Consider the following 224,799-nt stretch of genomic DNA (forward strand, 5'->3'; position numbering starts at 1 on the left):
TTACCCAGCACTAGAGAGTTTGAACAATAGATTCAGAGACCTTTAACACAAAGGCTACCAAGAACTCATTGTCCTTGTCTCCTTCCTGAAACAGAAGGATGTCCAGGAGGTCTGTAAGCAATTCATCTTGGGTGTTTTCCTGCAACAGCTGCCGTGTTTAAAGAATTGAGCCCGCCATTCTCTCACACATCTTTGGCCAAAGAAAAACTCAGAGGTAGGGAAACAACCATGGTGTCACTTGTAGGGCAGGAACAAAATGAGCTGGAACAGAGATAAGGCATGAACATATGCAGCAATGGAGGCAAGGCTCATTTCTGCATGGTCCATTGATATGGGAAAAAATGTGGTCAAGCAAGGAATAGAAAAGCTTACACTTTTTTTTTCTTGTCCAAGTAGATATTTCTGCATTATAGTTAGGTTTACAGCTAGAACTGGTGCTGCAGAGAGGTGACAGAAGGTTAAAGGAAGCTAGAAGGCACTCTGAGTGGGAATAAAGGTAAATACTGAAATTAGATGGTTGTTGCTGTAGCAGGAATCTCTCTGGCCCTAAACAAGTCTAAATTCAGGACAGGCTTAGATGTAGAGCTCTAAACTGGAAGGATCAAATTGCTAGGACATTTTCTGGGTCCTGCTTTGTTTTTTCTATATTTTCTAATTTCTAGAACATTTGTGAAAAAGAGTTAGGCTACTTCATATGGTTCCAGTTGCTGAGAGCAGGAGCAGCTTTGTCATGTCATGTGCAGAGGAGTGGGATAGAATTCACATTGGAAAGAAAGAAAAAAAATGGATTAAGGTTAGTCAGAAGTTCATCTCTGTAGCTAAAATGATTTTATATCTCTTGAAAAATTATTTACACCTAAAATTAAGACTGCTGAGGACATGAGAGTTATGGAAGAGGGGCTGAAGATCTCAAATTAGTGATGCAAGGGCCACTGCTGAGGATGAGATGTGGAGCCATGTGTGGTTTGTTACTCCAAGTTCAAGAGAGAACTGCAGAGAAGAGACAGCTCTAGGCTGTATAATTAAGACAGGATTCAACTGAAGAGCTAGTTGGATTCACAGATACTGAAATGCCTGTGGACTGGACTGCTACCAGTAGGAAAATATGACCTTTCTTCTTGTTTGGATAAGTTGTTTATTATTATTATTAAGCCTGTGGCTAGAGTTTGTGGTTATGGTTCATTTGCAGAGTCCTCATTTACTGGAGGACTAGAATCTTGTCGGGCCTAGCAAATTAGGATGAGGATTGATACCAAAAGGAAACAAACTCCTTACACTCCTTATACTCCTTTTATTCCTTATCCCTCTGCTACTGGGACAACTACTGTCAGGAGTGTGGTTGCTGCACAGCAGTGGTGGGGAAATGATTCCCCTCTGCTCTTCACTGTAAAAGACTTGCTGACAAGACTTTGGCATTGGCTAGTCCTACATACTAAATGTATATAATTTGACATACCAAAACTTTTGACTTTATTCCCAACTCATAAAGTTAGGCTTTAGTCTTAACACAGAGAGGCCTAGCTGGAAATAAACAAACCCAAAGTAAGACAACTTTCAACTCAGAGTAAGACTCTGCTCCCTTTTAGCCATGGTTCTTGCTATAAGAGATTAAGACTTGAAGACTGAAATCTTCAGGACCTGCTGTTAACAACTGTACTAGTCCTAGCACAAGTAGATTATTATCCCTTTACAAAAGCGTAGAAAATCAATTAATTAACTATACACACACATGCATCACTTATATATGTGTGCATAGCCTTCTGTAGAGGTCAAAGTAATATGAAGACCATTCAAAGCCACCAAGATCTTGCATAGCCTTTGGTCCCAGACAGAGTCTTTGTGTTCCTGGATTAAGCCAAACTTGTAAGGGCCTGGTAGCCAAAAATCCAATGTCCAGTTGGAATAGTTATACACTGGATTATGAGACTACAAAGCCAATATCTGCTTGATTCCTAGACACAGCACCTCCAAGGAGTCAAATAGTCAAACTAGTATTTCAGGATCTGCCACTTCCAACTGTAAAATTGATCATATCTTTGAAAACCTTCTGTAGACTGTAGAGAAGCATGAAATATTCTTGCCTCCTGGCACAAGCCTGTATCTTAGTCCACAGTGCCTTCTGTATCGCACCTTTAAACACTGGTCTTCTGGCCCTGCTGTCTATTTCCCTAACATGACACCTGGCCACAGTTGGAGTTAGGTTCTTATCATAGCTTGAAAAGAGAATGAGCTCTTACCCTCTGGCTACCGGTCCCAACCCTAAACTGCCACAAAAATATCTACTTTCCATCAGGCCCTGCTAGCCATAACCTCTGCCTTAGCTGAAGGCCACACAAAGACACAAAATAGGTTTCTCTTTTGCAACCAGCCCATAACCAAGGCCAGAGCAACATTCTTTCTGCAGATTAAAGCCTGGTTGTCCAACCCAGCTGTCCATCGCCTTAAGGGGAGGCTGAACCTAGATATAACCCCTGAAACTGCTATTGCAGCCCCACCCCAGTCTCCCTTCAAAAGTATGTTTTGACACCCAGAAATACCTAGCATTTGTATCTCTGATGGATCTGAACAGTAAACAAACCCAAAGAAAGCCTCAACTACACCCTGAGTGAACATTACATCCCAGATACTTTACATCATTAATCTGTCTGTTTCAGGCATCTTTCCTTAGTTCCAAACTTGAGCACTTGGCCAGACCTAGTGATTAAACAACATCTTCAGCATCCATCTTCCAATCCCAGACCCAAGTCTCAGTTCCAACGCTGGCATCAAACGAAGCTCAGTGACTGCCAACACCTTCACAAGGGTTTTTGTATCTGCTGCCTCCTAGAACCAGCCTTATATACATCACTGTAAGCCTTGTGAAGTCTATCAGTGGAAACAAACTACTCTGCCTCATGCATCCAGAACCATATTTTTAGGTTATGAAGATGCTGTAAACTATATTATGAAAGCAAGCAGATTCTAACTTGCACCAAAACCTGGTGTAAATCTGTGATTCTCTCAGAGTCACCTTCAGTTCAGTGAGTTTTGCAGGGTAAGAAATAAAGCTGAGAATTTGTACTTTATAGTTAAAAACTTCAAACCCAATACTTACATTAATGTAGTCAGAGACCCCTCACAACAGATATGCTCCAAATGAGGCCTCCTGGAATGAAAGGTTTCTTGTGGGGGATGATGAGCAACCAGATGTCCAAGCAAAGAAAACTCAACACAGTTGCCTACTAGAGGGATTCTTTGCACTTCCACATGGTTTACATTGACCTGGCATATCAGGGAGAAGAGGTGTTGCAGGGTTTCACAAATTGGCTTTGCTTCTCTTGAGTCTGCAGTGCCAATATAGGCACTACCACGGGGCATCTCAGCACTATCACAGTTTATGTTGTTTTGCTTATTTGAACCCAGAGTGATTCCCAAACATTCAACATTATTGTCATTGCAGGAAAAAAATTGAAGGGATGATAGGGCACAATTCACTTTAAGTCAGATCTAGATAATTATACTGCAGATGTCTAAATGCTCTGGAACTCCTTTGTATCTGATAGAGCACAACAAATAGTCAGAAGGAGAAATTCCTCTTGAGCTCCATTTAAAAATCTGCTCCAAGATGGCATGAATCATATTCATCATGAACCTATTACATTTTCAGCTGTATCTCTGGGAAGACATCTGAAGGTGAGTAATTCATATGTAGACATCTACATTTAGTCAGATAAATCTTTTAAACTTTCTTACTAACCTGGAAGATCAGGATCTTGAATAATCAGCAAATTTCAATACATGCTGCCTTTATGGCTTTATGATTTATACCTTCATGAAAAATACTTTAAAGGGTAGAGCATGACATGGGATTTCTTATATCTGTTCTAAGAAAATTTTTTATTATTATTATCTTCACTTCAGAGTTCAATCCACCTGTGTACTGAAGGAGAATTATGTCTATTTAAGTGTTTGCAATAGTTAAAAAATTTTTTAGATTTAGTGGCAAAGACTAGCCTGGCAAGGCTAAAACTCATCAGAACAGTGAAAATTTATAGTGTATGAGCATCTGGCCTGGCTCTGTTTCCTCTCACCTCTCAAGAACCAGAGGTAGGAAACTAGGAAATCACCACTACCAGGAGTGGTTTTGTTTCTTAAAGTCACCTCTGGGGAATGTTCCAGCATCTGAGAATTATAAAATTGTTCCTCTACTCTTCACTAGGGTTTAGTCAACTGCTGCATGTAACACACACTTCTTACACATTACACTTAATTACTTAGCTGAAAAGAGCCATCTGCAATGCCAAGATCAGGGCTTCTCAGCTGATTACAGAAAGTAATTTCTTTATGCTCATCCCTTCCCAGACATGGCTGATTAAATGATGAGATTCAATATAATGAATGGGGGGAGCAGTGACTGCTCCTCCTTGCAGAGTGTCTGATTGCAGGATACACAGCTGTAGGAGTGAGCAGCTTCTGAATATAAACTTGGTGCCTATTCATTTGCCAGGGCCCATTCAAGAGGCTGATGCACAGAAATAAGCATGGGTAACACAGCGAAGTTTCAGTTCCATTATTCTACCGATGGCATGTAATTTCACTGCCAGTGACAATTAAGCTAGCCAACTGTATTTTTATTTAGTCTTTAGTACCCCAGCACAGCTTTTTGCTTACTTTGCTTTTTGCTTACTTTGCCACCAATTTAAAAGCCAAATCCTCTCCAAAAATTATATTGATATGGTCGTACACAACACTCCAAGCCATACTATCTTACATACATCTTAATATTCAGGGGGGGATGGTGTTTGTGTGAGTGATTGCCTGTCACTGAGGCCAAGACTCACACTCCATTTAATATCCAGGAAGCAGAATTAGCTCCCAATGAATATTCAAAAAGCTACCCATAAAACAAATGCTATGACAATGTGAGCTGCTCAAGTGAAGCTTGAGTAGATGTGCCTGAGCTGGCTGGATCAGGCAGGTGCCACATGAAAAACCCTTGAAGTAATATTGAGGACAGCACAGGCTGCAAAACCTTCTAAAGCCAGAGATAAATGACTTTGCCTCAATTCCATGCTCCCTTGCTCATCTTATCAGCTATGCCCAATTAGCTACCCTGAAACTGAATTTGTCTTATTTCTGCCTTCCCATCCCAACCTTCTCTTTTTTTTTTCTTCTAGTTTAAATGGATTAAATGAAGAAAATGTGAACTAAAAGAATTGAACTGTTGCACTGTTAAATCAGGGCTAGTGGTCATTGAGGAACTGATGTCCTCTATTCTAAAAACCCATGTTTTTTCCTTCAGAGGAGAAATTGATTGATTACAGATTGATTTCTGTAAAGGAGAAATTTGAAGTACCTTTGGAGACAAGGTGAGCTCCTCCATGTTTGCTACATATGAGAGAACTTTTCTGGCTGACAGTGACAAGCAGGAAACATTTCCCCTTCCCAAACCCTTTTAACCAATTTCAAACTACTCTCCAAAGTAGCAGAGACAGAGCCACTTTGAGATAACCCATGGAGTACAGTATGGAGCTTGTGGACCTGAAAAACAGCCATTATCTTCTCTTTTCAAATTGCCAGAAGAATTTTAAATGATAATTACTTTAAAATCACTCAAAGGAAAGCAAGGTTAAAATAAAAGCAAACAAAATCAAATAAAATCATCTGTTTACAAAATACAAACAAAGAGTATAAGTGAACAGTTTGTAGGAGAAAGTATAAAGGGGGATAAGAGTGTAAATATTCACCTGGAGTTTGGATGATGCTTAAGGATGCCAGGCCTCCCTAGAGCTGTGTGACAGCAATCAGTGATGGGTGAGGAGAGAAGCCAGGGCACTTCTTCCTTCAGAGAAGGAAGTGTAAACAAAGAGAGGAAAAAGACTAGAACACAAGCAGCTGGCAAAGCCTGGGCTGCAGAGGGAAATCCTGCTTCCCTTCTTCAGATGGATACCTAATTTTGTCCGAGTACTGAAAACTCCTCAGATGGAGCTGCTATGGAGCAACCTCCAGATTGTCTACCACGTTACAGAGACTGGGAGACCTTTGGAGTCAGGTCTAAGTACACTGAGATCTTACACTAGTTATTTAGTCTGGGATTTTTCTCTGTGTTCAAGATCCATTAGCAAACCACTTCTCTGTTTTGTTCTGTGTATAATGGAAATTAAATTACCATAATCACATCATGGTAACAAACATTTTGGTTTACAGCAAGTACTGAGGTAGCAGCTTATTACCTTCTCCAAAAGAGAGTTCCACAAACATTTATTTAAAACATATTGATTATAATTTTTCAAGAAAGTGCTAATCAGCACAGGTTCAGCAGGTTCTGTTTATTTAATGCTGTGCTCTGAAGAGACACGTTCTATTAAAACTCCATGCAACCAGCTTTCAAACAGTCTGCCATCATCTTTAGTGAAGGCATCCCAATATCAGTTTCCCTGCTTTGGGGAAAGGCACTGAATTGCCAGTGCCCTTGTGTGGTTCAGAGATTATAATGATAATGATAAAATAACTTGATGTTAACTAATATCTAATAAACTAATATTATAGAAATAATTCTTAGACCAAGATAGGATAAATACATTCATTTTCTTTTATGGTTATTTGCAGAAGCCAAAAGCAATAAGGCAGTTCAAAGGTTTTTTAAAGTCAGAAATTAAACATATACTTAATGTCTATATATCTATCAGACAAGCTGTACCAGAGTATTTGTAATTTTCTTGCATCCCTCATGATATGAGCTGAAGAGGGACTCTTGGGTTCTTGAGCCTATTATTTCTTTTCCTTTCAATTTCCAGGGCCCCTTCTTGAAGTTCCCCTGTTTGCAAATTTCTCCCTTGCCCTGGAATGATGCTATTCTGCACTTCATTCAAGAGATGGCTTTGCTGATGTGTCTCCCAAACCCTTGCCATGCTGACAATCAGAGAAACAGCTATTTATAGCCTGATTCAAGACATATTTTCACAGTCATATGAGGGGACAGCACTACTGGATGGCTGTGTAACCACTTATCCTGCAATGTGTCTATTGCCAGGTATTTGGAATAGCACAGCAGCCCATCTCCTCACATCAGGCAGGACCATTTCTGCTGGGCCATGCTCTTACTCATATTTTTCTTTGGCCCATGCAGCCATGGTAGGATCTTCTTTCACACAAAAGTATTTCCCTCCCTTTACTATGAGCTTTATCATAGCTTTTCATCTAGGTCTTTTTTACATATCATTTTAATAAAAAACAACTTAGTAGTATCATTTTTAAATTCAAGAAGTTTGTTGATAGAGAAAAAGCAGTGCTTAAAGGCAAAATGGCAAACTGCCATTAAAAGTTAGAATTTGCATTTACTTTCTAGAGAACATTATTTTTTAACTATACACTTTAAGATCCTACTTTAAAATCTCTTCAAAATATGTTGGTTTTTAAATTCTCTCTATGTTTCATTGTCTTATTCCAAATATAACAACTGAAAGTATTTGAATTTATGGAAACACTAACAATATTAATTTTCCTTTTTCCCCCCTATGCACTACTGCATTCACATTTAAATATGAGCTTTAAACAAAAATGCATTGGAAGTGAAACACAGCTGAGCATTCACCCTTGAAAACTGAACAGAACTGCTTATAGATAATTTAAAAGTGCATGCATATTATGTTTGGCTTCCTTGGGAGTTATCAGAGAGATGCCAGTTCGTTTGCCAACTATTTCAAAGTAATTTAACACATAATGCATTCTAAATGTATGACACAGTGTGTTGGAAAATTGGCATTTTGGTAGTAAGTTACTATCTAAAGGAAGAGGAAAAAGAAATGATGACAACTGCTTGTCAAGACATTTATTCCCGTTGCATCTGTCAATGTGGAAATGAAAAAAGAGCAGCATCAATGGGGTGTTCTGAAGATGTGATTTAGAGCGTGGGAAGTGATGACAAGTAGTAGAAGAAATTTGCTGCCAGTAATATTTCTAATAATTTTTTAAACATGCATAATGCACTAATGTTTACTTTAAGCTTGAATACATTTTATTGAATAAAGCCTTCTGCAAGTTTCAGATGAGATTTTCAGTCATGCACACTGACCAGCAAACTGATTTTCAGTCCTTCTGACCAGCTGCCTGAGTTACTCCTCAGAGATTGCTTGATAGGAACTTTCCCACATGGGGCAAAGAAATCACAGATGTTTCTGCACCATTAAGGAAAAAGAATCCCACAGTATCTCCTGCCTTGTCCCTGCTTGGTATCTATGTTGATCCTGATGACAGCAATAACAATGAAGAAAACTCTGCCTGAAGAGGTGTCCCTGAAGTGACTGGAATAACTTGCCAAGTCCTGGAATATTCAACTGTGAAAGTAGAGAGCAGATGGAACATATCAGCCTTTGCATGGCAAATACAAGAACTGACCTCTAGGAAATGATAGATGGGTGAAAGCTTTGGATGAAGTGACTGGTAGGTATGAAGAGTGCAACAGTCCTTGATAAGTCTTGATGCATAGAGCCAAATCTGGCATTAGCTATGCTGTTTATTGTGAGAGAGTGAATGCAAGTCAGCAGATAACATGCCAAGGTAGAGGCAAATGAGAAAAACTGGACCCATTCCTATTTCTTACTCTGTGCAAGTTCATCAACCTTTGTGCCACGATTTCTTTTTACATCAAAATGGGGGGAAAGGAAAAAAAACAAACAAACAAACAAGAAAAACATCTTCCCTTATGCTTCTTTATAAACCAATGAGATCTATATAGGATCTTAGCAGTCATCTCAGGGTAAGAATCATCTCATATAAAACATTGAAAAAAGAAGAAAGAAAGGCAGGAAAGAAGGAAAAAATACATCCCCAATGAATCTGTAACAAGTTGTTTTTCCAGCACAGCCTGTGACTAACATTTACAGATGACAGCTCTGTATCAAGATTCAAAATCCCCATGCTCAGTTGTTTTCTGCAATCTTCCTAAGTTGCTAGAAATTTTGAAAACATTTGTAATGAAAATCCTTTTTGCTTTTGCAAGGAAAACTGCACTCAATACCTAACTTGGACTCCTCTGTTTTGTTACTGCAACAGGAAAATGAGCCAGACCTCCAGTCCTGCTGTACTGTACCAAGAATCCTCCTTTTCACTCTGCAGCAATGGCCTCGTCCATCTGCCACAGCCACTGAAAATTGTGGCCCTGATCATGAACCAGGATTTTAATCCAGGTTGCTATTCCTGCAGCAAAGCTTGGCTGCACGTGAGGACCCTAAAGGGGAAAGCCTGCAGTTTTCCCCAGGATATGGCTTTCATTTACAGTTATGGGGTGCTCTTTTCAGGTTTGTTTTTCAGCCTGTTTTTCAGGCATCCAAGGAACAGATGCCCAAGGAAGTAATATGGATGTAGAGTTCCACTTGGTGTGGCTTGTGTGTACAGGGAGTCACTACTGAACTTCATGCTGCAGCCCTCAGAGAGTCTCTGCTGAAGAGGAAATGCACATTTAGAACTTGGAAACAGCAACCTCAGCTGTAGAGGCTGCTCCACAGGAAAAACTTTCACATGTAGTGTGGTGGCATGTCAATTTTAAGTCCAGCTTGAGTATTGGTTGCTGTGGCTCAAAACTGGTTTAATGTAAAGCACAGGTCTGAGGTTAAGTTTTTAAAGAACTCCTGAATTTTTCATTCTTCCACACCAGAAAGTATAAGAAGGCAGATAACCACAGATTTAGTGGGTAAGGATAAGGTAAGAAAGGGGGGGGCGGAAAAAACCCTTATAACATTTCTTTATTACTCAGCTTCACATCTTACCTTCTTGTACACTTTCCCATAAGCCACTTATCAGTTGAATTTGTATGCTGTGACCTTTTAGCTTTAGCAGAGAGTAAAACAAAAGCTCTGGGCTTTCTCTGGCTCAGACTGTGAAAATTGGTGGATGTTTAAGCTTAATATATCAAAATTTCAGTTCCAGAGACACATTGCACAGTACTACCAAATAGAATGCCAAGACAGTCACAGGGAAATGATCTTTTTGACTGCACTCTGTGTAATATCTGCTGGGGTGACTCCAGTTCCAGCAAGTCATAACTGGAGGTCACACGGTCTGGATGCACTCTTGTGTCCAACGTCTGTTTTCCACCAGCTCTAATCTCCAATGAGAAACAAAGGCAAAACACATCCATTGTTTTGGCATTTTTCATTATCTGAAGACTGGAAGAATGTTAATATAAGAAAAGAAACCAGTCACACTTTGGGAGATCACAGGTTTGTATTTTCAGTTGTTCTGTCTCCATCAGTGGCCCATACTGATGTCCAAGAGCAGCTATGTTTGCACTGAGCTTGGTCCACCATGCAAGGGTCTCTGGGGTCAGACCTGGCACCTCTGAATCTTTTTTTTTCCCACTTGCATTTTGACAAGTTATAAACCTCAGACTTTCACAAATTCCTGTGTCAGAAGCTCCCCAGTTTATTTGCATGATTCCTAGAAGTTATCTCTTCTGTTTGTTGGGAATGTGCTGTGTACAAGTTTTGATTGAGGACTCCTAGCTGTAGTGCTGCAAGGTATAATAAACATTTTTCCCTAGACTTGTCCTTCATACCCACTAGCAATATTATATCTGCCAGACTCAGTCACCTTGCTCCCGGGTTGAAAAGTGGCTATTTAGTCATTCCTTGTTTGCTTTCAGCCCTCCTCTCCCTCTTCTCTGCCTTTCTTGGTTCTATTATACCTTTTCTGGGAGCTGGAGAGGGGTTGGTGGAATACAACAGGAGTATGCAGCAAGATGATGGCCAAAAGCAACACCAGTGGAGCTGACATCTCCACAGAGCCCTCTAAGTGTGCACAGACTACATTGCCCAAACTACATCCACACTTCTCATCCCAAGAATTTCTGTGATTTCCCTCTTCCAAGGTTCAAACCCGCTGGCTACATTTCCTGCACTCCTGATCAATAGGACTGGATTCTGAAAATGCCATTAGAGAAAAACAAATGTCAACAATAGAATTAGGGCCCTTTCATTTCCCCCCAGAAAACAGAAAACAAACATTGTAAATTGCCCATCAATTACTCAAATGCAAATGCTTGAAGTTTTTTTCCCTGTTGCAATTATAGAAGTTGCTCCATGCAATAAAAGGTTATTAAGGCAATACTTAATGGCCTTATTCATAATTCTAAGCAAGCTTCATTTAAAATTTAAACCTACCAGGCTGTTTGAATGTAAATCACAGTGCTCTAGAGTAAAAAAAAAACCAAAGTGAGAAGACCATAAATTTCACTATTTTCAGTCATGTCTCTTCCCATCATTTCTGTTGCATCAGCTTTACCGCTCACTCTTGCTCCCTCAATTAGACCATTCAATATTCTTCTTGCAACGCTCTCGGTGTGTTTTTCCCATCCTTGGTTGAATAGTTCTCCAAACACTGCCATAGCACTGGAGGAGGGGTTGCCTTCCTGGAATCTGCTTACTTATCAGAACGGACATCTAAATGGTCTCAGAGCAAAAGTTAATGCTGTCAGGCCATTACAAGAGAGCCTCCTGAGATCATTAGGCAAAGCCTGACTGCAGCTCTACACACACAGAAACACTTGGGCTGTACAGCCTCTCTCAGTGCAAGCCCCCTTCATCCTTCCCTGCTGAAACTTTGGTCTGAATTACAAAGGAGGCTGAGGTGTTTTTGTTGGTTTTTGTGTTGCTTTATTTTTTTAATGGTTTCACTCAGAACTCAGTTTATGATTAACTTAGCCCGACTGTAGACCTTATCTCAGCCCATAATTAGCATGGCTATTTTTTGGAATGCCGCCTGGTAGCTAACCTGCACACACAAGTAAACAATTTCTCCCACTCTGAAGGCTTTGCCAACTTCACTTGAGAAGCATCTAAATTATCTGAGCTAAGAGATACCAGCATATGAAAAGGACTTGAAAATAATAAACCTCTTAATTTTTTCTTTTGGTCTCAGGAGCAGAAAGGTTTCCAGGAACAGAGCGCAATAGGGTTCACCAGCTTCAGTCTCACAAACAGCACGTCTCTAGTTAGAAAAGGTCTTTTGATAGGTTCCATGACACATCAGTAAGAATTGCTCCACAGGGGGTTCAGCAGATACTGGCATAAATCCAATTAGTTGCTAGGTAAATGCATTTATGTTTGTCTTCTAAATCAATTTTTTCTTTCCTGAATGATCTTTCTGGACAAGGAGCAACATGAATAAATAAATGCAGCCAGGGAAATCTTTTGGGGAGCTCACAGGTTCATATTTTCCATTGCTCTGTCTCCATCAGTGTAATTAGTTTGCCTTTCAAAAAAATTAAATTTGAATATTCCTGAATTCTCCTGAGCCAGGTAAGGTAAGTGTGGACCTCTTCTCACTTTTGCTGCTACATATTGATGAGGTGAACTGTGCTGTAAATATCAGTTCAAAACTACTTTTTGTCTCTTCTGTCCTTTTCAAATGAAACACAGAAACTGAAGACTGGCTGTAGAATATCTCTAGTGTGCACATGAATAAAACAATTCAGCTCTTTTATTGAGGGACCCCAAGTTCAGGGCACAGCCTCTAAAGCAAAGGCCTCAAGGATCCTAAGACGCAGTTCTTTCTTCCCTATTTATTAACCAGCAGAAACATACAGACAAACAGACAGAGGACAAAACCTATACTCCACAAAGAAAAAAAAAAGAAGAAAAAAAAGAAGGGCTCCGTTATTTTTTACTACTTAGAATATTTATTGTGCTGTAACACAGAAAAATACTATTTTTACAAGATAGCTGAGAAGGACTATGTAGGACCCAAATTAATTTAGTTTATCTCCAGACCAATAAAAAAATCTTAAAAAATAGTTTAAGAAAGTGATTCTAGTTCCCAAAGCAAGTGCCATGAGGTTGGGTTTGGGTACAATGATAAATATCTGCTCCTTTCACATCATACTACACTGAATGACAAAAGGGGTATGGATTGCAGGGGGTTTTTTGCCTGCCATAGTACTGCTAATGCAATCACATTATTCCTTTTGAAAAACCAAGAACTTAATTCACTTTATATGAAGAAGGTGCTACTGGAAGGAAGCACTGCATGAACAAGAGCAATACTTTACTTAGGATTTTATTTTTCCCTTTAATGATCCATGAGATAGATCCACACGTGTCCAAATGATTTTGAAAACTAATTGGAATCAGTTGTCCAGCAGGGGCCACAGAGATGATGAGGGTCAGGATCATGTCTTCTCTGGAGATACTACAGGAGCCAGGCCTGTTTAGTCTGGAGGAGAGGAGACTGACAGGGGATCCCATCTGTGGCCATCATATTTTCTGGAAAAATTCCCTTGCCCAGGATTCTTCTTTTCTCTGAGAAGCCTCAGAGAAAAAGGAAAACAATATTATCTCATTTGCTTCTCCTGTGTTTTGCTGCTTTGGGATGCATTTGGAGATTGTTTATCCGATAGGTGGTTGTTTCATTGGTTTCTGGTGTGAGTGTTTTCACTCATTGGCCAAACAGTGCCAAGCTGTGTCAAGACTGGAAGGAGTCACGAGTTTTCATTATTATCTTTTACCCTTCTGTAAGTATCCTTTCTGTATTCTTTAGTATAGATTAGTATAGTATTCTTTAATATAATATAGCATCATAAAATAATAAATTAGCCTTTTAAGAACATGGAGTCAGATTCATCTTTCCTTCCTTCAGCTGGGAGCCCCACAAATACAAGACCCATCAATGGATGTAAATGTCTCCAAGGCAGCTGTCAAGCGGATGGTGCCAGATTCTTTTTGTTGGTGCCCACTGACAGGACAACGAGCACAAGGAACTCCACCTCAACATGAAGAAGAACTTATTTACACTGAGGGTGGCAGGCTGCCCAGGGAGGTTCTGGGTTCTCCCTCTCTGGAGACATTCAAACCCACCTGAATGTGTTCCTGTGCCACCTGCCCTAGGTGACCCTGCCATGGATGATCTCACAACCCTAACTGTTCTCTGATTCTGTTTCCATAAAATGAGTGAATTCCTTCAAAAAAAATGCCCTGTGGAAGAGGAAAAGAACTTGCAGGATGCTACAGCCACTGTGCTACAAACCTTAAGTATGTCTTGCTTTAAGATTTTTAAAAGCCATTTTTCAGATGCAAAATTAATGGATATTCAATTCTATAGAGGGATCAGGAACATTATACATTATACAGAGAGCTTTTCTAGTAAGTAATTTTACATTTCACAAAGGAAGACCTCTAAGCACTATGTTCAATTTGCCAGTTGAAATGCAGCCCCAGAGATGTGTGAGGCATCATCCAGCACATCTCTGATGTAGCCTCACTCCTCTCGATTCTTTCTAAGATCCAGCCAAATTTCAGAGCTCTGTAACTCACTGTCCTCAGAGAGGCATGTTTGTGTCACCTCACTCCCTGACTCCTTCAAAGGACATTTCCACATGGGCATTGGTTTCAAAGTTCTCATTTTCAAACACCTCCACATCCACATCAAACACTACCTCCACACTACCTCCATCTCACCCTGTAAGATGATGGCATTGTGAGAAACAGATCCAGAAGATGGAAAATGGAGAGACCCTGTTCCTTTCTTGATGCTCCCTTTCCTAAGTGGTACGTACAGGGGGTGAACCCGAGAGGCCTGAATGGTGGAAGTGTGGGCATGACATCTTTGGGAGGGTAAAGCAAAGTTCTCTAAAGTACCAGAAATGGTTTTTACTTTATTACATATGCACTGGAAGATGTTACAAGCCAGACACTCTAGACACAAGTTTCAAATCATGGTTTATATTGGACATGACAGGAAAGATGAAGATTAGAGCAACTTCCACACCTGACATATTTGCTGACTTGTGACAGCAAGAGAGGATGAAGAACACAGCAGGAGACCTATCTCATGCCAGGTTGTTTCAGTACAGATTTTCTTCTTGGTTGTAACAAAAATCCTTCTGTTAACTTGTCAGAGACATTTGATACCTATGTGGGGCTGGTCAGAGCAGAGTTTGCCTCCTCTGCTTGCACCAGAAACATCTTCAATACTTAGCAATAATGGTGTCCTTGCTATTGTTTATCCCAATTACAGAACTACCTGACCAGAGGGTAGCAGGTCTGGCAAGCAAGGTAACAGTCTCACTGCCATCAGCTGCATTTTGGAAAGAGTGCTGTACTATTATTCATGACAATTTGAAGGTCTGGTGGGTTCACCAAACACACCAGGAGAGAGGAAAGAAATACAAATGTCTCCTCCCCCTCTGTGTCCCTGGACATGGGTAGGTAAATCCTGGAAGTTTCCTTGTTTGCAGGAGAAATCTTACCAGAACTTGCCTCCAAGTATTACTTACGCCACAGCTTTAATTACTCAGTTTTGCCATTAAGCCATGGGCCATCAAGTTTTAATGCAATCTTACATTGTTGATTAAAACATTGTGTTATTTCCTGAATGTCAAACAACATATGACAATAAAGTAGGCATAAAAGATCAGGAAAACAAATGTTCAGCTACTTCAGTACTGAATGCAAAGCAGAAATGATTGATCTTTGAATGCTTTTGTATTTGCTCTAAGCTTTATAACATTAAATTTGACAATAGTAATTAGTTTGCCTTTTAGAAAAATGAAATTTGAATATTCCTGAATTCTCCTGGGCCCAACAGCCGTACCTAAAGCATATTAACTTGCTTTAATTGGCTCTCCTATTACTGATGAACAGTTGTTTCACCTAACATGGGCATCATCCTAATCTCCACATATATGAAACAGAGAGCTACAGATACCTCAAGAGAATGACTCACAAAGTGATGTAAATTAAGTGGGTTTGATGAATTACCTTCTCAAGGGGCCTATTTCTCTCCACTAAGGTAAATAAAACTTAGGGTGACTAGCTTGGGTTTAGCAAGGTGATGATGTTCAGATAGACAGATTGAATTATATTTATTTTCCAATTTTCTTAAAATATATAGGGTTTATGCATTAGAGCACTTCAAATTAGAAAATATCTCCAAAAGCATAGGAGAGCTATCTGACTTCAAATTTATTATCTCAGACTCTTCAATATTTTAAATATATCGTTATCTTCTCTCCTGGTACTCTTGCAGTCATGTCTGCCCTCAGCTGAACCCCTAGGTCTAGAAGGAATCAGAGGCCCAGAGGAAACACAAATGCTATGGATTTCTTTGACTTTGATGAATTTCTGCTTATCATCTATAATCAGAATTGAGAAAATAACCACCTAAAGAACAGAGCAGCTCAGGTCTTCCAAAATTAAAACAGTTCTGGAAAGGGAGGCCTATGCCATACTTCTCATTTCGTGCCTGCAAGCAGCAGCCAACAAAAAGAAAGACTACCAGGAAGACTCATCTTCTCACAGCAGCAAGTTTTATCAAGTTTTGCTGTATACCATGCTACTGTCAGCTTGTCAGAAACACTGCTGCCATTACAAAGCCTAATTCTCTCCTCCCCATTTCTCACCTCCCTGAGCTTATTTCTCATCTACAGCTGGGTTATCTACTCTGAGCAATCACTGACCTTCTCAGAAGGGAGGAAAATTCAACAATTGTTCAAACTCTATGAGACCCTGTCTGAGACATCACCTGGGCTTTGCCCAGGTGAGCATTTTTCATCATAATATACCATGCCAACAAAGCCTCAAATCACCAACAATTATTTTCAATACTGTGTGGAAGACAGGAGAGGTCTCCAGAAGGCAAATTTGGTACAAAGAAGGACGTGGGGATGCCAGAACAGACTGACCAGTATCCCAGGAAAACGAAGGAACAATTGGTCCACATGTGCCCACAAGGTGACAAAAGGATCAAGCTAACAACCCAAGTAGTTCTGTTCTGTCAAAAACTTACGCCAGATGAATCCAGTGTCCTTTTCTGACAAGGTGACCAGCCTGGTGGCTGAGGGGGAATCTATATACACCACTTACAATCATCTCACATGACACCTTCATAAACAAGCTTCAGCAACATGGTCCAGCTGTAACCAGCCTTAGGTATGGGCAAAAGGGGTTGAGAACCTACTTTCAGCACAGGGGCTCTTGGTAAGTCACTGTCAGATGGGGAGAGAGGCTGGCAGCTCCTCTCACCCAATGTTTTTATCAGCAACTAAATGATGGTACACAGAGTGGATAGCAACAAACTGCAAATGCCTTGCAGGGCAGGTTAGAGCTTAAAGTGATCAATAATAGCTTGGAGGGAGGGTATGAAATCGCTATGAAGAAATTCAACAAGGACAAGTGCTAATGCTACACTGCACAAGGAGAGAAATCACATACGAAACAAGGATTGGCAAAAGACCTGGGCTGTAAAATGGCTCCAAAATTTCTCATGTATGAGAAGCATGAAGCTGAGTAAGCCTAGGGCATACTGAGAGGGTTGCCACTTGTGAGAGACAGGAGGAGACATAATTTCATTCTTTCCAGCACTAATCTATTAAGTCCCTTTTGGAGTGTTGCACTTAAAGGCCAAAGGGAAAGCTGAGCTGGAGAGATTTAAGAGGGTAATAACTGGGTCTGAGAGCATCTGATCCATGAGGAAGGTGGATGGTGAGGCTCCTTTACTCTGGGAGAGCACTGTCTCAGGCTGCTGCAGCTGCTTGTACCCTCAGGGACTGTCTCCTTACACAAGGCCCAGGCTCTTTCTTTGCAATTCACCTTTCCACACTGTTCCTGACTTTTATATTGTTCCTGTTTCTCATTTGCCAAGGAAGGACACACTAAATCTTCCTCCTGACTAAGGGTTTCTAACCTCATTTGGTGTTCCCTCCTCTGGTCTTCACACTGGCCTTTCCTTGCTCTTCTCACCCTTTCCTGGAGCACCCCACTGCCCAGAGTGAGCTCAGGTCACCTTTCATCATGTTCTTGCATCTCTACTTCTAGGTCACCCATCACTTCTCATGTTTCCACGCCCCCCTTCTCCTGTTTTGGCATATAAAAAAAAGGGTCAGCAAGCCTGTGGCAAAATCTGGATAAGGAAAAACATCAGCCTAAGTAACTGATGACTTGAACTGGCTTTAAAAAATATTTCAATATTTGTGTGGACATGGCTCCAACAGCATCCACAAGAGCTATTAGGAAAAGGGATAAATTTCCCACTCAAGAGAGTGCACAGAGGACTTCTGCCTCTCTTTCTTTTAGATATTACATCTTTCTGGTTGACTTCACAAATATTTTCATGCCTATAAACTGTGCAGTATGGACTTTGCTCACACGTGGTGCTGTGGATCCATAGCTCATTGTCACGGCTTCCTGCACCACCTGAGGGGCAAGGGGAGCTCAGGGGCACCACCCTGGGCTGCAACTGGCTCACAGCCAAGTTCCTCCCTCACCTGCCTCCAAAGGAGACCCACACAGAGCCCTGGCAAGCCCTATGCCAAGGACACATTGGGGGCATGGGAATTCATTGGCACTGCCTAGGGATCACAGCTTGCTGCCATGCCACCAAAGGTTTGGCATTCCTTGATAGGGAGAGCCTGGCATTAGAGGTCTGGAAATGTGGCTGCATTGCTGTTTGTAATCCACAGCCAAAACCACCTCAGTTCCTGCACGCCATAGGCTGCATATGGGGCAGATTCCCACATCTTTCCCTCAGGGCTGACACCTCTGTGCCATCCTGAGTAGCTTGGTGGAGTCCTGCCTGTGATGGCTGTGCCAGGGCAGAAATGCTGGGGCTGCAGGAGACATGGCACAAAGCAGAGGCAGCAAGAGGGTGACACACAAGGGTCAGTTTTCCTTAATGGACACTGCTGTTTTCTTTTTGTCAGCTTGTACTCTCAGAAATTCACAGAGCTTCCTCGTTTCCAAGGCCACTTTTTGGGCACAGGACAGAAGTGAAAACAGGCTCACGTGTTTGTCACTAAAGGCACCTTTACACAATGTTCCTCATACTTAGTGCATGCGTCAGGTGCTGCTCCTTGGCTGGGGCGTAAATGTCCTGCTCACGCAGCTGAGCAGGATAATGGCACCAGAGAGGGGAAGGAAAGAATGAATCATTATTCACTACACAACTCCTGACCCCACCATCTCCCTGGCAAATGAATGCAATGCTTTCCAGGGCTCTTACAGCGATACTTTTGTGAGCCATCAATTATTTACGTACCTGGTCAATAATTTAAATGTCCTGGAATGTACATACTACAAAATAACTGCCTTTGTTCTTTCAATTTGCAAGGATACCCTGCTGGCACTAGCACAATTAATGACTTAATAAAGTCTTACCAGCAACACTGAAGTACTGGATTTTACCTCTTTGATGGTAACTAAGCTGAATTCTACACTTTGGAAAAGTTATCCTTGAAAGAACACATTAGGCATGCGCAGAAGTTTTAGTAAATTGGGGGTAAGGTAGCTGAGGGTTTAAGTGAAGATTTTACATCAAAATAATTAAAAAGTCACTTTCCCTTAAGTAAGTTACACTGAGAGTAAGAAAATGCTTTCAGTGGGGCTCCTGCCACCATAGCCATTTGCATATGAGCCTCAGTGACAGAGGAGATGTGACAAGTGCGGTGTGATCCAAGACGGTGCTATTCCAATGAGGCAGCACCTGCAGCAGGTGCAGGATTGCAGTAGGCTTGGGCTCAGCCCTGAGAGGGCACAGCCCTTGTGGAGGGCTCCTGCAGTCCCCTCTTTCCTCCTCTCACATCCCCAGCTGGACACAGGAGGTGTTCAGGTGATATTGGTAATTCACACGAATTCACTGCCTCTGAAAAGGTGACCCTGCTGTCATTTTAACAAGGCACCTGGACAAAGGGTGGCTTCTGTTTGCTCACAAGACTTCTACAACTGCTGCATTATGATCTATTACAAATCACAGTTTCAATGTAATTGAAGAAATAAACCTAGATAAGCATTTGCCCTAGAAAACAAATCAGTTTGTCTTCATGAGGGTGTTTGGGACTGGGATTCCTGTGATCTGAACTCCCTTTGCTTTTCAGGGATGCCAATGAATACTAAATAAGGAACTGTAATACATTTGTAACAAAAACTTTTCTAAAATCTTGCAGATGCTAGATCAGCTTTTGATCAGTAAAAACAACCCTCCCACGCTTTATCCCAAGAAAGGTTATCAGTCAGTCATCACTCATCAGATGAGTGACCAGCCCACCTCCCCAGGAGCATTTCAGGGTAGAGTGCTGTAGCCTGAACATCAACAAGCACCAAAAATGTTTACAGACTAACTTAACTACACCCTTTCATAAGTATTTATCAACAAAATTTCTGCTTTAATGAAGAAGGGTCAGTGCAGTTTTGTGTTCAGGTCCAGGTAATGATGTAAATTGAGGAACAGGCAGGAAATCGTTCCATCATTAGTGTTTTAGATTAAGAATGATAGGATGTGGAATAAACAAACAGAGCAAGAGGCAGCAGTTCTGTGAGGTACGTGGGAACCCAATGTACTGTGCTTCACATCCTGAAAGTAAACAACACTGTGGGCTCTCTGATGGCTAACAAGGACTGTGCCTGTGCTGCAGCTTCCATCAGACCTGGAACGGTTCCTCACAGCAACTCTTTTGACAAAGTCAGCAGGAGCCTAATTCCTCAAATCTTCCTGCCAGGCAAGGTTGGAATTGGTCAATATGTTTAAATTAGCTGGGACAAGAGGAGGAAAAGGCTGGTTTCCAGGAGGAGTCTAATTTCCTGTTTTCTGAATTTCTTTGTAAAACCATTTTTATTACAAAACAAAATTTACCTTGGGCTGCAGAGCTTTATTCAACTAGTGTGCTGTTCCTGGGTAGATAACATAAAACTACTCTGTTCTCTGTTTTGCTGCCTAGGCGAGGAAGATGAGGTGCCATATGAGGAAGACAAAAAGCCATAAAGGATCCTCTCTCTCTCTGTCCTCCTCACCATCTGTTTATCCCTCTAAACTGCACACTTGACCTGCTAGAAGCATGTCTAAGGGCTTGGGAAAGATACCTGCAGAGTGACATTATTCCCCTCAGGTGCTGCAGGATTTCATTTTTGTGTGTTTATCACATGGATAAGTGGCAGTAGCACAGTTCCTACCCTGCTGATCCAAAGAACTGCAGGCTGCAATGCACCTGAGGGCTTCTTGGTACCTGCAATACCATTATTCACCTTCCTTTGCAAACCTGGCTGTTTGTCTCACCTGCCCCTCAGTGGGAAGCCACCCATGAGGTTGGAGTATTCCCTAATCTCCTCTCAAATCTGCCCACCAGGGCTGGGTACGTTCCCCAGGAGTCCTTTCCCTTCCAGGCAGGAAACACTGAAGCTTCCAAACTCAGGTGCAAACTCTTCCACCCTTGCCTCCTGCTGGCACTTTTCTCTCTCTCTCTCTCTCTTTCTCATTCATTTGGAACAGTATCTCAGAGCAAAGAATGTATCAGTATCTCTCTGCCTTAATCCACATTTGTTAGAAGGCAAGTGGGGTATTTTGTTTTTCCACTAACCCCATGAGGATCTTTCTGATGTATAAGGCTATGCTTTAAGTCTTTTTTTAAGGATATACAAGCAGATTTCTACAAGATTTCTTTGAAAGTACAGGACTTTTGGACACTCATTATCACTCTATGGGTTTATACAAATACTCTTCTATGTCTATGTTACCTGAATAGAAGACATGTTTATGTCTTCTATTCAGGTAGCTTTATCTGACTTACATCTCCATTTTTTATCTTGCTTGCAAAATAGTTTTGTGTCTTTTATTTAGGAAATTAGAGTAAAAAAAAAAATCATTGATTAGTTTCAAATTTAAAAAAAACCCAGCCAGATGGTACTGTTAAACCAGCTGGTAAGATTTTTATTTCATCTGTAACTTAGAAGAATAATAAATAGTTAAATCTAAACAAAACTTAAATGCTTTTTAAAAAATTCTAAACCTGAAATAATGTATCCAAATATTAAAAATTGTTGGTCAAACAATTATACAAATCAGACAGTATGCCAGTTATCAGTAGCTCATTGCATATTAGAGAAGTTCAAAAGGTTGGAAAGAGTCCTAATATTGTGCTTACAAAAGAAAGTTAAAATAAATAAATACTGCATCAGTTGTATTGTATACAATTGTCTTGTATAACAATCCAAGACAAAACAATCCAAGACAATATAACTGATACCCTGACAGGAGAGACAGTTATTAGGATGTAAAAGTAGATGAGACAAGGAATGACAGTAATACAGATTTATGGAAAATCAATTTTACCAAATAAATTTGATGACCTTTTTGTAATATTACAAGTTTGGTAAATTAATAGTACTGATATATTAACTTTAGCTATATATAAGGTAATTTAATATAGTAAAAAATTTGGAGGAAAAAAAGAGTCAACACTGAACACCAGATTGGAAATTACAAGCACAGGTTTTATAACAAGATATCATAATTGAAGAGGTGGGATTCTAACAGGTTCATGAGGACATTAAATCTGCACAATTTTCAGTGATGAAATGGAGGTATAAAAACTGATACTGACCCAAGTATTCAAGTGACTTGAAGAACAGAGAAAGGGAACAACTGGGGGGGACAGAGCAGAAGGGTAGAGAGGATGAGATACAAATATTAAGATAATAAAACTTAAAGTGAAACATCTAGAAACAAAGCATGCACGCCAGACTCACAGAAAGCCTCTCTTCCAGGAAAGAGCAGCTCTGATAAGGATTTGGATATCATGGGGATGATTGGCTGAGCTGGATCCCTGATGGCACCAGCTGGAAGAGAGCACAATCCCACAGTGAGCAGCAGGAGTATGGGGCAGTATCAAACGTGGCATTGTGCCTCTGTGTTTTTAATGGGTTGTGAGTGCTATTAGAGGTCTTGGACTAATTCTAATGCCTGCAGTTGTGGAAGAGGCTAACAGAGGTTAAGACAACCTGAAAAAGAACTGAAAATATACCTCAAACACAGATATCCATATCCAGTGCTCTGCATCTTTTTCGAGTAAGTCCCAGCTCACTACATCTCTAAAATGTACATTTTACTGTGAATGCCAACCATACAGAAAAAGAGGTAGAGAGCAATTCTGTGTAACGTGCAGGAACCCAAGGGTAGAAAAAATACAAGGAAAAAAAGTTTTAATTTTACGTGCTTTCAGATACTGGAGTAGGCTCTCAGGTTTTCTGGTAGTTTTTCTGTAACTCGAAGGTTTTTTTAAAAATACTGTGCTATAATATGTTGGCTCAAAATGGGAGTTAAGGAAGGTCCAGGGTTGATGGTAGCTGGAAGACGAGAGTAGGTGAATGCAAAAGCTTTTGGCAGTTGGATAAATATTTCACCTTCTGTACAAGAATCCACTTCTTTTAAGCCATTGGCTTTAGAAATGCCTCCAGCTCTAATCCTGAAACCTCCCTTTCTTCTCTCTCCCTCCCTGTGAGCCTGTCTGCTTTGAGGTGGGTGCCAGCAGAGGCATCCATTACTGCTGCAGTCCAGACTGGCTGATGCCTCAGTCCAACCAAAGGAACCAACAGAAGAGAGCAACACTTTTTGACATTTGAATGTACAGCTTTTCTATCTGTTTTTTTTTTTTTTATTCCCCCTGGAAGAGTTGACCACACAGATTGGAAAAAAAATCTGTAACTTGCTGTGGGCTCTTACTGTGAATTACCCATCAGTGGTCCTGGAGGGACAGCACTCACCACATGTACCCCATCCCACTGAAAAGACCAGAGGGGCAGGCTTTGGATTTGACATCCTGGATGCAGCCCAAGTACAATGCACACAGCAAGCTGCTCTTCACAGAGATTCTGACAGAAAATATTTTCTTTTTCTCCTCGCACACACAAATAAAAACAGTGAACTCTGCAGAACTGTGCTTGCAGTCTCATCAAATTGCTCAATTGGGGTTTTTAAAACTTAACTACTGCCAGTCTACTGGCTCTGTGATTAGTAATGTATCTAAATCCTCTTAGGAACTTTGTGAATCTATTAATCTTCCTAAGAAAGTATATCAAGCTGATTAAATGACAGTTTAAGTGTTCTGTGCAAAACATAGCAATAAGACCAAAAAACCCTCTGAAAAGTTATGATATGTATATACTCACATGTTCAGCCTCCTAGAGAAGAGAGCTGATTCTGGTACACTGAATATCTTAAGAGATTATTTCTTTCTAAAGTTCCTTTTTCATCACCACATTTTTGTTTAACTGGTTAAGATAAAACCTATCAGTCATGGTAGAGCAGAATGGAAACAGCTTCATTAAGGCGAACCCTCTGATAGTTCCCTTATTCCTGAAAGTTAAATTCTCTTGAAAAATTAATCACAGTGAATCTGGCAGAACTAATTTTAAAATGTGAGAACATGAGAGATGCTCTACTTCTAGCCTCGAGTGAGATGAGATCAATGTGTTAAATTAAGTCTACATAAAACCATACAAGAGAATTTGTATAGGCAACATTTATTCCCATTCGGAAGAGGAATTGCAATTTAGAGAACAGTGAAGAGAGATCTTGGCAAAAATATCACTGGCTAAAATTAATGACAGACAAAAACTGCCCTGAACTCATTCATTGCCAGTCAGAAGACAGTATCACTTGTATTCACTTTAAATCTTCTGAAAAAACCCAAACAAATACACCAAAATCCAGAGCTGTGAAATGTGAGCTGGCAAGCACATTAAGAAAAGTTCCCCAGCCTGTGATGCTGATTCAAATTCCTAAAAAATTTCTTCCTACATCCAAAAGGAAAATAATCAAAGCCAGATATTTGGGGAAAAAATTATAAAATTAATCATGAATCCTTAAAAATCAATTTCATTAACATCCACCTTGTATACAAATTTTATAATTTAATGCACACAAACACACAAAAGGTATAAAAATGCACTCTTTGGGCTTTCAAATCATCAAGGAGAAACTAATGGCTTGCATTATTTTTTTTGTTGGGAGTGGAAAGAACAAGCAGACTGATTATTATGTTTTTCCCTACTGTAGTTGTACTCACATTAATTAACTAATAATTGAGCACAAGTGGCACTAACAGCAAAAATAACTCACAATGTTGCAGAAAGCAGCAGTGTCCAGGCTTCCAGGAATTTCTCTTATATCAGCAGTCCAGATATTCTGATGCTTTAACCTCTTCCCAGCTGCAGTGTCTGGACAAAATTTCCAAGCCTCCTGTTTAACTTTTCCTCCCTGAGTCCAAGTTCTCTGAACAAACTGGAGCCTGTGCCATGATGTGGTAGTCAACACATGAATTACCCAGAATAACCCTACCTGGGCTGTGCCAAGGGCAGGTTTGGGCAGGTGAGGGAATTGCTGCATTATGGCTCTGACCAGGTTGGATCCCCACTGACAGGGACAAAAATTCACTTAACCTGGAGCAGCAGAACCCACAGCTTCACACAGGGCTGTCTGTACACTGTCACCAACAGGGTACCCCAAAAGGATGCTACTGTAGATTTGTAGTTACACTTGAGAGGAGTTTTTATGTGCTGCCAACAGGCCTTTTTTTCATCAAACAGTTCATCATTCTGTTAGCTATATTTGCAGTATTCAGATTACTGTAACTAGAATTGGTCGTTATCTGGATACAAAATATTTAAATGGAAGTCAATACAGGAAACCAGTATTTCACCAGAGTCTGCTGCTGTTGGTGATATGGTATTAAAAAATAGTAACGGTAGAATAAGGTGGACACAGTTATTATACCTTCATTAACTCCATGGAAGAAGATAATTATGTTTCATAGACCACTTTTTCTCTAAAGGTCTGATATTTTTAGTAATAACATTCATTAAAAACCACTCCCTCTCTGGTTTCTAGCAAGCAAGCCAAAACTGTGTCTCCATTGTGTCTCCACTGAGGACCATGCCAAGAGGGACTGTTGCTGCCCATGCCCCAAGAGCAGCATTTCCACAGCCTGCAGCCTTCAGCTGCACAAAGATCTAGCTACAAAATCCCTGCCACTGGCTTCATTGCACTCACTTAGAAAAGTTAGTCCATCTATGCCATGTAGGAGTCCATGTGCAAGGTATTTCCAGCTGATTTTGCACCCCAGAAGGCTTTAGGGGACCTAAGCAAACCAAAACACAGGTGGGAAAAGCAAGCTACCAGGCATCAACTGCTTACTGTGCAAGAGATTTTTCTTAGGGAAATGTCCTTTAAAAGGAAAGCCAGCTTTGTTTTGAGAGAAAGTTGGAATATAAACACTCTCTTTAGAAGTAGCATCTGCTCTTTGCATTTTTTTTTTAGCATATGCTCCTTCATTTACAAAAGGATTTGTAATACTTTTCCAGGCTTTTAAAATTTGTATATTCAAAACTTTCAAGACAACCATCAAAATCAGAACCGCTTCATTTTTGTTTCCTTTGTGATTGCTTTCTTTTTTTTTTTTTTTTTTTCACAGAAAAAGAGTTTTCTCTTTTATTCTAGACCATTTAGTAAAAAATAGCAGGTTTGGGAACCCTGGGAATTTCTCATAAGAGGAATAATCAAACTCCTGCCTGGATCTACTCATTACCAAAGAGTACAGCCTTCAGCACAGGCACAGGGGAGAAGACAGACTGAAAAACTGTTTGGTGCTCATGGTTTCATGCTTCCTTTTGGGTTGACAGATGATACCTGTATTTTCACGAGACAAACCCTCACTTGAAACCAACTGGATGTAAAGACAACACAGAGGACACTGTAGCCAATCATATATCTCCTTCTAAAAAAATAAATAAAACAGCAGCCCCCCTAAAATAACCTGAATTTCTGTACTCAGTGAAGTCAGTGAGGCTTTTGTTTTGGTGATGAATACCAGCATGAAGCAGTACTGATATGCCTGGGCTTTCCTTTGAGGAAGAGGGCTGGCAGGGGAAGGAGGCAGGCAGTGCTGGGCTGAGCTCCAGGCAGGCAGGACAGAGGGGGTCAGGGCTGCTGCTCCCAGGTGAACAAAGCTCTCCTACCCCACAGGAAGAAAATCAATACAGGAGGAGGGACAGGGCGAGGTTGGACATGCTGAGTGTGATTTAATCCATCCTGCAGTTACAGAGACCTAAATTACAGAGACCTAAATAAGGCACTGCATTTGCCCAGGCTCTGTCTCTCAGCCTGTCAACCCCTCAAAGCAGTAAGGGCTGCCCTGGCAGCAGAGCAGCAGCAGCCACTCTACCTGGGTTACATTTAGAGCAGGTTTTCCAGAAATCTCTGTGCTATCTGGGAAAAAACTTGGGCCCTTTTCTCACTAGTGATGCCCACAGACATTTATGGCTTCCTAGCACCACATCTGGCTGTATGTTAATGAATAAAACTCACACAATGGTGCCACAGGAAGGGCTTTCTGGGGGAGTAGCTCAGTCCTTTGGTGTTTGCAGGCTGCTTGAAATGGCTGGAAGGGGGAAAAAAAATCTCTTTGCTTTATAAAATACAGCTATTCCAGGGAAGGGAGCAATCTGCTCACATGAGAGCAGATACCAGGGTAAGACCTGGTAGCTTATTTTCAAAAAAATATTGATAAAATACAGGCAGTTAAGTGAAAAGCAACGAAAATTGTGTAATGCCCTAGAGAGGCTGATTTAACAGGAAAAAAAACTGAGAAAAATTCTTAAGAGCATATGACCAAGGACTGGTAAGAGTGCAAATATTTGAGAGAGGAAAGAAATGTAATATGATATAGTCAGGAAACCATGAAGGCAGGGAAACCATGGTTAATAAGTCCATGCCATGACCTAGCACTAAAGCTTGGGTAGCCTGTGAAATAATTCTCTTTCTTCCTCATGATGCCTCCAAGAAGCTTTCTTCAAACCCTAGGAGTTCCTTCTCTTTGCCTCAAGATTTTCAAATGGATATGAAGGGCTCACAAACATCCTAAGGTGCAAGGCTGTCCCTTTACATACTTTTTTTATCTAAATCCCCACAAACATAGTTGACCTAAGATCCCAAAGCCTAAGGGCAGTGCTTATTATGTCCTGCTTAGCAGATATCCCCTCCTCACACCAACTTCAGCCTTGTAAAGAGTATGAAAAGTCTGTCTCAATTCCATCCTGCCTAATACCACTTCGATTGCCATGCTAATATCAAGGCATATTACTGTATCTGGAGATTTTGGGGTTGCCTTTCTGCCAAAGTTATATTGTCTCTCTGCTGTATTTTAATATTTTTGATCAAATTATGACACAAATAGGGAAGAGAAAGGGAGCAAAATAACCTTTGCTGACACTTGGGCCCTAGTTGAGGAAAGATTATTTACATGCACACAAACACACAAGCAGGCAGCTCTGACTTACTGCTGTTGGCATTTTCCTAACATTTGATCATCTGGTTGCTAAGCACACTGCTACATTACCACTTGACATTTACATTTTATTTTCAGTTTATTACTAAAGGTAGGAAATGAAGCACTCTCCTGCTCTCTTAAATTATAGTCATCTTGCTAATAATACTGCTAAAAGCCCCATTCCATTTCATTTAATGAATTTAGAATACCTGATAAACATTCAGATACTGCCAAGAAAACCTATTGTCTTCTGCCTGAAGAGGCAGGGCCTGCTGAGAGCATTTTCTCATCAGAGAGAAGGGTTCCTAAGTAATCCTGCTCTTGTAATCTGCATGGAATCTCACTGGAGCCTTCCAGAAGAGTTAAAACCATAGAGTAAACCAAACCTACAGTAGCCTCAAGTTGCAGCATCAAAGAACTCAGTGACAGTGAGGCCAGCCCTCCCTGCAAAGGTTCTATCAGTCTGATGAAAGACCAAAAGTAAATTTTGCCAAACTTGTCATCTCTGGGAGCCTTTGACTCACTGGTGGCTGCAGTGTAAATCACTTAACAGCTGAACCACCTGGGTCCTTCTGTGCCAGAGGAAAACATGTGAAATGAGAGCTTTATCTTATGTATAAATAAGTGACTAGGGTGAACAGCTCAGGTTCAGATGTCTGCCTTGCCATGCCTCAGGGCCCATCTAGAGCAGTGCAGAGTATCTCCAACTCTTGCTGATTGCAGTGGCAACTATCATTTTCCAGCCACTGCAAGCAGTGAGAAAAACATCATATTCTGATAAAGGCCTCAGAAATACAGTTTGGATCTTATTCCTGACTGCAAGCAGACAGGGGGGATGGCAAGGATAAGTCTTACCCTGGGAAACTCCCACTGTAATGGGTAGCCAAAGCCAGAATATAAGCACATGTTCATCCTCAGGAGAGCAGGAAGAAACCAGCTCTTCCCCATGTTTGAGTGGGGAACAGGCAGCAGGGGCAGCCCAGGGGCTGTGGGGACTTGTGTAGCTCTCCCTGTGGCTGGCAGAGATGACCCCACAGCTGTAGGGATGGGTGCAGGAGACTGGGAGGCAGTCGTGGTGTGGTTCCAGCCTTCCTCCAAGCACAGAGGAGGAGATGTAGGAGCAGGGTCAGCTCAGGGCGGGGCTGGAAATTATTTTGTAGAATCGTGAGTTTGCCTGTCCTCTGCTCCCCTTTAGTCTCTCCACACTGGTTTACCCACATCAACACATAGCTTCTCTACACCCCTCTTCATCTGTCCCACAAATCCTCACAGTCCTGCACATCCCAAGCACACAACCACAGCCCTCATTCATCCTTGCCCACTCCCCTTCTCTCCCATGACAGCCTCCAGCTCCCATGGGTCTGACTCTCACCTGCTTCTGCAGGCAAGCCCCAGCCCAGGAGCAGCTGGGGGAGCAGGGAAAGCTCAGGAGCAGGGGAAACTCAGGACTGTCACCATGATATTTGCTGAAAAATCCCTTTGGCAAGATTTCTTCTCCTGGGAAGACGAGAAACCTCGGCTTCTCCATATTTTGCTGTTGTGGAATGTGGTCTGGAGATTGTTTATCCAAACATGTAAATTGTTTTTAATTAATGACCAATCACCATCAGATGCGTCGGACTCTGAGGAGTCAGTCACGAGTTTTCATTCTCATTCTTGTGAAGCCTGCTGATGTATTTCTCTTTCTTTAGTATCGTTTTAGGATATGATATGATATATGATATGATATATGATATGATAATAAATCAGCCTTCTGAGAAGACAGAGTCAAATTCTCATCTCTCACCTCATCCTGGGGACCCTCACAACACCATACAGGAGCAGCTCTGACTCTCACCTGCCTCTGCAGGCAAGCCCCAGGCCAGGAGCAGCTGGGGGAGCAGGGAAAGCTCAGGAGCAGGGAAGGCTCGGGAGCAGCTCTCCTTCCTGCAGATAAACAAGTTCCCACCTGCCAGCTGCTCTGCTGTGGCACACGCAGCAGCCCACACACAGGTTCTTCTCTTCTGCAGAGGAAAAACAGAGTTTTTCCCTACACAGGAAAATAAACCTGTAGGGAAAAGGCTGCAGATGGGGCACACTCTGTCACAGCTGGGGCTTGGCACTGCCACTGTGCTGTGGGAGCTGGAGCACGAGGAACTGCTGGGTCACGAGTGTTCCCTTGGAGGGCAAGGAATGACCAGAGATCTTTGGAAGAGGAGAAGTGGGAGCATCAGATGAAAACAACAGCACAGAGACAAGGATTTCTCTGAGTGGGTGGACTATTTTGGAAGAAAATATTCACTTGTTTTCCAAAATAATTTGTGTTCTCCTGAAGAACAATGTCTTTTCTGGTAGAAAATACCACTTCTATTTAGTGTCAGTGTGCCTTGCTGAGAATCTGCCTGGTTTAGCTCTTCCAGCTTCACAATGTACAAACAGCTCAAGCTGTGAGGAGGCCTTGGGAAGCAGAACAACAGGTCTGTGCTCAGTGCTGTGGCAGAGTGAGCCACTGCCATCAGCACAGCCAGCCAGGGAGGCTGCTCTGATAGCACTCAGGTGAGCATAACCAGCATCCACAGGTTTCAGCAGGTACATCCCTCTCAGTTTAAGCCCTGCAGTGATCTGAAAATTGTTATGTCACTTCTCCTGCCTATTGCTCAGTGTACAAGCACAGTGTGAGGTACTTGTGTGAGCTGTGCAGAGCTGTGAGCACAGTTCAGTACCTCGTGGTGTCACAGAGGTGCTGCAGCCATTCTGATTTTCCTGGTAGTCATGTGGATTACAACTATGGCCTAACAACCAATTTTAAAATAGTTCATTGAAGGAATAAAACTTACATCAGTTACTGAACTGCCAAACACTTCTTTATGTCTATAAATGAGGCAATGCCAAGATGTCTAACTTTCTCTTTTGGAGTTTTAACCAAAAAAAAAGAAAATTTTTCATCTTTATTATATAAAGTTTTATTGTTTGGGAAGGGACAGCTGTCACTCAGCTGAAGTTTCTGTCTGTATGGAAATGCCTGGTAATACTCAAATGTGCAACTCTATTTATGAGCTAATTGTACAATATGTGTTGCAGTTATTCCCCTAAACACTGGGTTTTAAGAAAAAAAGAAATAGCATAAGGTTCCAATATCAGTATGTATCAATAACATTGCCTTTGCCTATGTGAAAAGCAAAAATTTCCTATCTAAAGCAAAAATATTAAATATTCAAAGTCCAGAATTTTTTTCTTAGATTTTTATCTCATGTGGCCTGAAATACAGCTGGCAAATGTGACAGCAATTTCCATCTTTCATCCTTTCCATCTAGGGCTTTCTAAATATCTCTTCATTATATGGCACACTTTGGATTGTCAGACAGAAAAAAGGTTTTGCTCATGAATTTTCTACATTTCTGCCTAATTACATCTGCATGCCAGAGGAATCCCTGCACTTTGCCACTGCAGTAAAGGCAGCAGCAAAAACCAGATCAAATCACTGAAGAGCTGTGAAGAAGGTGTGCTCCTGTCTCAGATACCCAAGGGCTTCATTCAGCCCACTTGTGTGGCTCCTGGCTCCTGTCAAGGAGTGGCCCTTGGCAGGCCCATCCAGACTGCACTGTGCTGAGTGAAGCAGGTGTATTGATTCCTGCAACAGGAACCCAACTTTTCTCCTGTAAATGTTTAATCTAAGAAGAATGTACAGAGTGGTACAATGGCAGGTACAGAAAGCCTGCCCTGCACTCCCACAAGTTTCACCAGTCCAGTTACCACCATAAAATCAGCAGAGCACTGGGCAGTGCCTTTCAGGCAACTCCCTCACCCATGCTGATGAGATACAATTTAGACACAAGAGAAGGGAGTGTATCTAGCACCTGTTTGAAGAAAGAAAATAACAAATAATTAGGGAAGAAAGTGGAACTTCACTGAAGCCAGGAAGTTTAGCAAGTTTAGTACTGACTCCCGAGGCAAAAGGTTTCTAATTAAAAATTTTGTTGTGGGAATGCATCGCTAGGCAGCAGCTGGAGGGAGGAGAGAGTCCCTGTGTGTTCAGTGAGCTCTCACCAGTCTTCAGCCTTCCCTCACCAGATCCCAAAATAATCAAGGGTGGTGGGTGTGGGGCCTCCTGGGAGCAGAGCTCCAGCACGTACACAGGATCCACAGTCAAATGGAAAGTGGTTTCACTTTCACAGCTGCTTTTGCCCAGTGGTTGCTCACGGGCAACTTAGAAACCAGTATTTTTCTAAATTAAGGTCTCATTTCAATTGCAAGGTGGCATTTTCCAAATGGAAGTGTTGTACATCAGAGGAACACGATGGTGCACCATGGGAAGGGATAGCTTCCTTCATTTCCACCCCGTCTCCATCCCAAGGACAGGAACACGCTGTGTGGAATCACGCCCCAGCTGCTGCGCCTATCGTGAACCATCTACACTTCAACCAGACCATGACCAAATTGGTGTGGTGCAAATATAAATGAGATCCAGCATTCCTGGGAGGCCCTAAACAGTGACTCCAGAACAGAGGCTGGTTTTAACCCTTATTTAACATAATGCAGAGAGGCAGAACTAAGGTCTGAGGAACAGGAACACAGTTGGCAGAAGCCAAGTAAATACACAAAGGTTTTGCATTATCCTTGGTTTTGCCTTACCCAAGTTACCCCACTTCTTCCTCATTCTCTTGCTCCTTGGGATAGCAGAGCAACAGGTGGAGATAAATTAAGAAGAGTCAGCAGAGACTCACATGTAATCTAACACACACAAAATTGACTTCAGTGTTGTTAGGAACAGACTGAATACTTAAAGCTCATGTTTAAGTGGCATAAGGAAGAAATTACCCTACCAAACCTGTTATTTATGAGTGAGAAAATCTTTTGGATGTATTTAGGCACATTTCTGGGCAGCAGCAGCATTTTTGGACAGCACCAACAGAACCCCCTAAGTAGGCAGCAGGAGTGTGTTGATGGAGGGGACAGTTCTCTTACACAAAGGATAAGAGCCTACAGCTTAAAGAGAGGTGATCACATCTGTGGAACAGTGTTCAGAGAATACCCAAAATTAATGTGATCCCTCAACTGCAATAACAGATGGACTTTTCATCTACAGAACTAAAAGCCAGAGTGCTTGCTTATTACAGTGACTTGATGAGGGTTCCTCAGGGCGAGAGAGATGGACGAGAATCTTGGTTCATGATCAGAAGGCTGGATTTATTAATATATGATACATTATGACTATACTAAAAGGAATAGAGAGAAAAGTTGCAGAGGCTTGCTAAGCTAAGAATAGAATAGAATCTACAACAAGGTTCTGTGTCCAGGCAGAAAGCAGGACAATCTCTCCTGTGAGTGGTCAGCAAATCCAAACACTCACAGAAGACCAATCACAGGTGCACCTGCTACATTCCACAGCAGCCGATAACAATTGTTTACATTCTCTTTCTGGACCCTCAGCTTCCCAGAAGATGAACAAATCCCAAAGAAAGGATTTCTATGAAAAAATGTCTGTGACACTTGCTGACTTCCCATGATAGGGTGTTTCAGGCAGGAGGACAACAGGGAGCACTGCTGTGTATTGCACAGGAATGATGCTTAGCTTGTCACAAAATACAGAGCTCTTGAATTCTACCAGCTCTTCATTTTTAAATATCCTGGTCAGCGCAGATCCTCTCACCTGCCGAACACCCACAACTGAAACCTACATATCACATCCCATCATGATGTGATTTATCAAACTGTGTTTCCTCTTCCAGTGTCGCCAGGATTTGATCCCATTATTGAGGCACCAAAATTCTCACCCAAGAAGAGTTTCTGTGCATGCAAACTCTTACACACACAAACAAGCACACACACACACTTTTTTCCTGTTTCAATATGGTCTCCTTTCCTCTTTCAGGTAAGCCATGGACATCTGAGCCATTGAAGCAGCCCAGCTAAAGAAGGCAGCTATGAAAATTCTCTTGTTCCATTGACTGAGATTTTTGCCTACATTTCCACCTCTAAAATTTCAGACATTTCATTTTTGTAGAACGGTTTGAGCTGGAATGTACCATAAAGATCATCCAGTTCCAACCCTGTTGCCATGCACAGAGATACCTTCCACTAGACTATGTTGCTCAAAGCTCTGTCCAACCTCAACTTGAACAGTTCTCTCTCCAGATTTCTTTTAGGCCCCCTTTTAGTGCTGGAAGGCTGTTGCAGGGTCTTCCAGGAGGCTTTTCTTCTCCAGGAGGAAGAACCCCATGTATCTCAGGTTGTCTTCGGATCAGAGCCCCCTGATCATCTTCATGGTCCTCTTCTGAACCCTCTCTCTCTCAGATTTTACTCCTCTTCTGGCTTTTGTATTGGAGGCTGCAGCTCCCTGTAACCCCACAGAAATCTCTTTCTCAGTCAAGCTGTCCTTGTCACTGAGACTGCCAAGCACTCCATCAACTGTCAGGGATGTTTTCTCTTCACAAACTCAGCACAACTTTGAATCTTGGATGGGAATTACATGTCTTCTTCACCAGCATCATATCTTCCCTCCTCCATCACCAACTCATTCTTCTGTTTGTTTCTTCTAGTGATTGTCTGTATTTCAAGATCAATCTACACCATCAAATTATAAGGAACTTATCATTTAATGGAACTTCTGGATGGTCACCCTCCTCGTTAAACCATTCATGTTCTAGGTGGGTTTTTTGGGCAAATTTTGAGCAGCCCATGCAGCTGCTCTTCCCTTTCCTTCAGAAAATCTACACATCTCTATCTGAACTCCAAGCTCGCCTCCAGCATCATGTCCCTAATCCTCTAATCCTTGTTTTCAAGACAGGCAGAAGGCTGAATTGTATCAGTAAATAGATCTTGGCAGAGACTCACTCTAAAGTAGTACATGGCAGAACATCTGCTTACACAAGTACCTCTGACTGCCCCTGGACACTGTCTCCTGTTAGAGTCTGCTATTCCTAGCCCCTGCCCCTAAGAAAGAAGAGCACAGAAATCCCACCAGACCCTCCTAGATTAGAGATGCAGGCACAAAAAAAAAAAAAAAAAAAAAAGAAAAAAAAAAAAAAAAGAGTGGCTTACTTATCTGAGTGTGCATCATATTACAGAAACCTAATAAGAAACACTGTCCCAGGCTTCCCTGATCACTGACATATGAGCCTTGTGCAAGAAAGGTGTCAGCATTACCTTTTCTCCCTGCTGCCTAAAAGATACTGCCACCTTTGGAGTCCTTTTTGTAACCAGCTTCTGTGCAGAGTATTGCTCAGGCTGGGCTTCCAGGTACCTAGAACATTGCCAACAAAAACAGATATATTTTGAAAAGTAGAATGAAAATAACTTGTTGGTCATGCTTTTTTTTTATACTAATACTAGTATAAAACCAACCAAACAAGTCACCTACAACTACAACAACAAATCCCAGACAAATTATTCTTCAAAATTTTAACAAGTTTTTTATTCCCACCTTTCAGAATGTGTTTTTTGGGCCATTTTCACATGCAGCATCTTTATTTAGTTTAGCTTTAAATTGACAGCCAAAGTTGGCTTGTAAATTCCTGGTTGAGAAATTCTGAGCTGTGCCACCAAAACAGCAAACTGACGGGTGTGTCCATCTATCCCAGGCACCTGCATCTCTTCTTCCTCTTCACAGCTGGCTTAGAATTCTTTTCAGTCCCATATGATTACAATGATCTAACAGACAGGTTTTGGTGTATTAATTGCTTAATTATGAAAAAAAATGGATCTCTTTTAAATTTAGAGGCTGGAAAGGAAGAAAATTATCATTTTACTTCTAGGTTGTTCTCATTCTCCACCTGAGACTTCCCTATTGAGCAAATTAGCTTGTATTAAATACAATACAGTACAATACAACACAATATTGCACAATCTGTGCAATACTGTTCAGAAAGGCTTTAAAAATATGGTTTATAGACACTTTCCTTGGTACTTTGCAAACAACTTTCTCCTTTAACTTTCCTCAACAGCTCAGATCTAATCACTCATTATTTCTGATGCAACTAACATATTGTGTCATGCTTCCATAATTTTTGCCTCCTCTCCCATTTTTTGCAAATGAAAATTCAATTCAAGTAGAAAATGGGCACTGAGTATTCACTTCCCTCTTATTTTTTCCATTTACTTTTATGGGTAATGCTTTGGAAGAAAAATGTAGAAACCTACTTATGTGTAGGAATGGAGGCCAGTTCACTCTAGGCACAATTACTTTCACTTCCTTTTGCAGCAATCAATCCGTCATATTCCCTGTCTGCCTTATCAGTTCTCCAGCCTGGATGATGGACAGCACAAATTCTGACAAATCTTGCTCCAAGTAGAAACCACACCCCCGAGTAATCTCCTCATCCTTACCAAATCAAACCCAAACCAAAACCAACAAGTAAACCCCCAGACTTCAGCATATCAAAATAAATCTTCAGTTCCTCTCTCCTTCTCCAATTGAATTTCCATCCTTAATTCAATCAGTGGAGAAAATGGACTGTCCTCCTCTGGACAGATGAGAGGGAGGGCAAATGGAAGGGCTGAATATCTGCTCTTTTCTAGTGGTAGTTAAGGAGATTCCAGTAGGAGTTGATGCACAATTGCAAATGACATTTTTCCTTCAGATCCTGACAGTTTCCCAGATATTTTGATTGAATTAGGGAGGCATAGTAGGTCTGTACCAGAGCATGGGGCATGAAAGTTTACTTCAGTTTTGCAGCAGGCTGTTAACTAAAGTCATAAGTGAAGCAGCAATAATATTTCAGTCAATTGTATAGCTGGAATGATATTTATTACACAGCCATGTCAAAATAGCAGTGGCAGAGACCTGGTTTACAGGCACCATTGGGGATAATACATTCTGAAGGGATGTTGTCAACATCTTGCTCCTTGCAGAGAGGCTGAGTAAAAGGGCTTAGCCGTTTCAATGGGGCTGTAAAGATTTTCTTTGAAGAAATGAAGAAAGCCCCATTAGCTCTTTGCAATACCTGTGGTGTCCCAGTCTTTCTTTAAGCTTCCTGTAATCTTCTGCTGCTCTCCATGGGTACACTGACAACCAGGATAACAAGAAGTTGTTTGGAAACTAATTCAGTGACAAAGAAAATGCTGCGTAAGGGTGGCAAAGAGAAAAACCGTGCAGTGGTTACTGGTAGCTACAACAAGGTTTTCTACACACACCCATGTGCTGGGATTTACCTCAGACCCCCCACCAGGTGCCATTCTTTCTTTTGTCATACTGAAGTGCTGGCAAGAAAAGCAGGAGTTTGCCAGTCAACCCCTTGCAGGCATCTCCATGGAGCCCAAACAGACGCTATTGGAGAGTGAGTTCTGGTACTGAATCAGACCTTTGCTGAGAGTCCTGCAGGCAGCAGAGCTGGAAATAACTCTATTTCACCCCCAAAATCTTCCAGTTCTTTCAGAGATTCCAAGTGGGCTCCAGGGTCTTTGATTCCCCTGGACATGTTCAGCAATTCATGAAGCATGTTCCACTGCCTTCTGAGGAGGACACTGGTGAGGACAAACCTGTCCCAGTGCCCCACCAAAGCAATCCCAGCTCTGTGTCTGAAGTCCTGGCAAGAGCCTGGGGGAGAACCCTCAGGGCAGGCAGCCAAATATCCCATCACGATTGTGTGAGCAATTGCACACAGGCAGGAAAGTTACATCTATACAGCAGTTTGGATGCACAAAGCATTTTTTGCACTATAAATAGGCTTTGATAAATAATAATACTAGAAGAAATCAAACCAAAACAGACAATCAAATCAAAACAAGACAGAGAACCCAACAGGAACACTTAGGGAAAGATTTTTGCAGACAGCCACCAAGCATGCTAAAATAAGGGCTAAGAAAACCCAGACACGGCTGATTCTCAGAAAAAACCTTTAACCAAAATCTTTGGAGTTGAATTCTGCCTCTCTCTGGTCTCAGCTTGGATGGTTTAGTCTCTTCTCCCTTTCTCAAAATGCAGATTTCTTTTTCATTAGACTGGCTTAGAAAATGCCTTTTTCAACCAGCAGCTAACCATGTGTTTTCACAGTCATAGAAAACCCTGTTCTAGTAACTCAAGAGAACTAAACTGCACTGGTTAATTTTTTTTTTTTTACATTCAGATTTCATCTGAATTCTCTTTGTTGTTTTTTAGTTTACATCACCTTTTCCAGTTTTACTTTTCTTCCACTCTTCATCCTCAGCAAGACAGTGATTCAAACCTTTTCTTCCTGAAGAAAGCAGAGTGCTCAGAAACAGTCACTCTGGACTTTCCTTCCTTACTTTAAATGAGTAATTATTTTCCAGGACACTCACTGAACTTTCAAACAGAAAGGGAGCAGTCAGCAATGTGCAGGAGAGCACATTGTTTTCCTTCTTGCATCAGAGCACTCCCAGGCAAGTAGATGCAACATTTGCGTCTCCATCCTGCCCTGAAACACGTTAATCTGCCTGTTCCCAAGGCACCATTTGCATAAAGAGCAATCTACAGCAGAGCCACCCAAACAATCTTGCCTCTGCATCAGCAGTATAGCTTATTTTGTTCTCAAATGAGCAAAGGACCTTTATGTGTTAAACCATTTCAAGTAGGAGGTATCCCAATAAAACATTAAAGGTATTTTAATGGGAGGGCAGCTCACTGGAATTTTAACTACTATTCACAGAGCAAAGGGTGTGCAGAGAAGCAAAATATACAGAAGCAGAGGGCAGAATATTCAGCCAGCTTTTTAAGCTGACTATATCAGAGAGACCTGAAAACCTTACATGACCTGCTCTTATGATAATAGACTAAAAAAATAAGAACAGGAGGAAGCACCCACAAAACATCATTAAGAAACTTAAACAAAACACTATGCATAAAAAGTAATATTGCTGTATGTTTTATTCCTACTCTTTGTTTTGTTGGGGTTTTTTTTAACTGCTGCTCCCCCTTAACTCTTCCTTGGCAGTCTCTGCCCATCTGCCTCTCACTCTTCCTTTTGCTCGTGCAGGAGCAAACCCTGGGTGGTGCAGTAAATCCTTCTCACATTTCCTTCATCACAGCAGAGATCTGAAACTGGGCCCAGAGTGCCAGCCTTAAAAACACTGGCTGTGGTTAAACGGGGAGGGATTTGTAGCACCCTGATACAGCCATGGCACTAACGGCATGTAGAAACACAAACAGAGGGCGGGATAAAACTCACAGGGGAAATACCCCTTTGCATATTTTCTAACAGCCAAAGAACTGTCTCTGTGCCCTTGATACAACCTTGGTAACATTTATATGGGATGAACTGGGGTTTTCTTCTCTCTGTCAATCTACCCTGTGCTTAGGATACAATTTTTGAACTGACTGCAGCAGTTGAGCAAAACATTAGTGGGGCCAAAGTAAGTCCAGCACCAAATACTTCCTCAAACTGTCCACTATTTATTTATTCTGTTTGCAACTAAGAAAATTTTGGAATCCATTCTCATTTGTGGTTTTGGATGGCTACTCTGCATCACCAGTGGCAATTTCATAATCCAGTGTTATTTCCTGCAGTTCAGACCTAGATCTGCAGGAACAATCCATACTTGTGGTGTTGTTTTCCTGTATCAAACTTTGGAAGTGTGTGAACAAGAGGTTATTTCTTCAGTGGGTGCAAATGTCAGGACTGGTATCTACTCCACATGAAATGCTTTAACCAATTTCAGCTGCATAACTGTGCAACAAAAATTGCTTTGCTGTGCATTGCAAGGCAATACTTTGGCCATTTGAATTTTATTGCACCCTGAGCTGCAAAATTAAGGGCATGTAGGAATTACCTGTCGTGGCACACAAGTGACATCTGCCTTTATTAAGGTCAGGACCATACACCTCTCCAAAGTGCCCTTCTGTGACACCTCATAATTTCTCTTGGCACAGTAACCTATATAAACCTGACAGAGCCTGGTCTGCCTCTCCCAGCCAAACCACCCTCAGCATATGAACAAAGAATAAACACTTTCTGCTTTCTCCTGCTGTTGAGATCAAGTGAAACATCGCCTTGCTTTTCCAAACAGTACCAGTGCCTCTTTTTTGCTCATATTCTTGGTGAATTCAGTCCTAAAGCGCTGATTTTTCTCCCTCTGTGCTGCACTCAGCTCTGGCTGCAGCCCAGTGTGGGGCCGGGCCTCCCTGTGGGCCCTGCCCGGCACCTGGCAGCGCTCCCCACGGCATCCTCCGCGCCCGGCTGCTCCTTCCCACCGCGGTGAACAAAGGAGCCATTGTGTCGGCCCCGAGCAGCAGGGCTGGTTTCGGAGCCTTGGGAGCCCCGGGCGATGCAGGCAGACCCTGCCGGCTCCGCACACACCGGCACCGGCGGCACGCACGGCTCCGGCCCTCCCCAGGGCCTATCCCAGCGCATCCCACAGCGCGGTCCCTGGGACTGGGCTCGGAACCGGCGGCTGGGCAGGGCTGGGGGCTGCCCTGGGTCCGGCTGATTTGCCGGCACACCCGAGAACAAGGCTCTGTGCTTGTGAGCGCTTCACGTGTCTTTGTCAAGCTGTAGCACCTGCGCTAAAGCAGGGAAAATACAGGAGAAGGAGTGATGGCAAGGTGTTCTCTTGAATAATGGTATTTCTCCCTTCCAAACATTATCACCCCTATATATGTCTAGGTGTGAAGGGATTTGGCTTTTTTACAAAATGTTTCCCATCTGGGTTTTGTTCCTGATTATAAAATTGCAAGGACTTTGTCAGGCAGAGCATCAGTGTTGCTTCAGCCTCCCATGTGCACCACAGAGAGGACACACAGCAGTGTGCTGGAGCAAGAACTTTTTTTGCTGATGAAATCGAACTGCTGGAGCCCTTCAGCCAAGGGCAGGCTCTTTGATATAACCCTGTGTGCTGCTGGGCCTGGCCAGAACCCTGTGTCTCTGGGTACAGCAGGTGATTCTTTGCTCCTTGCTCTTGGTTTCTACTGACACTGCTCAAATTCTTTCTCTCTTATATATATTTCTTAGACCATATTTCCAGTTTTACTGTTCTGTGTCTCTCTCTCACACCTGCTGTTTGCCCACTGAAGAATGCTGTGTGCACATGGTTAAACAATACCCTGGGAAATCCCACCAAAGCTCCATGCATTCAGCTCCTCTGTGAGCAGCTCAAATCCAGAGCTGACAAACTGAACAAGTCCTTTTTTCATTCTTTTTTTTTTTTTTTTTTTAATCTGCCTAGCTCTCTGTTTGTTGCATTTATTCATAACAGAAGGGCAGCCATTTCACTCACCAGTTCCAGTCAGTTTAACCCAACTCATAATACCATCATTGTAGTCAGCTTGCTGAGAGCTGGAAAAATTAGACATACCTGTTTGTAATGAATGCTGATAATTACACAACAAACAAACAACAAAGCAGTCTGCTAGATCCAATCACTTCCTCAATTTGGAGACATTAACATTGATAATTGCATACTGTGGAAGCTCAGAGGCACTAAACAAGATTGCATCCTCCATGCTCATCATAAAAGACATCACCAGAGCAGAGAAACTTCCACTCCAGGAGGGAAAAGACCCATGGCACTGTTTCTACAGATGAGGAACAGGGTACAGAACCAACCACTCAGCCAAAGATGTAGCACAGGGTAGAGCTGGAACCCAGTCAACTGAGCACCGGAAATACTTGCCACTAGCTCTGGCACCAAGCCATCTTTCTAAGAAAAATTCCTGGGCAAAATTGAAAGATCTTGTGAGAATGTACAGGATCCACAGATTCCATTTCTGTGTGTAATTCTTTAGAAAAGCAGGGTTTTAATTTCCTAGTTTTCTATATATGAACTTTCAAGAGTAATGGAGCTTTTATATCTGACTGTTCATGTGATGAAAATTAAATATTTTTAGTCTCTGTGGGGAAGGGTGCACCACAGACAGTGACATTTACATCCAGATGCTCCACTTGTGTGTGTGTGATGCAAATTCTTCAAAAACTTATTTCTGCATTCCTAATTTTCTATTATCATCAGTGCCTGAAACTGTGATTCACATAGAAATGCTTTTATCATACATGAAACAAAGCCATGAATTTCCAAACCTTACCAGCTTTGATCCTCTTTTTTCCCCCCTTTCCATAATACTGAACAGTTATTGTAATTGTGCTAGATCAGTATATGAAAATTCTCCTGTCCAGTATTTAATTCCTGTGAAGACAGACTGATAGGAGCAGGGCTTGCTGAGCCTAGAGAGGAGTCAGCAGTCTTCTAGTACCTAAAGGGGGCTTGCAAGAGGGCTGGAGAGGGATTTTTTCATAAGTACATGTATGATAGAACAAGGGGGAATGGCCTGAAACTGAAAGAGGACAGGTTTAGAATAGGTGTTAGGAAAAAGTTCTTGACTGTGAGGGTGGTGAGGCCCTGGAGAAAAGGAGACTAAGGGGTGACCTCATCACTCTCTACAACTTCCTGAAGGGTGGCTGTAGTGAGCTGGGGGTCGGCCTCTTTCTCCGGGCGACAACGGATAGAACAAGAGGACACAGTCTCAAGTTGCGTCAAGCTAGATGTAAGTTAGAAGTAAGAAGGAAATACTTCACAGAAAGAGTGGTCAGAAACTGGAATCATTTACCCAGTGAGGTGGTGGAGGCATCATCCCTTGAAGAATTCAAAAAAAGACTGGATGTGGAACTTGCTGCCATGATCTAGTTGAACAGTTAGAACATCGGCTGGACTAGATGATCTTATAGGTCTCTTCCAGTCTTGAAAATTCTGTGATTCTGTGAACAGACTGCCCAGAGAGTTTGTAGACTTCTGTCCCAGGAGGTATTGAAGACCAGGCTGGATAGGGCTGTGAGTAACCTGATCCAGTAGAAGATGATCCTTAAGGTCCCTTCCAACACAAACTCTATGATTCCATGATTGATTTGATTTATGCCTCCATCTCCACAAGATTGTACTGTCTCAAGTCCATTTATTCCTATAATACAAAAATAATGCAATCTACACAAATACAGGTACCTTTTAAAGCAATCCCTGCTTTCCACACCCTGCGCTTGCAGTGCACATCATGTCAGCTACAATTATGAAGACCCAACAGCATGTTTGCAAGGCAGCAGCATACAAAATGCCTGATCTTACCATCACTGATGCTGGAGGCTGCTGGAGAATGTAGAAACAGATTTGTAATAAAGGGCTGTAATAAACACCTGGCTTCAGTGCTCATTTTACACACTGCCATGAAAAAATCCCATGTGCTCTAGATCCCTCAGCAGGACACTGGCAAGTTCTCCAAGTGCCCAGGAAATTTTCAGGCACAGACTAGAGGTACCTTGCAGTACAAGGACCAGACAGTCTAAGCCTTGGGCTTTGGGCTCCCAGCTCTCAGTTTAAGCAGTCTGGATCCTGCACACAGTTAACACCTTATTATATGTTCCTGTTCCTTTTCCAGGTCTTTCATAATTCCTGAAGTATCAGCTCTCCCTACTTAAGTCCCTCTCATCCTAGCACATTGGCACCAAAACCACAGACCTGCTCTGAACATTTTCAAAGTGGTATTTAGCCAAATATCCCACTACATCAAAGATGAAACACCTCAGAAGAACATGAACGTTTCAAGAGAGTTTTGCTTGTGACCAAAGTGAAACCTTCCAACCTGAGGGCTTTGATCTCAAACTAGGCATGTCAATATGGCTCTCTTTCACAGAGGCATTTGAAAGGCTCTGCTTTGTATTTTGTACCCACAAAAGATACAGAAAGACTTCAGAAACTGCAAGAACTTTCCATGGGATGGAATGACTTTCCATGGGATGGAATTTCTGCTCTAACACTGCCAGGGGAGGGGCTCAGGTAAGGATGCTCATGTCAACCATCTTGATCATTCAAAAAAGAGTGACTGGAAAAATGCCGCAAGTTCTCCTCATTTTTCTTAAAAAAAAAAAAAAAAAAAAAAAAAAAAAGAAGAAGAAGAATAAAAAAAACCCACTAAAATTATATAAGAAATCACTGAATGTTTTGCCTAATTCTCCTAAAAAAGCCAAAATGACAAAAGAAATCACTGTGTTAAAGTAAGGTTCATGATTATAAAATAACTGGCAACCTCTTGTATCAGCTTTTTCTTTCTACACTGTGTCCAATTAGTCCTTAGTTTGCTTCAAGCTTTTATATAAGGAAAAGGGTAGCTTGGTTCATGTCTTTTTAAAAGACACTTAGTAGACATTTTGTGCAAGTAATTACTGAAGTTGCAATAGAAGAAAAAAAAATGCTATTTCCTACTCCATTACTGTACATTAATATATCTTCCCTGACATTTACTGTCAGGACTCAGTTTTTCTTACCATCAATCTACTTCACACAATTTAGTCTCTTATTGGATGGAAACTTTTCAGACTAAGAATATCCCACAGTCCTTCTGTTGCATGATGATTCCTACCACTTTAGGTGTCTGTTTTATCAATCACAAGAACCAGAGACTTTTCTTAACAATAAAGCTAGAAGTGTGAATAAGATTCAGAAAATGTTGCCTTTTTCATGAGATGCCCTCTCAGGAACGAAGAATTTCCATTTTCTATCTACCTTTTGGCCTTTCCCATTTCTTGAGTGTAATTTGCATTTGAAATCAGAACAGAGTATGGGTTGATGGCACAGGTTTTTTTTCATTTTAAACAGATTACATATTATTCTTCTGCCAGGTGGACTCTTGTATTACTCTCCCAATTCCTCATTGCACTGCAGATTGTTCATATAGTCACGTGAAATTACTGTCAGCATAAAAAAAAGTGTTTCATTCCAAGTGTCCTCAACTTACTCATTGATATGTTTCTGCTTTGCTTGAATCCAAACAACTCTCTAATGGGAATGAAGGACAAGCTGGATTATTTCAGCCCAGAAGGGTGAAGCCAGAGAAAAGAGAATATTATTGCCAACAGAAGGAGGGAGCCAGCCATGCAGCTCAGGCACCCCTGCACTGGGCCAGAGACACCTCTGAGCCTGCTGGGCAGGCTCAGACCAAGCTGCAGGAGTGGCTCTCACACTTGTAAGTGTCCCAGCCCCACAGCTGGAGCTGTGCCAGTGCAGAAGAACCATTTCTACAGCCCCCCTTCAGCTCAGATAGCATATTTATAAATCTGCACACAACCAAAAGGGATTATGGTGAACGATGCTCAGCAAACGTCTGAGAAGAGCTGTCAGGCTTCATCATTTTTAGCATCCTCAAACAGTTTTCATTAAAAGAAAGAAATGGATGGATGTCACTGGTTGAAGGGCTCGCTTCCAGCAGTGAAATACAAGAAGGCAGCAACTGAGAAGGTGCTGAAAGTTTCTGATATTTTTCATGCTGCCCAAAGATAAGAAGGATACTTGGACATGTCACAGTTTTCAAAGCAAAAAAAAATTCCTATTCACAATATCATGAAAAATCAAGAATACCCATTTGATAATTCTGACAGAATAATCTGTCAGATATGAGGGATTAAAACTGAAGAGTGAAAACGAGCAATGAGGTGTAAAAAGGCAGGGATCTGCCCCAAAGCAGCAACAGCAAATGGTAGCTTCTTCAAGTGTAAGGTCTTTGAAGCAGGGGCCTCTTGCTTGTTGCTTGTGCAAGAGGTAGCAGGGTTAGAATAATCCATGTGTACTGCTGCCAGTGCCACCTTGACTAGAAACAGAATGGGCTGCAGAATTGGTAAGTCTGGAAGGTGAAAGAAATTGCTAGGTTCAGCAAAAGATTGTGCAATTCCTGTGGAAGACCACCTCCAAGCCCCTGAGAAATGCTGCTGTCATCTCACCTGATCAAAGGAGCTGATCAAAGGACCTTGCATTCCATAGGAAACAGCAGGTGAATAACCAAATGCCACCTGAAGAGGAGTGACTCCATCAGCAACCATCAAATTTCTCCTCCTCCAGCAGATGCAAAGTGGGATTCCTGTGAGGAAAGAAGCTTAAAGGTTGTGACAGCTCCTTTGCTTAAGCTCCAGCATCAGAGGCAGGTAACAAAAACCAAAAACACAAGGTTCCAGTTTAGACGGTGCAAAAAACAACTGCACCAAATGAAGAATTTTATATCCTTGATTCAGGTGTCAGTGCCCGACTTCTGGATGTCATCCAGGATATCACTCACCACCACTCTACTCCCACACACTTACCCTCTCCTCCCCGAAAAAAGGCCAGAAAAAGTCTCTGCACTGCAAGGAAATACTATGGGCAGAAGCTTAATCTGTCCATTAGTGAGGTGCAATATCTAATAGGTAACTTGGCCTTCCCTCCTACTCCCATGGATCAATGAAAACTTCAGGTTATTTGTAAGATGAAATATCATGCCATTAGCAGAAGCCACTCATGACAAACACTCAGGCATTTGACTTCTGCAGAAGAGTAGATGTTGATTTTTGCTCTAGCTCCAGCAAAATAGTGATTAATTGGAAGCTATTCAGTGTTCCAGTGCCAACATGGGTAAAAAGCACCAAACAACATCTTGTGAACATCTTTACTCTCTGTTTTAAAAGAAAAGGTTGCACATTCACAATAAATGTCACAGTTAGTTACAGTGACTTCATTTCTGTCCTCTTTTCTAGGCACAGGTTAGAGGTATCTGACATAACACATAAAGAGTGTGTGTTTCTCTGTTCAAGGGTGTCAGAGACTGCTGCCAAAGCAGGGGTAGATCATGGGCTTAAACCCAGAAGGAAACTCAGGTGCATGTTCAAGAGGAGCTGTCTCAGCTCCTGGCAGCTGTTCCTGGAGGAGCAGAGCAAAAGGAGCCCCAGAGCTCTGCCCCATGCAAGCACAAACCTCCGTGACCCCAGGAGCAGCTGCTCAGGGTGTGACCAGAGAAATCCCCACTTTTCTTGTTCTCCAGCTGTCTCATTCTCCCCTGGGCAATGCTTGTGACACAGGGAGATGTAGATAAAGCTCTTTCAAAATTGCACCAAAAAAATAAAATTCATATGGTTGGAATGTACAAGGGGGAAAAGAAGTCAGGCCACATTGGAATTATTCTGTCTTCTGACTTGGCCCACAGCTCCTGTCTTGTGAGCAGCCTTTACTTACAGCTCCTCTTGCACACATTCAGACAAGCCTGAGGACTCATTTGTCTTCCAGGGATGTCTTCAGCTGTAATGAATGTTTTACTATATAGCACCATAAGTCTTTAGGATGAAAGGAGCAACATAAACCCAAATAATTTACTAATGAAAATCATTAATAATAAACGTAATTACAGAACTTTTGTAATTATTCAAGATCTTTAGAATATTTCAACATCTGCATTATCCATTTATGATTTTAAAACAGAGGAAGATAATAGAATTTTACAGAAATCTTTAAAAGGGAGGAATTCTACACAATCATTAAAACAGTAAGAGTTTCTCCTGGAGGAGAAAAAAATTCAGGGAATGGAGAAAAAAGGAAGGGGAACAAGACTTTAAAATACGGTTTCAGTTCCTAGGCTGTAGGAGTATTTGCACAATTTAAGGCTGGGTGGGAGGAGGATTATGGATAACTTGAATGGAGTCAAGACCGGCTATAGGTTATGGCACTGAATATCACCAGGGGAAAAATCATCAACAATGAAAACAAAGTAGCTAAGAAAATGGATGAAAAAGCAAAAGGAGATTGTTTCTAAAGAAAAATAAAGGAAAATAAGAAAGATAATATAAACCAAATAACATATAGTTTGAGAATTTTATATCCCATTTATATTATTCATTATGTCATCACATTTTGACTTACATAAATATATTGAATGTTCAACAATATAAAGATGTGCAGTGGTGTCACTCTTCCTTAGAAATCTTCTGGGACTTTTCCAAATTATTTCTTCCTTCCTTCCTTTGATCAAGATGAAGAAGTTTTCATTTTTTTAACTACTGCACACGTTATGAGTCAAGACTTATTAAATAAGCATCCAGCAGTACCAGATATCAGAAGTGAACAATTTCTTCTTTCCATCACCTTTTCTAGCACTACAGTCTTTACATATTGCCTGATAAATCAGAGCTTTTTAGAAAACAAAAGCCACCCCCCAAAAGAGTTTTCTCACAATAAACCATTATGATACCAGGTTTTTATGGTATCTTCCCTGCCCTTCTTGTCAGGACCCAGCACATAGTCTAGGTAGAATTTTCATCTCTGTTGATGCATTCTAAAAGTGGTAGTAAAATGTAAGCAAGAACAAGATGAATGGGAGGAGTCAAAAAAGCTTTAATCAACCCCTACACATTCCAAATCATAAAACAATTGCTTCAAACAGAATTCAGGATTGCAGTCTTTGATGTCAAGAAAAACCTGAGTCAAAATTACAAAGCCAGGCCTCAGTAATACAAAATCTTCAGCAAGGTTATTTACCATTAGAAATCCAACAGGTGTTTTTTTAGTTTGGAAAAAAACCCCAAAAAGCTAACCCCAAAAATTTAAAACATGATTTTGCCCCATTTAATTTTTGTGAGGTTTTAAAATTACCAGTAATATTTAATGACTGCCACAAGATTTTTCAAAAAGTCATGATCTGTTCATGATCTATTCAACACAAGTGTTTTCTAGAGAAAATCAAGTTCATATGCCTGCTTAATGTTCACGAAGCATTTTGAAGATGAAAAGTAAGAAGTGCTAAACATGAAGCTAGTCTGACCATCTTCTCATTACAATACAGATAGACAATCTCTCAGAACAAGAAAAACGAGACACGAAGCTGGTCTGGTGAGGATCCTGTTTTGCATTTGAAAAATGTTAAAGTAATTGATAGTTTCAATAATACATAGTTTCAAAGTATTAAGCATTCCTTTTCACAGTGCTTCAAAGGGGTCCCCATATGCCTAGAAATGCAACTATTTTCCTTTTCATGTTTGATAGGAAAAAGTATTAAAAAGACTCTTAAAAATACAAATAAAGAGATCTATCCACTTTTTGATCCACCTTTATCTGAAATTAAAAAAGAAATTCGAGTGCTTTACATGTCCCCCTGTAATGAAAAGCCTCACAAAAAGACTCTGATGTGGAACTAATTTGCATTCTGAATGTGCTGAATGGACTACAGAGACTATAGTAACCTTTAGAGAATCTTTGCTGCGTTAAAAAAAGCAATTCATATTCTACCTCCTTCTACAGAAAATGAAAGGTTGAAAGATGTAAATTAGACAAAACAAACAAACTTTTCATAGTATATTATGAGCTTCAGGTTTCCTGTGCACTTACGAAAATTTCAGTACCCCTCTTTCAATTTCAAGCAGAGTAAATCGGAACTATTTGTCAAATGCCTTATCACCATTTGATTTAAGTGTTGCCACATACAGGAGCATATTTCAAGGAATAAAGCATTATGAAACAACTTCTTTGAACTTCCTTACTGTCTCACTCATGCCATCAAAGGGAGGATAACTTTTTTATTATTTAAAGCTCACATAATTCCTAGCCTGTCTAACTGACTTTAGGCTTACATGACCATGTGGTGTATGTGCATCTTCACATATCCTTAATTCAAGTGTTGGAACCCGCTGACCCGTGTCAATACATTTTAACAGGGTGGTCAAAGCCATAAACAGAATTAAATTCCTGCTCATCCCATGAAAATGAGGGGGTTAAGGAAAAGAAAAGCATCCTCTGAAAGCCTTAATTAAGAGATGGGAAACAGCATACACTCGTCCCATGTGAGAGACAGTGAGCCTTTCTAAAGACTCAGCTCACTCAGGAAGCACCAGGAATCCCTTGGCTTCAGTGTTTGTGGGGTTCTCCACTAAGGGGCAATCAAGTTAACTCCAAAAGCAGTGAAATAGTGATTTGATAGCAATTCCTTATCCCCACCATGCAGCATCAGTAAAATTATCTTTCATCCACACAAGCTGTCTGTCTTTCCTTATTTACTCTTGTCCTTATAACAACCCTGCCAGTCCTACATAACGAGGCCACATTGCTTCCCCAGATGCCCCAAATCCTTGCACCAACACTATTATCTTGGAACCAGGTGGGAAAGAAGGGCTGTGAGAGGCCCTCCAGCCTTCCCCTTGCCCAAAGGTATGATCAGCTAGATCTGAATTATTTTGAAATGGTGTTTATCTAACCTGTTTTCAGAAACATCCTCAACCTTCCCCAGCAACCTCGGTCAATGCTTATGAACATGACTTGTTATCTTCAGAGCACCCAGGAGGGACAAGCTCTGTCCCTACATCTCAGAAACTGCTTTTTACCTGCAGGTTTCAATATGCTTTCTACTTTTCTTTTTGTAGCTAAATATGCTCTACTCTTTCTACTTTTTTTCCCATCTACAGCTGTTGTGGTTTTCACTACCCTACTCCAAATTTTACCAGTTGATATCTGCTAATTGCAGTGTCCAAAACTGGACACAGCACTTCTTATTTGTAGCTTGTAAGATTTCTTTTGAAGTGTTTGCCTTAAGCATTTTCCAGAAGTTTCTCCTTTTTTTGGAGAGTCCTTTTCCCCAGGAAATCCAACCCTTGCCTTCTCCCCAGTCTTCCTGACCCCCCACCCTGTCATATGCAGGACAGCAATTAAACACATCTTTTTCCTCCTTTCCCCAGATGGAACAAACCCAGCAAGACTGCAAGCTCTTCAGGGCTGAAACCATCTTAAAAGCCACTTAGCTATAACCTATTAGCTATAATTCTCTATACTAGCTATATAAAATATATTAATATGGATATATCACATACATATTAACTATAATAGCTATATTCAGCTCATAAGTAAGAGTAAATAGGGTATTTCAGTGCCACTGGAAATCAAATTTGAAGGGTCCATCTGGAAAAGGATGCAATTTCCCTTATTGTCAGTTCATTGGCCTTTCACTCAGCTCCTCCTTCTTCCTTGTCAGAGATCGATATAAATCCATCACTGGGTTTATAGACCCATTCTGGTCTTTAGTGCAATGATTGGCTCAAGCCCAAAGCTGGGGCTTGACTGGGGCCCTGAGCTGTCCCTGGTTGGAGCACCAAGGAGTGTGGCTGCTCTGGAAGGGTGCTGATCCCCATGGGCAGGCCTGGGACAGGAGTGTGGGCAGACTGCAGAGCCCAGGCAGATCTGACCTTGTTAAATCCCCCCATCCAGCTGCAGCAGAGGGGAAAGACACCACCTTGGTGGAGATATTTACAGACACTCCTTCTGCCATAGCAATCAGAGGCTCTAGAGTACAGGAAGCAAAAGCAGCAGGCACACAAAACAGAAAAGAAAAATAAGCAGGGATCCCATGAGGTCTATAAGAGCTTTCAGCATTATACAGGGATTTTACACAGAAGGCCGTCAAACCACAGCCCACAAGGACACTGATCTTAACAGGAATTCAAGTCAGGCACCAAATTACCTTTGAAGACCTGGGCTTTAATTACAGTAAATGGTGTAAAACCTGCTGATGAATGGCTAATGCCTAGCAGGAGTTCTGCAAGCTCTCAGCACAGTCTGCCTCTGCTCTGAGGAACACTTCATATCAGACTGCAGGGAAAGAAAAAAGAATGAAGCAGAAGTTGAACAATGTCAGCCTGCACTGCTGAGGAAGAACAGACCCACTAAATGTAAACACATTGAAATACTAATTAAAGTCACAGACCCCCATCAGCAGCCTAGCAAAATCCACCAAACCCCTAGTGGAATGGATCACAGATTTTGGGATCAAAGCTGACAGCTCAGTAAGGCCACAGGAGTATGTGTGGCTGCTTTACCTCTCTCATCCTGTTCCTCCACCATGCTGGCAATGTGCTTTTACTTGCAGTAAAGCTGTGTCAGAGGCCTCAGGTCAGTGCCAGATGAACAGGGCTAAATTACTGTGGAGTTCGTGTTCTGAAAATAGCTGTATGTTCTTTTGATATTTTAATTTCAGTAAAAACACAAATTAGCAGGGAAGAAAATATCCCGTCTGTCATCCCGGTAGTGCTTCAGGTTGGCTCATTTACTGATGGCACTTTGCAAGAGGACACACCTTACAGGAGAATTTTGGAATGGAGGCTAATTCCAATGAGAAAAAATTGCTGTGTTGCATGTAATTTTGTGTTCGTTTCCTGAAACAGGAAAGACAACAAAATCAGAGTAGTGACAACAACCTTAAAAAATTAAGTTGGAGATGCTGTTGGAAACATAAAAAAGCACAAAATGCCAACAAGTTTTAGAAAATATATTTAAAAATGTAGATAGCAGATATATGACAGCAAATGTCATTGTTGTGTCTCAGAATAATGATATCTTTTTTGTATTGCTCACACAGCCCTGCCAAAGGACTTTTCTTCCTCATTGTTCAAAAACTTCATCATACTAAAACACTGAAACTGCCATGTTTTAGCAAAGACTCCACCAAATCTATATTCTATATCATGTTTTGTGATTCAATGAAGTCCATTTTCATTCTACTAATATGCTTCAGACTGTCTTCATTACTGAACAGTCACCAGATAATCTGCTTTCAGAGGAAATTCTTCCTGCTTCCTCAAACAAGGGAGGTTCTCACAACATGATTTCTACCCATTTTAATTTTTTTTTAAATTCTTGCTATTATGGTTTTAATTGCTATCATGAGCTATATGTGCTCAGTTTTGAATCTTACTAGTCCAAGCAATCACACAAAATGCATTTGTTATTGTACTCAGGTGTATGTATCCCTCTGAACTCAAGGTTCAGTCTTACTCCCCAAAAACCATTTGGGTTTTATACAACCCAGTAAAGACAATATACAGTTTTTGTCACGAGAAGTTTACATATTTCAGCATGATGAACACAGACTTTGGGTCCAGCTTATGCACACTAAGCCATCTGAAAAAAGTCCACGTTCTGCTTTCAGTGAGAGTGGATGAAAAGCGGGAAACAGAACAATTGCTTTACAGAGGCGTTGCTTCCTTTAATAATTTGTGCCACATAAAGAATACTTTTCACACTAGGTCATTCAAGAGAGATTTTGGTGGAATGTGATCATTCAGTTTATGCAGCAAAACCAAGCTACCACGATTTAATTCTGCTGTGTGCTCAAATTTTATATTGTACACCCATCAGTTGTTAAAGCATAGCTCCTGCTAAGCTGAAAGCATAAAAGAGTCTCGTTTCACTTCTGAAAAGCCTGAAAATGTTTTATTCATGTATTTGTAGCACATACATTGCAGGGAGTATTGCTGGATTCAAGAGAGAATTGAACAACCCTTCACAGATGAGATTCTGTTAGTTTAGGATTTTGATTGGGCAGTAAAGAATCTATCAGGTTTTTTCTTCAGCTCCAGGTCATTCATTCTGGACATTTTGATGAAGTCTAAACCAGAGCAATTATGCATTCATGAGCAGGATGCTGAGGGTTTCACTTGGAAAACTGAAGGCTGATAACCAAAGTAAGGATCAAGTATCTTTCCTGAGGCTACTGCATAATGATGAAAAGACCACATCTCAAAGCACGTATTGCAGAAAGCCTAGTGCTGCTCTTCAGGCTGCTGTAGATAAACTGATGGATTTAAAATAACCAGCCCCTTCATCTGTCGGGGCTCAGTAGACCTCTACAGTGCATCAAACATAATGTGTGTTCTAGAATGAAGAGCTTTGTGCTGCTACGAGGCAGAGCTGACAGCTCCTGTTTCAAAGTTATCTTTAATGCAAAAACAAGAAACGTTCCCAACTGTATCCATTACAATAAAGATGCTGGGTGATAAAGTCTGCTGCCTAAATCATTTCAGTCATGTATGGGAAATCAAATCTCTATAAGCCTGAATGCACACAAAATGCAAATCACTCTGAACTGCCTCTAATACAAGCACATTCACATCCATCCTCAATTTCAGATACAAGGTGTTATTGTGAGCTCACTGCAGAGCCTGGTGTAACCCGAGTCCAGGGAAATGCTGACTTGGAAAGATGTGTGACAAAGAGTCCAGCCCTGCAAGTGTTTGTTCCCATGAGCCCTTCCAGAGGCAAACAGGCTGCATAAGAACCACTCTGGGGAGAAATTACTGCATATTAAACAATGTACTAATGTACTAATAACATTAGAGAGCAGGCTGCAGTCTCCAGCTAGCTTGAGAGTATTTGCATTGTACAGGCAAACCCTAATTTGATGGATTTGGCTAAGAGTTGGGAATGGCTTGTCAAAATAAGACTGAGTTCATTTATTGAGACATTAACAATGTCCCATCTCCACGTGGACAAAGGGGGACTACCCTTGGTACAACACAGCACTGCCTGTGCACTGGTCTGGTGTGGAGAAAGGCTCAGGGGACAGGGCTGTGTCTTGCTGAAAACAAGGAGGCCACTGGCAGTGGTGTTGGATCTGGCCCAAAATACTTCACCTTGCAGAGATTTTTGCTGAATGGAAGTTGTTCATTCAAAGTCCCTGTGGATTTCTAAACTAGCTGAAAACTGCAATTTGGAAAGATTTAAGGGCTATTCAGAGTATGATGTTGAGAAGGAAGGAGTATTAAGCTGCACACAAACTGTAAGGGCTCATTTTAGGTATTTCCATTCAAATAATAACACTGCAATTTATTCAGGACTTGTGTGGCTAGCAAGCATGTGTTTACAACGAAAGCAGAGCCATGCATCAGACAGAGCAGTATTGTTTCAGAGTCATTGCAATATACACTATCCAGACACACTTCAGCTGGACAGACCTCTGAAAGTGAGGGGCATAGGTAAGAGCTGGCTCTGGTTATTGTTGGTGTTATTTCAAAAAATTAAAGAGTTGTGAAGTGCGTGGGCTCCATTGTGCTCCCTCCCCTCCCGCCCTCCCTGCTCTGTTAAATGCATCCATCACATCCTCTTTCCCTGGGTGGATTTCTTCATCACTGATTCCATTGTCCTGTGATGGAATGGAACAGAACAAAGGTTACCAGATCATTTTTCTAAATCACTCATCTAGTCTGGTGAAAACTCTAAAACTCAAGAGAATTTAAATAGCTTAAATGCTATTGAAGAGCAATCTGGCTCTATTTCCCAAATCAAAAAAAAAAAAATTAAAATTTTGAAAAAAGCATGGCACCCATTATGTCTGATTATTTTGCAAAAGCTTCCAACACACTCCTTTATTTCTTTTATTGTGCTGGCGTATCATAGAATTAAGACCCATTGTTGCAGCCTTTTTCCTTGTCTGCCTGTCTTTGGAGAGAGGTTATTTTTAGTTTAATGTTTTTTAAAAACGGTCCACAGCCGGGTTGGTTGGTTTATCTTCCTGCTTTCTCCTGGAGCATTTGGAGAAAAGCTAAACAAAGGAACAACGTGCTTTGATACTCCCTGCACGTTCCAAGATTTAGTTAAACAGCCAGCTTTGATAAACTTATCCTGCTCCTTGGTTTGCTCAGCCTACTGGAAAAGCAAAGGAACAGAAGCAAAGCCCTGCCACGCCGCATTCCCTCCCTCTGCAGCCTTGGGAGGCCTCTCCAGGGGCCTCTTTCCCACTGACAAATGCAGCCTCGGCATGCCTAAGTGCTTAGGCACTTGGGAATGTGCTTCTCCACATGTAGGGAGTGAAGATAACCACAGAGAACAACCCTGGGCCTTTAAGGGGTATTAGAAAGGAACATACCTGGAAAACAACACAGACACGGTTTCGGAATGTCAGGAACTGCAACTATTTGTTACTGAATGCTCATCTGGTTAATTTTTGCTTTAAAGCAATTTTTTGCACAAATTCCTACCTCTTCCAGTCTCTGTCCTTCATCAAGCATGGTTCAGCTTGTATTATTGGGATATACCTACTGTGTTAGGGTAGTCTGTGGGAGGCAGAAACCTTAAGCAGTTAATTCAAATTGCTTGATACCCAGTAGCTGAGAAACAGTTTTAGCCACCATAAAGAAAACTGCTCATTGCCACCAAAAGAAATAAAGAAAACTGTCTAAGCACTGTTTGTCCAACATGAAAACATAGTCATGCTTTAAAAGGGAAGAGTCTGTATAAGCATGGAAAACTTACTACAGTTACTAGAGATGCTAACTCTCACTCCCTGGTTTCAAAGCAAAATCCAGACTCCCAGTGGCACAAAACCTTCCAGAGAAATAAAACTAATTACACTTCAGCATTTCTAGACCTTGAGGTTTTTAATCACATATACCATCTTGCTTAACAGTTCATTCACTTAACACAGGCAAGGTACAGGTTTTTGTAGAAGTGTCTGGAAGTGCATCTAGAATGCATTGCCTGCCCACTGTTTTATTTACAGTTTTTTTCAATGAAAATCAGTAGCTAATAAATCAAAGCATTATTACACAAACACAAAATACAATCATTAACACTTTACTGGATACAAATGATAAGCATAAGGAAATGTCCATGTACACCCACTGACATGAATTTGTGTTAGCCTGCTACTAATATATGATACTGTGAATTGGTGGTAATGTAACTGAAAGACAGATGTGTATTAAAAAAAAAATTAGAGCCACTCATGTTTGACATGATCTTATACTGAGATAAATATCTACAGACAGTGGTATGATCATGTACATTCACACATGTGATCATATCAACATAGTTAATTTTTTTCTGACAAGGTATCATCATCAAGGTAGTTGAACCTCCTCAACAAAGCTTGCTAAGATCAAGTACCAGATAGTATTTTCTAAAGTGTTGGATGATACAGAAACAATCTGTGCAAGTGTAGCAATTTTGATTCAGAAAAAATTTTTAAAAAGTAGTATTTACAAAGGTAATTTTTAAATTCAGTGATTAAATTAAGACTCCAGTCTTCATATTCCAAACACCTGTTCATTTAATTTCTTTTTTTTTTGGCGGTTTGCTCTTCTCTCCCCATTCCTTCTCCCCACCACAAATATTAGCCCAGGTTTAAAGTAGACTATCACAATTAAAACTCTTCAAAAAACAGCAAGTTATTCACCTTGTGCCAAAAAAAAAAAAAAAAAAAAAAAAGGAAAAAAAAAAGCACTACTATAACATTATTCATAAGATTTCATAAATCCTTCATAATTAAGGAAAGTTCCAGGAGCAAAAAACTTATACAACTTGGGAGGAGAAATAAAGGAAATAGGAGACATACATCCATTGACTTGCTTGTTTGTTTGTTCTTTCTGAATTTCATTTACAAAAAGCTCCTGGTATTTTTTCTAATGTTTCCATACCTCCTTTCTCTGGCACATATGGTTTAACATACAAACAATTTAAATAAAATGTCAAATTCAAATTCCCACCATAAATAATTCCACTCTTATGAAAACTGGTGGGGTTTTAGCTATTTCAAAACTAGCCCTGCCTGGCTAACCATTTGGTTAAATAAGAGGATTCTTGCAAAAAATTTGTTATTCTATTTTAGCCTTGTAACAATTTAATACAAATGAAATCTAGAAGAAACCCTTTTCACTGATGTTGTTTCTTTTTCATACATCCTAATACCCGTAAGTTATAACCATACAGGCTGTGTAAGAAACAGAATTATTTGAGCTTTTCTGTGTTTTCTAGGGATTCTATGAGCCTGTTGATGTTTTTGAACTTAAACAAAAAATAAAAACTCTTGAAGTCCTTATTCTAAATGGTAGATAAACTCTCTAGCCTTTTTTCTTCGTGCAGTGTTATTATCCATCCTTATTATAAGATACTGTATTTCTTCTGAACTTTAAATTTGGTTTGTCAGTACTGTCTCTTTTTGTTTCCATCTTGTTTTTCGGATTCCAACTCATTTGGTGAAAGAGCTCATAATTTTACCTCCTTGCTGAAGCTGATCTTTTCACACTGATCAGCTTTGAAAGTCAGAATACTGAGTGTTTCTCTAGGTCAGACTGGTACTAATTTGAGTATGGAGTGGAACCAAGCTGGTTTGATGTGGAGTTTGGATTGATTTCTTCTCATGCTGGGTTGGAGATCTAGCCATCTCGGGTGGTTCAGGAAACGGGGTGGGGAGCGGTAGCCATTTCCATGCCAGAGTCTCTTAACAGCAAAAATACAGAAGAGAAACGGAGAGAATGAAAAAAAGACTTGTGGTTGAGTGAAGAGAATTTCCATGTCCGTGAGTGGTGGTATTGTTCAGTGAATTTGTGACAGCTGACAGAGAAGTGGAATTTGCTGAAGAATTGTTTGAAGGTGTTGGACTTGTTCCATTGGGACCACAGAAGATCTAGAATGTGGAAAGGAGAGGAAGTAACAAAAAGGATTATATTGTCTCTTTTTAAAAGTCAGAATACAAATTAGAAGCAGTGAACACCGTGTGGCCCCCCTCAGACACAGCACTCCAATGATACATACAAATGCTCACGCCTTTCATTGTGCACTTAGGGACAAAGACATTCTGAATTGCATGTGTGGGATTTGTTAAAGAAATAAATCTAATATTTTTCTAAATGTATTTACATAACTATTTCTTTATGGAAATCCTTTAATCCTTCCCTAAATTAGAAGACACATAGGTTTCAAAAAACCTCAGGAAAAAAAAAGTGCAAATGTAGAGCTATGTAAAGGCAGATCTTAGGATAAGAAAGACTTTCAAACAACTGTGTGAATTGCAGTCTGTGTTTGCAGACCAAGCCACAAACAAAAATATGAGGAAACCATGGTCAAGAATCTATTGATATTATTTCTGGGGCTGGTCTGCAGCTTCCTTTGAAGCAATGGTGGGGCTTAATGTGAGTGGATTTAATATTTCAGCCTCTCTTATCTTGCTGTGGTAGCACTGAACTGCAGAAGTTAGAACAATGAAACCATACTGATTAAATCACAACCTATTGGCATTCTAGAAGACACAAAAAAAGAAGTGCAGTGAAAAGACCATATATTAGCAAATTTTAAAAATGCTGACAGAAAGCAAAATAAAAAATACCTTTTTCCCCTCATAACTCTGCATTATAGGGACAGAACAAAAACTTGCACTCTGTGCAACCTCAATATCAAGTTATTTCCTATATATGCACAGGAAAATTTTCAAAGATAACCTAAAGTATGTTTATTCCTGTGAAAAAAAGCACGTGAAACACAAGGATGAAAGACAAGAGCAAGAATCACAATATCTCATCCCCAAAAATGAGCCTAATACAGAAAGCTTGGTTTCAACTCCATGGCAGCAAACTTGTACGCTACCAGAGCATTCTGGTAAGCTCTTAGACTTAATTCAAGTAAAACCATATTTTTTTTAAAGAGGTTAGTTAGTTTAAGAAGTAATTCTGTCCACAAAAGGTGTCCTTATTTTCTCATGTTTCTAGTACTGCTGAGAAAATAGATTAGCAGGAGGAAAAAAATCAATCCCTCAATACTAGCAATGAAGCAATGAAGTCTATGTTAAATTAATTAGAAAATTGCTTAAGCATTTTCTTTTGGTATTTCCTACTAAAAAAATCCCCATACAATAGAAAAACATAAGAATGGTGTAAAGCTTCTGATATTTAGCATTTCTGGCAATCGGCACTGTGTTGGAAGCAATTTAGGACTGCAGGATAAAAATCGCTGTGTTGAAGTTTCTGTTAAAACCGGTCTGAAAGTGATCAATAGTGAATTGCTGAGTTAATAACCTACTAGGCAAGTCCCAGCCTGCCCTGGAATTTTTTTGAGTCTCCATACAAAAACTCCACCATCATTCTACTCTTGGTTATGTATATTTTAGGTTTTCTTGGTTTTAAACAAAAAAACTAGTTGCTGAGTATTTTCTCTTTTATGTTGGTGGACGCGAATGGGCTTATGTCCAAGTTCCCCAGCATCACAGTAGATGGGACCCCAGAGGTTTTCTCAGCGTGAATGTGGTAAATGTGATAAATACCGGCAACCCAAAGGGTCTGATCCTTCTCTCAATCACTGCCAAGGGTAAGACTCCACTGAGCACAAAGGAGAAGGGATAATGCCCTTCCTTGCAAACAAAGAGAGGAGGAGGGCACACGATCCAGCAGTGCCGTTGCTGTTAATTTTTCTGATACTGTGCTATTCACCCTATTGAAGAGGTGGTCTCTAGGAACAACACACCGACACGGAACCTGCGAGCCCCGCTCGGCTTGGCCGCTCAAAGAGGAGCGGATCGCCCCTGCATCCATCACCTTTGCGCCAAGGGCACGGCTCGGCCAGCGCAGCAGCCAGAGCCCGGCGCCTTCGCTTCCAGCGCTAAACCTCCCGCTCCTGCCGAGAGCCCAGCCCAGAACCAGCCCCTGAGCCCCGCAGCTTCGGGTGGAGGGAGGACCAGACCCGGGTCCCGCTGCAAAACCTTCCCGGAGCTCTCTCGGCTTGGGAGGGATCGATCTCCCTCAGATCAGCGGGGCAATGAACGCTCAGCTGCCGCTCACACCGCGGTTCCGCGGCTTTCCCTCGAGGATCCCACGGGGGGAAAAAAGGCGGCCAACTCGATCTTTTCTGATGTGACCGGGGTAATCCGCGGCACCGCCGTCCCAGGGCTCCGGCTCGCCCCGCCGCGCCCATCCCCGCCCGTCCGCAGCCGGGGCTGCCCGGGCTCGTTCCTCCCGCCCGCCGCCACCCACGGCCGCCCGCGGCAGGCTCCGGGACGGCGCACACGGACGGGGGAGCTCCTCTCGGGAGGAACCCGCCCTCCGCCGCTGCCGAGGCGGCCGGGGAGGGTCTCGGTGCGGCCGCTCCCGCGTCTCGCCCTGGGGCCGGCGGAGGGAAAGCGCCGAGCCGCTCCGGGGCTCACCTGCGTGGGAAGGAGGAGGGCAAGGAGCAGGAGCCCCAGGCCGAGCCGCGCCGCCAGCGCCGTCCCCATGCCCATCTGCTGCTGTCCCGGCGCGATGCTGGTGCTGCTCCTGCCGCTGTGGCTGCGGGCGAGAGGGATGCGCCGCTCCGCCGCGCCCGGCCCCTTTTATAGCGGCGCGGGCTGCCGTGAACGCCCCGCGCCGCCGCCGCCTTCCCTCCTCCGCCCCGCGCCTCCGCTCCCGCCCTCCGCGCCCGCCGGGCCCGCAAGACGCGGCCGCCCCCTGGTCCCGCTCCGGGCTCCGCTGCCCCTGCCCGGGCTGTCCCGCGGGACCGGGCGCGCTCGGCTCCTGCCGAACCCTCTCCGACAGACCCGGAGCTCTGCCGGCTCCCCTGGGTTCTTACAGGCGCTGGCCCCCCTCTAGTGCCGGCGTCGTGTTCTAGTATGGAGGGACTGGCACAGGGCTGTGGCGCTTGAGCTGCAGTTACTCCAGAGAAACGCTTGTGTTTATGAAAACACCAGGCTTTTTCCATTAAAAAAAAAGAGTGAAAGAAGGAAAGGTAAAAGCGGCTGTAAATATTTCTAACTGGCTGGAGCAGTGGGAAAAAAGCTGGGGAGTTAAGATCCCATCTTGTTTGGAGCTGCCTCACCATCAGTGCTCAGGCTTCAGACCACAGGTTGCAATTTCAAGCACTCTGGATCTAAATATTTTATTATTACCATTATTCTTTAAAGAAACCTATGTAACAAGTGAAACACGAAGTTCTTCCAGCTGTAGCCTCTGTGTAGGCGAGGTTCTACCTTCTGGCTCAGTAAATGCTGTACTTGTATCTCCCCCCTTGGCTGATTGAAGACTGATTTGGTGAGGCCCTGACACGACCTTTCAGATGTCTCAGTATATGGACAACTGAACAAAAATACTCTGTGTCCTCTTTATAAACTACAAAAAAGAGACATCCATGTGCTGATTCTATCGTCACAAACCAATTGTTTCTATCTAAGATTTTCTGTTGACTCAGACAAAACAGGTTTCAAAATTGGACAGATTTGTGTTTATCTCAGAACAAAGTGTGAGGAGATACCCAAGTCCAACACTACAGAATTCATTGGCCATCTTCAGGGGCTGGACTGCTTTTGAAGAGCTTCCAAGGACATTGCTAGAACTCAGTCCAAAAGCACAGGAAATGTGGAGAGATGTGGTGTAGAACCTCACTGTAGAACCAGGTGCTGGGACTTGTGTTGGACAAGAATATTTCGTTCCAAACAAGTCTTTCATTAATTCTTTCAGAATGCCTGACAAAGCTATGGTAATTTTATTTTTCCAGAAATAAAGGCATTTTGCAAGCTGTACCACCCAAGATATCAATCCTTGGACAAAAGATATCAAACCAGGACAAAAGAGCTTTTGAGAGCTATGCAAAGTCTGAAGCACTTCTGAAGCAACATTTCCTTCATTCTGATCACAGCCACAGTCCAGTCCTTAACTATAAAGAGACATAGTCTGTCAATAGAGTAACTATGGGAACAGTCAACAAATTGATGGTCTCTGAATATTCTCTGGTTGTGAATCCACTGAAAGCTGGATGCCAGAAGACGAGTTTTCATTATTATGGAGCTATAAGGAGAGAAATAAGAGAACTGTGGTGGACTTCAAATGACAGAGGAGTGACAAAGCTGAAAACATTTCTATCACTTCTTCGCCTTGCCAACAGTCAGTTTTGGTTGTCATAGTTAAATGACTCACACATGGGGGGGAAGGTCACCTTTTCATTCAGTAGATAAGCCTAACACTACAGAAAAGTGAAATTCCTGTGAGAGAAGTCATGTGAATCACAGCAATAAAGTCAGGGCTCATGTGATTCTGACACCAGATTCCATGGAGGAGATGAAAAATGAAGGGAATCCAGTTAGGGCTCAACAATAGCTAAAGCAAAGACTATTCTAGTGTAAATCTGACTGAGATGGTTGCCATTATTATCTCTCCCGTCTTGTTTGGGAGAAAAGGAAGTGATACAGCTGTTGCATGATCCCATAGGGATCATAACTGGCTGTTCCAGGTTGAAGCAGCAGCTGAGACACTTAAATGTCAACACCAGGACAGATGAGAATGAGAGAATAACAGTCAGATGGCCTTTCCCATTCTCTCTACCTGGGCATCTTGCCTGAGGTCGGTAACAGTAAAAAAAGAGGATGATGCACAGTTCTTGTAAGGTGACATGAACCAATAGAGCATGATACAACTGACTATTATTATTATTATTATACAGTGTATTACAGTTCTGGTGTTTTAACAAGTTTCAGTGAAAATGAGGGTATCATTCTTTTTTCTAAAAATATTGTGAAGTCTGTTCCTCTACTTAAAAATAAAGAAAAAAGCCTGAGGTTTAACAACATTTGGCAGAAATTATAAATTACAGAAATAGTAAAACTCTGTAAAGTTTATGTTTGGAGGCCAAAAGAAAGCCTTTTTGAAGTATTCCTGAAATACTAATATAAATAAGGAAATGTTCTGTCAGCAAGAGAGAAATGCTAAAAATATTTTAAGCCCAAGAATTTCATTGAAGCTTTTGTCATTGGAAATTATAACACCTAACACTCCATTAGATTTGTACAACCAACTTTCCCCATTCAGGAAAGCAGCAGTATTGATTCCTCCTGAACACATAAATCATCTGCATTCCTAATTCCAAAATCTTTTTTTTACAGCTGAAGTCTATCATGAGGTCTGCAAAAGATATATCTGAGCAAGAGCCCAGGATCCAATATATGGATTTTTCAACAAGGCAAGGAATGCTGTGAGCCGAGAACCGTACGAAGTGAAGTACTGCTATCTGGTGGCCAAAAGGAATTTCAGATATTTTTCTTTCAGAAAAGACAATGTGCACCCTCAATCAAACACCCTTTGATAGCAGTGTGCTCTTAGGGTTCTCATCATGCTGAGACCCAGTGTTAAATATTGTTGAATCCCTGTTGTTCTGCTTCCTTTAGTTTTTTTCCATAGGTCAGCACCTGTCCCAGTTAAATACATAGTATTTGATTAGAAAGGTTAGCAAAGAGAAGGGAGAAAATGATCTTGATCTTTTGAGTTAAATGTAAGTTCATGTGTATATTCCACTAGTGACTTTTAAGTTGATTGAACTTTGCAATAGGCATAGCTCTCAGTTCAGTGAGCAGAAGCAAAACTTGTGCTGCTTTGCATAATGCACTGGAAAACAAGATCAGCTCAACTGACTGGCAGAAAACCCCAACAGTTGTCTATAAAAGGAGGCAGAGAAGTCTACAAGACACATAAGTAATTTAGTCAAATACATTACATTTAAATAAAAAACTTTAGCAAAATAAGTGGAGACAGAGCATTAAGTGGAATGAATGAGAAATAATTTTGAGTTAACCATTAATTTACTCTTACCTTTTAGATGCTAATCTTGATCCATCCAAAATATTTGAGGATCATCAATTGCCAGTGGGAATCACTGAATCTTGTGTTCCCCCAGCCAGCTCTTCACTCCCCTTGGTTGTGCATAGACTAGAACTTAGTACTTATATATTAGAACTTACTACACCCTGTGGGTCCTGTCAGTATCTTCACCCACTTCAGGGTGAAGCAGCTACTCAGGCTACTGCAGCTCTCAGTACTCACCTGAGTCATATTATGAGTTATTTTAGTTAATACCCACCTGTGAACTCGTGTATTTATGTATTAGAACCTAATGTTTTTTCAAAAGACAGATTTGGAGAAGTCCATTTTAGCAGTGTTCTTCAACTAGCCCACATATGCTGATCTAAGCTGACATAATCTGGTGATGTTTCCTTGATATCCATTTTTAGCATATGGTTCTGCCTTGAGAAACTCACACGTCAATATTTCCTAATATTTCCTAATATTTCATTCGTTAGTCTGGTCCTTCTCTTGCTTGTTTAGTAGAAAGGACCTGTGTTGCAGCAGCTCCAGCCATATAATCAAAATTTGCCAGATATTTTGAAGTACCCTTCCTTACATTTGCATCTTCACTACCATTGCAGAACAAGACTGAAATACTGATGGGACTGGCTGAAGCTGATTTTAGACAACTGGACAAAGATGTTTGGCATGTGTCTTGGATAAGAACTCAGAATATATATTGAGGATTGCATTCCCTCTTCCAGTGAAGGGTTCATATTAGATTTTTGTTAGTAAAGCTTTTAATGGAAGGCTTTTAATGATTGGTGGTAATGCAAATCTACATTTATTGGTAATAAATGTTGATTAGATTCAGCTACACATGTCTTCAGACATGGGCCTTGCTGCCATGATGCAGAACCAGGATCCCAGCAGTGGCACTGTTTCCTATCTGTACTGGTCTGAGACAAAGGTGTTGGGCTGGTTAGTTAGAGGTATAGTTATGGTTATAGTAAACAGAACCACGATTTCCAGACCTGGAATTGTAAGCCTGGAAATTTGAGCAGAAGGGAAATTGTGATTCCAGAAACAGTCTCAAGAAGAAATGTGTAAGGGTTGCTGCTTTAATGTCCATGGATCATTTGACTTCAAGGGATGGTGTCAGCCTACACAAATAGGTGTGGCTTCAGATCTGCTTGAAAGCACACCTTTCTCCTTAAGTGAAACAAACTCTTGGGTGACATCAATACAAACAAATTAAATGGTAGCAGAGCCTGTTCTTTGGCCTTCAGGCCACCTGACATGTTTAACCTTGTCCACACTATTAAACTCTCTTAGTCTCCAGAAGATGGAGGCTAAGTCTAAGCTGCCTGTTGGTACATAGCTGTCCCTGAACTTTTCCATGGTCAGGAATTGTTTGGGATCATGCTACTTGGAATAGGACAAAAGCAAGGCAGAGCTTTCCTTCACTCATGAGGCATAATGTCAGATAACAGGTCTATAGACATGAAGAAGTAAAAATGACCAAAGGCCATTTATTCTGATTTGAGGAAAGTTTAAACATTACACTCAGAAAAAAAATCAGTGAAGGGCATTCCCCAGCCCATAGGCCTTCTGTTTGTTTGCCAAACTATCTTTGCATAATATTCTCTTAAGTCTTCTTGCTGCAAGTTCACATTGTACTGCAACAATTTATTGCATTGCATAGTAAAGTGCACAGATAATAATGATGACCAGATTTGTAGCGAAGTGTTTACTGGTTGAAAACATATCAGACACTGCACTGAGAGAAGGAGGGGTTGCATGACAGCAGCCATCTACATCTAAGTGAGTCTCCCTGGAAACCCTTGATGGATGATGAAAGGAAACAAGTGCTTCTATGACGTAATAATCTCATTTCAACACAGACATCTGAAATAGATTAATCGCTTCCTGGAGATGCTGACATCTCTTCACCAGCTCCTAAAAGAGTATAGATGATTCACTCTGACATTTGCCACTATATTTTCCTGTAGTTTGAGGAACAGATTCAATTCCTTCAAGCTTTCTTCACAGGATTTTTATGCTTTTTTTGTCACTTTCCTTTGTACTCTCTCAAATCTGTCTTAATTAGATCACCTTTTCCAAAGTAGCACACTCTACTCAAGATAAGACTTCATCATGCAACAGCTCCATTGATGCAGCTTAGAAAGAACAATTTTTTCCAGCTGTTTTGTTTTGTTTGTGGTTTGATGCAGTTTTGAGATTATCTCACTCCAATTCTTGAGCAATAGTGCAATGTTAGCACTTTTCCCATCTCCCTGAATTTTCCTTTTATGATGAAACTTATTAGTAATTTCAGTTATTGCTGCCAAGTTCTTCTCACCATTATCTTGAGCCCTAGCTGTGATTTCTTTCACTGGATTTGATATTCTGCATTACCTCTCTTACCTGGGGATAGAAAGTTAGCTATCCTCATACTATACTGCTACTTTGCTGTGCTTCTTTCCACACAAATGAAAATATATACACTGAAAATCCTTGCATCCTTATTAGTCATTTTAATCATCATCATTAGTTTATGACTGCTGGGATTTCTTCTATCCCTGACACTTTACAGGACCTATGTTTTCAGCCCTGCATATGAAGCATTTTTTTTTTCTGATAGCAGTGGAACTCTTTATCTTCTTTTGAGAAATGTTAAACACTTGCACCTTCCAATCTGGACCTTGTATTCTGCTTCCATTTTTTTTTTTTTTTTTTTTTGTTTGCTATTGTTTCCTTGGTTTTGTGGTTTGGTTTTCTGTTGTTGTTGTTTATTTACTGCCTTCTCTTTGCCAGTTAACAGGGCAGATTTTTACCCACAGCTATCAAGAAGATAGTCTATATGAAAAGAGAGCTGTCTTATGGAGTACCTAGGTTCAGAATTAATTACTGCTGCATGGCATCCTGAAGGGGCTATTCTTTTGTAATCTTTTCTGGGTAATTTCTAGTTTGAGTAGAGGACAGGCAGAGATAACAAAGTAATGATAACAAACCATGGAGAAATCTGATAAACAGGAAGATCTAAAGTTGGATGGGAAGACACAATATTTTCAATCAAAATAAGAACAAATAGGATTAAAACGTGTAAAGTAGATCAGCTATTCTTCCCACTTCATAATAGAAAAAGGGACCAGTCTAGGATTTGAAAATAGGAACTGCTGAAAGGAAACATGTATCATGTATCACTAGGAGTGTTAGGACTTCATGTATCTTTTAAATGGTGAATACTTTATCACATGGTATCATTACGCAAGGTACAGAGAAGGAGTGGTCACACGGTGATGAGAACACCCAGAGCTGAAAGAGCTAGTGTTGCAAGGACATGCTTCCCCGGGAGATAAAGCATCCCAGATCTTCTACCATGGGATTTACACATCTTTTACACCTCTGGAGCTGCACATTGTGAAAGGGCAGGACAGCCTTGACACCAAGCAATATTATTCTGACATTTTATCCCTCTTTACTGCACCTTTATTGATATTATTTCTTTATGTGTGTGTTTGTGTGTGTGTATCTCAAAGGTGCATTGAAACAGATAAATTTTTCTGTTTATAGATGCTAATCAAGAAAATTTGGTCCCTGAGTCACACTGGAAGCTGAAGTCCTTTACTCAGCCTTTTTTATGCTTTTAAAAGCAAACCTGACACAAAATATTGTTGGTTTGGTTTTGTTTGGGGCTTTTAGTTTGCTTGTTTTAAGGAAACTTTAATTATACATACATGGAGAAACAATTGAAATTTCCCCACTGGAAATTAATAATGCTAAACCTGCATGTGTATATCTTGAATTAGTTGCTATCAATTAGAAAAAAGAACATTATTTTCTAGTAACTAAAGACGTTAATCTGAGAAGAATACAGAGGAAACACCAAAGTAAACAAGTAATTCAAACTACTTAACATTTGCTCATGGACTATGTTGTTTTATGGCTAATAAATAAGGTTCAAATAATGAATGCTTAATTGATTGGGTTTGGGTTTTATTGCATTTGCCACCCACTGTTGGTGTAGGTAGATAAATCCTAGAGCAGCAACCAACACCAGCAGAATCTGAACACGTTCACTACAGAATGAATGAAAGTCTCAAATCCCGTCTTAGGAAACAGCACGATAACTTTTCCTATCAAAAAATTTTTGTGTTTTAGACAATTAGCAAACAAGAAAGTGAGGGTGAAACAACAAAACAAATCTCATTGCAAAGCTCTCACCAAACTGGAAAATGAAAGAATTAGCAGTGAAACTGCAGAGCTTTTAATCTTGGTGCAGCTGGATTTAATACCAGACTGGCTGAAGGAAGTTACTCACTGTTTTCCTCCCACTTGCTTAACCACTGATGTAACACCAGTTTTCACTGGCAAGGCAGCAATGAGTTTCTGGTTTAGGTGGTTCACCATGCTCTGACTGATGGAGTGGCCTCACATCACTTTGTGGTTTGGTTTTGTGCAATCAGTGCAAATCAGAGCAACCTGCATTATCCACCTCCATCTTCTTTCTTATCATGGCTCAATGTAGCCTCTTTCTTTAGAAGATAATAAGAGTACAAAAGCCAAATTAGCCAGGTAGCGAAAAGGATGGTGAAAAAAAGAGAGAATGCTACATTAACAAGTGGTTGTATCTACATCACTTAAAGAAATACAAAACAATACCTGAAATTGGTCCACCTTCCCCTACTCCCCTAATTACCATCTTTAATGTCTAAGATGGGTTTTCAAGGAATAAGCAAACTGCAAGTCAAGGTGCTTTGTGAAAACTTGCAAGGGATTCTCTTGCAGGATGTCAATGTGGCTGCAGGAAAAAAACAGACAGAAGTTCATAATGCAGTCGTTACCACAAGAGACAAAATGGCAACACAAAGAGTTGGTAAGTAGAGAGAAACAGAGGTTTCACTGTGCTGGGATAAGAGCTGAATACATTAAAGGTATCCTAAGAGAATAAATACAATATTTTATAGTAAAATATAGCACAGTAGATTATATGGGCAAATGTGTGAGAAAGGGAAGTTTAGAGCAGCGTGTCAGGCACTGGAAGAGCTGGAAAGGGAGATTCTGCTGCATTATTTTTCAGAGAGGGGCTTTAGAGAAACAGATGATAGGATTATTTGGTCACAGATTGAATGCAAGTAACCAACTAGAGGAATTGTCTCTAGGCTATGGACTAAGAAAAAAGAACGTCTAAGCAGTTACAATAGGTATGACATTGGAAGAGGTGAATTAGCAGTCAGGAAGCTCATTATTCAAATGAATATGGACAAACTTAAAGGTGATGCTCGTATGGGAACACTCTGTTTGGCCAGGCAGCATAAATATGCATAGAACACTGTCCAGTCATCTTCTCACCTTGAAATAAGCACTGTAAGTTAAAAAGCGTGTGGTCTCAACAACGCAATGCTGGAGCTAAATCTGCAGAGACAAGTGATCTGGTGAGATGTGCATTGCAGAATGTTAGTCAGAGCTACTCACAGCACCCAAATGGCAGCATGGGGCTCTTTATTTTGAGATGCAATGAGTGTCAGCAGATCCAGCACTGCCACTTGACTGACCTTGCAGGAAAACAAAGGTAACAAAAAAACCCAGGGAGTGGGGAGGGAATTCCCAGTTACAGATTCAAACATACAGCTCAAAAGCTACTGAGAATTTTCTGTATGAGCTATCAAACCTAAAAGACTAATCTCCTTGTGAGTGAATTGCATAGGGAGTATAGTGAAATACACAAAATTAAAATCAAACAAGAGAGGAATTACCCTTCCTAGAGAGGAGATGACTCCACTGGAAATAAAAGAAATTAATCAATCCTATGAGAATAGCCATGGCAAGAATACACTTGGTCAGACTAATAAAAAAAAAAAAAATAGACCACCATGAATCTGCCAGAGATGAATGATCGCTGTTTCTTATTGAAATTTAATGAAATTTTTGACTGTATGTTGCTGAGGTTTTATATTTAAAGAAAAAAAAGAAAAAAAAAGTAATCTGTAAGTAGCTTAAAGAACATCCTGCTGAGAGATAGCTATGACTGAAGTGAGCTTGAGCAAAGCCTCTCGCGCGGAAAGCCTGAGCCCGTGACAGCTTTGAGAGGAGCTTTTCAGTGCCATCTAATGGTAGACTGAGAAAAACTACACTGAGGTCTTCACCCCCTGGGAACATTTTGGTTGCAATTACAGTCCCATATATATAAAGCAGGATTAATCATTCTCAACTTAATTTTTGCATCGTTCTTTATTAAAAAGTGCACATACTGACCCATGCTGGGAGTTCCCTTTCATGACCCTTCAACTCTGTGGCACGGAGGGAGTCTGACAACAAGACCTGAGAGACGCTGAAGTTCCTCTACAGTCCAGGGCTGAATGAATCCTGGCAGCGTGGGGGGGCGGGAATCCCAAAAAACTTTGGTAAGCATCTGCTTTCATGACTGAGCTGTAATAACAACATGATGTCCTTTCCAACCAGTACAACTGGAACAGTTACCCTCATAGCTGGACTAGGAAATTCAGCAAGTGTGACAGAGGTGATGTCTCTGCTTGGGGTTGCGAAATGATGAGATAAATCAGATTTGTGATGCCTGCTCATGACAACCAAGTCGCATTTCCTCTGCATCTGAATAATTTCTGCTTCTGTCAGATGCAACAGTAACATATATTTTAAAATATAAAAGACAGTGTGACTTCAGACACACTCTTTATCTTGCCATTCACTATGAAGGTGTAATAAGGATGTGTAATACCTGAACAACATAGAAAGGCACTAATCGTTATATTTTGGTTTACAAAGAGTAAATTACCTTCATTCTCAGCAATGTTAGATCATTACTTTAATCCTGCATGAGACAAATCAAATTCCAAAAGATTTGAAGAGAATGAGGTGTATGGAAAGACAGGTTTGGGGTGGTTTTTGTTGAGTTTTGGCTGAGGGTTTTTTTACTCCTTGGAGAAGGTGGTAGCATTTCTGCTTAGGGAATCCATGCTCCTCTTGACATTTTTTTTCTGTTTTGACTCACTATGTGCCACTAGGAATGCAAGTAAGTTACTCTTACCGTTCTTTTTTTCCCCTCAGTATGTATGTATATTTGATGATATACAGGGGAAAAGTGCTAAAAAAGTTAGAGGCTATATTCTCAACTGAAATTGGTCAGAATCTCACAGAACTTAGCACTGGAACATTCAAAATACATAAAGACACAAAGGTGTTCAGAGATTTCTTCCCAGTGAAGTTTCTAAGGAGGGGAAATAGCTTTGCCCATTAATTGCTCCATTACCAAATGTCCCTGACATAAAAACCCTCCCATTCAAACATTTAATGACAAAGTTTATACAGGTGAAAAATTAAGCAAGCACTTATAAAGCCCGTGCTAATTGCACAGCTGCTGTTCAGCAGTAGTTCTGCAGTTATATCACTTTTCAGATTTGCCAGTATTTTTCCAAGGGATGACTGGTCTGTCAGGTGAGGTGGCCAGCATTTTAAAGCAAAACTGTAAAGTTGAGGAGCTTTTCCATTTGCCAAAATTACCCTTAACCTTGTGCAGCCACTTACATGAGGGCAAGAGGCTACCAATCTGATTGAATTCTGTGCCTGCTCTGTATGGATACAGAGAATTCCCCAAATCCTGAGAAACTGGAGTGATCAGAAGCACCAAGAGATTGGTGCACAGGATAGAGAAATCTGAGAGAAGGCAGAAGAGGGGATGGACCTCTCCTACTTTCTGAGCTCCACAGAAAAGGAATTATGAATTACCTCCAGTAATGGAGATGCTGAGTAAGAGGGAGATGTTATGTGAAAGAAAATAAGAAGGATAAGGGAAAAAACATGAGCCACAGAGGGGTTTGGATTAAATTGTCATGGTGGCAAAGCCCTTCAAATCAATGTGTGGTTGGAAAACTTGTGTGTCTGCTGAAGTGATTTCCCCAGTGAGAGATTTTAAATGTTTTACTGGTTTGGGCATTTGGTCAGAACATGAGGGGCTGAAAATACAGGGAAAAAAAACTTCCCTAGGAAGCTGGGGAAATGATAATGGGAAACAGCTCCAGCACATCTCAGTGGAGCAGGAGACCATCAGTGGCTGGACCAGTCGTCCAGCAGAGAACAGGGCAGAGGTGGCCCAAGCACAGAGGGCTCCTCCCGTGGAGTCTCCCGGTTTGCTGAGGAGGGATCGGCAGGACGCCCGCTTCAGCCTCCTGCCCTCCTGCTTCTCTCCCAGCGCCCTCCAGCCTCTGCTCCCAAGCCACAGAGTGCAGAAGGGGAGAGCCAGTCACAAATATCTAGAGGGAGGATGCCAAGAGGATGGAGGCAGGTTTTTCTTGGTGGTGCCAACTATTAGGACAAGAGGCAACAGGCAGAAAATGATGCACAGGAAATTTCACCGGCACACGAGGAAGAATTTCTTTACTGCTGGGATAACCAAGCACTGGTATAGGCTGCCCAGAGAGCTTGTGGAGTCTCTTCACTGGAGATGCTCAGCAACTGCCTGGACACAATCCTGTGCCCTGTGCTATGGGATGAAAAAGTAGTGCAGTCTCTTCGATATGATGTGATCTTGATAGCTGGTCTAGACATGGCAAGAAAGTAAGTACAGAAGAAACAACTTGCTACTGAGAAAGATGTCATATCTAAAATTTGACTTTTGATAAGTTTTTACATCAGTTTTTGGTGGTTTTTTTTTTTGTTTGTTTTTTTTTTTTTTTTTTTTTGGGGGGGGTGTAGCTTTTTTGATTCTCTAAATATATGTTTTGGATGTATGGATATTCCTGTTCATTTCACCCTACCTCCCTTGAAACAGCCTGCTTGAGCAGGGAGGTTGGACCAAATGAATACTGTGGCGCCTTCTTCCAGTCTTGCCCGTTCCGTGATTCCGTGAGAGGCGCCTCGGCTCGCAGACCGGCGGGCACGGGGCGGAGAAGGAGCGGGCCCCGCGCTGCCCATTCCGCCCCGGGGCGCCGAGCGAGTCCGCCGAGCCCCGGTCCCGGCAGAGGGCGCCGAGCCGCGGCTGCGGCGGCTCCGGCTCCGCCTCCGGCGGGCGGGCGAGCGGCGGCGCGGGGACGGCAGCGCGGCCCGGGCCGAGGCGCCCCGGCACCCAGGTAACGCCGGCCCGCGGGCCGCCCTCCGCCGCCGCCGGGGCGGGCGCGCAAGGCTCCGAGGCGGCGGGGCCGGGTCCTGGCGGCGGCCGGCGGCGGCTGGGCCGCGGCCGGGCCCCTGCGGCCTCCCGGGGCAGCCGCCGGGGAAGGCGGGGCCGCCCGGTGCCGGTGCCGCCGCCACCGAGCGCCCCGCCGGCGGGTCAGGGGGTGCCGGGCCCGGCTCTGCCCGCCCGGGGGTTCCAGCGGGGCGGAGGGGGCGCGCCTGCTGCGCCGGGCGGGCTCAGCCCCCTCCTGGGCCGCTTGTACCCGCTGGCCTGCGCGGAACAAACTAAGGTCGAACGCTAAAAAGAAGCAATAATATTTGTTAGCACGTTCTGCAAACAATATTTGCAATAATATTTCTGTGCACGTTCTGCAAGTAATATTTGCAGTAATATTTCTTTGCATGTTCTTGCAGTTCCAAATAACTGTTGGAATTTGCCCCCGAACTGAGGAGAGGCCTGTGTCTTCTGCAGTCGCTGTACCGTCCTACAATTCAAACTATTTTTTCCTGTATTTCAAGGTCACATATTTAGAGACAAGAAAATACAGGGGAGGTGTAGTTATTTTTATTTGGTCGGTAATTGCTGTCATTGATCAGGGCTTTTTTTCTCAGCCACAAATACCGCCTCATTTAATGTTTGGGCAGAGGTCACTGGGGTGCGGGGAAACAAGACTCTAATCTCGTAAGGAAACACGTGTTTCCGTGGATATGAGATCACAGTAAAAGCCAGCCCTGCGCCCAGCTCGTAGGGGCTGTAAATCATTTTCTGAGAGCCTTGAAAGACATCTGAGGTGTTTTGGAGGTGTTTGCCCCTACTTGTCCCAGGTCAGAGAGAGGAGCAGCAGTGTTGTATTGATCAGTTTTGCGCAGCAGCACCGGGGAGCTTTCATATGAGTCTGCTGTTGGCAGTGTCATTCCTGGTATCACGCCTGTTGCGGTGCACAGAGCCGTGTTATTTCTGCCGAGGGCTACCTCGTCACCAGTTCCCATCTGGAGAAACAGGGGGGGATGCTGTGCAGCGTTTTGCCACGCAGGGGTCTTGTGGTACAAGCAGAAGAAACGGAGGTTAAGCAGCTTTCAGCTTTTCTGGATTTGCTTGCTTGCAATGTTCAGCAACTTGCTTGTATTGACAATGACTCATGATAAATAGAGATATCCCTGTGCTTTTTATGACACAGATAGCAGCGTTACTGTGTATTTTGTGATTGTATTTCAGATGTAGAGAGAGAAGTGCCACAAATGTGTTTGCACAGTTAATGCTGAACACCAGAGAAAGAATTGCAAACGGAGTATTCTGCTGGGCTTTTCTGCATTTGTTTCTCATCTGGTGTCTTAGCTCTTTGTAGTGTTGGCCAGTGTATGAGAAAGTCGGATCATAAAGCCGCCTAAAGCCTTGTGCTTTCAGGTGATGCATCACTGTATGGGGAACTGGATACTCATCTTTCTGTAGTAACTGTTATGACATATGTAGGGAAATCCTTCCAATCCGTCAAAGCAGTTGCTCATTTTTACATATGAGTGTTTATTTTATTTTAGGTTATGCTATGACTGGCTTCAGACTCCCCGTCAGCACTTTCAGAAAACTAAATGTCTGGATCGGACTGTGGGAGAAATTTCCCTCAAATAAACTCTATCCCACTTGGAGGAGAAGCTTATTCTGCAGCTGTCAAGCAAGCACAGTAAACTACAGAAGATGTTTCAGTTTTTCTCCAGTCAGACTCAGTTCACTAAGACTCTCTCCAGAGTATATCTCAGTACTTTCTCTGAGGAACAAAAGCAGCAAAAGCTCTAAAAAGAGCAGACAAAGTGTGCAAGAGGAGGAGGAAGAAGAGGATGAAGAGGAAAGTAATTTGGAAGATGAATTTGAGGATGACCCCAATGTAGTAAAAGATTACAAGGATCTTGAAAAAGTAGTGCAGTCTCTTCGATATGATGTGATCTTGAAAGCCGGTCTAGACATGGCAAGAAAGTAAGTACAGAAGAAACAACTTGCTACTGAGAAAGATGTCATACATCTAAAATTAGACTTTTGGTAAATTTTTACTGCTGGAATAACTCAGTATTTGCGGGGGGTTTTTTTGGTGTAGCTTTTTTTGACTCTCTAAATAGATGTTTTGGATGTATGGACATTCCTGTTTATTTCACCCTACCTCCCTTGAAACAGCCTGATTTTATTTTCCCTATATGCAGTATTTCTAAGATTGCTGAGGAAGCATTTTGTAATCACTTCCTATTTATTTAAAATTAAGGAAATGCAAAATACTGTACTGTGTGATATGAAAAGGTCTAATTTGAGATTGAGGGAGTAAAATAATGCACTATTTAATGAATGGAGAAATAGGGGCTGGTAAGTATAAGCTTCACAGGTCCACCAGGTAAATGTGCAGTCTATAAATGTATCACAGTGTTTGATCTAATGCAACCTGCAGAAGTCTGATATCACTGTGTTGTTGGAACAGAATGTTAGTATAACTTGATCACTAACAAATTATTAAACTGGCTGGGGCAGGAAAGGGGATATTATTTATTGGATATTCAGGAGACAGATCTCTAGAAACAGCTTTTCTGGCACAGAGCAACTATATGCTATTATTTCATTTAATATTTGTGAAAGCCCTTTTCTTTACTTCCAGTTCAAATCTCTCCTGACCTTAAGTGGTGTCCTTTGCACACAAGTTAGAGATGTAGAAATGTGCCTTGCCTATGAATGGTGGTGTTGTGTTTCTGCAAAGAAACAATTGCATTTTGTTTGCTGCACACTATAACTGCAATAAAACCTTGTTTTTCTTTAGTAAAGTAGAAGACGCATTCTACAATAATGAACTCAGGCTGAATGGAGAAAAACTATGGAAGAAAAGTAGAACTGTAAGACTTAATTTTTTTTTAATATAGTACAAGAAAATATCTAAGGCATGATCTCCCTCTAGATCACTCTGCAAAGGTGAATGCACAGCATTGCTAACACCACTTCCATCTGGGGGGATGGTGTGACCATGGTTCCCTGGGTAAAACTTTATTCCCTAAGGCAGACAGGAAACTTGTGTGGTTGGAGAATCAAATCTAAGTCTGAAAGCCAGGAGAAGGCAGCGAGGACGGAACATTTTAAGTTGCTGAAGGAAGTGATGATATCACTATGTGAGGTTGATGGAGTAGGAATGATTAAATCTGAGATACTGGTGGAGCAGGCACATGATTAAAGAAAAACAGGAAGTTTGATGATAGAAAGGGATTGAAACTGGGGTAGCTGAGGGAAGGTTGTTGTACCTGTAATAGAGCACACAGGACCACAGTTAGGAGAGAGACAGAAGGGTCACCAGACATGTACTTACTTCTGCCTACCCTTTCTTTATGTGAGGGTGATCCTCGGCCGTGGCGAATGTCATCAAAGGGCAATATGATGAGAAGTTTTGATTCCTGATCCCATAGAGTTAAGGCTGGTTTATGAGAGGTGTGCTGCTTCTGTGTGACTTTTGAGAGGAGCACAGGCACTTGCTGAGCACTCTGTTCTTTGAAACACTTTAAACTGTTTTAAAGGCAGGAGGGAGAACTTCACACTTTGCTGGTTTGTGTCTGTGTTGACAGGAAATAAAGACATATGTGAAACCTTTTTTACAGAGTTAGGTGTTGGTTGTATCACACGGAGCGTGAAGCTCTTGGCAGGGGAAGTGCTGAGACATGTAATTGTGTACTGCCATGGCTTTCCTGGAAATTCATCTCTGGAGGATCTATAATAGGTCTGGTATTGGCTGCCTTCCTCCTCTCCTGTGAGATAGGAATATTAAGTGGAAAGAAAGGAACATGGCGGGGATTTCCCCAGGCAATGTTTATAATCACTCATCTTCTCTTTCTGTTTCCAGGTGAAACTTGGTGACACACTGGATCTCATAATAGGTGAAGATAAAGAAACAGGAAGTGCTGTAGTTATGCGGGTAGTCTTAAAAAAATTATCTGACAAAACTGAAAATGAAAAATACAAAGTTGTTTTGAGGCGTTGGAAAAACTTAAAAGTGCCCAAACAGGATGTACTTAAGTAACAAGGGGTTGCATGTGGCAGCATAAGATTTTTGCAGAAAAACATATTTTTTTGTTAAATATGAATTTTGGTTGAACAAAATTACAGTACCCTTTTTAAGGGCTTGTGTCAGAATGTTATCTCGCTCTGCTGCGTACATCAATAATCATGCAATAAAGCCTGTCAATTTTGGTGGTAGCTTTGTCTTGTGGTACTGTAAGTTAAAAGATCCAACACTTACATTTCCAGGAAGTTTCTTATAAATGATGAATCAATAAAGATTGATTTGATCACTATTTAATTGTTGTCTAATTTTGTTAATCAGAAAGGTTACATTAAAGCTGATATCACATCAAACAAAATGGCTTTCTTTGTTTTATCTCTATTCATGAAGTAGGACGAAAGCCTTCAATTATGTAAAGTTCCTTTTTCATTATTTAATCTTAATTAAAGGTTAACAATACAACTCCATGCTTACATATGCTGCTGCTATACCAAGAATACAGCAGGATACTGATTGCAGTGACATATTTCTAAGCACGAAAACTTCATGATGACAGACAGTCATAGAATCAGAATAGTTTATGTTGAAGAGACAAGATCATTGAGTCCATCACTAAATTGTGTCCATAAGTACCACATCTACACACCATTTAAATACCTCCAGGGATGGTGACTCCACCACTTCCTGGGCAGCCTGTTCCAATGCTTGACAACCCCTGCCAGTGAAGAAATCTTTCCTGATATCCAATCTAAAACTCACCTGGTGCAACTTGAGGCTCTTTCCTCTTGTCAAATCACTTGTTGTCTGGGAGAAGAGACCATCCCCATTCCCCATCACTCTCTGGGCCCAGCCATCCAGACAGGTTTTTACCCAGTGAATGATGCACCTGTCCAAGCCATAAGCAGCCACTTTCTCAAGAAGGATGCTGTGGAAAATATCAGAAGCTTTACTAAAGTCCAGGTAGACAACATCCACAGCCTTTTCTTCATTCATTAAGGAAGTTGGTTTATCACAGATTGAGATCAGGCTGGTCAAGCAGGACCTTCCTTATATCTCTAGAGTGTTTGTAAGCCTTTCTTTTCAGGTTCGCAAGATTTCGTTTCCCTATCCGAAAGCAAATGTTATTTCCATTCGGGAAGGGAAAGAAATCTAGCAATTTCAATGGGGATCAATTGGGCAAGCTTTGGTCCATGTCCCTGCACTTGATGGCATGCCATGCCTTTTGATGGCTTTCACTTAGGCCAAGACTTTTTTTTTTTTTTTAAAGTATCCACACCATGTCCCTCATATCTTCCCCTCAAAGTTTTGTCTTCCTCCTTGGTATTTTCTACTGCTTTTGCAACATCTGAGAGGTTAGTTTTGGCCTGTTTTGGTCCTTGGCACTGCACATCATTTCCTCCCAGACCACTTTCTTGTAGTTACTAAATCTCCCCATTTTCTTTTTTATTTTCCTTCAATTGCATTTCTTTTCAGCATATCTCCTTTTCAGAGTGTGGAGGGATAGAATGTAAGAAAATAAAGATAGTGCAGAAGGTAGTCTCACACCTGAGGAGTTGCAGCTGTACTAATCACCAAAGATTAGGAACAGGCTTGCCCTTAATGGGCCACAGCTGTGTCCAATAAGAACATGAGTGCTACAAAAGAGTGGGTTAGCTGGTTGAAGAGAGTTGGATTTTGTTGGCTCTGAAGGAGTCAGTGTTGTGAGGAGCTACCCATGAGAAATCACCGAGAAGGTACGAGAGCTTTCCAATAGGATGGCAGCATCAGAGTGTTTGTGAGTACTTCTTTTCTCTTTCTGGGATTTGAATGGATCAATTTTGGCAAGCTTTGGTGCGTGTCCCTGCGTTTGATGGCATGTTGTGCCTTTTGATAAGAGTCACTTTGGCCAAGATTGATTTTTGATTTTTTTTTTAAAGTATCCATGCTATGTCCCTCATATCTTCCCCTCTAAGTTGTGTCTTCCTCCTGCTTTTTTCCCCTGCTTTTGCAACATCTGTTAGCTTAGTTTTGGCCTGTTTTGGTCCTTGGCACTGCAGCTCATTTTCTCCCAGACCACTTCCTTGTAGTCACTAAATCTCCCCCTTTTTTTTTTTTATTTTCCTTCAATTGAATTTCTTTGATCAAATCATTGCTATTTCAGAGTGTTTGTAAGTCCTGCTTTTCTCTTTCTGGGAGTTTTATGGATCAATTTTGGCAAGCTTTGTTCCGTGTCCCAGCACTTGATGGCATGCCATGCCTTCTGATGGGATTCACTTTGGTGAAGATTGAATTTTTTTTTTTTTTTTTTTTTTTTTGGTGTCCATGCCATGTCCCTCATATCTTCCCGTCAAAGTTGTGTCATCTGCCTTGATTTTTTCACCTCCTTTTCCAACATCTGAGAGCTTAGTTTTTGCATGCTTTTGACCTTTGCACTGCACCTCATTTTCTTCCAGACCACTTTGTTGTGGACACTAAAACTCCCAATTTTCAAGGTTTTTTGGGTTTTTTTCAATTGCATTTCATTTGATCATATCTCCTTTTCAAAGTGTTTGTAAGCCATTCTTTTCAGGTTTGCAAGATTTCGTTTCCCTTCCCAAAAGGGAATGTTACTTCCTAAGGAAATGTTCAAGGCCAAATGAGACAGGTCTTGTGCTAACCGAAATTGCATGGTCAGTCCATGCCCGGCAGAGCATGACACAATTTTTCTTGGAAAAGTCTCACAGCTTTCAGGGTTGAAATTCATTTGGAAGCTTTAGGGCACTGCAGTGTGGGGGAAAGTCAGCATGGAGCCATCTTTGAAAGCCCTCACTTTCCCAAGCAGATGAGATGGGAACCCTGGATCAGGGACTTGTCCCGATTTTTACCCCTTTACGTCATGTTCTCCAAAATGAACATTTTAAAAGTACAAGATTTGATTTCTTGCTCCCATCACCTGAACCACTCTGGGGCTCATCAGTTTATGCTTAGGGCAATGCCATTGGAAGAACCAACATGGATTTCAGTGCCTGTGAAGCATCAAAATGAACTCCACTTCTCCAGAATCTGGGGTGAATGTTGCAGCACCCAGACTCTCAGACTGAAAAGGACACTGAGTGCCCTGACCTGCTGAGCACAGCCAGGGCTCTGCATGATCACCATAGGCAAAAAGGGGACAGAAGAACCCAGATCCTGAAGCCTGACACTGATCAAACAGGGATCAGTCTCAATATCACAACGTTCTCCACTGCAAAAAAAACATCTCCGCTGTTTGTGTGACCCAGCACACCCCCCTCCAATCAACATTCAAATAGTCAAGAGTGGCCCCGGGTAAGGGGATACCCAGCACATTTACATCCCTGCACCTGCCCTGTGCCCACAGCAGCGGCACCAAAATCCCTGGAGTGCCTTCAGCTTAGGCATGGAATCCTGCTCCTCCATTTCACATCTGAAATTACAAGTCATGGATGTGAGGATGTTCACTGCTATGTTCAGCAATCAGATAGAAAAGGGCTTGTGCCATGACATCCCTACCCACAGCGCAAGGCAGAGAGCTTGAGTAAGTCAGTTTTGAGTAGGAAATGGCCCTGTCCTAGAAAGAAGTCAGCCCTTTAAGCTAAGCAACATACTTTTCTCTAAACAAATCAAAGTAGGAATCTATTCATAAGAGACAACATTGCAGAGGAAAAAGTACAGAAATCTTTTCTTGTTTAGAGAAGAAGGGCCCCAGAGCACTAACCCTTCACCTAACATAAATGAATGTTCTTTAATACTTTCTTTTAGGAAGGATTGTTGCTGACACCTAAGCTGAACAGGACATACTGCTAGCAAAATAAGCATGTCTCAAGATACAGCATGTCAAGGCTGTTTTCACGGGCAAGCAAAGAGAATCAAAACACAGCATCAAGGCAATATTTCCACGTGTTTGGCAGTGGATGTGAGAAAGGAAGCAAAAAAAATGAAGCAAAAGCAGAGCTGTCTGAGAAACACTTGGTTTTTAGTACCCTTAACTTTGAAATAACTCAAGAACCTAAAGCAGGTGTCTAAAGATCAGTCATTCTGAGAACATATGTTTGCTTTCCTAGGTATAGATGTATAGGGTGTCTCTAGGATGCCTTTTAGGCACTGTGCTAGGCTCTAAGGTCTCCCTGGAGCTCTCTCTTCTCCAGGCTGAACAGCCCCAGCTCTCAGCCTGTCTCCACAGCAGAGGGACTCCAGCACCAGTTGCATTGTGTCCTCTCTGGAGGGCAGTGGAGGCACATTATTCCATTGGCTGCAGTTCTGGGAAAAACTTGGTGATGGGAAAAGCTGCTGCTCTTCCACTCTGGGAAGTACGGCAGGTGCCTTTTGGTCTCTTACTCGATGTTGTATGAAGTGCCCAAAATTGCTGTGCATCAGTATTCCCACACCCAAGGGCAGATCCACCCTGGATTCCTTGACACAGGCACTACCTGGTGTCACTAAATGCAGATAATACCTTTTCTTAATCTGCTTCCATTGGTTTTAACTCCACTGTAACACACAGAAACTCAGACACAGAAATGTACTGCAATGTATGTCCTGCAAAAACAAATGTCTCTTGAGCTGGAAAAACTGTCATATAAAACTGGCACCAAGCACATATTTACAAAAAAATACCCATGAAGCTTCCCAATTTTTAGGTAAGTCTACTTTTGCAGGGCTTGAAATCAACACAAGACTCAACTTGTCAAATACCTACAGGTTCACAAATCCAGCTTTCAGATCTGAAATACACAGCAGAGGAAAACAACAGCAGTTGCTCTGTTTTAAAAGTATTATAAATACTTGTAACTCTAGATAGAAAAAAATAATAAGTGTACATTAAAAATAGAAGCATATATAAACATATCTTTGTGAATGAAAGAGCAGAAGATGGTTAGCAAAATTCCCTGACTGGAGTAATTTTGGCAAAGGTCACATAAAGATAATATTTCATTAGGTAAACTGATAATGCTGAGACAAACAAGTAGGCTTTTGGACATTCAGGGCATTGTTCAGGTACCACTGGAAAATTTTATTGCATGTTATAATGTAATCTGAAATGTTGTCAACTTGGAGCTCAGGGCCAGTAAAACAGGACAGATACATTTGATTTTAAAAGGAATGTACTATTTATTTTTAGTCCTGTATAATTCAAAACTTGAAATAGTGTCTAAAATCAGATGGCAGCAAAGATTATGCCCTGAACTACTTTACGTAGAAAATATCTACAGATTCCCTTGGCCTGTACTGAGGTCAGACGAGTAGGAAGAGAAAAGACACAAAGGGTAGAGCAGATCAATATGAATGTTTTTCAGAATATGATTCCCTGACTTAATTACTCATCTCACTGCCCTGGATGTGCTTTGCTCAGTGCAAACCCCACTCTGAGAGATCATCATTGGTGAAAAAGGGACAGAAGAATCCAGATGCTGAAGCCTGACGCTGATCAAACAGGGAAAAGCCAAAACATCACAACACTCTCCACCGCAGAAAAACATCTCCGTTCTTTGCGACACCAGCACAGCCTCCCAAGCCAACATTCAAATAGTCAAGAGTGGCCGCGGGTAAGGGGATACCCAGCACATTTTCATCCCTGCACCTGCCCAGTGCCCACAGCAGCCGCACCAAAATCCCCCCAGGAGCAGCAGCAGCAGCAGCAGCTCTATAAAGCTCCTGTTGCCATCCCTGACACTCCACCAAGAGCAGCCACTGACCTGCCTCAGGCTCTGCTGCCACAGCCCCCTTGGCCAGCACAGCTCTGATCACCAGCTCGCACCATGGAAGCTTCTCCCTCTCCACAGCAATTCAATGTCACTGCATATGGAGCCACAGCTGTGGCCATCATCACCCTGGAGGCATTTGCTGGCATGTGGATCAATGCTTTCATCGTTTGTGTGCTTTGCATTGCCTGGGTCCAAAAGAAAATGTGGAATTCTAATGAGAAGATCTTGCTGCTGCTGGGATGCTCCAGGATATCCTATTTGTTCTCCTCATGGGTATCCCACTTCCTTTCAAAAATATATCCCAACTATCTTTATGCTCACTTTATACTTCCACTACTTGCAATTTTTCAAACCTTTTCTAATTATTCCAACTTGTGGGTCTCAGCCTGTCTTTGTGGTTTCCACTGCATAAAAATTGCCAATTTCAGGAACAGCTTCTTCATCTACCTGAAAGGAAAAGTTGACAGGATGGTGCCCTGGCTCTTGTTGGGGTCAGAGATTTTAGCTTTGGCTATGGGCATTGTTATCTATGACCTCATGGAAACTGCGCTGACTAGCAATCTAACTTTCACCTCCCAAGAAAACTTTTGGGAAGCAAGAATCACAATGGATAAACATTTTTTCTCCTCTTTTTTTCTCACTGGCTTTGGATATGCTGCCTCGTTCCTGGTAGTCATCTTTGCTGCTGTTTTCCTTCTCTTTTCCCTCTGGAGACACAAGTGCACAATGCAGACAAGCTCCATGAAGGACCTCAGCATGGATGCCCACATCAGAGCCATGAAATCTGTCCTCTCCTTCTTAGTGATGTACAGCATCAACTTTGTATGTTTGCTCTTGACAATAATTTATGCCATGAAGAAAGAAAATATCATGACACTTCTTATATCCATATATCTGTGTGCTTTTCCAGGTGTTCATTCTCTTATTCTGATTTTCAGTAATCCCAAGCTGGAAAAGGCAATGCTAAAGATTCTCTCCTGTATGAAGTGTGAGTTTTTCACGAAATAGGAACTGTGATAACAGCTAGAGCCCATGTAAAATGTTGATCTCTTACTATAGTAAATAACTAATTTAATTTCTGATGCAGGTCTCCAGGCAGTGTAGATGATATTGATGTTCACTCTTCAACATCCAAGCTAGAGAAAACTTCATTTGTATCTTTTGAGCATTATTATTTTGAGCTAAATATATTATTATAATGTTGCATTATTATCATACTTAGATTTAGGTAAACTTTGAGACATATTTGTGTCATTAACAAAGTAATTTAGCCCTGTTGGTAGGAATAATGCCTCAGCCCCTGTGTGGTGAAGGGATTAATGTGGGCATGAGAGTCTGCTGGTGGGGTGATGGATCATCAGGCAGAGCCCCTTTACCTCTGCCTGGGCCCAGTGGAAGAGGGAGTGATGCTAATTGAGTGTTCAGCCCCTGCCCAAGACTCACAGCCTTTGCAATCCCAACCCTGGCTATCCCTCATCTCCACAGCAGCTGGCTGCCCACCCCCATTCACCATGGCAGCAAGGAGGTATTTTGACTGCAGCCTCACCTGCATTTCTCCCAAAAGGATCGATTTGGCATTTCAAATCCTGCCTGGCAGAGGATGGGAATATGACCCCACTGTGCAGACAGGACAGCAGGATTGCTTTGCTCTCCTCCCCAAAGCAGGGAACACCCCTTGGTTAAGATTTGCTCTTTTGACTCTGTCACATTTTACCCTGTGGAAATTCTGTTCATAGGCCTACCTGGTGGTGAAGTTGAGCTTAATGAATTACCCATTGCTCTTCCTTATTTGCTTCTTTTTTCCTAAATATATTTAGAGCTAGTCCAGTGCGTGTATTTATTAGTGGCAATTCCCAATTTGTATTTCTACAATAAATTCCATGAGTTGTGATTCTGTGACTCTGAAAGTTCTTATTGAACATGACAAGATTTACATGTTGAATTTGCCAGAATCTGAAATTGAACTGGACTGCACCTGGGCCTTTTCATCTCTGAGGACCAGCAAGGGCTTTATTTTATGTAAAATTTCTATACTCTAAATGGAACAGAAAAATGTGCAAGACTGGAACACTAACTGGATGCAAAAAATGGAATAACAGTTGTTCCAAGCAGCCACAAATGTTTTGGTATTGACAGAATGAAATGGCTGCAATGAAGAGGTTTCTCTCTATTTTGGTTTACCTTTCCTTCTGCTGTGGCCCTGTGCTGTGGCACATATTATGGGCTGTATGAGTGCCTGGCAGTGGCTGACAGCTCAGTGTGAACATGCTGAGCCCTGTCACTCCCCAGAGGTGGTCACTGAGCCACAAAGAGCGAGGCAGGAACGGCCCCGGGGAGCTCAGGGGCTGCAGAGCCCCCTGCCCACTGCAGCCCTGCGTGTCCTCTGTGCCCCACTGCCTGCAAGGACAGGATTGCCTGCTCTGTGGCACTGCTCTCCTGGCCTGGCTGACCTGGAGATGAGCTTGGCTTTTCCCACTGCACTCTGGCTCACTTACAGCCCCAGGAAGGTGGATTTTGTGCAAGGTGCAGCGTGGAATGCAGCCACAGCTTCATCTCACAGTGACCCACAGGCAGATGTACAGGGTGCCCGGGCCAGGAGCTGCAGCTGGGGGCCTGTGGGGTCTCAACCAGGTGAGGTCAAGGCTGTCCCATGCTGGGAAAAGCCAATTCCAGGCACTCCAATGGTCCCAACACTGGACATTGCTCTTCTCATCAGCAACCACTGTGGCTCCTCTGGTAAAAGAGAAGACCTGAAGGACTGCAGGCCATGGGAGGCAGCCATGATGGAGCAGGAGAAAAATGAAGGAGACAACTCTTTATGAACTGACAAAAACATTCCCTGACCTCCTGTGCTCCTGAGGAGAGGAGGTTCTAGGAATCTATGAATGAGTTAAATCGAGCCTGAGATTATTGGGGGGTGAAGAGCAAATATTCTAGTTATGTGCATGTTCTACATCATCCTACTCTGTTTTCAACAGGCAATAAATTAAACTGATTTTCTCTGCCTCAAGTCTGTTTTGTCTGTGAGAATAATTGCGGAGTGATTCCCCTGTCTTTGTCTTGACTCATGAGCAGTTCCACCTTATTTGCCAGCCCTGTCCTATTCCAGAGTGAGAGTCAAGGAGTGACTGAATGGGGCTCTGAGAGCTGCCCAAGGACAACTCCCCATGAGAGTGAAATGTGAAATAGTTCCAGTGGGGAGGAACACATTCAGTGCAGACAGCTCAGGGAGCAGCTGCAATGGGAGGGAGCTGCAGGCTGTGGGGAAGTGCTGGGAGTCCCAAGCATGGTGCCAGGCCTTGCACAGCAAAGGGCACAGGGACCTGTGGCACCAGGCAGCTGACAGGACACTCAGGACACCCCAGTCATCATGTGCACAGACAGGAAGGACACAAAATCCCAGGGATCCAATAGTTTGGCTCACCTCCTCAGAGTCACCCAGCTTGAGCTGCCTCTGTGCTACTGTGCCATGATTAAAGTGCTTGAAAGATCCAGAGGCCTGAGACTCCACTATGGGAAAGCCAGTGCCAAGCTGGAGAGGAAACCTTGTAGTGAAACCATCAGGTTTTGCCACAGCCCTGTGGAGAATCTAAATAATGGAATGCTTACACAGCAGCAAAGAAGCTTCCTGACTCCAGGGACATCCAGCCTATAACCTATCCCTATAGCCATGTAAGGCAATATCTTGTTAACCCTACTATTGGTCACTTATGGTCCCTCTAACCTTTGCCATTGGTCGGGATTGGAACCGGGCCAAGGCTATAAAAGTAGCATACTGTACCCCTAATAACTCCGAAGAGGAAGTGCTGACAGCCTTCACTCACCCCTCCAATAAAGCCATACAGGTGGAACAGCCGGCGTCCTCTCCTTCTCCTCTCTCTACCGTCTGCTGGAGCCTCTAGCCAAGGGAAGCTACCTAGCAAGCAAAGCTAAAATCATATGAGCTGCCTAATCACTATAAGAGCTGAATATTCCCTGCTTGCTAGGGGCTGACCCACGGCCTTGGCTGGAGCAAGCTGGCTTCTGGCACTCAGTCCCCTCGGGGACTGAGCTCTGGAGCTGTAATAGCTTGCCTAGGATAAGACCAATGAAGGCTCATTTAAAACCTGTTCTGGCTGTGAGCGTGGTGTGTGCAGGGAGTGGAGTGGGGCAGCTGCCCACGGTGAAGGGGCTTTGGTGCCTGCAGTGACAGTCTCTGGTGCTGGGGCGTGACTGTCAGAGGCCTCCTGGGTGGCAAGACAGGAAAGTTCCCTTCACACCAGCATGAACAGAGCAGAACCTGAACTGGTCATTTCTTTTACCAGCTCACACTCAGAGGGTCATTTTACCTGACACCCAGTGCCAGGTGTGCATTGCTCATCTCACCTGCAAAAAGCTTCCTCCCTGCTTCTATAGTGAGAGACACAACCATTTAGGCCTGAGCAACCTCTCAACCACTGATTCTAGCAGGCTGCCTCACCAAACTACCCAACTCTCCTTAAACAGCAACTGCCCAGAAACAAGCAAACAAATAATTAATGCCACTTGATAACATGCCAATCCACCTTCTGGGGCTAAGAATGATTAGGATTTGAATTTACATTTCCATAACAAGTTCATGACACATGCCCTGAGGAGATTTCATTTTGGGACCTTCTGCTCATTGAAGTCCAGTTATGGATGGAACATATCCCAGCGGTGAGGACTGAGGAATGTTGTGGGAAACATTGCTGAAGGACAGGGCCAAAGAAGGGAGGGGATAGGTTGCTCCATGTGCTGGAGAAAGAATTCCCCTGCAGCCTGTGAAAAGCACCATGGTGCGGCAAGCGTGCCCTGCAGCCCATGGAGGTCTGTGGGGGAAAGGAGAGGCACCTGCAGCCCCAGGAGAACCCCACAGCACAATCGGTGGGCTGGGTGTGTCCTGAGGGATGGCAGCCCCTGCAGAGGCCACGCTGGAATCAGCTCATGCTGAAGGACTGCAGCCCAATGGAGGGACCATTGCTAGAGCAAGGGAAGAGTGCAAGGACAGAGTGGAGAGGACAATTTGGTATGAGATGACTGCAACCCCAATTCCCCATCCCTGATGTAGGGGAAAGATGTAGAGAACTTGGGAAAGAGGTATCAAACTGATCTGAGGAAGCAGGGGACGGTGGAGGCAGCAGGTTCAAATCTTCTCCTTGTTTCTTATCAGCCTACAATATTTCCAATAGTCAATAAATAATTTGATTTTGTTCTTCTCAAGACTCTTCTGTTGATGACATTCCCTGGTGATTGACCTCCCTGTCCTTATCTCAATCCATGAGGTTTTCCATCTTATTTTCCACACCGGCCCCAACTGTAGGTGAGAGTGTAGGAGCAGCTGGGTGGGAATGTGACAGCTGCACAAGGTCCACCCATCACAGCAGGTGAAACGTAAAATATCTCCAGTAAGAACACAGAAAAACCACTGTGAACTGATCATTTCTGTCACCAGCAGCTCAGGTCCAAATGCAGATTGTAAGCAGCTGTGCTGGGCCCATCTCCCCTGTCAAAGGCCTTGAAAGGACAGAAACAGCCACACATCCCCTTTTTCATTGCTGCTGCTCATGCACTTCCTGCTTTAACCTGAAAGCCGCAGTTGATCACACAAAAATAGACCTGGAACATCCATCTCATTCCCTACATCAGCCAGGGCTTTGCATGATCATCATAGGCAAAAAAGGGACACAAGAACCCAGATCCTGAAGACTGACACTGATCAAACAGGGATCAGTATCAAAATCAAAACACTCTCCACAGCAGAAAAAGATCTCCGCTCTTTGTGACACCCAGCACAGCCCCCCCAAACCAACATTCAAATAGTCAAGGGTGGCCCTGGGTAAGGGGATACCCAGCACATTTACATCCCTGCACCTGCCCTGTGCCCACAGCAGTGACACCAAAACCCCCCCAGCAGCAGCAGCAGCAGCAGCTCTATAAAGCTCCTGTTGCCATCCCTGACACTCCACCAAGAGCAGCCACTGACCTGCCTCAGGCTCTGCTGCCACAGCCCCCTTGGCCAGCACAGCTCTGATCACCAGCTCGCACCATGGAAGCTTCTCCCTCTCCACAGCAATCCAATGTCACTGCATACGGGGCCACAACTGTGGCCGTCATCACCCTGGAGGCATTTGCTGGCATGTGGGTAAATGCTTTCATCGTTTGTGTGCTTTGCATTGCCTGGGTCAAAAAGAAAATGTGGAATTCTAATGAGAAGATCTTGCTGCTGCTGGGATGCTCCAGGATTCGCTTTGCATGCTTCGCATGGGTATACCAGTTCATTTCCATAATTTATCCCAACATCCTTCATGTTCAAACCATACTTCAACTACTTGCATCTTGTGCAGCTGTTTTTAATTATTCCAACTTGTGGGTCTCAGCCTGTCTTTGTGGTTTCTACTGCATAAAAATTGCCAATTTCAGGAACAGCTTCTTCATCTACCTGAAAGGAAAAGTTGACAGGATGGTGCCCTGGCTCTTGTTGGGGTCAGAGATTGTAGCCTGGGCTATGGGCATTGTTATCTATGACCTCCATGAAACTCTGCAGAGGAACAACATCACTGCCACCTGCCAAGGAAATTTTTGGGAAGTAACTATCACAAAGGACATACATCTTTTGTTTTCCTGTTTTCTTTCTGGCCTTGTGTTTGCTCTTCCATTCCTGGCAGTCATGTTTTCTGCTGTTTTCCTTCTCTTTTCTCTCTGGAGACACAAGCGCACCATGCAGACAAGCTCCATGAAGGACCTCAGCATGGATGCCCACATCAGAGCCATGAAATCTGTCCTCTCCTTCTTAGTGATGTACAGCATCAACTTTGTATGTTTGGTCTTGACAATCATATATGCCATGAAGAAAGAAAATATCATCACACTCCTTATTTACATATATCTGTTTGCTTTTCCAGGTGTTCATTCTCTTATTCTGATTTTCAGTAATCCCAAGCTGGAAAAAGCAATGCTAAAGATTCTCTCCTATATGAAGTGTGAGTTTTTCACGAAATGGGAACTGTGATAACAGCTAGAGCCCATGTAAAATGTTGATCTTTTACTGTAGTAAATAACTAATTTAATTTCTGATGCAGGTCTCCAGGCAGTGTAGATGAAACTGATGTTCACTCTTCAACATCCAAGCTAGACAAAACTTCATTTGTATCTTTTGAGCATTATTATTTTGAGCTAAATATATCATTATAATGTTGCATTATTATCATATTTAGATTTAGGTAAACTTTGAGATATATTTTTGTTATTAAAAAAGTAATTTAGCCCTGATGGTAGGAACGATGCCTCAGCCCCTGTGTGGTGAAGGGATTAATGTGGGCATGAGAGTCTGCTGGTGGGGTGATGGATCATCAGGCAGAGCCCCTTTACCTCTGCCTGGGCCCAGTGGAAGAGGGAGTGATGCTAATTGAGTGTTCAGCCCCTGCCCAAGACTCACAGCCTTTGCAATCCCAACCCTGGCTATCCCTCATCTCCACAGCAGCTGGCTGCCCACCCCCATTCACCATGGCAGCAAGGAGGTATTTTGACTGCAGCCTCACCTGCATTTCTCCCAAAAGGATCGCTATGGCAATCCCAAATCCTGCCTGGCAGAGGATGGCAATATGACCCCACTGTGCAGACAGGACAGCAGGATTGCTTTGCTCTCCTCCCCAAAGCAGGGAACACCCCTTGGTTAAGATTTGCTCTTTTGACTCTGTCAGATTGCACCCTGGTGAAATTCTGTTCATAGGCCTACCTGGTGGTGAAGTTGAGCTTAATGACTTACCCTTTGCTCTTCCTTCTTTGCTTCTCTTTTCATAAATATATTTAGAGCTAGTCCAGTGCGTGTATTTATTAGTGGCAATTCCCAATTTGTATTTCTACAATAAATTCCATGAGTTGTGATTCTGTGACTCTGAAAGTTCTTATTGAACATGACAAGATTTACATGTTGAATTTGCCAGAATCTGAAATTGAACTGGACTGCACCTGGGCCTTTTCATCTCTGAGGACCAGCAAGGGCTTTATTTCCTTTCAAATTTCTATACTCTAAATGGAACAGAAAAATGTGCAAGACTGGAACACAAACTGGATGCAAAAAATGGAATAACAGTTGTTCCAAGCAGCCACAAATGTTTTGGTATTGACAGAATGAAATGGCTGCAATGAAGAGGTTTCTCTCTATTTTGGTTTACCTTTCCTTCTGCTGTGGCCCTGTGCTGTGGCACATATTATGGGCTGTATGAGTGCCTGGCAGTGGCTGATAGCTCAGTGTGAACACACTGAGCCCTGTCGCTCCCCAGAGGTGGTCACTGAGCCACAAAGAGCGAGGCAGGAACGGCCCCGGGGAGCTCAGGGGCTGCAGAGCCCCCTGCCCACTGCAGCCCTGCGTGTCCTCTGTGCCCCACTGCCTGCAAGGACAGGATTGCCTGCTCTGTGGGACTGCTCTCCTGGCCTGGCTGACCTGGAGATGAGCTTGGCTTTTCCCTGTGGACTCTGACTCAGTGAAACACCCAGACAACAGCCTTTGCTCTCAACTCCCTCAACTGGGGAAACACCTTGAAGAGTCAGGAGTGGAGGAGGAGACAACTTGTTAGGAGCTGACTGCAGCCCCTATTTGACATGCCCCTGTGCTGCTGTTAGGGAGGAGCTGGGGATGAAGGAGAGAAGTTGAGCCTCAGATGAAAGGGGTGTGGAGGGAGTGGCATCAAGTTTTCCATTTCTTCCTCATTATCTTGCTCTATTTTCTATACTTACATAAATTAAATTCATTTTCCTGGTGTCGAATTCTTTGTGTCCCTGACAGTAACTGGTGAGTGATCTCCCTGCCATTATTTCGAACCCTGAGTATTTCCACTGGTTTTTTCACCCCTGTCCTTCCTGTGGGTGAGAGAGAAGGAAGAGCTCACTGGAGTTCTGGCTGCTCCCTGAGGGCAACCCATCACAGCAGGTGAAACATGAAATAGTGCCCGCAAATACAAAACAGAACCTGAATTGGTCACTTCTACCAGCAGCTCAGGTCCAGAGGCAGATTGTAAGCATCTCTGCTGCACACATCTCCCTGGGGAAAGGCCTTGAAAGGACAGAAACAGCCACACATCCCTTCTTCCCCTGCTGCTGCTCTTGCACTTCATCCTTTTATCTGATAATTCTGTCCAGTTACATGGGAAAATCCTGGAAGATCCATCTCATTCCCTACATCCAGTGCAGCATCCATCCCTCCCAACCCCACATCCCACAAGACTCAGCAGGCAAAATCCAGCACCTTGCACATCTTACCACACAAAACACCACACAAAGTCCCAGAAAACAACACTGCAGATCCATGATTCCATCCCCATGGAACCCCTGAGAATGTGACAGCCAGCACAGAATCTCTGTCTGTCCTGTGCACCAGCCCCACTCAGCTGGCACTGCAGGGGACAGGGTGTCCATCAGCACAGCCACCCTGCACAGCCCATGGGCACAGATGCAGGATGTGCCCAGCCTGGAGAAGCTGACACATGACAGGTGCCAGAACTCAATGGGAATGGCTGCCCAGTGCTGGCTTAATATGGAAAACTGCTCTGGGTCACATTCCAAGTCTTTACGGTGGCCAATCAATGCAATTAGGAGCATGTGATATGAATAATCATGTAACATCCTGCTGGCTGTTCTATCCCACAGAAAATATGGCTATCATCATTTGGAAGAGAGAAAATGCTGGGGGTTCATTTCCTGTAGCCATAGAGCTCTTGCGTGGGCTTTCATTTCTCCTGCCTCCACCACAGCATCAGATGAGATTTCCTTGGTTGCTGTGGTCCTGGTGTGCATGGCCAAATGGGACAGGTACTGTACTCCACCAAAGGGCACGGGCAGTCCATGCCCTACACAGCTTAATACAGTTTGCCTGGGAAAAACCTCACAACTTTCAGGGTCTAAATTCATTTGGAAGCTTTAGGGCACTGCAGTGTGGGGGAAAGTCAGCATGGTGCCATCTTTGAAAGCCTTCACTTTCCCAAGCAGATGTCACTGGAATCACGGCACAGACACTTCTCCCAGCTATTACTCTTTTACAACATCTGCTCTAAATTAAACTTGTAAGAAGTACCAGCTTTATTTTCTTGGCTCCCATCACCTGCCTCAATATGTGCCCCTTCACATAACCCTGAGGCAATGCACTGGAAAACCAAACATGGATTTCAATGCCTGTGAAGCATCAAAATGAACTCCACTTCTCCAGCATCTGGACTCAATGTAGCAGCACCCAGACTCTCAGATTGAAAAGACAACGAGTCCCCTGACCTGCTGAGGGCTCTGCGTAATGATCATAGGCAAAATAGGGACAGAAGAACCCAGATCCTGAAGCCTGACACTGATCAAACAGGGATCAATTTCAAAATCAAAACACTCACCACCACAGAAAAACATCTCCGCTGTTTGTGACACCCAGCACAGCCCCCCCAAACCAACATTCAAATAGTCAAGAGTGGCCCTGGGTAAGGGGATACCCAGCACATTTACATCCCTGCACCTGCCCTGTGCCCACAGCAGCTGCACCAAAATCCCCCCAGCAGCAGCAGCAGCAGCAGCAGCAGCAGCAGCAGCAGCAGCAGCAGCAGCAGCAGCAGCAGCAGCAGCAGCAGCAGCAGCAGCAGCAGCAGCAGCAGCAGCAGCAGCTCTATAAAGCTCCTGTTGCCATCCCTGACACTCCACCAAGAGCAGCCACTGACCTGCCTCAGGCTCTGCTGCCACAGCCCCCTTGGCCAGCACAGCTCTGATCACCAGCTCACACCATGGAAGCTTGTCACCCTCCACAGCAATCCAATCTCACTGCATATGGAGCCACAACTGTGGCCATCATCACCCTGGAGGCATTTGCAGGCATGTGGATCAATGCTTTCATCGTTTGTGTGCTTTGCATTGACTGGGTCAAGAAGAAAACCCTGAACTCTAATGAGAAGATCTTGCTGCTGCTGGGATGCTCCAGGATTTGCCTTCTATGCTTTGCATGGGTATACCTGTTCATTTCCATAATTTATCCCAAATACATTTGTGTTTACTCCACACTTAAGCTCCTTGCATCTTTTACAAACTTTTCTAATTATTCCAACTTGTGGGTCTCAGCCTGTCTTTGTGGTTTCTACTGCATAAAAATTGCCAATTTCAGGAACAGCTTCTTCATCTACCTGAAAGGAAAAGTTGACAGGATGGTGCCCTGGCTCTTGTTGGGGTCAGAAATTTTAGCCTTGGCTATGGGCATCGTTTTCTATGACCTCATGGAAACTGTGCAGAGTAGCAACCTCACTTCCAACAGCCAAGAAAATTTTTGGGAAGAAGGAATCACAATGGATAAACACGTTTTCTCATCTTTTTTTCTCACTGGCTTTGGATATGCTGCCTCATTCATGGCGTTCTTCTTTGCTGCTGTTTTCCTTCTCTTTTCCCTCTGGAGACACAAGCGCACCATGCAGACAAGCTCCATGAAGGACCTCAGCATGGATGCCCACATCAGAGCCATGAAATCTGTCCTCTCCTTTTTAGTGATGTACAGCATCAACTTTGCATGTTTGCTTTGGAAAATAATTTATGCCACGAAGAAAGGAAATATCATGACACTTCTTATATCTGTATATCTGTGTGCTTTTCCAGGTGTTCATTCTCTTATTCTGATTTTCAGCAATCCCAAGCTGGAAAAGGCATTGTTAAAGATTCTCTCCTGTGTGAAATGTGAGTTTTTCATGAAGTAGGAACTGTGATAGAAGCTGGAGCCCGTGCAAAATGTTGATCTTTTACTGTAGAAAATAAGTAATTGAATTTCTGATGCAACTCTCCAGGCAGTGTAGATGATACTGATGTTCACTTTTCAACTCCCAAAATAGGAAAACTTCATTTGTATCTTTTGAGCATTATTATTTTGAGCTAAATATATCATTATAATGTTGCATTATTATCATATTTAGATTTAATTAAACTTTGAGACATATTTTTTTATTAACAAAGTAATTTAGCCCTGATGGTAGGAACGATGCCTAAGCCCCTGTGTGGTGAAGAGATTAATGTGGGCATGAGAGTCTGCTGGTGGGGTGATGGATCATCAGGCAGAGCCCCTTACCTCTGCCTGGGCCCAGTGGAAGAGGGAGTGATGCTAATTGAGTGTTCAGCCCCTGCCCAAGACTCACAGCCTTTGCAATCCCAACCCTGGCTATCCCTCATCTCCACAGCAGCTGGCTGCCCACCCCCATTCACCATGGCAGCAAGGAGGTATTTTGACTGCAGCCTCACCTGCATTTCTCCCAAAAGGATTGATTTGGCATTTCAAATCCTGCCTGGCAGAGGATGGCAATATGACCCCACTGTGCAGACAGGACAGCAGGATTGCTTTGCTCTCCTCCCCAAAGCAGGGAACACCTCTTGGTTAAGATTTGCTCTTTTGACTCTGTCAGATTGCACCCTGGTGAAATTCTGTTCATAGGCCTACCTGGTGGTGAAGTTGAGCTTAATGAATTACCCATTGCTCTTCCTTCTTTGCTTCTCTTTTCATAAATATATTTAGAGCTAGTCCAGTGCGTGTATTTATTAGTGGCAATTCCCAATTTGTATTTCTACAATAAATTCCATGAGTTGTGATTCTGTGACTCTGAAAGTTCTTATTGAACATGACAAGACTTACATGTTGAATTTCCCAGAATCAGAAATGAAACTGAGCAGCGCCCAGGCCCTTTGATCTCTGAGGACCAGCAAGGGCTTTATTTTCTGCAAAATTTCTACACTCTAAATGGAACAGAAAAACGTGCAAGACTGGAATGAAAACTGGATGAAGAAATGGAATAATAATACTGCAAACCTGCCACAAATGTTTTGGTATTCACAAAATGAAATGGCTGTAATGAAGAGGTTTCTCTCTATTTTGGTTTACCTTTCCTTCTGCTGAGGCCCTGTGCTATGGCACATATTATGGGCTGTATGAGTGCCTGGCAGTGGCTGACAGCTCAGTGTGAACACGCTGAGCCCTGTCACTCCCCAGAGGTGGTCACTGAGCCACAAAGAGCGAGGCAGGAACGGCCCCGGGGAGCTCAGGGGCTGCAGAGCCCCCTGCCCACTGCAGCCCTGCGTGTCCTCTGTGCCCCACTGCCTGCAAGGACAGGATTGCCTGCTCTGTGGGACTGCTCTCCTGGCCTGGCTGACCTGGAGATGAGCTTGGCTTTTCCCACTGCACTCTGGCTCACTTACAGCCCCAGGAAGGTGGGTTTTGTGCAAGGTGAAGCGTGGAAGGAAGCCACAGCTTCATCTCACAGTGACCCACAGGCAGATGTACGGGGTGCCTGGGCCAGGAGCTGCAGCTGGGGGCCTGTGGGGTCTCAACCAGGGGAGGTCAAGGCTGTCCCATGCTGGGAAAAGCCAATTCCAGGCACTCCAATGGTCCCAACACTGGACACTGCTCATCTCATCAGCGAACATTGTGGCTCCTGTGGGAAAAGACAAGTCCTGAAGGACTGCAGGCCATGGGAGGCAGCCATGCTGGAGCAGGAGAAAAATGACGGAGACAACGTTTTATGAACTGACAACAACATTCCCTGTCCTCCTGTGCTCCTTAGGAGAGGAGGTTCTAGAGGATCTCTGAATGACTTAAATCAAGCCTGAGATTACTGGGGGGTGAAGATCACATATTCTAGTTGTTTGCATGTTCTACATCGTCCTACTCTGTTTTCAATAGGCAATAAATTAAACTGATTTTCTCTGCCTCAAGTCTGTTTTGTCTGTGAGAATAATTGTGGAGTGATTCCCCTGTCTTTGTCTTGACTCATGAGCAGTTCCACCCTATTTGCCAGCCCTGTCCTATTCCAGAGTGAGAGTCAAGGAGTGACTGAGTGGGGCTCTGAGAGCTGCCCAAGGACAACTCCCCATGAGAGTGAAATGTGAAATAGTTCCAGTGGGGAGGAACACATTCAGTGCAGACAGCTCAGGGAGCAGCTGCAATGGGAGGGAGCTGCAGGCTGTGGGGAAGTGCTGGGAGTCCCAAGCATGGTGCCAGGCCTTGCACAGCAAAGGGCACAGGGACCTGTGGCACCAGCCAGCTGACAGGACACTCAGGACACCCCTGTCATCATGTGCACAGACAGGAAGGACACAAAATCCCAGGGATCCAATAGTTTGGCTCACCTCCTCAGAGTCACCCAGCTTGAGCTGCCTCTGTGCTACTGTGCCATGATTAAAGTGCTTGAAAGATCCAGAGGCCTGAGACTCCACTATGGGAAAGCCAGTGCCAAGCTGGAGAGGAAACCTGTTCTGGCTGTGAGCGTGGTGTGTGCAGGGAGTGGAGTGGGGCAGCTGCCCACGGTGAAGGGGCTTTGGTGCCTGCAGTGACAGTCTCTGGTGCTGGGGCGTGACTATCAGAGGCCTCCTGGCTGGTGAGACAGGAAAGTTCCCTTCACACCAGCATGAACAGAGCAGAACCTGAACTGGTCACTTATTTTACCAGCTCACACTCAGAGGGTCGTTTTACCTGACACCCAGTGCCAGGTGTGCATTTCTCATCTCACCTGCAAAAACCTTCCTCCCTGCTTCTGAACTGAGAGATTCCAACATTTAGGCCTGAGCGACCTCTCAATCACTGCAGTATGACTTTTTCCAAAGACCATACATACTAGCAGGCTGCCTCACCAAACTACCCAACTATCCTTAAACAGCAACTGCCCAGAAACAAGCAAAAAAATAATTAAAGACACTTCACAACATGCCAATCCGCCTTCTGGGGCTAGGAGGCTTTTGGATTTGAATTTATATTTCCATAACAAGTTCATGACACCTGCCCTGAGGAGATTGCATTTTTTTTCCAGGATTGCCATCCTGAAAGGACTGGGACCTTCTGCTCATTGAAGTCCAGTTATGGATGGAACATATCCCAGCAGGGAGGACTGAGGAATATTGTGAGAAACATTGCTGAAGGACAGGGCCAAGGAAGGGAAGCGATAGGTTGCTCCATGAGCTGGAGAAAGAATTCCCCTGCAGCCTGTGAAAAGCACCATGGTGCGGCAAGCGTGCCCTGCAGCCCATGGAGGTCTGTGGGGGAAAGGAGAGGCACCTGCAGCCCCAGGAGAACCCCACAGCACAATCGGTGGGCTGGGTGTGTCCTGAGGGATGGCAGCCCCTGCAGAGGCCACGCTGGAATCAGCTCATGCTGAAGGACTGCAGCCCAATGGAGGGACCATTGCTAGAGCAGGGAAAGAGTGCAAGGACAGAGTGGAGAGGACAACTTGGTATGAGCTGACTGCAACCCCAATTCCCCATCCCTGATGTAGGGGAAAGATGTAGAGAACTTGGGAAAGAGGCATCAAATTGATCTGAGGAAGAAGGGGAGGGTGGAAGGTAGCAGGTTCAAATTTTCTCTTTGTTTCTTATCAGCCTACAATATTTCCAATAGTCAATAAATAACATGATTTTGTTCTCCTCAAGACTCTTCTGTTGATGACATTTCCTGGTGATTTACCTCCCTGTCCTTATCTCAATCCATGAGGTTTTCCATCTTATTTTCCACACCGGCCTCAACTGTGGGTGAGAGTGTAGGAGCAGCTGGGTGGGAATGTGACAGCTGCACAAGGTCCACCCATCACAGCAGGTGAAACGTAAAATATCTCCAGTAAGAACACAGCAAAACCACTGTGAACTGATCATTTCTGTCACCAGCAGCTCAGGTCCAAAGGTAGACTAAAAGCAGCTGTGCTGGACCCATCTCCCCTGTGAAAGGCCTTGAAAAAACAGAAACAGCCACACATCCCCTTTTTCACTGCTGCTGCTCATGCACTTCCTGCTTTAACCTGAAAGCCACAGTTGATTATACAAAAAAAGCCCTGGAAGATCCATCTCATTCCCTACATCCAGTGCAGCCCCACATGCCACAAGACTCAGCAGGCAAAACCCAGCACCTTGCACCTCTTACCACACAAAACACCACAGTCCCAGTGAACCATGCTGGCTTCCGTTCCTCCATTTCCCCATGAAAAGTCTGAGAATGTGACAGCCAGCACAGAATCTCTGTCTGTCCTGTGCACCAGCCCCACTCAGCTGGCACTGCAGGGGACAGGGTGTCCATCAGCACAGCCACCCTGCACAGCCCATGGGCACAGATGCAGGATGTGCCCAGCCTGGAGAAGCTGACACATGACAGGTGTCAGAACTCAATGGGAATGGCAGCCCAGTGCTGGAGCAGTATGGAAAATCTGCTCTGGGTCACATTCTGAGTCTTTATGGTGGCCAATCAATGCAAGTAGGAGCATGTGATATGAATATTCATGTAACATCCTGCTGGCTGTTCTATCCCACAGAAAACATGGCTATCATCATTTGGAAGAGAGAAAATGCTGGGGGTTCATTTCTTATAGACATAGAGCTCTTGCTTGGGGTTTCATTTCTCCTGCCTCCACCACAGCATCAGATCAGATCCCCTTTGGTTGCTGTGGTCCTGATGTGCATGGCCAAATCGGACAGGTCCTGTACTACCCCAAAGGGCACGGGCAGTCCATGCTCCACAGAGCTTATCAAAACTTGCCTGGGAAAAACCTCACAGCTTTCAGGGTCTAAATTAATTTGGAAGCTTTAGGGCACTGCAGTGTGGGGGAAAGTCAGCATGGTGCCATATTTCAAAGCCTTCACTTTCCCAAGCAGATGCGATGGGAATCCTGGCACAGGGACTTGTCTGATTTTTTCACTTTCCTACCATGTTGCCCAAATTAAACATGCGAAAAAATCCATCTTTACTTTCTGTGTCTCCCATCACCTGCCCTATGGAGCTCTTCACTTAAGCTTAAGGAAATGACATTGGAAAAACCAACATGGATTTCAATGCCTGTGAAGCATCAAAATGAACTCCACTTCTCCAGCATGTGGACTCAATGTTGCAGCATCCACACTCTCAGACTGAAAAAACAACAAGTCCCCTGACCTGCTGAGCACAGCCAGGGCTCTGCATGATCATCATAGGCAAAAAAGGGACCCAGAAGAACCCAGATCCTGAAGCCTGACACTGATCAAACAGGGATTAGTCTCAATATGAGACTACACTCTCCACCACAGAAAAACATCTCCGCTGTTTGTGACACCCAGCACAGCCCCCCCAAACCAACATTCAAATAGTCAAGAGTGGCCCCGGGTAAGGGGATACCCAGCACATTTACATCCCTGCATCTGCCCTGCGCCCACAGCAGCTGCACCAAAATCCCCCCCAGCAGCAGCAGCAGCAGCAGCTCTATAAAGCTCCTGTTGCCATCCCTGACACTCCACCAAGAGCAGCCACTGACCTGCCTCAGGCTCTGCTGCCACAGCCCCCTTGGCCAGCACAGCTCTGATCACCAGCTCACACCATGGAAGAGTCTCTCTTTCCACTGCAATTGAATATCACTTCATACAGGGCCATAGATTTGGCCATAATCACCCTGGAGGTGTTTGTGGGCATGTGGGTAAATGCTTTCATCGTTTGTGTGCTTTGCATTGCCTGGGTCAAAAAGAAAACCCTGAACTCTAATGAGAAGATCTTGCTGCTGCTGGGATGCTCCAGGATTTGTTATTTGTCCTTCACTGGAATATATCGCTTTCTTTCAATGATTACTCACAATAAGCTTTATGTTCAAACCATACGTCAACTAATTAGATCTTTGGCAAGCTTTTTTAATTACACCAATTTGTGGGTCTCAGCCTGTCTTTGTGGTTTCTACTGCATAAAAATTGCTAATTTCAGGAACAGCTTCTTCATCTACCTGAAAGTAAAAATTGACAGGATGGTGCCCTGGCTCTTGTTGGGGTCAGAGATTTTAGCCATGGCTATCAGCATCATTCTTTCTGACTTCCCTGGAACTCTCCAGAGGAACAACATCACTTCCACCAGTCAAGGAAATTTTTGGGAAGTAGCTATCAGAAAGGATAAACAACTTTTCTCTTCCTTTTTACTCTCTGGTTTTGTATATGCAACTTCATTCCTGGCAGTCATGTTTTCTGCTGTTTTCCTTCTCTTCTCCCTCTGGAGACACAAGCGCACCATGCAGACAGGCTCCATGAAGGACCTCAGCATGGATGCCCACATCAGAGCCATGAAATCTGTCCTCTCCTTCTTAGTGATGTACAGCATCAATTTTGTATGTTTAGTCTTGACAAAAATTTATGGCACAAAGAAAGAAAATATAATGACACTCCTTTTATACATATATCTCTGCGCTTTTCCAGGTATTCATTCTCTTATTCTGATTTTCAGCAATCCCAAGCTGGAAAAAACACTGCTGCAAATTCTCTCCTGTGTGAAGTGTGAGGTTTTCATCAAGTAGGAATTGCGATAACAGATGGAGTACATGCAAAATCTTGAAAACTGTAGAAAACAAGTAATTGAATTTCTGATGCAACTCTCCAGGCAGTGAAGATGATACTGATGTTCACTCCTCAATATCCAAGCTAGAGAAAACTTCATTTGTATCTTTTGACCTTTATTATTTTGAGCTACATATAATATTATTGTATTTATATTTCCTTAAATCTTTAAAATATATTTGTGTTATTAACAAACTCATTTGGCCCTGATGGTATGAACGATTCCTAAGCCCCTGTGGGGTGAAGGGATTAATGTGGGCATGAGAGTCTGCTGGTGGGGTGATGGATCATCAGGCAGAGCCCCTTCACCTCTGCCTGGGCCCAGTGGAAGAGGGAGTGATGCTAATTGAGTGTTCAGCCCCTGCCCAAGACTCACAGCCTTTGCAATCCCAACCCTGGCTATCCCTCATCTCCACAGCAGCTGGCTGCCCACCCCCATTCACCATGGCAGCAAGGAGGTATTTTGACTGCAGCCTCACCTGCATTTCTCCCAAAAGGATCGATTTGGCATTTCAAATCCTGCCTGGCAGAGGATGGGAAATGACCCCACTGTGCAGACAGGACAGCAAGATTGCTTTGCTCTCCTCCCCAAAGCAGGGAACACCCCTTGGTTAAGATTTGCTCTTTTGATTTTGTCAGATTGCACCCTGGTGAAATTCTGTTAATGAGCCTACATGGTGGTGAAGTTGAGCATAATGAATTACCCATTGCTCTTCCTTATTTGCTTCTTTTTTCCTAAATATATTTAGAGCTAGTCCAGTGCGTGTATTTATTAGTGGCAATTCCCAATTTGTATTTCTACAATAAAATGCATGTCTTCTGATTCTGTGACTCTGAAATTTCTTATTGAACATGACAAGACTTACATGTTGAATTTCCCAGAATCTGAAATTAAACTGAGGCCCTTTGATCTCTGAGGACCAGCAAGGGCTTTATTTCCTTTCAAATTTCTACACTCTAAATGGAACAGAAAAATGTGCAAGCCTGGAACACTAACTGGATGCAAAAAATGGAATAGCAATCGTTCCAAGCAGCCACAAATGTTTTGGTATTCACAAAATGAAATGGCTGTAATGAAGAGATTTCTCTCTATTTTGGTTTGGCTTTCCTTCTGCTGTGGCCCTGTGCTGTCGCACATATTATGGGCTGTATCAGTGCCTGGCAGTGGCTGACAGCTCAGTGTGAACACGCTGAGCCCTGTCACTCCCCAGAGGTGGTCACTGAGCCACAAAGAGCGAGGCAGGAACGGCCCCGGGGAGCTCAGGGGCTGCAGAGCCCCCTGCCCACTGCAGCCCTGCGTGTCCTCTGTGCCCCACTGCCTGCAAGGACAGGATTGCCTGCTCTGTGGCACTGCTCTCCTGGCCTGGCTGACCTGGAGATGAGCTTGGCTTTTCCCACTGCACTCTGGCTCAGTGAAACACCCAGACAACAGGCTTTGCTCTCAGTCAGGGAAAGAGCTTGAGGAGTCAGGAGTGTTGGAGACAACTTGTTAAGAGCTGACTGCAGCCACTATTCGACTTTCCCCTGTGCTGCTGTTAGGGAGGAGCTGGGGATGAAGGAGGGAAGTTGAACCTCAGATGAAAGGGGTGTGGGGAAAGTGCGATCAAGTTTTCAATTTCTTCCTTATTATTCTGCTCTATTTTCATTTCTAAGCAAAATTAAGTTCTTTTTCCTGGTGTCAAATGCATTGTTTCCCTGACAGTAACTGGTGAGTGATCTCCCTGTCATTATTTCGAACCCTTGTATTCCCACCCTGGTTTTGACCCCTGCCCTTCCTGTGGGTGAGAGAGTAGGAAGAGCTCAGTGGAGTTCTGGCTTCTCCCTGAAAGCAACCCTTTACAGCAGGTGAAACATGAAATACCTCCTGCAAGAACACAGAAAAACCACTGTGAAGTGATCATTTCTGTCACCAGCAGCTCATGTCCAAAGGCAGATGGTAAGCAGGTGTGCTGGACACATCAGGCCTGCCAAAGGCCTTGAACGGACAGAAATGGCCACACATCCCCTTTTTCACTGCTGCTGCTCATGCATTCACGCTTTAACCTGAAAGCCACAGTTGATTACACAAAAATAGTCCTGGAAGATCCATCTAATTCCCTATATACAGTGCATCCCTTCCAACCTCACATGCCACAAGACTCAGCAGGCAAAATCCAGCGCCTTGCACATGTTACCACACAAAACACCACACAAAGTCCCAGAAAACAACACTGCAGATCCATTCTTCCATCCCCATGGAACCCCTGAGAATGTGACAGCCAGCACAGAATCCCACTACTGTGCACCAGCCCCAGTCAGCTGGCACTGCAGGGGACAGGGTGTCCATCAGCACAGCCACCCTGCACAGCCCATGGGCACAGATGCAGGATGTGCCCAGCCTGGAGAAGCTGGCACATGACAGGTGTCAGAACTCAATGGGAATGGCTGCCCAGTGCTGGAGCAGTATGGAAAATCTGCTCTGGGTCACATTCTGAGTCTTTATGGTGGCCAATCAATGCAATTAGGAGCATGTGATATGAATATTCATGTAACATCCTGCTGGCTGTTCTATCCCACAGAAAACATGGCTATCATCACTTGGAAGAGAGAAAATGCTGGGGGTTCATTTCCTGTAGCCATAGAGCTCTTGCTTGGGTTTTCATTTCTCCTGCTTCCACCACAGCATCAGATCAGATCTCCTTGGTTGCTGTGGTCCTGGTGTGCATGGCCAAATGGGACAGGCACTGTACTCCACCAAAGGGCACGGGCAGTCCATGCCCCACAGAGCTTAACACAGCTTGCCTGAGAAAAACCTCACAACTTTCAGGGTCTAAATTCATTTGGAAGCTTTAGGGCACTGCATTGTGGGGGAAAGTCAGCATGGAGCCATCTTAGAAAGCCTTCCCTTTCCCAAGCAGATGTGATTGGAACCCGGGAACAGACACTTGTCCTAGCTATTACTCTTTTATATCATATGCTCTAAATTAAACTTATAAGATGTATCAGCATTATTTTCTTGGCTCCCATCACCTGCCTCAATCTGTGCCCCTTCACATAACCCTGAGGCAATGCATTGGAAAACCAAACATGGATTTCAATGCCTGTGAAGCATCAAAATGAACTCCACTTCTCCAGCATCTAGACTCAGTGTAGCAGCATCCAGACTCTCAGACTGAAAAGGACATTGAGTGCCCTGACTTCTGAGCACAGTCAGGGTTCTGCATGATCACCATAGGCAAAGGAGCTACAGAAAAACCCAGATCCTGAAGCCTGACACTGATCAAACAGGGATCAGTATCAAAATCAAAACACTCTCCACCACAGAAAAACATCTCCACTCTTTGTGACACCCAGCACAGCCCCCCCAAACCAACATTCAAATAGTCAAGAGTGGCCCCGGGTAAGGGGATACCCAGCACATTTACATCCCTGCACCTGCCCTGTGCCCACAGCAGCCGCACCAAAATCCCCCCCAGCAGCAGCAGCAGCAGCAGCAGCAGCAGCTCTATAAAGCTCCTGTTGCCATCCCTGACACTCCACCAAGAGCAGCCACTGACCTGCCTCAGGCTCTGCTGCCACAGCCCCCTTGGCCAACACAGCTCTGCTCCCCAGCTCACACCATGGAAGACTCTCTCTTTCCACAGCAATCCAATGTCACTGCATACAGGGCCACAACTGTGGCCATCATCACCCTGGAGGTGTTTGTGGGCATGTGGATCAATGCCTTCCTTGTCTGTGTGCTTTGCATTGACTGGGTCAAGAAGAAAACCCTGAACTCTAATGAGAAGATCTTGCTGCTGCTGGGATGCTCCAGGATTTGGTATTTGTGCCTCACATGGATATATCGCTTCCTTTCAATGATTTATCCCCATATCCTTCATGTTCAAACCATACGTCAACTAATTAGATCTTTGGCAACCCTTTCTAATTATTCCAACTTGTGGGTCTCAGCCTGTCTTTGTGGTTTCTACTGCATAAAAATTGCCAATTTCAGGAACAGCTTCTTCATCTACCTGAAAGTAAAAGTTGACAGGATGGTGCCCTGGCTCTTGTTGGGGTCAGAGATTGTAGCCTTGGCTATCAGCATCTTTATCTCTGACCTCTCTGAAACTCTCCAGAGGAACAACATCACTTCCACCAGTCAAGGAAATTTTTGGGAAATAACTATCAGAAAGGATAAACATCTTTTCTCTGTTTTTTTACTGTCTGGTTTTGTTTTTGCTGCCTCATTCCTGGTGGTCATGTTTTCTGCTGTTTTACTTCTCTTTTCCCTCTGGAGACACAAGCGCACGATGCGGACCAACTCCATGAAGGACCTCAGCGTGGATGCCCACATCAGAGCCATGAAATCTGTCCTCTCCTTCTTAGTGATGTACAGCATCAACTTTGTATGTTTGCTTTTGACAATAATTTATGCCACGAAGAAAGCAAATATCATGAAACTCCTTTTATACATGTACCTTTGTGCTTTTCCAGGTGTTCATTCACTTATTCTGATTTTCAGTAATCCCAAGCTGGAAAATGCACTGCTGAAGATGCTCTCCTGTGTGAAGTGTGAGTTTGTCATGAAGTAGGAGCTATGATAACAGCTGGAGTGCATGCAAAATCTTAAAAACCGTAGAAAACGAGTAATTTAATTTCTGATGCAGGTCTCCAGGCAGTGTAGATGATACTGATGTTCACTCCTCAATATCCAAGCTAGAGAAAACTTCATTTGTATCTTTTGACCTTTATTATTTTGAGCTACATATAATATTATTGTATTTATATTTCCTTAAATCTTTAAGATATATTTTGTTATTAACAAATTCATTTGGCCCTGATGGTATGAACGATTCCTAAGCCCCTGTGGGGTGAAGGGATTAATGTGGGCATGAGAGTCTGCTGGTGGGGTGATGGATCATCAGGCAGAGCCCCTTACCTCTGCCTGGGCCCAGTGGAAGAGGGAGTGATGCTAATTGAGTGTTCAGCCCCTGCCCAAGACTCACAGCCTTTGCAATCCCAACCCTGGCTATCCCTCATCTCCACAGCAGCTGGCTGCCCACCCCCATTCACCATGGCAGCAAGGAGGTATTTTGACTGCAGCCTCACCTGCATTTCTCCCAAAAGGATCGATTTGGCATTTCAAATCCTGCCTGGCAGAGGATGGGAATATGACCCCACTGTGCAGACAGGACAGCAAGATTGCTTTGCTCTCCTCCCCAAAGTAGGGAACACCCCTTGGCTAAGATTTTCTCTTCCAACTCTGTCAGACTGCACCCCGGTGAAATTCTGTTAATAGGCCTACATGGTGGTGAAGTTGAGCTTAATAATTTACCCTTTGCTCTTCCTTATTTGCATCTCTTTTCCTTAATATATTTAGAGTTAATCCAATGAGTGCATTTCTTAGTGGCAATTCCCAATTTGTATTTCTACAATAAAATGCATGAGTTGTGATTCTGTGACTCTGAAAGTTCTTATTGAACATGACAAGATTTTCATGTTGAATTTCCCAGAATCTGAAATTAAACTGAGGCCTTTTCATCTCTGAAGACCAGCAAGGGCTTTATTTCCTTTCAAATTTCTACACTCTAAATGGAACAGAAAAATGTGCAAGCCTGGAACACAAACTGAATGCAAAAAATGGAATAACAATACTGCCAACCTGCCACAAATGTTTTGGTATTCACAAAATGAAATGGCTGTAATGAAGAGATATCTCTCAATTTTGGTTTACCTTTCCTTCTGCTGTGGCCCTGTGCTGTGGCACATATTATGGGCTGTATCAGTGCCTGGCAGTGGCTGATAGCTCAGTGTGAACACGCTGAGCCCTGTCACTCCCCAGAGGTGGTCACTGAGCCACAAAGAGCGAGGCAGGAACGGCCCCGGGGAGCTCAGGGGCTGCAGAGCCCCCTGCCCACTGCAGCCCTGCGTGTCCTCTGTGCCCCACTGCCTGCAAGGACAGGATTGCCTGCTCTGTGGCACTGCTCTCCTGGCCTGGCTGACCTGGAGATGAGCTTGGCTTTTCCCACTGCACTCTGGCTCAGTGAAACACCCAGACAACAGGCTTTGCTCTCAGTCCAGGAAACAGCTTGAGGAGTCAGGAGTGTTGGAGACAACTTGTTAAGAGCTGACTGCAGCCACTATTCTACTTTCCCCTGTGCTGCTTTTAGGGAGGTGCTGGGGATGAAGGAAGGAATGAGCCTCAGATGAAAGGGGTGTGGAGGGAGTGCAATAAAGTTTTCTGTTTCTTCCTCCTTATCCTGCTATATTTTCCATATTTAAATGAATGAAATTCATTTTCCTGATGTCAAATGCATTGCGTCCCTGACAGTAACTGGTGAGTGATCTCCCTGCCATTATCTTGAAACATGAGTTTTTCCATCCTCTTTTTCACCCCTGCGCTTCCTGTTGGTGAGAGAGAAGGAACAGTTCAAGTGTCGTGGTGAGGGAGAACTCAGATGCTCAATATGAGTGATCAGCAAGCTTCGTTTATTGATGAGAGCATCAGATATTTATGCACAATAAGTAATAAGCTCATACATATTCTGTTAGCCAAGTATTCTATTGCTTATACTATAGATATCAGCTCCTCTCTTACTTCCTCACTCCTTACGATTTACATCTTCTTTTTCTCATGTCTCTCTCTCAAATACAGCACCTTGTTATCGCACCACAGCTATGCTCAAGGACAGTGTCCTTGCAGCCCTCTGGGACTCAGATTAGCTGGGTCTGGTACTTTCCCAATTCTTGGTCAGCTATCCAAAGCATGTCTACATGGCCTTTGTCACACAGGCATTCCTTCACAATTTCCCTGTTTGCTTTTTGCACAGGCAATGTTTGATTAAATGCAGCAGATATCATCCTTCAGGGAGCATTGCAGGTTTAGGCAGTCTGGGCTTCAGGGCTCCCATACTATGCATCTGATCACTGACAGCACGTAGATCATGCAGGAGCCGATATTTGCCAGATTTCTTTTGGATGACAAAAATGGGAGTATTCCAAGGACTAACAGATAGCCGGAGATGTCCATGTTCAAACTGTTCCTGTACCAGCTTGTGTGCCTGAATGAGACTTTCTCCTTTTAAAGGCCATTGCTCAACCCACACCGACTCCTCTGTTTTCCATCGGAATGGGATCGGGAAAGTCCTTGCAATGGCCATCCCTGTAAAGGGAGATCTGTGGTGAGGACCATTCCCAACTGTGCCAACACATCGCGGCTCAGCAAGGCATGGACACCCTCAGGGAGCAGTATTACAGAAACTGTACAGGTGACAGTCTTTCCCTCCATAATAATTTTCAGCAGAGGGGATTTCCATGCAAGCATGAGTCCTCCTACTCCTGTGAATGTAGAGTTTGCTTCGTGGGTGGGCCACTGGGGTGGCCATTTCTGCGTCCCTATGATGCTGACGTCTGCGCCGGTATCTAAGAGTGCAATCAGGGTGATGGTTTGATCCTGATACTGGACGTCAATATATTTTTTAGGACGATGCTTTAAGTCCACTGTTAACAATGCCATTGTTCCTGTGGAACCAAAACTACCTTCACCACGTCGCTGCTCGCCAAGTGGTAAAGTTTTTCTGGTTAATTGACGCAAGGGGAACAATTGAGCAATTCGCAATCTGGCCGGAATGAACAATGGCGGGAATGGCTTTGGCGCCATTGTTTGTATTTCACCTGTATAATTGGCATCGATTAGTCCAACAACAATAGTAAGTCCCAATATGCTGGCAGACGAGTGTCCAATCAATAAAGCTCCCACTGGTTGTCTGCCTGCTGTAACAGGCCATTTGACCCCCGTTTGGATACAGTGTGGCTTGCAGTCTATTACGGTACAGTCTACTGAGGTTGCCAGGTCCAAACCGAGGCTCCCTCTTGTTGCGGGGCGGAGGGAGGAGGCACTTGTGCTGGGAAGGTGCTCGGGTTCTGGGCCGCCATTTGTGTCAGACTGGGGCGACCCCTCCCGCTGGGCTTCCCATTTCCCGAGGCACGCCAGCAGGCTGACTCCTTGAGTGTGTCGGACTTGCAGCGCCAGCACCACACAGCTCTCATTGTACAATCCCGTTGCATACGGCCAGCAATTCCACAGTGGAACCATCGGAGTCGTGATAGTCCTTTTCCTTGTGGCCAATTTACTGACGTTTGCAAGGGGGCAAGGGCCGCCAACACCTGACTCTGTGTCGCCTGTGCCTGTTCTCTTAAACTACTTCCCAGTTCTCTCACTGCTTCCACTAACATAGCCTGTGGCCCCACCGGTACCTGAGCCATTAATTCCAAAGCCTCCTCAACAGTCCAGGTACCAGGGAGTGTGACAAGTATACTCCAAGTGGTGGGATTGCAATTTTGTATGGCACATTGCTTTAGTAGTGCTCCATGCATATATTCAGGTACCCCTGTTGTCTGGATAGCATTTGCCACTCTCTCAATAAACAACCCAAATTCTCTTCTCTTCCTTGTTTAATTCCCATATATGAGGGAATACCTCCTGGGGATTTCACCATATCGAGCCCCACCCGGGCTAACCTCATAGCCTCCCTCAGCTTCTTGGGCCCGATTAGTGCTTGCGCCTCTGTCCTTAGGTATGCCCCTAGCCCCATAAGCTCCTCTACAGTAACTCCATATAGCGGAACTCCTGGCTGTCTCAAGGTAGCCACAGACTCTTGGCACGCAGCCTGCCAGTGATCATTAAATAACAATTGTTGATGCTGGGTAAGCACTAGCCTCATGAGGCTTTTAATAGCCGATGGCAACAGTATGTTTCCTCCCCACAAATAATTCAACATCTGGCGAGTGGGTCCTCCTTGTATACCACACTCACTTACAGTGGCACGGAGCTGTGCTAGCCACTTCCAATCTAAGGCAGTAATCGTTGCTTGCAAGCCTCCAGCAGGATTTGGGGCGCAAACCACCGGACAAGCTACTTCAAGTAAGGCATCAGCAGCTGCTGGATTGCCTGCGGCCATCACCTTTCCTGTTTTTTCGCCATGCCTTACGTCTTTCACTAGCAATTCGCACCGCCTCTGCGTCAAGCATTTCTTGTGTTCCTTCCCCGTCGTCCCCTCCAGCCAGAGCGTGGTGCCAATCCACCACTGCCAGCAGAGGTGCAGAAAGAACGGCTCAGGCGGTTGCTGCCAAGGCTGTACCCACTAGCAAATACACTGTGTTAGTTGCTGGGGGCAGGGGATAAGAGAACACAGACGTTGAGGCCCCGCTATTCTCACAAGGAACAGGCATTCCCAGTCAAGCGGAGGCTGCCTGAGCAACCTTCTGCTCTGCCTGGTGTTGTTTTAGTGCATTAGAGAAAATCCGCTAAGATTTAGACAACTTTTTTGCAGACTTGCAATCATCTAGCACAGCTTCCCATAACTTATCCCCAAACCAACGCCACTCTAAATACTCAAAGACCTGGTTGGGATCTACAAAGCACCCTTTTGCAACCCCATATTCAAGCAATCCTGGGAGCTCTTTTCCCAGGTCGATACCCTGTAATCCCTGCTTTTCTAAAACACATTTAAAAAGATCATACGCCGCTTGCCCCTCCATACCTTCTAATCTAGTCGTCAGCGCTGTTGCAGACCTTGCAAGATATCGGCGGCGCTTAGTCGGCTGAGACCCCTCACTAGGATCGCTCGGGGCGCAGAGTCCACTCTATCAGTTCCCGTGCTGCATCGGGACCGACACAGATAATGCGCAGACCGTGGCTTGCAGGTCCAAGCCCCTCATTAGAGTCCCTGTTCACGGCACCATTATGTTGCGGTGAGGGAGAACTGGGACGTTCAATATGAGTGATCAGCAAGCTTAATTTATTGATGGGAGCATCAGATATTTATGCACAATAAGTAATAAGCTCATACATATTCAGTTAGCCAAGTATTCTATTGCTTATACTATAGATATCAGCTCCTCTCTTACTTCCTCACTCCTTACGACTTACATCTTCTTTTTCTCATGTCTCTCTCTCAAATACAGCACCTTGTTATCGCACCACAGCTATGCTCAAGGACACAGTGTCCTTGCAGCCCTCAGAGACTCAGATTAGCTGGGTCTGGTACTTTCCCAATTCTTGGTCAGCTATCCAGAGCTGACGTGGCCTTTGTCATATAGCCAGTCCTCCACACTTAATGGAGTTCTGGCTGCTCCCTGAGCGCAACACATCACAGTAAGTGAAACATGAAATAGTGCCAGCATATACAAAACAGAACCTGATTTGGTCACGTGTACCAGCAGCTCAGGTTCAGAGACAGATTGTAAGCAGTTGTGCTGGAGAAATCTCTCCTGTGAAAGGCCTTGAAAGGATAGAAACAGTCACACATCCCTACGTCCCCTGCTACTGCTGCACATGCACTTCATGCTTTAACCTGAAAGCCACAGTTGATTGCACAAAAATAGTCCTGGAAGATCCATCTCATTCCCTACATCCAGTGCAGCATCAACCCCTCCCAACCTCACATGCCACAAGACTCAGCAGGCAAAATCCAGCACCTTGCACATGTTACCACACAAAACACCAGAGCTCCAGCGAACCATGCTGCAGATCAATTCTACTATCCCCATGAAACCCCTTAGAATGTGACAGCCAGGACAGAATCCCGCTCCTGTGCACCAACCCCATTCAGCTGGCACTGCAGGGGACAGGGTGTCCATCAGCACAGCCACCCTGCACAGCCCATGGGCACAGATGCAGGATGTGCCCAGCCTGGAGAACCTGACACATGACAGGTGTCAGAACTCAATGGGAATGGCAACCCAGTGCTGGCACAGAATGGAAAATCTGCTCTGGGTCACATTCCAAGTCTTTATGGCGGCCAATCAATGCAATTAGGAGCATGTGATATGAATATTCATATAACATCCTGCTGGCTGTTCTATCCCACAGAAAACATGGCTATCATCACTTGGAAGAGAGAAAATGCTGGGGGTTCATTTCCTGTAGCCATAGAGCTCTTGCTTGGGGTTTCATTTTTCCTGCTTCCACCACAGCATCAGATGAGATCTCCTTGGTTGCTGTGGTTCTGATGTGCAAGGCCAAATGGGACAGGTCCTGCATTACCCCAAAAGGCATGGGGAGTCCATGCCCCACAGAGCTTAACACAACTTGCCTGGGAAAAACCTCACAGCTTTCAGGGTCTAAATTCATTTGGAAGCTTTAGGGCACTGCAGTGTGGGGGAAACTCAGCATGGAGCCGTCTTAGAAAGCCTTCACTTTCCCAAGCAGATGAGATGGGAACCCTGGCACAGGGAATCGTCCCAGTTTTTACCCTTTCCCTCCACATGCTCCAAATTACATTTTTAAAAAGTACCGGATTATTATCTTGGCTCCTATCACCTGCCCCAATATGGGGTCCCTCACTTACACTTAAGGCAATGCCATTGGAAAACCAAACATGGATTTCAATGCCTGTGAAGCATCAAAATACACTCCAGTATTACAGCTTCTGGACTCAATGTACCAGCATCCAGACTCTCAGACTGAAAAGGACACTGAGTCCCCTGACATGCTGAGCACAGCCAGGGCTCTGCATGATCATCATAGGCAAAAAAGGGACACAAGAACCCAGATCCTGAAGCCTGACACTGATCAAACAGGGATCAGTCTCAAAATCAAAACACTCCACCACAGAAAAACATCTCCGCTGTTTGTGACACCCAGCACACCCCCCTCCAATCAACATTCAAATAGTCAAGAGTGGCCCCGGGTAAGGGGATACCCAGCACATTTACATCCCTGCACCTGCCCTGCGCCCACAGCAGCGGCACCAAAATCCCCCCAGCAGCAGCAGCAGCAGCAGCAGCAGCAGCTCTATAAAGCTCCTGTTGCCATCCCTGACACTCCACCAAGAGCAGCCACTGACCTGCCTCAGGCTCTGCTGCCACAGCCCCCTTGGCCAGCACAGCTCTGATCACCAGCTCACACCATGGAAGCCTCTCTCTTTCCACAGCAATCCAATCTCACTTCATACGGGCCCACAACTGTGGCCATCATCACCCTGGAGGTGTTTGTGGGCATGTGGGTAAATGCTTTCATCGTTTGTGTGCTTTGCATTGCCTGGGTCAAAAAGAAAACCCTGAACTCTAATGAGAAGATCTTGCTGCTGCTGGGATGCTCCAGGATTTCCTCTTTGTGCTTCACGTGGATATATCGCTTCCTTTCAATGATTTATCCCCATATCCTTCATGTTCAAACCATACGTCAACTACTTAGATCTCTTGCAACCCTTTTTAATTATTCCAACTTGTGTGTCTCAGCCTGTCTTTGTGGTTTCTACTGCATAAAAATTGCCAATTTCAGGAACAGCTTCTTCATCTACCTGAAAGTAAAGGTTGACAGGATGGTGCCCTGGCTCTTGTTGGGGTCAGAGATTTTAGCCTTGGCTATTAGTATCTTTACCTATGTCCTCAGTGAATCTCTGCAGATGAACAACATCACTTCCACAGGTCAAGAAAATTTTTGGGAAGTAACTATCAGAAAGAATAAACATCTTTTTTCTTCTCATTTTCTTGCTGGCCTTGTGTTTGCTGCCTCATTCCTGGTGGTCACCTTTTCTGCTGTTTTCCTTCTCTTTTCCCTCTGGAGACACAAACGCACGATGCAGACAAGCTCCATGAAGGACCTCAGCGTGGATGCCCACATCAGAGCCATGAAATCTGTCCTCTCCTTCTTAGTGATGTACAGCATCAACTTTGTATGTTTGATCTTGAAAATAATTTATGCCACAAAGCAAGAAAATATAATGAAACTCCTTATATACATGTATCTGTTTGCTTTTCCAGGTGTTCATTCCCTTATTCTGATTTTCAGTAATCCCAAGCTGGAAAAGGCATTGCTAAAGATTCTCTCCTGTGTGAAGTGTGAGGGTTTTATCAAGTAGGAATTGTGATATTAGCTGGAGTCCATTCAAATTGTTGATCTGTTATAGGAGAAAACAAGTAATTGAATTTCTGATGCAGGCCTTCAGGCAGAATAGATGATACAGATGTTCACTCTTCAACATGCAAATTATTAAAACTTTATTTGTATCTTTTGAGCTAAATTATTATGAGCTAAATATGTTATTATCATATTTAGATTTAGCAAAATCTTTGAAAAATATTTTTATATTAACAAAGTCATTTAGACCTGATGGTAGGAATGATGCCTCAGCACCATTGTGGTGAAGGGATTAATGTGGGCATGAGAGTCTGCTGGTGGGGTGATGGATCATCAGGCAGAGCCCCTTCACCTCTGCCTGGGCCCAGTGGAAGAGGGAGTGATGCTAATTGAGTGTTCAGCCCCTGCCCAAGACTCACAGCCTTTGCAATCCCGACCCTGGCTATCCCTCATCTCCACAGCAGCTGGCTGCCCACCCCCATTCACCATGGCAGCAAGGAGGTATTTTGACTGCAGCCTCACCTGCATTTCTCCCAAAAGGATCGATTTGGCATTTCAAATCCTGCCTGGCAGAGGATGGGAATATGACCCCACTGTGCAGACAGGACAGCAGGATTGCTTTGCTCTCCTCCCCAAAGCAGGGAACACCTCTTGGTTAAGATTTGCTCTTTTGATTGTGTCAGATTGTACCCCGGTGAAATTCTGTTAATGGGCCTACCTGGTGGTGAAGTTGAACTTAATGACTTACCCTTTGCTCTTCCTTATTTGCATCTCTTTTCCTTAATATATTTAGAGCTAGGTTAGAGTGTATTTATTAGTGGCAATTCCCAATTTGTATTTCTACAATAAAATGCATGACTTGTGATTCTGTGACTCTGAAAGATTTTATTGAACATGACAGGACTTACATGTTGAATTTGCCAGAATCAGAAATTCAACTGAACTGCACCCATGCCTTTTGATCACTGAGGACCAGCAAGGGCTTTATTTTTTGCCCATTTTCTACACTCTAAATAGAACAGAAAAATGTGCAAGACTGGAACACAAACTGGATGTATAAAATAGAATAACAATACTGCCAACCTGCCACAAATGTTTTGGTATTCACAGAATGAAATGGCTGCAAGGAAGAGGTTTCTCTCTATTTTGGTTTACCTTTCCTTCTGCTGTGGCCCTGTGCTGTGGCACATATTATGGGCTGTATCAGTGCCTGGCAGTGGCTGATAGCTCAGTGTGAACACGCTGAGCCCTGTCACTCCCCAGAGGTGGTCACTAAGCCACAAAGAGCGAGGCAGGAACGGCCCCGGGGAGCTCAGGGGCTGCAGAGCCCCCTGCCCACTGCAGCCCTGCGTGTCCTCTGTGCCCCACTGCCTGCAAGGACAGGATTGCCTGCTCTGTGGGACTGCTCTCCTGGCCTGGCTGACCTGGAGATGAGCTTGGCTTTTCCCACTGCACTCTGGCTCAGTGAAACACCCAGACAACAGGCTTTGCTCTTAACTGGGGAAACACCTTGAGGATTCAGGAGTGCTTCCACCACAGCATCAGATGAAATCTCCTGGGTTACTGTGGTCGTGAAATGTTATTTCATTTTAAGAAGGGAAACGAAATCTTGCTATTTCCATGGGGATCAATTGGGCAAGCTTTGCTCCACATTCCTGCATCCAATGGCATCCGATGCCTTTTGATGGCTGTCAGTTTGATGAAGATTTTTTTTTTTTCAAGTATCCATGCCATGTCCCTCATATCTTCCCCTCAAAGTTGTGTCATGTGGGGGGATAGAATGTAAGAAAATAAAGATAGTGCAGAAGGTAATCTCACCCCAGAGGATTTGTAGCTGTACTAACTACCAAAGATTAAGAACAGGCCTGCCCTTAACAGGCCTGCCCAGGCTGGAGCTGCGACTAGCAAGGATGAGTGCTATAACAGTGTGATATAACAGAGCTTAGCTGATTGTGAGGAGATCTGTTTTTTGTTGGCTGTTCTGTGAGGGAGAAGGAATCTGTGCTGTGGGGAGCTGCCCATGAGAATTAGCCTAGAAAGTATGGAACTTTTGCAGTAATATAAAAATAATTGGTGATCCTGTGGTGATTCGGGTAGAGGACTGCAGAGAGAACTGTAAAGACATTATCCCATGGTGGTTGTGAAAAAAGGAATTAAATATTAAGTGACATCATCTTGAGGGGTTTTAGGAAAATAACTGCAGACCTAAGAGCACTAAGATGGTGGAGCTAGGCAAACCAGGAGCCTTGGAGCTAAGCAGACAGACTTAGAGCCTAAAAACCTAGATGAGTCATACCCAAGCAGACCTGGGAGCCTAGAAGTCTGGACAATGTATGAGATACCACCCCTAAGAAGAAGAGTGCTGGATATGAGGAGCGGACACTACACACTTTGCTTATTTCGTGTGTTGGAGTGAGCCCCACACCCCCTTCCAAGGTATGGCTGCAGTCCAGAGGGGACCCAGGGCGGTGCTGCGTTCCCTCTGAATGGCAGAGTGTGCAGCAGGACACAGGAGTGGCGTGACAGAAGTGGCAAATGGCATGGCCACAGCAGCAGCCAGTGCCTCAGCAGTGACATGGCCCCTGAGGAGTACAGGGGGAGGTTTGCTAAGTCACTGCTGCATGAGCACTGGAACAAAAGCAAAATGGAGCTCTCAGAGGCAGAGTCAGAGCTGCACAGACAACATATAAGAGAAGCTCTCTAAAACGGTATAGTGGCCATTTCCACAGTAACTCAATGTGATTCGGGATTGGGCTGTAGGGAGAGGTGCAGCCGGAGATGGAGCCCAGCGTAGCACTGAGAGCAGCAGGGGATGCTGCCTGGTCCCGACCTGGCAGATTTTGACATCTGGGGTACAGTGAGCCACTGGGGACACAATGTGAAATAATATATCAAGTGAAGAACAGATTGTTTTATCTACATGGAAAACTGAGAGGCTTACAGTAACCAACTAATACAACAAAAAACTAAAAGGAAGAAGCAAATTATTGAAGCAGCAGTGGGAGCTGGGGACAGAGTAGCTCTACCATTCAATATGGTGTATTTTTTTGCTGGTAAAACACATGCATTTAGTGTGTGAATTACAACTCTTGATTTTTGATTGGGCATAAGTGTAAAAGTTTATATTCTGTAAGCATAAATACACTCGACAGGTATTGGATTGATGTTGTTCAAGTTGTATAGCTATGTATAAAATGATGTAACTGTTGATTTGTTACTACCCTAATATATAGCCTTTAACTTATTCTTGTGGGTTGTCTTATAAGGTTGTACAGCTATTGATATTGTCTATATTCTAGAAGTGTAAGTATGTGGGTTTCTGATGGTACGTAATGTAAGTTTGGGTAATGAATCGAGATCAGCGCACAGACACATTCCAAAGATAAATGGAAATTGCACAGAAGATGATTGTACTGGGTTTACTATCTTTTGCAAAGGGCCCTGCAAAACACAGTAAACACAACATTAATCTATGAAAAGCCTTAGGGTGATGTTCTGGACTGTGAAAAGCAAAACTAAATCAGAACTTAGAAAGGTATGATCTTACTGTGGCATGTTGCCTGAACATCTGTACACTATTAGTCCTAAGTGAGATATATGAATACTTTATAATAAAAATTTACTCAAACATATCTTTCTAGAGATGCTACAACTTTGTAATTAAAATGAAAGGGGGAATTGTGGGGGGGATAGAATGTAAGAAAATATAGTGCTGCAGAAGGTAATCTTGCCCCTGAGGAGTTGCAGCTGTACTAACTACCAAAGATTAGGAACAGACCTGCCCTCGATACGCAGCAGTTGTGACTAGTAAGGATGAGTGCTAGAAAAGAGTGGGTTAAGTGGTTGATAAGAGATCTGTTTTTTGTTGGCTGTGCTGTGAGGAGTTCCCATGAGAATGCACCAAGAAATTATGAAACTTCTGAAATATGATAAAAAAAATCCCTACCTCATTGATTTTTTCACCTGCTTTTGCAACATCTGAGAGGTTAGTTTTGACATGTTTTGGTCCTTTGCACTGCACCTCATTTTCTCCCAGACCACTTTCTTGTAGTCACTAAAACTCCCAATTTTCTTTTTGATTTTCCGTCAATTGCATTTCTTTGCATCATACATCCGTTTCAGAATATTTGTAAGTCCTTTTCTCTTCCTGGGAGCTTTATGAATCAATTTTAGAAAGCTTTGGTCCATGTCCCTGCACTGAATGGCAAGCCAGGCCTTTTGATGGCTTTCATTGTTGCGAAGATTGATTTTTGATGGTTTTTTTTTGTTTTCAGTATCCATGCCATGTCCCTCATATCTTCCTCTCCAAGTTGTGTCTTCCTCCTTGACTTTTTCCCCAGCTTTTGCAACATCCGTGAGCTTAGTTTTGGCATGTTTTGGTCCTTTGCACTGCAGTTGACTTCCTCACAGACCATTTTATGAAGACACTAAATCTCCCAATTTTCGGGGTTTTTTGGGTTTTTTTCAGTTGCATTTCATTTGATCATATCTCCTTTCTGGAGTGTTTGTAAGCTTTTCTTTTCGGGTTCGCAAGATTCTGTTTCCTTCCCAAAAGGAAATGTTATTTCCAAAGGAAATGTGCAAGGCCAAATGGGACAGGTCGTGTGCTAACCAAAAGTGCATGGTCAGTCCATGCCCTACAGAGTTTAACACAACTTGGCTGGGAAATACCTGACAGCTTCCAGGATCTAAATTAATTTGGAAGCTTTAGGGCACTGCAGTGTGGGCGAAACTCAGCATGGTGCCATCTTAGAAAGCCTTCACTTTCCCAAGCAGATGAGAACGCTGGAAAAGGGACTTGTCTCAATTTTTACCCTTTTACGTAATATTTTCCAAATTAAACTTGTAAAGAAATCCAGCTTTGATTTCTTGCTCCCATCACCTGGCCAGCTCTGGGGCTCATCAGTTTATGCTTAAGGCAATACTATTGGAAGAACCAACAAGGATTTCAATGCCTGTGAAGCATCAAAACAAACTCCACTTCTCCAGAATCTGGGGTGAATGTTGCAGCACCCAGACTCTCAGACTGAAAAGGACACTGAGTGCCCTGACCTGCTGAGCACAGCCAGGGCTCTGCATGATCACCATAGGCAAAAAGGGGACAGAAGAACCCAGATCCTGAAGCCTGACACTGATCAAACAGGGATCAGTCTCAAAATCAAAACACTTTCCACCGCAGAAAAAGATCTCCGCTCTTCGTGACACCCAGCACAGCCCCCCAAACCAACATTCAAATAGTCAAGAGTGGCCCCGGGTAAGGGGATACCCAGCACATTTACATCCCTGCACCTGCCCTGCACCCACAGCAGCCGCACCAAAATCCCTGGAGTGCCTTCAGCTTAGGCATGGAATCCTGCTCCTCCATTTCACATCTGAAATTACAAGTCATGGATGTGAGGATGTTCACTGCTATGTTCAGCAATCAGGTAGAAAAGGGCTTGTGCCATGACATCCCTACCCACAGCACAAGGCAGAGAGCTTGAGTAAGTCAGTTTTGAGTAGGAAATGGCCCTGTCCTAGAAAGAAGTCAGCCCTTTAAGCTAAGCAACATACTTTTCTCTAAACAAATCAAAGTAGGAATCTATTCATAAGAGACAACATTGCAGAGGAAAAAGTACAGAGATCTTTTCTTGTTTAGAGAAGAAGGGCCCCAGAGCACTAACCCTTCACCTAACATAAATGAATGTTCTTTAACACTTTCTTTTAGGAAGGATTGTTGCTGACACCTAAGCTGAACAGGACATACTGCTAGCAAAATAAGCATGTCTCAAGATACAGCATGTCAAGGCTGTTTTCACGGGCAAGCAAAGAGAATCAAAACACAGCATCAAGGCAATATTTCCACGTGTTTGGCAGTGGATGTGAGAAAGGAAGCAAAAAAAATGAAGCAAAAGCAGAGCTGTCTGAGAAACACTTGGTTTTTAGTACCCTTAACTTTGAAATAACTCAAGAACCTAAAGCAGGTGTCTAAAGATCAGTCATTCTGAGAACATATGTTTGCTTTCCTAGGTATAGATGTATAGGGGGTCTCTAGGATGCCTTTTAGGCACTGTGCTAGGCTCTAAGGTCTCCCTGGAGCTCTCTCTTCTCCAGGCTGAACAGCCCCAGCTCTCAGCCTGTCTCCACAGCAGAGGGACTCCAGCACCAGTTGCATTTTGTCCTCTCTGGAGGGCAGTGGAGGCACATTATTCCATTGGCTGCAGTTCTGGGAAAAACTTGGTGATGGGAAAAGCTGCTGCTCTTCCACTCTGGGAAGTACGGCAGGTGCCTTTTGGTCTCTTACTCGATGTTGTATGAAGTGCCCAAAATTGCTGTGCATCAGTATTCCCACACCCAAGGGCAGATCCACCCTGGATTCCTTGACACAGGCACTACCTGGTGTCACTAAATGCAGATAATACCTTTTCTTAATCTGCTTCCATTGGTTTTAACTCCACTGTAACACACAGAAACTCAGACACAGAAATGTACTGCAATGTATGTCCTGCAAAAACAAATGTCTCTTGAGCTGGAAAAACTGTCATATAAAACTGGCACCAAGCAGATATTTAATTTAAAAATTACCCATGAAGCTTCCCAATTTTTAGGTAAGTCTACTTTTGCAGGGCTTGAAATCAACACAAGACTCAACTTGTCAAATACCTACAGGTTCACAAATCCAGTTTTCAGATCTGAAATACACAGCAGAGGAAAACGACAGCAGTTGCTCTGCTTTAAAAGTATGATAAATACCTTTAATTCTAGATAGAAAAAAATAATAAGTGTACATTAAAAATAGAAGCATATATAAACATATCTTTGTGAATGAAAGAGCCGAAGATGGTTAGCAAAATTCCCTGACTGGAGTAATTTTGGCAAAGGTCACATAAAGATAATATTTCATTAGATAAACTGAAAGTGCTTAACTGAAGCAACTTTACAAAATAAATTGTATAAACAAGCAGGCTTTTGGACATCCAGGGCATTGTTCAGGTACCACTGGAAAATTTTATTGCATGTTATAATGTAATCTGAAATGTTGTCAACTTGGAGCTCAGGGCCAGTAAAACAGGACAGATACATTTGATTTTAAAAGGAATGTACTATTTATTTTTAGTCCTGTATAATTCAAAACTTGAAATAGTGTCTAAAATCAGATGGCAGCAAAGATTATGCCCTGAACTACTCTACGTAGAAAATATCTACAGATTCCCTTGGCCTGTACTGAGGTCAGACTAGTATGAAGAGAAAAGACACAAAGGGTAGAGCAGATCAATATGAATGTTTTTCAGAATATGATTCCCTGACTTAATTACTCATCTCACTGCCCTGGATGTGCTTTGCTCAGTGCAAACCCCACTCTGAGAGATCATCATTGGTGAAAAAGGGACAGAAGAACCCAGATCCTGAAGCCTGACACTGATCAAACATGGAAAAGCCAAAACATCACAACACTCTCCACCGCAGAAAAACATCTCCGTTCTTTGCGACACCAGCACAGCCTCCCAAGCCAACATTCAAATAGTCAAGAGTGGCCCCGGGTAAGGGGATACCCAGCACATTTACATCCCTGCACCCGCCCTGTGCCCACAGCAGCGACACGAAAATCCCCCCAGCAGCAGCAGCAGCAGCAGCAGCTCTATAAAGCTCCTGTTGCCATCCCTGACACTCCACCAAGAGCAGCCACTGACCTGCCTCAGGCTCTGCTGCCACAGCCCCCTTGGCCAGCACAGCTCTGATCACCAGCTCACACCATGGAAGCTTGTCACCCTCCACAGCAATCCAATGTCACTGCATACGGGGCCACAACTGTGGCCATCATCACCCTGGAGGCATTTGCTGGCATGTGGGTAAATGCTTTCATCGTTTGTGTGCTTTGCATTGCCTGGGTCAAAAAGAAAACCCTGAACTCTAATGAGAAGATCTTGCTGCTGCTGGGATGCTCCAGGATTTCCTACTTGTGCTTCTCATGGGTATCCCACTTCCTTTCAAAAATATATCCCAACTATCTTTATGCTTACACTATACTTCAACTACTTGCAATTTTTCAAACCTTTTCTAATTATTTGAACTTGTGGGTCTCAGCCTGTCTTTGTGGTTTCTACTGCATAAAAATTGCCAATTTCAGGAACAGGTTCTTCATCTACCTGAAAGTAAAGCTTGACAGGATGGTGCCCTGGCTCTTGTTGGGGTCAGAGATTGTAGCCTTGGCTATGGGCATTGTTATCTATGACTTCATGGAAACTGCGCAGAGTAGCAATCTAACTTTCACCTGCCAAGAAAACTTTTGGGAGGCAAGAATCAAAATGGATAAACATTTTTTCTCATCTTTTTTTCTCACTGGCTTTGGATATGCTGCCTCGTTCCTGGCAGTCATCTTTGCTGCTGTTTTCCTTCTCTTTTCCCTCTGGAGACACAAGTGCACAATGCAGACAAGCTCCATGAAGGACCTCAGCATGGATGCCCACATCAGAGCCATGAAATCTGTCCTCTCCTTCTTCGTGATGTACAGCATCAACTTTGTATGTTTGATCTTGACAATAATTTATATCATGAAGGATGAAACTACCATGACACATCTTATATCCATATATCTGTGTGCTTTTCCAGGTGTTCATTCCCTTATTCTAATTTTCAGCAATACCAAGCTGGAAAAAGCAATGCTGAAGACTTTCTCCTGTGTGAAGTGTGAGTTTTTCATCAAGTAGGAACTGTGATAATAGCTAGAGCCCATGCAAAATGTTGATCTTTTTCTGTAGAAAACAAGTAATTTAATTTCTGATGCAACTCTCCAGGCAGTGTAGATGATACTGATGTTCAGGCTTCAACACCCAAGTTAGGAAAACTTAATTTGTATCTTTTGAGCTAAAACATTGTGAGCTAAATACATTATTCTTGTATGTAGATTTAGCTGAATCTTTGAGATATGTATTTTTTAACAAAGTAATTTAGCCCTGATGGTAGGAATAATGCCTCAGCCCCTGTGTGGTGAAGAGATTAATGTGGGCATGAGAGTCTGCTGGTGGGGTGATGGATCATCAGGCAGAGCCCCTTCACCTCTGCCTGGGCCCAGTGGAAGAGGGAGTGATGCTAATTGAGTGTTCAGCCCCTGCCCAAGACTCACAGCCTTTGCAATCCCAACCCTGGCTATCCCTCATCTCCACAGCAGCTGGCTGCCCACCCCCATTCACCATGGCAGCAAGGAGGTATTTTGACTGCAGCCTCACCTGCATTTCTCCCAAAAGGATCGATTTGGCATTTCAAATCCTGCCTGGCAGAGGATGGCAATATGACCCCACTGTGCAGACAGGACAGCAGGATTGCTTTGCTCTCCTCCCCAAAGCAGGGAACACCTCTTGGTTATGATTTGCTCTTTTGACTCTGTCAGATTGTACCCTGTGGAAATTCTGTTCATAGGCCTACCTGGTGGTGAAGTTGAGCTTAATGAATTACCCATTGCTCTTCCTTATTTGCATCTCTTTTCCTTAATATATTTAGAGCTAGTCCAGTGAGTGCATTTATTAGTGGCAATTCCAAATTTCTATTTCTAGAAAAAAATTCAATAGTTGTGATTCTATGAATCTGAAAGTTCTTATTGAACATTACAGGACTTACATGTTAAATTTGCCAGAATCAGAAATGCAACTGAGATGCACCCATTCCTTTTGATCACTGAGGACCAGCAAGGGTTTCTTTTCTGCCAAATTTCTACACTCTAAATGGAACAGTAAAATGTGCAAGACTGGAACACAAACTGGATGTAAAAAATGCAATGCAATCCTGCCAACCAGCCACAAATGTTTTGGTATTGACAGAATGAAATGGCTGCAATGAAGAGATTTCTCTCTATTTTGGTTTGCCTTTCCTTCTGCTGTGGCCCTGTGCTGTGGCACATGTTATGGGCTGTATGAGTGCCTGGCAGTGGCTGACAGCTCAGTGTGAACACACTGAGCCCTGTCACTCCCCAGAGGTGGTCACTGAGCCACAAAGAGCGAGGCAGGAACGGCCCCGGGGAGCTCAGGGGCTGCAGAGCCCCCTGCCCACTGCAGCCCTGCGTGTCCTCTGTGCCCCACTGCCTGCAAGGACAGGATTGCCTGCTCTGTGGGACTGCTCTCCTGGCCTGGCTGACCTGGAGATGAGCTTGGCTTTTCCCACTGCACTCTGGCTCACTTACAGCCCCAGGATGTTGGGTTTTGTGCAAGGTGAAGCGTGGAATGAAGCCACAGCTTCATCTCACAGTGACCCACAGGCAGATGTACGGGGTGCCTGGGCCAGGAGCTGCAGCTGGGGGCCTGTGGGGTCTCAACCATGGGAGGTCAAGGCTGTCCCATGCTGGGAAAAGCCAATTCCAGGCACTCCAATGGTCCCAAATCCGGACATCACTCATCTCATCAGCGAACATTGTGGCTCCTCTGGGAAAAGAGGAGTCCCGAAGGACTGCAGGCAATGAGAGGGAACCATGCTGCAGGAGGAGAAAAATGAAGGAGACAACGTTTTATGAACTGCCAACAACATTCCCTGTCCTCCTGTGCTCCTGAGGAGAGGAGGTGCTAGAGAATCTCTGAATGACTTAAATCAAGCCTGTGATTATTGGGGGGTGAAGATCACATATTCTAGTTGTGTGCATGTTCTACATCATCCTACTCTGTTTTCAATAGGCAATAAATTACACTGATTTTCCCTGTCTCAAGTCTGTTTTGTCTGGGAGAATAATTGTGGAATGATTCCCCTGTCTTTGTCTTGACTCATGAGCAGTTCCACCTTATTTGCCAGCCCTGTCCTCTTCCAGAGTGAGAGTCAAGGAGTGACTGAGTGGGGCTCTGAGAGCTGCCCAAGGACAACTCCCCATGAGAGTGAAATGTGAAGTAGTTCCAGTGGGGAGGAACACATTCAGTGCAGACAGCTCAGGGAGCAGCTGCAATGGGAGGGAGCTGCAGGCTGTGGGGAAGTGCTGGGAGTCCCAAGCATGGTGCCAGGCCTTGCACAGCAAAGGGCACAGGGACCTGTGGCACCAGCCAGCTGACAGGACACTCAGGACACCCCTGTCATCATGTGCACAGACAGGAAGGACACAAAATCCCAGGGATCCAATAGTTTGGCTCACCTCCTCAGAGGCACCCAGCTTGAGCTGCTTCTGTGCTACTGTGCCATGATTAAAGTGCTTGAAAGATCCAGAGGCCTGAGACTCCACTATGGGAAAGCCAGTGCCAAACTGGAGAGGAAACCTGTTCTGGCTGTGAGCGTGGTGTGTGCAGGGAGTGGAGCGGGGCAGCTGCCCACGGTGAAGGGGCTTTGGTGCCTGCAGTGACAGTCTCTGGTGCTGGGGCGTGACTGTCAGAGGCCTCCTGGCTGGTGAGACAGGAAAGTTCCCTTCACACCAGCATGAACAGAGCAGAACCTGAACTGGTCACTTATTTTACCAGCTCACGCTCAGAGGGTCATTTTACCTGACACCCAGTGCCAGGTGTGCATTTCTCATCTCACCTGCAAAAACCTTCCTCCCTGCTTCTGAACTGAGAGATTCCAACATTTAGGGCAGAGCAACCTCTCAATCACTGCAGTATGACTTTTTCCAAAGACCATACATACTAGCAGGCTGCCTCACCAAACTACCCAACTCTCCTTAAACAGCAATTGCCCAGAAACAAGCAAACAAATAATTAAAGCCACTTGATAGCATGCTAAACCACCTTCTGGGGCTAGGAGACTTTTGGATTTGAATTTATATTTTCATAACAAGTTCATGACACCTGCCCTGAAGAGATTTCATTTTGCTTTCAGGATTCTGAAACAATTATGGCCATCTGCACATTGAAGGCCAGTTATGGATGGAATAGATTTTCTCAGAAGAAACTGAACAACTAACAGCCTAACCAGTTAGCTAACTAAGGGTAATACTCTTGGATTTCCTATAAAATGAAGTATTCTGGAGAGGGAAGATTTTCAGCCTAAACCAAACTCAGATGGAAGCAAAATGGGCTGTGTGTCATGTCCCTCAGATCCTAATAGAGCTGTATGTCCTTCCATATGCATAAAATTAGCAGTCTGATGCATTTTGAGATGCACAAGGACATGCAGAAAATGCACATAAGCTGGTAGATACAATGCCCTGCAGAATCCTTTCCATTCTTCAGTGGTGCCAGAGGGCATGGATTTGAACAAAAAGCAGACTCCTGTCTTTCAAGCACCTGATCCCTATTACCTTGATCTGAAAACTCAGCACTGGAGATTCTGATTTATATACACCTCTACTTTTTTTTAAGGTACCACATTCCTCATGCTGAGCTGATTCCAAGCCACAGTCACAGTGTGATCCTGTTATTGTAATATTTTATCCTGGTTCTGACCAGGACAGGGTTAATTTTTGCCAGGGTAATGTTTTTTTGTTAATTTTTTTATCATCTCCAGGTAGATGTTCAGGAGAGGGTTCAGTTCAGATGATACAGCAGTCAGGAAAGGGCAGGGCAAGCACTCAGGGGTTATTCTATGCCACCTCAATGACAGGGGGCAAGAGAAAACCTCTGTCTTTCAGATCAAACAGGGATCAGTATCAAAATCAAAACACTCTCCACCACAGAAAAAGATCTCTGCTCTTTGTGACACCCAGCACAGCCCCCCAAACCAAAATTCAAATAGTCAAGAGTGGCCCCGGGTAAGGGGATACCCAGCACATTTACATCCCTGCACCTGCCCAGTGCCCACAGCAGCGGCACCAAAATCCCCCCCAGCAGCAGCAGCAGCAGCAGCAGCTCTATAAAGCTCCTGTTGCCATCCCTGACACTCCACCAAGAGCAGCCACTGACCTGCCTCAGGCTCTGCTGCCACAGCCCCCTTGGCCAGCACAGCTCTGCTCCCCAGCTCACACCATGGAAGCTTGTCACCCTCCACAGTAATCCAATGTCACTGCATACAGGGCCACAACTGTGGCCATAATCACTATCTTGGTTTGAAAAGTCTGATATCTGCTAAGGAAGGCAGGAGCCTCTCTTGAAATGGAAAATGTAAACCCTCTCTCTCCAGCTTAGTATAATTTTGAAATTAAGGGGCTCTCAGGAAAAGATAGGGGAATCGGAATAGCAGTTCTTTACGAGGAAAATTAAAAATATAAATGGAAAGTACAAGAAAACCTACTCCCCGAGTCAGAACATGACCTGACACCTTGTGGGGCAGGATGTTGGTAGCAGCCTGGTGGAATGGTGGCTGCAGCCCTCCTGCAGTGACAGGTGTGGGTCTGTTGAATCAGTGATCCTGTAGAAGTGTGTAGTTTTCTTCTGAAGGTGCAGTGGTGATTTAGATGGGCCTTGTCTTCCTCTGGGAATCCAGTGGGAAAAGGCTGCCTCTGGTGTTCCAAATGTCAGAGTATATCCCGGTAGGAATGCTTGGCTCCTCCCCCTGGCTGGAACATCTCTGAGTTCAATTCTTGTCAATAACAAATTCATTTAGATCTGGTACATGGCCTGGATGCAAAAGGTCAATAACAGTACTGCAAACCTTCCTCAAACACTTTGGCATTTGCTGATTGAAAAATGACTGTACTCAGCATCAGGTTTATTTGTGCTTAGGTTTCTATGTCTTTCTGGTGTGTCTCTGTTTTTTGCAATATTATCACTTCTAACACTGGGTAGGGAGGGTGCAGCTTGAAAGACTGCCGCCTATAGTGACTCCATGTCAGAGCTGCCTGATCCTGAAGGACTGCAGCCCACGGATGGGATTCACACTTGAGCATGGAAGAAAGTGAGGAGGAAGGAATGGAAAACTTTATGGACTGACTGCGGCCCCCATTCCCTGTCCCCACACCATTGTGGCAGAGGATGTGGAGAAGCCAGGAATGTAAGAGTGAATTTTGATTTGTGCAGATGAAGGGGAAGGCAAAGGGTTCTAGTTTTATGTTTGTTGCTCATTATGCTACTCTATTATCAATAGCCAATAAAATAAATTCATTTTTCTCAACTCAAGTCTGTTTTCTACATGACAGTAAGACCTTCTATTCTCCCATTGGCCTCTTGCAGAACAAGTTTAACACTGCTTCTTTGAAAGTGTGAGAACCGGGATGTTCTGCCATTCAGGCAAAAACACTGATTTCTTAGGCTGTTCATAAAAAAAGCCCAGGATCTCATTAGGCAGCAGCAGTTCCTGGGAGCAGACAGTAGCTCTGATAAGCTCAAGAGGACCTGGGCCCAGGTGCTGCTCATCAAGGCCGAGGCCTAAGGAGCATTTCTCAGCTCACAGCCTGGAAAGGGGAGGGGGAAGCACCACCTCAACCCCACTACCAAAAAAAGAGAGAGGCACCACCAGAGGCTACCAAAGAGACACAACACACTACTGCTTCCCTCTTTTAGTTCCAGTATTCTTTTGAGCAGAGGTGGTACAGATCTCCAGAAAACATGGCAGGTTTCTCTCAAGCTCTTCTTTTTTGAGTTCCCAGTCTTCATCTCTCTGGTCTAAGGGGGTTTCCTCTGTGGCAGTTCCTGCTCTCCACCTGTACAGCACAGACACAGCTGCACTCACAGGGGGCCCATCTGGGGGCTCAGGGCTTGTGTCTCAGTCTGGTCAAAACCCTGATGCCACGCACAATTGAGAAAGATCACAGTGTGTCCAGCATGGTGCAGCCCCAACCTCCCCTCACAGGGAGAGCCCAGGCCCCAGCACTGCCTGCATCCAGACATGGACATTCCAAGTGTAAATCTTGCCAAGGAGAAAACCAACGCTTTCCTCCTCCTGCAGGGCTCTGATTTTGTAGGCACTCAGGGTTTATGGAGCTCTCTCCACAACACCATCCAATATCAGGAAAAATCTTTCTTCTTTAATACAGCAGCTCTGTCCCACCAGTGCAATGCTGTGCTGGTGGAGGGCATGGAGCAAAGTCAGAGGTTTGACTCAGATGCACTGCTGCACCATGTCAGGTTACTATACTTTTTTTTTTTTTTTGTGAATTTAAAACAGTGCCAAATTAGGTGAAAACAAGAAGGGAGGATGCTCTGAATTATTTTACTTGCAAAATATCTGCATTTCCTCCCTGCTTGTAGTGAGCTGGGTCTGTTAAGAAGAGATAAGGCAAGAAAGGTGCAGGATACCAGCATGCAGGAGCTTGAGATTAGGATTTCCTGGCCTCATTATCTGGATGGAGATCTCAGCCAGATTCACTGATAGCAGTTCAGTCTGCCACTCCTCAGCATCTGTGTTATCACCAGGGCACATTAGGAACATCAGCTGGGGCAGAGCTGCACTGCTCAGGCTGGCCAGCAGTAACACAGCCATAACTCAATTGAAAATGGTACATAGGCAGCCTGGAGATCTGGAAAAAGCAGGCTTTATCTAAGGCAAGTCATACAGGGATTCCACAACAAAAAAAATCTTATTTCCCAGGCTGTCATCTGGGATATGGGCAATGGAAAATTTTTCTCCGTGGGAACTGTTTCGCAGAGCATTCTTCTCCAGTTGTTAAGGACATAAACATAATATTGTGCATTGAAGTTGATACACAGCAGTAATGGAATGGGCCAGAATTTAGGCAATGATTCACCTAACTAGCCAGCTAACTAAGGCTAATCATCTGGGATTCCCCATGTCATAAAGGGAGAAAGAAACTCATTCTGGAGAGGAAAGCAGCTCTGCCTGAACAAGCACAGATGGTACCAATTCATTATTTGTATGACGTGACTCAGATGCCAATACAGCTGTGTGTCCATCCAGATGCACAAAAACAGGAGTCTTGTGCCATCTGAGATGCACAAGGGCATCCAAAATATGCTCATGGGTGGGAGATACAAAGTGTTGGATAACCCTTCCTCTTCTCAAAATATACTGGAGGGGGTGGATTTGAACCAGCAGAAAACACCTGCGTGTCAAGCACCTGATTCGTATCTTTATGCTTGAAAATTCAGATTGGAGAGTCTGATTTTATAGCATTATTTTTCTAAGGTGAAATATTCCCCACAAAGAGTTGAGGCCAGGTCCCAACCATGGTATTGTGTTGCAATTTAATTTACCTAATTAAAATTTTCATTTAATATCCCTGCACAAGATCAGTCCCAGCACAGTCAGTTCATATTCACATTCCTGTTTTAATAGAAATAACTACCATACACCTCCCAAACACATGGGAAGAAGAAAGAAGGAAGGGAAGGGAAGGGAAGGGAAGGGAAGGGAAGGGAAGGGAAGGGAAGGGAAGGGAAGGGAAGGGAAGGGAAGGGAAGGGAAGGGAAGGGAAGGGAAGGGAAGGGAAGGGAAGGGAAGGGAAGGGAAGGGAAGGGAAGGGAAGGGAAGGGAAGGGAAGGGAAGGGAAGGGAAGGGGATTTCCTATCCTATACTATGTTTTTCTTCTATCAGCAAAACCATAGAAGAAACAAACATGAAAGCATAAGGCAGACACCATGAATATTAGGAAATTAAAATTCCCTCAAGGCAATGCTCTGCCCACTATCAATATAAAAAAATAACAAAATAAAGAATAGTCCCATCATAGACAATACATATTCACAATCCTGTTGTAATAGAAATAACTTCCCTACACCTCCCAAATACATGGGAAGAAGAAAGAAGGGAGGGGAGGGGAGGGGAGGGGAGGGGAGGGGAGGGGAGGGGAGGGGAGGGGAGGGGAGGGGAGGGGAGGGGAGGGGAGGGGAGGGGAGGGGAGGGGAGGGGAGGGGAGGGGAGGGGAGGGGAGGGGAGGGGAGGGGAGGGGAGGGGAGGGGAGGGGTAGGGAGGAAGGAAGTGGCGGAAGGAAGGAAGGAAGTGGCGGAAGGAAGTGGCGGAAGGAAGTGGTGGAAGGAAGGAAGTGGCGGAAGGAAGGAAGTGGCGGAAGGAAGGAAGTGGCGGAAGGAAGTGGCGGAAGGAAGTGGCGGAAGGAAGTGGCGGAAGGAAGTGGCGGAAGGAAGTGGCGGAAGGAAGGAAGGAAGGAAGGAAGGAAGGAAGGAAGGAAGGAAGGAAGGAAGGAAGGAAGGAAGGAAGGAAGGAAGGAAGGAAGGAAGGAAGGAAGGAAGGAAGGAAGGAAGGAAGGAAGGAAGGAAGGAAGGAAGGAAGGAAGGAAGGAAGGAAGGAAGGAAGGAAGGAAGGAAGGAAGGAAGGAAGTGGCGGAAGGAAGTGGCGGAAGGAAGTGGCGGAAGGAAGGAAGTGGCGGAAGGAAGGAAGTGGCGGAAGGAAGGAAGTGGCGGAAGGAAGTGGCGGAAGGAAGTGGCGGAAGGAAGTGGCGGAAGGAAGTGGCGGAAGGAAGTGGCGGAAGGAAGTGGCGGAAGGAAGTGGCGGAAGGAAGGAAGGAAGGAAGGAAGGAAGGAAGGAAGGAAGGAAGTGGCGGAAGGAAGGAAGTGGCGGAAGGAAGGAAGGAAGGAAGGAAGGAAGGAAGGAAGGAAGGAAGGAAGGAAGGAAGGAAGTGGCGGAAGGAAGGAAGGAAGGAAGGAAGGAAGGAAGGAAGGAAGGAAGGAAGGAAGGAAGGAAGGAAGGAAGGAAGGAAGGAAGGAAGGAAGGAAGGAAGGAAGGAAGGAAGGAAGGAAGGAAGGAAGGAAGGAAGGAAGGAAGGAAGGAAGGAAGGAAGGAAGGAAGTGGCGGAAGGAAGGAAGGAAGGAAGTGGCGGAAGGAAGGAAGTGGCGGAAGGAAGGAAGGAAGTGGCGGAAGGAAGTGGCGGAAGGAAGTGGCGGAAGGAAGTGGCGGAAGGAAGTGGCGGAAGGAAGTGGCGGAAGGAAGGAAGGAAGGAAGGAAGGAAGGAAGGAAGGAAGGAAGGAAGGAAGGAAGGAAGGAAGGAAGGAAGGAAGGAAGGAAGGAAGGAAGGAAGGAAGGAAGGAAGGAAGGAAGGAAGGAAGGAAGGAAGGAAGGAAGGAAGGAAGGAAGGAAGGAAGGAAGGAAGGAAGGAAGGAAGGAAGGAAGGAAGGAAGGAAGGAAGGAAGGAAGGAAGGAAGGAAGGAAGGAAGGAAGGAAGGAAGGAAGGAAGGAAGGAAGGAAATTGCCTATCCTATACTATGTTTTTCTTCTATCAGCAAAACCGTAGAGGAAACCCACATCAAAGCAAAAGGCAGACAACAGGAATACAGGAAATTAAAATTCCCTCAAGCCAATGCTTTGCCCACCATCATTATAAAAAATAACAAAATAAAGAATAGTTTTGAATTAACACATCCAAAACTGAATTCTTTATTGGAGGTTATGAAGGGAAAGAAAAACCCAGATCCTGAAGCCTGACACTGATCAAACAGGGATCAGTATCAAAATCAAAACACTCTCCACCACAGAAAAACAACTCCGCTGTTTGTGACACCCAGCACAGCCCCCCCCAAACCAACATTCAAATAGTCAAGAGTGGCCCCAGGTAAGGGGATACCCAGCACATTTACATCCCTGCACCTGCCCTGTGCCCACAGCAGTGGCACCAAAATCCCCCCCAGCAGCAGCAGCAGCAGCAGCAGCAGCAAGAGCAGCTCTATAAAGCTCCTGTTGCCATCCCTGACACTCCACCAAGAGCAGCCACTGACCTGCCTCAGGCTCTGCTGCCACAGCCCCCTTGGCCAGCACAGCTCAGATCACCAGCTCGCACCATGGAAGCTTCTCACGCTCCACAGCAATTCAATGTCACTTCATACGGGCCCATGGCTTTGGCTATCACCACCTTGGAGGCATTTCCTGGCATGTGGGTAAATGCTTTCATCGTTTGTGTGCTTTGCATTGCCTGGGTCAAAAAGAAAACCCTGAACTCTAATGAGAAGATCTTGCTGCTGCTGGGATTCTCCAGGTTTTGGTGTTTGTGTTTCTCATGGATATATGTCTTTGTCTTGGAGATTTTTCCCTATTACCTTCTGGTCCCTCCCATATTTCAACTACTTCAAGGTTCTTACGGCTTTTTTAATTGTTCCAGCTTGTTGGTTTCTGCCTGTCTTTGTGGTTTCTATTGTATAAAAATTGCCAATTTCAGGAACAGGTTCTTCAGCTACCTGAAAGTTAAAATTGACAGGATGGTGCCATGGCTTCTGTTGGGGTCAGTGATGTTCTCCATGATTACTGGAATTTTTGTCTACAACACTATTGATAAAGCTGTCTGTAGAAACCTCAATTTCACCAGACAAGAAAGACTTTGGAAAACAGCTATTGGAAGAGAGGAACTTCTGTTCCCTCTTTATTTTCTCATTGGTTTTTTATTCACCACTTCCTTCATGGTAGTCATTATTTCTGCTGTTTTCCTTCTCTTTTCCCTCTGGAGACACAAGTGCAAGATGCAGACAAACTCCATGAACAGCCTCAGCATGGATGCCCACATCAGAGCCATGAAATCTGTCCTCTCCTTCTTCATAATGTACAGCATCAACTTTATGTTTTTGATCTTGACTCTAGTTTATTCAATGGCGTACCAAAGTCATGTGCTAGTTCTTGCTCAATTAATTCAATATGCTTTTCCAGGTGTTCATTCCCTTATTCTCATTCTCAGCAATCCCAAGTTGGAAAAGACGCTTCTTAGGATTCTCTCTTGTGTGAAGTGCAAGCTTTGCATGAGGTAGAAACTGTAACAAATGCTGGAGTTCATGCAAAATATCTTTAGAGAAAACAATTTGAATTAATGTTCATTGCAAATACCAGGCAGAATAGATTGTAGAGAAGTTCAGAATAGATGTTAAGAATATACAATTCAAACTCTTTAAACCAATATGAGTAGGACACAAATGAATTTATATTTGCATTTAATTAAAACAGCTCTTGGAATCAAATTATTTTATGTAGCAAATTCATTTAGACTCTGTACAGTTGGTGGATGCAAAAGGACAATAATCATGCTGCAAACCTGCCTCAAAAATTATGATTTTCACTCATTGAATTGACTGAATGGAAAAACAGCTTAATCTCAATTTTGGTTTACCTTTCCTTCTGCTGTGGCCCTGTGCTGTGGCACATATTATGGGCTGTATCAGTGCCTGGCAGTGGCTGACAGCTCAGTGTGAACACGCTGAGCCCTGTCACTCCCCAGAGGTGGTCACTGAGCCACAAAGAGCGAGGCAGGAACGGCCCCGGGGAGCTCAGGGGCTGCAGAGCCCCCTGCCCACTGCAGCCCTGCGTGTCCTCTGTGCCCCACTGCCTGCAAGGACAGGATTGCCTGCTCTGTGGGACTGCTCTCCTGGCCTGGCTGACCTGGAGATGAGCTTGGCTTTTCCCACTGCACTCTGGCTCACTTACAGCCCCAGGAAGGTGGATTTTGTGCAAGGTGAAGCGTGGAATGAAGCCACAGCTTCATCTCACAGTGACCCACAGGCAGATGTACGGGGTGCCTGGGCCAGGAGCTGCAGCTGGGGGCCTGTGGGGTCTCAACCATGGGAGGTCAAGGCTGTCCCATGCAGGGAAAAGCCAATTCCAGGCACTCCAATGGTCCCAACACCGGATACTACTCATCTCATCAGCGAACATTGTGGCTCCTGTGGGAAAAGACAAGTCCTGAAGGACTGCAGGCAATGAGAGGGAGCCATGCTGGAGCAGGAGAAAAATGAAGGAGACAATGTTTTATGAACTGCCAACAACATTCCCTGTCCTCCTGTGCTCCTGAGGAGAGGAGATGCTAGAGAATGTCTGAATGAGTTAAATCAAGCCTAAGATTCTAGAGAGAGTCCCTACAAAATCTATGTGTTGGATAAGTGGGTCCTAGTTATTCCAAATGAGCCACAGCTGTGAAGTCCTTAGTAGGGCAGCAGCTGTGGCTTGCAAAGATAACTGGGATAAAAGGGGGTGGGTCAGGAGCCCAGGAGGTGCTTTTGTGAAGCCATGAGGAACTGCACAGCAGAGAGGAGCTGCATGGTAGAAAACCAGCTAGAACGTATGGACTTTAAGAATATCATAACAAGAGTATGGGACTCTGGAAATATGAAATACACTAAGATAACAACAACATAAGATTACTGGGTGATGAAGATCAAATATTCTAGTTGTGTGCATGTTCTACATCATCCTACTCTGTTTTCAATAGGCAATAAATTACACTGATTTTCCCTGTCTCAAGTCTGTTTTGTCTGGGAGAATAATTGTGGAGTGATTCCCCTGTCTTTGTCTTGACTCATGAGCAGTTCCACCTTATTTGCCAGCCCTGTCCTATTCCAGAGTGAGAGTCAAGGAGTGACTGAGTGGGGCTCTGAGAGCTGCCCAAGGACAACTCCCCATGAGAGTGAAATGTGAAGTAGTTCCAGTGGGGAGGAACACATTCAGTGCAGACAGCTCAGGGAGCAGCTGCAATGGGAGGGAGCTGCAGGCTGTGGGGAAATGCTGGGAGTCCCAAGCATGGTGCCAGGCCTTGCACAGCAAAGGGCACAGGGACCTGTGGCACCAGCCAGCTGACAGGACACTCAGGACACCCCAGTCATCATGTGCACAGACAGGAAGGACACAAAATCCCAGGGATCCAATAGTTTGGCTTACCTCCTCAGAGGCACCCAGCTTGAGCTGCTTCTGTGCTACTGTGCCACGATTAAAGTGCTTGAAAGATCCAGAGGCCTGAGACTCCACTATGGGAAAGCCAGTGCCAAGCTGGAGAGGAAACCTGTTCTGGCTGTGAGCGTGGTGTGTGCAGGGAGTGGAGTGGGGCAGCTGCCCACGGTGAAGGGGCTTTGGTGCCTGCAGTGACAGTCTCTGGTGCTGGGGCGTGACTGTCAGAGGCCTCCTGGCTGGTGAGACAGGAAAGTTCCCTTCACACCAGCATGAACAGAGCAGAACCTGAACTGGTCACTTATTTTACCAGCTCACGCTCAGAGGGTCATTTTACCTGACACCCAGTGCCAGGTGTGCATTTCTCATCTCACCTGCAAAAACCTTCCTCCCTGCTTCTGAACTGAGAGATTCCAACATTTAGGGCAGAGCAACCTCTCAATCACTGCAGTATGACTTTTTCCAAAGACCATACATACTAGCAGGCTGCCTCACCAAACTACCCAACTCTCCTTAAACAGCAATTGCCCAGAAACAAGCAAACAAATAATTAAAGCCACTTGATAACATGCTAAACCACCTTCTGGGGCTAGGAGGCTTTTGGATTTGAATTTATATTTTCATAACAAGTTCATGACACCTGCCCTGAAGAGATTTCATTTTGCTTTCAGGATTCTGAAACAATTATGGCCATCTGCACATTGAAGGCCAGTTATGGATGGAATAGATTTTCTCAGAAGAAACTGAACAACTAACAGCCTAACCAGTTAGCTAACTAAGGGTAATACTCTTGGATTTCCTATAAAATGAAGTATTCTGGAGAGGGAAGATTTTCAGCCTAAACCAAACTCAGATGGAAGCAAAATGGGCTGTGTGTCATGTCCCTCAGATCCTAATAGAGCTGTATGTCCTTCCATATGCATAAAATTAGCAGTCTGATGCATTTTGAGATGCACAAGGACATGCAGAAAATGCACATAAGCTGGTAGATACAATGCCCTGCAGAATCCTTTCCATTCTTCAGTGGTGCCAGAGGGCATGGATTTGAACAAAAAGCAGACTCCTGTCTTTCAAGCACCTGATCCCTATTACCTTGATCTGAAAACTCAGCACTGGAGATTCTGATTTATATACACCTCTACTTTTTTTTTAAGGTACCACATTCCTCATGCTGAGCTGATTCCAAGCCACAGTCACAGTGTGATCCTGTTATTGTAATATTTTATCCTGGTTCTGACCAGGACAGGGTTAATTTTTGCCAGGGTAATGTTTTTTTGTTAATTTTTTTATCATATCCAGGTAGATGTTCAGGAGAGGGTTCAGTTCAGATGATACAGCAGTCAGGAAAGGGCAGGGCAAGCACTCAGGGGTTATTCTATGCCACCTCAATGACAGGGGCCAAGAGAAAACCTCTGTCTTTCAGATCAAACAGTGATCAGTCTCAAAATCAAAACACTCTCCACCTCCGAAAAAGATCTCTGCTCTTTGTGACACCCAGCACAGCCTCCCAAGCCAACATTCAAATAGTCAAGAGTGGCCCCGGGTAAGGGGATACCCAGCACATTTACATCCCTGCACCTGCCCTGTGCCCACAGCAGCGGCACCAAAATCCCCCCAGCAGCAGCAGCAGCTCTATAAAGCTCCTGTTGCCATCCCTGACACTCCACCAAGAGCAGCCACTGACCTGCCTCAGGCTCTGCTGCCACAGCCCCCTTGGCCAGCACAGCTCTGCTCCCCAGCTCACACCATGGAAGCTTGTCACCCTTCACGGCAACCCAAGGTTACTTCATATGGGGCCATGGCTTTGGCAATCACCACCCTGGAGGCATTTCCTGGCATGTGGATCAATGCCTTCCTCGTTTGTGTGCTTTGCATTGCCTGGGTCCAAAAGAAAACCCTGAACTCTAATGAGAAGATCTTGCTGCTGCTAGGATGCTCCAGGTTTTGGTATTTGTGCTTCTCATGGGTATATTGCTCCCTTTCAATAACTTATCCCAATTACCTTTTTGTTCAACCCACATTTCAACTAATTGTACTTTTTCAAAGCTTTTCTAATTGTTCCAACTTGTGGGTTTCCGCCTGTCTTTGTGTTTTTTATTGTATAAAAATTGCCACTTTCAGGAACAGGTTCTTCATCTACCTGAAAGTTAAAACAGACAGGATTGTGCCCTGGCTTTTGTTGGCATCTTTGCTTTCCGCCTTGGGTATCGGCATCATTGCCTATGACATCGCTGTTACAGAGCTCAGTATCAACCACAATTCCACTGGGCAAGGAAATTTTTCAAAAGTTAGTGACAAAATGGGTGAAAATTTTTTCCAGATATATTTTATCTATGGCTTGGGATTTGTCACATCTTTCACAGTAGTCATCTCTTCTGCCCTTCTCCTTCTCTTTTCTCTCTGGAAACACAAATGCAAGATGCAGAAAAACTCCATGAACAGCCTCAGCATGGATGCCCACATCAAAGCCATGAAATCTATTCTCTCCTTTTTTATAATGTATAGTATTAACTTTATATTTTTGATTCTGTCACTAATTCCTTCAACAAAGGAAGAAAAATATGTGGCACTTCTTAGTTTAATATTTCTGTACGCTTTTCCAGGTGTTCATTCCCTTATTGTGATTTTCAGCAATCCCAAACTGGAAAAGACACTGATAAGGATTATATCCTGTGTCAAGTGCAAGGATTGCATGAAGTAGGAAGTGTAATAAAAGCTTGATCCCACACAAAATCTTGATATTTCATTATAAGACACAAGTCAATTTATCTCTAGGGCAACTCTCTGGGCAGTGTAGATGATACAGATGTTCTTTCTTTAGCACTGAAGTTAAGAATAAATATTTCAAATTCTTTGAGTCAAATAAGTATGAATTAGATTATTGCTAGTACTTCATTTTGGTAATTCTTTGAGTTCAATTCTTGTCAATAACAAATTCATTTAGATCTGGTATGTGGGCTGGTTACAAAGGGGCAATAATTGTACTGCAAATCTTCCTCAAGGGCTTTGGCAATTGCTGATTGAAAAATTACTGTACTCAGCATCAGGTTTATTTGTGTTTGGGTTTATATTTCTTTCTGCTGTGTCTCTGTTTTTTGCAATATTATCACTTGTAACACTGGGTGGGGTGGCTGTATCTTGAAGAACTTGCAGTCTGAGGAGTGCCCATATTGGAGACATCTGATCCTGAAGGACTGCGGACCTCAGATGGGGTCCACACTCTAGCAGGGAAGACAGAGTGAAGAGGAAGGGGTGGAAGAGAAACCTTTTTATGGACTGACTGCAACGCCTATTCAATGTCACCCTGCACCGTGTCGGGGAGGAGGTGGAGAAGCTGGGAATGAAACAGTGAATTTTGAGCTGTGATGAAGAAGGGTGGAAGGACAGTTCTCTAGTTTTATGCTTGTTCCTCACCATCCTACTCTATATTCAAACAGCAATAAATTATATTAATATTTTGAAATTTGAGTCTGTTTTCTCCATGACAGTAACTGGTGGGTGATCTCCCCATCTTTATCTCAGCCCATGAGTTTTCCATCTTCTATTTTCCCTCTTGAACTGTTGCAGAGCAAGAGTGAAAAAGAGGCCGGATGGAGGGTCTGGCAGGTGTCCAAGTTTAACAATTCACAGCAGGTCATGTAAAATTAAATAATTCCAACATCAAGAGAACAGAATCTAACTGTTAATTTCTTTCACCAGCTCTGGCTCAGAGGGACAATTTACTGCATACTCAGTGCCAGGTGTGTATTTTTCATATTATCACCTTCAAAAAGATTTGCTCCTATTCATGAAATGAGAGAAACAACATTTTAAACCACAGTAACATCTTAATCACAACAATATTTCCTTTTCCCAAGACCTCACAGTCTCCACAGTGGGTGGCAGATACAAAGTCTTGGTGAATCTCTCCTCTTCCCCAATGACACTGGAGGGGATGGCTTTGAACTAAAAGCAGACCCTGGGTTTTAAAGACCAAATCCACACATTCCATGCATTGAAAATCTGGTATTTGAGATACTGATTGTATATTGTTTTGTTTTCAAAAGGCCAGATTACCCATGCAGAGCTGAGCCCAAAATTCAGCCATGTGTGGTCCTGCACAGTCCCAGCACAGACAGTTCAACTATATACAGGTTGTAATAGAAATAACTTCTATTCACAAAGACATGGAGAGGAGAAGAAAGAAGCAATCAAGCAAGCAAACAAACAAGGAAAAAAACCCCAACAACCCCACAGAGTGTTTTCTATTAATTCAGAAAAAGAGGAGGAAACTCACATCAAAGCCTTAAGCAGAGAACAGGCATTATCAGGAAATCAAAAATTCCCTCAAGGCATATAGTCTGCCCATCATAAATGTAAAAAAAATACAAAATAAATAACATTTTAAAATTAATGCAATCAAAAATAAAATTGGACATAGTAGGTGACAAAGGAATAGAAGAACTCAGATCCTCAAGCCTGACACTGATCAAACAGGGATCAGTCTCAAAATGAAAACACCGCAGAAAAACATCTCCGCTGTTTGTGACACCCAGCACAGCCCCCCCAAACCAACATTCAAATAGTCAAGAGTGGCCCCGGGTAAGGGGATACCCAGCACATTTACATCCCTGCACCTGCCCTGTGCCCACAGCAGCGGCACCAAAATCCCCCCCAGCAGCAGCAGCAGCAGCAGCAGCTCTATAAAGCTCCTGTTGCCATCCCTGACACTCCACCAAGAGCAGCCACTGACCTGCCTCAGGCTCTGCTGCCACAGCCCCCTTGGCCAGCACAGCTCTGATCACCAGCTCGCACCATGGAAGCTTGTCACCCTCGACGGCAATCCAATGTCACTGCATACGGGGCCACAACTGTGGCCATCATCACCCTGGAGGCATTTGCTGGCATGTGGATCAATGCTTTCATCGTTTGTGTGCTTTGCATTGCCTGTGTCAAAAAGAAAACCCTGAACTCTAATGAGAAGATCTTGCTGCTGCTGGGATGCTCCAGGTTTTGGTATTTGTGCATTGCCTGGATATATAAATTTCTTTCCTTTATTTATCCCAATTACCTTTATGTGCAAACCATACTTCAACTAGCTGTATTTTTTCAAGCCTTTTTTAATCATTGCAACTTGTGGTTTTCAGCCTCTCTTTGTGGTTTTTATTGTATAAAAATTGCCACTTTCAGGAACAGGTTCTTCATCTACCTGAAATTAAAAATTGACAGGATGGTGCCCTGGCTCTTGTTGGGATCAGGGATTTTAGCTTTGGCTGTCGGCATTGTTGCCTATGATGTCGCTGATACACCGCACTGCAACAGCAATTCCACAGGACAAGGAAACTTTGGGACAGCAAATATCAAAATGGATAAACATTTTTTCCCTTCTTTTTTTCTCGCTGGCTTTGAATATGCTGCTTCATTCCTGGCAGTCATCTTTTCTGCTGTTTTCCTTCTCTTTTCTCTCTGGAGACACAAGCGCACGATGCAGACCAACTCCATGAAGGACCTCAGCATGGATGCCCACATCAGAGCCATGAAATCTATTTTCTCCTTCTTAGTGGTGTACAGCATCAACTTTGTGTGTTTGGTTTTAAATATGGTTTATGTCACAAAGAAGTTAAATCATATGACATTTCTCATTTTAGTATTTCAGTACATTTTTCCGGGTCTTCACTCCCTTGTTCTGGTTTTCAGCAACCCCAAATTAGAAAAGGCACTGCTAAAGATTCTTCCCTTAGAAAGAAGTGTAAAACGCAAGGTTTGCATGAGTTAGGGACTGTAATAAAATCTGGAGCTCATGCAAAATGGTAATACTACATTATAGAAAACAAGTAGTTTAATCTCTAGTGCAACTTTCCAAACATTGTACATGATACAAATGTTCTCATCACTGATATTAAAAATATATAATTCAAATACTATGAACTAAATTAATGTGACTTACACCATATATTTTCAATTATAATTTCACATAGATAATTATTTGAGTTTAATTATTGTCAGTAACAAAGTTATTTAGACCTGGTACAGGGGCTGGCCGTAAAAGGGTAGTTAAAATACCGCAAACTGGCCACCAAATGCTCTGGCATTTTCTGATGGAAACAACGGAAATCAACTGCAGGTTTTCTCTGTATTTTGGTTTACCTTTCCTTCTGTGTGATATATTATGGGCTGTATGAGTGCCTGGCAGTGGCTGACAGCTCAGTGTGAACACGCTGAGCCCTGTCACTCCCCAGAGGTGGTCACTGAGCCACAAAGAGCGAGGCAGGAACGGCCCCAGGGAGCTCAGGGGCTGCAGAGCCCCCTGCCCACTGCAGCCCTGCGTGTCCTCTGTGCCCCACTGCCTGCAAGGACAGGATTGCCTGCTCTGTGGCACTGCTCTCCTGGCCTGCTCTCACCTGGAGATGAGGTTGACTTTTCCCACTGCACTCTGGCTCAGTGAAACACCCAAGTTTTGTTCTGGATCAGGGAAACAGCATGAAAAGGGAGTGGAGGAGACAACTCACTGTGAACTGACTGCAATTTCATTTTCCTTCCCCCTGTGCTGCTGTGGAAGAGGAGGTGGAGGAGCTGGAGATGAAGGAGGGAAGTTGAGCTTCAGATGAAAGGGTGGTGGAGGCGGCGGGTTCTAGTTTGTGTTTATTTCTCATCATCCTATTGTACTTTTAGTAGGTAAATAAATTCATTTTCTGCACATCAAGTCTGTTTCATCTGTGACAGTAACTGGTTAGTGATTTCACTGTATTTTTCTCGATCCATCAGCTTTCCATCCTATTTTCCACCCCATTTATGGGTGACAGTGAAGGAACAGCTGGGTGGGCATCTAACTGCTCCTGAGGTCAACCCACCACAGCAGGTGAAACATGCAGAATGGAGCAGAACCTGAACTGGTCACTTCTACCAGCAGCTCAGGTCCAAAGGCAGATTGTAAGCATCTCTTCTGGACACATCTCCCCTGGGAGAGACCTTGAAAGGACAAAAAGCCACACATCCCTTCTTCCCCTGCTGCTCTTCATGATCTTCATCCTTTAACATTACAATCCCAACCACTTTCACAGGAAAGCCCTGGAAGATCCATCTCATACCCTACATCTTGTGCAACATCTATCCCTCCCAATCTCACATGCCACAAGACTCAGCAGGCAACATCCAGCACCTTGCAAAAATCACCACATAAAACACCACAGTCCCAGTGAATCACACTGCAGATCCCTCCTTCCATCCCCATGAAAATGTGACAGCCAGCACAGAATCCCACTCCTATGCACCAGCCCCACTCAGCTGGCACTGCAGGGGACAGGGTGTCCATCAGCACAACCACCCTGCACAGCCCATGGATACAGATGCAGCATGTGCCCAGCCTGGAGAAGCTGACACATGACAGCTGTCAGAAGTCAATGGGAAGGGCTGCCCTGTGCTGGTGCAGTATGGAAAACCACTCTGAGTCACATTCCAAGTCTTTATGACTGAGAAGTGAAAGTGTTAAAAATGCTTTTGCCATGGAAAGCATTGATGAGCAGAAGCAGAACTCAATAACACTTGCACATCCTTTCTATTTGCAGAAACATGAATATGGCTGGGGACAATGCTAAAAAAAGGCAGTGCTCCAGTACCCTTGGTAATCACAGCTGTCTGAAACCAGCAAGGAAGGAGCATATTTTCCCTTTTGCTGGGCCAGGAATGGAAGATTCAGGCTGTTGGATCCATGTGTCAAGTAAAAGCTTAGCATTAATATCTCAGCTTTATCCAGAAGAAGCAAGTACATCTCACTTCCAAGAAATGAGACAGGCATCACCAGAGGCTGCAAGTCCATGTAGAGCCTCCTGGTTGACTCAGTGACAGAAGTAAAGATGCAAAGGGCACAGACATCAGCAGAGCAAGCAGAACCACAATCCAAGATGCTTTTGTGAATCAGGTAGGATCAAGACTATTTTTTCCCTGGCAATATGTGTAACTGCCATTGCAGGAACTCTAAACATTGCAGTGATTTACAGTATTGGAATATTTAAACATATCCTTCAATTGTTTTTATTTTAGAGATCAGATACATAGAAACACACAGAGAGGCTGAAGCTCTTCTAGCTCTTAAGGAGATTATTTACAGTGTGTCTCTAAGGATGCACTCTTGTAGCCTTCTGCTTATTCTGTTCACACAAATATCACACTACAGATCCACCTGAAGTCTGCCAGTGCCTTTGCTCTGCATTGCAAGTGCTCAGAGGCACCAAACAGGCACCAAACACTACTGCTTCCCCCTTTTCCCCCCATTTTTCTTTAGAATAGAGGCCGTACCCTTCTCCCAAAAACATGGTGGATTTTTCTTAAGGTCTTCTTTCTTGAGTTCCCAGTCTTCATCTCTCTGGTCTAAGGGGATTTTTCTCAGTGCAGCTTTCCTGTGGTAGTTCCTGCTCTCCACCTCTGCTCTGGGAGAGAAACCAAGAGTGAGCACAGCACACACATCTCTGTTCACGGGTGCCCATCTGGGGGCTCAGGGCTTGTGTCTCAGTCTGGTCAAAACCCTGATGCCACCCACAATTGAGAAAGATCACAGTGTGTCCAGCATGGTGCAGCCCCAACCTCCCCTCACAGGGAGAGCCCAGGCCCCAGCACTGCCTGCATTCAGACATGGACATTCCAAGTGTAAATCTAGCCAAGGAGAAGACCAACCCTTTCCTCCTCCGGCAGGGCTCTGATTTTGTAGGCACTCAGGATTCAGGAATCTCTGTCAGAAAAAACATCCAATATCAGGAAAAATCCTTCTTTTCTGTAAGAGAGCATTTCTGTCACATGAGTGCAATGCTGCTCTAGCTGCCAGCACAGAGCAAAGTCAGCAGCTCCATATTGATGGATCTCATCATGTGGGCTTTCCATGTCATAGAATCACAGAATGGTTTCAGCTCGAAGGGACATTATCTCATTCCATACCTTCTGCCATGGACAGGGACACCTTCCCCTAGACCAGGCTGCTCAAAGCCCCACCCAGCTTGGCCTTGGACACTTCCAGGGATGGGGCAGCTGCAGCTTCTCTGGGCAACCTCTGCCAGGGCCTCACCAGCCTCACAGTCAAGAATTGATTCCTAATATATCTAATCCTACCTACCCAGGCCATTCCCCCTTGTCCATGCCCTTGTCCAAAGTTCCTCTCCAGCTCTCTTGTAGGCTCCCTTCAGGTACTGAAAGGTGCTCTAAGGTCTCCACAGGGCCTATGTTTGACACTGGTGGTTGATGCCCCACAGCTGCTGGTGTTTAAGAGGCATTTGGGCCTTCTTAAGATGCTTTAAATTCTGGTCAGTCCTGAAGTGGTGAGGACATAGGACTAGCAGTAGATCCCTTCCAACTGAACTACCCTATTGTCTTCTATTAAGTATCTGCTCCCAAGGGCAAGAAACCTTTTTCTATAAAACTTTTAAATATAAAGATTCCTTTATTTATTTACACATGAGTATATATATGCCCTGATCTTAGACAGCAGGACCCTTGGGTACAATTTCAACAGCTGGCACTTTGCAGAGAGGCTGGCAGCAGACATGGGCTGAGGGGTCTCTGTGCCTTTTTTGGCAGGTCTCATAGCATCAAGAGTAAAGCCTTTTTCATGCAAGCCAAATCTAATGTAAAATACGCATTTGCTATTCAGAAGCAGCTGTTTTGAAAGCAGCTGTTTCCTAACTTTTGCATGTTCATGCAAACCTCAGTGAGTGGTACTGATACTCAGCAGCGGAATATTCCTAATATTTGCAAGTTAATAATATTTACATGTTGATACATGTCATATTTCCATGTGGGTGCAGTCCTCAGCATAATTCAGTGGCCCGGCCCAGGAAGGCAGCTGGCAACACCTGGGGACCAACAAACAGCATGCGAGGGTCACATGGTGCTAGAGGGGGCTGAATTTGGATTAATGAAGGATTTGGATGCTCACAGCCTATGTAGATAGGCACATCAGCCCTACAGTTGGTGCAGACCCTCAGATGGTTTTAAAAATTTCCTTTTTTCTCTTTTTGCATGACAGGCAAATATCCAAATATGACAGGGATGGTGTGTAACAAAATGTTCCTCATATTTATATCCCACACACACCACTGTGTGGAAAGCAGAGATGCTCTGTGCCGCACAGTATTTTGTGCAAGCACACTCCTAATTCTCTGTCTCAGGCATACACAGTGCTGCCCTGTACTCTTTGGCACTGCCTGACCCTGGACATCACCTCTGGGACCTTCTGCACATCTGAAGGAGCAGACAGTAATCGAAATTACACTACAAGTGACAACCGTTCCTCCTAGTTTACTCCAAGTTGGCTGATGTGATGCCAGTGTGAGGGTAAAAGCATCCACTGTGGTCATAAATTATAGTGGCTGGTTTTAAAAAGTATTCCTGAGCCTCAGTGATAAACTTGTGGCTGCCCACAGGCTGGGTTATGGCCATGAGGTGATTGTACAGGTTCTGCGTGTGTTCTAGACTGGGCATTTGAAGCATCTTCCAGTCATTAGATATCCCAGCCATGCTGAGCCATGCAGCTCTGGGATGAGTCAGGCCAGCATGTGATTCTGAAAGACAAGTTTTCCACCTTAAATCATGAGTTTTCCACTTTAAATCTGAGTCATTCACCTCAGAAAGCCCTTCATCAGCTGACCTGAGTCACCATGGGCTGTTGCTAAGGTGTCTTAGATGATGATGTCAATCATTCTGGCAATCAACCTGTCAATCATTCTCCCAGGCACCTCTGCCTGCCATAGGCATTGCCCTTTGGCATCATCCAGCCAATTCCCCTGTCCCCTGCTTCTATGGCTCTGGAGCACATCCAGGGCACAGGAAATTCTACAGACTTGGCAGGAATTACTGGTGAGATTAGTGCAAAACAGACAGCATTGAATAGGCAAGTAATTGCTATAAATTTTTCATCCAAGGGACAGAAGTCTGCAGACTTTCACCTTCTGGATTAGATAATATTTACCTGTTCTGGTGTAGAAACTAAGTATGCCAAGAGCTGAGAAGAGTATAAAGAGAATCTCCGCTGGAAGACAATGCCCCATTCTCAGAGGTCTGGCCGACCTGAGCTTTACTACCTAGACACTGGGTAGGTAGTAAAAAAATCTAATTTGCAAAGCTTCATTATCAGCTGCTGGCTGCCTAAATGCCTTTAAACTGAGGGTCTGAAAGTAAGAAGAGCTGATACATCTGTGTGGAAGGAAAGTGGTGAATAGTGGGAGATTACGACATGTCAGTTCCAAACCCAAAAAGACTTTAGCTCTAAGATGGTCTGGATGCTCTTTTCTGGCAGTGTTCAGCTCTATCACACTGGAAAGGGCTTTGAGCAATCTGATCTAGTGGAAGGGGTCCCTGTCCATGGTAAGGGGTTGGAATGAGAGGAGCTTTAAGGCCCCTTCCCACCATTCTATGATTCTGTGTTGGGTGGGCAGGTAAAATGCAAAGCTATTAGCAGCTTCCAACAGCCAGAGTTTGGAAACCAGAGCTTGGAAACCAGAGCTTGTGCCTCCACTACAAAGTTTTCTGGGCTCTGTACAGGGAAATTTTGCCCAGTTTGGCTGTCTTTTCTTCTGGAAGGACTCTGATGTGTCAAGATAAAAGGTGGGCATGGGGCATTTCAGCAGGAACCAAGCTGAAGAAGTACAGCAGAAGGACAGGAGTACCTACAGAAAAGTTCATATGGATTAATGAAAAGTGGCATTTGTAAGGCACTGGCCTCCTCAGATATCTGCCTGTCACCGTGCCTGATTTCAAACTTGGCAGCTTGTGTGCTGCACTGGCAAGCTGGAGACTTTGAGTTAGATAAATGCCTATTAAAAAAACAACAAACAGGATATATATGGTATCAAAGCAGTCTTGAGAATGTGGAAGTGGTGCCAGTGAAGGATGATGATGGGACTCTAATGTCACAGAAAAACCCAGGGAGAAAACACTTTTGGGAGCTCTCAGCATTCCAGGGTCTGGCACATGTGTCTTTTGTGGGCAGTGTGTTGAAGTAAAATAGTGTTGGGACCGTGGCTTGCACTGAACAAGTTGGTTGGCCTCTGGTGATCCGTCCCACTCCTTTACAGAGATGAAGGATGGGACACAGCTCAAACCTCTGCAGTAAAGCATCCTGATCCAGGGAAACACCTTTGCAAGGATGAAAATACCTGTGAGCCGAGCCAACAGCTGAAAAACAGGAATGGTAATTGGGAACCATTAAAAAACATATTTATTATGGCATGTGCTGCCACAGTGCTAACTGTAAGCAATTAAGACAACAAAGATTTTCCCAAAATTTGGAAGTACTATATGACCATCCTATTAAGTGGTCTAATTTACAGTGATTATGTAAAAAATAGGGTGGCTTTTTTTCTTTACTATAAGAAAGCCAAATGATATACATATAAATATATATACACACACAGACACACACACAGCTGCCAAGGGCTGTTCCTAAAGAACTCAGCCCGTGCATTTGCTATTCACCACTGTAAGGGCTTAACACTCGTCAGTTGTTGCTTTTATTTCAGTTGCTTAATAACGGCTCTGCAACATCCTTACAAAAACAATGATGTCATGAAGTGGTAACGATTTTGAAAACATACCAAGGGAAACCGCAGGAGGCAGGGGAATAAAAGAATGTCTTCTCACGGCTTCCCCCTGACAGGCCCGTGTTTGCTCGCCCACTACAGCTTGTGTGTCAGGGTTTTAGCAGGCTTTGAGTGGGAAGATAGTAACACACCTTGTGCGTTCTGGTCCTCTGTGGAGCAGTGAAGTTAATTTTCACTGCAGCCGCAGCGAGACCTGCCACCACTACTCACTTTTCCAAGAATCTGCAGCACTCCCGGTGTCCGTAGATCTCCGCGAGCCTCCGGGGAGTGTCTCCGAAGAGGTCGGCGGCATCCATAGCAGCGTGCAGGGAGTGAAGGGCGCGGAGCACCCGCAGCTTGCCCGCCTCGGCAGCGAAGTGCGCCGCGGTCCAGCCCACATCGCTCCGCAGGCAGGGCCGGGCACCGTGATCCACCAGGAGCCTGACCAGGTCCGAGCGCCCTGGCAACGCGCAGCAAAGCCAGCAGAGAAGATGCTTTACAATTTATACCTTCGGGATGCACAAGGGGGTCACACACAGCTGGTCATAATTCCCTCAGACAGATTTCACCCACCTGACTATCTGGTTTATCATATCAGGGATACTGAACTGAAAATGCTGGTTATTTTCTCTCAAACTCGACATTTTCCAGGATAAATTTACAACAAAAACAACAACCAAATCAAAAAGCTTTCTAATTTCTGAACAGCACATCTCAATTAGTCATTGACCAATTGGCTATTTCATTGCTTCATTTTAGTTTTTAGTTCAATTGCAAAATAAAATTTAAACATTGAGAATGGGAAAATCTATGAACAGCTTTACTAAAACAAAGATTTTTGGATAGCAGGTGGAGAAACTACTGCTTCTTCATTCACTTTCACATTTTTCTAACTAGTGGAATTGCTTAAAGAAGCAAAAAAAAAAAAAAAAAGTTATTTCTACACCACTTCACACTGCCTTGACTGAGCTAGACTACTCCAAATCACATCTAGGCTCTGTCAGCTTCTCACCATCATTTTTGTTAAGTCCCCTTTGCTAATGTTCAAATGCCTAATAATCCATTTGATGCTGGATACATGGTCTTAAGTGTAAAACAGGAAATCACACACTTGATTTCTGAGCAAAGACAGATGTGATGACATGAGATCCCAACAAATACTGTAGCACAGAGAAGTAGAGGTCCAGTTTCCCATTTTACACTGTGTGGAATTATACATTATTTATTGTTGCATCATCTATTTTTTGGGCTGCAAAGGGATATTTGAGTTTACCAGACACTTCTGAAGGTGAAGGACCAATGGGAGCTACAAGCAGCTCTGGTCCTGCATTGTTCATTCAAAAGGTGGGGATATAAAGAGCAATGTAAAAATGCAGTTATTATTTTGTTCTAATTGGTTTGATAAATACCTGGTGTAAATACAGTGGGTTTGACCTCCTGCTCTTTCCCACAGGTGTACATGAGAAATAAACTCCGGGAGTCATCTCTTAGAAAAGGGGAAAAAAGCAGCCATTCCCTATGTGTACATCATGTAAACTGCAAATTGCTGTGTGATGGAAGCAAAAAAGCTAAAAATCAGTTTAACAGCAGTCTCATAAACTATTTTGTAGGCAAAGTTCCCATTTAAATGCATTTTTAACTTTTTTTTTTTTGCACATTAGGGACAAAATTACCAAACACAAGCTGAGATTTTGCCAGCCTAGATACAATCACAGGTGATCAGCATCACCTTTTATGATGTCCATTCACAGAGGCAGCAGAGCTGGGGGTGCCCTTACCTTTGGCAGCAGCCCAGTGCAGGGGGGTCCTGCCATGCCAGTCAACATCCTTCTGGTTTGGGTCACAGCGCCCTGCCTTCAAAATCTTCTTAACCAGGTCATAGTCACCCACAGCCACGGCTTCATGGAGCTCTGTCATGCTGCAGGAAGGCACGTGGTGACAGAGAGATGCTCATTCAGTGGTGTGCACTGATGGTCAGCTCCTCTCAGCGGCTTCCTGGATTAAAAATGAGACAGGCACCATGAGAAACCAAGATTTATGCAAAAAAACAGGAAAAAGGAATGATGGGGGAAAAAAATAAATTATCTTCAAACCAGTGATCACATACTGATGGTGAGTTTTGGTCTGTAGACACAGAAATCTGCAGCAAAGTGCAGTCCTTTATATAAAGGACTTGTAGCTAAAGCCACATTGAACATTTGCTACAGGTTTGTTGTGCTCACTAACCATGGGAACTGGCTCCTCCCTTGCCAGTGCTGCAGTATTACTGGTAGCATTTTATTGCAGAGAAAATCAGAAACAGAAACATCTATGCAAGCATCCTCTGATGTTCTTTAGTGAAAATGATAAAAAGGGATAATAATAATTAAGCATATAAAAAGAGATGATAGGGCAAGGATGAATGGTCTTAAACCAAGATTCATAGCCTGTTTCACACCTGGGTGGTTGGACTGTGTAGATAAGATCCAAAAGAAAGACCCATATTTGTCTTCTACTGAGTTTGACTCCTGCACATCTGGGAAATCTGAATATATAAAGAAGAAAATTAAATTTTGGAGCCCCTAGTGGGCCAAAGAAGTATCATGGGATCTCTGTTACTCTAACCACCTGTGTACTGCTTCCTCCTCCTCATTGTCTCTCACTTACCTTGAAGAACCTGTTTCTTTAGATTAAAAAAAGATCTTGTGACTTGTTCTCCAACACCCTTCACCAGCATCAAATCTATCCTGAAAATGTCAAACTTTAATGTGTCCAGCCCATTACTGAAATGAAGTCTGGACAAGAGTACAGGAAAAAAAAATCTTGGACCTTTTCATACAACTTTTGTATTCTTTTCCAGCTTCAGCTCAAACCCATACTGTTAGGGAAGGGAAGCTGCTGATCCCAAGGCAGGAGCTCAGCAGCTCTCCAAGGGGACAATGAGCAATTTAAGCCAAGCCAAATTCTACCTCCCCTGCTGCCTCCCTTTGCTAGCCTTGCAGCTCATTGGGGCATTTCACAGCTGCTGATCTCTCACAAAATTAATCTTTTATTACTTCAGGTGAACTCCCTGCATTCAGCATTACTGAGGGGGCAAACGCCAGGACTATGCAAAGCAGGGTGAGTACAGATCTGCCCCACAGGTAGGAACCTGTGCTAAACTCCTCTGCAGCCACCCCAGATGTCACACCCAAAGTGGGATCTGCCTCCCTAGACTGTGGTTATCCGCTTTATAAGGACACAGGAAAAGATTTGTATTTTTACAGCACAACCTTGAGCCAAAGCGCCGTCCCCCGCTGCTCACCCGGCCACAGGCATTGCAGCTCCTCCACGGGGTGTTGCAACCCATCCGGGGGAATTTTCCCTCGGGGTTCCTGCTGCTTGAGCCAGCCCCAGCCGGGAGATACCGAGCTCACACACACAAAGAGCCCGCACATGACTCTGTCCCTGCCCTACCGGGGCACGGCCCAGCACCTCAGCAGCCGCGGGCTCCGCCGGGACGCGCAGGCAGTGCTGGGCATGCCTCCATAGCAGAACTTTGTATTCCAGGCCCAGGGAGGATTTCCCTCAGAAAGATTGTCTCAGCTGGAAACTAAGGCAAAGTTTGGTCCCTCCCCTTCGGGGAGAGCCCGGCAGTCGCTGTGCCTGCGACAGAGGCGGCGTCCTGAGGGAGCAGCCGCTGCTCGCCCGGCTCCAGAGGGCCGTGGGTGGCCAGAGGGGACATCCCGCTCCTTGGGACGGCGGGACGGGAGCAGGGGACGACCGGGACACCGCACAGCAGGTACGTGAAGCCCCGCAAAGAGCAAAAAGAGAATCTGGGGGGAGCACGGGAGGAGCAATGGTGACGTGAGGGGAAATTTTAAGGAGTTAATTTCTGCGCAGCACCTCACGCAGCTTCACTGCTCGCACTCCCTGTGCCCAGCCCTCGAGGGATCGCGCTCCTCCGCTTCCTTTCTTCCTTCCAGCCCCTTATCCAGCCCCAAATCCCTGTGGAAGGGTGGGAATGACACCCGGGTAACGGGGTGACAGGGGTGACAGAGGACATGTCGCTTTGCCTATCCGTGTGTGGACAGCATTCAGGGAAATATAATCCGCCTCAAACATGGCTGTGTCCAGCGTGGGGATGGGACGCAGCAGTCCCAGGCTGCAGCAGGGGAAACTTCGACTAGATGGAAGAGGAAAATTTAATTTACAGTGAGGGTGATTAAAGTGTGCTTCAGGTGTCCCGCACTGAGACATGCAGACCTGAGGCAGCCCTATGTGCGCCCTGCTTTGAGCAGGGGTTTGGATTAGGTGACTTCCAGCGTTCCTTCCCCACCTGCATTCTTCGGGGAAGCTGAGAGGGCCAAGGTGTAGGAGGTTTGAGGGCTCTTCCAGGTTTGAGGTTTGAGGGCACAGCATTCCAAGGTGTAGGAGGTTTGAGGGCTCTTCCAGGTTTGAGGTTTGAGGGCACAGCATTCCAAGGTGTAGGAGGTTTGAGGGCACAGCCTTCACCTTCTCCAAGCCCAGCATCCCCATACATGCACGGGACCCTGTGCCCCAGCTGCTCTTGGAGATGGTGTGGAGACAAGGTGGTTTTAGGACATGGCTCCCCTGGTGTGTTTCAAGTCCAAGCTCAGGTACAAGGGACAAGTTCAGGACTGCCATGTCAGTCACACGGACCCGCCGGGTCAGCCTGGCTGCACTTTACCCTGTGACACAGCCATTCCAACCTCTCAGGAGCTGGTGGCTCCTCTGAGTAGGGATTGGGGTGGTGGTGCTGCCTGGGCTTGCACTCACCAACCCTGCTGACGTGTTCACAGCAGCGCAGAAACTGTGGTGATTTACTGCTGGGGACATGTGGGATCAAACTGTGGTGACACCCTGCTGGGGACACATGGGATCCCCTAATAGCAGCTCCAGAAGGAATGGGACATGCTCAGATCTCCATCTCTCATTAATGGGTAGCCTCCCCTTTCTCTGCCTGCTGGGAACAAAACACTTTTTGTCTTCAAAATCAGCTGATACGAGGGAGGAAGAGACTGCTGTGCTTGCAGAGAAGTGAGAGGGGGTAGTTCCCAGCAGGCAAGTTTCCTGCTACAAAGTCCTGCTGCAGGCCTAAAACAGCAAACAGTGGGTCAGAAAAAATGCTTCACTGCCTAAAATGGTGTATTTAAAAGCAGGGACAAGAGCTGGGGCTCTCATGTAAATGTTGACATAACTCTTAAGATAATAATCCCCCAGATTCAGTGAATATTGAAGTGTTTTGGCTTCTGGGATAGGGACTAAGGTGATCCCATTCCCTGGTGATGAGAAATGGCAGTCTCCAGGGTCAGATCTGTCAGGGGATGTATTTAAAACCTTATTCAGAGCTCAAAAAGGGGACAGTGATGCTTCCATCTGCTATGGGGTTTCTTACTGGGGAGTGCTGCAGACATGAGCATGGGGAAGTGCCCTTCAGCAGGGCTGGGAGGCCCTGGCCTAGCCCAGGATATAGGACCATCACCCAAAAATTGGGAATTGCCCAGTTCCACCTTTGTTTCTCAGTCTCCATTTCCCATCTTGAGAGGGGGGATGTACCATCCTTCCTCAGCCCCAAGGCTCATGGTGATGTGCTGTCAGTGATTGACTGAGGTCAGCACTAAGCCACACCAAAATGTCATGGAAGCAGCCTTTAAAACATGCAGCATTCTTGTTTACTGGGAAAAAAATGGAGCTTAGATCAGTGAAAAGCCACACATTTGCATTTCAGTGACAGCCTCAGCTTTTTACACACTGCAGCACAAAAGGTGTCAGTGTGAAGGACTCCTTCCTCCAGCTCCCCCACATTCCTCAGCCTCAGCTTCTCTGCTTTGGCAGCCTTCAAATAAAGGGAAAGCCAAGGTCAGTAAAAAAAAAAAAAAAAAAAAAAAAAAAAAAAAAAAAAAGAAAAGAAAAAATAAAACGGAAAAAAAGAGAAGAGAAAAAACAAAAAGGAAAAAAAAAACAGAGAAAAAAAATAACCCCCTCGAACCTAAAACCAAAGGCCCTGGTAAAATCTCCTTTCCTGCTGCCCACTATCAAAGTGAGAGCTCCTGCCTGGAAACTGCTCGCTGTTTTCCAATGGCTTTTGCACTTCCAGGCCCCCCTGCAGCTCCATTCTCCCTTTCTGGAGAAGCTGGTACCCCTGCACCCCCCGGCTCCTGGGACAGGCACATATGGAGGTGGCATTTGCCAAGTTTTGTCAGGCATGGAGTGAGTTTGCCCCATCACCAGCACCACCATCCTCTGTCCTGCAGCAATAACTTCCCGCAAGACACACGGAGATGTTGGGGCACCTGAGGAACATCAAGCCCACTTGAGAAGGTACAGGGAAGAAGCACAGGGACACCCAGGACCCCATCCTGTTACTCTCACATGCAAAGTTCTCCTGCTGCAAGTCCCCGGAGCTCTGGAGGGGAGAGTTTGAAGGACCTGGCCCAAAAAAGGGCAATGTTGGATCATATCCTCATGCCAGTTTACACAAGACCATGGAAACTGTGCCAAATTTACTGACATTGGATCAGCCTTGGAATTTAACAAAAGCCTCCATGTTTATCCAAGTGTTGGGAAAGGCTGTAGGAGCTGCTTCCTGTGCCCTTTCAATCCTCAGCTCCAGAACTGCAGTGGGAACCACCCAGCATATCAGCTCTGGAAAACAAACCCAAACCCTGGAACTAAAGGCAAAACCACCGTGGAACACAAGGAAGGAAGCCATTATTTCCCTGGTTGTCATCATCAGCAGGAATGTGGCTGTGCTGCTGGAACTTCCATTTTATTTCTTTATTGTACTTGAAGCGGACCCAGCTCTGGTCAGGGATGTGTGAGGATGCCAGCTGCTACAAACTGAGGAGCGGGACACTCATCTCAGGTCTCAGCTACTGTACAACCAGCACAGTTAAGAAATTCCAGAGCTAAAGCACACAGACATACAAACACACAGCCTGATTTCTTAGAGAACATAAGAATTTGATTTCCAGTACCATAGGAGGAGAGCAGGGGTGATGGATGCTGTTATCCTACATATTTCTTGGGAAATCAATTCCCACGGCTTAACAGTCTACAGGGTTATTTCTCTTCTGCTACAGATGCTGATGATAAAAAGTAGGTTTCATACAAAAGGAATGGGCTGATGATATAAACTGCAGATGCTGACAGGCTGGAGGTTTGACATTTCCTTTTCTACAGTTCCTCCAAGGGCTGGACACACTGGGCAGAGCAGGAGTTCAGCATCTCAGTACTAAAATGCCCTGCACAGTCACTGTGCTGTTACTTAAATTCCTCCCAAGAGAGTAAAGCACAGCAGAAGCACTGCTTTAACCTGCACCTGAATAAGGCACCTTCTAAATTTCCCAAGAAATGATGGCACTGTTCTAGAGGAAAGGGAAGCTGGGAAGGTCTTTAAAAGTCAGGCTTCATGTGTGAAACTTTGCTTTAAGTTGCATTTCTTAGAGCAAGATGCATGCTCTAAGAAAAAGGTTAAGATGTTGTTGAGGTTATGGTTACTGAAATAAATTCAGGTACAAACAGCAGTAGTAGGCAAGTGGTTTATCCACCCATTTAGTGTCCTTTTCTTAATATCTACTATTGCTTTATTAATTGTTCTGCTTAATACAGCTGGCTTATGAGATTGGGAAGAAATGTAAACATTCTGTTTGCCTTATAAAAGCCTGACATAATATTTGGTTACAGATTATGGTCATGCAGTACCTCCAAAACATACCTCAGCTGAACACCTTCTGTTCAAAAAAGCCACACTAAGGCATCCACATCCAGAGCTTTGAGAGTAGCTGCACTCCAGCTCTTTGGATTTGGGATGGACAGTCACAGCTCTGCTCCTAAACCTACTGCCAAATCCTTTCATAGCCCCAGGTAAGGGAAAGAGAGCATTCCCTAGGATAAACATGTTAGAACTTAGTAATAGCCTTCTAGCTATTAAAATAAAACCAGACTTACATAAGTTACATAAAAACTTAAAAAAAAGGTCAGAAAGGTGGCAAACAGGGCTTACTGGACCATTTAAAAATCAGAATAAACTCAGAGAAACTATATCATAAAGCAGTCCCCACATTTCTTCACCAACTAAAAAACCCAACAGTTTTATTTTTGTTTTTCTGCTTTTTTATCAAAAATGAACAAAGTTCCCAACAGACCCTGGCTAATGTACTAAATGCAGAAGTTCCCCCAAATCTGCAGTTATGATTACACCAGCTTTTGCTCCAACACCTCCCCAGTTATATCCTCATCCATAAATGATTCATAATGGTCATCAGGAACCCCACACAGCAAAGACACAACTCAAAGCATCAAACATCCCTTCACAACTTCACATGACAATAAAGTTTTTTTGTTTTGTTTTTAATTCCGTTTTTGGCTAAAACTTTTAACAGTTCCAGAAACATGGTATTTGGCCTTCTTGTTTACTGCTGGCCCCGAGAAATCCCCTCCTTATTCCTTGATATCAAAAGAAAACGCTTTCAGAAGTAACTGATTCCTGTGCATTCAACAGCCAAAGGAGGAACCAGAACAACCTCTTGGAAAAAGAGCAGTGAAGCAGCTGAACTCAGTCTTCAAACAGTCGCTCGGCTTGGCTTAAAACCCCTTCCAGCAGCTGCTGTTAAGCTGCCAAGCACTTAAGCCTGACTAAAATCCTCTCCTACAACTGGGCAGAGACTTTTCCAAGCACTTTTGCTTTATGGGATGTAAGGATGATGGAGATGCACTTTTAAGGATGAGGGAGCTGGGCACGATGATGGAGCTGAGATGTGTCCTGGGGTGATGCTGGTATCCCCATCTGTATCGAGCCCAGAAATAAGTTCTGCACCTTTAGATCTGAGCGTGAAGCGGGGGAGAAGAAAAATCTGCCCTAAACCAGGACAGCTGCCAGGGATGATGATGGAGCTAGGCCACTGGATGTATTCTTGAAGCAGTGGATGTGTAAAGGTTGTTCCTCTGAATGGATGAATGGAAGCATCAGCTGTGAAAGGGAGCCAGGAGCAGGTCAGTACGACACTGGAAGCGCACAGTTTCCTTCTGGCTCCCTTTGCAGGTGTGCGAATATCCCGTGGTGGTGTTATCGGTGAGCGTGTCCTGTGAGGCATGGCAGGCTTAGGCGGCCAGGTCGAAGTCGTCACGCTCCTGGTTGTAGTCGAGCACCTTCTGCCGCAGGCGCGACGCGTCCACCCAGGTGATGAAGTCCTCGACGGCGCGGGGCACGAGGAGCGCGGGGTCTGTCACCACCTCGGGCCCCACGCGGACGTGCCCCTGCTCCACGAAGGTGACGGCGTGCCGCAGGTTCTGCGCCATGCGCAGCTTCACCAGCAGGCACGGCAGGCGCCGGCGGCAGAAGGCGGAGGCCGAGAGGCTCTCGCACACGGCCAGCGACTGCCGGCTGTTCACCAGCCCCAGCCCGTACAGCTTCTCCAGCAGCGCGGCGGCGCAGCGGGCGCGGAAGGCGGCGCTGGCCGGGCCCAGGTCGCGGAGGCGCCGCGCCAGGGCGCGCACGGCGCGGGCCAGCGCCTTGTACTGCACGTAATCCTCCCGCCGGCCCACCCGGTACCGCCGCAGAGCCCGCACCTCCGCCAAGTTCCCGCCCGACGCCTCCCAGTTCACCAGGTCCAGCCGCCGCAGCAGCTTCTGCTCGTGGTACTTCAGTTTCCGCACCATCTTTGCGGGACCGGGATTCGCCGCGCCGCGCCTCAGAGGGACTGTTCCGGGGCGGAGCGGCCGCCGGCCCCGCGGCTTTTCCGGGGAGGAGCAGCCGTGACATGGCACTGGGAGCCCCGCCCCGGGCGGCGGGGTACCGGGGGAAGGATGGCTCCGTGTCTCCTTCCCCAAGGGATCACCGGCAGATAGAGCCCAACCCGGGATGCGGCTGCTTTCCACCGCGCTCTGCGCATCGCCGGGGCCAGCCCGGCGCGGAGGGGTCACCCCAGGTACGGCCACAGCGCCCCGACACCCGCTCCGGCACGGACAGCCCGACCTCGTCTCGCCTGGGGCCGAGCCTGGGACTCGTCATTCCTTCTGGAAGAATGGCAGCGGCGTTGTGTTTCTCTGTGACATCCCACTCCCCCTGATGCACAGGCCGGTTTTCCTCGAGGAGCAGCAGAATCCTCCCTCTGTGCGGTTCGTAGCACCGCGCATCTCCCGAGTGCCGCCGCGGCCTCGCCAGCCAAAGGTTTCATCCCGCTTTTCTGTAAGTGCACCGTGCTGTCTCCTTCTTGGGATTCAGGATACAACAAGGAAAATCCCCAGTAGAACAGGTCAGGTTGACAATTCGGGATTTCTTTGTTTCTTACGAGCAGATTTCCGTATTGGCTCAATCTTCATTTCCCTAATTCTGGATTTTCAGCGTGCTGGAATTGTTACAGTGTGGGTGCTCTGGTCACAGAGGCCATGGTGGTCTCTTGATTTGCTTTTGTTTTTTCCCCCAGATTCGTCGGTGAAGGCACCAATAGAAATGTGGGGCACCAACAGCACTGAGAAGTTTTACAGGATCCCTGAAGGAAAGGGACCACATTCAGTTGGATGTACAGACCTGATGACAGAAAATGCAGTTGAGGTAAAGCTCTCGACTGTTTGGATTTAAGCCACAATGTTAGTGAAACAAATGGCTGCAGTTTTAAAGCAGAAGGTCTTGCCTGTGTGCTCCATGCTGACATTCACAGCTGAGCTTTCTATCCTCTCCATCCTGGTGTAGGATGTGTGCTGGGCATTTACTGATGGATTTAACCTGCAAGCCTTTCCCATGGCCAATTCCTCCCTCTTCTAACGTCCTTGCCTTTCTGACTCTCCTACAAAAGATACTGCAAAGAAACTGTGTCCTCCTGAGACCCAGGGGGTTCTTCCCACCCACCCCACTGCTGCCTCCTGTGCTGGGCTCCTGAGGAGACTCCACACGCAGTCTCTGTGACTGTGGCTGTTCTCATCACAAAGATCTCAACAGGATTTGGCAGGGTTGGGAGATGAGCCTATCTAGTGTTTCAGCTGCAGGGTAAGAGACGAGATGTCTATTGAGATTTTATCTCCCTGGAGATGAACAGGATATCAGTTTTGCAAGAGGTAAGCACAGTGAGAAGCCACAATAATAAGACAGGGGCGTTAACCAGACAAGTAGTGAGCTTCCTTGTGAGTTTCCATTTCCAATCCTCTTGCCTTTGAGAGAATACACCTGCATTTACACTGTGATTTTACTCTACAGAGTAGCCAGATGGAGTGGAACATGAGATCAGTTTGTGATGGTTCACGTGCTTTCGTTTACTGAGCTTACTCTGTATCAGCACAGAGAAGTTATGAGTTTCTCTTTGCAGTCAGCCCATGTGAGTTTTTTTACATAAGCATTATTAACAACTGCAGTTCTCTCAGGCATAAATAATGAACCTCTTCCCCTTTCTGGTAATCAGTTAGTCATTGGGGAGGTTCACTGGGACTGTTCTGAGATCAAGCTGATATCACTACCAATGTGGAGGAAAGTTCTTCCACAATGGTCTCTGTGTCAAAGGTTGATTTAAGTTTGATAAGTGAATAAAAACAAGCTTCATTAAACAAACTTTTGGTAAACTGATAAATTAGTGTTCAAGAAATCAGGCTTTATTTCAAAGCTCATGTTTATTTTGACCATGATTGTAACTTGCTAAACCAAAAGCAAGACAGTGAATTTGAATGGGGTGTTGCAAATTCCCTTGCAAACCAGGAAATAAGAATGCAAACTGCACACAGTTCATCTTCTGGGAAGTCTGCTTTGTGCATTGGTACATTGCTGCTGTCTGTGAAGGAAAAAGACTGACAAGGGGGTATGGAAGGTCCCTGTGAGTGTGGAAAGCTTCGGAACTTTCCTGGAATACCTGGAGTGCAGACAATAAGAGATTTGAACTAGTGGTAAGAAACAGAGGCAGATGAAACACAGGCTAACAAAGTTGTGTTTAGAAGGATGGACTACAAGACACTTCTGAACATCCTGATGAGGAGGAAGAGGGATGTATTGTTCTCCCTTGCTGTGCAGCTGCCCAAGGGCTTTGCTGACAGCCTCTGCTCAGTTCAGGCAGGAACACTACAGCCACGTTAGAGAGCCTTATTTTCTCCAGGCTGAATGGCTCCAGCTCTCTCAGCCTGTCATGATTGGAGAGGTGCTCCAGCTCTCAGGTCATCTTCAGTCACCCCTTAACAGTCAGCCCTATAAAACTTCCAAAACACATCATCAAACCATTCCCAGTGAAGAAGATGGAAGAAAAGATCCAGCGAGATGCTGGATTGAGCAAAGAGGTAGTGAGTGTTTGTAATAATTTGCTTAATTAAATGAAGCATTTCTAATAAGCCTTAAGCTAACCTAGAGAAGGTGATGTGTATCTCTACCTGTGATGATGTCTATCTCATGTTACTTTAAATTCATTGTAGGCACAGGAAGATTCTGACATAGGATTGGCATCAAAGCCTGTAGATGATAATAATTTTCTCATGAGAGTCTCATCATTCTCTTGAACTGCATTCTTGCAACCAAAACCTTTTCTATAAATGTTTTAATCTTCTGTTTTCTGTGCCATATATAAATTAATACCAATATTCCTTTTTTTTTTTTAAATTTTTCCTAATCCCAGGGAAGCTTTTTGCGCCTGTACTATCCAGCATATGATGCCACAGATATGGAAGAGGCACGATGGATTCCAGACAAAGAATACTATCAGGGACTCTCTGACTTCCTTAATATGTACCGAGTTGTAGGAGAAAGGCTCTTCCATTACTATGTTGGTAAGACTCCTTCTGGTTTTATTCCTTTATTCTTGTCACTGCTTCCATGCTCCATGAGTAGGGTGTTACTGCTGCAGGGCTGAAAAAGAGTTTTTAGTAAAAAAGTGTGGTTTTGTGGGATGGGTTTGTGTAGTGAGAGTGCTAAATGTGACCCCAGCTCTCAGCAGTCCCTGACTGCTGTGGATAGAAGTGTGAAGTGTCTGGGCAGTTTGCTCTAGGTCAGCTGCACCTGTGTGTTGTGATTTAAATCCCACAAGCAAATGTGCAAATATACAAAAGTCAGAGAGATCCTAAGGTCTGAGTATCAGCAAGACCTGGATGCCTGACTGTGAAAATTTCAGAGATATGTAGACCTTGTGCCAGGCTGTGGATGGGAGAAGACAAGTATTTTCTGCCAAGTAGAATGTATTTTCAGAAGCAGATCCATTTTTGCTTTCTATTTTAAAGATGAGTCTTGGCACCTTATCTTTAGGCGATTGCTCTGATAATAGTGATCACTACATTCTTGGGATCTTTTACATAGGAACAAATGCTTTCTCTCATTCCAGTAATAATGATGTACACTTCCATTTTTATTTAGGTTCAGTGACCTGTCCTGCAAAGTCAAATGCTGCTTTTAAGCCAGGAGAAAAATACCCACTTCTTGTTTTTTCCCATGGACTCGGAGCTTTTCGGTAATTTTGCAGTTTGTTGATAATCTGGTTTTGTTGTCTATGGAGACAGCAGTCTCCAAGGGTGGTTCTGAACAGATTTCAGTTAGGGGGGTGAGATCTTTGTGGAGCTGAAACAGATTTGAAGAACAGGCTGCTGTGTGTCATTATGCCCCCACTGAAACAACAGCAGGGCTGGTCTATGGTTGGTCACAGAATAATTGAACAGCCTGGGCTGGAAGGGGCCTTTAAAGATCATCACTGCTGTGGGCAGGGACAGCTTCCCCTAGAGCAGGTTGCTCAGAGCTCCATTTGTGTTTTACCTTTGTTATGATGGAGGAGAAGATATTTACCAGCCCATAAGGATGTTGTGAAAATTAGCTGGTTAGTTTTTGGACAGCTCTTTGAAGATGCAAAGTGCTGTGTGTGCTACTTATTAAAAATCAGTGGCATCTTCCTTTCTGAACAGACAGTAAAACAGTACCAAGGTTTTGTGAACAAGCTTTAGTGCCTGACATATGAAATCTTGCTCTGCTGGGTAGCAGATTCAAAGAGAACAAATATTGAGTGGAGACTAGTGCATACCTAGTGTGGTCAGCATTTAAAGAGCAATGGAATTGAAAGAATGACATCTCACCAGAGTGTGGTTTTTATTTCAGGACAATCTATTCTGCTATTTGCATAGAGATGGCTTCTCAGGGCTTTATAGTGGCTGCTGTGGAGCACAGGTGAGTGTGCTGTGCATTTGGGAGTTCTGATGGAAAGCAACTTTCTCACATTGAACAGAATGTTATTTATTCTAAAAGAAGAGCTTCAGGATTTTTTTAAAAAAGAAAAACTAACATCTCTTTTTCAGTCCTGCCCACACTGCCCGTAGCTCAACTCTTCTCCAAACAAAGGGACTTTTGTTTAGATAAGCCCAAGAATGAAAAGTCTTGGGGTAGATATCATTTGTGCTATCATAGATAGCATTTCAGATATGCTATTTTTTTCACTCTTTTTGTTAGAATATAAAGTAGGTGAAGAATACAGAGGATGTGGGAGTTTTGGTGGGGTTATTGTATTATTTAGAAAGTCTGTGTGCACTTGGGTTGCAATTGCAACAGCACTGGTTGATAGCTGAATGTCTTCAGATGAGTGAAATTGGAAACTTTTGCTGACTGCATCTCAATCCAAATGGAATGCACTCTCAGAAATAACCTCCTCTTGTATTACAGAGATGAATCTGCTTCAGCCACGTATTATTGTAAAAGAAGGTCTGTTTCTGAGTCACAGGAAGAGTCTCCACCTAACATGGAGAAGGAGTGGATCTACTACAGGAAACTGAAAACTGGCGAGGAGGAGCGTTGCTTGCGCCATAAGCAGGTGCCTGGGCTGGCTCTGTGCTCTGGGAAGTGTGGCAGGAGGGCTGTGTTTAGGGCTAGCAGAGTCTCCCTTTGCCCAGGGGAGCAGAGATATGAAAATTGATCCAGTCCTGTGGAACAGCCAACAATAGCTTTCTTCAGAGCACAAGTTGCTCCCTCGACAAAGCTTTTTCTTGAAGTTGCACTCTTGAGCTGAGTCATCTGTTTCTCTTCTGGTTCCAATCAACTTTCTGTTTCTTCTCTGTCTTTTATACTTTTGCTGCCCAGCCCAGCCTAAAAGTGACACAGAGTTGAGCTCAAGTGTTTGTGTGGCCTTAGGCTTGCATTAGCTTTCATTTACTGTTCCATGGAATGATGAATCATGGCTGCTCTGAGTGGGATGTTTGTTTTATAGTTCTTACCACACTTGAAGGTGTATTTTAGCAATGTAAACAGTGCAGACTTCCAATTTATTATAAGCAGTATCCAAGCTGGATGAAATGTGGCCATACTGACAAGCTCTTCCAAGCATACACTTGACCTTTAAAATATGTGAGTGGTTTTTCCAGCTAATGAAAACTTAGCCAGGGAGGTGCTTCTCTTTATCTCCCTGGGCCATACAGACAATAGTACAAGAGTCATTTCCTGGATGAGTAAAATGTCCTACCCATGAGTGTAATGTCTGAGCTTGGAAATAACCTTCAGAAGCTGTTGTCTGCAAATTTCACAAGTAGAGAAGTCGGGAGATTGGGATTTATTTGAAATTCAGTGATGCACAGACATCTTGTTGGCTGCCTACACACTGGTTCCCAAGATCACTACTATTCATTGGTTCTATTATTCCTTGGTTCTTGAAGCTTTTCTTTTACTGACACACTAGTTAAAAACTGTTCTTATGGAACAATGAAAATCTTTTTTTGCAACAGCTTCACTACAGTTTTCAAGGATGACTATATATAAAAAATGGGATGGGCTTCACTTTTTCTTCATTTGGTTTATCCAGTGTAAAGACAGTTTCAAGGCTATTGTGTGATGGGGCAGTGATAGAATGACATTTGCTTATCCAGCCTGAGAAGCATCAGTGAGTCAGCCTTCCTTGGAGTTTTACAACTTAAGCCTTTGTACATCCCAACAACCCCTTCTCTTAAGCAGTGACAGGATGAAGGAGTTGATGGCCTTTGGTGCATGCTACAGGGATAAATGCCTCTGTGTGCAGAGGTTCTACACAAGAGCTTCAGCTCTTTACACCACCAGAAACCAATTTTGTTGTTTGTCAGATGGCTCCATTCTGCAGTTCAGAATAGTGGGGGAAAACTATCAGAGTAAGTCTTGTGTCCAAGGGGCTGCCAAGCCTGGCAGTTGTCTGATGATTCCTTCCACTGCTCTGCCCCACCCTTTCTTTCTCCCCAGGTGCAGCAAAGAGCACAGGAGTGTATTAAAGCTCTCAATCTCATTCTTAAAATCAATTCAGGAGAGGAAGTAACAAATGTATTACATTCAGACTTTGACTGGAACAGCCTAAAAGTGAGTAGAAGGTGCCACCTGCATTTTGTTAAACATCTAATAATGCTTCTGATTTCCCCCTTCCATTTCTAAACTGGTTCATGTAAAATATTCTGAAGATCAATGTGTAGATCTCTGAAAATATTCTCAGGTCATCCAAAGCTGGATAGAGAATAAGAGAGCTGAAATTATGTTCCTCCTACTTCAGTAGGGTGTAATGTCTAAAAAAATTATTTCCTTTAAAAACCTAAGTTTGGGAAAGAAAGACTCTTACAGCACCTGGATTTTTTTGACAGGATTCTGTTGATACTAGCAGAATAGCTGTGATGGGACACTCTTTTGGTGGTGCTACAGTTATTGAAAGTCTCAGCAAAGAAATAAGATTTAGGTAAGTATGCGAAACAAGGCCAGAGACATTTGGCACTTGAGAGGTCTGGAGCAGGGCACTTTACCTAGGATCCCCCAACTACTAACTGACTCCTGAAGAAGAGAGTTGTTTGGCATGTCCTGCTTTCTCCAGCCATGCTTTTTCCAGGTGTGGGGATATGGTGGAACATAACAGCTGCATCTGGTTGTATCATGATACTGTGGGACCCTGCAGTCAGTGGAGACCAACAAATGGAAAGAATGGACTAATTCTCTTCCCCCAGAGTAGAGATAATTATGATACAAAGTGATTCATTTACCTGTTCAGTATCAGAAAGACTTTCTCTTTCCCATGTCTCTTGCAACTCAAAGCATGCTCAGAATTTCCAAGCTTTCTGCTTCTGTGCCAATATCCAGATGTGTTTGGCAGGTGTGGCATTGCCCTCGATGTATGGATGCTTCCTGTAGGTGATGACATTTACCAAAACAGCGTCCAGCAGCCACTGCTTTTTATTAACTCTGAAAAATTTCAGTGGGCTGAGAACATCTTAAAGATTAAGAAGCTCATCTCCAATGACACAAACAAGAAGATGATCACTATCAAGTAAGTGCTCAGGAGCCATCATTTCCATCTGTGGTTGAAGCTCTTGTTGGAGCTGTGCAGTTACAGGTAACTGCAGACAGACAGACAGACAGACATACAGTCCCTAAAGCACAAGTCTGGGGAGGAAGAGGAGCTGTGGGAGCTGGGAATGTTTAGCCTGGAGAAAAGGAGGCTCAGGGGGACCTCCTCACTCACAACTCCCTAACAGGAAGGTGGAACCAGGTGGGGGGTCAGGCTCTTCTCCCAGGGGACAAGAAGAAATGTCCTGAAGTCATACCAGGGGCAGTTCAGATTGGATAATAGGAAATATTTCTTCATTTAAACTGTTGTTAGGCATTGGACCAGGCTGTTTAGGGAAGCTGGGGAGTCACCATCCCTGAAGGTGTTTAAAAGACATGTAGATGTGGCATTGAGGGACATGGTTTAGAGCTGGAATGGCAGTGCTGGGTTAAAGGTTGAATTTAATAATCTTAGAGGTCTTTTCCAGCCTAAATGATATTATGTCTGTCCTCATGGCCCAGGTTTTCACTGTATGTTTAAATTAACCATACATCCCCCACAGCAGGGACAGAGGCCTCTCAAAGCAGCCAGGATCCCCAAGTTTAAGACACTCCAAGGTGTGCATTCCTGCCCTGGGGCACAAGTTTTGTGCTGAGCCCTGTGCACCTGCATTTGAACAGCTGAAAGCCTTCTGGGGGCAGTTCTGCAGCCAGGGGAGGGATGGCTCTACCCTGCACCACTGAGCAGGGAGACAACTTGATTTTGATGCTTTGCCAAACCAGCTCTCTATTGCTGTTGCAGTTACAGTGACTTACAGCAAGCATGTACAAACCTTCCTCCCTTCTGTGGTTAGGGCAGAATTTCCTGCTGATCTTGCTTGTGAGATTAACCTGTTTTATCTTAAAGACAGCACAAGACATTTAACTGAAGTCTTGCATTTTTTAATCAGGCAATTTAATGTAGTCTTACAAAGCTGTTGATCATTTTTCTTTGCAGGGGGTCAGTACATCAGAGTTTTCCTGATTTCACCTTTGTGAGCGGAGGAATCATTGCAAGATTTTTCAAATTAAAAGGAGAAATAGATCCAAATGAAGCTATTGATATCAGCAATCATGCTTCATTAGCCTTCCTACAGAAACATCTGAGTATGTATCTGTTTACAGCAAAGTAGGAAGTTGACTAATATTTCATTCCTGTGAAGCTTTTTATATAACCATTCAGTTTAAAACAAGATCAAAACAAGTGTGTCAGTGGAAAAAATAAGTCAGACTTCTTCTAGAGGTTTGTCAGTTACTTTTGTAATCTTGGCAACTCAGAGAAAATCACTGACATTTTGTTCTGGTACAAAAAATCTGGAGTATCGTTTTTTCCCTCCTTAAAACATTTTTCCTTCCCTACTTTGCCGAATTGATTTCATTTTTCAGTGTAGTTTGACAAAAAGCTGGTCACTTAACTCATGGCCACTTGGTTTTCTTTCCCCCACCCTATAGGTCTTAAGAAGGATTTTGATCAGTGGGATTCACTTGTGGATGGCATAGGACCCAATGTTATTCCTGGAACCAACATTGACACATCTCCAGCTGAACCTGAGTAAGGAATACAAAGGAGTATTGTATGCCATGGACATCAGGACAATAATATTGGTCAGACATTGCTGAGACATGTGGTGGCATTCAACACCAACAAAGCTTTTGGGGCATAGAACAAAAAAAAAAAAAAAGGCAAGGCACTAAGTTACATAATCATAATAACAGAGGTTTCTGTTCAAATGAGTTAGTGGGATGCTCTGAAATACTGTAATAGGGTAACTTCTGCTTTGTAAGCAGCTTGGGGAAATCACTGGGTATAGTTTAAATGTTCTTTCTGGTTTTGACTAGAATCAAATTTGCAGAAAGACAGATTGAGCTCCAAGGAATTCAGCTACAGGTTTGTTTACCAAGCTTTATATCAGTCTGCACCCACCAAGCCTTTCCTGCAGGGTAGGGGAAAAGAGACAAAAAAAACCCCCAAACCACCACTTTCCTGTTTAGATTCTAAGTATTTCAGCTGTGCTCTGACAACAGTTGGGAGTTAGAGATGCCTGTGGAGGGTGATGTTCAAGACTGTGTCTTGTTAAAATAAGTCACAGTAAAAGCTACAGAAAAGATTTCAGCTGACAGCAGAGGAAGTCCAGACACAGGACTCCTCACAGGAGCTTAATCCACTTAAACCTAAGATGTGTTTAGTGCCATACATAGAGGATGATGTTTATATCTCAGAAGCTTTTCCCTGGGTCACACTAGTAGCAACTGTAATTGCCCATGGGCAAAGCTCCAGCAGCCCCTCCCTTGTCTGTGTTTCCACTATCACACAGTCAGACTGCAGGGGAAATACAGATGTGGCACCTCTCCAGTTCCCTTTACATGGTCCTTGTCAGCACTGCTTCAGCTCCTGAGGTCTGGCCAGGTAGGAAACACTCCCCAGACACTCAGCTTTCTCCAGGTACTCACAATGGTCTCTAGGGGACCCAGCTGGCTCCCACTGACAGATACAGACAGCAGTGGTAGTACCTGGACAAAGATTGTCAGCCCCCACCTGGGTGGCCTTTTAGGCTCTCCTTTTTGGATCAGAACTGCCTGAAGCTGCCCCATGGAAGGGCGTCTTCTAAATTCTGTTCATTTCAAAATCAGGTTATAAACAAAACCACTGAAGCAAACAAATTAAGAAATTAACAGTGTAATTAAGTATTTTACATAATCTGTGATCTTAAAATGAGATTGCAATAACACCTAAGAGGTGTCTTTCAGAATTTAATTAAATTGTATTGTCTCTATTAAGCAAATAAACATGTTTGTCTTACTGAGTCAGCACTAACACTTGAGATCTACTGTGAGATTCACTATCAGCCACCTTGGGTTCCTAAGTCCTTGTTTCAGCATGAAAAATCCACAGCTTCTGAAGAGGAGGGAGCAGCTATGCTATACATGGAACACCACTATAAAGCAGCACCCCCTTTTCAACACCTGAGAAGGAGAGTAAAAGGTGAGATCTCCTTAAAACAGCAGCAGGTCCTTAAAACAGCTCAGCATGTTGCACACATGTGGCAGCAAAACCATTCCACTGGGTCTTCTTCATATTTATAGGAAAAGCTTCATCTTTCATTAGCACAACTGCAGCAAGTTCAATTAATTAAGTACAATTAACATTTCAAAACATTCAGCATAGCTCACAGTGCTCTAGAGAGCTGGTTAGGGTCAAAACACAACCATTGACTGCAGAACAGCCCTCACACAGCATTTGGGCTTCTGCACAGGAACAGACAAGTCATTAAAACACACAAACAAACCAGTATATGCCAGGCAAAGCTTTATTCCAGCTTCTTCCATTGCTTTAGAACAGCAGCAAATGCAAGACTTCAACCCAAAATAACTATGCTCCCTTATGGAGGGAAAAAACCTCCCCACCCCTACCCCCCAAAAATACCCTGCTCAACTTTTTTTTTTTAAGAAAAAACAAACACTTAACAATGCAACTTTTCCAAAAGCAAACATCAGAAAGCAGTGCTGTACAACACAATAGCATATACAGAAACTCACAAGAAACTTCTGTTAAAGAACCACCCACGAAAAACTCCATAGAAGTCAGTGCACCCTCAGTCAAAAAAAAAAAAAAAAAGCCAGTCAAGAGGCAAATTCTAATTTAGGAAATTACAGCTATAAGAAACAAGCTAACAATAACAGTCTAGCAACAACAGCTGTAAGAAAACAAGCTGAAAATAACAGTCTGCCAACACTATTCCTTTATAGGCAAGTTCAGCAGTGACAAGTATTTGGTCAGCTAGGTAGAAAAAATAAGCCACTCAATGCTCTGCTGGTATTTTTGTTCCCACAAACACATTTTCATGGGACATTTCACACAGAGGCACTTATTCAGTTTCATGTGGTCAACGTGCCACTTGGTTTCAGCACTGCTGGAGGACATGAGCATCTTCAGCTAAATTGCTACTGCAGCCAGTTTGCTTTTCTATAAGGAATAAACACAGATTAGACCCATCAAGATGTTTCTATACATGTGTATAAGGGCTTAAAGATCAAAAGGGCTTCAGACTAAATACTACTGACATACTGAACCATGTTAAAAGACTACACTTATTATACAAAGATAAAACAGCTGAAACAGCAGAAGATGAAGCAGCAGTGCTCTCAGATTTCAGTTATGAGTTCAAGTTATTCCATCCCTCAGTGGGCTTGGCATAAACCACTGCAGGAGGTTTTGCACCCTGAGTTCCTCCTACTCAAACTGCCTTTCCAGGCAGTGGCAGTGTGTGCAGCAGTTCCAGCTCTGTGACATGTGGGTGCATGACCCTGACTCACCTTTCCTGCACACACTAACTCCATGCAAAGCGTTCAAGAACAGAAAACAATCCACAAAATCAAGAATAATCCTGCATTTGAGGGATGCAGTTTTGGGAGAGAGTTTGTAGACTGACCATTTTACATTTTATCAAATTCTTTAACTACCTTTTTCTTGCTCAACAGGCAACCCAATCTCTATTGCAAGCTTCCTAATCTGTTACCCATAAACCAGTAGTTATACTGAAATACAATCACCAATTAACACCTGAAAGCACAAACGCTATCCCCACTTCAACTCAGTTTAGTCTTCATCAGACAGCCACAGAAACAAACTGCCCAGACAGGTTTTGGAGTCTCCATTCTTGGACAGATTCCAGAACTGGCAGTAAGGTTTTTCTTTAACAACCTGATCTAAGTTGGCCCTGCTTTCACCACCAGGAAAGGCCCCTTTCAACCAGAACTGCTTTACAGTTCCATAATAGCATATAAACAAAAAGAGCCTGTACTATTTATTTGGTACACTTAAGAGGTGTTTACCAGTAACACTTCAAAATTTTTAAGTAACAATAAAGATGTACTATTTTACAAACTATCCTTACAACAACTATAATGGTATTAGTATGGATTTAGATTTATACATGGTGGAACTGGTGCACCCAAATGCTAAACAGAGTCTGCCTAGCAGTTGCTCACATTGCCTCAGAAACATGACCAAGAACTTGCTGATGGCAACACTCAAAGCCCTGCCACAATCTGTAACTTAGGTCAACCACCCCAGCTGTTCCAAGAGGCTCAACTCATTAGATTAATAAATAAATACTAAATTGGTTTGTAATCCAGACACAGTAGCAGCTTTCATTCCATGTAGCCACCCTTAAACTGACATACATAACGTAATGCCATCAAGAAAACCCCAGCAGTATCAACTACAGAAGCTCAAATTAGTGTTTCAAACATATTTTCTAAAATAAAGCATTTCCTAAAAAATTAGAAACCATTCAAACACAGAGTACACAACCCATGTGGGGCCTTGAGGCAGACTTACCTTGAAGTAAGGACTCCTCTGGTAAGGACTGCAAGTTTTCTGTTGCAGGGGTAAATGCCTACACAAAAAGGGATCCTGTTAGGAAGCTGGCACTATTGCCACGACTTCCATTGAGGTGCTTCCTTTAATACTAGACTAACTTCTTACTGGACTCCTATTTACTATTGTTTTCCTCCCTTATAACTCACTACATTTGTCTTCTGCCCACTTTTCACTTGGATACAAAGGCTGCATGTGAAGAACAAACCGGAAATTCATGCTGTTATCATCACCAGCAACATGGCTCATGACCTGAACTCTGGATGAGTGGATGAGTTTTTCATCCACTGGTAGGTCCTTCATGAAGAACACTGGTGACAACCTTATTATTCCTTCCAAATTACTCCACAATAGAAGTATTTTTCATGACTTAGCAATTAGCTAGCAGCCTCTCTAAAAACCTGCCCTGTCCTGCCCAGCCCAGTACCACACTGCCGTACCTCAGATGATCTGCGAGCCCCGTCAGGAATCCCGTTCCAGACGTTCTCAGGATGCACAATCTCCTCATTGCCACTGCAGAGGTTCAAAACCTGTACAGACAGAGCCAAAGGAGATCTAGCACAGCAGCAATACACTTACAAGCAAGACACAGCAGTAGGAAAACACAGTTGAGGACTCTGTGCCTCAGGGAAGGTGTTGAGAAGTCTGGATCTTGTAAAGAAGAACAAGCTGATCTCCAATAAAACTGAATGTAGGGACTGAGGCTGCTCAAGGCTCTTCTGGGCTCCTAACCCAAGCATAGTGAGAAAAGGGCTGCAAAACAACTACTAGATCAGAACCAGAAGGAAGCTGGTGAATAGGGATATCATTACAGGATAATCCCTGACACTGCCTCTCATCTGAATGCACCTGAGCTTAGTTTTAGACACCCAAGGGATCTACCAGCACTAGAGCTGGCTTGCACAATCTCAGACATTTAATCTTTCAAAAGGATGCTTTTATGTAATGACCTTTTGGATTTGCAAGACACATTTCACTGAAGCAGTAATAGTTGTGGATTCATTATTACTTGCAGTATAGTTTGAGTTTCTTCCCAAGTTCCTACTGATCTAGCACTAACTCCTCAAAATACCAATAAAATAATGGCAAGTTTCATGAGCATGTAATGGTAACACAGCTCCACTGCAGAACACTAACTTAAGGCCAGACAGAATCACACACGTGTGCCTCAAACTGGAGTGAGATCCTTCAGTATTCCCAGTCAATACAAGAGAATAAGATGTGAAAGGAACATCAAGTGTTGACATTTATCATCAACTCTATTTGAGACACCACTGTTTCTCTCTAGTCTATAAATTCAGAATCAGCCCTTGAAATACTTAAATTCTGTAACAAAATTTTTGAAAAATATTTACCTAAGAGTTTAAAGAAGGACTAAAGAAGGATGAGATCTTAAGAGTGCAGAAGGAGTATTCAAACCACACTTACCTTGGTACCCTTCTCAGATACCTCCAAAATGCGAGCATCACACCATTTGAGAGAAGTCCACACCACACATTTGGAACCAACAGCAAAGCCCTTCAGATTACAAGGATAGTCATGGTGTGCTACAAGAAATGGTAAGTTAGCAATGGAGGAGGAAGGAAAAAAAAAAAAAAAGAAAAAACCAAACTCACAAAACCCCACAAAAATCAACCCTATAAAAACCCCTCAAAAATCAAATCTCAGATACCTCAAACACTGCTGCCCCACTCCCTCCAAACTACTTGATATTTGAAAGTTAAAAATTTGTCATCCCAAACAAATCTGGCAAATGCACTTCATGTTCAGAATGGATTTCCACTCAAAATCATTAATCTTCCCCAGTAAGACTAGTTGCTGAGACTGTCACATTACCCATGAGAAACTGAACTCAGTCTGCTGTCCTTAACTCATCAAAACATGAACACTAACAAAATAACTTATTAGGGAATAAAAGCTGGGGTTTTTTACAAGAAAGCTATGCTCATTTTTGAATGGCACAACGTTTTGATTATTTAACCCTTTAAAATCAGATACTTTACCTGCACTGCAGTCAGCCAAGTTCTCATTTTGCTTTTTGTCTTCCCCAGGCTTACAGCCTAAAGACTGAACACACATATTTTCACTCTCTTTAAATGAGTCAGTCAAGTCTTGCTCCATCCATTCTTCCACAGAGTCATCTTTCTTCTTCTGCCACCCCTTATGTTTCTCAACTTTACAGTCACATGATTTCACAGAGAAAACAGGCCTTTGATTTGCTGAGTCTTTTGAAAGAAATGAAAACTGACTTCCACTACTTGGAGAACTCTGTAGCACAGCATGTTCCAGCCCTAACAAATCTTCCTCCCTGTCTTCCTCAGGAGGCTGAGCATTAGGCAGTACCAGTTCCAGAAAGGGCTCAAATTTGGCTCCTAGCATCAATTGCTTGTCATGCATCTTCTGAGGCAGCTCTTTCTCAGGTCTACCACCAGATGATGACAGCCTTAGGGAAGGACGGTCTGCTTCCATCCAATCATCTAGCATAGCTTCTGCTTCATGAATTCCAGACAAATTTGCTTGCAGTTTCTTGGTCTCCTCTCCCAAAGAAGGCTGAACATCAGATGGAATCAGCTCTACTGACTTCTCTCTGTCACTAACTGGAGGCACCAGATTTTCTTTCTCATTAAGTAATGGCAAAATTTCAAGAGAGTTCAGAGCTATCAACTGCCCTGTCTCCTCCCTCACATCTGGCAGCACCAGCAATTCCTGCTTCAACACTGTCTCTCTTGTTTCACTGCCTGACGCTGCCTGCATTTCCAGAGACTTGGCTTCCAGTGCTTCCTTCGTTCCCTCACCACAGGAGGGCTTTTCCATAACTCCCTCTAGCCCCTGTAGGAGCTCATTTAGATCATCACATGGTAAGTGCATTTCTAATGGACCCAGTTGTCCTAATGTCTCTATTCCATTGCTTGCAGATGGCTGTGCCTGGAGCACTGGCAATCTCTGCAGCTCCTGTTCCTCTCCTAGGAAAAGGCTGGCTGCTGGAGCACTGCCTGCCACTTCTGCTTTCAGCTCAGCCTCCTCTCCAAACAGTATTTCAGACAGGTCTTGCTCTTCAGCTTTCATTCCATTGCCCACAATATGAGGGCTGCAGTTTCTCATTGGTTCTAGCAGCACAGTGTTATCACTGTCACCTTCAGACAGAGGTCTCTCTTTATCAAAACTGTTCTCACGCTCTCCTATTTCACATCCACCATCAGCCTTCCCACTGGCAGCTCCCACTGACACATTTGCTTCTGCAGTTTCTAAGCATTCAGAAGTTACACCCAGGAAAGGATCAGAACAAAATAAAGCACTTTGACTTTCTTCCTGAGCTAATCCACAAGGAGCAGCACTTTCTTTGTTGAGACAAAGACCCAAATTGCTGTCTGAACTTCTGTTTTCCTTTAGGGGGTTGCAAAGGTTTGAGAAATCACTGTCATTAGTTTCTTTGTTAGCCTTCCAAAATGGCTTCATCTCTTCATTAATACTATTGCCAGAAGCTTCCAGCTTGACAACACACAGAGGGACTTCAGAATCTTTATTTTCCCAAATTTCTACAACTTCAGCTTCTAATACAAGGTTTTCAGTCATATCATAAAACTTCTTATTTGCCTCACTAAGCCATGAGCCATCTGGGGGACTGAAACCTGAGAGACAGCAAGCAAAAGCTTGCCCAGGTACTCTGAGCAGTTCACATGGCATCTGTCGGATCATCTCCAGCCTGATGTTTTCCTCGCTTCCGTAATCCACGTGTCTGACAACGACACTGTCATCACTCACACTGCTGATCTGAGCTCTGTAGAACCACCCATCCTGACTGTACTTTGCTAGACAAATATCTCCACTTTTAATACAAGACTTGCCATCATTCAGAGAGCTTAGTCCAAGCTTTTCAGCTTCCTCTATTTTTTTCTCGATGTAGCTCACATCTTTGGTATCAGCACGGTGACACCAGAAATATCCTGGACTATTTACTACTGTAACGTAAATTTTTAAAGTCTGACCCGCCTCTGGAAATTTCCAGATAAACGATTTACAATCACTTACACAGGAAGTCTCATTTTGTACCTGAGGAGGCAAAGACTCACAGCCAGTTATCATATCATGGTTCTCTCTTCTATCAATTTTCCTTCTTGAGAAAAGTCTTTCTCTATTTGCAAGATCTTTATCAGCTAAATCCACTGTTATTATACCTTGATGGTCACTGAGAATAACTTCCCATTTATCCCCAACCTTCTTTACAAATTCACACGACAGCAGGATTTCACTTGTTCTCTTGGTGAAGTAAAACACTGCTTTCTCTGTCCAGCCAGCATTTTTTTTGCATTTGAGTCCACCTAGAAAGCAGTGAATGCTCATTGCTGGAATAGATGACAAGTTCTTAGGGAGCCTGCGTGCTTGATCAACACTGATCACAGAAGTGTCACCATAATCAATATAATGTACCCTTATTGAATTGTCAGAAGTCTTCTCTTTTACTACAGCTCGATACCACAGGCTGTCTTCTGAATAAACAGCACTGATTAAATCTCCTGCTTGGAAAAGCTGTCCACAAGGGTCTTTCACTGATTTACCATTGTTTAAACTTTCCAAAATGTTGTTAAGCTGAACCTCATCACTCCCCAGTTGAACATAAAAATCCTGGGGGTCACTGACGTAAGACACATACACTAAGGTTTTAAGAGCTGGCACTATCTTCTGTGGAGGCAGATCAGATGCATTTTTAAGCATTATACACCTGCCTTCAGCATCAGACTTAGTATCTGACAGTGTATCCATCTGGGAAAAGAGCAGAGACTCCTCCCCTACTTTATTCAGCAAGACTGGATTGTTCTTACTGCTAAGCACCTCATTAGGTTCTAGCAATCCAGCTGCCACACGACCCTTCACAGAGTGCTGGAAAAGGTTTACAACTTCTTTGAAGTGTCTTCTGCTCCCTTGCTCTTGCTGGGCTTCAGGTCGACATTTTCTTCTTTCAAGAGGCCTGCCTGCACTGAAAGGGGACCCTGCAGTCTCATTCCTCTCAGGCACATTTGTATTTCCAGTGCACAAAGTCTCACTGTGTACACGACCACGCAGTCCTATACTGTTTAGGCTCAGCTCTTTCAGTTTTGTATTAATTTGAGTATTTCTATCAAACAACTCAACCAGCAGTGTATTATCAGAGTCCTTTGCTACCACTATTGCTTTTAATCTCTTTTCCAGGACAGCTTCCTTAAACCATGTTGCAGCTTCCTTGGAAACAGATGATACATCAGACACAGAACACTTTATGGCCTGCATTGGCACAAGCAAGATATCAGAAGCATCATTGGGCAAAATAAGCAGATCATCTGTCTCTATTGTCTCTGTGTTCCCAAAATCCACAAAGAAGACTTTAGCCTTAGGCTGTCTTTCCATAATTACTCCCCTATACCACTGACTGTCAGAGTACCTTGCCAGACACAAGGTCCCAGACTTCCCCAAGGATCCTGAGCTGGCCACTGTCTCACTCAGGGAAGCAATGTTATCAGCCAGCTGTGCCAAGGTATCTCCACACCTTTCCAGCTGGCAGTAAAATGTCCATGGATTCTCAACATGTGTAACATAAACATCTTCCTCACTCCCAATTTTGATGCCGTGACTAGAATAATAGAAAGAGTGAAGCTGGACCAAAGATTCCAGATGCTTTTGAGGAAACAAAGGTCTGGCTACACCCCTCTCAGTGAGAAACTGGCAAGCACTCTGAAAAGGTGTGATTAGATCTACAATGTTAAACAGGTCCCTATTTATTGAAGCCAAGGCAAAGATTGTACACTTTAGGTCAAGGTCAGATGACGAATCAACAACAAACTGACGAAAGGCCCGAATTGCTTCTTCATCCCAAGCAAAAGGATTCTGACCATTGGGTTGGATTAAGTTGTAAAGGCTGCACCTGAATGCCTGAGCCTCTAACCTAAGGAATCGTTCGTTAATTGCTCGCAGCTTCGTTAGGCACACCTGCTCTCTGTTGCCATAGTCAACATAGATGACTTCTACTTTCTCTGCACAAACTCCTTCACTAACTATTAAAGCCCTGTACCATTTCTTGTCCTCTGAGTACTGGGCTAAACAGACAAGATTTGGCCAAACATGTGGCTTAGATGAATTCTTGCAATGCTCCTGAATTTCATCCATTAGTATCTCAAGGTCCTGGCAATTTCTACTTAACTGACACCAGAAACAACTGGGACTCTCAACATATGACAAAATAACATGAACTGTACTTCCCACTTCTAAATGGCCTCCACAAGAGGAGCCTGGCTTAATTTCCACATAGTTCTGCCTCAAAGAGGTGTGCAGATTTTCCTTACCCTCATAGTCTCGAGAAAGAAGAGATTCACTATTTTTAGAATTATGAAAGGCTGCAATAGGGCTCTCTCTGACCACCACACCCATGTGAGAATCAAATATTCTATCATTGCTCTTTAGATTGCATTCTTCTCTGAGCCTCTTCTCTGCATTTACTTGGCTTTCCTCTGCAGCACACACTAGGGGAGAGGCCTGTGTCACAGACTCATCTGATTTCTTGCAAGTCTTGGGTATTTCATACCTCTGGTACTTAGCATAACCCCCCTGGGCCATGAGTTTACTTACTCTTCCCTCTCCTAACTGGGACTGGTCAAAAATTTCAACCATGTATTTGTCACCCTGCACATTCAAAAACCAAACCTTTAGCTCCTTGTTCAGTACCATCTCCCTGAATGCAGACACAGCAGCTTCACTCCAACTCCCTCTTGGAGGGGAGACACCTGCCAAACAACACTTCAGGGCTAAAGCAGGCAGTTCCCTGAACCGAGGGAGCAGCTCCTTCACAGCACACAGATCCACAGTTTCTGTACTGCCTCTGTCCACCAGGTGTATTTCCAGCCCAGTGTCCAGCACCCTGGTAACCACTGCTCGATAAAAGACACCCTCGTTCCCACTGGCACAACAAAGGGATCCAGGCTGTGGGTCCCACCCAGCACCATCCAGCTTTGTGGAATGGGAATAAAAATTCCACATGCTCTGCCTCAGCTGCCTGAAGAGCTGGTAATACTCATGGAGCTGCAGCCAGAACTCAGATGGGTCCTGGAGGTGGGAGACCTGTGCACTGTACAATGTCCAGGTCTTCAGATACACACCAGCAGCAGCAGCCAAATCTCCATGGGCTAAAACAGGAGGTGCTTCTGGTGGCAATCCCAACTCTTCAACTAAGGATTCCTCTACTTCCAACTGCTCAGGATCCTCAGTTTGGCTCACATGACTGCTGGCCAGGCAGCAAGCCTGAGACCCAAAAAGATGGTTCAAATCAACACCATTTTCCCCATAGAGAGTCACATAATAGAGATGCTCAAAAGAGTTAAAGGCTTTGATGTGAGCACTCACTCCTCTGCCGAGCACCAGCGCTTTCAGCAAATCAACCTGCAGCGAGGACCAGCCACAGCCCCCATCCGAAACACCCTGAAGAGCACACGCGTAAGTGACCACAGGCATGCGGAAACACTCGGCAGGCAAATGGCGCAGGTTCGCTCTGCTCACAGTCTCCTTCTTGCCATAGTCCACAAAGATCACGAGAGCTGCATGCTGGTGCTGCTCCCCAGCAATGAGCTCCAGCAGAATGGCACGGTACCACTGGCCATCCATCCCACGGGCAGCACAGGGCGAGCCCACTTTGGGCAGTAAGTCCTGCTCCCACTGGTCATAAGCATGGCACATGGTCTCAGAAAGGCAACAGATCTCCTGTGACAGGCACTGCAGCTGGCAGTAAATGTGGTGTGGGTCTGAGACATGGGTCACTAGGACAGGCTCTGTCACATCCAACTGAAGCTGAGGGTAGTAGTAATCCAAGGCAGGTGACAGAGGCTGGTATGAGAGCAACACATGGACAAGCTGTGGAACTGCAAAAGCTCCGAGGGAACACGCTGGAGGCTGCTGACAGAGCTGCTTCTTTAACTGGCCAGAGGGCAGGCAGCGCCTGAGCACCTGGTAGAAGCAGCTGGGAGAGACTCGTTTGGCCAGGCCCAGCTGCTGCATCTGAGCCACGAGCTGGGGCAGCTCGAGCACGATGACCTGCGGCATTATCACCTCCTGCACCACACCAGACACCTCCTTGCCTTGCAGGAAGCTGAGGAACTCCATCGCCTCCACCGTCCACTTGGACACGGGTGAATCCCCACTTGCTGTCCCCTCGTTACTGTGGCAGGGCATGACTTCGGCCACGACACAGCCCAGCACCTCCGGGGGCAGCTGGAACAGCTCTGCGCAGCCCCGGGCCAGGTAATAGGCAGACGTGGTCACCACGTACCCCTCGTCCAGCAGGAAAACACGGTACCCCTGGGCGCTACAACTCACCACACAGCAGCGGTACCACACACCCAACACTTCCACCAGCGCCATGTCTCCCGGGCACAGCCTGGTCTCGCTGGCCCCCAGCCCGCCGGGCTCTGGGCGGGCCGCCAGGCGCGGCCCTGCCGCCGCCTGGATCTCGCGGTACAGGAGAGCATAGTCAGCCTTGCTTTCCCCCAGAAGCCCCCACAGCCGCAGGACGGGCACCTCGGGGTACAGACCCACGGCGCGGACGCGCAGGGTGACGGTATCACCGCGGCCGAGGGATCCCGGCCCAGAGCTCATCGCGAAGCCACCTCGCCCGCCTCCGCCCTCCGCACGAGGCGAATGATCGCCTCACCCTCCGCCCCTTGGCCTCATATAGAGCACGCGCCGCCCACGTGACCCACGGGGAGCCGTTAGCGGCTGCCCCAGCGGCGAGTCCATTTCGATCCTCTCGGTGGGGTGGAGAGCGGCGCGAAGCGAAAGGGGAAAAGGAGAGGTCAAGCCAGCTGAGACGTGGGGCCGCTCCTGCTACGCTAAGAGTACGCAGAGGCGCCACTAAGAGGAGGGTTACGGAATTATGTCCGGGGCGCCGCGGGACTCAGGGCAGAGCCGGGCGGCACTGCCCTCGCCCACGGTGGAGCGCTCCACGAGGGACGGGTGGCGGCGGGACGGCGGGGGCGGGATGAGGGGGAGAGCGCGCCGAGCCCGCTTAGCTCCCATTGGTTAGAGCGGCGCAGAGGGCGGGACACGCGTGCGGAGCTTGGCGGCTATTGGCCAGCGGCGGCCTGGGGCGGGGCGTGGTGTGAGGGCGGCAGCCGCGGCGTGAGGGCAGGGAGCTCGCACCAGGCACCCGTCAGGAACCGCTAACAATTGAGATTTATTAAGAGTTAAAGAAGTTTTTCACTACGTGATTTTTACGAGGCATTTTTGTCATTTTTATTTTGAGCTGTGCCTCAAGGGTCCGTTTGTGACCAATGTTATTTAGTATCTTCATTAATTGCATAGGTGAAGGGTTGAAGTGCACCCTCAGCAAGTTTACAAGTGACACCAAATTGAGTGACACCAAATCCTGTGAAATCATTGGGATAAATAAACCCTCTGTCTTTTTAGTGTTAGCGTGTCAGGCATTACTTTATTCTTCGCCAAGAGAGGGTCCTGTGGGTCTGGCTGACAAAATCCTGATCTCTATACAGATGCAGATACAGAACTTTTATGTTTATTTATATATGTGCTTTTAGCAAGCAAATTAATATTCACTGGCTCTAAATTACAGAATTCTTGTTCATTAATTAGTATTCTGTCTTCTGTTGGATATTGATTTCTCACTTTTGCAAATTAGTCTAAATTCTTCAGTCTCTTTGTTATCTTTTTTCCCAGCTAGGGACTTTCCAGCACACATACTGAGTCTTTGTTAGTCTCTTTGTTGTCTGCTGTTTTCTGCAGAATGTCTTTGTGGTCCATAAATTGTGCACTCCTTATATCCAGTTTCATCAATAGACCTCTCTTCTTTCAAGCTTTATTAATTGAAGTGTATCAAGGTTATTCTAACAAAACTTAGAGTTTCAGTGATTTTTCACAAGCTTGTGCCCATAAAAGTAGCTTAAGGCAACTTTGAGGAATGCAGGCTAAAAGTGGTTTTACACACTGCTTATAATTAATATACTGGCTCTGATGATCAGAGAGGTTGAGCAGCTGTCCTTTGTGGAAAGGCTGAGAGGGTTGGGATTGTTCAGCCTGGACAAGAGAAGCTTCAAGGGGACCTGACTGTGGCCTTCCAGTACCTGAAGAGAGCCAGCAAGAAACATGGAGAGGGACTTTTTACAAGGGCCTGGAGTGACAGGACAAGGGGGAATGACTTCAAACTGAAAAAGAACAGATTTAGATTGGATATTAGGAAGAAATTCTTCCCTGTGAGGGTGGTGAGACACAGGAACAGGCTGCCCAGAGAAGCTGTGGATTCCCAATCCCTGGAAGTGTCACAAGGCCAGGTTGGACGGAGCTTGGAGCAATCTGGGATAGTGGAATGTGTCCCTGCCATGGCAGGGGGTTGGAACTGATCTTAGAGGTCCCTTCCAACCCCAACTGTTCTATGATTGTATGATAAAAGTACTTATTCTGTCTTGTGAGAAAGGTAAAGCTGTGTATCTGTCACTGGCTTATCAGGCTAACAGGAGGGCGGGCAGGAGTGCTTGGGATGGAACTGAAGCAGCAGCTTTGCTGCTTTGTCATTGCTGGTGCTGGAGTACAGGACAGAAAGAACTGGGATTTGTTTCTCGGGATGACAGAAAAATACCAGGATTTCTGAAGAAAACCGTTGGATTGATGCACAGGAGATTCTGCCTGAATATGAGGAAGAACTTTACTGTGCAGTGACTGAGACCTGGAGTGGATTGTCCAGAGAGGCTGTGGAGTCTCCCTCACTGGGGATATTCCAGAATTGTCTGTACACAATCCCGTGCCCTGTGCTCTGGCTGACCCTGCTTGAGCAGGAAGGTGGGACCAGATGAGCCACTGTGCTCCCTTCCAGCCTGCCCCGTTCTGTGATTCTGTGACTCCCTAATAATGGTGAGATGAATGTTTTCCAAGCTGGAAGCACACCCCAAATGCACACAGCCACAACTGAACTACAGTATAATCAGAAAAAACAAGAGCAAGCCAAGAAAACACCCAAACTGTGTTCAGTGAGAAAATGGCACATTGGAGACACTGGCTGCAAAGACTAGAAGAAATCCTGGGTATTTATTCAAAGAGCCACATTTTCTACATTAACTCAATTACTAGATATTACTAAATCAAAGCCAGCTTTGTTTTATCTACTCACGGCTGCATTTAATACTGCATTATTGACCCTTGATTGCCAAAGGTGAACCTAGTGACAAACAGCAGTAGTCTCCTTCTCTATGAAATCTGGAAGGCTTTAGGTTTAAAAATAAATAAATCATTCCTGTTCAAACCTTTTGCATTATTGAAGAGAACACTGTATTTCCATTGAGATGTAAAGTGGGCAGAGTGCACGCTCCCATGGAAAATGACCCAGCCTGCCACATCAGCACTGAGATTGTCACAGGACAAGTAGTTCACCTTGGTCCTGTGGAATATCCTGAGACCTTTGAGCATTGCAGAACAAACCAGGCTTTTGATTTTCTGAGAACAGGACTGCATTTCAATCATGATCTTACTTCAAGAGTTGAGTGGAGAGGTCAGGCAGTCTCTGGGGAAGTAAGAGAAACACAAACCCTTCCACTTTTTGTGCAAAGCAGATTTGGAATCAGGTAACTGCTTTTATCTTTTTTAATACCTAGCACTACAGGTTTGGTTTGCTGACATATCAAACCAATGAGAGGTAGTTCTTGATCTGTGTGCAAATTAACAACAAAAATTCACAAATAATTTTATAGATGTTTAGCCACAGAACTTAATTAGTGCATTGATCAACCTGCTCTTGTTTTTTAGTAATAGAAACCATCTCCATTATCAAACAGACAGTATTATGTTCTATTTGCTTGGTAGAATGTTTTTTATTCCTGTTTTCTGGTTCAGAAAGCTGATGCTGGCTGGTAGCTGAAGTATTGTTGGGACAGTTTTATCCTGTGGATAATATAAATTTCATGTAGGAGTCTGACAATCAAATACCTTAAGTCATGGCTGTTCCCAACTAGTAAGGACTGGATTTGGAGCAACAAGCTATGCATGTGATCCTACTACCCTGTGGAATGAGAATTCAGCTTGACTGCTCTTCTCTGTGAATATTGAAGGTTTTAAAAAGAAGTAACTCCACACAGCCTTCTGATTTGTTCATATGTAAGCCAGAATACCAGCGACCAGGGTGCCTGTGAAAGCAAACACTGAAGTTAGAGGCTTAAAACAAAAGTAACCCAAGAAAGAAGCCCATTAGATTAAACTGTCTCCTCTTAAAAATCATATTTTTAAGTTCAGTCTCATGTTGCTCAGGTTCCCAGAGAGGTTCCCAAGCCTCTGTCTGCTCAGAGAGGCAGAACTCCCCATCCCTGGACGCCCCATCCCTGAACTCCCCATCCCTGGAAGTGTTCAAGGACAGGATGGACGGGGCTCTGAGCAAGTGGAAGGTGTCCCTGCCCATGGCAGAGGGTTTGGAATGAGATGATCTTTAAAGTCTCTTGAACCCAAACCAATTCTATGATTATGTCTTTCATACAAAAATTTTAATTTTACATAGGGTTAGGGCTGCATCCACACTCCTCACATTTTAATGCCAATTGTTCTCGTAAAGAGAGTTTACAAGCACGTACCATTCGCATCCAGGTTGGTATAAAGCCTTTGTACAGAGACATTAACCCTTCACCCTGCACTGTCTGAATCAAGCAGTCCATGGAAGATTTATAGAGCAGACCTCTAGCAACATGCAAGGAGAACAAACAGTGTTAGGATTACACATACACAATTAAAAAAATAAGACATCCCCCTCATAAAAATAATTTGTGGTGAGATTTTTCTACAAGCCAGAGTGCTTTTGTGAGCTCCTTGGAGTAGGTGGCCATCACAACAACACCCCCCATTTACTAAATCAGTAAAATCATCTGATTAGAATGATGAAGAGCAAATTATCAACTTAGCACTTCACTCCCAGTGAAATCAGTCAGCCCCATGGTTTCAACAGGCTGCTGAGGTGGTCTGTGAAGTGTCCATACCTTCCCTGCTTATCTCTTGGCTGGTTCATTATCCGGGTTTTGACCACGTCAGCAGGAGTTCCCAGCACAGCTGCTACCAGCCCAGAGCAGACACTGCCAACAGCAACAGATACTTAAGGAAGAAACCAAGATGTGTCATAAAAATTTCAGCATTGTGGTTCCAGTTCTTATAATAAAGATATACTAAAACAGTAATCATCAAATCATGAGTAATAACTCATAATATAAACTCAGTTTGGGAGGCTTACTAATACTGCTCTTGCTTACATGTCCTCCCAGTGCCAGCTGCCCTCACCTCTGTGTGCAGTTCTGAGCCAGGGATGAAGGACCCACAATAGGCAATTCATAATATTGTTTATATAAAGCAGATTTTTTCATCACTTAAGAGAGTAAAAGAGGATGTTCTGCAGAAGTTGTATCACTGTGCTCCCACAGATTAGAGCAAAGGTGTTTAAATGTACCAACAAGGCACTTCTAGTGACGGCAGTTTTGTAGCAATGATTGCATCCTTTCTCTTGTGTCTTCTATAAAGTGATGTTGTCTAAGGAAAAAATAATTCTAAAGTTGCATTTCATCAGCAGTATCAAAATCAAAGAATGGGGTATTCTGCTGGCACAGAGAGGCAGATGAAGACAGCAAGGCTGGAAATGCTCCACAGTGGAAAAGGGGTAATTGGAGAATATGGCACCTGCTGACACTGTGAGTCACACTGTTGTCCACAAGTGTCGTGTTCAGAAGCAAGAAGTGTTTCACTGTGTCGTAAGTGGTCAGATCTGTAAAGAGGATAATGAGAAAAATCAGCACTGTCAGGAGTGAATGCTGTGTGCTGTTCACAGCACAGGATGTTCATTTCCACTGAGGCTCCTGCCTTTGGCACAGCTGGCACTCTGTCCCCGTTTTTAATGAGGGCTATGGCACCCGAGTCCTGTCTTTAGACCTGTGAGTACATTCTCCTTCTGCTCCCATCTGCTCTGATTTACCTTGCAGATGATGCTGAGCTGTATCTGGGTGACCCTCAGCAGCCCTGTTGCTGGCTCAGCTTCCTGGCTTGGTCTCACACCTGCCTCATCACCACACACTTCCCTACGGATCTGGATCTGGGTGAGCCTGGCTGCCTTTGCTGGCTCTGCCCTGCTCACCTCACTTGGGCACAAAGCTGGTGAAGTCCCTGCTTTGCTGGCCATGGGACCCATTCAGCTTCTGGCTCACTTTACCTTAAATTCAGGTAAAAATTGTTACTTCTAAGCCATTTGATTTCCACAGGACCAAAACACAGGTGCACGAGGCAGAGGTCACTTGCAGGGTGCTCCAAACAGGGCCCTAAGACAAAGGGAGCAGCTGAGCTCCTTTTTCTTAAAGCTTTGGTGGAGCCTAAAATGCTGCATGCCAAGTTATTCCGTTTACCTCCCATATTCACCAGAGCAGCTCTCTGGACATTTGGTACCCATCCAGCCCAAAGTCCCCTTACTCCTCCTTCAGACAGGATCTTCAGAAATGCGTGGTGCATGCCCCGAAACCTGAAATCAAGATGAAACCTGTGGGTAGATGGCCCAGTGAAATCTTTGCATGTTCCAGTACTTTGCTGCACAGGGTCCTCACATAAGATTAGGAACTTATCCATGCAAGGATCTGGCACTCCAGATCCATTTTTGGATTTGTCTTTGACTTTCATGCCACAATATTTTACTAGAGATACTAGTTGCCTTGCAAAGCAGCGATCTGGTCCCTAACAGCAGACAAGCCTTAGATCCCACACTGGGTTACAATACAAAATGTATGTGACACCAAATGATGGCAGCAGTTTGAAATGCAAGGAGCAGCATGTCCTGGTATTTGCAGAAGAGTCTCAAGCCTTGCTGTGTGGCAGCCTTCCTTGTGCCTATGCATCCTGCATGAGCCATTTCACTCGTGCTTTCTTCCATCTTCAGAAAGTGTCCTTCCCTCCCCATGGTGCAGTGCTGGCATGGATGTGCTGCAGCACACAGGATGGGTTTGTGGTCCCTGGGACCAATAAATCAGAATAAAGAAGATGAGTACAAATGGAATAAGGAGGAGGTCTTGAATCCCTCCCCCTTTAACTGCCCAGAGCAATTGGGTGCTCTCCCTGTAAAAGGGCACAGAGCAGCTGGGGAGAAGGGGTGGCAGAAAACACAGAGCAACACACCCTGGGCTAAAGAGTGATCAGTAACAGGGGGAGAAACACCAGCTCTGAGAGGAACCAACCGTAATGGCTTTCCTTCCAACTTCCTTTTCCCCTCCATCTGCATCTGCACCTTCACCAGATCAGTTGGGCTGGCAAAAAACTGTCCAATGGCACCTGCAGATACGCCTCCAACCACAGCTTTCCTGCCAAATGGAGAGAAATTGTGCTCCAACCACAGCTTTCCTGCCAAATGGAGAGAAATTATGCTCCAGAATACACTGAAAATCCTCACAGGTCACAGGGCTCAAGCTGAAGAGTTCAGCACCCCAACCCAGGTGGAACAAGTGTAAAAGGTTATTCCATATATTAACAGCCAAAGCAAAGGTAAAATTGTGGTGGCTACAGGTTGTTAAAATAGTCAGTAATATTTCTGTCAATTTTCAAAAAGGGTTAAAACTTAACTGAGGAAAAAAAAAAACTAAACAAGGTTACATTTTGCTCTTTGCTTAAGGTTTAAAAGCAGGATGGCAAAGTACACAAGTAAAGGATGATGCTTCATGTATTATAACTAAATGCCCACCTAAAATTCCAAACTGCTTGCTGATATATAAAACTTTTCTTACTCTCCCACTGCTACTAGATGAACTGTGTTAATTTATGGGTCTGTTTATTTTAGTAAAATCAGAAATTTCAGTATTATCCATAGGTCCCCCTTCCTGCAGCACTGGGCATGACAAGTATTTTGCAGTAGGTTTTATCAATCCCATTCTAAAATCAAATACATTTTAGAGCTAAGATAGGGCTGTAGGTCTCCTACAGTAAGCACAATCCCCAAGCAAGCCATAAATATGCATGAATATGCAACATTACCAGAGAGGAAAGCTTTCACCCTCTGCCCTGCCAAGCACGGAGTCACGGAGATGTTCGTAAGTAACCATCCGGACACCAGTGTACACTGTGGGAAACAAAAGGAGGAGACAGTTCTTGGGTCTGCATTTCTGGAGGTCAAAATGAGAGAGAGACCAAGACCTTGGTTTATGGCACTCCAGAGCTTGCCTGGGTCAACTGGTCACTGCTCTCATGTTTGTGATCTGAATGGGGAAAGTGAGGGGTTTGCCTGGTGCCAGAGGGAGACCCAGGGCATCTTAGCATCAAAAAAATCTCTCTGGCTGAGCCACAAGTCTGCCAGGAGGCAGCACAGCTTTGCCTGCACCCTAAGGAGATGAGACTGCATCGCCTCCTGGGCTGATGCCAAGCACAAAACCTCCACAAGTGCTTTTGAGGTTTCTTCTTGTCACTGTATTTCCAACTAAAGCACAGAAAGCTGTTACTTGTGGCAAACCGCTGATGCATTTCTTTTAAGCAATTGTATTTTTCCCTTGTGCTTCCAACCTCATCATTTTTCCTATCCTTTTCCTAATATGTCTCCACTTCCCTCACACATGAGACATTTATTCTTCTGAGAACTCTGAGTGTCTGGACTTCCTGAACAAGACCTTCATGTAAAGATGACAGAGAACTTATATTTTGTTTTCCCAGAAGCCAGAATAAGGCCATGAAGGACTGGAAAAGGGAAGGAAGAGATGCTATTGATCTGAAATCTCGTGTATTTCAAAGTGGGATTGCAGGGCTAGACTGAAAACTCCTCACAGATTTATTTAAAGTACAAGAAAGCATGGCAAGCTCACTCCAAAAGGCTTGGCCACAGGAGGCAGGACCCATCGTGTCCCATCACGAGCAGATATTCACCTATGTGGCGGTAGACGGCCGGCGTGGCTCCTTGCCAGAGCTTCCATACCCCCTCCTCCTGCGCGATTCCAGCCGCCGTGCGCAGCATCCCGCGGTACGGCACCGCCGGCCCGGCCGCAGCTTCACCTTGGACCTGCAGCCGGGTTTTCGTGAGATCCAGGGGAAATGTCACTGGGAACAAAGGGCCGGGAACACACGTGAATAGGAGTGCGGCTGCAGGACGAGCTCCCGTGCCGGGAACAGCCTCACCACAACGCCCTGCCAGCGCCCGAGGGGCTGGGCAGGCACCAGCAGGGAGCAGGGGCTGTACCCAACAGGGTCCAGGAGATCCCTGGAGAAAAGGAGAATTCTCATCCAGGTCTGTTAAAAGTGGCTCTAGGCACAAGTAACTAAATGACATTCTTGTCATACACACTTTCTCCCACATTTAGTTTTGCAGATTTGTTATGCAAATATGTGTACCTTCTGAGGGACTCAAGATCAAAAATCCCATTCCAGTTACTCCCCCTGAACACAGACCAGTCATATCTCTCAATTGATCATGTGGTCTTTCCAATTCTGTCCAGCCACTGTCCAGCACAGTGGCAGCACATGTTATGGTCAGGAACAACCCCACAGAGGTCATCATAATGCTGACATACTTTCAGGCTCCCTTACAAACTTACATACCTATCTGTTCTACAAACCACCCTAAAGCATGCTTGCTTTCATTATACAGGCACAGGAATAATGTCTAGCCTGTTATTTCTCTCACTGAAATAACTGGTGCCCAGTGAAGGTGATCTCAGCTTGCCAGGACAGCTCCTGAAACAGTATGGATACATATCTGTGGCCCTCATTTCAGTTCCAGGCCAGGAGTGCCTGGTGATGGACCTTCCCAGCCTGTGGCAGGGAAGGAGCAGGGCTTCTCTTTGTTTGATACCTCTGAGACACACCAGGGTCCTTCCAAAGCAGGATCAGGTGCCAGGGGAAGGCACTCACTGCTCAAAGGCTCAGCAGGTTTACAGTCTATTTGTGCATTAAGTTTGGTATGCATGTTTAAAGATTAACAAAGCTTGAGAAGTTACAAATTCTTAGAGAAATGTGACTGACTTGCCTTTAAGAGCCTGTAGAAATTATAAAGAAAGTGCTGAAAAATACTCAAAATAAGTTACTTGGTCACAAAGCAGTGATGCACAGATGCCAGTGGGCTTCTATTCCATGTTTCACCAAGCAGTTTTCTGACTCCATTTTTATAAACATCTCCACTGTGACCAGAAACTTAAGAGTTGATTTTTCTTTGATTAGCCTTCATTGACTATGAAAAGTAAATTCCTGAAGGAATAAGGCCTTGCTAGTAACTTAGGCAACAGATCTGCCTGCCTCTTCCGGCTTTCCCTGGAAACCCAGCCAGTGCAAAGCTTAAATTAGTCACAACTGCACTGAGTTAATAATGACTGCAGCCCTTCGGTCTCCGAGGCAAAGATTTCATCCTGGAAAACCCTCCCTCCAGCCACAGTCAGGTGGCATAAAACACTTAGATTACGGAACAGCCACGACTAGCACAGTGAAATGCAGATTTGCTGGAGCAGAACACTGAGGAATGAGGCATCCGGGGATGCCCCCCGTAAGTTAATCTGACCCCCCTTCCCTCTCAGAAAACCACGGTGAGTTGTACCTAATTCTGCCACAGCCGCTGCACAGGCTGACAGAGCGAATTTGCTGGCTCGGGGCCATCTCTCTGGAAGAGGTAAGCTGCTCTCTTCTTCTGCAGGTGACATCTAGCATCTCACATGAACCGAGGGCACCCAGCCACCCTGCCCGGCTGTGTCCGCAGCAGGAGCGGGCCCTAGCGCAGGTCAGCTCGGGGTGCTTTAGGAGACAAGCTGCGGAAGGTCATGGTTCTCCAGCGCCAGCACCGGGAACTGCAGCAGCCCGAGCGGCTCCGCAGAGCTGTCAGGTCCTCCTGCAGTGACACAAGAGACTCCGACTCAACAGGCTCCTGGGAAATGTAGTCTGTCACCAAGGCTGCTCTGGGCCTGGAAACCGGCGCTGCAGGTACAGACACACGCACGGATTTGTCCGTTATCTAGATTAAAAAGAGTAATTAAAGTTCTCATTAATCAGGCTGAAGATTACACGTGGGGTCTGTCTGCTTTGCGGGGTGCAGTCATTGGCAGCATTGCCTGGGCAGCCCCAAACTCTGTTCCCGTGTCAAGCGGCTGCAGCCGGGAGGGATTAATTGATCCAGATCTGCTTTGGTAAGAGCTGCATTAGCAACAGCTACGTGCCGAGCTGGGGCTGCGGATTAGGCACGCAGCACTGCAGCTTGAACAAGGATCCCAGCGAGCCTGGGATGGCAGAAATTGATCACTTCTCAGAGCTCTTAAGTGAAAAGTTTAAAGCTTTTCCTGGCGGAGTGCTGAAGGCCTGTTGTATGCCAGTCCTAATTTCTCTTAAATTATTGTAGAGCTTTTCATTTATCATTAAGGCTCAGCTGAATCCCTAAGTTAATCATTAGCCATTAGTCAATAATCCTCATGCTGCTTTGAGGATGTTTTTGGTCACAGAAACTTATTCCAGAATACCTCCCCACACCTCTGACTGCCTAAAGCTTTGGTGTGTGGTCCTTGCCAAAATAATTCAGCCAAATTAAGGGAGCATTTCAGGTGAAATATTCAGTTGGAGTTGGATGAATCTGTCTCATTGGTCACCAGTAACTGGTATTAAATTGGATCCTTCTTGGGGTTAAAATTCATTAGAATTCATGCAGGGATAAAACAAACTCCTGACAAAGCCGTGGTTAAAAATGGGGAAAGGGGATATTTCAGTCTAATGCAAATGTTCCTGGCTGCATGGAATGTATGAGTGGTTCAGAGCCTGTTTCTGGACAGTTCATGCCATCTGCTGTGGCACTTGGTGCCTCCCTCCACAGCTGTTCTGTGGGCTTGGGTCAGTTTGTGCCACACTCTATCAGCCTGTATCATCAACTGTGATGTGGGATAGAGAGGACCTCTAGAGTTCACCTGCAGCCATCCTACAGTCCTGTCACAGCAGGGAGAGCTTTGGAGTTACAGCAGGTTGTCCAAGGTCTTGTTTGGTGCCCTGAAAACCTCCCAGGATGAGGGTTTCACAACCATCCTTGAGCTCTACACCTCTGGGTCATTCTGTTTTCTCTATGACCATGCTGTAGGGAGTAAAAAACAACAACTAGATCTCTCCTTAAAGTAAACCTCACAGCATTGCAGCTTCCTATGGAAGGAGCAGCTCTCCATGGTCATTTCTAGCCTGAAGAAATAGGTTCTTTTTTTAACCAGATGATTGGGGGATCGCTGTGAAGAGGAATATTTTCTTCCCACAGGACCTTTGAAATGAGCCTGACTAGAGGTGGATGCTTGCATGGACAGCTCTGTGATGTGTGAAGGGCCAGTACTCATGGAGATCCATCAAACACCTGGAGTTCCTACCTCCCCAAGTCCTGAGAAGACAGGACCAGCAGAGAGGATCCTTCCTATTAATTTATTTGAATTCTCAGTGAGATGGAGTTTTTTGGTTTCTGTCCCAAGCCAGTCTGACCAAAGGCTGCATACAGAGGGAGAGAGTGTGGACTTCAGATGGGGTGAAGCTCAGCAGCAGGTCTGGGCCAGCTGTGTGCTGCTGGAGAAAGCAGCCAGACTGCCCAGTGCCCCCACCAGTGCCTCTGTGTTAGTTCACTTGGAAAACCATTAAACATTAACCACTGCCCAGCCTGAGGAAAGCTTGGCAGTGACTGCTACATATTCCTACTGGCTGTGTCCTCCTCACAACAGTGCCTTGCATCTCATGTGCTTCACCAAATCATGCCCTAAAAGTACAACCCAAACAAAAGAAACAAAAATTGCCAAAACTAACACAAAAGCCTTTAATGAATGTCTTCACAGAAGCTTGAGGAATTGTCTGACCTGTATACATAGGTCACTTTAAACTCACTACTCAGTTAATGAAAAAATACCATGCATATAATGAAAAGATGCATTTTCTCCAATATTACAAGGCTTTAGCTCTCTTATCACTTTACCCCTTTATAGGAAGAGAAATACTTTAATGGAGAAATAAAACCAGGAAATAAACATATAAAGAGCTGTGATAGCTAAACACAGAAGTGTAGAAATATCACAGTTAACAGTGATTTATCTGTTTGTTCCAGACAGTTTGCAAAATGGAGAACACCTAATTTTTACAGCTGACATGTGTGAGCTTGTTCTTCTGCACCTACAACCAACATGTAGCATCCCAAGGTATTTCAAAATGACTGTTTAATGAAGAACATACACCTAATTTTCACAGCTCTCAACCTCCTACTATTCATGTATATTTCTGCTGTGCTACTTTTACCATACTGCCTGTCTGCACAGGTATAAAGGTTCCTGTTTGTGCACCTCTTCCTCTATAGGAAGTGAGTTAAACTGTATTTGTATCTGTATTTGTTTATGCCCACAGCCTCTTGCCCTTTCACTGGGCACCCTGAGAAGAGCCTGGCTCCATCCTCTTTGCACCCTCCCTTCAGGTGTTCATAGACACTGAGAAGATCCCCTGAGCCTTCTCTTCTCCAGACTGAGCTGTCCCAGCTGTCTCAGCCTCTCCTCAAATGACAGATGCTCCAACCCCTTTTTGGCACTTCACTCTTGGCAGAGGATCACCTCCCTCAATCTGCTGGCAGCACTTTCCCTGATGCAGCCCAGGGTGCTCAAGGTTCATCTCTGACCAACCTGGTGTCCACCAAGACCCCAGATCTGCAAAGTTCCCGTCCACCCAGGTGCCCCCTCAGCCTGTACTGGTGTATGGTGTTGTTCCTACCCAGTGGCAGAACTTGGCGCTTCCCTTTGCCAAACTTCGTTAAGTCCTTTATTTTTGTTTGTTTGTTTGTTTATTGTCAGGAAAAGCTGGACCAGGGGATCCTTGGGGTCCCTTCTGAGCCATTATTCTCTGTTTTTGAGCTAAGTCCCTCTTTGCCCATTTTCCAGCTGGCTGAGGTCCCCCTGAGCGGCAGCACACTCATCTGGTCTGTCAGCAGCTCCTCCTGGTTTTCTGTTCTCTTCAAAGCTGCTGAGGGCGTGTGGGGGTAGATGCTGACAGCACTTCCTAGGGGCTTTTTATACTTAATGTATACTGTAAGTAATTTTGATGTACCGCTTTCACACATGCAAAGAAACTAATCTGACCTCTCTGAAACCTTGTCTTCTGGCATGGCACAGATATAATAGAGGTGGCCAGCAGGTTTTGATCTGTCAGTTCAACCTCAGAAGTGTCTCTGCTCCTCAGACACTGGACACACATCCAGCCTATTATGAGGTATTTCAGACAGGCGAGAGATCTCTTTCTTAAGGTTTCTGCTTCAGGTGATGCCTGCAGAAGTTTCTTGCCATCTCTGAGCTGCTGAAAGCTAAATGTCTGCAACTCACAGGCTCTCTGCTTTGTAATATCAACACAGCATATTTTTTAAATTGAAGAAGGCTCTGCACTGCTTTGCCAGTATCCCTGGCCGTGTCCCTGGCTGCCTGGGTGGCCTTCCAGCAACCACTGCAAAGTCCAAGGCTTTGCCACAGCAATATCTAGGTTTTGCAAGCAGCACAGTTGGTCCTCATCCCAGAACAGATCAGAACTGGCTCTGCCTGTAACAGAACAAGGGCTGTGCCCTGTGCTGCTCAGGGTGTTCACGCTGTCCCCGCTGTCCCCGTGGCAGCGCAGGGCCGCTCAGGGAGGATGAGCTCGGAGCGCGGCCAGCGCGGCCATGCCGGGGCAGGCGGAGCAGCGGCCGGGGCCGGCCCGAGCGGCCGAGAGGCAAAATGGATCTCGCTGTGCTCTTGGCAGCGCTCCTGGGACTCCTCATTGTCAAGGCTCTTTTGTTTCAGCTGAGAAACCCGAGCTCGCCTCCTTGCATCAGGAGCTGGATCCCTTGGTTCGGAGCTGCGTTTCAGTTCGGGAAAGCTCCTCTGGAGTTCATAGAGCGAGCCAGGAACGAGGTAATGCGTGTGCTGGCCTGGTGCTCGTGGGTGCGTGCTCAGGGTGGCTGCCTGCAGGGGGAAAGGCGAGCAGAAACTCCTGCCTTCAGTTTTGCCCTTTCCTGTCATGTTTTATAACGTCAGGAGCATTTAAATGGTGAAGAATCGGCTTAGTGCCACCAGCATTGGTGAGTTGTGGATCTGATCCAGGCACGGTCTCTGTGCTGTGATCATCCTGTTTGGACCTCTGCCGTTTTGCTTTTGCAGTCTGGCTGTGTGTTAATCTTGGTTTCAGATAATGTGGAAAGCTCTATGCCAAGTGCTGGGACCAGGAAACTACTTATTTGCATGCCTAAAGTTAGCTGAGATTTTTGAGCACCAGCTGAAAAAAGTCCCTCAGCATTCAAGCAACACAGATGTGCTTGGCAGATCAAATTTTCTGTCCTAAAAATCTTAACTAAACATAGGGGTCAGGATTTACCCCTTGGACTTGAATTTCTTTTTCTGTGTCTGTTGGAGAGAAAGAGGTCAAATTCTTAATTTCTAGATATTTAATAATAACTGATATAAACCCCAGTTTCCCACTTTCATTCAGGAATTATATTCCCCCTGCTACTACAGTGTCATCAACCTTGAGTGTTTCATGCTGAAGGATCACACCCCACTACTTGCAAAAAATAGCTAAAAATGAAACAACTGTTACATCCTGAAATTTGGAAAAAAACCCCCCACATCAATAAATACTGGATGTTTAAAATTTACTTTTTTCATTTTGAGCTTCTAGATTTCATATTTGTATTTCTTTTTGTCTTGTTATTAACTCATGGTGTTAAAGCAGAGGATTAAATCTGATCTTTGAGAACAACAAGAGCTGTCAATCTTGTATTAAAGCACATTAGGTGCATCATGGGGTAAGCTTAGAGGTATGATCTGGAGTTTCTTGGCTTCTCTGTGCTTGACAGGCCAGTTTAAATTTTTTATTTTTTTATTACTGTGTCTTTTCTGTAGCTTTCATCTGTGCACATGCACACTCATTGGCTCTGGGTTAATTAATTTTGGTGTTCATTTGGTGTTAATCATCATCCAGGATGATGCTGTGGCAGCTGCTGACACATCTGCACACTCCAGGAACACCTGAAGGACTTTATAAACCTCTGGTTTTGTTGGGACAGAAACTAGAACAAGAAACATTCTCAATGGCTGAAAACTCAAAGCAAAGAAGGAGGAGAAGGCTTTCTTACATCCCCCCCTTTCCTGTGTGTTTGCTGGCAGGGCTTCTCCTTTGACTTTTGGTCCAGCAGCTCCTTCTGACCTCTCCCTGTGGTCCCCCCAGGCCAAGGGGGATGTCTCCATCCATCCCTCCCAGGTTGGCCACCTGCCTGCAGCACCATCACCTGACAGTCTCCCTGCCTCTGAGGAAGGCCACTTGTTTGTTGTCCCCTTTCTCTCCTTAAACCCTCCTCAGGCACTGAAAGTCTCCCTCCCTTCCCACCTCCCACACTGGCACACTGTGCTGAGGCCAGGGAAAATAAGTCTTTTCCTGCCTGCTCCCTTTGAAAGAGTAGGCGCTGTTGGAGAGCACAGCCAAACCAAACACGTGCTGCTGCCAGAGGGATCATTAACAGGCACTACAGGGCTTGCAAAATCCATCTGCAATAATTCCAGGCTCCTTGATACTGCCAGGACAAGGTTAAGTGTCCTTAATATGAGCGAGCTGCCCTCGTAAAAGGTGTTACAGAAACAGGCTTTAGGCAGTGTGAAACCTCCTCATTTCTGCAAGGTCATTGTCTTCAGGGGAGACTCTTGCAATTCCTCCTCTGGATTAATCCTTCAGACTGCCAAAGTGACACTCATGTCTTTCTTAACTCCTTTCTTCCTTAATTCCTTTTGTGTCTGTCCTTCACTGTTTTTTCTCTCAAGCCCTGGATAACACAGTAAAGTTCCACTGCTGCCAGCCTGCCCTTTGCTTGGAGTTTGCTGCTTCTATTTTCCTCCCACAGAAGAACATGTGGGATGGAAGAATTGTCTCCTTTCCCCCTTGTGTCATCACTGGGACTAAGAAAAGAAAGTTCCCCTGCTCTAATAAAATATTTAATCTCTCATCTAATAAAAGATACCACCTCTTCCTCCTAAAGCTGCCTGGTGAGACAAGTCTTGTAGCAGTGTGGAAAGGACAGGAAATAACCAGAACCACCATGCCCCATAAAATACAGGGTGATCTGCTTAATGAGGGGTTCAAAAGGTGGCTCCCCAGTTCTCCTGGCTAACATTATAAGAGTTAGTAAGAAATTTCAAATTCTTCTCCTCAGTTTGCTGATTATGCAAACAGGAAAAGTTCAGTTAAACCCAGGAGATTGTTGTGCACTGGTGTGGGGACCTGTGGGATCCATACATCCCTCTCAGAGACAGTGCTGAACTGGGACAAGGTGCTGTGTCCAGGACTGTTGGCCTTTCTGTGTGTGGCTGGGAGAGGGATGGCTCACTGGGTTACCCTGCTGGGGACACGTGGAGGGGAGCAGGCTGGAGAAGGCTTCTGGAGGAGCATTTCCATACTCAGTGTCCACAGCTGAGTCCCTGAAGGTCTGTGACTGGTCCCAGGTGTAGAAGACCAAAATGCTGCTGTCCCTGAGCTAGAGAGGGGACATGGCATTGACCCTGTGTGTGTGCACACCCACGGGAGAGAGAGGAAACCCACCCAGTGCTCCCAGCTCGCCGCAGAGCTCTTGGTGCAGTGCAGCTGTCTCAGCTGACAGTGGTTGCTCCCTGTCAGTGCCCCTGGGGAATATGACTATTTCACTGATTTCCTTTGGGATTTTGGAGAACATCATTCAGAAGTTTTTATTTCTCTGGAGTGTTACTTTCTTTAGGCTTGAATCTGTCTCTTACGGTGACACTGAAGTGTTTCCCAGTCTTTGGAAAAAAATTAGCTTTCATGAGTGAAAGCAATAAATCCTGAAAGGATATTTTTTTTCTTTCTATATCTCTATGTTGTGAAGTGTCCTTAAAGCTGTTTCAGATCAGTAACCTGGCTGCAGTGCTGGCAGCAGAGCCTGCATTCTGTTGGTACCTTCCCATAAAACAAGTGCATTCCAGGAGCTGATTTTATTGCAGTGTAACATCAATGTAATTACATATTTTGACAGATGAGCAGTCTGGTATTTTATATCTGGTTATTCAGGTGTCTGTCTGGGACTGCAGCCATCAGGAGATGCTCAGTAACAGGGTGTAAGGAGCACACCCAGGTGAGAGTGTGTAGCCTCCTGCTTTTTCTTCCCAGCTCCTGGTTTAGGGATTTGCTAGGCTGGAATTTGCATCTATATGATTTGACCTAATCTCTTTTGTTGCCCTATGTATAAATTTGGCTTCACAGCAATGCACAGCAGTGAATCCTTAATTTAATCATGACCCATATAAATAAAGTATTCTGTCTGGTTTTAAACCATCTAACTCCTAATCTCAAGCCCATTAGCTTTTACATTATGAGGAACTGAGAATGATTGTCTTTTCCTCTTTTCCTGGGATCTAAATTCACTTAATCTCCTTTTATTGAAATATTCATGCATGTTGTGCATCCCTTTGACTGTGACTAGCTCAGAATATCCCGCTGAGATGGAATGGGCAGAAACACAAATTAAAGATGCAAGCACAGGATGGGTTTAGATGTTTCTTGTCCTTTTTCCTCTCCTTTCCTAGCAAGAGAAGAGCTCCAGATTAATTATCATAGAATGGTTTGGGTAAAGATCATCTCATTCCAACCCTTCTGCCACAACAGGGACACTTTGCACTATCCCAGGTTGCTCAGAGCCCCATCCATCCTGCTCTTGAACACTTCCAGGGATGGGGCATCCACAGCTTCTCTGTGCAACCTGTGCCAGGGCCTCACCACCCTCACAGTAGAGAATTTCTCCCAGATATCCAGTGCAAACCTACTTGCTTACTGTTTGAAGCCATTTATTAGCACTTGCAAAATAGATTTTGGAGTAATTTCAGAGTGTCATTATTCTAAGCCATCTTCTGTGACATTTCTAGGTCTTCTCATTTTTTAGACTGTCAAATGACTCCAGATCACGAGTAAACTTTTAGTTCTTCTTCCAAAGAATGAATTAGAAAATACTTCTAACGCCACACAACCTTATGTCTCCCTAAAAGCTGTACTGGGCTCTTTTGAAGTACATCCTATTTATCCACTACTAATTCCAATCTTTAATAATGCTTTCTCTAATTTTTTGAGTACCAAAGTGACTCTGAGGCTTCCCAGGTCCTTCTGGCACTATGTTTGCCTGTCCGTCCTCCTGTTGCTGAGAATGATTTAACAGATCACAGTAGGGAGTTCTGCAACTTCTTATTTTAATTCCTCAAGAGTTCTGAATTGAAATATTTATCACTGTTTTACCTAGAACTTGTTTAAATCTATTCTGCTCAATACTTCCTCTAAAACAAGGTCTCAGTCCCTCACTCTCAGTGAAAGGCTCCAAGGTGGGACTGGTTCTACACTGGTGTAATCCTAACTCAGGTTCCTTCCCCACTTGGTTTCCTTACACCTTGAGTGTTTATCAGGCTCAGCAGCACACTGGGAGACTTCCTGCATCTGGCATGCTTGGAAAAGTCTCTAATCTGCCTCTGTTAAGGCAGATTGCCTTTATTAGTTTGATTCTCAAACCTTTCTTAGTAGTTTAATTTTGCTTCGCATTCATCAAATGTCATATCTGTTTGGACACAAAATTCTGCTTTCTGAAAGATTTGTTTGAATATCTGCCATGACAGTGTTGCTCTGTAAGGCTGACTTATTCTGGAGAAGGTAATCTATGAAGCTTTCTTTTTCAGTTTTGTTAAATATTGGTCTAATTTTAATGATTCTAAATAGATTGAAGGAAGTTGGATGAGATTCAAACCCAGATTTTTGTGTGGGTGTTTGCAGGTTACCAGGATGGTCTCTGGACAGGTTGTCAGTGCTGTCGGTGGAGTCCAGGGGCAGCTCAGCTCCCTCCAAAACCAGGAGTGCAGGAGATGGTCTGGTGCATTGGTGTTTGGGATCCCCTGACTGCACAGACTCGAATCCTTTTGTCTATTATGGGAACTCAGACATCTTGTTCACATGTAATCACCTAAAATAAAGTGTTCCAATCTTTAATTGAGTGTGACCTTAATTGAATAATTAAGTGTTATTGCAGGCTGCTATTAGTTCAAATTCAATTTTATTTTTAAATTAGTTAAAGTACATTTTAATGTTAATTTAAAATTTTAAACATCTAATTTTTAAGCATGGTACAAATTCACTGATTTTTATCCAGACTGATGATGAGGAGATGGACATCAAAAAGCCTTCTTAGAAATTCAGCTGTTATAGAGTCATGGAATCACAGATTGGTCTGTGTTGGAAGGGACCTTAAAGCTCATCTTGTTCCACCTCCTGCAGGGACAAATTCCAGTGGACAGGTGCTCAAAGCCTCGTCCAACCTGGCCTTGAACACTTGTTATTAAAACAATATTCTATTTATTATCCCCCAGAGAGTTCGAACTGTCATTCTTTGTTTAATAATTTGCAGTTGAAGGGCACAATCAAAATTCAGCTGAGGCCAGGAGGAATCTTCTCCTTGGCTTCAAAGAGCTTTTGATGAAGCAAGGATTTACACTACAGACACCAACAGCAAAAGAAATGGTTTAAGTCAATGGCATAAACAATGTGAGCAAGGTGGAATGATCTTTTTATGCCTACATCTGGCAGACAGAAGATATTACACATTTGTTTTCTAGTTTAGAGTATTTACAAACATCAGTGTTAATTTTGACAATGTAGGAACTCAGAATTGAATTCCTATTGCTGGAAGTTTCAAGAACGCTATAGGATATTAGATTAAGGGAAGATGAAATAATGATTAATGGCATCAAAAACCTTTCCTGAATGTCAGTCAATCTGTTCTGCTCAAAGGTTGTTAGCTGTTTTGATATTAATCTCTACAAGAAAGAAATCATTGGTATTAGGAGAAAAGACAGGGGGAAGGGAAGGGAAAGGAAATATTAAAAATATGTAGGAGGGTGGACTTTTTGCTAAAACAGTGTAGACTGAAACTGTAGGATTGTGGATTTTTACAGTATTGGTACTTTGCTGTGTCAGCCAAAGTGTGCAGAAAATAACCCATACCTTGACTTCTCTAAATCCACATAGGTTGTATTGCTTGAGCTGCAAGGTAATTCAAATATAAAGTGTTAATTTAAGAGAAGAAACCTCTTTACTCTGCAAGAGGTCAGGCACATAGCACATTCCCTTCTGGTATAAGTCTGCACATTTTGGTCTGATTCATGTTCATCCTGTGCAGTTCTGAGCCAAGGTGAGCAGAGGGCAGGAATGACCAGGTCCTCCCTCCTGACCTCTCAGCAGCACTGAAGTCGTGCTGGGGCTCCTGCAAAATGTGTTAACAGTGTACTGACAGGAAATCTCTGTTTGTTCCAGCATGGACCTGTGTTCACAATATTTGCTCTGGGAAAACGGTTCACTTTTGTTACTGAGGAAGAAGGAACTGAAGTATTTTTTAAATCTGAAGACTTAAATTTTGAACAGGCAGTACAGCAAGCTGTCAAGAATGCAGGTAACTGAGACCTGTCTCTTTTTTAAAGGAAACCAAATCTAGTTACCCAGGAAGATTAAATCCCAACCAAAAGCCTGTTGGCTTTTTGATCATGCCTTAAATGCTTATTTTAATCCATGACTGTGATGTGAAATGCTGAAATTCAATTTCTCCATGATGACCCAGTACTGTAAACCAGCTGAGGGGTTTGGATTCAGTCTCAAGGAATGAGAAGTTTCTGATCCAGGGAATGTTATTATTTTCACCATCCAGCAGTCCCAGTTTGAGATCAGGTCCTTTGCTGTGGCTGGACACCCCACATGCATGTACTTTGTTAAGAGCAGTTGTAGGTAATTCTGTCGCTTCACTGGAAAATCAGCTTGCAGCAATAATTACTTGCAGCAATAATGAATTGCAGCAATAATTAGTTGCTACACAGTAGTACAGCAGTCATTAGAAAAGGATGAGGTGTTTATGAGGATGTACTTCTATAGCATGGAGACACAAACTGGTTTTTTTCACTTCATTCAGTTTTGTGGCTGCCTGCACATCTCTGTACATCCCACTGGGGGGAAATCTCTGGATTGTTGGTTCTGGCACTGAAGCTCAACGATGCAGGAAGATGTTACACAGGCTGGGAGAAGCAGAGTCATTACCAAAATCTTTACATGGTTACAAGGAAGCTTCCAGGGAATTTTACTTCGGGATAATGAGGGTTAAGGCATTTAAATTAGAAGTTAAGTGTAAAAATGTTCACTCTATCTTTCAGTGAAAAATCTGCTTTCCAAAACGTTTCTGTTTCATTTTGTATTTAGTCTCTGTTCCTGCAGAAGCATTTTATGAGAACCATGGTAACCTCTACAGCATGATGAAGGGGAAGATGAGTCCCAGTAACCTGCACATGTTCTCAGGCACTTTGTGTAAGGAGCTCCATGAGCACATGGCTCATCTGGGCACAGAGGGCACGGGAGACCTCAATGCCCTGGTAAGGTAAGGGAGACTTGCAGCACATCTCTAACTCAGGGATGTCCTTCATGGCAGGGAAATATTTCTGTAAAGCAGCTCAAAAGTCTTAGAAAAGTTTTGTCAGGGTGCTCATCACAGCTTCATGGTTTCAAAGTGGCTCATAGAGTGGACAGGGTTTCATGGAAAGGTGTTTCTCCCAGTTAGAAGAAGCATCTGAACTGCCTGTTTGGAAGAAAAAAGAAAACACAGCATGTTCCAACAAACCCTGTTTCCCAAAAGATGGGATAAAAGCTTCACATTATTTATAAAGAACTTAGAAAAAATGCTTAATCTTCTGCAGTTTGAGAAGTTTCCATGTTTGAGCCAAGCTTAGCTTGAAGCTTAACTATGACCTTCTGCGACTGACTTGGCTGCCAGAACTTCATGTTAAAAAAAATTGTTTCATGTGACAGCAACAAAGCTTTTAACTCTTTCTTCTTCCTGATTATCTGGGATAACACCTGTATCTTGTCTGTCCATCTGTACTACGAGTTGAATATTCATGGAATCCTAGAATAGTTTAGGTTGGAAGGATCCTTAAAGATCCCCTTATTCCATTCCCTGCCATGGGCACCTTCCAATAGAGCAGGTCACTCAGAGCCCCATCCAGCCTGGCCTTGAAGACTCCCAGGGATGGGGACAGGTACTGCCTTTGGTTTGGACCTGTTTCTAACACCTCACATTCACATTGTCTTTTGCTGCCCTTTCCTGCATTATACAGTAAGATACAGCTGTTAGTGCAGTTAAATCACTTGGCACCTCTCACTCCAGTTACTGCAATTTGGATTAACTGGGAAAAATGTGAAGGAGAGGGCTTTGAAATCTTGGAGGAGGTGATTGGTTCTGCTTTGCTAAACAAGGCAAAGTAAAAGTATTGGAATGCAGCATTCTGAATAAATGTTATTTAGCTGTCTCAGAATTAAATCCTTAGAGCCACCAGATGGCTCCCTCTTCCTAATAATCTGAAAATCAGAAAAGTGAGCACTGTTCCCTGAAATACCCATTTAGCAACACATGGAACACAGCAAAGGCTGCACAAGAGTTTCCTGGAGTACAGAAGGGTCTGAGGAAGGAGCTCAGAGTTTGCAGGATAACAGAGGAGCAAGCATGAAAGAGTGAGATAAAAAGAAACCAAAAAAGCATTATCTGCCCAAGAAAGCTGCAGCCAGAGGAAGGATGTTTCAGGATGTTTGGTCCAGAGGAGTTTGTGCAGTGCCCAGAAGGTTCATGTGGGTCAAACTGAAATGAGAGGGGTGGTTCATGGGGAGAAGGGGACCTCGGTGGCCAGAGCCTTTCTGCTCCTACTCGAGTGACAAAACCCCAGGTGGTGAAGTTCAGCCATGTGTAGAGGACCAGCCTGAGCTCTGTGAATCGCCTGCCTCTGTCTAAAATCTGAAACAAGTGTGGGGCTTATAAGTGTGGGAGATGTGAGCCTTGTGCCAGCCCTTCCATACTGGTGTCACCCTTGAGTCCCACAGCTTCCAGGGTGGGCAATCCAACATGCTGCATCCTGCTCTAAAACTGCTGCAACAGCCTCCCTGTGGCCCCTAAGTCTTGGGCATCTTGTCCTTGCAGGCATGTCATGTATCCAGCAGTGGTGAACACCCTGTTTGGGAAGGGCATCTGCCCAACCAGTCCGAGTGAAATCAAGGAGTTTGAAGAGCATTTCCAGAAGTATGATGAGGACTTTGAATATGCTTCTCAGATGCCTGAGTGCTTCCTGAGGTAAAGGGGCAGAGCTGATGATTGTGGTGTACCCACTACAGACATTCATCTTGCTGCAGGGTCAACCATGGGAGGGGAGACATTTCCCCTGGATGTTGCCCAGTTTATACTGATGGTGTGCCCTCAGGTGAAGCAGGTTTTTAGCTAAATGCTTCAAAAAAGTTCTGACTTTGTCTTGTGCATTTTCTTGGTATAAAGGAGAAATAACCTGGCTAGGTGAGCAGAGCCCAGCTTGGACCTATCAGGGAGTAGCAGAATGGGGTAAAGAGCAAAGGCCTGAGCCTAAATGTGAGTCCCAAGCTCAGGAGGCCTCCAATGAGGTGTCTATCTGCTCTTTTCCACACCTCAGCTGTTTTCCCAATACCAATCCCAGGTTACATGTCTGCACTGTCACAGAACTGACCTTGGGTAGAAACACCTAAACCCTGGGGAGGTGCTTCCAGACGGTGTCAGTGCTCTCAGGGCCATCCTCGCACCTTTAGCACCTCTGAATACCTTCAGAAAGAATTGAGGATGCTCTAAAAAAATGGCCTTGATTTTCTTCAAGATGATTGGCCTAAGCAGTCTGTCCAAATCAACAATGAAAACCTGTAATAAAAAAGTATGAAGATGTAGGAGTGTTGCAGTCCCAGGTCCTGGCTGCATGAGGAGGTCTGGCCAAGGTCTTGGATGTGCTGTTCCTCATGCCAGTCATCACTTGGCTGTTCATCAGCTGACTGCTGCCCAGGGGCTTTTGGAAAACAACCCAAGGAGGGCGTCTCATGGAAAAGGAAATGTTGGTTTGTGTTGCCTCAGTAAAGTGCTTCTTGTTTGTTGCTTTTCTTTACAGGAACTGGTCTAAATCCAAAAAATGGCTTCTAAAATTATTTGAGAAAGTAGTGTTGGATGCTGAAAGGACCAACCCTTCAGAGACCACATCCAAGGTAAACATCCAAGGCTAGGAAATAAGATGACTTTGTTGTATATTCTGACTGAAGCAATGGAGGGCAGGAATTACTTCAGTACTGGAAGGAATAAGTCAAATATGTCAGCTTTTATAGTTATACCCAAATGTTCCAGTATTGCTGGCACCTGCAGTAGGACAGACCCATAACTTTGACTCCTGTTCCTCCATTTAGTTCCTTTTAAGCAATTCTGAGAATTAACATCTTCCCCTGGGGAATTTTAAGGCAAGGGGTCAGAGCTATGAGCCATCCCCAGCCTGCAGTCCCACGCTGCAGTGAGCAGTTGAAAGAGGTGAGAGAAAGACCCTTCAGTTGTTCCACTGAGGGCACCGTGCTGTGAAACTTCAAAACCTTACATGTGCTATTTATAAACCCTGGTGCAGAGTGAGGAGATCCTTCAACAGCCAGACTGGTAGAAAATAGCAGATTACTGGCTTGGGAGCCAAGTACCCTAAATATTGATTGTGTCAAAGCTGAGATAAGTTGTTCCCCTGGTTATTCTCCTGAGCTCTGGCAGGAATTCTGCCGATAGGGCTGACAGATGTGACGGCAGACTGGCCTGGGAATTTTGATCTACCAAATGGTTGTAGGACAGATCATTAAACAAAACAGGTTTTATTTAGACTTCAAAAGCTTTACATACTGCAATTTATTTAATAAAATAAACCAGATCAGCAGAAAGAAAGAGAAAGCTGGAGAGGAGCTGGTGGGAGGTAAAGAAGGTGCAGGAAGTGGGCAGCACAAACTTGGTGTCTTAGGTTGGATGGGAATTTGGAAAAAATCAGCAATTTTTTTTAAATTCAAGATTGGCCTTTTCCCCTCTGAAAAGTAGGCAGGAAGGTTTGCCTCAAGTGCGTGGTTGCCCTGCATTTAAGGAAATACTATAAACAAAAGCTGATCCTAATTGCACAGTTGCTATAGTTCCAAATATCAGCCCATTGAAGTCACTGCTTAGGTCGCCAACAAGGTGCCTGAACTAGGGAGTTTGCTGATGTGTCAGACCATCTCTTTATAACAAGCACTTCTGGGCATGATCAGAGAGAACATTTTCTTCATTTCCATTTGTTCAACTGGCTCATTCCCATTTTGAGGTTCTTTAAAGCAGAGGTGTAGAGAAGGGATTAGAATAGAGATTTTTTTTTTCCTTTCTTTCCGTACAAGCAACAATAGGGACTGAGGGAACTCAATCCTCTAAAACTTTAAGGAAATGGAGAGCAGTGAAAGTATTCAGGAGGAATTCAAGTGGTGCACTGAGTTCTCCTTGCCCTCTGCCTGTGAGTCTCACTTTCTTTTAATATCTGTCATCTCTACATTGTGCCTTCCAAAAAAGCCATAACTAACATTACTTCTCTTTGAGAAGCTAGTCCTTGAGCTCTAGTAAGCCCTGCCCCAAACTACATTTTAATATATTCTTGGAAATACAGATTATTTTCTTTTATTTTTAACAGACACTTCTACAACATCTCCTAGATAACTTGCAGGGAAAACATCTAGCTCCCAAGTATGGTCTCCTGATGCTCTGGGCTGCCCAAGCAAATGCTGTGCCTGTAAGTACATCAGCTGCAGAAACACCTTCTCTCTCTCCTGCTCCAAAGCCTGGATTTGGGGAGGAAGGGCTTTGAAGCAGAGGTCACACACACTCCATGGATTCCAAAGAAGGGATTATCACGCCCACATGCATCACTACAAATATACCCAGGCTGCAATGTCACAGAAGCAATGACAAGAAAAGCTCTTCTTGTATTTTTCCGAAATTATGTTGTCCCCTGTCATAACATTTCAGGAGCATAAGCCTCACAGCTATTAAGATCACAGTCCTAAGCTGTGAAGAGCATTTAACTCTGTTTTGAAGCACTGTGGCTGTATTGTAGAAAAGACTATTTCAGATACCCTGGTGTTACCAATTGTAAAGAATATCAAAAGCATAATATAGAGTAAGTTCATCTGTGTGTAAACCCTCAAGTAATTTTTTCTCTTTCATTTTTGGGAAATCTGATGTACAAATGCCATTGGAAGAAAAGCAGTAGTTTGATTCTAGAGCTGTTAAGTTTTGTCTGTGTTAGAAAAGGATTTGCTGGATTAATGATACTGATATAAGTATGCTAACAAGCCCAATATATCTAAGACAGCTTAGGCTGACCAAAGACATTTACAGGAATTTCTCACATGAAAAATCCATAGCAGCAAAAACATCCTTTATTTACCATGACTACTAAGCTCTTTCCAGCACAGTTATGTCCATTACAGATGTGATTTAGAAAAACATGATAGTGAGTTATTTTCATATGTTCCCCTAACGGATATATCTGTGTTTTTTGGAGATTGGATATTACTGCAGTTTAGCCTAAGGGAATTTCATCCATTTCAGTGAGGTTTCTGTGGATTCACGTGTTGGCATAAGTGGGAGGCATAGCTTGCTGTCTGTTATCAGGATAACTGACATTCCTTCCACAACACTTACTTCTGTAATATTCAGCTGTAAATAGACATACAGATATTTTTCTGTTTCTCAGAATAGTAACAACCACTGTTCTGGGGAATGGAATGACGAAAGAAAAGGCCTTTCACCTTCCAAGGGCATTTTTTACAAGCACTTTAAACCCTTTTATCTGAAACAATTCAGTTATCCCTTCTTAGCCCATGGAGAGAAGCCACAGTGTCCAAGTGCTGTACAGGAAGGCTAAGCTACAAGATTTGCTTTTCAGAAGGAGGGCTGCATCCATGTCAGTGTGTTTGGGAAATACCAGTCAGAGTTTCATCCCTCACCAGCACAGATGGCCCACGACCAGATCTGTGTGCAGGCTGCACCTCCCGCTAGCTCAGCAAGAGGAGAGAGACTCCTGGCACTGCTGCCAGTCCTTCTGGTTTCATCCTGCTTAAGAGGATTTTCTCCTTTCCTAAGTTTTTTGATTTTCAACTTCATTGCATAATCAGTTAGCAAATTATTTCTAAAGGGGATATACTACTCCTTGTTTTGCTGTTAATTAAAACTTTTCCTGCCCATTTTAGTGTGACTCACTATGACAATGCCCTGCAAATTATTTTACCTCGTTTCTGCAAATGCTAGTATGAATGTATGAATTTATTTTTCTTTCATTTCTGCAGCTAAAACCAATCATGCATGATGATTTAGTAGTTCATTTAACACCTAGTTATTTGAAAATAAAGGATTCTGTGTTTCAAAGCTCAAGGCCAAAGCTATATAATGTTCCCTAAAAATAAGTACACAGCAGATGACTAGACATAATCTCCCAGGAGCTGAGCCCTTAGATATGGATTTACCCAGGAAGCACAGCTTCCCATGCATCTCAACCACAGGAGGCACACACCAAAAAGGCCAAATGTTTTCACCTGCCTCTGTGATTTGCTAAAAAGATACTGTCATTCTGTTCCATGTCCCTCACTTCAAGGACTTCCATTCTGTTTAGGTTGCATTTTGGACCCTTGCTTTCATACTCTCTAATCCTGCCATTTACAAGAAAGTCATGGAAGACCTGGCTTCTGTTTTTGGCAAAGCAGGTAATAAATGTGATTTTGTCCTTCTGGAAGCTGGAAGTGATTTATCCTGTGTTGGCCCAGCATAGGGCACACTTGGTCAGTGGCTGGGAACAATGAGTGTTCCAATTAAGGGTGCTACTGATAGCATAGACAGCTCTCAGGTCTTTACTCAGTATATGATCAAGATGTATTTCTAAGCAAACCCATCTCTGATGTTAGTGTTAGCAGAAGGAAGTAGGAAAAGAACAGTATGTGTTTGTCTCTTTGTTCCCATCAGAAAAGAACACTATGTGTTTCTTCATTCCTATCACTTAAACTTAGATTTGTATTTGTATTTCCTAGTTTTTTTTGCTTTTTCCAGGCAACTAATAGTTGAGGTCTTTCAGTTCAGGTGCTTTTTATGGTGTGCTGTTCATCAGAGTTACAGCTATTCATGGTTAAAAAATGGGCCAGGAAATGTTCTTTTCTGTCATCAGAGGCAAATTTTTCCAGCATGGTTGACCCCCCATGAGTAGCCTCTTTCCCTCAAAAAGCAGTCACCTATTGGGAGTAGTTGTTCCCATATGCAGTCCCTTGGACCAGAGTTAAACTTTCACAGAAGCTCTTTGTTGACATGGGTCAAAACATGCCAGTAATTAACCAATAAAAAAAAAAATTCCTGAAGTCTTTCTCCTGGTCTTATTTCATTTTCTAACGTTAACAGAGTCCAAGAGCTCAGCCATGGCTTCTTGTCTTGGTGCCTACAGTCCCTGAGATTTCCATGCAGTGTCCTGTGAAAGCACAGAAAAACTCTGAAGACTTTTAACTTCCAACATGACTTTGTTTGGCCCCTTCTATCTAATGCCATATCTATACCTTAGAGTTATTGAATTATGTCCAGTGGCTTTTCTTAAATGTTACTGATTTGAGTCTGTTTATTTACTTTGAAATATAAAGACAATTTTTGGGTGTAAACAATGCCTTGAGGTCTTGAAGTATTTCACCCACAGTCCTAAAGCAAGACATGCCAGCCTGTATCAAAGCAAGTATGAAATGTAGTTTTTACATGGAGTCTTCTTTCTCATGCCACAACAGGTAAGGATACACTGGAGGTGTCTGAGGAAGACCTGAAGAAGATCCCTTTCATTAAATGGTGCACTTTGGAAGCCATACGGCTGAGGTCTCCAGGTGCAATCACCAAGAAAGTCATAAACCCAATTAGAATTAAGGTGAGGTTTGGTTGTGGGGTTTTTCCCCCAAAGAATGCTGTGTGATTTGTCTGGAAAAGGTCCTCCCAATAGATCTGGGTAAAATTACAGTGACTGAGATATTCCCCAGCCTCACATATATATTCTTTTTAAAATATTTGTTTATCATCATTAATTTATGAGTGGTTTGGATTGTCTGGCTCACAGTGTTGCCTTCAGTTTTGAATTGATTTGAGATGGAATTGAATTGAACTACAGATACTGATGGCATATAAAAGAGGAATCAGACACCACAAAAATAGTTGAAGGATCTACATTTTAGTTACTGATAAGACTCCTTTTTTGTCCTATTCACTACCATTCAGAAGGGAGGTGTCAGCATTCAGGAATCTGGCAAAGAAATGTTTGGGAAAAAATCCACTCTCTTAAGGAATCAGTGCTTGTGACTATTTAAGATTACTGATCAAATTATCAGTATAATCTATCTATTGTCATAGAAGGCTTTCTTTGAGTTTCTTTGCATTGAAGGAAGTATTTAACAAAATATTTAGGAAAAAGAAAACAGCTCACATGATAAATCAAGAAGCAGGAAAGACAGAAATAATGCTTCTGATCTTTTGATATATAAAAACCCAAATTAGAACACAAATAATCTTTCCAACTTCCCCATTGTTTAGGTTTTATGGAAAAAAATAGCAGCAGCAAGAAGAAACTTCAGACATGTAATGTGGCCACCATGGCTTTATCACCCTCACTTGTCTTCTCTTAGAATCTTCTGCTGATGGAAGAGAACTACCAAGGAGGGACTATTTTGTGAGATTTTTAGTTCTTTTCTTAGAGATTTTTCTCTTTTCAGAATTTCACCATCCCTGCAGGTGACATGCTGATGTTGTCACCATATTGGTTGCACCGGAATCCAAAATATTTTCCTGACCCAGAAATGTTCAAACCTGTAAGTTGTCACTCTTAGTGTGGATATTTTGCTGCCTTTTCTTCCATTCACTTATTTTACAATAAAAGTATATGGATGAATGTGCTTAAATCTGGCTGGAGAATGCCCTTGAATACAGGGACATAAAGGAGGAGCCTGTGGAAATAAAAAAGTCTTTTAATTTCAGTGACATGTTGCAGATAATATGGTACTATTTTAGTGTCACTTTGATCCTGATCTTATCACTCTCTCTAACTCCCTGAAAGCAGATTGCAGCCAGGTAGGAGTCAGTCTTTTCCCTCAAGTAAGAGCTGATAGGATGAGAGGAACCAGCTTCAAATTGTGCCAGGGGAGATTTAGATTGGATATTAGGGAAAATTTCTTGACTGAAAGTGCTGTCAGGCATTGGAACAGGCTGCCCAGGAAAATGGTCACCATCCCTGGAGGGGATTTGTGTAGGTGTGGCAGCTGGGGATGTGGTTTAGTGCTGGATTGGCAGTGCTGGGTTAATGTTGGACTCGATGATCTTAGAGGTCTGTTCCAACCTAACCAATTCTGTGATTCCAAGTACTCTCCTCTCCCTCCTGGATGATTTCTCGTAGGTATTATCTCTGCTAATTCAGTAGTTAATCTAGTTTCTTGATTATTATTCCACTGCAGGTGGCTGTGTGGGCAGGCTTGTAACTGCTCTTTTTAGCACCATCCAATATAGAACAGTTTGTCTTTTTTATAGAAATACATCAAGAAGTAATTTAAACAAAACTTCCCTTCTAGCAAACTCTTCCTGATTTGAAATCCCTTTTAACAATTCCTGCTTCTTTGAAATCTGAAGCTGAAACTCTGATGCAGCAGCTTATTTTTTTTTAGTAACTTTTTTTCTAAAGAGCAAGTTAGTTTGTTTTTTAGAAACTCTCCCTTTTTTTTCAAGAGGAATAGATGAGTGCCCCTTGGACATTGTCATTCCAAATGTATGACCTTGCTTCATCACCACGGAGATTTTTTTTCTTCTTTATTGGATTTTGGTGCTGACAAGTTTCTTCCTCAGAAATCTCTAATCAGCCCTAGCTGAAAAAAAACCTCTAAAGTAGATAAATGCAAGATGATGTCTTCTCTGGGACAGCTTCATCAGAGGATTCACCAGCAGAAGCTTGACAGGGTGTTACTTGGCAGAGTAGCACTGAGTTTGTGGAGGCTGGTACAGTTTGTCACCCAGCAGTCATGAGATTTGCTTCTCTCAGTGTCACCCACCAGAACTTCAGTCAGTATTGCCTTGTTCCTTGTGTAGTCCCTTTCCTCTCAAAGCAATTTAGGATGGAGCAGGGATCCCTTTGGGTACAGACAAGCTGTTTTTTGTGGAGAGTCTTTCATCTTCTCACACACTGGCTTACACCAGCTAAAGCTCATAGACCTTGCATTTGTCTTAGAAATGTTTTTTCTGTGCAAGATGTGTGTGAGCTATTTGTGTGTCGTGGCACACTTTTGTGGCTGAGGCTTCCCTCAGTACTGGTTGAACATTTGCATTTGTAGATACATTTAAAAAGAGAAGGTTGCATTTTAATAGCTCAAGATGCAGGATTTAGGAAATGAGGACATATAGGGAAACTGCTTTAGGGGTAATTTTGAAAACTTCTCCAGCATTTTTAGGCACCTAAATGTGCTTCAAATGGGAACCTCATTTCTTTCCCTGATTCAGTGTTGACTTTTGGATCCAGACTCTAATACTAACAGGTTGAATGCAAAAAAATGGTATTAGTGCAACTTTGTATTGAGGATTAGCTGTCCAAGGTCATTTTTAGCCTGAAGAAATAAAGTTAAGCTTTATTTATATAAGGCTGATTTGGAAAAAAAAAGTTTCTTCCCACAGGATCGTTGGAAAGAGGCAAATTTAGAGAAGAATGCTTTCTTGGACAGCTTTGTGGCATTTGGAGGAGGGAAGCATCAGTGTCCAGGAAGGTCAGTGAAACAGCTGGAGTTTATTTATTCCCAAACCCTGCAGAGAGCAACTCTCTTGAACTGGGCTTCTCTTACTCTTGGAGATAACATGTTTGCTTTGCTCTTTGTCAGTCTCCTAATGCACCATCTGCACCTTGTTTAAACTGATCTGAAAGTGGTTTCACTCCTGGAAGAGACAGGTGAAGTCACAATGAACAGGCAGAATCAGAGACCAGTGTATCAAGGGATATTGCCCCCCACCCAGGGAGGAAATTCAACTTGGCTCTGCCCCTGCTGAGGTTTCTTTTCATCAAAGGAGAGTTGCTCCACTTCCATACACACCATTTTACAGACACAGTTACTTAGGTTGCCTTAAACCAGTTCTAAACAAACCTACAGAACATTTCTCAGGTCTGAGACTCTTTCCATTCTCTGTGATGCCATTGACATTTCTGCTGATCTCCAGGTCTCCTAACTGTCTCCTGTGTGTTTGAATCTGGTCTTTGCATTAGGGCGCACAGAACTGTATAATGGCTTAAATTGCAGATCCTGTCTCACTTCACTCCTCCAGCAATGCCAGCCTTGGTACTTCCTGCATTCCTTCTGCTGTTTTCTCTGCTGTCCCTCTTCCTGGAAAAAGTCCCAGGGACCCAGCTGCTCCTTGTTCCTGTGTTCAAACATCTCTGTGCTCAATCCTCTGCCTTCAAAACCTGAGCTCCTCCGAGACAAAAATCTCCTTAGAACCCTTAAGACCAGTTGTTTTACCTTGAGTTCCACGTGGAGCAAGGAATCAGGAGGGTGTTGCAGAGGATCTGCATTCTGTAATCTGCACCCTATGGCAGGCTAGAGATGAGGGCCAGATAAACTTTGTAAAGGCACTAAAGACATGAGCAAAATGAATAAAACCTCTTTCACCATTTAGGCTTGTCAGAGGGAAGTGCTCACTCACTGCTGTACCTTGGTGGCTTGTACCACATTCCTGAGCTAAATCTGAGCACAGCCTCATTCCCAGCAAGGGCAACAGCAAAATTCACAAGAGGCATCTGCAGGTACAGGGAAAGCTGCAAACAATGTTTCTGAAAGCTGCTTGTTTATGTATCCTGACCTATATCTTTGTTCAGGCTGTTCTCTGGACTCTGATAACATCTTTCAAATAAGTTTTTGTTTAGAGAGGAAAGTATAACACTTCTACACAGACAACAGATGGAGAATCTTGTTCTTGCTGAGAAACAAAAAAGCCCTTTCAGACCCTTTGGCAGTCCACATGGTAACACACACCTTCAGGTTTTTCAGCAATAATTGTAAAAGAATAATGTGATGATCTTGAAAAAAAAGAAAATTAAATCAAGTGTTGTATCAAAGATTCAGGTTGCAGATTACCTTCATACAACTGAATGCTATTTCAAGTTTAAGATGCATTTTTATTTATTTCCTTAATGAGGGTTATAAATTAAATATATGTAACATTTAATTTCTCCATTGCAAGAGTTCAGCATAAAATTAAAAGCTACTATAATCAAACTGAAAGCCAGTAAATAACTTAGCTGTCACATATTCTACCAAACTGATGTGGGAAGAGCTCCAAAATAGCCATTTCTGTGCCATATTTTTTACTTAAGAGAAAAATTTGATGTCAGTTTGACTGCTTTGGTCAAACCAGATGATTACTGCTTGTGTGACTGTGCTTGTCTTGCATGGGTTGTTGTCCCCTCAAGCACTGGGCTCCAGGGCCCTGCTGTGCAAACAGAGCTGGGACTGGAAGGACCCAGCCTTGCATGGTGCTGCAGGCTTGGAGCTTGCGCTACATCCCACCTGAGCTGTGCTAACAACCATCAGAATATCCCTGCACTCCATTCCCCTGAGCCAAGGCCACCAAAAGCTCAAGGCAATTGCAGTGTGAAATCACAGGGATAATTTGGGTCTGAAGCTATGCTGAAACAAACAAGGATATCCCACTCCAGAGCCCAGGGTGGCTCCATGTGCAGAGCCTGGTGGCTCTGCAGGAGTTACCTGGGGTCTGTGGGGCTTTTTATTTTCCCTTCACACCTGCCAGCCAACTCCATGTGCAGTCATGTAGCCTCTTCCCCTGTGAATTCCCCCATAGCTATTTCATCCAGGTTTCCCAGCATTTCTCTGTACAAGAGCAAGGTGGTGTTACTATTTTAACTGGGTATATAAGACTTGTGTCTAAACTCTGCAAAGTGAGTAATCCCATGACCTGGCACAGGTGCACACTGGTGAATGCAGAAAGCATTGTACACACAAGCTTTAAAAACCAGTAGCCTGGAGGGTTTCACCTGCAATTATCCAAAATCTTCTCTGGCCTAAGAAATACTTTTGGGAGAGTGTTACAGAAAAAAGAAACCGTGCCCTTGGGTCTCCTGCTGCATCCTAATGCTGACGCATTAAATAATAACTCCCACTGTCACTGCTCTCTGATGTCACCAGGCTCCCAGCTGTATTATATAACTTTATATAGCACAATTAGTCATATGGCCTTTTCTGTTTGACTGCCTTCTCACTCCTAGGAAGTTATTTCAAGTCAGCAAGTGTTAGGAGAACATAAATGTTTATACAGTGGAAAAATCCATAATGATAAGGAGCTGGTTTAAAATAGGTGTCAGAAGGATACTGTCAGTCCAGTGTTTCACCAGAGAAAGAAGGGGCAGCTGCCACATTCGTGTTCTTTGCTGAGCAACAAACCCAAACTACAGCAGTTTCCCTATGGAAGATAAACTTTCAGGCAGAACTAAAGCACAGAGTGTAAAATGTCTCAAAGACACCCTGTTTCTTACCTGATAATAACACACATGTCATGGTCAGTCTGGAGGGCCAATGCTTCCTCCTTTTTCGTGCAGGTGGTTTGCAATCATGGAAATCCAGCTGTTGGTTGTGCTGTTCCTGTACAGGTATGAATTTGTGCTGTTGGATGCAGTGCCAAAGGAGGTAAGAGATCCATGCACTTGTGTAGCACTGTCCATCTTTATACCCTTCATTCATCAGGCTCAGCTGAACAACCATGCTCAAATGTGCTTACATAAATTTTGAGAGGAGTATTATAAAACATGTATCTTTGTTTTAACTCAGAAAATCCAGAGTAATTCCAGCAGTTCCAGTTAGTGGGGGCTGCACTGGCTATATAACCAAGAGCTTACAAGAATATTTTGTCTCATCATTGCCTAAACATTACCAAAGATTTGATACTTGCTGCTCACAAAAACAGTAAATATGGAATGAGATCACTAATACTTTAAAGATATGGAACCAGAAGTAACACTTGTAATGCTCTTCCACTCCATATTCAGGGGTGGAAGGGAAATTACTAGAGTGAGACTGAATGAGCAGCTGAGACACAGAAAGGTTTTACACTTATGGTAGAACAGCACAGTTGCCACTTCATTATTTGAATATTTTGAAAGTATTCAAAACTGTGGGGATTTCTTAAGAGCTCATGTGTCACCCTGATAGAGTGACTGGAATAATAATTAACCATGAAGGTCCTACTCAATGGCTTCAGCAAAGCCAAGAAATAATTACTGTTATTTGGTCTTGGCTCTCTAAGACTGAAGATGCAAGAATATCTTAACATTAAAGCACAATGGTAATTCCATTAACTAAACTAACTGATGTGTTTTTTCTGAATTTCTTCTTTTTTCAGAGCCCTTTACACTTGGTGGGGACACAGCAACCCATGGCACCATTACAGGTCCGGTATAAATGCCGGGAATGAGAGTTGTCCAGCACTGAGCTTTCTTTGCCAGCCCAGGCTGGATGGATGGACCACTGAGCTGCTTCCTAATCCCACATCTTCAGACAGCTTCTCTGCCTGCACAGTTCTTGATTTCAGCTTTCAGTGCTGTACATTGTGCTGTGCCAAACCAGTGCAGTCATACCTGTGCTCTGCCCTGGCTGCCCAGCTCCCAGTGCTTCAATCCAAGCTCTCCTGCTGCATTCATAATTTGTGGGCCAGTTACTCACTGACTTTGCAAATCTGATATACTGAACTCACCATCCAAACATTCAGGACAAAAAGCTTCAGTGTCTGGAAATCCTGTGTGGAAGCTGTGCCAGAACCAGCGGAGAAGCAGCTCCCTTGGGCCAGGTCACTGCTTCCTGCAGGGTGCTTCAAACCAAGGCCAGACTGGTGCCTCATGCTAAGAAATCACATTGGTAACAACAAACAGCTCCCTGGTGCTGGTGAGCACAAAATCCAGGACAGTCTGAGCAGAGACCTCTGGATCAGCTCCATCCTGATAAACTGTGGGGACTTGTGTGTCACTGCCTGTGTGGGCAGGTGAAGGTCTGGCCTGCTCTGCCTGCAACCAGTGCCGGCATCTTGTGAATAAAATGCATTTGTAATGGAAAAACTGCAATTAGGATCTTGTTCCACTGGAACACCTGAAATTTCTGCTGAGCTTTATTTTGCTCCACAGGATTCAGAATTGGTCCTTGCCTGAATTTGCAATGAAAGTTTGACGATATTTAGCTCCCAATAAAAAATGATTGCAAGGAGAGCTGTTCCTGCTCATGAGACTGGTTGTCTATTTTATCTAGAATGCTTTTCCTTTCCCTTCCATGAGTTATAGAACAAATTGCACAAATCTAAGAATTTTTAATCCTGTAAAGAATACCTAGTAAAAGTTGTTTGAAGATGCTGTCAAATAAGTTCAGATACGAACACTTTAACTGCTGTCAGATTCAATATACAATAATAGCTGGCATGTATTTTTAGTCCTATAAGTAATTATACATAATTTTAAAAGTATTTGCAAAAAATACAAATAGACTGAACAGCAGAAGAAACTATGGGAACAACATGCATAGGAAAATAACACATTGTATAATTCATTACATGGTTGGCTTACCTTCATGATGGATAGAACAACTTCAGTGATTTATATGGCTGGAAAGTGATTCATCCAACTTTTATTTTAGCTCATAATGGTTAACTGTGTATGAGTTGCAATCTTAATTGCTGTTCCACTGTCTATTCCATAACTGAAAGCCATTCCCTTGGATTTCATGCATGGTATTACCTGGAAGTGTATATTTTATTTTTAAAATTTGGAAATGACCATAATATTTGTAAGGCCAGGCTGGATGGGCCTCTGAGCAACCTGATCTAGAGGAAGGTGTTCCTGCCCATGGCAAGGGATTGGAACTGGGTGATCCTTAAGGTCCCTTCCAACCCAAACCATTTTGTGGTTCTGTGACGATTTTTATAAATACTTTGCACTCACAGACCTCCACCCTGATCTGCAAGAGCAGGGGGCAGGCTGAGGCCACTGGTGCTGTTTGAGTGCTGAGTGTTTCTGTCTGAGCTGGCCACTGGAACCATCAGTGGGTACACACATTTTACACATCTGTAGATGTGTCTGCTGGATGCAGGGGCATGGAGCTGCAGCAGCCTCACCTCTCTGGGGCTGCTGCATTTAGCAACTCCCCATCAGTTGTGAATCAGCCATGAAAATATTGGTCCTGAAAGGCAGGACATGTTTTTATTGCAAGTGCAGGCTTTTGGCAGGAAAGAAATACCTGTTCATGGCAGAGGTGAAGAGAAGTGGGCCTGACTGTGGGTTCCCATCACTGCCCTGTTGTGGATCACAGCTCCAGGCACTCACTGTATTTTCCAAGGTGGAAAAAAACAAGGGAGGTGGATTAGTAAAGCAATGTGATGGTCAAGTGATAGAGCTAAAAGGGGTCTTCTGCCGGGAAATAATCCAGAAGCTTCTGGAGGAGGGAAAGACTTTCCCATGGGACAGGGCATTAAAAGGTCATTGAGATACCCTGTGCAGGAGTGGATTAAGAGTATCTAAATTATTCCTCTTCAAGTGCTTGTTCAATCAGCTTTTAAATACAGCAGTGCCAAATTTCCATGGGAAATCTGTCCTCTCACCTGACTCTCCCTGCTGTTAGAAAGCTGTCCTACATATCAGGGCATAGCAGGAATCAGAGTAAGGTTTTGTCCATGCCATTACCACAAGACTGTAAGAAGCCAAAGATTTTTAAGCCCACAGAGAAATAAAATGTATTTCAAGCTACCTTTTTTATTTCTACCTTCTATATGAAGTCTGGGGGTTAAAGGGAAAGTAGTAGAGCATCCCTCAAAAAAAATCTTAGAAAATGTAACTGTTCCTCCTCCAGACATGGCAAAGGCCAGATCTACCTGATAAATTCCAGTGTCAAAGTCATTGAAACAATGGTAAGAATTGTCTTAATGGGACAGGAAATGTAGAGTTACAAGGAATGAGAAATAAAACTCTGTTACATGAATTTTCCTTTAATAATTGCACTTCAGAGAAGTGTTTCAGGGAAAAAAAATAAGGAAACTAACACATTCCAGACAATTCTTTTATATACTTTTGAAGAGGGTATAAACATTTTCACTGAAATAATGAATTTCCTGTGGAAATACAAAACTTCTGAAAACATTTCGAGTTAAAATTGTTGACCTCCTGTAAGTGAATCTTCTCCAGTCAGCACAGTGAAAAGATCACCCACAGTATCAGCAGCCACCTCCCAGAATAATCACAACTTCTTTCATGTCTTCCCTCTAATGAGCCTCCCCAAAGGCCCCTCTCAAGCCAAGTATTTCAAGTGGTCTTTCTTTTTTCTGTGCCACTGATTGTCACAGAACCCAGATCTTTCAGCTTGGCACATAACCCTCCTCAAAATAGCTGTCTGGGGACTAAAAGATAGTGCTGTGGCCATTGAGAGGTGGGCTAAAAATAATGACTTTCCCTCAAAAAGAAATTAATTTTAAGGCCCTTGCTCTGTGCTGGACTTAGGCACTTTGCCAAGCAAAACTCAACTTAAGCATGTGTTTTGCCTTAAACAAACACTTAAAATGGATCTGGGGAATAAGAATGGATTTTGATTTAAGCACAGGCTTAAGTGCTTTGCTGAACCAGGGTCCAAAAGCCTCAGTCCCTAACCTGTTGTTTACAGTTAGTCTTGGCATCTGCATTGCAATTTTAAGGACATACAAAGGTTAGTGGAAATACTGAGATGGCTTTGCTCATTTTAGGTGAACCTGGCACACATGGAAGGATTTTAGGAAGCATTTATAGCCCAAACCAGTAGGCTTTGTTGGCAACAAGCATCTTTCCCAGTTATTTGGTACATTCTAAATGTGTGGCTCATCACACTGCAAAAAATACTCCCTGTCCACCATGTGGTAGAAGGGGAATTGGACACAGAAAAGGCAGTCAGAAGATAGCACGCACTTAATTGCAACAGCCAAGGAGAGGCTTTCATCATGTGGCCATTCTGGATGACATTGGGCATGCGACTGATTGGCACAGCATTATTTGGGTTTTTCACTTTGATCATAAAATTACCAGGAAAGGCTTAATGGAGTTATAAATATCTTGTTTCCATGAGAGTCCTGGGAAGATAATTATAGCACTAAAGTCTTTACAAAGATAGAGCATTTATGAAATGATATTATCTGAGGCCTCCAATGGATAATGCAGGGAATTCTGCACTCTATTCCCAGCTCCCCTATTGACTCACAGTGCTCTTTGGGTGAATCACTTCATCCCTGTTTTCCTCACTCTGGGGTAATAATGACAATTACCTACTGCTGCAAAGTCTGTATGGCTTAAAAGCTGTTGCTCCCACTCATCAGAGCACTCCTGCCTGGTTATTGATAGCAATGGCTGGCTGGAAGGCTTTGGATGAGCTACATGTCTTCCTGATGCGTGCTACTGGTAAATTACACTGCTTGTAGAGTTACAGTCAAAACACTCAGGAGAAGCATTTTAAATCTCTTAATTCACAGTTTTTAAGAGGATGATGAAACAGCTGTAACCCACAGTCTTCAGAAATAATTTGTTTTTAATGCAAAGCTTGGCATTTAAAGACTATGGACAAGTTTCTTGTTGAGTGGAAAGATAACTTCCTTTCATAAAACCAACCCCAATGGAGAAGCATTGTCTAGAAGGCTGAGTAGCAGCTGCCTGTGAGTAGGAACTACATTTATACTCTAACATTCCTAGCTGCACTCTCCCTGCTCTAGAGACACCATATATTATCTTTTCAGCTTTGAAAAAGGCAAGTGAGGAAAGAGTGATAGCAAATGGATACTTTGCTTGAAGGCCCTAACATGGATTTTGGTTACAAAAACATGAACTTCAGTCCTGGAGAGGAGATCCTACATGTCCCATCAATAGCACTGCAACAGCCCTGGCTGGGATTGCAAACAGCTCCTGATAAATTTGAGAGAGATCAGAGCTCTCCAATAGTGGATGGGCCTTTGGAGCTTTGTGTGCCTTTTTGCAGTGGACTGAAAGGAAAATGAGCAGCTTCCTACCTGGAATGAGGTAGAACTGCACATGAGGAAATGGTATTGTTTTACCAAGCACTGAAATTATGTTTCTGTATGAATAGTCCTGACAATAAAATTGCCCATTTCTCCAAAACAGAAGCTCTTGCTCTGGAGTGTGAGCATTCCTGGGGTGAAGGAAGGAGGAAAAGACAACCTCATTACTTTTCAGGAATCTGCACAACATAAACCAGGAGAGTCAGGAGATCTAAATTATCTATATGGGCATTCTGCTTCCATAAAGCAACTTCCAGGTAGTCCACAAGGCAGAAAACATCTTTCTCTGAGTGCATTTCTCAGATCGTGTAATCGCAGCTGGGCAGAGAAATCTAAACCTAAGGAGGATCATGTTCTTTACAAAGCATAATTATGGAATGGAAAGACTGGTATTCCCTTTTTCCTGTGTCCTTGCTCAGAGGCAATTACCAGTGAGTTCTGTGAAGATCTGACCCAAACAAGAGCCAAGAGAGGCTCTGTGCATGTGGTCCCTCAGCACTGCATGTCCAAACCACTCTTGTTGTGGGGTCTTGCACTGGTAAAGCAGGATCCAAGCTGAAGATGGGGCTCTGTCACACCTTCCCCTCAAAGGTCTCAGTTGTAGCCAGACTGGACTCATTTGAATTAAACACTCTGGGTTCATAGTGTTGGTCTTTGTAACTGCTGACAACAGATGCAAAGGCAGTTTCAAGGCACTGGCCTTTTATCTGACCTTGGTTCTGAAGACCATCAATGATCAGAAAAGCATTGTGTCCTTCTGTTTGCTTGACACCAGAAGAAAATCAAGTGATTTGCAGTATTAGGCCATGGCCCCCTGAATGTGATTCCCAGGTTAAAATAGATAAGCAGCTTGAGATACTCAGAGTTCTGCTCTCTAAGTAATTCACTAGAGCTGAAGATATTGCCTTTGATGCTCTTTTGCCCAAATCTTAATATTACAATTTACTATTTTAAGCTTGTTTATAGAGCTGGAATAATATGCAGATAAAAAGGGGATAATTACTAGGGCGTTTTCAGGCATTAAAGCTGAGGTTTGGAGTTCCTTTTTCTGAGAAAATAAACCAAGGAATGTTTTACTATCTGAAAACCTGGCAACTGGTCTTTGCTTACCATGAAGTAAAATCAAGCACCACTTGGTTAAAAGCCAGGTTCAGCACAATGATCTAGTTGTTCCTTAAAATAATAAAGAGGCCTGAATCAGCAGGAGATGGTTTTATTCTGTCCTTTGGGTATAAATCAATACATCCAGCTAAATTTTTCCAGTGGATTCTGGCCTTGCAGCCTGGTTCAGAGGTTTTGGGCACATGCACAGTTTGTACATTCAGGCATATGGGTCTGTAGGAAATGAGTTCTCTACACATCCACAAGCCAGGACAAATCCAGGTGATTTGTTGCAATCCCTTCTGCCCTGAGCTGCCACACCATGGGAAGGAACATTTATCCCTCCACACAGAGATGTTCCAGCATTGGCATCTTTGTACAGGGGTCAAGGGGGGAAGCTGGGCAAAGGAGCTGGAAGCTGAGGGTGTCCTGCCTGCTGGGCTGTCCTGCTGTCCTGCCTGCTGGGCTGTGAGCTCTCACAGCCTGGGAAGGTGCCATGCCACTGGATGTCACAGCCCAGGAAGGTGCCACGCCACTGGATGTCACAGCCCAGGAAGGTGCCACGCCACTGGATGTCACAGCCCAGGAAGGTGCCATGCATCTGGATGTCACAGCCCAGGAAGGTGCCACGCCACTGGATGTCACAGCCCGGGAAGGTGCCATGCCACAGGATGTCACAGCCCAGGAAGGTGCCATGCCACTGGATGTCACAGCCTGGGAAGGTGCCACGCCACTGGATGTCACAGCCCAGGAAGGTGCCATGCCACTGGATGTCACAGCCCGGGAAGGTGCCACGCCACTGGATGTCACAGCCCGGGAAGGTGCCATGCCACTGGATATCTGGGTGGGCTGGCTGAGCAGGACATTGATGGCACAGCAGGCTGCTCCCCAAGGTGGCCCTGGAGCAGCCAAAGGGCACAATCAGATGAGAGGCCTTGCTTCATCTTTCCTTTTTATCTTCCATTTACTGTTTCCATCCTCCCTAGGAACTTCCGTAGTTCTCTTTTTCCCCTTTCCCAGCTCAGCTGTAAACTGAGCTTACATTTTCCTTCAGGTATTTTTAAGACATCCAGGCTGCCAAATGCCTGAAAATCTTCAAGTTGCAGTGCAGCACTGCAAGGGTAAGCCTGGCAGATGAGTGCCTCAGTAGGAGATAACTCCTGAATGCACTGGCTATCCCTTCTGGAGCTGTGTCACACTGCTGGGAGAGCAGGAGGAGGGGGCAGAGCCTTCCCTCTGGCTGATGTGCAAGGAGGACACTCCTTGGAGGTTGCTCTGCTGCAGTGACTCAGTGCTGTGGAAGCTGTGACTGCCCAAAAATGTCTGTGTCACCAAGACTGTTTCCATTTTGCCATCCCCAGTGCTCCCCTTGCACAAGGGCTGGCAGGACAGGGGCACTGGCATCATCACTCTCAGTCACTGATGTGATCTCTAGAAAATCAGTGTAAAATATATAATGCAATGATATAAATGCAAGCATACCCAAAGATAAAGTGTGTAAGCAAACTATGTCTTAGTAGAAGTGTTGAAAAATTAAGTTTTCACTTCTAGGCACAATTCAGGTTCAAAAATAGAGTCTCAATTGTTACTTACCTGCTTATTTTCCATTAACTGGATGTGTATGTGGTGTCATGCTGACTAATAACACAGCCTTCTGCTTCCCATGATACTCCAATTATGCCTTCAGTAGTCACTTAAAAGTGCCAGAATAATGAATGAAAATTTCAGAGGAAAAAGAAAAACACAAGAAGCCTGAAGATTATGGATCACGCTTAAGGAGACTGAAACATTCAAAAATTTTTTAATGATCTCTCAATATTAAAAAAGCTCCTTTAAATGACATTTTGGAAAGCCTTCCTGTGTCAATCTCCATAATTAAGGATAAAGATTAATAAAAAGGAAATAAATCTCATACAGTGGACTTCTCCATCAAACCTGTCTAGCATTGCTTCAGAACTAGGGCTCCTAAATTCTACTTCTCAACAATTAATAAACATTAATTACCACAATATTTGCTTTAGAGGAGTAAATTGTGTCTTGCAGTGAATTACACTCTGTGGCCTTCTAATTAGCACATATAAAAATAAAACTTCTCGTAGCTTTTTTGGTTTTTTTCTTAGTTGTTTACATTCTGAAGCAAATTAAATAATATATTCATAAGCTCAGTCTGTATTTAGATACCTAAATAAGCATCTTGATTTTTAAGAGCACCTACAACTCTGAGAGTCACACAGTGCTCCTGAAAACCAGGCCATTTATTTAGGTGTCTATATTTAGGTACATGAGTTGGAAGTGTTTGGCTTGAGGTCACATAGCTATGGCTCATTGCAATTTTTTTATTTCCATTTGGGTCACAATGGGCAAGTCACTTCTAATAATTCTTATCACAGATGTAAGAAATAGCAGGAGAGGTAGTAAGAATTATTTACTAAAAACCATCATGATGTTTAGCACTTCCTGAAAATACATGGAGTTTCATCCATGGAGAATTAAAATCTAAAAAAGATCAAAATCAGTGCATCAGCAAGGTAAGACAGTGTGTTTAGAGACTAAATTTATCTTGTGGTTAAACTGTACTCATTTCCTGGATTGAATTTTCTGAAATCTTTGTTGTTGCCTCTGTAACCTTGTGACCATTCTGACAAGCCAGATGTTTCAGCTTCCTGTAGTTTGACTGGGTAAATCCTAGAAACCAAGTGTTTCTGTTTGCTAACACATGGCAGCAAACCACAGTTTATCCTTGAGGAATTTGGGCTGACATCATCAGTCATGCTCATGAATTGTGGGCTACACCTCCAAGATTGCTTTGGAATGTGCACAGTAGCTTCTACAGGCCTTGACCTTAATGAACCAATTATGCAATAAACAGTCCAGGACTCTGCTGAGAGCACTTGGAAAAGGACATAAGGAGTTTTAAAAGAAATTTTAAAGAAACAAGGAACAAAATGAAAACCTTCTATTTCAGCATCCTCATTCAAATGTGACAATTTGCATCTGGCCATAATATTTCAGATCTGAGGGTTGCACTCGTACTGTAAGGATGTTGTTTGTTACAGTACAAAAGGTTTGTTTTTCTTTCTTCAAATGGAGGTTGTTTTAAAAGTCAATGAAACCTGTTTTTCCTCTTGATCTATCATGCATCTAGGCTGAAAAAACATCTCTTGGTTAAAAATATTCCTTCCACAGAAATGGGGACGTGCCATTTTTGTTGTCTTTAAAGCAGAGGGTTAGCTATAAGATAGTAAAGTTCTGTTTTGTGGAACTTTGTTAGATAGGGAATTTTTGCAATGTGAAATCAAAAAGCCCTTCATTTTTTTTCCAACAGCTCTCACTCTCTGAAGTAGATGTTAAATGAAAAGATTTTTTTTGTTCCTGTTCTGGTTGCCTTAAAAGACACAAGCTCCTTGTCTGACCTCTGTCTGCTCCTGAAGATGCTCAGAAACAACAGGGATATGCCAGAGAGGAGATTTAGGGAGCAACAGAGCCAAAATGCAGGGGGTGTCCCACTGCAAATATGGGAGCTCAGGGGTTCCAGAGGAGTGCCACAGGTTCCTATGGACTCGCAGACGGTTTGGATTGGAAGGGACCTTAAGGATCATCCCATCCCATTCCATTCCATCTCCTGCCATGGGCAAGGACAACTTCCACTAGACAACATTGTTCCAAGCCCCATCCTACCCAAACTTGAGCACTTCCAGGGATGAGGCATCCACAGCTTCTCTGGGTAATCTGTGCCAGGGCCTCACCACCCTCATAGGGAAAAATTTCTTCCCAATACCTAATTTAACCCTGCCTTCCTTCAGCTTAAGGTCCTTTTCCTTGTTCTACCACTCCATGCCCCTACTAAAAGTCCTTCTCCAGCTCTCTTGTAGCCCCTTTAGCTGCTGGAAGCTCTCTCTAGGGCTCCACACTTGCCTGACCCACATGTACCAGATGTGGAGAGAACAGACATCCCACTGGAGCACGTGCTTCCCTGCATATCCAAGCCCCCAAAGGACACAGCTCTGCTCCGTGATAACCTGCTCATGGAGTAATGTGCACAAGGGCACTACAGGCACTGAATTTTACAGCAGGTAGAGGATAGCCTCCTTTCCAGCAGGAATTTTTCAATTGTGTAATTATTATTCCTGTACTCAGAATGGTGTAAAATGCTCTGTAGATAAAAAGCAAGAAGAGACAGTGTTTGCTTTGCACAGTTTTGCTTTTCTCTCTAATGTGTTGCAGCTAAGCTGCTGTGCAGTTGCTGAGCACACACAGACACTGGAGAGGTGTTGAGGCAATGCTGCCTCACTGCCCTGAGTGACTGGGTGATAAACCAGCACATGAAGTTCAGCAGTGATAAGTGCAAAGCAATGCACAGGGGAAAAATAACCCCAACCACACACACACACGGACACTGGTTCCAGCACTGCAGGAGATCTGGAGACAGGAGTGGAAAGCCCTCTGGAAATGTCAGTGTGGGGCTAGGAATTGGTCAA

At 44.0% G+C, this 224,799-nt stretch overlaps 17 protein-coding genes and 1 long non-coding RNA gene across 23 annotated transcripts; 14 read left to right on the top strand and 4 right to left on the bottom strand.

Annotated features, from left to right (window-relative positions):
* The first annotated feature begins 72,834 nt into the window (after positions 1–72,834).
* On the top strand, positions 72,835–77,244 carry MTRES1 (mitochondrial transcription rescue factor 1). The gene is made up of 4 exons (XM_063153104.1): positions 72,835–72,896; positions 74,473–74,905; positions 75,729–75,801; positions 76,794–77,244. Exons 2-4 carry the CDS (start codon positions 74,481–74,483, stop codon positions 76,968–76,970), a joined length of 675 nt encoding a protein of 224 aa, XP_063009174.1. The 5' UTR covers positions 72,835–72,896; positions 74,473–74,480; the 3' UTR covers positions 76,971–77,244.
* Positions 77,245–82,687: 5,443 nt separating this feature from the next.
* On the top strand, positions 82,688–83,641 carry LOC134416842 (taste receptor type 2 member 9-like). Its single transcript, XM_063153522.1, has one exon. The coding sequence runs from the start codon at positions 82,688–82,690 to the stop codon at positions 83,639–83,641; it is 954 nt and encodes a 317-aa protein (XP_063009592.1).
* Positions 83,642–88,679: 5,038 nt separating this feature from the next.
* Positions 88,680–89,642, top strand: LOC134416843 (taste receptor type 2 member 7-like). The gene has a single exon (XM_063153523.1). The coding sequence runs from the start codon at positions 88,680–88,682 to the stop codon at positions 89,640–89,642; it is 963 nt and encodes a 320-aa protein (XP_063009593.1).
* A 3,745-nt stretch (positions 89,643–93,387) lies between these two features.
* Positions 93,388–94,341, top strand: LOC134416844 (taste receptor type 2 member 7-like). The gene has a single exon (XM_063153524.1). The coding sequence runs from the start codon at positions 93,388–93,390 to the stop codon at positions 94,339–94,341; it is 954 nt and encodes a 317-aa protein (XP_063009594.1).
* A 5,610-nt stretch (positions 94,342–99,951) lies between these two features.
* Positions 99,952–100,905, top strand: LOC134416845 (taste receptor type 2 member 9-like). The gene has a single exon (XM_063153526.1). The coding sequence runs from the start codon at positions 99,952–99,954 to the stop codon at positions 100,903–100,905; it is 954 nt and encodes a 317-aa protein (XP_063009596.1).
* A 3,639-nt stretch (positions 100,906–104,544) lies between these two features.
* On the top strand, positions 104,545–105,498 carry LOC134416846 (taste receptor type 2 member 9-like). Its single transcript, XM_063153527.1, has one exon. It carries the CDS (start codon positions 104,545–104,547, stop codon positions 105,496–105,498), a length of 954 nt encoding a protein of 317 aa, XP_063009597.1.
* A 7,320-nt stretch (positions 105,499–112,818) lies between these two features.
* Positions 112,819–113,772, top strand: LOC134416847 (taste receptor type 2 member 9-like). Its single transcript, XM_063153528.1, has one exon. The coding sequence runs from the start codon at positions 112,819–112,821 to the stop codon at positions 113,770–113,772; it is 954 nt and encodes a 317-aa protein (XP_063009598.1).
* A 7,732-nt stretch (positions 113,773–121,504) lies between these two features.
* On the top strand, positions 121,505–122,458 carry LOC134416848 (taste receptor type 2 member 9-like). The gene has a single exon (XM_063153529.1). It carries the CDS (start codon positions 121,505–121,507, stop codon positions 122,456–122,458), a length of 954 nt encoding a protein of 317 aa, XP_063009599.1.
* Positions 122,459–132,210: 9,752 nt separating this feature from the next.
* On the top strand, positions 132,211–133,228 carry LOC134416849 (taste receptor type 2 member 9-like). Its single transcript, XM_063153530.1, has one exon. The coding sequence runs from the start codon at positions 132,275–132,277 to the stop codon at positions 133,226–133,228; it is 954 nt and encodes a 317-aa protein (XP_063009600.1). The 5' UTR covers positions 132,211–132,274.
* Positions 133,229–136,878: 3,650 nt separating this feature from the next.
* On the top strand, positions 136,879–137,832 carry LOC134416850 (taste receptor type 2 member 13-like). The gene has a single exon (XM_063153531.1). It carries the CDS (start codon positions 136,879–136,881, stop codon positions 137,830–137,832), a length of 954 nt encoding a protein of 317 aa, XP_063009601.1.
* A 2,094-nt stretch (positions 137,833–139,926) lies between these two features.
* On the top strand, positions 139,927–140,886 carry LOC134416851 (taste receptor type 2 member 40-like). Its single transcript, XM_063153532.1, has one exon. The coding sequence runs from the start codon at positions 139,927–139,929 to the stop codon at positions 140,884–140,886; it is 960 nt and encodes a 319-aa protein (XP_063009602.1).
* Positions 140,887–141,117: 231 nt separating this feature from the next.
* ANKRD66 (ankyrin repeat domain 66) lies at positions 141,118–151,249 on the bottom strand. Of its 2 annotated transcripts, none has more exons than XM_063153109.1 (4): positions 150,957–151,249; positions 149,452–149,668; positions 147,905–148,133; positions 141,118–143,536 (listed from the first exon to the last, which is right to left on the bottom strand). In XM_063153109.1, exons 2-4 carry the CDS (start codon positions 149,588–149,590, stop codon positions 143,356–143,358), a joined length of 549 nt encoding a protein of 182 aa, XP_063009179.1. In that variant the 5' UTR covers positions 149,591–149,668; positions 150,957–151,249; the 3' UTR covers positions 141,118–143,355. The 2 variants fall into 2 exon arrangements, with proteins under 2 accessions (XP_063009179.1, XP_063009180.1); XM_063153110.1 differs by lacking the exon at positions 150,957–151,249 and adding an exon at positions 149,781–149,860.
* A 3,156-nt stretch (positions 151,250–154,405) lies between these two features.
* IMP3 (IMP U3 small nucleolar ribonucleoprotein 3) lies at positions 154,406–157,374 on the bottom strand. Its single transcript, XM_063153108.1, has one exon. The coding sequence runs from the start codon at positions 157,313–157,315 to the stop codon at positions 156,758–156,760; it is 558 nt and encodes a 185-aa protein (XP_063009178.1). The 5' UTR covers positions 157,316–157,374; the 3' UTR covers positions 154,406–156,757.
* A 43-nt stretch (positions 157,375–157,417) lies between these two features.
* Positions 157,418–167,712, top strand: PLA2G7 (phospholipase A2 group VII). 2 transcript variants are annotated; one of them, XM_063153105.1, is made up of 11 exons: positions 157,418–157,911; positions 158,083–158,210; positions 160,243–160,393; positions 160,974–161,067; positions 161,703–161,771; positions 162,261–162,408; positions 163,797–163,910; positions 164,186–164,277; positions 164,686–164,859; positions 165,856–166,004; positions 166,350–167,712. In XM_063153105.1, exons 1-11 carry the CDS (start codon positions 157,518–157,520, stop codon positions 166,451–166,453), a joined length of 1,617 nt encoding a protein of 538 aa, XP_063009175.1. In that variant the 5' UTR covers positions 157,418–157,517; the 3' UTR covers positions 166,454–167,712. The 2 variants fall into 2 exon arrangements, with proteins under 2 accessions (XP_063009175.1, XP_063009176.1); XM_063153106.1 differs by having other exon boundaries at positions 157,702–157,844.
* Positions 167,713–168,494: 782 nt separating this feature from the next.
* Positions 168,495–178,890, bottom strand: TDRD6 (tudor domain containing 6). The gene is made up of 5 exons (XM_063153533.1): positions 172,281–178,890; positions 171,706–171,824; positions 170,718–170,807; positions 170,239–170,296; positions 168,495–168,861 (listed from the first exon to the last, which is right to left on the bottom strand). Exons 1-5 carry the CDS (start codon positions 178,888–178,890, stop codon positions 168,800–168,802), a joined length of 6,939 nt encoding a protein of 2,312 aa, XP_063009603.1. The 3' UTR covers positions 168,495–168,799.
* Positions 178,891–181,301: 2,411 nt separating this feature from the next.
* SLC25A27 (solute carrier family 25 member 27) lies at positions 181,302–188,943 on the bottom strand. Of its 2 annotated transcripts, XR_010027269.1 has the most exons (10): positions 188,807–188,943; positions 187,150–187,320; positions 186,271–186,355; positions 185,481–185,603; positions 184,662–184,774; positions 183,946–184,030; positions 183,258–183,350; positions 182,859–182,961; positions 182,224–182,420; positions 181,302–181,801 (listed from the first exon to the last, which is right to left on the bottom strand). XR_010027269.1 is itself a non-coding variant. In XM_063153113.1 (9 exons), exons 1-9 carry the CDS (start codon positions 188,907–188,909, stop codon positions 182,349–182,351), a joined length of 948 nt encoding a protein of 315 aa, XP_063009183.1. In that variant the 5' UTR covers positions 188,910–188,943; the 3' UTR covers positions 181,970–182,348. The 2 variants fall into 2 exon arrangements, 1 of the variants encoding a protein (XP_063009183.1); XM_063153113.1 differs by lacking the exon at positions 181,302–181,801 and having other exon boundaries at positions 181,970–182,420.
* Positions 188,512–192,285, top strand: LOC134416448 (uncharacterized). Of its 2 annotated transcripts, none has more exons than XR_010027271.1 (4): positions 188,512–188,755; positions 188,903–189,186; positions 190,490–191,405; positions 191,608–192,285. It is a non-coding gene; the product is annotated as an uncharacterized LOC134416448 (long non-coding RNA). The 2 variants fall into 2 exon arrangements; XR_010027270.1 differs by having other exon boundaries at positions 188,514–188,755; positions 190,490–190,662; positions 191,315–192,285.
* A 607-nt stretch (positions 192,286–192,892) lies between these two features.
* LOC134416446 (24-hydroxycholesterol 7-alpha-hydroxylase) lies at positions 192,893–215,409 on the top strand. Of its 2 annotated transcripts, XM_063153111.1 has the most exons (12): positions 192,894–193,130; positions 199,561–199,696; positions 200,491–200,665; positions 202,256–202,405; positions 203,235–203,328; positions 204,798–204,896; positions 206,778–206,868; positions 207,922–208,055; positions 208,891–208,986; positions 210,830–210,918; positions 213,756–213,843; positions 214,556–215,409. In XM_063153111.1, exons 1-12 carry the CDS (start codon positions 192,954–192,956, stop codon positions 214,625–214,627), a joined length of 1,401 nt encoding a protein of 466 aa, XP_063009181.1. In that variant the 5' UTR covers positions 192,894–192,953; the 3' UTR covers positions 214,628–215,409. The 2 variants fall into 2 exon arrangements, with proteins under 2 accessions (XP_063009182.1, XP_063009181.1); XM_063153112.1 differs by lacking the exon at positions 210,830–210,918 and having other exon boundaries at positions 192,893–193,130; positions 214,556–214,694.
* Positions 215,410–224,799: the final 9,390 nt, after the last annotated feature.

This window comes from Melospiza melodia, chromosome 3 (assembly GCF_035770615.1).
Source record: "Melospiza melodia melodia isolate bMelMel2 chromosome 3, bMelMel2.pri, whole genome shotgun sequence".
In the NCBI taxonomy this organism is placed as follows: Eukaryota; Metazoa; Chordata; class Aves; order Passeriformes; family Passerellidae; genus Melospiza; species Melospiza melodia.

Excerpts from the sequence above, each read along its gene's own strand:
- IMP3 (XM_063153108.1), bottom strand. The coding sequence starts at position 157,315 with ATGGTGCGGAAACTGAAGTACCACGAGCAGAAGCTGCTGCGGCGGCTG.
- LOC134416446 (XM_063153111.1), top strand. The coding sequence starts at position 192,954 with ATGGATCTCGCTGTGCTCTTGGCAGCGCTCCTGGGACTCCTCATTGTC. Across the intron at positions 206,869-207,921 it reads TTCTGTTTTTGGCAAAGCAG|GTAAGGATACACTGGAGGTG; the intron begins GTAATAAATGTG and ends ATGCCACAACAG. Across the intron at positions 210,919-213,755 it reads AAGCATCAGTGTCCAGGAAG|GTGGTTTGCAATCATGGAAA; the intron begins GTCAGTGAAACA and ends TTTTTCGTGCAG.
- SLC25A27 (XM_063153113.1), bottom strand. The coding sequence starts at position 188,909 with ATGTCACCTGCAGAAGAAGAGAGCAGCTTACCTCTTCCAGAGAGATGG. Across the intron at positions 182,962-183,257 it reads CCAAGAGATAAGCAGGGAAG|AGGTCTGCTCTATAAATCTT; the intron begins GTATGGACACTT and ends GCATGTTGCTAG. Across the intron at positions 182,421-182,858 it reads TACCAACCTGGATGCGAATG|GCACCCTGGTCGCTGGTATT; the intron begins GTACGTGCTTGT and ends TTGCTTTCACAG.
- ANKRD66 (XM_063153109.1), bottom strand. The coding sequence starts at position 149,590 with ATGACAGAGCTCCATGAAGCCGTGGCTGTGGGTGACTATGACCTGGTT. Across the intron at positions 148,134-149,451 it reads GCACTGGGCTGCTGCCAAAG|GGCGCTCGGACCTGGTCAGG; the intron begins GTAAGGGCACCC and ends GCGCGTTGCCAG. Across the intron at positions 143,537-147,904 it reads TGCTGCAGATTCTTGGAAAA|AGCAGAGGTGGAGAGCAGGA; the intron begins GTGAGTAGTGGT and ends TTTCTCTCCCAG.
- LOC134416846 (XM_063153527.1), top strand. The coding sequence starts at position 104,545 with ATGGAAGACTCTCTCTTTCCACAGCAATCCAATGTCACTGCATACAGG.
- LOC134416842 (XM_063153522.1), top strand. The coding sequence starts at position 82,688 with ATGGAAGCTTCTCCCTCTCCACAGCAATTCAATGTCACTGCATATGGA.
- MTRES1 (XM_063153104.1), top strand. The coding sequence starts at position 74,481 with ATGACTGGCTTCAGACTCCCCGTCAGCACTTTCAGAAAACTAAATGTC. Across the intron at positions 74,906-75,728 it reads GGTCTAGACATGGCAAGAAA|TAAAGTAGAAGACGCATTCT; the intron begins GTAAGTACAGAA and ends GTTTTTCTTTAG. Across the intron at positions 75,802-76,793 it reads TATGGAAGAAAAGTAGAACT|GTGAAACTTGGTGACACACT; the intron begins GTAAGACTTAAT and ends TTCTGTTTCCAG.
- LOC134416848 (XM_063153529.1), top strand. The coding sequence starts at position 121,505 with ATGGAAGCTTGTCACCCTCCACAGCAATCCAATGTCACTGCATACGGG.
- PLA2G7 (XM_063153105.1), top strand. The coding sequence starts at position 157,518 with ATGCGGCTGCTTTCCACCGCGCTCTGCGCATCGCCGGGGCCAGCCCGG. Across the intron at positions 163,911-164,185 it reads TTGACTGGAACAGCCTAAAA|GATTCTGTTGATACTAGCAG; the intron begins GTGAGTAGAAGG and ends TTTTTTTGACAG. Across the intron at positions 166,005-166,349 it reads CTTCCTACAGAAACATCTGA|GTCTTAAGAAGGATTTTGAT; the intron begins GTATGTATCTGT and ends CCCACCCTATAG.
- LOC134416851 (XM_063153532.1), top strand. The coding sequence starts at position 139,927 with ATGGAAGCTTGTCACCCTCGACGGCAATCCAATGTCACTGCATACGGG.
- LOC134416845 (XM_063153526.1), top strand. The coding sequence starts at position 99,952 with ATGGAAGAGTCTCTCTTTCCACTGCAATTGAATATCACTTCATACAGG.
- LOC134416850 (XM_063153531.1), top strand. The coding sequence starts at position 136,879 with ATGGAAGCTTGTCACCCTTCACGGCAACCCAAGGTTACTTCATATGGG.
- LOC134416843 (XM_063153523.1), top strand. The coding sequence starts at position 88,680 with ATGGAAGCTTCTCCCTCTCCACAGCAATCCAATGTCACTGCATACGGG.
- TDRD6 (XM_063153533.1), bottom strand. The coding sequence starts at position 178,890 with ATGAGCTCTGGGCCGGGATCCCTCGGCCGCGGTGATACCGTCACCCTG. Across the intron at positions 170,808-171,705 it reads TATCTGAGAAGGGTACCAAG|GTTTTGAACCTCTGCAGTGG; the intron begins GTAAGTGTGGTT and ends CTGTCTGTACAG. Across the intron at positions 170,297-170,717 it reads GGGCTCGCAGATCATCTGAG|GCATTTACCCCTGCAACAGA; the intron begins GTACGGCAGTGT and ends CTTTTTGTGTAG.
- LOC134416844 (XM_063153524.1), top strand. The coding sequence starts at position 93,388 with ATGGAAGCTTGTCACCCTCCACAGCAATCCAATCTCACTGCATATGGA.
- LOC134416849 (XM_063153530.1), top strand. The coding sequence starts at position 132,275 with ATGGAAGCTTCTCACGCTCCACAGCAATTCAATGTCACTTCATACGGG.
- LOC134416847 (XM_063153528.1), top strand. The coding sequence starts at position 112,819 with ATGGAAGCCTCTCTCTTTCCACAGCAATCCAATCTCACTTCATACGGG.